This window comes from Aedes aegypti, chromosome 1, assembly GCF_002204515.2.
Source record: "Aedes aegypti strain LVP_AGWG chromosome 1, AaegL5.0 Primary Assembly, whole genome shotgun sequence".
NCBI classification, from domain to species: Eukaryota; Metazoa; Arthropoda; class Insecta; order Diptera; family Culicidae; genus Aedes; species Aedes aegypti.
The window spans coordinates 230272866-230561223 of record NC_035107.1 but is presented as its reverse complement, the minus strand read 5'-3'; the positions used below and the strand labels follow the sequence as shown (position 1 = coordinate 230561223).

Here is a 288358-nt window from a genome sequence, read left to right as displayed (position 1 = left end):
GTCTTCTTTATTTAAAATCCGTTGAAAAAAACAAGGCAGCCAAAAAACATATTTTATGTTCCAGGGATTTTTTCATGAATTCCTCTAGAGATATTCTCAAGAATCCCTCGATGGGCTCCAGAAAGAATTACTTCATAGATTTTTCCAGGGATTCCTCAAGAAGTTACTGTATTTTTTTCTGAGTCGCATCGATCAAGGAGTGCGGGTTAGGTTTCCGCTCCAGTTCGGAAAACTTTTCGTCAGGAACTTGTGTCGATTGTGAAAATGCCGCTGTCTTCTTTGAGCATGGAGTTCCTAGAGGAATCTCTGAAAAAATCGCAGATGAAATTCTGGATGAATTCTTATTCATTTTGATGAAATCTCTGGAGGAATTCATGGGTTAATCTATGTGGGTATTTTTAGAGGAATACTCGAAGAATTCCCCGAAGGAGTTTTTGGAGGCCCAGAACGAGTTTCTGGAGGAACCCCTGGAAGATTACCTGAAAATATCCTTAGAAGGATTAATGTAGCGATTTCCTGGATACATACCTGAAAGAATTCCTAAAGTATACTCTTGAGGAGTCCCTGTAGGAATTGGTGAAGTAATTTGTTGTAGAATCCCTAGATGAATTTCTTCAGGAGAATTTCAGGAGCAGAGTTGAGAAAAATCTTGAAATACACTCTACAGTAGTGAAGCAAAGCAAATCAGTCAGCAAAGCCAGTAAAGGCGAAGTAGGCCGTCATTGAACTTTGTACGCGCCGTTGAGTTGATGATTGTTGCTAATTGATCGCATGATTTTGAATCAAAGACAATCAGTTGTTTTTGCACTGACACAGCTGAAAAAGTATAAGCATATTTTATCCATGTTATCGCGCACAGTGATACATTTTCAAGTCAATATAAACTATCAAGACTGAGTTTTATTACTTTGAAATGCAAGCTGAAAAGTCATCATTGTTGCCAAAACGAATGACGGGCTACTTAGCCTTAAACTCACGCCCATCGCTGCTATGGACCAATGCACGTGTTCACTAATTTGACTTTGAGCGGTGCCGAATTCACTCGTTGCCATGGTCACGTAAATAACACGGCACCGCTCAAACGTCAAATAATGAACTCGTGCATCGGTCCATGGACCAATGCACGAGTTCATTCTTTGACATTTGAGCGGTGCCGTGTTATTTATGTTACCTTGGAAACAAGTTAATTCGGCACCGCTCAAACGTCAAATTTGTGAACTCGTGCATTGGTCCATTGGTAAAAATAACTTCAAAAATAGCAAAACACCCGTTGCTAAGGGCAACCCAAAATTACTGTAGAAAAATTTTCTATTTGTCGCGTTTAGAGCCTTCAATAACACTAACGATTTAGGAAATTTATGCACCCATAGGCTACTTGATGAGGGGGCCCAGATAGCCGTAGCGGTAAACGCGCAGCTATTCAGCAAGACCAAGCTGAGGGTCGTGGGTTCGAATCCCACCGGTCGAGGATCTTTTCGGGTTGGAAATTTTCTCGACTTCCCAGGGCATAGAGTATCTTCGTACCTGCCACACGATGTACACATGCAAAAATGGTCATTGGCATAGTAAGCTATCAGTTAATAACTGTGGAAGTGCTCATAAGAAGCTGAGAAGCTGGCTCTGTCCCAGTGGGGACGTAACGCCAGAAAGAAGAAGAAGAAGGCTACTTGATGAGATTCGCGTTTTTCAGCGGCCCCGGAGGAAATCTAAGAAATAATTCGTAGAACCCGAGATATTGCTGCCAAACATCGACAAGCATTGCATCATAGAGGTCCACAATCAAACTACCATAAATACCAACGCACGATCAAAATTTTGGAGGAATATCAGGAGGAGTCCAGGAAGTAATCTTTGGAAAAGTCCCCTGAGAAATACTTGGGGAAATTCCTGGAGAAATTCTAGTAAAGATTTCACTAAAGGAATCTATGGAGGAATCACTGGAGACATTCCGGCAGAAACTCATTTAGAAAGTCTTGGCATAATCCTTGTAGAAATATCCCCGCAAATAAATCCTGGAATAATTCTTGGAGGAACTACTGGTAAAATTCCTGAATGAATTGCTGAAGGTATTACTGGACCCCTAACGGAACCGGTCTGGTAGCGAACAAATTTTGTTTCTAGGAGGAATCTCTTGGAAACCGCTTGTGCAATCCATGGAGAAATTGCTGTAAGGATTACAGTACAGATTATCTTGGGTCTTGTATCACAATCAATATTAATTATCAAATTTTGTTTCATTTGTGTTCATTCACGTTGAACTGATGAAGGACATTGTTACATAATTAAAACAATGCCAGTTACAATAACAAAGGCTGTTTCAAATTTGTTTAAATGTTGAATATAATTATAAAATAATTCGTCTTTTTATAAAGACAATAATGATAATAACAATTCGTAATAAAAATCTGCGGGAATTTGCATATACATTCCTTTAGAGATTTCGCATGTGCGCTCTTACTCATGTAAATAACACATCAAATTTTTATATTTCAGTTTTGGATAATGACAAAACGAGTAATATTTCCCGAACTGTGGATTATAACAATAGAATTGAATTGAATTGTTAGAAGCACTTTGAGTTTATGGAAGAAATTGTAACATAATTCAAACAAAAATCAGTTTTAATAACACCGATTGTTTCAAATGTGTTACAATTTAAAACATAGTTATAAAATAATTAGTGATACAAAAATGAGAGTATTTGCCTATAAATAATTTTGTTATAATTCAAGTATGAAAAATAATAAGAAGAGTTATGATTTTATTTGATTTTGAACATAATGAGTTACATTTTTGTGTAAATTATAACAAATTTTGTTTCAATTTTGTTTAGTGTGGAGGAAATTGTGTTATATTGACTACTAATAAGCCAAAATTTTAACATACTTTGTTGGAAAAAACGCGCTAACTGAGGAACAAAATATGTAACAACTCTGTTGTAATCCACTGGTCAGGTAACTCATTCTGTATTCCCAAGAAACCAGATAGCACTTTAAATCGCCCTGCGTGCCAATGTAGGGCTATCCCACCGGTCAAGGATCTTTTGGGGCTGGAAATTTTCTCAACTTTCCATGCATACAGTATCATCGTTCTTGCCAAACGATAAACATAGGCAAACAAAGTCAAATGGAAAACCTCTCCGGTTATAACTGTGAAAGTGCTCATAGGAACACTAAGCTGAGAAGAAGGCTCTGTTAAAGTAGGGGCGTAACGCCAGGTATATGGCATGGTGTCCATTTACATTTGGATGAAAATCTTGTATTTTGAGCCGTCGTATGATGGAACTATATGATGGTCTGAAAATGTCCACATCACACCCTAGCGGAACCGGTTCCGGAAAACACAAAAAAAAACGACCAAATCTAAATGTTGGTCCTCTTGATGCTCTTATAAATTGGAATAAAAAAAACATGAAATTTGAACCGTCGTTATAAACATGTGTATGAACTGCTTAAAATGATATACGCCAGTTCCTTCAGAAACAGGTTCCAGATTCCCTTGTGCCCTTGTGCCCAGAATGGCCATACTCTCAAACAATTGCCAGGGTTCCATTCTAGAGTTCCATATCTTTTTTATAAATCTAAAAGAACGATAATCGGTTCAAAAATGGAAACGCTCAATCATGAGTCATTTTTGCCACTTAATGCATAATGCGTCACTTTTTTTTATAGCGCCGCTCCTAGAGGACGCTGAAAGCTTCTTTAAGCACAAAAATGTCCGTATTTTAGAAGTTAAGAAATCAGAACATTTAAGATTTCTATCTCTTTTCTCTACAAAGTAACAGCTCATTTGGCATGGTAAATTGGCCAAAAATGACCCCAATGCACAAGGAAGGTTAAAGTGAACTTAAATAAATCTAGGCATTACGTACGCCTTCCTTGCCGTATTTCATTGCCCAAGATTGTAGAACAAATTGCTTCAGAATCCGTTTGAACCAACATCCACTCTGGCCACTCCACAAGACTAATTACGTGTTGCCCAAAGATCACTTAACACTCCATCAGAGCGAAAACATAGGATAATTCTAGATTTTAACATAATTTCTCCCTTCAAATGCACATCCTCCCAGCTCGGTGTAATTTGAAGCTATCATTATCTTGACTATTTCCATTCCAAGTTCGCCCGCTCGCGGTTTGTGGTGGTCTGCCTACCCAATAGAACTCGACGCTTCCAATCCAACGTCGAAAAGGAAGCTGTAATGCGGCTAGCTAGACTACCATTAAAATGAGGTTCTAGAGCTCCACCGGGAAACGAGCGCGAGAGCAAAGTTCATCTCCCGGACGCACGCGAAGATTGTGGGGGTGCGCCCTGAGGATCCCGCCCAGAGACCCAGACAGGGGAGGTCAAACCTGAGTGTACACAAGTACACCTCGAAGACGGTAGATACGTTACACAACCGAATAATGAAAAGATGAAAGCCTCTGATGCTCTCTGTTGTTTGGTCCCGGATGCCAGTAATTCACAATTTCGTTCTTCAATTTCTTGGTTGCCGATTCGAGAGCGACTTGGTCCCATGTAAGACGGCACACGGTGTAGTAACTGAGGGGGAGGATGAAGATGATGATGACGTTAAGAGCGAGAGCATATTTTTATTACCGTGCGCCCTTAGATGGGTGATGAAGCTCTCGGGCGGAGTGATGAAATATCTGCCGATGATGGATGATGGACATTGATGTAAATTTGTTCGAGCCTCATTGGAGAACTTATGGATTTTGTAGTCCATTTACGGTTTCGTAGACGGATAATTGAACTTTCGAAATACATGAGATTATGATCAATTGCTGTTTCGGTAATAGTTTTCTTTGTATTCTTCTTTCTGGTTTCAGGTTCCAAACAAACAAGAACAAAGTCCACATCTCAGCTTAGTGTTCTATAAGCATTTCCACAGTTACGAAATGACAGCTATTCATAGACAATCAACCTATTTCCATTTATATGTCATATCACTCTTACGCTTCTTGTCAGACCGCTTCTGCTTCATAAGCAGAGTTACCCAGGCCCGTAACTTTCCTCGTGTTTTGTAGTTGTCACTTGCTTCTATTTTCCACTCTTATTTAATCTATCACGCTTCAAACAAATAGTGTATAGTAATCACTAGAACCAGAGACATACAAGAACCCATTTCCCTACGCGTCCATTCTTCTATTGTTATAGCACGCCTTTCCTTACACCTGATACATAGGCAGTCTGGTAGCCAAAAGTAGGCCTGTGCCAAAAAATTAGATGTGATGTAATTATGTATAATAAGAATTATATTATTCTTATTTCTGTTATAAGTTCTATGTCACATATTTTGATAGTTTAAAAATAAGAAAAATCTTGATTTTATTAAAATATTATGAAAAAATACTTATATTTTCACTAATTCGAACAAAAAAAAACACCGTAACTAGCATTCTTCTTCTTCTTTCTGGCGTTACGTCCCCACTGGGACAGAGCCTGCTTCTCAGATTAGTGTTCTTATGAGCACTTCCACAGTTATTAACTGAGAGTTTACTATGCCAATGACCATTTTTTCATGTGTATATCGTGTGGCAGGTACGAAGATACTCTATGCCCTAGGAGTCGAGAAAATTTCCAACCCGAAAAGATCCTCGACCGGTGGGATTCGAACCCACGACCCTCAGCTTGGTCTTGCTGAATAGCTGCGCGTTTACCGCTACGGCTATCTGGGCCCCTAGCATAAGTTTCAGAAAATTGATCCATCTTTTATACATTAATTATACAGAAATATTGTAGGATTGTTCCTAACGATGTTTTCAAAAGACACTCGTAAATTAAAAATATTAATAAAATTTACTTTTGTTTAACACACTGAAGTCTTTCTATTATATACTGCTTCACATTAGAAAATAGGTTAACCAACGTTCGCAGCTTGATTTTTGACCAACTTCGCCGCGTCGCAACTCGATTCTCAATAGTGCGCATAATACACACGGCGGAGGGCATAGATGCGCACTATAGCGAAAAATCGAACCTCGAACGTTGATTCATCCATTTTTAGTCTCGAAGCAGTATATTTATGAACACATTTGCGTTATCTGCCTAAAACAATTGATATGATCAAATAACTTACGATAATATGCTTTCAACTGGAGATTTTCTATATTTTGCTCTTCTGCAATTTAGCGAGTAGCATTTGATCCTTCGACCTTGACGCTTGCTCCAGCGGGGGCGGGCGATGGGGGCAGGATCAAACATGTCGCGCGTCGGTAGTACAGTAGTGAAAAAGTGCGCGGTCCGCTAGTAGTGTTTGATCTATTGATCGTGTCGCTTGCTCCTGCGTGGGCGAGTGACGAACACTTGTTCGGCTTACAATGCGATTATTGAATTATTTCGCGACTCCGGTTAGGTGTGATTATATCATGGATCACATCACCAAACATTGCACAGTGATTTTTTTTGCCGATTTTGTGATCGAAATAGAATAGCGTCTAAACCGTAGGTTTTAGTGAAAAAGTTTGTTCAGAGAAGTTTCTTGATTTGTAAAAGCGCTTCTTTTGATACTAGCGGCCAGGTGATTAAATCACCTAAAAGTGAGATAAAAAAAATAATTTGCTTACCTGTTTGAGATAGACGGTCGGTGTCTTCAGCAAAGTTGTAGCACATGTTAATTCAAATCACTTTGTCGGAGACACCAAATTTCTATCTCTTATACATTACAAGGTATATAATTTTAACTTAAAATGACGCTTAAAAATCATAATTTCAGTATAACTTTTTTCTACAATTTTGACATTTTTGGTATCTTCTACAAAATTGTTCAACTACCAAAACTACATGTTTTTTTCTGAACATTGCAACTTGCTATCTCTTATGGTAAAATAGTTATTTCCAAATAATAGATTTTTTTGGACTTATAGCATTAGTTTGGACGCAGATTGACGCACATAGCGTTTTGCGATTCTGAAAGGACTATATTTACACTTTCAAATGACACTAAGAACTTTTGGCCAGATGCGGTCTATTGGTTTTTATGTTTAAACTAGTTATACTATAAAAATGCATTTTATTGCGGTTTTACGACTTTTATCTCATTTTCAGTCCACGAGGAGCAAAAACTCTGCTTCGTGGGAGTTCGCCCACTTGTAAAAAGGTAATCTTCAATTTAAATTCATTTATATGTAATTGAAAACTAATGAAATATTTGTGTCGATCCTTTTTAGTGGGAGCTAGAAGCTCTGATTCAGAAATCCACAAAGTTTAGATACAAATGTTGTCTTTTATTAAGTGTATTGTAAAATTAGAGTGGTCCACAATATCACAAAAATAAACATACTCAGCAAAATATACTGTATGACTCCTTATTAAGCTATAAACCAAGTGGATTTTCGAATGATGGATGAAAATTGGTTGTAAGGCAATTCCCAGGCACGCATTCCCCTCAATGACACTCCCCAGAAATCCATTCACCAGAATGTGATATTGCCCAGAATAAAAATAATACGAAATTTTTGGGCTGTAGAAGTCCAGGTAAATGGTGAATAGTAAATAGTTGACCCGTTTAACTAGAAAATCCTGGGAAAACCAAATTTTAGTTCTCAAAGGTGAAACATGTTTGTTTTTTTTTAACGACAAGACTTCCGGTAGGTTGCAGTCTTTTATTTATTAATTGAAGAATATTTAAATCAATTATTCAATAAATTCATCAAAAACAGTGACACCAATTGTTCGAAATGAAGTTGGAACCGTTTGGACGATTCGTATACATTTGGACAATTTGCGTTTTACAAAACTTCAAACGTGTTCAACCCATTCTGGTATTTGATGGATTCTGCTCAAATTTCCACAGTAGTTTTTTTGTAGTCTGACCAATATGGGACACACAGACTTTCGCTATTAAATTTTGCTGAAATGGAAAATTATCAAGACAAGGAAAATTTTCCAATACAATTGTGTTATATTATTCTACATAATTACGAAGACTTAGGAAGAACAGCCAATGTTTAAAGAGCATGTGCTATGAATGCTAAATATAAAACCAAATATTATCAATTTATTTTGTAAATATGAGGATTATTTAGCTAATAAAACAACCCTTTTAAAATAAAATTAGATAGAACAGTCAATTTTAAAAGAATGACCAATAACTATGAGAACAACAAAACCCAATAGCTTGGGTCAAGTTTGATCATAAAACATAGAATTGCATATATAAGAGCAGTTTGTTTAAACGGTCGTGCAACTCTACTTCGAATGTCATTTCCCCAAACGCCAGTTACCTGAATATCCTGATTCCCCGAAAAGCCCAGTTTCCAGAAAAAGTTTTATGCTCTCATAACTCTCATTACTTTTTACGTTACAAGGTGGTGAACGAACCAGTTACCTGATGTGCACTTTTCTTTACTTGATTGGCGGTTCTTTCGAGTTTCACCATCCTCGACATTTTAGGTAAAATGTGTTTAGGATTTTCGACTAACCTTATGATCTATATAAATCCTTCTTTTGATTGCTTATCATTCTTTCTAGTTCAGCACCCTGTCCCTAAAGACTCTACTTGCACCATTCGGGGAAATTGCTTTGAAGGAAACAGGTCATTCGGAGAGCTGGCATTCGGTGAAAAGAAGCACAATCATGTTAAACAGCATTTTCCCCTTAAGACTTTGGTCGGGTCTGGCCATAAACCACGAAGTTATTTATTTTGGATTTTCAACACCACCTTCTTCCTCCTTCGTAAGCGTTTGTCCTCACAAATGTGTTAAAATTTGAATGGGCCGTGGTATTTGAAAAAAAAAACTTCCCCTAATAGATGACCAAGTGGTTTATTGACGGATTCTAGATAGTTTACCTGAAACCAGGAAAGCAAACACTCGCCTTTTAAAAGGTGGATTCAATTGCGATTTTATTCGCTTGAGATCCATACCAATGATTTTCAAGGAATAATATTTTGGGTGAATTAACGTCGGTGTCCGGGATTGGAAGCTTCTGTGAATTCAAATCAGTTCGGTAAGTACGTATTTTTAACGAAAAAAAAATACAGGTCGGACTCGATTATCCGGAGTATCGATTTTTTTTTGTTCGCTGTGGATAATCGAATCACTAAGAGAAAAATAAAAATCTACGATAAAAGAACTGAAATATTATCTAATTTCATTATTTTATTTGTATGATGTGTTGTTGTAGCCATAAATCATTTCTAGGAACATTAAAGGTCATGAGAAGAAAAAAAAAATGTTTAATCAGCATACACAAAAAAACTCCTTTTTAAACCCCTTTTTCTCACCTTAGTTCAAAACTACAAGGCTATTCGTATTGTGTATTGCAATACCAAATTATCTCAAATTTATGCATGAAAACAGAAAAACAAGAATATCAAAAACAAACTCCGAATAATCGAGTCTGATATTCCGGATAATCCCGCTCCGGGATTCAACAGAATCCCGCTCCAGGATAATCCAACAGAATCCCGTTCCAGGATAATTCAACAGAATACCACTCCGGGATAATTTAACAGAATCCAGCTCCGGGATAATTCAACAGAATCCCGCTCCGGAATAATTCAACAGACTATCGCAACGGAATCCCGCTGCGGGAATCAACGGAATCTCGATTCGGGATTCAACGGAATCCCGCTTCGGGATTCAACGGAATCCCGCTTCGGGATTCAACGGAATCCCGCTTCGGGATTCAACGGAATCCCGCTTCGGGATTCAACGGAATCCCGCTTCGGGATTCAACGGAATCAATGAAATTTCAAAAGAATCCCTCTCCGGGATTCAACGACATTCCGCTCTGGGATTCAATGGAATCCCGTTCTGGGACTTACCGAAATTCCGCTCCGAGATTTACCAAAATCCCGCTACGGGAATCAATAGAATATCGCTACGGGATTCAGTGGAAACCCACTCCAAGTTTCAATGGATCACCATTCAGGAATTCAACGGAAACTTCCTCAGAGATTCGAAGAAAACCTCCCAAGACTGAACAGAATTCTCATTCAAGACTTAGTCTTAACTATTCCCGCTCCAGAAATCGATTCGAGCAAGATTCAAAAATAGACCAAATTTTTACTGCGATGTCAAATAAATTTGTTTATGTAAAGGCAGTTGAAAATTTCTTCTCACAAGATGCAACGAAGCTGAACGACATTGCCATGCCTTAAAGCTAGATAATTTCGGTACGGTTATTTCCATGATTTTTTTGTTTCTCGGTTGGTCTGCGGATCGTATCCAAAAATTTGATCATTCCGGCGTTCCATTTCTCAGCTTGAAACCGATCGTGATGACCGGTAACGTATCATGTACCGAGCGCTGAATCATCTTCTGATCGTATCCTCCACGAGGCACCACTTTCATGGCGGCTTACAACCATTTAATCACCATCGGAAAAGACGATTATCGTTCTAGGGTATGGCACATTTAGACCAAGAAATTGCTGACATCGCTCGAGCTGAGAACGATCGCCTCCCTAGGGATGTATCAAATGGTTCGGTGGATGGCTGTACAGCTAACGCCGAACCATAAAACTGATCAACCCTGGCAGAGAACATTGATTTCAACGGCGTGATTCGATTTGTTCGACGAAAACAACGGTTAACGACTGCCGCAGCAACTCAACGCGGTGGGCATCAAATTTCGAATGACTCGACAGATTGTCTTTCGCTTCTGCGAGCTCAATCAATGAAGACCGATCATTCCGGCAGCGTAGCGTTGCGTTGATAGATAGGGAGGCATTAGATGAGAGATTTGGTGCGAGCGAGTGGCGCTGCGAGGTGAAAAGAAAAGGTGCCTAATCCGTCATGTTAATTATATCTGGAGCATCTCGCCGTGCAGCGGAGAGCACTATGGGTCAGGAATCAAAATTTTAAAATCAGCGATTTCATATGGAACAAGAAAAATCTTGTTAAAAAATATTCACAAATTATAATGATTAGCGGAATTTGGGGCAAGTGTGCCATAGGGGCAAGTGTGCCACCCCTGATTTTCGTAAAAACTACAAACTATATCTTTTATTTGAGCTTAACAATATGTTCCCTTATAGTCCATAATACAATTGTCAAAATATGACGCAAATTGCTCTATTTTTCACGTATTTACATCGACTTTTGTGAAAACCATAAAATTTCAGTGATTTTTTATAAGAGTTCGTTGTTTCTAAATAGCATGGTGAGAGGTAAATTAATAACGAATTTTTCAAACGTACTGTACATTGTGAAGCTATTCAAATGTGTAAGTAATTGTGGCATTTGAACGAAAAAAATATTTATTTTTACATACAAAATCCATTTTGGTTGAAATCTATACTTTTTGGGGCAAGTGTGCCACCTAATTGGTAAACAAAAATGGTTGGGGTGAAATTCATAAAAATGTAAACATCATCAACCAACTCATGATAATGAGCCAAAATGAGGCACCAGTAGTGGTTTTTGAAGTGTAGAAAAGGAATAGCGAACATTTTTGCTCCCACAATGATTTTTTTCTCCATATATTCGATAATAACATGGTTTTAGGCGTTTTAAGAACTATTTTACTTATTTTCATCAATAATTTACCTTTATTTAGTGCTGATCTAGTGTAATATTATACAGATCCTCCATAATGAAAGAGTAATTCATATATCGCATTGAATGGAGACAAAAAAACCTATTTTAGTTATTCGAATTGATTAGTAGAGAGTTCCACATGTGATGAACCTTGTTATAAAGCATCCCCTCATGACGGTAAACCTAAAAATATTTTTAAAATTGTCAATTAGGCTCTGCTTTGTTAGCAATATTAACAGGAAATAATGAAAAGTTCATTACAAGTAGAATTACATGAATGTTCATTCGATGGCCGTCTTGCCCCATACGGGAGGCACACTTGCCCCATAGTGTTGAAAATCAGGGTATTTTGGATGATATTTGAGGAGCTCCAAAACTAATACTTTTTGAAATTATTTGCTTTTTAAATGGCACAGCGCTTATGAAAAGATGTGAAACTAACATCGTGAGGCTGAATTGGCGGTTTTTTTAGGCTTTAGACAAAGTTAGAGCACAATTTGCTTAAGGTGGCACACTTGCCCCAAATCCCGCTAGGGTTTTGTTCTTCTTCGTCGTAAGCGCTACTATTCGTCGTATCAAACTTTAAATGTTCCACTACGGCAGATATTCAAACTTACCTGCAACATAGATTCATTATCCAAGTGTAATTTTGTGAAAGCTGTTATGGTTAGTACCCTTGTACACCAAAAATGCAATAAAACTACTGTATTTCGGTAAATAACTTCAGTTCAATTATCCATTTTGCACTTTTTCACCGAAATCGCATGGACGAACACGATTTGAGAGAAATGCTTAGCGATCGACTGAGCCATACCACTTTCCAACACAAGTTTCTTCCCGCCCCCGTGGGTGACTTACTTCGCCGGGCACTTATTTTCACTATGGAAAACCTTCGTACTTCTTTACTGAAGGATTTAATTCCAATCACACGCCGTAAAACTTCAATAAATCGCCAAATTTTACGAAATTTCCTCAACCGCCGCGTATATTTGAGAATGTAAACAAAGTTTAATCCGTCGTACTGAGAAAAAAAAAAAGCTTGTGCGCATCAATGTGTGCGCGACGCTCGATGTAAAAATACGGTTTCTTTGATTGTGTTGTTTTCGCTGTACTGTGAGCGAATGCCATAATTGTACGGTCAAAAGGAATTGTGTTCATATGTTTGGGCTGAATTTTGATAACGAACAATGAATTTTAAAGGAAATTAGTATATTCCATCATGCTGAAGGAATAGAGGGAGATGCCAGTAGATCTACATATTCTAGTAAAACATTTTATTATAGCGTTGATATGTTGTGTTTTAACCATTCAATACACACAGTGAGCCGTAAGTTGTGAGACGAATCTGGAAACTGATTTCGACGGAGTTGAAAACGATACGACGGACTGAGAATACGTTAAGATGTATTTTCTTTGCATTATTTCCAAAAAGAGATCAAGATTGTTATTGTACAATGCTAAAGCCGTTTTGAGAACGAATTGTTTGGCAACGGTTTGTGTCAGCATCATTCACTGCAATACTGGGAAAATTGCAGTTCTCACTGATCAATGCTTAATACGATGGTTACTAGCACATCACCCTATAGTGATAATGATGCATTATGAATAGAATTGGGAATATGTAATTGTGGGAATTATAAATTTTATGGAAGTTGTTTTTTTTTAATTTTTTGTTGAAATTAACTTTTTTATACAAGTTGATATGAGGATGCCGTGGTGCCTGAAATTCTTTTAAAAACATTTTATAAAGCTCATTTAAAAAGTGGACATTTGTTGCGAATTTTTTATTTCTAGCCCATAGTTAAAGATGTTCAAGAGTTTGACGCGCACGATCGCGGAACGAATATGAGGAGACGGCCAAAATTGGATTTTTACATCCACTTCTCGGGGTCGGGTGCGGGGGAATCTCGCTTTAGGGAAATGATAATTGATTATTAACATGAAGAGCGTTTTCAATTTACGGGGCACTGCCGGCTGGGCTGGACATGAGCGACGAGCGATGAAGACGGTGGCGGCGGCGATCGACTTCTATTAGGTGGGAACATGCACAATAATGGACTGCGTCGTGGGGATACAGTTTTAATGTGCTTCGCCGGCAGCCGCCGCCCGGGATGAACTCAATTTCTTCAAATCAGTCAAAATGATTAATTGGTGGTGAAAGGCGGCGGTAGTTAACGGATTGCGATTGTTGTGCGAGGTGAAAGGTAATAAGAAGGTGCAAATTTGAATTATTGCAACAAACCGTTTCAATTAGGTTTGGTGATTCCTGCAACATTGTTAGCTTTGTTGTTAAGTATGAATGTTTTGTCAACTGACTTTGCAATAGCTTTATAATCCTTCTGAAGGTGCTGAAAAAGATCAATTTTTAACCGACACTTCAAGAGATCTTTTCCCACTTCAAGAGATCTTTGGATTCAAGGATGCCGTCCAACAGCTCATGAATAACAAAGCAACTGGAAAAGATGGTGTAGAAGTGAAACATATCGAAATGGGATCAGAGAAATTGGTCGCTACAAGGTTCAATCACAGCATGACTTTTTTCTTATTGAAGTTGGTTGGTTTTCCCAAATTACTCGTGAATCCCTACAATTTTAAATAATCAGATCCCAGATAGCATCGCACTTCAACCACAGGAAACAATCGCATTCCATCAAGATGACAAGTAGCTAAGCACTTGATTCATGCTCTCTAATGACCGCCCCGACACAATACCTTTTTAACGATTCATGATTCAATTGTCAACCTTCCGATTGCGGCTTGATTCGATGCCTACTCATGATTGCGGTATGCATGCTAGCCATTCGAGCAATGTACGTCTGCATCATAAACATTATAAACCGGCATAAAACTTAAGAAAATTTAATTTGAATACAACACTCACTCACTCGTTCGGTTTCGATTGGAGCGGCGACAGGAATACTAATGCTGGGCTGGAAAGTCCTAAAAAGTTGAATGAACAACTCATCGCCTCCACCTGAACATCCCTCGTCGCGCAGAACAATGTACGATGCATTGCGTACTTAAGAGGGAACACTGGAAGCTCCACTTACGTAATCATTCGAGGGTGCGAAAAATGATTTCACATAAATGGAATTGGCACAGTAAATGGCTGTGCATGGCGTACCATTGGTACCTCGCGTTCCTGCAGGAATAAAATAGACCCTTTGTGTGGCCGACCAACGCAAGTTGAGGATCAAAGGCCGGTTCTTCAACTTCAGCATCATAAACGTGCATAGCCCTCACTCCGGAAGCACTGATGATGACAATCACGCATTTTACACGCAGCACGAACGCGAGTACGACCGCTGCCCAAGCCACGACGTCAAGATCATCATAGGTGATTTGAATGCTCAGGTTGGCCAGGAGGAGGTATTCAGACCAACAATTTTAAAGTTCAGCGTCCACAGGCTGACGAACGAGAACGGCCTACGACTGATAGATTTTTCCGCCTCCAAGAACATGGCCATTCGTAGCACCTGCTTTCAGCTCAGCCTTCCGTATCGGTACACCTAGAGATCACCACAGCAGACGGAATCACAAATCGACCATGTTACGATCGATGGATGGCACTTCTCCGATATAACCGACGTCAGAATATATCGAGGCACTAACATTGACTCTGACTACTATCTAGTGATGGTGATACTGCGCCTAAAACTATCCGTCGTCAACAATATACGATATCGACGCCCGCCTCGGTTTAATTTAGCGCGACTGGCCGAACAGAACGTCACCGCGGCATACACGCAGCATCTGTGTCTGTAAACGGAGCATTCAGTAGCGAACGTGATGTGACGGTAGGAGTTCCCCAAGGCAGCAATGTAGGCCCTCTTCTGTTTCTACTGTATATTAATGACTTGGCAAAACTGAAATTACACGGGAACACTAGAATGTTTGAAGATGACACGTCCCTATCGTATCAGAATGCAAATCCAGATTTGATCATTCAACATATGAAAGAAGATTTGACCGTTCTGCACCACTTTTTTGCTGAAAACATGTTGTCACTGAATCTCTTTCATTCACCTCGCCTCAAAATTCCTCGACATGCGGATCTGGTAGTAAATACGACTGTAGTTGACAAAGTCCAATCTTTCAAGTATCTCGGCCTCACCTTTGATTCGGAACTACAGTGGAACGAGCATATTTCGTCACTACAGCGAGAATTAAGTGCCACGTGTGGTGTTATGTGGAAAGTATCTAAATTTATGCCCCAGAAAGAATTGTTGGCAATGTACCATTCATGTGTTTAATTGAAACTCCAATATCTGGTATCAGTCTGGGGAGCTGCAACTAAAACTGCAATCAGAGCACTACAATCAACACAAAACTGCTGCTTGAAAATTCTCTACCAACGACCTTTGCTGTTTTCAACTCTGAGATTGTTCAAGGAAGCTGCCGACGCAATTCTACCCATTGCTGCACTTCGTGAGAAAGAAGGACTAGTTAAAATGCATAATATTTTAACCAATCCCCGCACTCTGCATAATCGACAATTGCAAAACGCATCTACCCGATACCCACTCAGAAGCCAGGCAGTCTTGGTAATTGGCCGTCCAAAAACGGAAGCTGGGAAAAAATCCTTCGCATACTTTGGATACAACCGTTACAATGCTCTACCTCCTCATATGAAAGCTGAAAGAAATATGGAGCGTTTCAAAAAAATGGTTCTGTGTCTGATAAGAAGCAAAATTGCAACGTACGTAGACTAAGCATCAGATTGCTAGGTCATTTTTGAGCGTAAATTTCAGCGATTAAAGCTTATGAAATTACCTTCTCAAAAATATATTTTTGAAAGTTTTCCACTAATTGGAGCATAGTTTTTCCGGCTTTTCTTTACAAATTTTCTCAACGGTGGAAAATTTTGTAGAAAACTTTTTCCAGTTATTTTTTTTTTTATTCCTGAGAAAACTTGCTTTCATTTTCATAAAAAAAAAACTTTGTTTCAATGATGCTTCTATGATGCTTCGTTCTTGAGTAATGATTTTTCAAAGTAAGTAGTGTCAGGGGAAAACAAAAAAATTCCAACTGAGTTTTCCGGGAAAATAGGCGTCCCTGAATTTTTCTCAATTTTTTTTATTCATTTATTGATGAGCCCTGCCTGTGGAAAAAGTTTCATGAAAATCTGAGACCTTTCGGCCCAAACCCGTACGGAAATAACAAAAAATCCCCTGCTGTCAAACTGAAATATCCTTAAAAATGATCCGAGTATGCCTAGTACTACGCGATCATAACTTCGTCAACGAAGTGCGCATCGTACCTTCGTGCTGTGCGTACACGAATTCTCTCTGCTCTTGGAAGTTTTCTTAAAAACTACCTAAAGCAATAAAACAGTACTTTTCAGTGCTACACAAACAGTACTTTTCAGTGCTAAAATTAAAAACGGTACTTTTCAGTGCTACTTAAACAGTACTTTTCAGTACTATTTTTTCTACTATTGATCCCTTTACGATCCTTGTTTGGACCCGTGCCTTCGATTTTTCGTTGGACCCGTTGGCGAAAGCTAGCGGTGGTAATCCTTCTTGGACACCGTCTAGGGAAAAAACCTCTCGAAGGTCACGTCTTTCTCGTTTATTAACTAAACATGGTATCAACAACTAACAAAAGGAAGGGTGAATCTCTGAATTCACTACTTCCTTCCAAAAAAGTGGGTTTTAAAACTGTCACTACACGTGGCAAGAAAGGACGCTTCCCCGGAATGCGAACTTTCTTCCAAGGGTGAAATGAATAATTGTATTGAAATGAGCAATCAGTTCGATGCTCTAGACAAATTTTCCGAACACCAAATCGAAGCAGCCTCTAGCCCAGGCTCTTTGATTCAAGTGAGGAAGAAAAGAGTGCCGCCTATCGTGGTCAGTTGTTCCGAATTTGGGGGATTTAGGCAGGAGATCTTGAACTCCATTAGGGGAATCAAGGTTTCCTTCCAAATCGCAAAGAAAGGAGACTGTCGCGTTTTGCCGGAAACTCTTAAAGATCGTGAACTTCTTCTCAAACATCTTGAAGAGAAGAAGCACAAATTTTTTACTTATGACGACAAAACTGAACGTTTGTTCAAAGTCGTCTTGAAAGGTCTCTCAAGTGACTATAAGTCACCTGAAGAGATCAAAAATGGAATAAATGATTTACTTGGATTTTCCCCAGTCCAAGTAATCATTATGAAAAAGAGAACCCAATCTGGCATTGTTCGGAAAGGGCTTTCTCAAGAATATTATTTAGTTCACTTTAACAAAAAAGGACTAAATAATATTAAAGCTTTAGAAAAAGCTAAACTTATGTTCGATGTCCGTGTGACGTGGGAACATTTCCAGAAACCTGGAGGAAATTACCAGAACCCCACTCAGTGCCGTCGGTGCCAAAAGTGGGGTCATGGTACAAAAAATTGTCGCATGGATGCTAAATGCATGATTTGCGGAGGTTCTTCTCACGCTAAGGACGACTGTCCTGTGAAACAAGATACCAGAAAATTTCAATGCGCCAATTGCAAGGGCCCTCACAAAGCTAACTTTTGGGAATGCATTTCACGCAAAAGAGTCGTTGAGGCTCGTGCCAGGCAGATGAAGGATAATATCCGTTACGATAACGGTCGTTTCCGGAATTTGCCTGGTAGAGTATCGAACAATGCTCATTTTTCAGTTAACGATCGCTTGATTAGGAATCATACCCACCAGGAAGATCATAATCATGCTCATTCACAAACAAATTTTAATCCGTCGGGTAGCCGTTCAAATCTTTCAATTTCGAATGTATCTACCCACGGTAAATCCTTTGCCGATATCGTAGCAGGTAATTTGAACTCTTCCCCTGTTCGTTCCATGAGTACCCATTCTACTTGTTTCAAATCAAATGGAAAAAACCCTACCGCCACAGGTAACTCCTACCCCGCTTCTTCGTCTACCGAAAATTCCAATGGGAAATCATCAGATGATATGTCTGCCTCTGATTTTAATTTTCTAACTGAACAATTGAATCTAATGATTGATGCAATGTTCAAAGCCACCACTATGACTGAAGCAGTCCAAGTAGGTGTAAAATTTACAAATAAAATTGTTATTGGATTACGTTTTTCTAATGGATCCAAATAATAATTTAAATATTTTAAATTGGAATGCTCGTTCTCTGAATGGTAAAGAGGACGAGCTGTATAATTTTCTTACAGCTAATAACGTGCATATAGCAGTTATTACCGAAACTTATTTAAAACCTGGATCCAAATTTAAAAAAGATCCTAACTTTTTTGTTTATCGTAATGATCGACTTGATGGGGCATGTGGGGGAGTTGCAATCATCATCCATAGGCGTATAAAACATCAACTGTTTTCGTCATTTGAAACTAAAGTTTTTGAAACTTTAGGTGTTTCTGTTGAAACACAGTTTGGTAAATATACTTTCATAGCTGCCTATTTGCCTTTTCAATGCTCTGGACAGCAAGTTAATTGGCTTCAAACTGACTTGCGAAAATTAACTCGCAATAAGTCAAAATTTTTTGTCATTGGTGACTTTAATGCCAAACATCGGTCATGGAATAATTCTCAAAGTAATTCCAACGGCAGAATTTTATTTGATGAGTGCTCTTCAGGATATTTCTCAATTCAATACCCTGATAGCCCTACATGTTTTTCCTCTTCTAGAAATCCATCTACGATTGACTTGGTCTTAACCGACTCTAGTCATCTTTGTAGCCAATTAGTTACTCATGCTGATTTTGATTCTGATCATGTCCCTGTTACATTTCAAATATCCCAAGAAGTGATTCTCAATCCTATCAGCTCCACTTTCAATTATTTACGAGCCGACTGGAATGTATATGAAACGTATGTTGACTCTAATCTTGATGTTAACATTTCTTTAGAAACTAAAATTGATATTGACAATGCTCTTGAAACTTTAACAAATTCCATTGTTGAAGCCAGAAACATTGCAATTCCAAAATGTGAAGTAAAATTTGAATCCGTGATTATAGACGATGATCTTAAACTCTTGATCCGTCTTAAAAACGTGAGGAGAAGGCAATTTCAACGCACTCGTGATCCTGCTATGAAAATTATATGGCAGGATTTGCAGAAAGAAATCAAGAAACGTTTTGCAGATTTAAGAAACAAAAATTTTGAAAATAAAATTTCTCAATTGGACCCCGGCTCTAAGCCCTTTTGGAAATTATCTAAAATCTTGAAAAAACCTCAGAAGCCTATACCGGCATTGAAAGAGGAAAACAAATTATTACTAACTAATTGCGAAAAAGCTCAAAAACTTGCTATGCAGTTTGAAAGTGCGCACAATTTTAATTTAGGACTTACTAGTCCAATTGAAAATGAAGTTACTCAGGAGTTCGAAAATATTCTCAATCAAGAGAACGTTTTCTAAAATGCCTGGGAGACTGATTTGGAAGAAGTGAGAACTATTATTAAAAAATTCAAAAATATGAAAGCTCCTGGCGATGATGGAATTTTCTACATCCTCATCAAGAAACTTCCAGAAAGTAGCTTATCATTTTTAGTTGATATATTTAACAAATGTTTTCAATTAGCATATTTTCCTGACAAATGGAAAAATGCTAAGGTTGTTCCAATTTTAAAACCAGACAAAAATCCTGCAGAAGCTTCTAGCTATCGTCCAATCAGTTTGCTTTCCTCCATCAGTAAACTTTTTGAAAAGGTTATTTTGAACAGAATGATGGCCCACATCAACGAAAATTCAATTTTTGCCAATGAACAGTTCGGATTCCGCCATGGACATTCGACCACTCATCAACTTTTACGTGTAACAAATTTGATCCGTTCCAACAAATCTGAAGGCTACTCTACTGGTCTTGCTCTTCTAGACATAGAAAAAGCATTCGACAGTGTTTGGCATGAAGGTTTGATTGTAAAATTGAAAAATTTTAATTTTCCAACATACATTGTTAGAATAATTCAAAGTTATCTGTCAAATCGTACACTTCAGGTTAATTATCAGAACTCCAGATCTGAAAGACTTCCTGTAAGAGCTGGTGTTCCCCAAGGCAGCATTTTGGGACCAATATTATACAATATTTTCACATCTGACTTACCTGAGTTACCTCAGGGATGTCAAAAATCTTTGTTTGCGGATGACACAGGCCTCTCCGCCAAAGGACGAAGCCTGCGTGTCATCTGTAGTCGATTGCAAAAAAGTTTGGATATATTTTCTTCATACTTGCAAAAATGGAAGATTTCTCCTAATGCTTCCAAAACTCAACTAATAATATTTCCTCATAAACCAAAAGCTCTTTATTTGAAACCTTCAAGTAGACATGTTGTCACGATGAGAGGGGTTCCAATAAATTGGTCAGATGAAGTTAAGTATCTAGGACTCATGCTAGATAAGAATTTAACTTTCAAAAATCACATTGAGGGCATTCAAGCCAAATGTAACAAATATGTAAAATGTCTCTATCCCCTTATTAATAGAAAATCAAAACTTTGTCTTAAGAACAAGCTTTTGATATTCAAACAAATTTTCAGGCCAGCCATGTTGTATGCTGTACCAATAGGGACTAGCTGTTGTAATACCAGGAAGAAAGCTCTGCAAAGAATTCAAAATAAAATTTTGAAAATGATTCTGAGGCTTCCTCCCTGGTATAGTACCAATGAGTTACATAGAATATCCAATGTTGAAACATTGGAACAAATGTCAAATACAATCATTGATAATTTCAGGCAAAAATCGTTACAATCTTCTATTGCCACGATTAATGCGTTATATGTTTAGGTTAAATTAGGTTAAGTACATTAAAAACTTTTTTTTTTCTCTTATAAGCAGGTGAAATCAACTCACCTGTAAAAAATCTGAACTGCTACGGCAAATGAAATGTAATATGTTGTTAACAAAATGTTAGTAAAATCTTAGATTTGTTTTACCAAATTAGGATGATAGTGTTGTCTAATAACACAGAACACCTAGATATAAGAAATAATGAATGTAATGTTTGGAATGATACTAATAAAGAAATTAAAAAAAAAAAAAAAAAACTTCGTCAACGTTATACTCTCTATGTAACTCAATTTGTACTACTTGGTCTTAATTATTCGTCAATTGAACTTTTGGATTTTTTTTCTTTCTTTATTAACGAGATTTTTGCCCTGGGCTAGTTTATATCGGGACCAACGCCTTTACTTTCTATCGAAATTTTTAGTGACTACATCGGGGATGAGATTCGATCGAAGGTCCTCGGCGTGAGAGGCGTGTGTTCTAACCACTGCCCCAGGTCCGTCCCCATTTGTCGGAAGTATGTTTTTAACTAATTTACGGTCAGAAACTTTATGATTCAGGTGATTTATTGGATCGGGAATTTCCATGTGGAACTGGTAATGTTTTGTGTGAAGTTTTTATTAGGCGCGAACTTTGAAAACTGTTTCCTACGAGACAAACAAACAAACAAAGGTAAGCACTCCTGGAAAATATTGTGTTCAAATTGAACGACCAAAATGTTGGAGTCTGCACCCTCCAGGTAACGACCATTTATTTTATGAGAAAAATAATTTCTTCACAGTAATCAACGCAGTGAAAAACAATAACTCTGACACACTTTTCCTTCTCTTATGGGACATGAGATCATGATTGTTACAGAACGTGATGAGAAATAATCTCAATTTTACTTAAATAAGTTAGCCCTCCCCTTGGTTATGCGACCTTGCCGCGATGGGAGGGCATAATCCATTAGCCCATATGATGGAAACCAAAGGCGTAACCTGTAGTGGTGGCATTTTTTGCTTAAAGCCGCGTCATAATTCATATGGCATAGACGCAATAATATCTCGGATGTGATCCAACGGACATTCTGCGTCATTGATAGAATTGATGCCCATTTCAAATAATTAATCTATTCGAAGTGGACATTAATACTATTGGTGACGTTCAGTTTGCCTTTTGCTAACCAGAATGATCCGTAGCCACTCTTACTATTAGCTAGCTAGATACATCGTTATCATATACGACGTAGGGAATACTTAGGAACTCTTAGGAAAATGACTGGTAGATTCACTGAGTAGAAATAAGTGGCGACAATCTTATTTTAATATGGTTTTTACATTGCCATAATAAGAAATACCTCTTTTGTAACAGCGGTATAAATAATCTAATTCCAGCTTCATTTTCGCAAAATTTACAAGTAGAAAGTAGGCGTTGTGAAGCATTGCATTTGCCACCGAAAAGTGAATCTTGTAGGAGACTGTAATAGAAGCCTAAGGTAACTTTACTCTTCAATATTCACTATAAAAATGACTATGGAAAGTAAGACGCTGAGATCGATCATTAGGGTACACTTGCTAGTTTCGAAAAATTGTTGAACAGACAAGGAAAGCGACTTTTTTCTTTGAGGATATATGAACGTAATGACCAATAAATACTTTGACCAACAAAAAATGAAATTAACTAGAACTATTACTAAACAGCCTAATTTTGTTATGACTTGACGACACTTGACATTTAAGACTCTAATCTTACGTAAAAGACAATAGTAATCAGAATAGCACTTGAATGACAAATTATTCAACACCATTTCGACTAGACAGTATTAGTAATGCACTACTATTTCAAACAAATTCTACACTACTATTTCAAACAAATTCTAATGGAGCTGCTGATTTTCATAATGCTTCCTTTTCTCAGAAGCAAGGGAATATGGGTACTTTTCAAAAACTACCACGTCACAATACTAATAAAAAACAGTGTTCATGTGGGCGCCATTGCCTAGTCCGTCTGAGTATTGGTCCTGGTAGAGGGGAAACTTGGCAAAAGCCAGACCGAGGGTTCAGCCTTGACAAGTTAAGCTGTCAGGCAGCTCCAACTGAATACCATACAAAAAAAAAAATTTTACTTAAATAAGTTAGTGGATGATCGCAAGCAATGATTGAATTTGCAACTTGATAGGACATAAATATATTATTAAGCTTGTTTGCATTCAAACCTGGTTACTCATGTAGACCTTTAGACATATTTAAAATAAGTCCTTGAATAACCGTAAATAGGCATTGAAATTAAAATATGATAAGAGTTGTTTGAACCAGCGCAAGTAAGAATTGCAAACCTACGATCCAAATAATTTTTGAGTACAAGAAGTCATACCTTAAATCATAACGAAGGATATGGTCACTTCTAAGATGTTCTTTTAGTGTAGCATATATTTCAATGTTCCAAGTTTATACAACATGCATAAACAAATGTCACGTAGCCCTAAATGCACACAAATTCTTTTTACGTAAATGAAGGATTCAGTGTACGGTTGCAGGTACCCGCCGAAGACGACAACAATGCAGGTGTGAGGTCGTAGAGAAAGACAGAAGACAAACTCAGACAGCGTCGAATAATTTCTTCGAATCTTGGAAAGCCGATCGTGCGAGTTTTGCATTTTTGATTAGCTTCCACGCCACCGGTCATTACTCATTCGAAGTGCGGTACTCTGTACCTAAGTCAACTTTCAACGACGATCGATTGTGCTTATTTGTCTTTAGGGTTGGTGAAGATTTCAGAAAATGCAGGATTAATAAATCGCCTCGCGTTGGATTGACACATAGGACTCGCTCATGAAGAGCTTTTAATTTTTGGTACAACGTTATATTACTTATAAAAGCATAACTGTTCCATATTGATATTCGAACCATCACCTATTTTTATCTCAACAATCATGTTTCGTATATAATCAACTAAATGTACATAAATTAACACACATTGTAAGAAAATGTTTTGGAAAAAATTGAAGCTAGTCCATATTGAAAAATAAAGTCTTTTCAGTCTTTATAAAAAAAAACTCAAGCCCAAGAACAACTGCAAAACGTGAATAACGTTCAAACTTATGTTTTGTGCTGATCAATAGTAGCAAAATGAGTAATCTTTGCGGTTGTCCCAAGTAAATATGGTATGCAAGAATATATTCAAAATATATGAAAATTTCTATAAAAAAATAAGTTTGAGTGTTATTATTATTTTTTTTTTATGCGCACTTTTTACACATGGGAGTGATATGCTCTCATGAGCAGTACAGGAAAACCTTGTGCCCAAAAACATTCAATCCATTCTGGCGGACCATAAACCACCAACCGAAATTTCCATTCGGCTTGTCCGAAAGGGGGAGGGAAGAGAACGATCGACATTATCGTTCCCTTTATTTTCTGGCGGTAACTCTCGTACGAACAGTACGATGCATGAAAGCATCCGAGCATTATATGGTAATAATTGCAGCAGCATAAAGAGTTGGGCATTTTAATAATGCCCAATGGAAGGCTCAAGAGCAATAATGGAATATGATTGCTTCCGGAGCGATTCTTGCTTGTTTTTTTTTTTTTTAGTTATATTCCATGGCCATGGGTGGGTTCGTGTGGGAGGCAGGATAGGTTTTTAAGCACACCTGTGCGAGGTTCGATGGAGAGGGCTGATGATCTAAGCATGGGTCACTGATCTTGGCGGATTTTTGTGTTCATGTAGGTATTGTATGTTGAAATAATGTTTCTTTCATTGCAATGATTATTTTTGTAAGAAAGGCGCTGATGACAGTCAAACGTGCTTGAATTATTCATTATTCTTCTTCTTCTTCTTCTTCTTGGTATTAACGTCCTCACCGAGACAGAGCTTGCTTATCAGCTTAGCATTCTTATGAGCACTTCCACAGTTATTAACTGAGAGCTTTCTTTGCCAAAGTTGTCATTTTCGCATTCGTATATCGTGTGGCAGGTGCGATGAGAATCTATGCCCAGGGAAGTCAAGGAAATTTTCAAAACGAAAAGATGCTGGACCGACCGGGAATCGAAACCAGACACCTTCAACATGGCTTTGCTTTGCGGACTCTAGCCACTCGGCTAAGGAAGGTCCCATTCATTATTCTTAATAATCTGAATTTTGTCGTTAATATCATTAAGTTAACAAATGAAACAAACTTTTGAGGAAAAAAAACTTGCAGAACAATTAAAATTATTTTGAAAACTTTGTATCTTGCTTCACCCGTTTTAAGTTGCCCCGGTATACCTTATCAAATGTTCTGCAAAGTTGAGTACATACCATACCCAGACAACCAAAATGTACGCATAACGAAATCACCTGGAGACTTTGTATGTGCAACATTTCACTCATAAGATGTCGCGAAAAGGCCTTCTACGTACAAAAGTGGAGGCGATATATGTGATGAATTATAGCATACAATGCGAGTGTATAAATTTTCTTCCGAACTAATCTGTCACCTTTTGTGACTTAACATATGATCTTCTTCTGTCGGGTGTGGGATCACTGCGTCCATTTTTTAGGACTATTGTGATATACCCTATTACTCTATGTACACAATGTTTTCCAGTAGCAAATGTGCCTCCGGAATACTTTGCGCATTTGACTGAACTTTGAACCATCTGCCATTGATGGGCAGAAGTCCTAGGTTGCAGTGTTGTAGTTCCCCCAATCTGGCGTGATCAGCCTAATAAAGCTAACCACCTCCCTGGGGGATGCGTTCCAAATATCAGCTGGCTGTAAGTAGTGCTTGCCAAATATTTTGAACCTACGATGGATGTGTGCACTGCAAGAGCAGAGAAGGTGTTGTGAGGTTTCGTCCGTCTCGTCACAGAAACGGCAATTTGTGTTTTGGACGACACCGATCTTGTATAAGTGGTATCTGCTTGGGCAGTGACCAGTTATTAGACCGATGTATGTTCTGAGATCCCTTTTGTTGAGACCTATAAGTTTTTGTGTTTGTGTCGTGTTTATTGTTACGAACCTTTTCGACTGATTCGCATTGGAAACTGTATTCCAATTTGATTGAATTTGACCGAACAACCAGTTGTTCAATTCCGTGTTTAGTGCAGAGTTTGAAATGCCAAGGAATGGCTCTGGACCAATGAACATATTGGTTGATCCATTCCTTGCTAGCTGATCGGCAATTTCGTTACCCTCTAGACCCGTATGTCCTGGGATCCAATATAGTTTAACTCGATTGCGTTCAGCTAGGGATTTCAGTGCAAGAATGCATTCCCACACAAGTTTTGAGTTACAAGTGAAAGCCTTCAAAGATTGAAGCGCTGCTTGACTATCAGAGAAAATACAGATGGTGGCATGTCTGTAATTTCTTTTCAGACACAGCTGCGCACATTCCTTGATTGCATAGACTTCTGCTTGAAATACTGTAGGCCACTGTCCAAGAGAGACAGAGATTTTGGTTTTCGGTCCGTATACTCCAGACCCTGTCAAATTATTCATTTTTGAACCATCTGTGTAGAATTTAATAGATCCCGGTGAAATGGTGGGTCCACCTCCTTCCCATTCCTCACGAGAAGGAAAGACCACCGTGAATGGCGAGTCATAGTTTACCACTTTTTCCATCCAGTCACTACATTTTTCAACAATAGGATTTATCGAAAATTCGTTTAATATACTGAGGTGACCTGTTAAGTCCCCTGACAGTAAGACTGTTGATCGTTTTAGCCGAAGAGCACTTTTCTCAGCATCCAGCTTTATGAATTGATCCAGCCGGGGCAGATTGAGTATAGCATCTAGGGCAAACGAGGGGGTACTACGAACTGCACCGGTTATGGCAATACAGGCAGTACGTTGAATTTTGTTCAGCTTAGCTCTAGCCGTAGCTTCCTTTGTCTTAGGCCACCAAACAAGGGACGCATAGGATATTCTAGGCCGAACGATTGTTTTATAGATCCACATGATCATACTGGGTTTTAGACCCCATGTTTTACCACAGGTCTTTGAGCAAACCCAGAGTGAATTGAGACCTTTATTTGTGATTGTTTGAAGATGGGTGTTCCAATTTAGTTTTGCGTCAAGTGTGATGCCAAGATACTTGACCTCATTTGAGTAAACTAATTGTATTTGGTTCAAGAAAAGAGGGTGGAGTTGTACCTTTCGTCTTTTTGTGAACGGTACAATTGTTGTTTTTGAAGGGTTTATTCCTAGTTTCTCTTTTTGACACCAGGAGAGTGTGTGATTGAGAGCAATTTGCATCCTTGATGAAATAACGCTGTCAAATTTGCCTCGTACAATAATGACTACGTCATCTGCGTATCCAACAACTTCAAAACCCCTTCTTTCTAAGCTATCTAGCAGTTCGTCCACTACTAATGACCACAATAAGGGAGAGAGTACTCCCCCTTGAGGGCATCCCCTTGTAGCCATTACAGTAATGCGCGAATCACTCAGCTCAGATGAGATCTGTCGATTTGCTAGCATAGCATGTACCCAGGTTGCAATGCATGGGTCGAAGTTTCTCCTCAACATTGCCGAACCTATAGACGAATAAGAAGCGTTATCGAACGCGCCCTCAATATCAAGAAATGCTATAAGAGCGATTTCTTTTGCATTAAAGGTTTTCTCGATCTTGTTCACTAGCGTGTGCAGTGCTGAGACCGTTGATTTTCCGCTTTGATAAGCAAATTGGGATTTAGAAAGAGGCATAGTTTTCATAAATTTAGAATCTATATACTCGCATAATACCTTCTCCATGATTTTAAGCATTACCGAGGATAGGCTTATCGGTCGGAATGCTTTAGGGTTGGTTTTGTTCTTTTTTCCTGATTTTGGAATAAAGACAACTCGAACTTGACGCCAATCATTTGGAATGTGTCCCAGAACTAAACTTGCCTTAAAAATCTCTACCATGTGTGGAATCAGTGTCTCTTCCTCTTTTTGGATAAGCGCTGGGAAGATTCCATCCATGCCAGCAGATTTGAATGGCTCGAAAGATCTCACTGCCCTAACAACCCTATCGCGAGTAAAAGCTTCTTTGGCAACCTTTATTGCGTCCCTTTTTGCTCCTGAGTCCCCTGATAGGAACCCGTGTGGAACTGAGACGTCAAGTCTGGCACCTTCAGCATTTAGACTCGTTTGTGGGATTGAATCAGGAAAGTGAACTCTTAGCATTTCACTCAGTGTTTCACGAGGTTCCACAGTGAGTGAACCGTCAGTCCTTTGAAGACTTCCCAAACCATTGGAGTGATCCTTCGAAAGAGTTTTATGAAGTCGAGCAGCTACGGGAGTTTTCTCAATGCTTTCACACATGAGAACCCATGATTTCCGTTTTGCTCGTCTCATTTCTTTGTTATACTCTGTCAGAGCCTTTCGGTATAGACTCCAATCAGAAGTGCGTTTGGCTCGGTTGAATTCCTTCCGAGCAGTTTTTCTGAGTTTATCAAGGTTGAAATTCCACCATGGAACATCTCTGTTCGAACTTACTGTTTTGATCGGACAGCTCTCTTGATAAGCATTTAGAATTTTGTTTTTAATAGAATCCGAAGCTGCTTCTAACTGTATAATAGTCTGAATATTCGGCTCTATTATATAGTCTTCAGAACGGAGAATAGCTGAGTAGGTTTCCCAATCAGTTTTCAGTTAACATATGATAACAAATGTTGATTTGACAGCTGCTACGGATTGATTCGATTTACTTTGTACGAGTGTACGGGACGAAACAAAATGTACAAATGAACTCAGAAAAATAGTGTTTTATGCGAGGAAACTCATCAATCTGACGATTTTATTCACCGCGTTTTGCGGGTTTGATGAAATTTGAGTGAATAAACGAGTAATTGCGTGAAATTTCATGCGATTTCTGGTTGTCTGGGTAGTCTACCGAGCTGAAAGAGAGGATGTCAATTGTCATTCATTGCTCTCTGTGGACATTAACTTCAATCCAATGCAATGATATATCTTGTTGTATTTTCCAAACTGATGCAACAAAATGATGAAAAGCACAATGTTTTATATCCACAGCAAAATAGCAAAGTAGTATTTTCATCAACGACGCGAAATCCAATTTTTTGTATTAGATATATCTGTTGCGAATCAGAATAAAATAAAATTCAATGATAGTGCTATTTTTCTCCGAATGTCATTTCCTTGAATGACCATTTTCCCCAGAAAGAAATGTTGTCCAAAGAGGTTATATAATAGTCTTCAGTAGCAGGTTGATGAACTAGATCGTTCTATCTAAGTTATTAAACAATGAAGATATTCGGCCAACACAGATAGAAAACTATACAGCCATTCCATGAAAAACCGATCTAGTGGGTCTCCGAATTCCGTGTAAATTTGCTACTTTGTTCCTTATCCGAAATAAGGATACACGTATTTTTAGATTTTTTTGATAAGGGTGACCATTTCCGAAATAGGGTGACCAGAAAAATTGCGATTTTGCAAAATTTTTATTTTCAAAAAAATTATAACTTTCGAACCGTTCGATCGATTTTCAATTTTTTTTGAACGAAATGAAGGCTAAAGATTTTGACTTTTCAGGAAAAATATAAAATTTCACAAAAATTGTGTTTTTTACATGAAAAAACTCAACAGTTTCCGTTTTTCGTGTTTCTAAGGCCTCGTGACCATTTTTTCTTGAAAGTTCAGAAAATTTTACGTTTACTGTCAAATTTTCAGCGATGTATGTTTTTTAGTTTTTGAGATATATTTTTTTGAAAATAAAAAATCAGTCATTTTTTATCGGCACACACTGTAGGACTCAGCGCATTAGATTTGTAATGTTTAAAAAAATTTATAACTTTTGAACAGCTCAACCGATTTCCAATCTTTTTGTATGGAATGAATGCTTCAAATTTCAACTATTCAGACAAAATTGAAAAATCTGATAAAAATATGTTTAAACGTGAAAAAATATAAAAATTTCATATATTTTAATGTGATTTTTTTTTTCAAAGTTTTTTATTTTTTTTTCTATTTTTTCTGAAAAGTTGAGACCTTAAGCTTTCATTCCATAAAAAAAAGATTGGAAATCGGTTGAGCTGTTCAAAAGTTATGATTTCTTTTTAACATTACAAATCTAATGCGCTGAGATCTACAGTGTGTGCCGATGAAAAATGACTGATTTTTCATTTTCAAAAATATATATCTCAAAAACTAAAAAACATACATCGCTGAAAATTTGATTACGTAAAATTTTCTGAACTTTTAATAAAAAATGAGAGCAGCAATAGCCCCTTTGGTCCCGAGGCCTTCAAAACACGAAACAACGGAAACTATTGAGTTTTTTCATGTAAAAAACACAATTTTTGTGAAATTTTATTTTTTTTCTGAAAAGTCACAATCCTTCCTTCTTAGCCTTCATTTCGTCCAAAAAGATTGAAAATCGGTCGAACGGTTCAAAAGTTATAATTTTTTTAAAAATAAAAATTTTGCAAAATTGCGATTTTTCTGGTCACCCTATTTCGGGAATGGTCCACCTAATCAAAAAATCCAAAAGTACGTGTATCCTTATTTCGGATAAGGAACAAAATAGCAAATTTGCACGGAATTCGGAGACCCACTAGATCGGTTTTTCAAGGAATGGCTGTATATAAGATATATAGGTATTGCCTTTGTTCTCGCTCAGAAACATGTTTTTCGAGTTGACGCTTATAACCCCCTGGTCATTCTCAATCCGAATAAAGAACCGCCGATCAAATAACAGATGATCGGAGTTTTTCCTGTTGCTCTCATGAAGTCAATGTATGAAGTTATTAATAATAACTCATTACAATTATGTACGCCAAAAACTTTTCGGGAAAATGAGCTATTCGGAGAAAGGGGGTACTCGAGGAACAGGCCATCGGAGAAACAACATTCGTGTAACCGGAATTCGGGGAAAAGTAAAAGTGTTATTAGAATAAAATAAAATAAAATCTTTTTATACGAAAACAGGGACACTCAGCTAAAATATCTATGGCAAGTTCCAATCAAAAAAGACGTTCGATCTTGGATTTGTTTTTTTTAATGTTTGTGCAGATTTTTACAACAATTCGTCTAAAAGTTACTGAATATGCGATTGATAATAATCATTGCCCAAAACTAGGATCCTTGATTAAGACTGCCGATAACAAACATTGCAAATTCTGAAAATGTTCACATTTTCTGAGAAAATCGCGAGTGCATATCTGTCATCTATCGTGCTCTGTAACAATCAAAATCCGCAAAACATAATTAGAATCTGTTTATCAGCTTCTGCTTCTGCTGTGATCAGATCAGGGGAAAAACAGTGCATGATAAAACAACTAAATAAGCTTCAAACCTGCGGGAAATTATAGCTATCAGATATTCGGGAATTGTTGATCATGTAAGTAAAATAAAACATCTACCTATTAGGGTGTGGCTTATTTTTCGAAAGTTTTCAATATCAAAGATTCTTGTGCCCTTCGGAATTCAAATGACATCAAAAAAAAGAGAAACATCAAAGTTTGAGCCAAAATTATTAGATTAAGATTAATAATTTTGATATTCTTTAAACAATTTTGAAGTTCTTCGCATCATTTTCTTTAAAATAAATTTATGAAAATGTATGACTGAAAAAAGTAGTCTCAGTGAAAAGTAGTTTTCTTCTATTTTTTTCCTCTTTTTACTAAAAAAATCAAATTGGTTTGATACAGCTATACACTAAATGTCATAAATACGGACTCGCTTGAAAAAGTATTGCAACACTAAGCTGAATTTTGAATAACTCTGAAAAGTTTAGTATCACCCCAAAACAGGAACATTCATGATGCTATATCTCCACGGAAAAAATCTGATTCCCAAATCATGATTTACAAGTCATGAAATTCATACTTTGGTTAGGTTATGATATCAGGACCACAAATCATGGTTCCTGGAGTCATAATCATCATTCTTCAAAAGCGTAACATTCAGACTGACAACATTGCATTGCATAATTTCATTCGTTTCGATCACCTTTACTTCAACATGTTAAAGTGGTAGTGTGGTATGCTACGGGAGTCTCAATCAGAAGGTTCGTGTTTCAAATCTCGTTCCAGCTTTTTTAATTGTTTTTTTTTTTTAATGTTGTCGATCATAAACGGATGAGCAATTAATGATTTTAGGCATGCGATTCATGATTCCGAGCAATCCGCAATGAGCAATTCTCGCTGAAACCAGGCCGCCATCGGCACCCATCGTTAGAATTTCAATTGTATGTCACTGATCGCTAGTTTTCGATAAAACTTAAGGGTGGTCCTTTCTGTTTTCTCAAATTGGTGGACCCCTCGTACGCCAGCTAGCTGAACAGTTTGCGAAAAAGCCCATTTTTTGATAAATCTTGGGTATTTCTTCTCGGGATATGTCACATATTTCGCTTGGAACACAAAGCAAACTTAGTGGCATCGTATAGAGAAAGGATATAGCTTTCATTTAAACTTGAAACAATTTTGGCGGCCATTTTGGATTTGGTCGCCATCTTGAATTTTGTTAAAAAATTGATTTTTCACCATTAGCGCACCGCTAGTTTTGAATTCTGAGATCACCATCAGAAAGCTGAGGAAAAATTGCGTAAGATAGGCTACAGAAACTAGGTGAGCAAAGGTATTTACCCTATGATATGAACGATTTTCTAAACCATGTTCTACTATTTTGACGTATATGGCGAGTGCAATCAATGCAAACATAATTTTTTATACAACAAAGAAACAAGTTTTCAATCGTTGGTGTATTATTTGAGACAGATGAATAATAGGAGTATTAATTTGAGTGAAAAAATCTGGCGGCCATCTTGGATTTTGACGCCATCTTGGTTTTAAGTAGTAGAATGAGTGCCGATGGCTGCCTGGTTTCAGCGAGAATTGCTCAATAAAAACATAACGTGTGTGTTGCGTTACGGCAATTTGACTCATGATATCATTTGTCCAAATTATGGAGTATTTTCATAGGCTGAAAACACTCTGAAATCATGATATCAATAGTCATAATCTTGATTTTAGATTCTGTTTACTACTCGTGTCGAGATGCGGTCTGCAGCAAAGTTGTTCGGCAGATCAAGGATATTCGGAAACCAAATAGTTTGGTTCGCAATTTTGCCGCTGGGTGGTGCAAGTGAGCATGTAATATTGAACATTTTAAGCAAGTTTTATCTTGTGATCCACACGAGACAGAAAGTTCAAGTCTTGGGCAAAGTTTCTCAGAACGTCAAAGACATTCGAAAGAAAGACAGTTTGGTTCGCAAAGTTGCCACTAGGTGGTGCTAGTAAGCATATAAAAATGAGCTTATATCTCAACGTCTAGATATTCGTGCCTACCACAAAGTTGTTTATGTTTATGGTCATTGACATCCGAAATGTAAATATTTAGTTTCGAAATTTTGCCACTAGGTGGCACGAGTGAGCATTGATATCGAGATAAGGAATATCCAGTTATGGAGGTTTGACTATACCTAAATCTCATGATTTTGATACGATAGAATGTCCAGAATGTTGTTCAGAAAGCCTTTGGCATTTGAAAGTGAGAGTTTTTGAGGTCACTTCACCAATAGGGCGATATTCAAAACTGAAGAACACAACGGAAGATGAACTAAACACAAAAAGTTATGTATTGACAAGTAATTTACGTTTTCAGTATTTTCCATATGTTTTGACAGTTCTCGGCTACCATTCTTCCATGCGCTTTTGTTGGAAGTTTGAGAAACTTGAGAATCCAGCGAAACGCGAGTGAGTGAGAGAAACTGAAGGGTTGTTGTCTGTACTTTTTGCCACTGGCGCAAACTGTTAGCGTTTAAGAACGATGTAAACAGTCGTGACTAAGTCAGAATCTCTCCATATCCAAGTGATTTAGGATTGATTCACTTTATACCCACGTGATTTACTTTATATTCATGTGTTTCAGATTCACACCATATTCAGGTACCGTTTTGATTCATATTAAGGACACTTAAAGACTCAGAGAAATATAACCAAGCATAAAGCATACAAAATAAATCATTCTGTATGATTCCTTAGCGCTATCGAGTGTCGGAAGCCCTTTACTTTCGAACGGTGGGTGAAGAATACGCTTCCGCAACTTCAATAATTTTAAATAAATCAAAATGTGTGGCCTTCTCATGATTCTTATTCCGGACGCTTCCTCACTTTTGCCTTATATTCCGGACACTTTGAATCGAATTCCGGACAGCTCATGATAATCATTAATGGAACAGTCAAATCATCAATCGAAATCGTTAAACCACCAAAGAGACATCTAAGGTAGTTGGGCATTATGAATTTTCAAAGATATTTATGGAAAAAGTTTACTAAAACGAGCCTTGAAATTGAGAACTTTTAAACAGCAAAAATTGAAACATTTCGCGTGAAATGTTTCCCATACAAAGTAGAGTGTCCGGAATTTGAAGCTGTCCGTAATATGAATCAAAACGGTAATTTAGGTTTGACTCGCTCCCTTTAAAAAAAAAAAAAACATTGCAGATCCACTCCAGATTCAAGTTACTCGAGACTGATTCATTTCATTTTAAAATGTTTCAGGTTTGATGCACTCAATGTTCTAATGATTCCAAGTGATTTGTCTAATTCACTTCAATTTCAAGTGTTTCAAGTTTGATTCACTTTATGTTCAAGTGATTCAAGTCTGAGTCACTCCATATTCAAATTATTCGGAACTTATTCACTTCATATTCCAGTGATTTTGGATTGATTAACTTAATATTTCGGTCATTCATATTTGATTAGCTCCATATACAAGTTATTCACGTTAGATTCGCTCCTTATACAAGTGTTTCATATCGTTCCGGGTCATTTTGGCAGAATGCCATTTGGCAAAATGCCGATTGGCCGAATTTGAAAAATGAAAAAAAAATAGTGAAGTACAGTTAACATGCATTTGTAACGAATTACAGAAAACTTATTCAGTTTATTCTTAAAGTAGGGTGAACCATCATCGATAGCTACATTATTAGCTCATTAAGTGTTAGCTCAAGAAACAGTCGGTGCCGAAAGAAGAACATCCTAAATACAAGCAATTTCCACTTCTCTGCTTGCGGTAATAGCTGCCAGCGGAGATTTTCGTAATACGTTTGTAGTCAGCTTTTGACAGTAACTAAACCGGTTCATCACTTATTTGTCTTTCTGCAGGTTCGGTTTGCTTTGATCCCTCAAATCGTACTGTGTAAATTATTCCATAGTTTTCGCAACTAGAAGTTTTGGCTTCTTCTTTTCACAGCGGAGACACAGTTAGCTTCTTTGGCGAGTCGCTCAGTTTACTTCTTTGCGCTAGCAACGGTTCAGAGTTGAGTTCACACGTGCAGTCTTAATCTTGGAGGAGGATGACATCTAACCTAAGTTAACCTTTTTGCATAAAATATATGTTTTGAATAAGACTCTCTATGAACATATTATAAGCTTAAATTCCTTAAACTATGACAAATCATTTTTCTCGAAAGAACAACCTGTAATCAAAAGAGGGAAAAATCTCTTATGAAAATTAAAGCAAGTATAATGCAAATAATTATGATATCAGTATAGCTACAAAAATCTGCCGATGATTTTGGGAAGGTAGACTGTTCAATTCAAATATAAGCTAAATTAACGCCAATGAAACCAGTATATTTTGAAAGAATAGCCTACCTATGTTTGTAAGAAGGAAAAAATTTAATAAAATCATTAAAAAAAACAACCCTAGCACACCGCTGCTAACCCAGAATTGAATCAAGCATCACTCTCTTGGAACAGCGATAAATGGTCGGGGTTCTGCTAAACCGCACCAAGTGCCATTTTTTCCCAAATTGAGCTTATTACACCAAAGGACTTAAATAAGCATAACCTCTCTACCATAAAAATATCGAGTAATTTGAACGATCCCTTGTAATCTCAGATGACAAATTTTGTTTGGAAGGACACGTAAAACTGTAATTTTGTTCAGCCAGAGTGAACCATAAACCAATGCACGTCATCAGAAGGAATTCATTTTTCATATAGGGAGCAGGATCCTATTTTTAACACTTTTGATTCACTTCGGCAGTGGGGTTTTTTGAAAGCTACAGAGCTCACATTTGGCCACAATGTGCGTCGTACTAAAACGCTTTTTATTGCAAAGTTTCAGACAATTCGGTCGAGAAAAACCCCCCATGCCAAAGTGAATCTTGGAAGTGCCCAAGTAGCTCTGCACCCTATTAAGCTATATTTTTCCAATTTCCTTCTATATCCTTACAATATATCCATTCAAAGCAACCCATAAAAACATATTCAAAGCAACCCATAAAAACATAGGCCAGTGAAATTGGGCAGCAATTGACTAATTAAAATTAAATATTGTTTCGGTGGCGTTGATCTATTTTCTTTGAAATTTTACCCAGCCACACCGCACCAAGTACCGTTTATCTAAAAATTACATTTACACATGAAGTAAAGGCATTTACATGCAATACAAACTTGCATTTGCTTGTTATAGAACATGTTAATCAATGCACACAGAAACCGTAATGAAAAATAACGATTTAATTTAATCTGATACTATGTGAACAACTCAGGTGGACTTGGTGCGCTTTAGTTGTTCAGAAAATGGCAATATCGCCATCAAACCCCGTCAGACAAAGTGCACATTACTTGATTCAAGTTTATCACCATTCCGTTAAGAAGTGAAGATGACCTATTGGTAGCACACTAGATTACCACTCACAATGCACGAGTTCGAATCCCGATGAATTTTTTTTTATGATATTCTATTCGATGGTAATGGAAATCAAACAACTTTTAGATTCCGTGGTTAATTTTATATTGCAGTAAAACATCAGCAGGTGTATGTACGTCTGAAATAATGGTCATTACTGGTGAACACTTCACGCATTGAACTGTGAACTCGATCTGCAAAAGTGCACCAAATGGGAGCCAATTCATGGTTTTCTTCGATCATTACAATGATTCAATACGTACGAATCCTTCCCAATCATAGTAAAGCCTGTCCACGATAAATTTCGGACACTTTTTTTTCAGTGTAGGTTTTGAATTATTTCACGGATTGCTGAAACGTTTCACTTATATGACAGCTGAAACTCTCCACTTTATTTCGTGGTACAACATGTTTACATTATCGTAACATTCACTGAAATGGCGTCCAATCAAGTGGAAGTGCGCAAACGCATTTTGTTTGAACGGCAGCAAAATCCGAATTTATCGGTACGCGATCTTGCCAAAAAACTAAAGCTACCGAAAAGTACGGTATTTAGTGTTTGCAAATCATTTGACCAGCGCTTGACTGTGGATCGGAAGGTTGGAAGTGGAACAAATCGAAAAGTATGCTCCCGACAAATGGATAAGAAGGTGGTAGCCATTATTGAGAAAAATCCCAATCTTTCTGTGCGAAATGTGGCTCGCAAAGTTGGAAAGTTCGAGAATTTTACAGAAAGAAGGATTAACATCCTTGTCAACTGTTTATTTTGTAGATATAACTCTTTTATTCTGAAATAAACAATTGTTTTTGTTGAATTATGAGTAACTTTTTTTTGCTGCCATTATTTGGGTGTCCGAAATTTAACGTGGACAGGCTTTATTGTAAATTTTGCATCTTAATTTGTAATTTGTAATCGTCGCTGATGAAACCGTCGCCAAAATCGTTGCCAGCCAACCAGCCGCGGCGAATTTGACGTTTCATCAGTCTTACCAATATAACGGCACATCACCTGCTTTGATTTGTTTGCTGGCGACGATTTGGTTGGTGTGTTTGAAAGTTGGTGGCGCGTTTTGTTGCCCGTGAAACAGACAATACATAAACACTTGTGACATGGATTCCAACATGCACGGTGGTGATGAACATCATATGTCTCTAATTTTTTCTTGTGTTGTTAAAAACTATGAAACACATCCAACCACACCGAACCAAGAACCATATTTTTCAATTTTTGTTCAGCCAGAGTGAACTGAGTGCTTCTTATGTTTTAATAAAATACATTTACATCGCTAATTTATGATGATTCACTAGTATATTCAATCTTGGTTTACTTATTGGACACTGTGAATCGCATGTGAGTGAAAAAAAATTAAAATTAATCGTCCGCGATAAACTAGTACAGGAAAAGACTTTAAAGTATCATATCTCGGAATAAAGATTTTGGCACTTGGTGCGGTTTAGCAGAACCCCGACCAAATATGACGTCCCGTCACATCATAAAAATCAACAAATTAATTGGCTGAGTTATTGGGCCACACTTATGAATCCAAGAAATCAACGTTGTAACAATTTGATGAGATTTTGTTTGTAATTCCACCAAACGGCATTCGAGACCCGTTCGGCCAGATGACATTCAGCCAAATAGCCGGACACCGTTTCATATAGGATACACTGCATGTTCATGTAATGCAGGTCTAATATTCAAGTGGTTTAATTCACCTAGAATTTAGGTCATTTAATTTAGTTTCAAAAGATTCGGGTCTAATTAATTTCATTTTCAAGTAATTGTGATGTTTTAATATATGCTCAAGTGACTTAGATCTGGTGCCTTTAATTTTCAAATAATTTTGGTTAACATCTCTTCATAATCGAGACTGATTCGATTTATATTCAAATGTTTCAGTTCAGCTATACTTCAAATTTAAGTGATTCAGGTCGGATTCACTTCATAAACAAGTGATTCAAGTCGGATTCACTTTTTATTCAAGTGATTCATTTGCATCAGGTCTGATTAATTTTATGTTTATAAAAATCTGTATGACTCCATATTCAAGTAATTCAGGTCTGATTCATTTCGAGTTTAATTTAATAATAATTTAATTTTAATTTTTTTTTAACTGCATTTTCTAGTGATTTATGCTTTCCAAACAGTTTAGGACTTATTCACTTAGTTTTTTAATAATTCGGGTCTGATGCCATTCGTGTTCAAATAATTTAAGACTGATTCACTTCATTTTCAAGAGATTACTAATTCGTTTACTTAATTTTTAGCAATCATGCCTGATTCACCTCACAATTAGATGATTCAGGTCCGACATCTTATCAAGAGTTTCAGGTCTGATTCCCTTTATATTTCAGTGATTCAGTTCTGATTCACTTTAGTTCCTAGTGATTCAAGTCTAAATCATTGAATGTTCAAAACTCCAATTTGCTATCTTGTCAGACTCGCTTGGCATCAAGCTTTTTTTTTAAATAAAAGATCTGCTTTCTGAATGTCCTTGACATCCTTAGAGACTTTGCCAAAGACTCGTATGACTCGTGACTCTATCTCACGAGGATCTCAATAATTTTTTGCTTAAAATGCTCATTTTTACATGCTTTCTAGCGTCACCTAGCGGCAGAACCAAATTGTCTGTTTTCCGAATGTTCATGACATTCAAAACAACTTTGTCGAATACTCGAACTTTCTATCTCATCAAGTCCATGAGTTATATGATTATTTTATATGCTCACTAGCTCCTCCTAACGGCAAAATTCAGAACCAACTTGTTTAACTTCCGGATGTCCTTGAACTTCTGAACAACTTTGCAGGAGACTCAAACTTTCAATCTCATATGGATCATACCACCGCGCCACCTAACGGCAAACTTTTGAACCAAACTCTTCTTCTGTCGGATGTCCTCGACCATATGAACAACTTTGTCGAAGATTCAAACCTTTTATCCCATGTGGATCACACGATAGCACATGCCTGCTCAATTTTGTATGCTCACTAGCGTTACCTAACGAAAAAAATGCGAACCAAACTATTCGGTTTCCGGATGTCATTGATCCGCTGAATGAGTCTCTGTACGTGCCATAAATTCTTTTGTTCTTATGACTTTTACTGGGCGCCGCGTGTTGCTGCTGTCTCGCTCTTTCTCACGGGTAACTTAAAAACAAGGCGCACAGTAAAAGTCAAACGTTTTATAGCATGCGTAGGCTCATATCAATCTATATATCTTGATCTCGAGAAATAGCAATTTTCATTTACCTGTTTTGAGGTGATGCTAAACTTTTCGGGGGGTAATTCAACATTCAACTGAGTGTTGCAATACTTATTTTAGTGAGTACGTATTTATGACGGGTTCTTCTTCTACTTCTTGGCATTACGTCTCCACTGAGCACTTCCACAGTTATCAACTGAGCTTTCTTTGTTAAAGTTGCCATTTTCGCATTCGTATACCGTGTGGCAAGTAAGATGACACTCTATGCCCAGGGAAGTCAAGGCAATTTCCTTTACGAAAAGATCCTGGTCCGACCGGGAATCGAACCCAGACATCTTCAGCATGGCTTTGCTTTGTAGCCGCGGACTCTAACCACTCGGTAAGGGGCCTTCCTTAGTCGTTTGCGCCACCTCTAAATCTTAATATCTTTGGCTCAAACTTTCTATGAGATTTGTATTCGGATGAGCACACGAATTTTTGGTTTTGAGAATTTTCGAAAAATAAGTTGCACCATACCACCTACAACCCCCATTATTCTGCACTTGCATCAACCGTTTGTGCATAGAAAATGTGTTTATTTTATCTGAAATTAATTTAATTTAATCGGTTCATCCATGCAACCGTTGCAACACGTTACACACAGAAATTGAAGCCGTCAGAATGTTTTCAAATGTAAACAAAAACTTTTTTCAAATTTCTAAAAAAAGGGTACAATTTCTTCGGTTTTCCTTTGTCAATCGATTGATTATACTATGGGCAAGCATATTATACAACCAGTGTCGTGAACTTTGTCGCCAAAGGATAAAAAATGCTGGGTGTCCAAAATATATACTTTGAGGGTCCAAAATGTATGGTGTGTCCAAAATAATGAAAAACAGCGCTTACTAAAACAATTATTTTCGACGTTTTATGGATTCTACAAGACCGTCTGGGCTCTTTTATCTCGTAGAGGTAGTTTTTCTCTATATTTTGGCATGTTCTATGGCTTGGTTACACTATGCAATTAATTAATTGGAACAAAAAATTAAAATCACTTCCTTAGGGGGTCCAAAATACGACCTTTACCCTATAGTAAAAAAACAATCTATGGCAATACCGTGCATCCTCGCTAATTTGAACGATACATCATGCAACTTTTTTCAATTTTAATTTGAACCTTAAATTTGAACCTTTAGTAACCTCTCTGTCTGTTTTTATTTTCACGACATTAAGCTTTAACCCATTCCATGAACTTAATGAAGTTTGACCCATTGTTATACCCAGATAAGCGGGCTGCAAATTAAATAATGTTCATAATATAACTGGTCAAACCACCCGATATCCGGTAGTTTGTTTTTCTCCCAAAAAGTCAATAAAAAGGAATTTTTATTCGAAAGATTGGAATCGCTCTTTCTAAGTAGGTACCTACTAGCTCCCAAAATCTCTGTCTATCAATATCATCCCATATCCAAATGTCCATAAAGAGGAAGATTATTGGACAACCATTGCCATCAATTCGGGTAATGTTCATCGTAACGGCAGCATATAGTAGCGTAATCCTTACAAGATTGCCTCACGCCGCATTCTACCCGAGCAGCTGCCCCCAAAATGCACCATTGCATCTCACTCTGATCCCCATCCGAGCACACCCATCATGACGACAGCCGGACAGAGCGATAGATTTCACCAAGGAAAACTTCTAAATCCGTTTACCGTCTTCGCCGTCGCCACTACCGTGAATGAGCATAGGAAAATTGAACCCGACTAGGGGGCCAACGTAGAATCCTCGCTGGTGTACTGAAAGTACTCGGTGCTCCATAGACCGTTATTATCAGAAAAATAATCTCCATTAAACTTGTATTCACCAGTAGTTTCCTATGGCTAACAGGGTGTCACAAGATTTCAGTGAATTTTATCTGAAAAGTAAAGCTTAGCTTAGCTTAGCTTAGCTTAGCTTAGCTTAGACTGACTACACATATCAATGGTTGCTATTCCGTGATTGACCGAAGTCAGTGAAAATGCACAAAGAATCAACTAGAAGTTCGGCTGGGATTGGCCATAATCTTCTTCAGTGTGCATAATTCAGTGCCTCTATTTATACATGGTCAATAACGGCGCCGGCCACGTCCTTGCAGTCAGGTGGGATTGGGGGAAGGAATGTTAGTGTGTAACCTTTGCTATTTGGAGACCGTGTTTGCCTCTGCATCTCCACAAAGGTTACTGGGAAGGATGTTTGTTAATGGGGAGGATCGTTGGGTCAAAGGATTCACTTTGATAAGTGATTAGACTATGATAAATAGTTTTTTGTCAAATATAAATATGCTTTTATGAAAATATTATATTTTCATTTGATATGAACAATTTCTATGTAAAGGAAAATTATGCCGACACTTGAGGTGACGAACCATTCAAAGTTTGTTGAACAAATATCTAAATGTAACATTCATACAGCTGTCAGGACGAAAGCATGTGTTATTATATTTTACTTATTTGAAAAGAAACAAAAACTCGATTGGCTGGAACATCATAGAACACTCTTATTCTTATGCCGACACTTACAGTGGCGAACCATCCAAAGTTTGTTGAATAAAGTGAACCTTTCGCAAGTCTACACTTGTAGTGTCGAACCATTCAAAGTTTTTTTTATAATTACAAAAATAAAGATAAAAAGAAAGGGGTGTTTTGAAAACAAAAAAATGTGAAACATAAATAATTCATGAATTAGAGTTTATGTCGACACTCACAGTGACAAACCATTCATAGTTTGTTGAAAAATAATATTTACGTCCTACCGTTGTATCGATTAAATGTGCAGTCATACATATTTTATAGATTAGAAATAGTAGCATGAAACGAGCTCACCAATTGATCCGTCATCCTTGACTGAGCAGCAACAATCCACATTCAGCTTAACTCGTTTGCTCGGCTATATAAAAGCACTCAGAGAAAATAGGCGCACGACCCGAGAGGGAAAACAACTGACGACTGCTCGGGCTTTCTTGACACACTGCCAAGGAGCAATCGTCAAGGTCGAAGATCAAACAGAACTAACCGATCGCGGAAATTTTTCACTTCACTCGACCGACGCGCGACATGTTTGATCCTGCCCTCGTCACTCGCTCCCGCAGGAGCAAGCGTCAAGGTCGGAAGATCAAACAGCACTCTTCAGTGAATTTTATCTGAAAAGTAAAGGTGCAAAACCCTAGAATGATTTTTTTTTCTTATTTATAGCATTCTGTAAAACATTCAAGCTTACTATAACAATTCTAAGCTATGACGACTGGTGGGTACAGGGATGGGATGGGAATCATTTTCCAGATAATAACGATCTGGGGAGCACCGTGACCGGTAGTACAGTGCCGTGCTGCACACAGATTTCAATTCAGTATACCAATTGGAGCAAACCAAATCTGATTCAGGAACTGCATTAGGGAACTTTTCATTTCGCCCTACAGGTCGAATCGTACCGTTCGTCGTCGCCGTCGTCTTCGTCGTCAGATGTCCTTTCTTTGACTGATTCGACTGCACTGAAGATGCCGTGAGGTTGTCTTTTGCTGCAGAAGAAGCACGTCCAAATCCATCTTGTACTGGGGATTTTCTGGAAACAGGCAACATTCTATCCGCTTTACAGAACGTATAGGGCAGAAACGGATTTTTTCTGTGCCGGAAACCAGGCGAATGGAAAGTTTGCTCAATGCAAAGAAAGTCTACCGAAATGAACAAAAAATATACGAAATACTCGCCAAGTATATTATACCATCCATCCGCGAACACTGTAACAATGTAAAGCATCTTTTGCCTGTTGGGTTCGTTTGTGCCTTTTCAAAAAAAAAAAAAAAGGATGTATACGGTCGAAAGCTGCATACACCTACTTTATCTTCGTCGATGCGCCCCAGTTCAAGAACACACGTTGAAGATGGAGTAGCGGGCAAAGTGAAGTTGCCAATGAAATGAACTGAATTTAATATGCTTCCGACTGGGAGCCACAGAGAAGAAAACTTTTTGTAATTTCTTGCCAGGAGGAAATACAGTAAAGTACCTTATCGATACGATGTGATTCGGGTCTTTTGCATGCTAAAGATCTTTGGCATGTAATGATATTTAAAGACATAAAACATAAGAAAAATAATTAATTTCTTTATAATTTCAACTCCCATATACATAATCTGGCCAGGGTAATCATAATTTCGCCACTCTCATAAGAAATCAATGTGATTGGCCAAATTAGGAACCAAAACTAAATCTCTGGCTAAAACTGGTTATGATGGCCTATATTGACCTACGAGATTATCAAAGCGAAAAAAAGGATTTAGCTCAGTTATGATATTTTTCATACATAATATGGATTGAAGGCTTTCCTTAGCCGAGTGGTTAGAGTCCACGGCTACAAAGCAAAGCCATGCTGAAGGTGTCTGGGTTCGATTCCCGGTCGGTCCAGGATCTTTTCGTAATGGAAATTTCCTTGAATTCCCTGGGCATATAGTATAATTGTACTTGCCACACGATACACGAATGCGAAAATGGCAAGCTAATAACTGTGGAAGTGCTCATTAGAACACTACGCTGAGTTGCCGGTTCTGTCCCAGTGGGGACGTTAATGCCAAGAAGAAGAAGAAGGATTGAAGGCTTACGCTTGACATATTTGTAGAATAAAAGTGCTAAGAATTTAAAAAAATCTAGGCTGGCCAAAGCCGATGCTTCTACCCTATTGCAATATTCGTAATTTTTTTCAATTTTCCATAGAAAATGTTTGGAGGATGTGGTCTTTTGATTCTATTGCACTATCTTATGGGGCGAGCATAGAAATCAAGATCAATCGTGTCCGATTAGCGATGTGCGAGTGCGGAGTTTCTTTTCGCAGTTTCAATTTCAATTTGTACGTTTGATACGTGTTTCGTCGTGCACATGTAAACTTCAAAACGTTAAAAATCTTATAACAGCAAATATCCTTAGGCGGGAATTGCCTACATGATCATCAATTAACTGTAAACTGCAATATTCGTGTTCAGTCGAGGATGAATTGCCAACTGGTGAGCTCGTTTCATGCTTATTATAATAATTTTTTTTATCGTGGCAACGTTACGTTTGTATAGTTTCAAAACAAGCTTTGGACGGTTCGTCACTATAAGTGTCGATATGAACCCTTGTTCTTGTTTCATGTAGCTAGTTATTTATATACACAAACCATTCTTTTTTTATATGTATTATCAAAAAGAGCCTTTGAATGGTTCGATATAATGAATGTCGACTTTTTTAAGCTTTTTTTCATTTATTTAGTTAACATCTAAACAGATAACACTGAATCAAAAATTTCTCGCCACAATACTCGGTTCGTGGCCGCATCTCGCCATCCTCGGTTCTACCCCACGCTCGCCAAATTGATGCGCACTTGATCCGCCCTTCTAGCTCGCTGCGCTCCACGCCTTCTTGTACCAACGTGAACATCATTTTGCAGAGTTGCTGTCCGGCATTTTTGCAACATGTCCTGCCCATCGTATCCCTCCAGCTTTGGCCACCTTCTGGATACTGGGTTCGCCATAGAGTTAGACGAGCTCGTAGTTCATCCTTCGCCGCCAAACACCGTTTTCCTGCACACCGCCAAAGCCAATCTAACATCAACAAGGAACTACAGTCGAACTACCAACGAAACGTTATTGTCAGCCGTCAGCAAGAATCCAAGGTAGACAAACTCGTCGACCACCTCGAACGTATCCCCGTCTATCGTAACACTGCTACCATGGTGAGCCCTGTCGCGCTCGGCCCCACCAGCTAGCATGTACTTTGTCTTGGACGCATTCACTACCAGTCCATTTTTTGCTGCCTCGTGTTTTAGACGGGTTAACAGGTCTGTCACCTTTTCAAATGTTCGGCCGACAATGTCCATATCATCCGCAAAGCAAACAAATTGACTGGATCTCGTAAAAATCGTGTCCCAGCTGTTAAGACCGGCTCTCCGCATAACACCTTCTAGCGCAATATTGAACAACAGGCACGAAAGTCTATCACCTTGGCGTAGACCCAGGCGGGATCCAAACGAACAGGAGTGTTCGCCTGAAACCTTCACACAATTTTGCACACCTTCCAACGTCGCTCTTATCAGTCTCGTGAGCTTCCCGGAAAAGCTGTTCTCGTCAATGATTTCCCATAACTCTACGCGGTCGATACTATCGAGTGCCGCCTTGAAATCTATGAAAAGGTGATGCTTTGGGACCTGGTATTCACGACAGTTTTGGAGAATTAGGCTTACAGTAAAGATCTGGTCCGTTGTCGATCGGCCGACAGTGAAGCCGGCTTGATGCCGAACTTCCCACGAAATCGTTTACCACAGGTGGCAGACGACGGAAGATGATTTGGGATAACACTTTGTATGCCGCGTTTATGACGGTGATCGCTCGGAAGTTCTCACAATCTAACTTGTCACCTTTCTTGTATCTGGGGCGTATTACCTATTCCTTCCACTCTGTCGATAGCTATTCTGTTTCCCAGATTGTGCCTATCAGCTGGTGCAGACAAATGGCCAGCCTTACCGGGCCCATCTTTATGAGTTCAGCTCCGATATCATCCTTACCAGCAGCTTTGTTGTTCTTGAGCTGGTGAATGGCATCCTTAACCTCCCTCAAAGTGGAGGCTGGTTGGTTTCCATCGCCCGCAGTACTGACGAAGGCGTTTGATCCATTGTCCCGTCCTTCATTGCCTGAGCTCTCAGCGTCATTCAGGTGTTCGTTGAAGTGCTGCTTCCACCTTTCGATAACCTCACGCTCGTCCGTCAAAATGCTTCCATGCTTATCCCTGCATATCTTGGCTCGCGGCACGAAGCCGTTGCGGGATGCGTTAAGTTTCTGATAGAACTTACGTGTTCCTAGAGACCGGCACAGCTGTTCCATCTCCTCGCACTGCGTCTCCTCCAGGCGGTGTTATTTCTCCCGAAGGAGGTGGGTCTGCTATTGCCGTTTCAGACTATAACGTACCAGGTTCTGTCGGGTCCCTTGCTGTAGAATGACCGCCCACGCTGCGTTCTTCTCCACCAGAATCATTCTACACTCCTCGTCAAATCAGTCATTCCGTCGACTCCGTCCAACACACTCAACAATGTTCTCGACTGCGACGTTGATGGTTATTTTTATTGTACATCAGCAGTCCTCGAGAGGGGTTTCGGCGAACGAATCCTCTTTCGGCAACGTTTGTTTGAGATGCTAGGCTTATGTTGTGGCGAAATCCGACTGATTCAGTCGCTCAAGGCCATACCGAGGTGGGCGTCGGTACTGTAGTTTGTTAACGATAGAGAGTTTTGGGCGCAGCTTTACTATTAGGTAGTGTTCGGAGTCAGTGTTGGCGCCACGATAGGTCCTGACGTCGATAATGTCGGAAAAGTGCAGCCCATTGATATAAACGTGGTCAATTTGCGATTCTGTCTGCTGAGGTGATCTGAAGTGGAAAAAGGTGCCACGATTGGCCATATTCTAGGAGGAGGCTAAATCTATCAGTCGTGGGTCGTTCCCAGCAGGTGGGTGCTGAACTTCCCAATCGTCGGTCTGAATTCATCCTCCTGGACAAGTTGAGCGTCCAAATCTCCTATGATGATCTTGACGTCTTGACTATTTTGCCATCTTCAAAATAATTAGACGATACATCAACGTTTAAATAATTTTCAAATATCTCTACTGATTAAAAAGGTATGAAAACCAAGGATGTGACATTCTACGCAAACATAACTCTCTATATTTTTTTTTCTTCTTATACACCATTTTGATTGGAACATGATTTCACATTTTTTCTACTTTGTCCGGTATAAGGTGCTTTCCGGTACTGGTGAATCTCCCCATACTGAGGATTTCTTCTAGAAATAATACAAGAGACTCTAAGAGTCTCCCCAAAATTGTCTTCCATATCACAACAGGGGATACTTTTCACAAACTTCTCAGAGAGATCATCATCCGTTTTTCTCACTTTGCCTTTGAGGTTCTTCCTGAAGTGTCTCTTCAGATACCTCGATTCACCTTACTTTAACTTACTTTAACTTAAGTGGTTTTGTAGGATCTACCACAATATATTTATTTAATTCTTCGTCTTTCATAATGAACAATGATTGGTGTTAAGAAGGATGGAATTTCTACTAACGGTATTCATAACATCTCAGAGAATGTTTTGCATGTTACAACCATTTTGTTTTTATTACAGAAATTCAGGAAAAAAACTATTTTGATGCGACTATTTTCCATTTTTGGGACAGAACTGCAGAAGTTTAACGAGAAAATATTTGCGGTATTTTTAAGAACAACACATGTTTTTTATAGTAATATTCGTAATGTAAGAAGTTACTTGGATTAAATCTTGAAGGAAATATTTGCATAAGACAAATTCCATGTCAAATCTGTCAGCCGCAGAACTAGACCATCTTCGATTTGCAGTAAATTTTGCACATGTTTTTGGTATGATACAATAAGTGTTTTCCATAGAAAAAACGATCATTTTGACTTGAGAATAACTTATGAAAATGGCCTATACGTTTTTGCATGCACCTTATTCCAAAAATTCCGAAACTGTTGGTTTTAGAGAAAAGTTTTCTATGAAGAAGTAGTGAACCGTGTGGCCTACAAGAAAAAATATACACTGGAAAATTATTTTATGTTTTTTCATGAAAAATTAAAGAATTAAACTTAAATTTTAAGTTACACAAAAACCCTATTTATAATATTTTTTTAAATTTTCCCCAGAGAATCTTGATAGTAAACAGATGTCTGGGACAAAGTTTCATGATGGAGAATTGTTTAATAAAAAAAGTTTTTCTAAGAACAACTTCCGGTTGATTTTCAAAATTTTGTTTTTATTTTTTGTCAAAATAAATACGTTCTGATGATACAATAACAATCTTGAAATGATTCTGAACCATAATGATCATATGAATTATTTCTCTAGAAGTAGTCATTTTCAAATTTTGTCGAGTTTAATGCAAAAAAAAAATATTTAAATATTAAAATAGGTTATTTTCATTAGTTATTCGCGATTCTCAATCAATATTAATACGTTTTCGAGAGTCCTTAATTCTTCCACTTAATTTTTAATTGATTATAATTAAAATGGCTACTTCTAGAGAAATTATCCATATGATCATTATGGTTCAGAATAATTTCAAGATTCTTATTAGAATATAATTATTTTGACTAAAAATCAAAATTTTGAAAATTCGGCCAAAAGTTGTTCTTGAAAAAACTTTTTTATTAAAAATTTCTCCATCATAAAACTTTGTCACAAACATCTATTGACTATCAAGATTCAATGGTGAAATTTAAAAAAATATATATTAAAAATGGGGTTTTTGTGTAACTAACAATTAAAGTTTTATTTTAGAATTGTTTATGAAAATATTTAACATATTTTTATAGTGTTTATTTTTTTCTTGTAGTCCAAACAGTTCACTACAACTTCTTCATAGAGCATTTTTCTCTAAAATCAACAGCTTCGGAGTTAGAACTTTTCAAATAAGTTGAATGCAAAACTGTATAGGCCATTTTGGGGACGGACCTAGTGTAGTGGTTAGAACACACGCCTCTCACGCCGAGGACCTGGGATCGAATCCCATCCCCGAAATAGTCACAAAAAAATTCAGTGACGACTTCCTTCGGAAGGGAAGTAAAGCCGTTGGTCCCGAGATGAACTAGCCCAGGGCTAAAAATCTCGTTAATAAAGATAGAAAAAAAATATAGGCCATTTTCAAAAGTTATTCTTGAGGCAAAATGATCAATTTTTCTATGGAATACACTTATTCTACCATACCAAAAATATGTGAAAAAATTAATCTAAACCGAAGACAATCGAGCACGACGTTCATTTTTTTCGACTCATTCTGGATGGAATTCGTCAATACTTGCAAATTTGTTGAGGAATTCTTGGTGAACTTTCAAAGATAAGGAACCACATATAAAATATTTTTTCGATATTAGAATTCCCTAGAATTTACCGTTTTTCTTTAGATTCTTCAAAGTGGAACAATGACAGATACAAGATAATTGAAAACTCTAGAATGAATTCAACAAAAATCTCGAGGAGTTTCACCAGAATCTTCTTTGGAAACTATTCTTGAAAACAAACAGTTTTCGTTCCTTTCTGCCAATAATTAATAAAACAATTTCTAAGGAAATATTTATAGGAATTACAAATCCTTACAAACTGCTTCATGAAAATCCTAATAAATTCATTCCTCCTTCCCAAATATGTTATTCAACGTTTCTCCACAGATGTCTTTACCACTGTGCTATTTTCTGAAACAAAAGTATTCCTCTAAAGATTCGAAGGCAAGAAAAAATTTGAAAACTCTTTTCGTAATGGCTAGTCATTAGAGGAAATAATCCACGAGCATGTCGTGTGTTTCGCACCAGTCAGATATTTTCCCAAAATATCTTACAAACTGCTTCATGAAAATCCTAATAAATTCATTCCTCCTTCCCAAATATGTTATTCAACGTTTCTCCACAGATGTCTTTACCACTGTGCTATTTTCTGAAACAAAAGTATTCCTCTAAAGATTCGAAGGCAAGAAAAAATTTGAAAACTCTTTTCGTAATGGCTAGTCATTAGAGGAAATAATCCACGAGCATGTCGTGTGTTTCGCACCAAAACGAATGGCCCCAAGGTGTACCAGGCAGTGTGACCCTTTTCAACCAAACATTTTTTTATATTAACGTATCGAGCCCTGGAAATGGCCGAATAGCCTGACCGAAACGTCGGCGATGATAAATAATTGGTCAACGCTTTTATATCCTGCAAATACAGAATAAAATCATATGTTAATCAGTCCACAGTCCGGGAAGTCTCTGCCTTCTGCGCCCGCGGCAGCCAGTACATATAGCATAAAAATCCCGTAGGTACTAACAAGCAAGATGTACCAGTATAGAAAGGTAAAGGAATACCTCTTAAGATAGGTAGACACAACAAACGCAATTTGAAAAACAACTTTTCGTAAATAGTTCTTGAATAATCTGGGTTCAAATCCCAGGACCTTCAGAAAAGCATAAGAGTATTTTTGACGCAATTTGTTATGTAGTTTGAAAATATTTCCTAAGGACTTCTAATAAAAAAAATTTTTTTGAGAAAACCTTTTGAAGAATTTCACAAAGGGATTTCCAATATAACTATCAGCGAAATATCTCCAAATAAGATTTGATATAACCAATGAATTTTTGGAGGAGTTTCGAGGGAAAACTTTGAACTTTTGAAAGGTTAAGTAAAAATTTTTATTGGAATTAATTTTTTGGATAAAATGAAGCTGTAGAAAGAATGGTTGTCGTTCTGTAAAAATTCACGAGAAATTTATAAACTAACCTCACAATATTATTTGACTAATTTTCAGGAGATTTATAGCAAAAATTCCAACGCCAGCTTTCGATATTCCTTTGATGACACTATTTTTTTTTCAAGGAATCTCGAAGGGTGATTTCAACAATTTTGCCACAAGTCTGTTCGAAAGAAGAAAAATATTTTTTTGGATTTTTCAAGAATGAAAAACATCATAAGTTTTCAACGAAAAAAGTTGTTTAGAGCTTTCAGCCATCCATCCAAAGAAAAGTTTGCCAGTTTTAACTATCTTGGAAAGATTTGTTATGCATTAAGCCTTAGCTTCCGACAAAGATGTCGAAAAACTGCGCTTATCGCACACTACAGTAAGCTGGTTCTAGCGGTAACCAACCGAGCGACAGCCTTCCGATTGTCGCGCGACTCACTAAAGTCAGAACCGGCCACGCTGATGCTGTGTACGACAAGCGAGGTTTTTCCTCCGTTGAAGTACAAAATAAAAATACGTAACTACTGAAGTATTTTTTGGCAATAATAAGAGTCACGCAAATTGATTCAGCAGATTGTTCTCCACGTTATAAATTTTATTAATTACCATTCCAAATTCTGGGGAGGGCCTGTATGATTCTTGGGGGGGGGGTTGTCAGAAAAAATATTTATTAACATTGTTATCATAGTCACTCAACAATAAATGAAACTACTTGAACAAAACGGAGGGTAATTTTCCAGCAAAACATATCAAAATGTGCCATTAAATATCATTAAAAACTGCTAGTAATTGTAGCAAAAAATATTCCATTGATGAACAGTGATGGACCATAGTAATCCTTTCCAATTTAGACATTATTGTTATTGTGTAACCAAACGTCAAGCTCATTATCAAAGTTTAGTTTGATTTTGTTAAGTATCCTTATTAAGTGAAATTTTCATTAAATTCAGTGTAGTTGGTCTCACTTGACATTCAGTATTACATGTTTATGCTTCAAATATTCAGGAACAGCAAGATTTACATTTGTTTATCAATAATTTCTCCATATTTTCGATCTTCAAATGAGTGAAAATCCTTATGATGTGCTATTTGTATGACATTTTGTGTTACATTTGGATGCGTGTTTCAAAAAGTTCATTCCATTTACACCAAGCTTGATAAAAACTTGATCAATTGGTCACATGCCATGGAAGTGACCAATCAATTAAATTTTCAGCTCAAACGGATGTTCGGTTCTCCAGATTTAAGCTCTTGAAAGTTTGAGATTTGGCATCGATTCATCTTCACCATAACTTAATGAAAAATATTACGCTCTACGAGATATTACCTCTCGTTTCATATTTGAGTCATAACGGGGAAAAATTTTAATAGAATAAAATCATGTTGATCGTAGTTTCCAAGTCAGTTTTTTTTTGTACAAATTGCTTCGAATGCGTCAGAAAGAAAAGGCAAAGTTTACATCGACCAGTTGTTATCTTTTAAAGATTATTTCTCGTTGTCGTGCTTTTTTTAGGCTTGTACTCAGTACATAAAGTTAAAGATTTTCAAAACTAATATAATCTAACAGATTATTTTCCTTTCATCTGACTGAATAAAATTTTACCATTATACTGACTGTTACGTCAACAATTTGCTACAAAACGTTAATTTATCGTCACCGTCATTATTCTCCTAATCGCCATCGTAGATAGATACACGCGTTTCGCAATCTGATACACGATAATTATACAATAATATGGTGCTACTCTTGAACAAATGTTTAAATCCAAACATCTGTTGATCATTAGATAACGTTCGGCTCTTCGGAACACACGCACGCCATGCCTCCTATGGACAGCCCCGGCTTCGAATCGAACTTCCCACCCTCCCTCGTAATCCTCGAACCTATTATTATGATGAAAACTCACCACATTTTCCAGCATGATGTTGATGACAACACGGAACAAGCCCACACCACAACCGGCTGCACCCTCTTGCAAGGGGTGCCACCGAGAGCCCTCCAATCGGCAGTCACCCACGGTAACGGACCCGGACGCTACTTTTGTTTCGTTTCGAAGGGAACCCATCATCATGACGACGATGATCGTTTCCTACTATCTATATAGATAGGGTCTACGCGAACACTGACTGCGGTGAATTTGGGCAGGTTAATATTTATTGCCGTGCGGACAGGGACACATGTGCCGTGCAATCAACCGAAATAGCTTATTTATTGTCAAAATTCACATGATGCACACCTAAAACCCCTCGCTAAGTCCGCTGGCGCAAGCGATCATCAGGAAGGGATATTTGGAAAAAATATGATAGCTACACTATACTACTGAGCTGCAGGAACGCTACTTGCGCCCTTCTGGCCCATTATTGTAAAACTGAATTATTCTGCTCTAACGTTAGGGTGTGATACGTACTAACTAAACGAGCAGTGGTTTGTCTTATTCTGTTTTAAGATAGTTTTTTTTATTGAAATAATATTCCCATTACGGTATCAAATCCACGACATTGTCAAACTATTTGAACTATCACCTAAATTTCGTTAAACTAAATTAAGTAGCATTTCATTTACCGTAGCGTTTCATATTTTTAGTAGACGAAAGAACTCATATGTTCATATTGTAAAAAACGCTATCTCATAAACCTAACCTGACGAAACCAATATATAATTATAAGAGTTATTATTATAAGTTTATCCATATTTTTCAGGGTGTCCGACCATTTAGCCAAATGCCATTTGGCCGAACGCCATTAGCTTGAATGCCATGCCGAAAGGGTCGTTTGATCGAATGCCGTTTGGCCGAATTACGATTGAAAAAATCAAATTGCTATATTGCGGATGCGTATGATTCATAATTGTGGCTCAGTAACTGATCAACTAATTGATTTGATGATTTTGAGGATGTCACAGGATGTCAGGTTTGTCGCTTAATAAGTGCTTCAAGTAAATTATTAAACCGACCCAATTATTCAGGGCGAATTTGTGAGCGCAATGTGTCATCAAGACTCCTAGCCAATAGTTGATTCGTCACAAGGTTATCAGCGATGAGTTAGGGTTACGAGTGCTTTTAATGATATCAAAATAAATTTTCCCTTCTTTCAAACATAGGCTATTCTTTCGAGTTATACTGGTTTCATTACTATCGGCAAGGCTTATATTTTTATTGGGACTTTTACCTTCCTTAAATCATCGACAGTTATTTGTAGTTATACTGACATAACAATTATCTGCATTACTCTTGCTTAAAATTTCATAAGAGATTTTTCCTTCTTTTGATCATACGTTGTTCTTTCAAGAGAAAAGTATTTATCATAGTTATTGGAATAAAGGCTTATAATGCATTTAGAAAGAGTAATATTCAAAACATACTTTTTAGCACCAAGGTCAACTTAGGTGAGATGTTATTCTCCTCCAGGATTAGGATTGCAGCTTGTGAATTGAACTCTACACCGTTTCTTGTATATAACAGTAAATCAAACGACTCTATGAACACTTACGTCAAAGAAGCTTACTTTTTCTCCGTTATGAAAAGAAGGAGCCAAAACTTGTGGTTGCTAGAAATATGAAATATTTCACTTAGTGCGATTCGAGGGATCGAAGTAATCGAAGTCGTAAACCGTTACTGTCAAAAGCTGACTACAAACACAATGCGAGACCCATTACTGACTACTATTAACGCTAGCAGAGAAGTGAATAATTGGTTACATTTAGGATGTTCTTCTCCCAGCACTGATAGTTTCTTGAACTAACACCACAGATAACAGACATTTATGCTAGAACAAAAATCTTTTGAAAACTTGTGTAAATATTCAAACTAAAACACGTTGAAAACACTAGCGCCGCCACAAAACATATTGCAGCAATCAGTGGTGAAAATAAGTATCTTGAAATGTTTCATATTCACCACTGACATCGCCATGGGTGCTTAACGATAAAAACGCCACCACGATGTTGCTACTTGTGTTGCCATTAAAAAAGACCATCAATTGTCTTACACAGTTTTACAATCGGTCTTAAACGTTTGTTATCTGTGCTAACACTTAAGATGTAATCGTTTGTATAACAATGATGATTTATCATATTTTTAAAATATCCTTTGAAGTTCGTTACAAACACATTTTTTGGTAAACATAAAACAGAAAATGAATTAATTTTGGAGCATTCTTGTGAACATGTTTTACTGAAATAAAAAAATGACTATCTCGATACTTGTTTAAGTTATGAACGTTTTTTGATCAAAGCAAAAAAAAAAAAAATTACTATTTTCAAACAAAATATATCCTCTAAGTTTTCTCACCATAAATACGAAAAAATATAATTGTTTAATGGCGTCAAAAGACTCAAGATCTGTTTTTGAAGATATCCATATTTGAAAACAACCATTTTTTCGAAGAAAATCTCTTATAAGTCTGCAACCTTAAGGAAAGGAACAATAGCTTATTCATGAAAAACTTTTACTATCGATAGTTTCAAAAGTACTCGCAAGTACTTTTTTTTTTGGGATCATCCTAACTTATTGCATTTTTTGGGATCATCCTAACAAATGACATTCGGCCAAATGACCCTTTTCTGCCAAATGACGTTCGACCAAACGGCATTCGGCCAAATGGCAGTCGATCAAATAACCAACCGTAACCATTTTTCAGTGATGTGGAATTAGGAAATCAACTTTGCAGAAGAACCCTTAATTTCTATCTTTTCGCGAGTTATGATTTTTCAACAAATAAGTTAGGATGATCCCGAAAATAGTTATTTAGGCAACAAGTTGCAAAATGATGATTTTTTCAGCACGAGTTGCACATTTATCCAACGAGGCTCGCCGAGTTGGATAAATACAACGAGTGCTGAAAAAATCGAGTTTTGCAACGAGTTGCCTACAACATTTTTTGCAATTTCGAAAAATGCCGTTTCAGCTGGATGAACTCGGAAAGCACAAACAAACATTTCAAGAGAACCCACGTGTAGAGTTACTGTGCACGTGCTGTAGCCTTAGGTGCAGGAGCCTCTTTGCTTGCCAGCGCACGGGAGCGCAGTGCATTGTGAGACCTTTTTTGGTGCGCCTCATTTTGCTTGAGATGTGTCTCACTGCGGTCTCATGCGATCCGTCACATGTGCTGTTTAAAATTCAGCGCAATAATTGAAGTGATTATAAAAGAGTTCAACGAGGATTTAAATTGTAACACTTGGATCGCGAGTCTTCGACCATATCATGTAGGCCATCTAGACACCTGCATAACGAGGCGAAGATAGTTGTAGAGGTTCTTCGTTACTAAGCAGTTGTTTCACGACTTGGATACCGATGGCGAGCCATAGCGCCGAGCAGCGCATGAGACGAGTCTCCCCGAGAGCACATTACCTAGCGCGCGCTTTTAGAAATTTCCTAGCGCAGCACACTAGGATTCCGATGAACTGAGAGACGGTTTGGTTGGAGGCTCGTCAGTATATTTATGTGCTCCTGAGAAATATGTAACTCTACCCACGTGGGTACACATCCATGCGTAGTATCAATTCAGTATTTTTCAATCACGTAGGCTGTAATACAGTATTACCTACCCATGAATGTCACAAGTTTTCACGCTCCCATCGGTATCAGGTAAGACAGCACAAACAGTAGCTGATTACAAATGTTGGACAATTCGATTCCAAATCAGAATCGCCAGCCTGTGTGGGGTCGTCCATAAATCACGTGGTCATTCATGGAGAGAGGGGGGGTCTGGCAAATGATTACGGTCCACACAAATTTTAAAATTTTTGTATGGACAAATGACCACGAGGGGGGTGGCCTGGAATCCCAAAAAACTGATCACGTGATTAATGGACAGCCTCTGTCGGAATCAGATCGCACAACGGATCTAGAATCAGATGTAATTGTGCTTATTCTGCGCGGCATGGAGGCGAGACGAGTCGAATGAGAGACAATTGTCGACTCCCGCACCCACCCCCGCACTTTTCAGCACTGTTTCTTTCAGTAGGAAAAGTAGGCCGTTATGTTGATCAACTTCTCAATGAAAAGTTGATTGATTTGCAACGGAATTGCAAAAAATGTTTTTTTCTCGATAACTTTTATTATGAAAATTTCTCGCAAACACTTTCTTGCGAGTACTTTTGAAACTATTGATAGCAAAACTTTTTCATGAATAAGCTACTGTTCTTTTTCTTATGGCTACAGACTTATAAGAGATTTTCTTCGAAAAAATGGTTGTTTTAAAATATTGATGTCTCTAAAAAGCAAAAACAGATCTTGAATCTTTTGACGCCTTCAAAAATAACTACGCCCAGTGGCACAGTCAAAATACGTTTTCTGTCGAAAAGTTTTCTGGCTGAAGCGGGAATCGAACCCACACTCCTTGACACGATGCAGCTAAATGCTTGGTAACACTAACCGCACGGCCACGAAGCCCACAATACTCGATATTCTGCATCTCGATATTTCCCTTAACTCGATGGAATGCGCGGTCCCTTCAATCTAGCATACTTTGATCCCTCTGTAAGTCGATATCTTCCTAACTCGATGTTCCCTGGCTCGATACGATCTGTTTCAGTTTACTATGCAAGTTTACCTCTCTAACTCGATATTTCCATGAAAATTTTCAAATATCCTCGAAATAATAATAAATCACATAAATTTGATTATTATGATTATAGTAATAGTAACATGAAGGTTAACAAGTCATTTCAACAAGTCATTTCAAATGAATTTTTAAAGACTATGCAAAAATTGTCACGTAATAAAATTTAAATTTTTCGCATTTAATTTACTATTTTGAATGTACTTTGTCAAAATAAAGAAAATTTCAAAAATTGAAAAATATTTGTTCTGTAACTCGATACCTCCCCAACTCGATGGTCCCTTCAATATCGATTAAAGGAGAGTTGACTGTAATTAAATTTTCAAAAGAATATGTTTTGATCAAAAAACGTTCATAACTTAAACAATTATCGAGATAGCCTTTTTTGGTTTCAGCAAAACATGTGCACTATTGTGATTGCTCTAAAATCAATTAATTTTCTATTTTATATTTACAAAACAAGTACTGGTATTTTGGTTATCAATTTCAGTTGAAAAAGTTCATAACAAACAATTTTGAATGCACCCATAATTTTTTAAATAATCGAAAGTCGATTCTCGATGTTTGGGTAACTTTGATAATGTATATGTGAACAAATGGAAATCAACAACAAAACTACAGATGACTTCATTGCATTTGTACTTCGATTGGAGAATGTTTACAATTTCAAGGCAAATGTTATTATAAATCTACAAGTTTTTACATATAAACATGTTTTTCTGAAGGAGCATCGATTAATTCTCATATGTCGGCATTGAATTCTACATGAATCAATCGTTTTTTTGTTTCATAAATAAATATGTTTCCAACAAAATCGAATCAATAACGAAGAGTTTAAGAGTTGTTGCATACTTCTAGGCGTTAACCTTTCGGTCGTCGCCCGAATTTTTGTAACGTGAGTAGTCGCGCATTGTACTTTGTACAACATTATTGGTTTACGTATATCCCAGGAGTCTGACCACTTAGAAAGATGACGTCTTCGGCAAAATTGTTCAGTAGCTCAGGGGCTATCATTATTTTAGCCAAGATATTTGGGTTTTTGCCACTAGGTGGCGCTAGTGAGCATGAAACTTGTGTTTCGCAGATCTCAGGATCCTGACCACTTAGAAAGATGGCGTCTTCGGCAAAGTTGTTCGGTAGCTCAAGGGGTATCATTGTTTGAGCTAGTTAATTCAAAATTTTGCCACCAGGCAGCGCTAGTGAACATAAAACATTTGTTTCGCAAATATCTCAGGAGGCTGATCACTTACAAAGATGGCGTTTTCGGCAGAGTTGTTCAGTAGCTCAAACTCTTTCATAGTTTAATCCTTAATGTTCGAGATTTTGTAAAACAATTACAGTCGCTGAGCTGTTAACAACTTTGTCAAAGGTGTCTGTCTAAAAAGTCAAGATACTGCAGTATCCGCAAGACAAAAATTTCATGCTCACTAGCAGCGCCTGGTGGCAAAATATCCTATTTCTTGGCTACTGAACTACTTTACCGAAAACACTATCTTCCTAAGTTGTCAGGCTCCTGAGATATCTGCAAACAAGTTTCATGCTCACTAGCGCCACCTAGTGGCAAAATTTGGAATTAACTAGCTCGAACAATGATAGTCCTTAACTTACTATACAACTTTGCTGAAAACACAATCCTTCTAAATGGTCAGGATCCTGAAATATCTGCAAAACAAAAGTAAAACTTCCATGCCCACTAGTGCCACTTAGCGGTTAAATTCCGAATTAAATAAGGTACCATCAGATAGCGCTTCAAATCCAGAACAAGTTTACTAGAGACCCCAAATTTCTATATTATCTGGATTCTGAGATATCCCATTTTCAAATTGTGGTTTACTCGAACCGTTCATTATTATGCGACTTCCATGTACATTTGTTGATTTTACCGTACCATACTGTAAATAAAAACTGTGAAGTGTTTTCCTCAGAAGATTCTTGAGGAATACATTTTATTTTGGTGTCGATAGATATTTTTGTTGTAAAATGATAGCATATAAATCACAACTGTTGTACAAAGTACAACAGCGCGACAGCCCAAAGGTTAAATGTGTTATTGAAATTTTTGACTTGGACTGCAATTATGGCTTCATTGAAAAGAAAGCTTTTTGCTAAAATATTTGAGACCGAATTCAGCATCTACTATAACTATTCTGCCAAGGATGGATAAGTGACAAACTGTTAAAACTTAATCAAATGGTACCGTAATCCGGGGTAACATTGATCAGCGGGGTAACATTGATCGGGATGACTCATCTTGTTAAACGTTCAAATAAAGATTTATTGATGAAACATTTTCGAACCATGAATGGTGCCTCTCTTTCGTATATTCATAAGCTAATGGTTATTAAGGTTTTTGCCAAAATTGCGTTTAGTTCATGTGCAAATTTGTCAACTTTTTGAAACAATGATTTCTATCATTTTCATGTCTCACATGAGTTCTGCAGACGATGTGATCAAGGAAAATGCAGATGTTACTAAAAATGGCATCGCCAAAAACGATTCCGTTGTCAAATCTTTCATAAGTTTATTCAATTAGGCAACATTAACTAATTACTATTACGAATGTAGAATTTCCTGAGGAAATTGCCTACTTTTAGGCGTATTCCGCGGTTCAAGGTGTTTTTAATTTTGAAATAACTCAAAAAGTAAATGACTTGTAAGAGTTTAGTCTTCATATTCGGCTTCAGGGGCCCTGATTTTAGTAAGTAAGTAAGTAAGACATTTCCAATATTAGCGAACGTTGTTTACTTGGGTGATCAATGTTACCCCATATCAGCTGAATCAAAAAATCACTTAAAACATTTATTTAAACATGTTTAAATCTTTCGAAAAACAAAATAAAGTACATATTTAGGAGCGGTGGGTTCCAGTACTTGTTTTAAAAATATGAAACTTGTAACATTTGTAATGTGAAATGAAAAATTTAAGAAAAACTAAAAAAATGAGGTTCATTACTGTTTTGCTAATGTTCACAGTTGATCAACAAGTGAGATTGTTTTATTTTGTATGAGAAAAGGCATACAACCTCTAATCTCTCAAAACATTTTTTTTTTTTCAGTAAAACATTTGATAGGAGAGGTATTCAGCATCATAATCCATAACCAGTACCTAATATTTCTTGGAGAATAGATTTTAATCTCTGAAAAAAAATAATGCATTTCCCCATATAAGTATTAGTGTATGCACATTTTGATACTGCAAAACTCTATGCTTCAGCAATGAAATTTGATAGAGTTTCGAAAATATTGACAAACCATACTTCATTTGAATAGAACGGTTAACATCAATTTTGCTATCGATGTAGGTTTTTTATGAATTCCAATCAGATTTCAAATAATTGACAGTGAAACTAATAAGTTTGAGAATCGCTTCGAGGGAAATTTGAAATGTAACAGGGACATGGTCAGAATCAAAGGCAGCGTGAGCAATCAGTAGGCTACATGGGTGACTAGAATCGGTTAATACCAATTAAATCGTAGAAGGTTTTCTAGAATAAAAACAAGAAGGGCTATCAGTGTATTGAATTGAAAAGTATCCCGATGAGCACTCATCAAATAAAGCCCTGCCTTTATAATTGGAGACAGAATGACAAAATAAAAAACAAACTTATTGTGAATTATTCCCGCATGTCAATTTGAAGCAAATGAACTTGCTGTTCAGTGCCTTGAAAAGAAAAATGAGAACCTACGAATATCATTCTGGAGAATTGATTCTGGCAAATGTTATACAATGTTTGATTTCTATAGGCTGCAACGCCGATGCAACGCATATCATTAAATTTTATAGAAACACACTAACAGTTGCAGTAGTTCATACAGTACCTCCTTATGACTACATTAATTATTATAAGCCTTCATGATTAGTCATCACAAAGTAAGTACCTACTCGAAACAAAAAAGTATTACTTCGCCTATCATTTGAAGCTGGTTTTTGTGTAACTGATTTCATGTTTGGGTCATAAATGATCCCGTGGGAACAAGTCGGTTGAGTATTGCTAGTAATAAAATATCACGGCAAAACATCCAAAATGTTTCGCCCTAATCCTCCCGAAATTATTGAACGGTGCAATATAACAACCATTTCAACGTATCCTTCGTACCCAAATGAATGCAATACTCGAAAGAGTGTCACACACCCCGCTTTCGGTAATCATAGCAACAAATTGCATCCAAATAACCCAAAGGGAGAAATACGTTCACCCCTTGTGCCTCTCTGCCTCCTTTACGTGGTTACGGCCAGCAAAAAAAGGGACTCAAATCCGAAGCAGACAAACGTAAAAGGCAAAAAAAGATTACATGTCTACAAAAATTTGAGTAGGGTCGTTCGGATTGTATTGCTTTTTATGATCTGTTGTGGGTACTTTATGTAATATTGTCCGTCCCTACAGGGGACTCAGATTTATCATAGGAGAAGAATTTCTCATGACGACGACGACGACAACAAAAGTTGTTCTCATTGCCAAACGAACGACAACCAACCACCATCAGGCATCCACTTCAATCTGATTTAATTATGCGAAATTACATCGGAACGCATTGTTACTGCACTTAAGTACCCCCAATATAATACGATTTCGCAATTGGCGTCGATTAACCTGTTGATCGAAAATCAATTATCAGCGTTTACAACAACAGCCAGCCAGCGATTGCCCGGGGCAAATTGGTTTACCATCTGCTTACCACCGCGCATTCATATTTGATTTAATTTCGCTTGGAGCGCGCCCTTCCCGCACTCGTGGCAGTTGCTCCAAACCGATCCAGTCGCAGCCTCGCGGTTCTTTATTTGCCGTTATTATCGTAAAAATTGACATCAAAATGATGATAGACGTACTTGTGTGTACGTAACCGTTGAAATTGTCGATTTTTAGTACATCTGCGTTGTACTTCGAAATTTTACAATTTAAAATCGAGAGAAAAGAGAAGAGAAGCAGACTCTGCCTCAGGCGAAATGCTAAGAAGAATATATCACACATAAAAACAATTCGTTCATAGCAATCGCTAGAACCAGAAATAAAAAAAAACATTTCCCTACCATTCCATTTTTCTACCATCATAGCGCGCCTTCCCTTACGCCTGATACATAGGCAGTCCGCTAAACAAAAGTAAATCTCTCTGCCATAAAATTATCTAATTCCTATACCTTCCCGCAAGAACTGGCAAAGATGCAGAGGTATATCCGGTCTACTGTGGACCAGTTTTAAATCAAACATCAATTCTTTTCACTTCACTGGTCTGCATTCTGACGTGGCAGGCGCAATTGTTGCCTAAAAATAGAAGTTCACCAGCACTTTTACGCGGAGGGTGTCTGTTAGACCTAAGCAGATAGTAGAATGTCAACTCTAGAGTATAGAAGTTGAAAAATGTTGCAAGCTACCCCGTTTGACGGTAATATTTTCATTCAGAAATAATTTTAGATATTGAAATATAAATTTATTGTATTTAAAATCCATTATTTCGATGGTTACGCTGCCAAAGGGGCGTTAATAAAAATTTCATCTAACAATTTTGTTTGGAAATAAGATGTAGAATAACTATACAAACAAACTGATTGTAGAAATTTCGATCGCTATGATTTTATGATATCGCTCTAGGGCACACCGTGGAACCAGTCGAAGGGGTAAAAAATAGAACCAGCAAACCGAGCAGGGAGGAAAAAAATCTCATCATGGAAAAAGCGGCGCTACAGTTGCTGGTGGCGTAGCATAATATCAACATTCCACGTAGTGTGCATTCCCCTGGACAAACGCAACCTGCTCTCTAGCATACCATCAACCATCATCAAGCCAGGCAACCGTCACACAGAGGTCCAGGTTTTCAGAAGTTGACAAAAGCACAGTTCTCGAACATGGTTTTGAATTGAAATAGAAAGCTCACCATTCATCTACAATATCAGAAAGTTAAGTCAAGTTTAGTACACCACACTGAAGACGGCCTTACGGTTGAGGGCGAAATACGCGTATCTGTCAAAAGATACAAACTCTAGTGGAGTTAAATGGTGTAGTACTAAAATCGATTTTTCATTTATTCATGTCCAACAACACTTTATATGAACAAAAATAGGTAGTAAACTGTTGAGAATGTGAAATTTTTGCCGTGAATTTTTAAACCTGGACCACTGTTTGCCATGGAAAATCCGAGCTCCAATGGGAACACCTGCAAAGTCTGGGAACAGCAGCCAGTCGCTGAGGACCAGATTGCAAACAGGCCGCCAAGCGTGATGTGGCTGCAGATGATGAGATGACGCGTCGGCGGTGATACTCGCGAGCAAACATAGACTGTCGAGTCAACTTTTCTGAGATTAATATTTTTTCACTGGAAACTTTGGCGACGAATATCATGCGTATATGCTAAGGGTATGCGAAATACCGAATGATTCCGTCAAATACGCTTCGAAACGAAATTCCGCGGAATTCCACGGAACTCGCACAGGCGAAATTTGTATTTTGCTATTTCGTTTCGTTTCGCCAAATTATTAAAATATTTCCACGGAAAATTGAAAACAAACGGAATAAAACGGAATTTCGCGAAATTCGAGTTTAATTTCGAACAAAAACGAGCAAAGCGTTAGCTTCTACTCCCAGCAGCTACAGTCAAAAATGGGTCCGTATCATGGATCAAATCGACTCATATCATGGATCAGAACACTATAACAGCAAATTATCTGCGAAGCAAACGAATGGTGTGCTAGTGAAAGCATACGTTTTGGCGTTTCTTTAGGAATCGTCTTATCGTCTTCATAACTGTGGTATGGGTTTCAATGTCCCACAAATATGAATCAACGCTTCTAGGCATATGTATGACATTGTATTTCCTACGAATGGAACAAATGTGTTTAAGAATGTTATTGTTGATTGCGATGCTGTATAGACTTATGGTTCACGTAGGTATAATGGGTTCTGCGTAATTGCTACTCTATTTGATGAGATATTCTCCGTTTAATCCAACTTTGATCCATATCTGTGTGCTATCCATAACTGTGGGATGACTGTAGTATTGACTGGTCCGCAGGATATGATAAACTGCACTGCCGTTGTAAAATTTTAAAAAACGCCCATATGCCCTAAATTCCTCGCGGCGAATAGCCCAGGAAAGGAACAACTGCGTTTGATGAACTACCGCAATGTTATCTTCCATAAGAATGAAGAGAGCAAAACCACGGTTTCCTCCGGGGAGCATCTCGTGTCCTTTTGAGCAAATCCGTCATTATATCGCAAAAATTGTTTGTACACAAATGTCGAAAAAAGCTGCGGAGCGTGAGTCCCTGATGTTCTGAATTTGCTCAGGTGGTGCAGATTATTGATGCGCGCATTAGTTCTCTCTCTTGCTTTCCCGCTATGACGTCACTTTCAACTCGGCATTAGAGCAGTAGGAGAATGGAAGATAAAACTAATAGCACGCATCAATGAGTAAAGGCTCTCCGCAATTTCGTTGTTGTGTCATAAAACTCTACATGTAGCAGCGAAATCACAGCGATTGTTTGTCGCTGTCGCCGTAAAAATCGCGTTGATTTGGGTGATCCAAAGCCACACCTCAAATCTTCAAGAGAACACATCTAAAGAACCAGACTCTATTTAAGCTGAAAACTCTATCGATTGGTTACTCGATGGCCAATCGATCAAGTGTTCAGCTTGAACCGCTGTCGGGTTCGTTAGATTTGTGGTCTTGAAATTCTGAGGTATACCTTCGATTTATATCCACCTTAAACAAGGAAGATGCATACATTATTTTATATCAAAAAACGAATCTAGGTTTATTCACGCTGTACCACACCACCAACTCCTCTCTCCTCTTATAACGTGACATAATTCGTCACGACCCAATAAAAAAAAATGCGAATATTGATAATATATTATTACAGGTATGTTGCTCTGCACAAAAATGTTTCTCTCCCTTTCACTCTTTCATAAAATTTGTAAACAATAAGGCCAGTAAAAGTCAAAATCCCATATAAAATCAAAACAGTGCAGAGTCCCATTGGAATTTGGCCGCAAGGCAAAGGTCTTAACCTTTTCAATACCGACATCAAGTTTCAAAATTCTCTAGTTTCGCCATCGTTCGATCGATTTTGATGATTTGTTTTAGTAAAAATCACAAATCAGTTATAAATTTGATTCATGCATTGCATGCACCATCAACACTGGTTTCGGATTTAGATTCAAGTTTGGTGGGGTACCTAGGTTATTTCAAGCGCAAAAAAAAATTATTTTTTTCGATTTTCGCACATCTAAATCTCGAGAAAAAAAATAAGCCAAACATTAAATTTTGCTCATTGAAAGACGGATTGTCTGAATGAACATGGGTTTACTTATCAATCTTATTTCCGGTTCCTCTATGCTATGTAGTCCAGGTTCAAAACTTTTTTATTCGAAATTTTCAAATATTTTTTAAAATACTCGAGGCTTAAAATTTAGTGAAAATGTGATTTTGTTGTCAGTTTTAAACAAAGAATCTGAAAATGAGATAATATCAACAATCCTTAATTCTTCCAGAAATCGTCCAGAAATTCCTTCACAGATTTTGGAATAGGATCATTACTCCAGTATTTGCTCTATAAAATAATAGAAATACCTTCAGTATTTTCTACAAGGTTTACTCTAAAAGTTTGCATTCATCCAGATTTGATCCCTCCAAGGATTAATTCACACTTTATGCAAGGCTTTTCCAGAAAATTTATTAGGAACTTCTAAATTAACCCCAACAGGCAACCCTGGTTAAGTTGCTGTCGCAATATCTCTTGGAGTTTATTACTTTTGCAGCTCTTTAATTTATCTTGATTGATTTTTTAGGTATGTGTTGATGGATTTTTTTAAATTTAATTTAATTCAATACTCCAGCAAATACTAAAGCAAATATTCCAGTGATTCCTCTGTTCTACTTATTTTTCTCTTCTTTCTGGCGTTATGTTCCATCTGGGCCAGAGTCTGCTTCTCAGTTTAGTGTTTTCATGATCACTTATCGACTTGTGTCCCCAATCACATTCATTCAAGCCACAAAGCATAAAGTACAGCAAAAAAAAATGAATATCATTATTCCGTGTTTTATGGTATATATTAGCATAACATCACATCCACATGATTAAAAAAATTGTAAGGCATTTTTAAAAATCAAAATAATTTTGGACTCCTCTCAATATTTTTGAGATTGTTTTAAATGTTTGTAACTGCTTTTCGCCCCACTTCTTAGTTGTAACATTTAAATTAAACCAACTCATAGCCTTGTGTGAGTGTCAGATATGTTGAAATGAAACCTTATAAAGTTATTAAGAAGATGTCAAACAAACAGAACAGGCTCTTACCAAAACATGTAAGGATTCCGCTGAGCAACGCTAAGGTTTTCATATGGTAGAGGATTTGAAAAGACGTTTTTTATGCCTATTGTCAAATTTTCAGCTTTTGACAAGAAAAAAAACAACTTAAACATGTATTCCGCGAAACAAATTCAAAAATTTCGTTTCGTTTCGAAAAATTCCGTGAGATATTTGATTTCGTATCGAGTTACACGAAACATTTTTAAATTTCGTTTCGTTTCGTCATTATCAGCGCAAGATATTCCGCGTATCGTTTCGTTTCGTATCGACATGGAAAAAATCCATATCGCATACCCTTAGTATATGCAAGTGGGGGTTGGTGGTTAAGGTGGCTTTGTTGTCAACTGCGCCACGAGTGATGAGGTACGATAAATTCTGGGGTAAAGTTTGACTCTTCATTTATTGTTCTCGGTGATTTACTTGACTTTAAAATTTACTTAAAAACTATGTTCAAAGTAGTATCTATCAGCACGTATTTTAGTAGACTGCAACTTCAACTTCAAAAAGATACTGTTACTGATGATTAAAAAGAAATAATTAACTCTTGAATAGTACACTGAACAAAACAAAACGTTGAAGCGATGCAACTACAGGATTTCCTCAAGAGATTCTACCAGAAATTCCTCGAGTGATTACTATTGCCGTAACTAGGATTTTTTCTGTTGGAGCCTAGAGGACCCAACAAGTTCTGGTGTCACAGATGTAACATCCGTCACAATTACCATGGATTGTACCCCGTTTGGCATAAAGTCGTTTGGCATAATGGTCGTTTGGCATAATGGCCGTTTGGCATAATGGTCATTTGGCAGAATTGCCGTTTGGCATAATGATTGACTTAAAATAAATATCGACATTTTTTAAGCTTTTATTGAGATCAACTACACCGAATTTGGTAGGTTCGAAACAAGCGTGGTGTTCGTTCAGAGACTTTCCAAGCTAAGAATTTCAAAAAATGTTTTGACATTAGAGAGCATTACTAAATAAACCTCGTGACGGATCTCTACATCTTAGAACATAAAGTATCTTAGAGCTTGTTGCGATATACATATTTGAAAACAGTAAATTGGCAAAGAAAGTTCGCAGTTATCCATCAGGGTAACGCTCATAGAATATTTCGCTGCAGATCAAGCTCTATCCCAGTTTGGACGTAACACTCGATGAAAATAACTTGATAAAAGAATGGAATTTATTTTGCAAAATATCACAAGCTCTAATCCAAAGGTCTATCAATGCGACCTAATGCAAAAATAGCCTAAATACGAGAGCAGAATATTTTTCGTTTGAAATGTTTAAGGCTCTAACCCAAAAATCTTTTCACAGCATAGCTCAAACGAACAACACATTTTTAAAAGAAAATATTTGTGGCAAAACTTTTCAACGGTTCAATATAAATTATAATTTTGGCAGTGATGCATTTTGAACTGAACGCGAGCCAAAAGTGAACTGAACGCGTTCTAACTTTGCACGTGAACGCAGTAAACATTGAACTCTCGTTCAAAATTCTGACGCTGCTCACGAACGGCCCGTTCATTTCAAAATGCACAGTGAAGCACAAAACATAAAAACACTACTCCAAGCTACATTAAATTCATATAACGCACAATGTATGGAACCTTAAATGTTCGTTGACATATTTGGTTGAATCTTTCTGCTTTGAAATTAAAGCACATCTACAATGGAAACAATTTTCCTTTCGCGTTCATTTTTCAGCTCTTTTGGGTTCAAATTTTTGAACTGATCAATGTTCAAGCCTACTTGATCTCTCGTTCAAAAATTTGAACTGGAACGCAAACGGAACGCGTTCAAATGCAACACTGAATTTTGGAAGTGTACATCAAAAACATCGTCTATTATCGAGAGAAGGGAAAAGTTGTGATCGAAATAATATTTTTTCCAGCATATCTCGGAAGGAGATCACGCGTTTGCCCCAAAAAAAATTTATGTTGAATATGGACAGGTTCTAAAGTACCGTAATCCGGGGTAACATTGATCATTTTTTATAGTTTTTCTTAAATTTTTCATTTCACAATACAAATGTTACAAGTTTCATTTTTCTAAAACAAGTAATGGCACCCACCGCTCCGAGCTATGTACTTTATTTTGTTTTTCGAAAGATTTAAACATGTTTAAATAAATGTTTATGTGATTTTTTGATTCAGCTGATATGGGGTAACATTGATCACCCAAGTAAACAACGTTCGCTAATATTGGAAATGTCGTTACTTACTAAAATCAGGGCCCCTGAAGCCGAATATGAAGACCAAACTTTTACAAGTCATTTACTTTTTGAGTTATTTCAAAATGAAAAACATCTTGAACCGCGTAATACGCCTAAAAGTAGGCAATTTCCTAAGGAAATTCTACATTCGTAATAGTATTTAGTTAATGTTGCCTAAATGAATAAACTTATGAAAGATTTGACAACGGAATCGTTTTCGGCGATGCCATTTTTAGTAACACCCGCATTTTCCTTGATCACATCGTCTGCAGAACTCATGTGAGACATGAATTTTCGGTAGTGTCAGTGAAAATGATAGAAATCATTGATTCAAAAAGTTGACAAATTTGCGCATGAACTAAACGCAATTTTGGCAAAAACCTTAATTATCATTAGCTTATGAATATACGAAAGAGAGGCACCATTCATGGTACGAAAATGCTTCATCAATAAATCTTTATTTGAACGTTTAACAAGATGAGTCATCCCGATCAATGTTACCCGCTGATCAATGTTACCCCGGATTACGGTAATTATCATTCTAACAACACATCTGGCAAGAATTGATAAAACAGCAAAATATATAAATGGTTAACATTTAGCTTTACTAAATACAGTTAACTCTCCCTTACTCGATATTCTGTATCTCGATATCGAGTCAGAGAACCATAGTAAAATTTGATTTTCATGGCTACTTCGATAGTCCCTTAGATCGCATTTGTACTGGTTTTGTGTTCTATAACTCGATACCTCCCTAACTCGATGGTCCCTTCAATATCGAGTAAGGGAGAGTTGACTGTAATAAAATTTAAGACAGTATATATATAAAGAACAGCCTATTTTTAAAGAAGGCAACATTTATAATTAAAACAATAGAAGAAAAATTATTGCAGCATAATAAAACGAAAAGATATAAAAAGTGCGTTTAGAATCATCGAAGTGATTGTGCTATTTTTCCCCGAATACGTTTTCCCGAATGACTGGTTATCTCGAAATGTGGTGACGAAAAAGAACAATAAATAGTCAAAAGAAGGACGTGTTCTGTCATTCTCGGCTATACACATGTTGGCAAAAATTCTGAGGACGGTTAAACTCGAAAGAACCGCCAATAAATAAAGAAGGGTGCATATTAGATGGTCAGTTCGTTCACCACCCTGAAATGTATAAATTACGACAATTATGAGTGCTAAAAACTTTTCGGGGATGTGGGCTTGTCGGGAAAACGGGATATTCGGGGAACTGGCATTCGAGGAACTGGCGTTTGGAGAAACGAATTTCGGGGAACCGATATTCGGGGAAAAGTAGCACAACCCATCGAAGGAACTGCAGTAATCGATTTCTCGTTAAGCTGATAATTTGAGCAGATCAATGTTGTCGATTGCCGCCCTTTTGTCAGTTGGAAACAAAAAAATACTTAATAAATATACCTCCAATGAACAGCCCATGCATACAAGAAGGCGAAATTTATTAAAAATTTAAATCAACACTTTTCATGCCGATAATTATGGTTACATCATATTTAGAAGAAAAAAATAGAACAATTAAAAGAAGGTTAAATTTGTGCTAAATATATTAAAATATTCAGTGCAAAAATTTGTTCCAACAGCGAAACTCAAAAGAAGAATGAATATTTGAAAGAAGGGTAATTTCTGGAGAAATAATAAAGTACTTTTGGCAATAACTTTCCTAATATGCATAAATTTATTCAAGAGCGAATGATTGTTGAATAAAGTGTCATTTTGTATCAATTGACTCCACAACAAGCCTGACGTCTTAAGAAAGATTGAATAGAAACGTAAAAACGAAAAATTTAGAAATTCTTGGTTTCAGACTCATCATGCCAAACGACTATTATGCCAAACGGCCATTATGCCAAACGACCATTATGCCAAACGACTTTATGCCAAATGACCATTATGCCAAACGACCTTATGCCAAACGGCTTTATGCCAATCGACGTTATGCCAAATGACCTACCACCTTACCATGGTTTTCACAAACCTCGTAGTTTCCGTGGATTTTTAGTCATTGCACATTTTTATGATTTCCTAGATTGAAAGGTCATTTGTCTAAACACTTCAGTCGTCGCGCTGTTGTATTTTGTGCAACCAATGTGAAAAAACCTCGCTTTTTGTACACAGCAGCAGCGTGGTGGTTCTGATGGTGGCAAACCGCGTGACGACTGGAAGGTTAGATAAAGTTTGCGTATTCAGCAATCATACATTTTTACTTTTGATATGAACAACATAACATGTTAATGAAATTATTGTTCTTCGATTCTTCAACCAACAATTGAAATTGTTGGAAGGATTCTCCAAGGTACGTTGAGAATAGTTGTATATAAATTATCCTGATATTTTTTTTATTATTAGAGAACGGTATTAAGAGCTTCTCAATTAGTTATCAGAGGACCTTTCTGATGTGATTTTTGAAAACGTATCTGAAGAAGACTCATCTCTTATAAATCCAGACGGAATAACCAAGTTTTACATTTAAAAAAAGAGTATTTTGTGGTCATAATCTTATTTTAGTTTTTCGAGATAGCGTTATTACTTCTCGAATGCTCGGAATGTCTGCCAGAACTCCTTGATTGAGCTTCTGCATTCTCCCGGGATTTACCAGCAATTTTTGGAAGAATCCCGTTGATAATTATCTCAACGAGTTTAGAAATTCCTAAAATTAATTTAGTAAACTAACTAGTATTTTTTTAAACTAACTGAAATATATAGTAAAATTTCTGCCGAAAAATTGCACCAAAATTGTATCTCCTAAAACTCTAAGAACAAAAGATGCAATGCAATTTAAAATACCTTTCCTCATTTTTTTACATCCCATCTTGAGCAATTCCCCGGTAATCCCCAATCGGAAATACTTAATTGAAATAATACCATGTTATGCTTTGCGTTGTTTGTAACCCACATAGATCTAGACGTACACAATTTTTTGTACGTTATAGACCATTTCACTTTGGTACACTTTGGACATCTCGTCAGAATGGAATCATTCTAGCCAAAATGGCTGTTCTCAGGTGTAGCATAAGGCTCCCTATGTGAAGAAAATCAATGCGAATGAGTGAGGAAGAGCTGAATGATCCTCGAGGAAAACATAGCTCGACCGGGGCTGTTTTGCTTGGGTTGTTCCAAATATTTTAGTCAACAATGGAGCGTAAATTAATATACAAACATCAAATATGCCATCATTTTTATTTCCTCTTATAGATAAAGGTTCTTCAGTGCCTGGTTCCTGGAATGATATAGAAGAAATGCAGTTGTTGGTAAAAAAAGATTAATCTTCAGTTTATTTGATTTTCAATATCTTGTACCTATTAGAACTCCAAAACAAATAAACTGAAAATTATTGACAGTTCGATCAACGTTATGAATGCATTGCCTACTAAGATCATGCTATAAAATGTGTACGCATGACATGTCAAAAGCGATTCACCCCTCGCAGTTTTATAGCTAGCGTAAAAAGCTGGATACATCTTCTCTTGGAAGTTGGCATGTTGGCAAAAATTCTGAGGACGGTTAAACTCGAAAGAACCGCCAATAAATAAAGAAGGGTGCATATTAGATGGTCAGTTCGTTCACCACCCTGAAATGTATAAATTACGACAATTATGAGTGCTAAAAACTTTTCGGGGATGTGGGCTTGTCGGGAAAACGGGATATTCGGGGAACTGGCATTCGAGGAACTGGCGTTTGGAGAAACGAATTTCGGGGAACCGATATTCGGGGAAAAGTAGCACAACCCATCGAAGGAACTGCAGTAATCGATTTCTCGTTAAGCTGATAATTTGAGCAGATCAATGTTGTCGATTGCCGCCCTTTTGTCAGTTGGAAACAAAAAAATACTTAATAAATATACCTCCAATGAACAGCCCATGCATACAAGAAGGCGAAATTTATTAAAAATTTAAATCAACACTTTTCATGCCGATAATTATGGTTACATCATATTTAGAAGAAAAAAATAGAACAATTAAAAGAAGGTTAAATTTGTGCTAAATATATTAAAATATTCAGTGCAAAAATTTGTTCCAACAGCGAAACTCAAAAGAAGAATGAATATTTGAAAGAAGGGTAATTTCTGGAGAAATAATAAAGTACTTTTGGCAATAACTTTCCTAATATGCATAAATTTATTCAAGAGCGAATGATTGTTGAATAAAGTGTCATTTTGTATCAATTGACTCCACAACAAGCCTGACGTCTTAAGAAAGATTGAATAGAAACGTAAAAACGAAAAATTTAGAAATTCTTGGTTTCAGACTCATCATGCCAAACGACTATTATGCCAAACGGCCATTATGCCAAACGACCATTATGCCAAACGACTTTATGCCAAATGACCATTATGCCAAACGACCTTATGCCAAACGGCTTTATGCCAATCGACGTTATGCCAAATGACCTACCACCTTACCATGGTTTTCACAAACCTCGTAGTTTCCGTGGATTTTTAGTCATTGCACATTTTTATGATTTCCTAGATTGAAAGGTCATTTGTCTAAACACTTCAGTCGTCGCGCTGTTGTATTTTGTGCAACCAATGTGAAAAAACCTCGCTTTTTGTACACAGCAGCAGCGTGGTGGTTCTGATGGTGGCAAACCGCGTGACGACTGGAAGGTTAGATAAAGTTTGCGTATTCAGCAATCATACATTTTTACTTTTGATATGAACAACATAACATGTTAATGAAATTATTGTTCTTCGATTCTTCAACCAACAATTGAAATTGTTGGAAGGATTCTCCAAGGTACGTTGAGAATAGTTGTATATAAATTATCCTGATATTTTTTTTATTATTAGAGAACGGTATTAAGAGCTTCTCAATTAGTTATCAGAGGACCTTTCTGATGTGATTTTTGAAAACGTATCTGAAGAAGACTCATCTCTTATAAATCCAGACGGAATAACCAAGTTTTACATTTAAAAAAAGAGTATTTTGTGGTCATAATCTTATTTTAGTTTTTCGAGATAGCGTTATTACTTCTCGAATGCTCGGAATGTCTGCCAGAACTCCTTGATTGAGCTTCTGCATTCTCCCGGGATTTACCAGCAATTTTTGGAAGAATCCCGTTGATAATTATCTCAACGAGTTTAGAAATTCCTAAAATTAATTTAGTAAACTAACTAGTATTTTTTTAAACTAACTGAAATATATAGTAAAATTTCTGCCGAAAAATTGCACCAAAATTGTATCTCCTAAAACTCTAAGAACAAAAGATGCAATGCAATTTAAAATACCTTTCCTCATTTTTTTACATCCCATCTTGAGCAATTCCCCGGTAATCCCCAATCGGAAATACTTAATTGAAATAATACCATGTTATGCTTTGCGTTGTTTGTAACCCACATAGATCTAGACGTACACAATTTTTTGTACGTTATAGACCATTTCACTTTGGTACACTTTGGACATCTCGTCAGAATGGAATCATTCTAGCCAAAATGGCTGTTCTCAGGTGTAGCATAAGGCTCCCTATGTGAAGAAAATCAATGCGAATGAGTGAGGAAGAGCTGAATGATCCTCGAGGAAAACATAGCTCGACCGGGGCTGTTTTGCTTGGGTTGTTCCAAATATTTTAGTCAACAATGGAGCGTAAATTAATATACAAACATCAAATATGCCATCATTTTTATTTCCTCTTATAGATAAAGGTTCTTCAGTGCCTGGTTCCTGGAATGATATAGAAGAAATGCAGTTGTTGGTAAAAAAAGATTAATCTTCAGTTTATTTGATTTTCAATATCTTGTACCTATTAGAACTCCAAAACAAATAAACTGAAAATTATTGACAGTTCGATCAACGTTATGAATGCATTGCCTACTAAGATCATGCTATAAAATGTGTACGCATGACATGTCAAAAGCGATTCACCCCTCGCAGTTTTATAGCTAGCGTAAAAAGCTGGATACATCTTCTCTTGGAAGTTGTTAAGAAATTTGTGAAGGAACTTCTGCTTGGATTGTGGGAAATATTCTAAGGAATACAGAGCGAAATTTTTTGGAAAATTACAGTATTTTTATGTCTGTTCTAGGTTATTTCACTTATGAATCATAACTCAGAGCAGGGAAACAAGTACGAAAGCGCCCGAGTAGCACACATGTTATAATTGAGGCAGAATAACTCTTATATGACTAGATCTGGTCATATAGGAGTTATTCTGCCTCAATTATAACATGTGTGCTACTAGGGCGAACCTCATTGACTATATATCTGAATTCCAAAACATAAGTTATGTTCATGCTAAAAAAATAAAAAATCGCTAGATTCCATTTTGGAGTTAAATTGATTATGTGGTGATACTTTGATCGTTTGTTCCAAAAACAACTTTAATTGGGAGTTTTTGGATTCGAATGTCCTGATCAGGAAGGGATAACAAAAATAAAGAATAATTATATCAACCGTTGATATTTATACCAAGGTTTGTTCTTTCAGATATGCTTATGAAAAGTATTCTGCAAAAGTTTCATCACAACAACATAATTATAACAAAACGAGCTATAATTTATGTTCAATACCGTAAAATCGGGAGTAATTGATCAGAAGGGTGAAATTGATCATCGTATAACACGATTTTATTTATTCGTAATGGAGCACAAATATCAATGTAAGCTGCAGTAAATGAACGTTGCTTGTCGTAACTATTGTAGAATTGTGTGTTGTGAAGTTTTTTTTTGCGTTAAAGAATGTCTATTACTATGAAAATAACGTAAAATTTCAAAATCATGCACAAATTGACAAACAGCTATGAACTTCTATTTATAAGCAAGGATTTAAACATGGTATAAACCTGAAATTTTGTGAGGATGCTTGAGATATATCCCAAAACCAGATTTCATCCCCAAAATCCGTACCAATTAGCTCATATAGTTGAAATAATTGAATTTCTGTTAGATATCATTGAATTCCTTAGAAAATTGCATACATTTAGGCGTTTTCCGCGTAAATCTTGAAATTTAACTATTCGTTATTTATATAAGTATTGCATTGTTAAAAATTTTACAAGCATATTCGGATTCAGGAAGCTCAAATTTATCATATAGAGTTGTTTTGGAAACTAACAATAATGGCATTGACAAGTGATCAATTTCACCCCGAAATGAGATCCTCTGATTTTTTATTTTAGAGGTATTTGTTAACACAAAAATGACATTTGTTAAAAAATGTTGGTACATGAGTCGATGAGGCTCACCTATGTACTTGTTTTCCTGCATTTAGTTGGTTGACATTGTTAGCATTATAGAAAACAGACTAGAAAAACCGTGAAAAATGATCAATTTCACCCGAAATTACGGTACATTAAACAGTAGGACTCTTGTAATTTAAAGACCCGACATTGACCCGACATCGACCCAACTACATTTGGATCTCTGACCCGACACTGACGCAACTTTAATCCGATATTAACCTGACATTGATTCGACATCCGATATTATTTAGCCCGACTTGGACCCGACATCTCAGGTGGAAACCAGGCCATATGTTCCCTTTGTGAATCAGCCATTAGCGCACGATCGTCTAATGCATGGTCAGACATGCTGAGGATAGGAGGTAAGATGTCTGCTAAATCAGAAATAGTTGTAAAAGGCAAAAATGCTTTGATCCATATCGGTTCCGCACTCATGTGCGTTAATAGCCTCAATAGTAGAGGCAGTGTCGGATATGTCCTAAAGTCCTGTTCCAATTTTATTACTAAACGCTATAGTTTGAACACTTGTTTAATTAACTTTCAAGTGTTTTCCGTTGGTTTAACTACATTTGTTTTATACTAGAGATTTTGTCATACCCTTGGTTTAAACTCAAATTTTAGGTGTGTTTTGTTTTTCAAGTATCAACAACATGTAGTTAGCCCCCCCCCCCCCCCCACCGAAATGTCACAAACAAACAAACCCAACGTTGGGTGAAGATAAACCGAAGCCAAACTTCAAATTTTCAAGAGCACGGATCTGGAGAACCAAACATCCGTTTGAGCTGAAAACTTAATCGATTGGTCACTCGCTGGTGGTGGCCAATCGATTAAGTTTTCAGCTCAAACGGGTGGTCGCTTCTCCAGATCCGTGCTCTTGAAAATTTGAAGTTGGGCTTCGGTTTATCTTCACCTTAAATACGTTCAAAACGGCAAAACAATTCTTAGTGTATATTGCAATACCAAATTATCTCAGATTTATGCATAAAAATTGAAAAAGAAGAACATCAAAAAACAAATTCCGGATAATCGAGTCTTAAACTCCGGATAATTGAATCCCGGATAATCAAGTCTCCGGATAATCAAGTCCGAACTGTAATAGTAATTGACGTCACACTAACATTCCCCCCCTTCCTCAATCCTCAATAACCGCAAGGATAAGGCCGGTGCCATTATTAACAATACTAAGTTTGAAATTCTCGAAATTGTACATTGAAGATAGCATACCATCTCCTGAGAGAGAGGAGACAGCTCACTGATAACTGGCTTGTTTTCTTGGCTTCTTTGATTTCTTCTTCTCAAGTTTGGGTTGTGCACAATGGTCCGGAGAGTACAAACTGAGTCAAAACCATTTTCACATCCCATTTGTTATCGAAAATATCATAATTAAATTAAATTAAATATCAAGATATTCAATAGCATTTTAAGTCCAATCGACAATATTTGAATATTAAACGATTTTATATGCGACATCACAGGAGAAGAACCTGAATTTTCAACCACAACCAGTTTAAGTTTGGCCAAATATTGGCGGTTTTTCACGCTCTGCCCTTCGAATGTGTGGTTTTCCAGTGACAGTTGATGATAGGTTCCCTTGACTTTTGGGAGCTCGCAATCTAAGCCAGCTGTCTCCTCTCTCTCAGACCCTCTTCAAAGCTGCATCTATTGGTTCCCTGTATAATTTTGATTATTCCGGTCAATCAATGAGCAGGCTTGATAATACTCCTCAACATCATCAGAGTTTGGTGGCATAGGTACTCTAGAGCAGCGTGCTGCCTTTGCGTCTTTGCGAGAGAGCGAAAAAATGCTGAGCAGAGAGGCAACGAAAAATGAGCGCGAAAGATGCAGCACAAAACACAACAGAGTAAAATCCCATAAAAAAAGAGTGCTCTCACAACTTCCCGAGCACTGTTTTGTTCGGGCGGGACACTCAAGAGTTCTTTTGAAGCGTGAGTAAAAGTGAGCATCGTAACAAGAGAGACAGTACCTGAAAAAAATCCTCGCATTTTTCTGTATTCTCACTCGAATCGCTTGAGGATATGTGTTGAAAATTTTGAGTTCAGTTTTTACTCCTCAGAAAAACGGCAAAATCGCCTCATCTTTTGATATGAACACGTTTGATATGAATTAGGGATTTTACATATTTTCGTAGAAACAAACATTTTTGAATGCAATAAAAATCACTACGCACAATTTGACAGCAGTTGACCAAAATCGTTGTTTTTATTTATATATGTTACAATAATACTTCTTTTTCTTCTTTTTCTTCTTCTTCTTCTTCTTCTTCATGGCATTAACGTCCTCACTGGGACAGAGCCTGCTTCTCAGCTAAATGTTCTTACGAGCACTTCCACAGTTATTAACTGAGAGCTTTCTTTGCCAAAGTTGCCATTTTCGCATTCGTATATCTTGTGGCAGGTACTATGATACTCTATGCCCAGCGAAGTCAAGGAAATTTCCATTACGAAAAGATCATGGACCAACCGGGAATCGAACCCAGACACCTTCAGCATGGCTTTGCTTTGTAGCCGCGGATAAGGAAAGCCCCATATGTTACAATTATAATAATGTTCAATTTGTAAGAAATGAAAATATGTGCAACGATGATCGGTTTCATCAGAATTTACAGTGCTGCAAACATCTAAACAAAACTATACTGACCTCAGGAATAATATGTTTGAACTAAATAATAAAAACAGCTGGAACATGTGATTAACACCTTCCATTTGTAGTGGTGGACAACCAGAAGTTAGAAACTCGACTGGACCTTCTACATAGAGAAGATCATGAAACTATGGCCTTTTTTTCCTCATTTACAAAATGTTTATCCTATATTGAGTGCATCCAAAATGAAAAAAAAAATCAATTTTGAAAATCGTAGTAGCAAGCAGAAAGATATTCTATGTCCTGGAAAGTCGAGAAATTTTCCTTTATGAAAAGATTCCATGGATTCAAACCCACGATCCTCCGCTTAGTCTTGCTGTTTTGCTGCTTGTTTATCGCTACGGCTCTCTAGGATCATATACTTAACTACTCTGTTTTTGAATATGATCAATATTTTCAAAACAGCTTCTTTTATTATCGTGCTTCAAATGTTAAATCTTCCAACTGCATACTCAAAAGTTGTCCGTATTTCATCAGCCATACACCTCAAGCACATCACAGTAGATTAAAATGCAGTTAGGTGTGTCATTGCCTCTCATCTGTAGAGAACCAACTTCAACTAGGTGGAACCGAACAGAATAGCAAAACAAAGTACAGCATTTATATCACGATTGCTCGTTCTAGTTCGTACACATATTGTTCTAAAAGCGACGACGACAAAACTGCTACTCAGCAATCGATGTGAGTGCATGCCGATGCAAACGAACGATCCAGCGAACTAAAAAAAAAACTCCGAATGCTCGATATCAAAATTCACTTTGTAAGCAAGAACTTCCAGCGAACAACAGCGGCATTATTGAGCTCTCCCCTTTTTGGTTCGGTGAGAACGCTGCTGGGAGGGCAAGAGTGAGGGGCGCCGCAAATGCATGAAAAAGTGCATGCATTTAAAAAGGGGATCCAAAACGGGTACCTAGGGTTCATGTGAGTTTGGAAGTTGGAAAACTTTTCGCACATTGCATAGCCACCCTCGGACAGTACCGTGCCGTATTTGCGTTTATTGTAAGCTTACGCTTCGCATAACTTTGACTTTTCTGTGCAGTTTGTTTCCGTACGTAGTGCACCTCCTCGCGCCTCGAAACTCAACCCGCCGTCAGCTTTCTGAAATAAAGTTACACAAAATCGGCTTCTTCTGGACCACTAATTCACAAATCCAGAAAAAATGATTTTGTGCTGATTTCTGCTTGATTTTCACAAACTTATACTTTACAAAAAAAAAGAAGATGAAATCATCCCTAAAGCAGGTTTTTAGCATGTAAGTATCCAAATTACACACCAGATGCGTTGGTCCAGAAGAGCTAGATTTTGTGCGAAACGTGCTCAATTTTTATGTAACTCCGTTTTAGCGTGAGTACCAACTTTCATAGTTTTTCACGCATTCACGTTGTGAGCTTTGCTCTTTGTCCGGAAACTCGAGCAGTCGACCGTTTTTCTTCGCCGATCGGTTGAGCATCAGGAAAAAAAAATCACTGCTGCAGCTTAGCCGCCTGCTGTGGAGCAAGTTAGCAACAATTTTAATAACAATGATTCCATCGACTAAAGACTAAAGGATCAATCGCTTTCAATCGGCATTTCCGTTCGATGCTCTGTTCACTGCTGAAGTCAGCAGTCTGGTTAACACTTTGCCTTTTACCTGTTCTGGCTAACGATTAACATTCGTCTGCTTAGGGTAAAGTGGATCGAATGCACTCATGGAGGAAAATGGCCCAGTACAAATTTTAATAGGATTATATTATTTATAATACGAAGCGGGTACCTTGTACCTTGTGACTTGATGGATACAGCTGAGCGTATTGTAGAGCTCATTTTCGTCGGTCTTAAGCGATACTTCTCCAGTTGCCCATCCAGACCTAGATACAGCTGTAAACGTCAATAGTTGCTTCACATGATTTAGCTATTGGGGCCTGCCATAGCCGAGTGGTTAGAGTCCGCGGCTACAAAGCAAAGCCATGCTGAAGGTGTCTGGGTTCGATTCCCGGACGGTCCAAGATCTTTTCGTAATGGCAATTTTCTTGGCTTCCCTGGACATAGAGTATCATCGTACTTGTAACACGATATACGAATGCTAAATGGCAACTTTGGCAAAGAAAGCTCTCAGTTTAATAACTGTGGAAGTGCTCATTGAACACTAAGCTGAAAGCAGGCTCTGTCCCAGTGAGGACCTTATGCCAAGAAGAAGATGATGATTAAGCTATAGGAAATATTATAAACTAATGTGATACGTTACAAGTTCCTTTTATTTTTTATATCTATTTAAAATGCGATTTGCACCTTGAACCCTCTTACCCTACCTCATATCTTGCAGAACGTTTTGCAGCGTTTTGCGAGTGTGTTGCATTGAATCTGCACAGCACATTCTGCGGAAAAAGGATAAGCCGAGCATGAAAATTCCAGTAGCTCCCGGATGGACGGACAAACGGGCGGTCGCGGCACTAAAGACGAACATAATTGCCGTCAGCTGGTAACGTATCACAGTGGTCCAGATATAGAAAGTCATGACAAGAATTGTAGAACATTTTTTAGAGTTGCAGACCCGATTTTGGTAATAGGGAGTTGTTGGTTTTCATAGGACTTTTTCTAATTTTTCTAATAAATTTGATGTTTTCATTCAACTTTTTCAAAAAAGTGCTTATAAGAACACTAAGCTGAGAAGCAGTCTCTGTGCCAGTGAGGACGTAAAGCCAAAAATGAAGAAGAACGAGTGTTTGGGTAAACTTAATTACAATTATATTTTGTTTTAATCAAAAAAATGTTTGAAAATTAAGTTTTTTGCCAGCTTCTAAGAATACTGGACCTCTTTGCGTATGTGGTGCCCCATAAGGAAGATTCTCTTTTTGCCGGTCGGATATCTGTTTGATGTGCGTCGGTACTTACGGTTTTGCTAAACACATTGCATCGGTGCATACGGTTACGCCTTTTCGATGCTGTTGCACATATGCGCGCGCGAAAATGCCTGTAAACATTCATTATAGGTAGCCGCCGGATGGGACGGAAGGAAGGATGCCCATATTGGCTTTTGTGCGTGGTTTGTTTGCCTCCAATTGTTCGTGCAAGATGCACCCTTCCGAGATATGCGCTTTATGTGAGATACCCCTCCTTAAAGAGGCGATAAGCAAACATAATTGTGAACTAATTGAAACAGGCAGTTGATTGAGGTTAAAGATTATTGTGTGTACAATGTAAAGCAGCGCAAATGAGGGTTCGTAGCAAAGCGAAGACATATGGGGAATTCTCCAACGGACATCCTGTGACCTTTCATAATGATTGTAATCTTGTACTGATTCTATGGATTTGCAAAAAATAATTTACGGCACGTATTGAGGCTTATGCTTCTCAACGAAGTTTTGTTTTGCATGTTCCAGATTCGAACTGATGAATTCGAAGCCTTGATGATTTTCATCGCATGTTCCATCCGCTCCACCGAAGCACTAGTGATTCACTTCGCCCAGCACCATATCCAGCTTTTAACGCTAGCTTGCCATAAATTATGAATCACCTCCATTTGAAATTTATTGCCTACACTATAATCTTTATGGTTCAACTCAAGGATGATGAAAATTTTTATTGTTGACGATTCAATGTCCGAATTTTTAAATCGTATTTTCACGTAACCAATATAGGAAAACTTTTATCTATTTTATGATCTTTTATCTATACATTTCAGCTCAAAAAAAAGCAGGAACTAATAGTAAACTGAAGTCACTATATGCTCAACCATTTTCTCAAACATCAATCTACTGATTATAAAGAATTAAAGTTGCCCTTGGCTGGAAGGCAATCCGTTAATATCCGTTCAACATTCCGATGATTGCGAAAAGATTCAAAAGAACGTAGAGAATAAAATCAGACCAAAATTATGGATAACAAATTATATTTTTATGTGAATTATCGACATTGCCTCTGGCATAATCATTTTACCGTATTTTTAAAATTTGTGATTGTCGATTCAATCTATAGATTTGGTCATTTGTAACCTGCCAATAAATTTACATCTTCTCTAGGGTTCAATAGGTGAACTTGAGAAAATAAAACATTTTTTTTTTTCTACGGAATAAAACCCAGATCTGTTTTACAAGCTAGCATAATTATGCTTCTGTTCATAGCCTCTGCGTTATGGACACAATTTTTTGACTAACATAATCTGCATCATCTTGAATCTAGAAGGAATTTATAAAAATCAAGAGGGGGTTTTAAATAAGGTGCTGCATTAGTCTCATTACTTCAGATATTCATTAAAATTTAAATGCGGCAACTGTTCCATTTTCATAAATGTTTCAACACTAGCTTGAGATATGTCACCATTCGGGTATCTAAAATATAAGAAATGAACATGAAGCTCTTGAAATAGCGTAAGCTTAAGAATATTTGTAGAATTCTAATACGAAATAATTCATAATAATAATCAACAAAATCCGATCATCGCCTGACGGGGTTGGTGGTCTGATGGCTACCGCTTCTGCTTCATAAGCAGAAGGTCATGGGTTCAATCCCAGGCCCGTCCCTTTCCTCGTACTTTGTATTTGTATATCTCTCACTTGCTTCTATCTTCCATTCTAAATCTATCACACTCAAACTATTCGTTCATAGCATTTGCTAGAACCAGAGACGGACAAGAAACCGTTTCCCTAACGCTTCCATTCTTCCACGCGCATGCCCTTTCCTTACGCCTGATTCATAGGCAGTCTGCTAACCACAAAAGCAAACCTTTCTGCCATGCCTTCCCCCCAATCCATACACTCCCGCATGAACTGGCGTAGATGCAGTGGTATATACGGTCTACGTGGGAGCCAGTATAATGGCAGGCACCATTGTCGTCTAAAAATAGAAGATTATCAGCACTTATACACTGAGGATGCCTGTTAGTCCCAAGCAGTCATTCGGTTGGTTCCTTGTGTAAGTGCAGCTGATCTGGCGATACTGGAGTAGCATCCACGGGCGGCCAATCAAGCTCAAGCTCAAGCTCAATAATAATCAACAAAATCCGATCATCGCCTGCTACGATGTAGCTATAAAATACGTAGGCAAGAAATTTCAAAATCTAACCAGCCCTTGTTGTTTTATAGCAAGCGTTAAAAGTTGATAAGAAAAGTTGTTGCAGCCTATACAGTACTGGACAGAATAAAGTACGCATTGGCCGTTTTTCCATACAAAATGATCAAGTTTGGAATCTTATATCTCGGTTTCTAGTTGTCCGATTGACCTGAAATTTTCACCGTAGCTTGAAAGTAACCTCAAATTTGTTAGGCTAGAAATTCATAGTTTTCCATTAACGAACTTTTAAGTTATCGCAAATCTCAAATTTTGATAAAAATGACAAAATTTTAAAGTAAAAATAATTTTTAAATAAAAATATTTAGAGCAATATGTCCTTCTGCAAAAATGTACAATTTGATAAGACACACAAGTTTGCAGAACATCATTTTTCGGTAAAACTGATTGTTTTCAAAATATTTTCAAAATTAAATTTTGCAATTTTTTGCATATTGAGAGATTTTCAATAATTTAAAAGATTGTGTTTCAAACGCAGTGATATATTAATTGAGTAAAATCAATGTTATATCTAGGCTGTGGTGAAAATTTCAGATCAATCGGACCACTAAAAGCTGAGATTCAGATCTCCAAACTTGACCATTTTGTATGGAAAAACGGCCAATGCGTACTTTATTCTGTCCAGTACTGTATATCTAGCAGAATAAGTTTAAAATATCAGTGATGCCAGCAAGATCATGTAGTTAATAGGTAAATTTCGGCGAACAATTTCTTCGAAGAGAAGAAATTTTCTTCCATTACTCACCAGCAAGAAAATTTTCTTTTCTTCCGCGCCTACAGGAATCATTTCTTACTCCCTGGCTGGAGAATATGCTGAAAGCTGAATGAATTGTTTTTCCAAAAAACAGATCAATGTTATGATATCCTGAGATAAGCCTCCCTCTCTCGCAAATCCTTCACGATGCATAAACTATTTGTTCACTTCTCTTGATCTTACATTCAACTCCCAAACCAACTTTATTATTAAAAACAATATAAAACCAAGGTGATTAAATAGTAATTTCTCTACTCACGCCAAAAACAATTTCTTTTGAACAAACATCACATGTTATTTAGAGTAACATTTATGGTCCGGGATTTTTTTTTTCAAAATGTCGACATCATTACGGGTTTGTTTTGGTAGGTTTCAATCATTCGTCTTCTTGGCATTAACGTCCTGACTGGGACAGAGCTTAGTGTTCTTATGAGCACTTCTACAGAGCTTTCTTTGCCTAAATTGCCATTTTCGCATTCGTATGTCGTGTGGCAGGTACGATGATACTCTATGGCCTGGGAAGTCAAGGAAATTTCCATTACGAAAAGATCTTGGACCGACCGGGAATCGTACCCAAACACCTTCAGCATAGCTTTGCTTTGTAGCCGTGGACTCCAACCACTCGGCTAAGGAAGGCCCCCAATCATATATTTTGTGATATAAACATCATGATGTCAATATTGCAAGGTTTATATGTGCAGGGTTAACAAGCCCTGTAACATAGCGTTGTTTAATCATATATGGATTCCATCAGGGCTTGAAAACCACAGTGCCTAGAAGCATTAAAAAATGTCATGTGATGCTAGATGGCACTGCAAAACTGATTAACGGCTTATATACCGCTTATAACAGTGCTAAGTAGGCTGAGCCAAACACGACCCTCATGTAGATACTTAAGGCGAAAATAATATTTATATCATCCTTATCTCAATATCAATCCTTTAGAGATAAATATAGGTATTTCTCAAGTGTTTCTACTATAAAGTATACCAATGATTCTTTGAAATTGTTTTAGGAAGTATTTTGATGACTTCTCAACAGGTTTCACTGAACTCCTCGAAAAAAATCATTGTCAAGCGAAATTTATTCAGGTATTATTTTCAAAACATCCAAAATAATATACCAAAAATCTTTCAAATTTATTCTTGGGTGACCTTACATCATTCATCAGGCTATTTCTTTAAACATTTCTCCTGTTAGTTCAAATGAAATTATACCAAAGATTTTGCCAACGGTTTTTTTTTATTAAACATATCCAGAGTTGAATAAAACAAAAAAATGTTTCCAAGCAAATCTTTCAGGATTTTTTGCAGAAGTTCGAGCTGTTTTTTTTTCAGAATCAACATAAGCAACCAATACAAGAAGCTGTTTCCAGCACTTTCATGTAGAAGCGCTGCAAAATATTCTGAGCAACGACACCAAATTTTTTTCTAGTAGTTCCTGAAAGAATTTCTAGACTAGCTAGACCATTTGTCCTTTCAACATTTGTCCATCAACCGTAATAATCTATCTGACGTTCCTATATGGACATCAATTCGGGATTTTTGAAAAAAAAACTGCCACAGAGATTTCAAAAAATTGTACCCGTTTTTTTAAGGATGCTTCAAGAATTCCAAAAGGAATCATTCAAGGAATTTATCAAGGGTTCAACCAAGAATTCCAATGAGGCAACCTCTGACTGTTTGACCCTGATAACAATTGAAGGGATTTCTAAGAAATTCAATCTTTTTCAGGTATTATTAACCAATTATTCAAGGAATTCTTCCACAAATTATTTGTTTTATTTCATATATACTGCTTAAGATTCACCTCGGGATTTTTTTTTTTGGTATTTATCTTAAAAGTTTACGAGAGTTTCTCAGATAACACTGCGGAACACGTTTTTGTCTCGAGCATTTAAATACCACTATTCAATCCATTAAGGGTTGCTCCATCCATTGCCGTTTTCAAAAATGGCATAGCATGTCTAGTTTTTGAAATAATGACTGTTGAAAATGCTAAATTTTACTTTTTCAGCCAACTTACATGCAATTTACCAGTTGTAAGGCAATTTATTTGCTTTTTTGCCACAGAATTCAAACTTGACGTGTGTAACCATATTTATCAACGAAGTTCTTGATACTTTCAATGGTCAAAAGTTATTTTGGGGGTTCAAAAAAGTATTGTATTTTGTTTAAGTTTAAGACCTCTTTTGCATTCTTGGTGAATTAGATAAAAAAAAGTTAAATGAACCATAGTTTAAATTTCATGTAAACATCAAAGAACCCAGTAGATTGGAGTACCTTGTACCTTTTAATTCCGCCCTAAATGCTTATCCACAGTGGATACGAGGAACCCTGAAGAAAACTGCAAGTGGTAGTCGAAATACGCGTATCTGTCAAAGATAAGCATTTGGGGCGAAATTAAAAGGTACAAGGTACTCCAATCCACTTTTAGGTTTTTCTATTGATATTATTGTCAGAGGATTCGAATACATTTAAAAGAGAATGAACCCAGTGTTTTATACAATTTTGGCTACCTGTAGCTATAATTTGTGACGTGCTGGAACATTTCTGAGGACGGCATCAGATTCATTGACCCCAAATGTACTAGAAACACATAATTTGATCCTTGAGCCACGCAAAATGACATTTTTGTTATACAGCGTAATTGGAAATCCTTTTAGATTCGTCCTTCACTTTTTTTTAGAAAGCCCTTCTTGGATTCGTTCATTAGTAAAAAGAGTTCTTTGATTGATAAATGCAGTAATTTTCCCATAAACTTATTAGCGATTCTACCAATTTCTTTTAAAAAGAATTCTTCTAAATATTCTTGCAAGATTTCTTCCAAAACTTCTTTTACGAGGGTTTTGAAAAAAAAATCAAGGATTAAAAGAATTCCGAGTTCCAAACAAATATTTCTTCTAGTTTTTAAGGTATTTTCAATAATTTTCTCTAAGGATACCTCTATGAATTTCACAGAGAATTCCTCATAAAATAAAATCAAGGATGAAATCAAACAATTTACCTTAATGACCTCCTATATCTGCATTTAAAATACCAACAAAGTATTTTTCAGTGATTTGCACAGTACTAGGGTTTCATGAATTTGTCTATCGATTTCACCAGATATTTTTCTAGGAACAAAGAGTTCAACTACGATTTACCGGAAGCATAGTTCTTAATACCGTACAACACACGGAAAGTTATTCAAGAATACTAACCTTTAAATATCATTTCAAACAGAAACATATAGAAACTTCTGAAGCAATTGCTCCATATGTTTTTTTTTTTGGGTTCCACAAGACGTATGTGCTGGAGACGTTCCGATACTTCCGATATATTGGAATTTCAAAATTTGCTTTCGATATTCGATATTTTGTTATCGATATTTTCTATTCAATATATCGGTGGTATCGATATTTCCTTCCGATATATCGGGGCCTTCCTTAGCCGTGTGGTTAGAGTCCGCGGCTACAAAGCACAGCCATGCTGAAGGTGTCTGGGTTCGATTCCCGGTCGGTCCAGGATCTTTTCGTAATGGAAATTTCCTTGACTTCCCTGGGCATTGAGTATCATCGTACTTGTCACACGATATACGAATGCGAAATGGCAACTTTGGCAAAGAAAGCTCTCAGTTAATAACTGTGGAAGTGCTCATAAGAACACTAAGCTGAGAAGCAGGCTTTCTCCCAGTGAGAACGTAATGCCAAGAAGAAGAAGAAGAAGAAGAAGAATATCGTAAGCCAATAATTGGATAACAATTGTAGGGTTTGAACGCAGTTAACATACCAATTGTTCTATGATGTATCATAAAAGAAAATATTCATGTTCATATCGATTATTATGCCGGTATTATTGAGGGTTCAAAGAATTGTTTGGGAATCGTAGAAAATCTCAACGTCAGGTACCCAAACGAGACACGAATTTTGCGTCCTTCAAATATATCAAATAATATTGCGATATATCGATATTTTGATTCAATGTATCGGTGGTATCGATACTTCGATTCGATACTTCGCAATATCGGAACGTCCCTAGTATGTGCTAGAAACCTGCTTCTTGTTCAATTTTACCGGCAGAATATGATTTGATTTTATGAATAAGAAAAAAAACTTTAGCAATAAAACTTTAGCTGCGCCATTATCCATGAGTCAAGAACTGAAGAACCACAGTTATGGATCACTTTCATAGGATGTAGATTTCTGTCATTTTAAGCATTGAATTTGACATTTTCAGGCAAAAGCACTAAAGATACAACACTTACATCATCAAGAGATGAAAAATTCACTTTGAAACAAACACAAGTGGGTGGGAAATTTAGTATGGAGCGAAAACAGTTCCAGATTTTAGATTACTCGGAGTTAGAATATTGAAGTACATAAGGACAATAATCATGATTGAATTGCCAATGCAGGGTTTCTCAAAAGATCAAGCTGTCTGATATTATTTTCTTGATGCACTCTCAATTACTTTTCCTACTGTTCATGAAAGGACATTTAACCCTTGTCCCCAGCCACAACTCGAATGTTCTATGCAATTATATGTGGCGCATAGTTAACTTTCACAAAATCACTGCAATACGAATGCATTGAGTTTGAAATCTCGTTACAATTGATTTATAATAAAAAAAATTGATCGAATCGAAAATTGTATGAAGTTCTAAGTTAATATTTCACTAAAAATAGTTTCCTAACCGATGTTCTAATTTGAAACGACACGATTCGTGCCTTTATATTCAATTCAATATTTTCTATGATGTTTTATTTAATTTAATAGGTTGTATTCGACACTAATTGATCCATAACTGTAGGGTCATGGTATATGAGTAAATTATTAAATGAGTACAAATTGCATTTCATCACATTTTTTGTAAAAAAAAATTCAAGAGAGGAACCTGGAGGGATTCTATGAGGGGAAATCATGGAGACAAAATTCCCCAGAAAAATGGTTGAATGACAAAACTTCGAATAGCAAAACTTCGAAAGGAAAGAATTAGAGAGGAATAAAATTATCTTATAAGACTGATTCTCTTCCGAAAAAATACAAAAATAGACGTTTTGTACCTTACGGCGTTTCAGAATTCGACGTTTTGTCTTTCAAAAGTTTGTCCTTAAACATTGAAAAACAATAAAAATTATTTTTTTTATTTATTATTTTTCTTTTCAATAGCAAATCAGCCTTAAAGGAACTGACACCAATCGTTTTAGTTTTCCTTCAGGGCCTGATGTAAGCTTTATCATCAAGTGAGAGAAAGCAAAACCAGCCGGAGGACAATTCAGCTTTTGCGGTAGGCGATGAGGGGCTGCCACGTCTGAGACACCTGACTGTATCTAAACCTATACATTTCACGGAGATGAAATTTTTACATTAAGGGGACACGGGAGACCGTGTTATTTTCCCTATCTTTCGTCTCACTCTAACAATAATCATCAAAACTTTGTGGAAGCAAATCTCGAGTTCTAGTGAACCGATGAAACTAAAAATTTATCGGGTTGTGCACTACATATATAGAATCATAGTGATACATTTTCGCATCGATATATGGAGTGGTTCTTGAGATTTGCTTCTTGAAATGGATAGGGTGATTATGATGACGTCCCGTGCGGCCTTAAAGGGATCATAAATCATAGCTCTCGTCGTCTTTTCCCACGACAATGTTCATTCGACATGTTTCTTGTAAGAAAAGTTCATCAATTCATCTGCAACATAGCAGGCGCCTGTTTTTGTCGCATCAGCTCGTCGCATGACAGCCATTCATTCTTACTCTGTTGCATGAACAAAATCAGTGAAACACGTGACAAACGCCGCAATGGTTCACCCGAAGTGTAGTTTGCAGCAGAGTGAACTCCTCTTCTTCAGTCGTGCACCTCGCTCGCGTTCATTTTTCGACGATTCGCTCAAAGAAGCAAGCAAAACAAAACAAAACCCGACCGACTCGCGCATCACTTGACCGTGACTCACTTTTTTACCACCCGAAAGGATGAAAATGAATATTCAAACGGAATGGAGTTCATTCATGTTCCCATGTTGCACCGAACCGAGAGAGCTGGATACTCTCACACGCGTGTTTTCCTCGCTCGCGTGAAGCTCTACGCATCGGTCCGCTCGTTTCCACGCTGCTTGGCATGGCTTTTGCGGGGGTTGATCATCCAAGTCTGAGAAACGGTAGTGTTCAGCGCTGCAGCAAGCCAGCAGCGGCAGCCAAGTTTCCGTTTTGTGCACTCGAAGCGAAGCTTCTTCCCACAATTCGCGTTCTCTCTCCCGCGAGACGTTCCGCGTTCGTTCCCCGCGTGTGTGTTTCCATTCATTTTCAAGTGCTTTAGTTCGCCTCCGACGTTCGCCGCAACTGCACGTGTGTCCGGACCCTATACGTCTGTGTTCCGGTCGCCCGAATCGCAAGCGTGTGTCTCTTTAACGACGTCGATAACTACGTAACCAGTAGCCGGTAAAAACATTCTGGCGGTGTTCAGCAGACCGTTGCGGGGAAAAGAATCGTAATTCGCTCGCAAACCTGGGGGGAAAGAACAAAAACTAGTGATGATGAATCGAATCTGAAGTGGTCGGCGAATTGTGCAAAATTGAAAATTGGTGCTTTTTTGCGGCAGAGAACGAGATCTAGTTTGCCGAGTGAATCGGAGGTATTGTTCTTGAGATGTGGGTATATGGCGCGAAGGTGTAGAAGTAGGCTGCGGTTGGGAAATTGAGTGATAAAAAAACAAGTGAAACGATTGTCTCCTTGCTGGTCGACAGACCTGTAGTGCGTTGATGAACAGTCGTGTCATCCGGGCGTGGAATACCATAAACGGTTTACATTTTCACCTGCCTGCGTGTGAACGCTAAACTGGAGAAATACAGACCAAAACAGAAAACGTTCGGCAAGCGATTGTTGACAACGCACGCAGTGTGTATAGTAGGCGTTGAAGTCCATCGAAGTGTGCGGGTTGTGGGAGCTATCGCATGAGAGTTTGTCCAATTATTCTGTATTTTGCATGGACTACTAGACGAGTAGTTCTCCCAGTAGAACCGGAAGTGGCCCAGTGAAGCGTGAAGAACGACTTTGCATTGCGGGCTCTTGCAACTTCAGTGCGTTCAATAACTGAAGAGCAATAAAGTGGCGCGTGTTCCACGACCCTATTGGTGGATGTGATTGGTTTGTGTTTCAGTGAATGTGTGTAAAATCTTTGATTTTGGTGGATTATTACGCCGATTGGGCACGGTTTCGGCCATAAAAATCGGCAACTACTAATGAAACAGACAAACGCGGAAATCGTGGAGGAAAACAATTCAATTGAATGAGCTTGTTGCTGTTGTTGTTTACGTGAGTTAATCGACGAAATCAAAACAACCCAAACAAAACCTAAATCGACGAAAAACCCTCGACTCGTTTCCATGGTGACTTTCTTCAAACAAAACTTGACAGAGCAGGCCATGGATTATCGATTTTGCCGATCCGAGTTGGACGAGGTTGCATGAAAATATGAAAAGAGCTTCCTAAGCAAGTGATAAGTCAAATTTCGTGAGTTTGCGAAAGTAATCGCTGTGAAGAGTCTGTTATTTTTAAGAATCGTTGAAAATCAGTGCAAAACATGACAACCCCAAGGCTAGTGACGTTGCTTTGGGCAACGGTGTCCGTGGTGTTGGTGGCCGGATCCCACTCCTCGTCGGTGTACGTGGACAAAGCGGCCTACAAAAATATCGTCGTCGAGATCCAAGACAACGTACCGGTCGACAACTGTCAAACGATACTGCACAATCTAGAGGTTAGTAGCGACCTTTCGAAACCAAGAAAATCCTTGCTCTCGATAACTCTTTTGATATCAGTTCGACGGAATCTAAAATCTACCTCGCCCCCCTAAAATAGCCGGTGGTTTTCGGTAACATTTTTCCTGTGATTAGCCATCGTGAGTTTTGAATCAAACACAAAGCAAGCCGTGGGAGAATAGGACACCTGGCCGTCCGTGGGTTGCTTGGACCATTTGTGAGCCATTCGAATTCGTCTCGGTGAAGGCAATAAATAGGAATTTCTGGCGATAACGGAAACCAAATTCTCCAAAAGGCGCCGATGTTGATGAAGCGATATCACGCAAAGCTCGTGGCAATTGGGCCGCAGAATGGTATTTTTGGGACACATTTGTTTTTTGGTGATTGTAAGGACGAAGATTGATTACACGGGAAAGTGCTTGTTTTTGGATATAAGCCGGACGGTGGGTTATCCATTGTCCAATCTCTAGTGTTGGGCCGAAAATTGAATTACTGGGTTGTTTATCGGATTGGAACAAATCGGAATGATTATTGTGCTTCCAACTGGCTTGCTTAGCCTAGCGGAGTGGATTATGAAGTATCACGCAGTTGGACGGAAGAAAGCTGATGAATATCAGTTTTCTACATTGAAGTCTTTGGTGCCAAATTATCAATTTATGGCTTGAAGTAGTCCAAGTTGGTGTAAAATTTACTAAGAAATGATTATTGGATTGCGTTTTTCTTATTCATCCAAACATTTTTTTCAATTATGATAGGATTTAAAAAAAGAAATCGAGAAACATTTTTCACAACTAAAAAAACAACAAAAATTTTGGAAAACAGTGCGCATCGTACCTTCGTGCTGTGCGTACACGAATTCTCTCTGCTCTTGGAAGTTTTTTTAAAAACTACCTAAAGCAATAAAACAGTACTTTTCAGTGCTAAAATTGAAAACGGTACATTTCAGTGCTACTAAAACAGTACTTTTCAGTACTATTTTTTCTACTATTGATTCCATTACAATCCTTGTTTAGACCCGTGCCTTCGATTTTTCGTTGGATCCGTTGGCGAAAGCTAAAGTAATCCTTCTTGGACACCGTCTTGGAAAAAAAAACTTCTTAGGAGGTCTCATCTTCTTTCGTTTATTCACAAAACATGGTTGCAACTACAAACAAAAGGAAGGGTGAATCTCTGAATTCACTACTTCCTTCCAAAAAAGTGGGATTTAAAACTGTCACTAAACATGGCAAGAATGGAAGAGAGGACGTTCTTTGAATAATGTTGATAATTGCATCGAAATAAGCAATCAGTTCGATGTTCTAGACAAATTTTCCGCACACCAAATCGAAGCAACCTCTAGCCCAGGCTCTTCGATTCAAGTGAGGAAGCAAAGAGTGCCGCCTATCGTGGTCAGTTGTTCCGAATTTGGGGGATTTAGGGAGGAGATCTTGAACTCCATTAGGGGAATCAAGGTTTCCTTCCAAATCGCTGTCGCGTTTTGCCGGAAACTCTTAAAGATCGCGAACTTCTTCTTAAACATCTTGAAGAGAAGATACACAACTGTTTTACTTATGACGACAAAACTGAACGTTTGTTCAAAGTCGTCTTGAAAGGTCTCTCAAGTGACTATAAGTCACCTGAACAGATCAAAAATGGAATTAATGAATTACTTGGATTTTCTCCAGTAAAAGTAATCGTTATGAAAAAGAGATCTGGCATTGTTCGGAAAGGGCTTTCTCAAGAATATTATTCAGTTCACTTTAACAAATACGATCTAATTAAAATTGAAGCTTTAGAAAAAGCTAAACTTATGTTCGATGTCCGTGTGACATGGGAAAATTTCCAGGAACCTGGAGGAAATTACCAGAACCCCACTCAGTGCCGTCGGTGCCAAAAGTGGGGTCATGGTACAAAAAATTGTCGCATGGATGCTAAATGCATGATTTGCGGAGGTTCTTCTCACGCTAAGGACGTCTGTCCAGTGAAGGAAGATACCGATAAGTTCATATGCGCTACTTGCGGGGGCAATCCAAACTCAAATTTTTGGGCGTGCCCTTCGCGTAGGCGTGTCGTCGAAGCTCGTGCCAGGCAGATGAACGATAATGTCCATTACGATAACGGTTGTTTCCGGAATTTTCCTGGTAGAGTATCGTACAATGCTCATTTTTCAGTTAACGATCGCTTGATTAGGAATCATACCCATTAGGTAGAACATAATCATGCTCATTCACAATCTAATTTTAATCCGTCGGATAGCCGTTCGAATCCTTTAATTTCGAATGTATCTACCCACGGAAAATCCTTTGCCGATATCGTAGCAGGTAATTTGAACTCCTCCCCTATTCAAACTATGAGTACCCATTTTAATTGTTTCAAATCAAATGGAAACAACAATAGAACAACGAAATGGTAATGGTAAAGAGGACGAGCTGTTTAATTTCCTTACAGTTAATAACGTGCATATAGCAGCTATTAATGAAAGGTATTTTAAACCTGGATCTAAAATCAAAAGAGATCCTAACTTTTTCGTAACGATCGACTTGATTGGGCATGTGGGGGAGTTGCAATCATCATTCATAGGCATATAAAACATAAAACACAGCTTGGTAAATATACTTTCATAGCTGCCTTTTCGCCTTTTCAATGCACTGGACAGCAAGTTAATTTGCTTCAAACTGACTTGCGAAAATTGACGCGCAATAAGTCAAAATTGTTTAATGCTTCAATGCCAAACATCAGTCATGGAATAATTCTCAAGGTAATTCCAATAGCAGAATTTTATTTGATGATTGCTTTTCAGGATATTTCTCAATACCCTGATAGCCCTACATATTTTTCCTCTTCTAGAAATCCATCTACGATTGATTCAGTCTCAACCGACTCTAGTCATCTTTGTAGCCAACTAATTACTCATGCTGATTTTGATTCTGATCATGTCCCTGTTACATTTCAAATATCCCAAGAAGCGATTCTCAATCCTATCAGATCCACTTTCAATTACTTTCGAGCTGACTGGAATATGTATGAAACATATATTGACTCTAATCTTGATGTTAAGATTTCTTTACAAACAAAACTTGATATTGACAATGCTCTTGAATCATTAACAAATTCCATTGTTGAAGCCAGGAGTATTGCAATTCCAAAATGTGAAATTGAATCTGTGCTTATAGACGATGATCTTAAACTCTTGATCCGTATTAAAAACATGAGGAGAAGGCAATTTCAACGCACTTGCGATTCTGCTATGAAAATTATATGGCAGGATTAGCAGAAAGAAATCAAAAAACGTTTTTCACAATGAAGAAACAAAAATTTTGAAAATAAAATTTCTCTATTTCTAAGCCCTTTTGGAAATTATCTTCTTCTTTCTTCTTTCTGGCGTTACGTCCCCACTGGGACAGTGCCTGCTTCTCAGCTTAGTGTTCTTATGAGCACTTCCACAGTTATTAACTGAGAGCTTACTATGCCAATGACCATTTTTGCATGCGTATTTCGTGTGGCAGGTACGAAGATACTCTATGCCCTGGGAAGTCGAGAAAATTTCCAACCCGAAAAGATCCTCGACCGGTGGGATTCGAACCCACGACCCTCAGCTTGGTCTTGCTGAATAGCTGCGCGTTTACCGCTACGGCTATCTGGAAATTATCTAAAATTTTGAAAAAAAAAACCTCAGAAGCCAATACCGGCATTGAAAGAGGAAAACACATTATAACTAACTTATTGCGAAAAAGCTCAAAAACTTGCTATGCAGTTTGAGAGCACGCACAATTTTAATTGAAACTTATCTAATTAAAACAAAGTTACTCAGGATTTCGAAAGCGTTCTCAATCAAGAGAACGTTTTCGAAAATTCCTGGGAGATTGATTTGGAAGAAGAGAGAACTATTATTAAAACAATCAAAAATATGAAAGCTCCTGGCGATTATGGAATTTTCTACATCCTCATCAAGAAACTTCCAGAAAGTAGCTTATCATTCTTAGTTCATATATTTAAGAAATGTTTTCAGTTGGAATATTTTCCTGACAAATAGAAAAATTCCAAGGTTGTACCAATTTTGAAACCAGACAAAAGTCCTGCAGAAGCTTCTAGCTATCGTCCAATTAGTTTGCTTTCCTCCATCAGTATTTTTTTTTGAAAAGGTCATTGTGATCAGAATGATGCCCACATCAACGAAAATTCAATTTTTGCCAATGAACAGTTCGGATTCCGCCATGGACATTCAACCACTCACCAACTTTTACGTGTAACAAATTTGATTCGTTCCAACAAATCTGAAGGCTATTCTACTGGTCTTGCCCTTCTAAATATAAAAAAAGCATTCAACAGTGTTTGGCACGAAAGCTTGATCGTAAAATTTAAAAAAAAAAACTTTAATTTCTCAACATACATTGTTAGAATAATCCAAAGTTATCTGTCAAATCGTACACTTCATGTTAATTATCAGAGCTCCAAGTCTGAAAGACTTCCTGTAAGAGCTGGTATTCCTCAAGGCAACATTTGGTGGCCAATATTATACGATATTTATACGTCTGACTTACCTGAGTTACCTCAGGGATGTCAAAAATCTTTGTTTGCGGATGACACTGTCCTCACCGCTAAAAGACGAATCCCGCGTGTCATCTGTAGTAGAATACATACAAGTTTGGATATTTTTCTTTCATACTTGATATCTTAATGCTTCCAACAGTCAACTCAAAATATTCCCACATAAACCAAAAGCTCTTAATTTGAATCCTTAAAAATCCAGTAAATTCAAAAAACACTGATCACGATTAGCGACACTCTTTACTTTCTCATATAAATCACTGAAAGGTCGATTTTAAACAGAAGATGTGGAAAGCTTACGCAAAATTATCCCTAGTACATAAATATTGGTTTTGTTCAATAAGGGTTTTATTTTTCTGATACTAGAATTGCAAATGTGTTCTACAAGTTCAAATCGACCTCAAACATTTATATCTGCTTAGTTGTGAACAATAATAATCAAACAATTTGCCTTCAACGATCAAACCCCCGTCTTCCGTGGAGTAAAGCCAAATCCACACGGCCTTGGCTCGCCTCTTTCCATCTCCCGCCCGACAGCGCAGATTCTCTGCAAATAGCATCCTGATGTGCTTCGCTAAAGTTTAATTTTCATTATTCCTCCTCCAAACTAATTTTCAAAGCAACTGTCTCCGGCAGGTTCGTGCCTCCGCATCTCGTTATCTTTGGCCGGTTCCGGCCTATGTCGGTATATAAACTATAGAGTGCCGTCTAAGCCTCCGCCGGCTCATCCTCTCGCCTATCTTCGCCTATCTAACATTCGACGACAACCGTTCAAAATTCCTGGCACCGCTGTACCTTATTCTGTTGGCAATAGAAGCCGACATATTTATACAAGCATAGCAAAACAACAACTATTCGTATCATTTGCGATTGTATTTATCCCGGTTGGTTCAGTCAAAAGGGAAAAGTGATTCAAATTGTTACAATATAAACGTCAAACAAGGAATGCTCATAAAGTTTCTAAAGGATATCTTCAAAATTATAAGTAAATGACAATCGATTTTAGTATTACACCATTTAATTGCACTAGAGTGTGTATCCTTGACAGATACGCGTATTTCGACCTCAACTCTAAGGTCGTCAGTCGAGTGTCGTATACTACACTTACAGTTGGAGTCAAATGACACTTATATGTCAGAAGATATAAAATCTAGTGGAATGGAATGGTATAGTACTAGATTTGGTTTTCAAGCGAAATCAATTGCTACAAGTTTTGTGTTGGTGCTCGAAACGGAATGCTTTACATTTTCATCGTAATAATCTGATAACGTTTCCAGAAAAATATGATTGTAAAATGAATGTGATCGAATTCACTTTCGTTCGATTATTCATACATAGTCAAAAGTTAGTTCAACCGATATTAATTGTTTTTTGTACACTTGTTCGGCTTAGGGACGAATGACCTTCGGGTTAAAGTCCCTCACAACAACAACAACAACAGTACTTGTTCGGACCGAAGGGATGCATTTTGTACCATGTTCTCCGATGCACACCGACAGCATTATCCGTGTCTAACGGCTTAGCGACAAATTCTAAGGGGATGCGATACGTAATTTTTGCATGATGATATGAAATTAATTGATTCTCGGAATTCATAGCACAAAATTGTGATTTTGTTCCACGGAACATATTTTTAAACATACATATATACGCTAAGACATACATGCACCCTACGCTGTACAGGCTAAGAAATCTACTGAACCTCCTTTTCGGTAAATGTAAAGGGTTCCAAAATTAAAATTATTTGAATTATCTGTATTTCTGTATCCTGTAGCATAATATATGTGTTTAAATCTGTATCTCTTAAAACTGAGATAAAAAGAAAAACTGCATAAAAAACAATGAAATGCTAGTCATTTAAATTGTCACATCTAAATTTAAATTTAATTTGAGGCTTTCGTATGTATCTATTTTCATTATTACTCAGAAATTTGTAAACATCTGTATAATTTTGGCATAATTCTATATGCAGATGCTTTGTATCTGTATTTTTCAAAAAAAAAAATCTGTAATCTTTATTCACAGATTCCTAGTCACAAAATATTCAAGAAAATTATTAAAATACAGATCAGTCCTTAAATTTAACAACCCTGAAAACGTTCAATACCAAATTGGAAACATACATGAGACTTTTAATATAACGAGTTCGAGTTCGGGGCAATGTCTATAAGCGATGAAAAGTTCAGGAACTTTATACGCTGGAGACAAGTGATGGCGAACATGTCTGCTGCAGGAGTAGCGAATATTTCTTCTGAACCGGAATGAAAACAAAACAAAATGCTCACGAGCTTCGGAGTGCTGATTTACTCGCATCTGCCGCGCTTGCAAGTAACGAAGCTAATGTGCTTCGTTAACGTGTTCGGAGCTGTTCAGAGTCGATTACGCTTTTGGTAAAAAAGCTATTTCCCCTCTGAAATTACTGGTTTCAAGGGTTGTTTACTGTCCATTTTATGGATATACAATTTTGTGTGTCTGAAAAACAATAACAAATCTCACCTTGTTACTCGCGTTTCGGCTACTCGCGAGTAAACGTTTGCGAACTTTTTGCTCTCTTACACCAAGCCTGTTCACGAGCCCGTCATGTTTGATTTGCGTTGGTTTACACTCGTGCGGTGCATTGTAATGTGAATATTTTACCAATGCTGGAGACTCTCATATTGAATTAATTCGTGTATTGGATCTGCTCATAAAACGAAGGAAATGAATTCGTAAGCTGAGGTTTTGGACAATGCTCCCAAAGGGTTTTGAAAATTCTTCAACATTAAACCAGGGCTTTACCTGAAGGCGTTTGCAGTTATTTTTAAAAGGATAACAAAAGATAACCAATAAGATTTTAGAAGCCGACAAACGGTTACCGAAAGGTTATCAGGTGTATCCAGAATAGTTGGGTGACAAAACGTCGAATGCAAAAATGTCAAAAGGACAAAATTTCTAATTCCAAATTTGAAAATGTTTTCTCCGACAAATAAGTTAATAATTTGATTGAATTGTACCTTTCCAATGAAAGAATGAGTACATTTTTGAAGAATAAAAAATCAACTAATTATCAAGAATCTATTTGTAAATTTGATGAAATTGATGTCACTAGTTTGTTGAAAGAACGAATGTATAAAAATGAATAATACACTATACAACAGGAAGCTTAACCAGTAGCAAATTCAATTCAGCTTTAAACAATTGCTGTATTAACCTTTGAGAATTTGTGTAACTGTAACATAAAAAATGAACCTATTGACATACAAAGATTTTATTTAAATGAAAACAAATTTAACTAACGAAAATGCTTACACTCCAAATATACGAAACAGCTAAAATTATCACATTCTGAGGCATCTTGCTTTGGTGCAAATTAAAATTTTGTTCGCCCATTAGTCGTAGGAAAAACAATATAAAATACACCGGCGCAACACAGTGGCGGCCCTTCATTCAAAGGTCGGACAAAACCTCAAATACGTTCCAAATCGCTTGATGATGGTAATCTATCAACTAATTTGGATACCTGATATCATCCAGTTGGAAATAACTGTCAAATTGAAAATTCGATTTTCTAGTGAAATTTTCCAAAATTAAGTTATTTAAAATGGTTATAATGAAGAAACTTGTGTGTGAACCTAAACTAGAGATACATATTTAAGTTCTGAGTAGTAATTTCAGCAAAGTTTTAAACGAGTTATGACACATTATACAGTTTTGAATGATGAAATAAATAAACTATGAAGAAAAATGAAAATGGAATTTTCACATCTAGGGGCAAAGAAGGGCAAGAAAAACTATTGCACGTTAGAAAGTATGAATGATTTGCTGCTTCATAGTGAGTGTCTCATTTACTCGAAACACTTCACATGGAGCGGACGAAGATTTTAAAATTTATCAAAATTTTGAAGAAAGATTGCAAACAACATTTTTTGCTACAAATAACAACTTAATATGTTGAAATTTTCGTTATTATAGTCAAGTCTAAGGCTTAAGACTACGCTTTCAAATGAAGGCCATTGAACTTAAATCGGTTATGATTTCGTTGAGATACAGCTGTTTAAAATTTGTAAGGTGAACCATAGTTGATGAATTTGAAGCAGTCCAATTTTGCTGACTTTCCCGCACTTACGATGCTGCCAAAAATCGAAAACAAAACAGATCACTCTCAAATTTTGAGAAATCTTCACTGAATGATAAAGAAGTCTATAAAAAATATTAACAAGTGATTTTGAGAGCATGAATTTTTGAGGTTTTATCCGGCCATGCGCCGCTGTGCGCAAGTTGAAATGGGTGGCATAAAATAAAATGGTAAGGTGTCAGTTAGCAAGTGCCACAACAACGATATCGTATTCAAAACTTGGCCTTCCAACTCGCCCCAATGTACGTTACACTACTTTTTTCTCATCATTTGCTGTTATTGGCGTCCAAAGGTGTGTCGAAGTGCTTAACTGCTTCTTGTCTGGATAGAAATTGATGTGATATTGACATTTTAGTGAAAATTTGTTACATGCATACTTTGATGAAAATTGTATTTTTTTCTGTTTCCAATGCCGTTCGCATCGCAACAATTTCTTTCCTTAGCAACGCTAGTTCCAAAATCCTTCGCTAGAAAAATGACTGCTTCCGACATTTTGTCCCTTTCGACGTTTTGGGTTTCGACGTTTTGTGTTTCGACCTTTTGTCTCTAAACCGTCCAGAAGATTAGTAGGGATTCTCAAAATGCTTCCCACAGTATCAACCATGGGGCAGGACACTAGATCCAGTATTAAAATATTAATATTTATTAATGATATTAATATTGAAATTGAGAAGATTATCAAGTATGCATGGAGTTTTGCTGTTTGCCTGTTGCCGAAGTTGCCAAGGCAAATTGATTATTTATATGAAAAAACAAGTTGTGTTTATCGTCAGATCGTCTTAGCAAAATATATGAGAAATCCGTCCGATGCAACATAGACCACACTGTTTGATGCCAACATCCATCTGGTAGTCTGGCTAAAAGAAGACTGGCACCTTGTACGATGCATCACATTCAGTGAAGCTCCATTGTCATCATTGCCCCACATCTTTCTAACATCTCTGGGCCATTCGGCAACTCGATTCCAATGCAATTTATCTCCTATGGTATGTCAGATCGGCAAGACATATAATCAACGATCCCAAGCCTCTTGTTTTAAACCCCCACCATTGACTTAAATTCAAGATACTTCTGTCAGATGTCTTTAGGAAAATCGTAGGTAACTCGATGATATCATAAAAATAATATATATTAATCCGTATTAACGGATATTAATACCAATATTAACGAGTGTCTTACCCCATGGTATCAACAGATGTTCTTATGCGTTTTCGAATAGCTCTAGAAAGGTTCTCCTGGGTTATCAGGGTGGTTTTGGAATTTCATAAGCAATTTTTAAGAAACATCCAAAGTATACCCAAGATACTCTCATCATCATAATCTCCAGATATTCTCTTTGCATGCTCTGGTGGTTTCAATGGACTACTAAATAGTTTGCAGACTCCTAAAAATCAAGCCGAAGAGAACCTTATGATGCAAACTAAAACTGCTGAAAATTATTCAAATGCCACTAAAAAACTCAAGAAACCGGTTAAAAGATCTACACACTGAGTTTTGATTTTTCGAGCTCAGTAGTTCAAATTTTGGGTCTAAAGATTTAAATGAACATAAGCTAATACATTTGAGAGATGCTTGGCAATGAAACACGATTTACTAATTCTTTTTCTCTTGAATCCTTTTTTTTCGCTGGTAATACAATGGTCCGAATCGATAATTTAGCAGAAAAAAGTGTTTTCTCTGTTCTCGTAGCTCGGAATTTAAACGTATGCTGTTTACAGAGAAGTTGTTAGTAGTTGAGTTTTGCATCTTCTTAAATAAAAGTTGCGTAAGGTGACCATTATTAAAGTTTAAATTTTGGACTAAAATTTGTGGCTGCACTTTTCTGCAATTAGAATACGTTTCTGTGTACAATTTTATCATGGGCACTTTTGATCTAACTCTTTATTTAGGCTGAGTAAATTGATTCTGAAAGCTTTGGCATAAACTACTTGTTTGTTTTCAGTCTTACGTGAATGAAGTATTCGTGAGAGCTATAGATGAAGTAATGATACATATTTTTGTCGAACATCGCCTTAAACCGGCAACTGTGCTGAAGGCGTACCGTTAACTTTAAAATCTTACAAGTTACAGGCGAATTTTGAGTTTTTAAATGTATTACCTCAATTAACAGAAATTACGTTTTCAAATGCCGCAAAAAGAAAAAAAATCGAACCAACTCCATGAATTATGGGTATTTAAAGATCTCATAGTTTTTCACTTGATTTTGCTTACAACTTCAAAATAAAAAAAACACAGACTTGCAATGTTCAGCAAAAATGTGTATCATCACTTCCTTTACAACTCTTGTTTAGAATAAAATTTCCTAAAAGTCACAGTCACAAATTTCCTCGAACAAAAAAATTTTGAGTCAAAATTTAATCTTATGCAAGGGCCACCTTATTCAACTCATTTCATTGTCGAAATGGGTATTTTTGGGTGAATGAAGGCCGGTGTCCGGAAAATTCTACTCAACACGGTAGTTCAACACTTTTCTCAAGCATGACGATGGAAAAGATATTTTGTGGCCTCAATTTTTATTACAATTCAATATTACACTTAGATAATTTTGATGACAACTCTTGTCTCTTCATGTCGTCACCATTCCGAATAGTTTACATCCTTCGATTTTACAAAAACCTTTTGAATTTGGTGCAAAAAGTTGCTGTTTTTCAAGATATAACTATTTGAATAACTAAATTTTTAACACATATTTTGGCGATATTCGTATACTAAATTCATTCAAAATATATTTATTCACTCTTCTATTACATTTCGATCAAATACAAACAAAAACTGTGGTTTCCAATTAATTTCATTGCATTTTAAATAAAAACGCGTTTGTTAATAACCATTTAGAATACTATTACGTAATATGTGAAAAGAATTATCTTACCGTGTACCCCCAATAATTTGAATGATACCTCATGCAAACTATGGAAGCATTTCTTCAAATTTTATCATGCGGTCGTCGAGTTCAATATCTTTGTGATGAAAGCTTCTAAAACATAAGCGATGAAGTGAAATTCTTCACGAGCTTTGTCTCCAGCATTCGTCCATATCAAATGATAGAATTGGTTCATATCTAAGTCATTGGAGACTTTAACATATTTTCAAAAAACGTCCCATTTTGGAGAGCCGTGGTTGAACCTTCATATAAGTGTGATAAACGGCTCTGTTGTGCTCAAAACCTATGAGCTAGTATTAATACAAGTTGTCTTTAACCGAAGGAACAAATTTCATCCTCAAAAAACTGTTATAGACCTCCGTATTTATTATTCATTACATTCGTTCTCTAGGAACTCCTCCATCGTATGATACCAAACAAACTAAAATTTTCAACAATAAAGTTCGATTTTCTAAGGTGAAAAGTTTATCTTCAGAGTATACGACAATCAGACGCTGTTTCTAACTTTGAGCGGTCAAAACCTTTAAACTTCTTTGCTTTATTACATTATTTAGGACAGTAAGAAAATTTTGATTTTTGATTTAGGGACCCAGATAGCCGTAGAGATAAACGCTCAGCTATTCAGTATGACCATGCTGAGGGTCGTGGGTTCGAATCCCGCTGGTCGATGATCTTTTCGTAAAGGAAATTTTCTCGATTCCCAGGGTATAGAGTATCTTCGTACCTGCCACATGCAAAAATGGTCAATCGGCAAAGAAAGCTCTCAGTTAATAACTGTGGAAGTGCTCATAAGAACACTAATCTGAGAAGCAGGCTTTGTCCCAGCTGGGACGTAATGCCAGAAAGAAGAAGAAGAAGAAAATTGGGACAAAAATTTTCCTAGATGACAAACTTATGTCAGAATCTACTACAGTAATTAGAAATTACATTCAGTCACGAAAACAATGAATATAACTCTTGCAGATAGTAAATTTACGTTCAAACAATTTTTGCATTTTTTTTTTGGGCCATACTGTAGGTGTTCACTGTCATCCCAAATTGGTTAAACAAAATTAAGCTTTTATCAACATTTGGTTAACAACATATTACATTTCATTTGCCGTAGCAGTTCAGATTTTTACAGATGTGTTGATAATAAGAGAGAAAAAACTGGTTTCAATCTACTTAACCTAAATATTTAACGCATCAATCGTGGCAATAGAAGGTTGCAACAATTTTTGTCTAAAATTATTAACTATTTTATTTGACATTTGTTCCAATGTTTCAACAATACCCAATTGAAATTTGAGTCTTTTTCTTTACAGTTTCTAAAAATAAAATTTGTAAAGAAATGGTATAAAAATATCTGAATAGAAAACTTACAGTGATTTGAATCTATTTTTGTGGTAAAAATGAAGCTACTGGTAATGGGGTTAATTTGGTCCTCAAATTATGGAACACACTATCCAGTCAGTCAGTATAAACTGTACAAAATGGTTTTGAATTTAAGAAACTAGCGTTTTGCAAAATATCGTAATATGAAGATTTCAGCCGGGAAATATCGTTCATTGAATTCAGTTAAATTTCACGGAATTTTGTTTCGTGATGTTATTTGGCAGAATCATCCGAAATATCCCATACCCTTACAAATTCCCTATCCCCGAGCAAAGTAGTGAGATGCACTGCACCACCAGCCCATAAACCTCGCATCGCAAAGCGGCTTATAAAAGCGAAGACTTTTGTCACGAGTTTTATTACCTATTTGAATATGAAAAGCCCGCCGCTCCACCATCCTCAATCGCAGCCTCATGCCCGCACAGAGGTCCAGTTTTCTTAAAAGTTGCGTATAACACAATTTTTAAACGTGTTTTTAGTTTTGAAACAAAGTCAAACTTTCATCTACCTTTTTATATTGTAAAAATTGCTCCCCACTGCTGCCCACGAAAAATATCTTGCTCAAATACTTCTTCAAGTCTCAGGAGGGAATAAGAGAAGAACCTTCTTTCTTTATTTGTTTGTACATTTGTTTTTTTTTTCAAGTTGAGAGCCTGGACAGGAATAAAAACAACAATTTTGTTAAAATTTTGTTCCGTAATAACCAAAAATATGGTGACTTAGTTCAAAATAAGGTCTACAACCCTAAAACATGTTCCACAACACTAGTCATGGTCAAAACTTGTAAAATATTGAGAATCCGTAAATTTTACCATAATTTTGCTCAAATCTGGACCTCCGCGGACCGTAGAGGTCGACAGCAGGGCTTATTTTTTGCGCTGAGCCGACGACGAATCATCGTCGTTTTTGTCGTCGTCATTGAGCGGATAAACAGCCAAGAAACGATTCTTATGCTAAGACGCTTTTCGTCGTCTTTACTGGAGAGAGAAAAAGCGACGACATGTTTGGCATTGCCAAAAAGTGTGTCATGTGCAGAGGATGCCAACAAACTCGGGTCTGCCGGAGGACCAGGAGGAGGATGACAACAGGAGGGCTTCTGGAGGGCCCGCTCTTAATAGGTTTTCTTAGGAGAAGGCTTTGTGTTGTTTGAAAGACGGATGAACTATAAGTGGAAGGTGGAAGCTAGTTTAGTTGGAATAACTGTATTTGATGCTGCGAGCCATAATGTCGCATTGTTTAAAATTTTGACGTTAAAGAGAATAGCTACCGACTAGGAAGCTGATTTCATATAGACAACTCTTTAGCTGCAAAAATGTTTTTATTTTTCTGTTTCGTTCCTACTTTTCACCAAAATGTTGACGCCTTGCAAAAGATACCAAATAAAATTTTGAAAATGATTTTGAAGCTCCCTCTGTGGTATAGTACTAATAAAAACTTTGTTTAATTTTATCAAACAAGGATGCCTTATTAACCCGTATAAGCCTGAGTGAAAGCAAACATTCTTAAACCCTCACCGCTCAGCGAATTCTTAATGGATTCAAATGATTTCTTGTCAGTATACTGGCACACATATCTAGTTTCTAGAAGTGGACAGAGGAACACGGAAATATTCATGTGGCCGGAGTTATTTCGATGGATCCCTGGGTCAGGTCGGGTGAGAAGGGTACTGTGCGTTTGTGCCTCTGAAGGTAGGCAAATTTCATTCCACAGATAATTTCCGGAGTTAGCTAAAATGTGGCCACTACATGATGGAATTTTGAGAAAATTGCATCAGTGTAAACCTTTTGAAAAACGATTGAATTGGATAACTATGAGTTTTGCATTTGATTACTCCTACAAATGACCATTTTCGGGTCCCGGGACGCCTCAAACTTACGATAAAGTGGCCAATTTGTATCTGAGCATCTGTGCGAAGCTTATTGGAAGGCATTTTAGTGCACAATTATGTTTGATTTCTACTTTTCGAGAATTGGAACGGTTCAGTATCAAACAAATCTACAGCCGGTTCTTCCGGGCATTCCGGGCCAATGACCACATCCAGTATATTTTAAACGCTACAAAACTCTTCATTTATAATGTTGAATACCAGATCTTAATGATTTATGCAAATTAAAATGATTGTCAATGCAAATAAATAAAGGTAACTTGGTATGTCCTTTTTTACCAGACTTGACCCAGCGACCCACTTGAATAACTCCAGCCACAGGAATATTTCCGAGTTCCTCTGGCCACTTCTAGAAACTAGATATGTAGGCCAGTATACAGACAAAAAATCATTTGAATCCGTTAAGAATTCGCTAAGCGGTGAGGGCTTCAGTATTTTTGCTTTCACTCAGGCCTATACAAGTTAACAAAACATAATAAAAAATCAAAAAGGATAACTAATAAATTAAGGCAAAATTCATTGCAATCTTTTAACAATAATGTACATACAATTAGGTTGAGTATGGTTAAATTTATGAGAAACAAATATTTTGAACTTATAGACAAGTCGAAACAAGTGTTTAAACTAAATGTCAACATACATACCACATTTAAGAACATACATCCCCCCGAATCACTCGACATGTACGAGAAAACCCACTGTCTTCTAACATTCTGACGTACACGGAAAAAGTGCCCAAAAGGCCGTAAAAATCCGGACAGAATGCATTCATCATTCCGGTCGGTTCGGTTTGGTTCGGCTGGTACAGTTCTATGGTGTATCTCTCCAGCAGCACTGCCCAATCCACAGTGCCCATAGAGTACCGCGCTCGCTCAACGTGTCACGGTCAGTTGCCTGCGGCATTGTGAACGACGACACCGTCGGTTGGCTGCTCGCTGCAATTGAGCAAGAGATCCCCCAAACTCTACACACCCTGGACGGGACGGGACGAGACGGTTAGGAAGGAAGTAAAACCGAGGGCACAGGGGGGGAGTTGGTTTAAATGAACTCTAGAACCGATCTGTCCACATGGGTGTAGCCAGGGGGGGGGGGGGCGTTACCCCCCCAGACAACCAGAATGTTAGTAAAATTACTTGCAGGAATCCTTCGATGAACTCTTTGCAGTATGCCTGCAAACATTCTGGATGGAAAGCTGTGAGAATTTCTTCTGGAGATCCTTTAAGGTTGATTTAATCTAAAACAGTTAACTGAACCCGTTATGATGTTAAGAAGTTGTATTGAATCTTATTGAAGATTCCAATTGGCAAGCTGTAATAAAATGCGAAGGGGTTTGCGTATTTCACAGTGTAACAAAAGTTTAGTATAATTACATGGATAGTAATCCTGGCGACGCCCATGTCTATCCCCTCATTCAACCGGAAGGTGCTGCAGGTGGCGGTCGTGAGCAAACGTGCGACAACCGACCGAGCGCAGGTCATCCAGAGGGAGCTATAATTTTTGAGTTTTGACTTGGGGCCAAAAAGCTGGTCCGTAACTGCTGACGGTCATTGTGTGGCCATTGTCGCGCGGTGTGCTAACGGTTGTCGTTTGTGGACGGTGTGCCAAACCATGGGTTGGACACAAATTACACCAGAAAAATGGTTATGAATTATTGGCACAGTAGAGATCCCCACGTTTGCCCCCACGCCTCTCTGGTGCCTTCTGGTGGCAGCCAGAATGAAGACATTAGCAGGGAATCTACCTACCGCTAAATGGCCAGGGAACATGGGACCTCCTGCTGCTGCTGCTTGTGTGTGGTGTAATGTGGTCTGTGGTACACCTAACCCTCGATTTACGTAATCGGTCGGGGGACGTAAATGGAATTTTACGTGAATGGAATCATTGATAAGTAGAATGTCTGCCTTCGAAACTTAGTTTGTCTGAAAATTCGTAAAACAATGTAGAAAACAGTACAAATGATACCTACTTTGTTAACAAAGCTGATATGCTGATTTGACTTGGTGTTCTAGGCCAGCCATGTAATTTGTTTGAACCAGGCCTTTAGATCTACAGGAGTAATTGCTGATCTCTCGAAGGTTTATGAACAACATTCATACCCATATTGGCCCATGGAAGTTAATATCGTCAATTTTTGAGTTCGACGACCTTCAAGATTATAAGAGAACTTCTTAAAGTGCAGGCCTTCAGATCTACAAGCGAAACGAGTGGTACTTCGGAAAATTATTAACAAGGTTGACTCCTAAACGAGTTTATACAATAATTCTCTACCAAGATTTGAGTCCAACGACTGTTTAAGAAAACTAATTGGAGTACAGGAGATCAGATCTACTAAAGTAGCGAGTGACCTTTGGAACCTTGCAAACTAGGATTGCATCCAGACAGGCTCATATAGTTGGATTCTACCAAGTTCTGTGTTTAACGACTATTGAAGGTTATCCAAAACCCATCTAGGTTCATGGAAATATATTCCGTCAAGTTTTGAGTTCAATGGCCGTTTAAGGTTATAAAGGTTAAAAGACCTTTATGCAATTTATGCAAAGCAGTTTAACCGGAAAATGTTCAACTTGGTTTACCATAGTTGAACAAGCTCACATAAGTGTAGAGCTTGTTGTTTTATTTTCAGGAGATTACTGGTCACGTTCGTTGATCTGAAGTCCTGTACCTAACGGAGTTCTTGGATAACCCTAGAAAGCCGTTGGACTTCAAACCTGATAGAATATGTATGTTTGAGTTTGAGATCTATGGTTACGCCTGCAGATAAGCAGGCCTTCACTAAAAGAAGTTTTTGGAGAACCTCAAACAATCGTTGATTCCGAAACTTGCTTGGACATATTTCGTAGAGTCTGTTTGAACATAAACCTTATTCATTATCGTCGGAAAGGTCACTGATAATGTGTTTAAATCTGAAGTTCTAAATACAATGAAGTACTTGAATAACCTAAGATTGGCGTTGAACTGAGAACCGGAATTTATGTAAATGGAGCTTTCGGTGTAGTCTGCATAGCTTCGGGGCTCATTGCACACACGGTATCGGATCGAATCTCCACCAGCGCTAACACATCCAACAGAAGGTGAAAGCGTTCAATATATGTTTTCACGCGCCTGCCAGTTTGCTCCGAGACCAGATTAGCGTGACTTTTTTTTACTTTGGGTCTCATCTTTCTGCTCGGGGAGGACTGCGAGATGAATAGTGTCGCAGCGTCATGATGATCCCATGGAGAAGTTGAGGGGGGTGGAAGCATGGGGCAACATAAGTTGTGGCATGTCGCGTGTGGCTGGATTACTTCCTACGAAAATTACTTAATCAATGTTTTTGTTCGACGGAGGTCCATGTGGGTATTTTGAGGTGAAAGAGAAACTCGTGAGGGCTACTCAGTGGCTTAAAGATATCTCAAAATGTTTTCAGGGAATCTCAATGGAACACTTGTAAACCAACGTTGAAACGGAAATCTCTGAAAAATTCGTTGGATTTGTTGTAGAAGAATCTCAGCAAACTTCTTGAAAATTTCTGAAAACTTCTTGGAAATTCCTAGAAAATGCAGAATTTCTTTTAGAATTTCTCCTTTAAAAAGGAAGATAAGAAGACAGGAAGATAGGAAGTTAGGAAGGTAGAAAGATAGGAAGATAGGAAGATAGGAAGATAGGAAGCTAGGAAGATAGTAGGATAGAAAGATAAGAAAATAGTAAGATAGAAATATATGAAGATAGGACGGAAGGAAGATGAGAAGAAAGAAAGATTGGATAATAGGAAAATAAGAAAACAGGAAGATAGGAAAATAGAAAGATATGAAGATAGAAAGATAAGAAGATAGAAAGATTAGAAGATTGGAAGATAGGAAGATAAAAAGATAAGAAGTTAGAAAGATTGGAAGATAGGAAGATAGGAAGATAGGAAGATAGAAAGATAGGAAGGTAGGAAGGTAGGAAGGTAGGAAGATAGGAAGATAGGAAGATTGGAAGATTGGAAGATAGGAAGGAACTTAAAAATCCCTGTGATTTACTGAATTTCTTTTAAGGGGGCAGTATCCGTCATTGATTTCGGAATTTTCAATAGCAGTTTTTTCTAGCTAAGCTAAGTTTAGCTTAGACTGACTACACATATCAGTGGTTGCTATTCCGTGAATCTTCTTCAGTGTGCTTAATTCAGTGCCTTTATTTATACAGGGTCAATAACGGCATCGGCCACGTCCTTGCAATCAGGTGGAATTGGGTGAAGGAATATTAGTATGTAGCCTTTGCTATTTGAAGACCGTGTTTTTCTCTGCATCTCCACAAAGGTTACTGGGAGTATTTAATTGATATGAAAAAAAATCCATGTAGAAAAAAATAATGTCGACACATGAAGTGACGAAAGTTTGTTGAGCAAATAACTAAACGCTACATTCCTATAGCTGCCAGGACGAAAGCATATGTTCACATATTTTACTCATAAGAAAAGAAAAAAAACCTCCTTTGTAACGATTGAGTGTGCATTCATACATATTTTACAGATTTGAAATAAAAGCATGAAACGAGCTCACCAATTGCTCCATTTTCAGCTTCACTTAACGTGTACAAACTAATTGAGAAAGAAATCACTGTAGAGACTAGAGAAAAGTAGCAATTCTGCTCTTCATGCAAAAGATCGCTCTGATGACAAAACAAGAACACTAACACTTGGGCTTCACGCCCAGCAAAATGAACGCAAGTCGAAAGAACGAAAAAAAAAACAACAACAACAACGAGACACGAAACCGACTCGTTGGCTCGGGCCATATCAAAACACTCAAAAACAAAAAGAAAACATAGAAAAACTGGGACTTTCTCAACGCACTGCCCGGCAAACGAATGCGCAACCCCAAAGGGAAAAAAATGACACTTGCTCGGGCTTTCTCAACGCACTGGCCGGCAAAAGAACGCGCAACTCGAAAGGGAAAAAAATGACGCTTGCTCGGGCTTTCTCGACGCACTGCCCGGCGAATGAACGCGCATCCCCCGAGAGGAAAAAAAATGGACAAAACATTTGCAACTTTTTCGATTTTCCATGCAAAATGATCAACTTTGGTAAGCTAGATCTTTGTTATTTAGGGACCGATTAGAATTAAATTTTTACAGTGCAATACCGTCTTAAGTGAATTTTTAGACGAATTTTTATAATTGACATAGAGTAAGGTGGGGCAAAAGTTCGACCTTAGTGATATAATCAAAGTTTCCAGGAAAACAATGGCAGTTAAAACAAAACAAATACCATACAGTGAACCTTCAACATATTGGCTATAATGTTGCTGAACAAACTTTTGTCAAAATATTTACCCATTTTAAGTTATAAAAGTTTCAAAATTGATTGTCTTAAACGAACTTTTGCCCCACCGGTGGGGCAAGAGTTAGAATCTAGTGTGGGGCAAAAGTTCGCTGGCTAAAACACAAAATATCGATCCTTTTATGATAGGCATACTTTACACCAGCTGTAAACCTAAGTTTGCCGAGAAATACACACCAAATTTTCATAAAAAAAATTGCTCAAAACCGGGTTAATTGTAATACACTCAAAAATAGCAGTTTTTCGCAAAACTAGGTGAAAATGTAAAATTTTGGTGACAGTTTTCAGACGATCAGACATATTTAAATTTAAAGATAATATGTCGATTTTAGGCAATTTGCAAATTTTTCCGTGATTTTATACATGGGTCGAACTTTTGCCCCGCTGATTCGAACTTTTGCCCCACTATGGGCCAAAAATTGTTTAAAAGCATTTATGCAAAAACTAATACACCTTAAAGCAACCTTATGATAGGCCTAGAAACGCCCTTACATAAAATATTGAAAAAGATTTTATCTTCAATTGATTCCATGCAACAAAAGTTTGACCAAAAATTACAATATTCACGTCGAAAAACAACAAATAGCCATAACTTTTCCAAATCTCAATCGATTTTCATGATATTTGGAGTGAAAGTCTCTTACTTGAATAGCATTCGAACCACCATGACATTTAAAAGATTTGTTTCGAATTGAGCTAGAAATCTTAAAAAGAAACTCTTACCCCATTCAAACGTTTGCCCCACTTTACTCTAACTAAACCAATTGAAGGAATAGCTTCATGGCGTTTCCATCAAAGTAGGAGATATTTGAAGTTGAACCAGTTTGCTGAACACAATTTTTTGTATGGCTATTAAATTTTAAGACAACAATTTTTGAATAATTCGTTCGTTTTTACTTTTAAACTCGTTATTGAAAATAACACTCAAAAATATGTGTTAAGATTCAAATTATTCCTGATATTCTGTAAAAAATTTAATTCAAATCGGTCCATAAATAGCTAAGATCTAGCTTACCAAAGCTGATCATTTTGTGTGAAAAATTTTAAACGTTGCAAATGTTTTGTCCAGTACTGTATGAAGATAGGAAGATATGAAGGTAGGAATATTAGAAGATAGGAAGATCGAAAGATGGAAAATAGGAAGACTGGAAGAAAAACTTCTTGCAATATAGGCAGATAGGAAGATAAGAAGATAGGAAGATAGAAAAATAAGTAATATAGGAATATAGGATGATAGGAAGATAGGAAGATAGGAAGATAGGAAGATAGAAAGATAGGAATATAGGATGATAAAAAGTTAGAATGATAGAAAGAGAGGTAGATAGGAAGATAGGAAGATAGGAAGATAGGAAGATAGGAAGATAGAACGGTAGGAAGATAGGAAGATAAGAATATAGGATGATAAAAAATTAGAATGATAGAAAGAGAGGTAGATAGGAAGATATGGAGACATGAAAATATGAAGGAAGGTAGATAAGAAGATAGGGAAATAGGAAGATAGGCAGATAAGGAGATATGAAAGGAATATTTCTTGGCTCCTTAAACCTGCAGGAAAGGAATTAAGTTAATGTTTGAAAAAAAGATAACTGAAGAAAGGAGTCGTAGATTCCCAAAAAGAACCTATGCCAATTAAAGTGAAGATGCATCGAAGCCAAACCTCGAATTTTCAAGAGCACAAATATAGAGAACCTGACAACCGTTCGTGCTGAAAATCTAATCGATTGATCACCACCAGCGTGTTGACTAGTGGGTAGCATTTTCAGCAAAAACGGTTGTCTGGTTCTGTAGATTTGTGCTCTTGAAAATTCGAGTTTTGCTTTGATACATCTTCACGTTAATTTAACTTAGCATTTTCTGTTGATTTAAGCATTGAATTCCTAGTAATATATATTCAGTGTATTGTATTCATAAAATATAATGTTCAATTTTTGATAAACTAATGATTTTTTGTATTTTTTTAATTTCAGGTATGTTGCTACCAAACTCTCAACGTCGTTATGCCATTTGTAAGTGAATCAAGAACTGCTCCATTCATTCAGCTGCATCCTTGTTAGATCTTCCATCGTTGATTAATGAAGACATTCCATTCCACGAAAACCCGACAACGCTATGATGAATCACTTTCTTCTCCGGCAACCGTGACTACTCGCGTTATTCGCAAACATTTAACACGTGCTCGAAGCTCGAGTCGAAAGGTTGTGCAGAAAACAAAAAATAATCTCGCCAGATTGGTCTTGCTTCTGACGCCACACAGCCTCGAAAATAATTGATTTACATGCGTAACGCTGTCTCTAAATGGATAGCGCGCGAGCTGGGGAGAGAAAGATCCCCAAAAAATCCATTAATGGGCCATGGCAGCCGCACGAATTCACGATTTTTGCTGTTGTTTTCGATGCAAGCCCTACATGCTGCTCCATATGAAGCCCCACCGGTTCATACGCAGGAAGGTGTTGACCCACGTTGTTCGGTTCGGTTGTAGGAGGTGATGATGAGCTTCTATACCTTTCACTTTTTTTACAACCATCATCATCGACGACCAGTTCCGATTCCATTAAATGGCCCGGAATTCCTCTGCCGTGAACACGACCAGACACTCACGACCGAGCAATGCAAGTTCGAGTCGAGGGAGAGTGCTTTTACTTTTGGGGCTAACCCATTTTTGGTGGGTTCAATTTTTTTTTCTAGAACAAGGCGGCCGTTTTTGGATAAGGGACGATGGTTCAAAATGCCCTAAGAAATTACGAAATAACATTGAATCCTGCCCTATATGCGAATATGGAGCCAATATAGTGCTTATTAAATGCGTTGTGCATCAAGCTTAGAAGCATTAATGATGTAGAAATATGATTTCTATGCAGTGGAAATGTTGTTATAAGACATGTCAGTATTTGTACTGCTATTATGATGCTTGTTAACATCTATGATGCTGATTTGGGGCTTAATATTAGTGCTTATGGTTACTTGGGTGTTTTCCTTAAAATTCTTGGCTGTATTCATAAACTAAAAGCTAGAAGAATTTCGAGTGAAGTCATTGAATGAATTCTAAATGATGCATTTGAAGGAGCTTATTGACGAAAAGCCAGAAAAATCTTGGAAAGATTTTAGGAAAACGTCACGGAGGAATTACTTGGAACTATTCTGTGAAACTCCTGAAATCATCTAAAAATATTTTAAAGTTTCAGAAGATCTACTGCTAATGAATGAAGTGATTTTAAATTTTTCCTCCATGGTAAGAGCTTTGAACATTTTCATAAAAATGTAAAATCTATCATTTTACCTCATGAGTACATTCGGCCCTACTTTCCCCTACCCCGTCGATGACGGGAGCACGATGGAGGATGCTTTTAGTTTAACGTTTTAGCGATCACGCACGTCGGGTTTGGGATACCTACGTGTGCTATGGCCTCTTGTAGGTTACTTTTCACATTTCACCGGATTCGTACCCCGCGAAAAGACCCTCCATTTACCTACCGATCCCAAAATTGGAAGCGGAATAGGTTGTTACGTTTATGATCGGTCTCGAAGTGCGCGTGTTTGAGCTTATTCGGTGCTGCGGTGGGCTTTACTTTTGCAACACCCAACCGCGTTAGTGGCTGGACCGAAGAAGCTACTCGCATTAGGGTAAAGTGGGGCAAAAGTTCAAGTGGGACAAACGTTCGAGTATGTCAAAAGAATCTTTTTGAGATTAATGACTCAATTCAAAATAAATATTATAGGTTTTAAGGTGGCCCAGATGATATTCAAGTAAGAAATTTTCACTACAAAAATTATAGAAATCGATTGAAATTTAAAAAGCTATGCTTACTTGTTGTTGTTGCGAAATATTAAAGTTTTGATCAAACTTCCATTGTGTTCAACAAAAGCTTGTTTAGCAAAATTGTAGCCAATGTGTTGAAGATTCACTGTTTGATTTTTTCATTCTTGAAAATTTCAACATTTTCTCTGGAAATATTGAATATTACACTAAAGTAGAACTTTTGCCCCGCCATACTCTACGAAAGACCCAACTCAAACGTGGGAATCGATTATGTCTGGCAGATGGCTTCCTCTTTGTCGAGGCGAAGGTAGAAGAGGGCTTTCAACAGAAGGAAGGAGAGTGGAGTTTCCCTCAAAACTTAGTCAGAGCACTGACTAAAGCTCACCAGCGAGTATGTTTATGGATTAATCAGCTAGCAGTCCAATCTGTTCGTTTCTAGGTTAATGATCAATGTACATCGAGTCTATTGTTGTGGCTTTTTGCGCCGGGTGCTAAGTGAATTTTGTATATTAAATTACGTACATTAAAATTGGACTATGAACAGAAACAGACGGCGAACATCTTTCGGATGAGACTTTGGAGTGCTTCTGCTGGGCTGGTTTCACACAATGAGAAAACAAACAGTAACAATAAACATGTCGTGCCACAGTTGTAAACATTCACGACAGCAAGACAACTGTTTTTGTTTGGCGGTGTTTTGTTTTAACATGTACTCCGATGACCTAGCGGACAATACAATCCTCACACCAGAGGACAAATTTGCAATGTCAGTCAATCACACCTACTCTGGCAACTGCAGTGACTCTTCAGAGATTTATCAAGAATCTCTCAAGGGATTACTCAAAAAACCTCTTTAGGGATTCATGTAGGAATCTCTTCAGGGATTCCTCCAGGAATCTCTCCAAAGATTTCTCCAGGAACGTATCCAAAGATTCCTCCAGGAATCTCTCCAGCGATACCTGCAGGAATCTCTCCAGTGATTCCTGGAGGAATGTCCACAGGGATTCCTCCAGAAATTTCTCCAGGGATTCCTCCAGGAATCTCTTCAAGTATTCTTCTAGAATTCTCCTCAAGGATTCCTCCACAAATCTCTCCAGGGATTCCTCCAGGAATCTCTCCAGGGATTCCTCCAGGAATCTCACAAGGGATTCCTCCAGGGATCTGTCCAAGGATTCCTTCAGGAATCTGTCCAGGGATTCCTCCAGGAATCTTTCCAGGGATTCCTCCAGGAAGCTCTCCAGGGATTCCTCCAGAAATCTCTTCAGGGATTTTTCCAGGAGTCTCTTCATGGATTCCTCCAGAAATATATTCAGGGATTCCTTCGGAAATCCCTTCAAGGATTCCACCAGGAATCTCTTCAAGGATTCGTTTTGGAAGGGATTCATTAAGGAATATCTTTAGGGATTTCTTCAGAAATCTCTTTAGGGATTCCTTCAGGAATCTATTCAGGGATTCCTCCAGGAATCTCTGGTGGTAATTTTCCAGGAATCTCTTCAGGGAATCCTCCAGGAATCTCTCCATGGATTCTTCCTGAAATTTCTTCAGGGATTCCTTCAGCAATCTCTTCAGTGAATGCTTCAGGAATTTCTTCAGGGATTCCTTCAGGAATCTCTTCAGCGAATCCTTCAGGATTTTCTTCAAGGATTCCTCCAGAAATCCTTTCAGGGATTCCTCCAGGAATCCTTCCAGGGATTCGCCAGGAATCGCTTCAGGTTTTCATCCAGGAATCTCTTTAGAGATTCTTCCACGAATCTCTTCAAGGGTTCCTCGTGGAAACTCTCCAAAGATTCATCCAGGAATCTCTTCAGGGATTCCTCTAGGAATCTCTTTAGGAATTCCTTCAGGAACCTCTTTAGGAATTTCTTCTGAGATCTCTATAGGAATTTCTTCAGAGATCTCTTCAGGGATTCCTCCAGGAATCTCTCCATGGATTCTTCCAGGAATCTCTTCAGGGATTCCTCCAGAAATCTCTTCAAGTATTCCTCTAGGAATCTCCTCAGAGATTCCTCCATGAATTTCTTCAGGGACTACTCCAAGAATCTCTTCAGGGATTCCTCCATGAATCTCTCCAAGTATTCCTCCAGGAATTTCTTCAGGGATTCCTCCAGGAATCTTTTCAGGGATTTCTCTGGGAATCTCTTCAGGGATTTCTCCAAGAATCTCCTCAGGGATCCCTCCAGAAATCTCTTCAGGGATTCCTCCAAGAATCTCTTCAGGAATTCCTCCAGGAATCTCTTCAGGGAATTTTCCAGAAATCTTTCCAAGGATTCCTCTAGGAATCTCTTCAGAATTTCATCCAGAAATCTCTGCAGGGATTCCTTCAGGAACTTCTGCAGGGATTCTTCCAGAAATCTCTTCAAGGATTCCTCCAGGAATCTTTTTAGGGATTCCTCCTGAAAACTTCAGAGATTCATACTAGAATCTGTTCAGAGAGATTCCTCCTGGAAACTTTTCAGGGATTCCTCAAGGTATCTCTTTAGGGATTCCTCCAGGAATCGCTTCAGGAATTCCTTCAGAAATCTCTTCTGGAATTCCTTTTGGAATCTCTCCAGGGATTCCTTCAGGATCCTCTCCTGGAATACAGGAATCTCTTCAGCGATTCCTTAAAGAATTTCTTCAGCGATTCCTTAAGTAATCTCTTCAGGGATTCCATCATGAATTCCTCCCAGAATCTCCTCAGGGTTCCTTCAGAAATCTCCAGTTATCCAGTAATCTCTTCAGGGATTCGTCCAGGTATTTCTTCAGGATTTTCTCTAAGAATTTCTTCAGAGATTCCTCCAGGAATATCTACAAGGATTCGTTCAGGAATTTTGCCAGGGATTCGACCAGATGTTTTACTGGGTTTTGTCCAAGAATCTTTTCGCGAATTTCCACTTGAAATGCTTTGACATTTCATAATCAATTCAAATTTAGAAAGGAGTTATTTTGTCGATTACTGGTATTGCTAATTCGAGGAAGTTACTTCAGGTTAATAATAATGATAAGAAATTTCTCCTCCGTAAACTTCTAGTTCGCTGTCCTCTTCAAATCGTTATAAATCTGACAACAAGACCCCAGCCATAAACTCAGGAAGCATATTGGAAAACAATGTTGTTTTAGATCTTACATTACACAGAAATCTGATAAGGTTAAAGTGAATGGGAAAATCACTGAAAATTTCATTACTCAATCGAACTGTACAGGCAAAATAGTTTCCCTTTGTCAGCAGCCCAGCATTTCTACGTGACATTTCGAATCACCCTTCGATTCCACCATTCCGGGCCTTACTTTGTATCGGGCGAATGTTCCTCAACAGCACAGTAGTTTGAAACTCTACGCCACATTGATATCTGATGACAAGCTTCCACAAGTTGATTTGTGAAACTGATAGGAAAGAAAGTACCTTGCACACAGATCGAACACGGAACCCAGCTATGCAGCTACCCAATCCCAAAAGGGTAAACGGACCCTCTCTCTCTCAGGCATTTATCCCACACGAAGCTGCCTGAAGAAAATGCAATTATCAGTCTCATTTGCCGGTGGATCGATTGTCTATTTCCCTTCGCTTGGCGTTTTTTTTTCTTGCCTCTCTCATTTTTCTCGGTAATCACGCCAAGATTTGTCTATTCAAAGCGAAAACGTATCACGTGCAGATCCAGCACTCACGGAACGAGTTTCAATTAACTTCTAATACATCGCGTCGCTAGCGATGACGATGACGATGCCCAGTTTGCCTCTGTCCATTGCCAGGGCTGGTTCCAAAAATAGTTGGTTTAGCTAACAGATTGAAGAATTACGGTTCTCAGAAAAGTGACTTAAAGATTTAAGCATTTTCAGTTCAATTTCAGGTCAATTTTGAAATTATTTACTAAATTGCAACCCCAAAATAGTGGCAAGGATTGCATTATATAAACAAAATTACGCATGTCATGAAAAAAAATCATAAAAAATTGTGTTTTTAATTCAAAAATATTGCTTATAATTTTTTGCTAAATTACAGACTGAAGTTTTTTATGTTTTATTAACATTTTAACATTTAACGTGAAAGCTGTATCTCGTTACATTTAACGTGAAGGCTGTACCTCGTAAGTCAGATAATATCCGAAATTTTTGTTTTCGGGATGCTGTTCTACTCCCAAAGTTATCAAGAATCGGAAACTAAAAAATTACGAAAACTATCGGCTATCAGAAATAAAAATGGTTGAAAAAACAGGGTTGAGGATCACTGGGCTAATAGTACCGCTAAGGGTATTTTTTAAATGCGTGGTTAGAGCCCGCGGCTACAAAGCAAAGCCATACTGAAGGTGTTTGGGCTCGATTCCCGGTCGGTCCAAGTCCTTTTCGTAACTGAAATTTCCTTGACTTCTCTGGGCTTCTCGTACCTGCTTCACGATATACGAATGCAAAAAAATGTCAGCTTTGGCAAAGAAAGCTCTCAGTTAAAAACTGTGAAAGTGCTCATTGAACACTAAGCTGTGAAGCAGCCTCAGTCCCAGTGTGGGCGTAATGCCCAGAAGAAGAAGAAGAAGATAAAAGAAAGGAAGGTTAATGTATTCCAGAAGATATTTTTCGACAATGAATTTTTGACCAAAATTGTTGAAATTAGTGGCTTATTGTTGGAAAAGTAACTGGTTGAAAAAAAACGTCACTAAAAGTGCCTCGCAACCAGCCCTGCACCACGGATCGAAAGGAGAAAAACTAATTTCATCATACCGATTGGACGGAGATAGGTAACCTAAAGGGAAAAATAATTTGACTTTCCGATAGAGTCCACTCTCGCGAAAGAGGAAATACTGCAACCATAGCTGAAAAAAGATAGATTCCAAACCCCTCGCCCCCAACCTTAGAAAACCGCACGCTCTTTCTTCCTACAGCGAATAAAGCGCTGAACGGGTGGAGGAGTTGATTGATCACGGCAACGTTTTTCACCCTCTAAACTGCAGCAACATTATGGGGACCAATAGCATGACGAAGACGACGACAACGGCGACGACGACGGGGTGGGTGGGAAACTTTGAAAGGTGATGAAAAAATTAGCGCCAAAAACGAGTAAAATAAATTACATTAAATTAGAGAGATTGATGCTGTATGCGTTGGATCGCTTCGAAACAGGGTGTAGATTGCGATCGAAAGGGGTTTTTATCGAGGATTGACGGAGAAAAAAGGTGAATCACTTTCTTCCCGATCACGACGACGACGACGACGACTTTGGTCTATGTTCAATGATGCCCGCATTTTCGTTTAGATCGGTTCATGTTGGAAAGTGAAACTTTTTTTTCGAGGTTTAAAACCCAGAAATTGCTCTAAGTACTGCCCATCAACCGCGCTGATTGGTTTCCGGAAAAATTACTGCTAATTAAATTCCAGTTGTTGCCTGATAGAGTACGTGTTTAACCAACTTCGAATCTCCGGCAGATGCGCCGATGCTGGATGCTGCCGGTGAGTAATTTAATCTTTTTGGGTGCGTTCATTCGGCGTAGGTACGTGTAAACCAAGTCGGAATTTGGGTCGAAATGGCGATAAAGTCTGTACTTTTTTTACGAGCTATTACCCACATTGCGTGCTCATCTTCCTCACACGAGCATAGAAGGTACCTACTTACGGCGGGGTTGGGTGTCATTGGAGGCTTCGACGTCGACTTATCCCTCCGTTATGGGTCAAGCGAAGCTGGTTAACCCATGAGAAAATATTGCACGCTTATCTTCCGTGGTCGGCTCATGTGAAGATGCAACTTGGGAAGCAAGCTCCTTTCACCGAACGATGAAGAAAGTTATATCGACGATTGAGACGGTCGTTTGACATCGGTAGTTATTTTTACAGCTGGGATTGAAGATTGGTAATGGAAGCCTTGTCGCTTGGATTGAGGATGAGTCAAATATGTAGTTTCTACCTTTTTTGATTTCACACTTTGTATCATGAGAGCAAAATTTCCCACGGCTGCCTATCTCGAAGTGGAATTATGGAAATCGATTTTTCAGTATATCACGACGCTCAAAGAATCTTTCCCAGCAGCATTGTATTCTCGTATCCTATCACCGGCACTAAAGTTTCACCACAAAAAGTGTCACTTGTTATCCAACACTCGTCATCACCGTATCATTTTACCCAAAGTAGAGTACTCAGAAAGCACCACTATCGCAACGTTGCTCCTCTGCCTTGCATCTTACCCGCGTCCTCGCTTTCGCGATATGCAGCCAGTCAGTAGTGACATTCAAGAAGACACCCAAGATAACAATGACAGTGCTGCAGCCGCAAGTCAGTAGCTATCTAGGTATGTAAAAGGAATGTAGCGTCACCGAGCATGAAGAAAAATCCATCGGCATCGACGAGCCAAATTGTGCACCGTGTAGCTGCCTACAGTATTGGACAACTTTTTCGATTCTCCGTGCAAAATGGCCGATTTGGATGAAATGTACACAGTTCTTCAAACATAACTGGCACATTCTTCTCCTTCCTCACTGGGACAGAGCCTGTATCTTAGTTAGGTGGTCAATGAGGACTTCCTCAGTTATTAACTTAAGTTTTTTTTTCCTGTTTTGCCATTTCCGCATTCGTATCATGTGGCAGGAACGAAAATACTCTATTCCCAGGAAAGTTAAGGAGATTTACATTATGGAAAGACCCTGGAACGTCCGGGAATCAAACCCAGACACCTAAAGAATGGACTCGGAAAAAACGCGACACACAAAAATGATCACCAAAAATTATTTCAAATCGGATACTACTCCAGGGTTTAAATAACTATATATTAGCTATGTTTTGGCATAATTTATTCATTGAATTTCCTCCCCCAAGCTTAATGCTCGTACATTTCTCTTAACACTGCTCATGAGATCTTGGGCGAGGCTTTGCCCATCTTTCTTACACAATTTATACCAGTTTTTCTTGAAAGCTTCATCGGTTTTGCGAGATCCGGCCAGAACAGCATGGGACCACGGTGAGAGTGGAGGAAGAGTAAGCGCTTCTGCAAGCATTCCTTTCGATAGATCTACCCGTTTATAGTGCCGGTTGTAACGAACGGCTTGCTGTACCGTCCGCACTCGCAGATCGCCTGCCACAACAGGTACTTCTTCACGAATTTGGCCATCTTTCTCTTCCGGATCCTCCATGCGGGACGTACTGACAAAAAGTGCTCGCCATGATGTATGTCTCGTCATCCATGTCGACACAGTTTGTCTTGACCAGCAAATGACGGTACCGCGCACGCAATTTGTCCACCGTGTTTTGCTTGTTAGTCCGGTTTGGCGCCTTCCAGACCTTAAAAACACGTAGCCCAGCCCGCTTCATGGACTGCTGGATGAACGACTCCGACTCTAGTCAATTTGTCGAATCTGGTTAAAATAGCCTCTTTTTCCTTTATTGTCAACATTTATCCAACTACGTGGTTCTGGCCAACCTAATAACTTGTTTCAAACAATGAAAATCTATTGAACAAAGCTAGTTGATATAACATTCGTATTTATAAACGAAATAAACTTTTATGATGACTATCAACGCGCACAGGAGAATGTGTAACTAGTGGCTTATTATACCCTTGTAGCGTGCACTAGAGCAGCGAGCTCGATTTGCACACGGGGGTCATCTACACCTGATACCTTCAAGGCCGTTGGGGACCACTTAGTGTCCACGTAGGGACTTCAAATTTTTACATGATTTATTTTTTACTAAAACTAGCACTTCACAATGACGAACTTATAACATTTCACATTTTCTAAAAATAAGGGACGGCCTACTTATCATCAACCCATTTTTTTCGTGACAAAAAAAGTTCAAAATATTTTTTTTTTCGGATTATGAGTAAGTAAGGGAAAACTCGTTTGGCTAACCTTCGGGCTGTCGCGCTGTTGTACTTTGTACAACAGTTGTGATTTATATGCTGTCATTTTGCAACAAAGATATCTATCGACACCAAATCAAAATGCATTCCTCAAGAATCTTCTTAAGAACAATACTCGACAGTTTTTATTTACAGTATGGCCCTTTATAATACGATAAAATCAGCAAATGTACATGAAAGTCGCATAATAATGAACGCACTATGTACGTTTCGAGAAAACCACAGTTTGAAATCGTCATATCTTAAAATCCAGATAATATAGAAACTAGGGGTCTTTAGTAAAGTTGTTCTGGAGGTGAAGTGCTATCTGATGGTACCTCATTTAATTCGGAATTTGACCGCTAGGTGGCACTAGTGGGCATGGAAGTGTTACTTTTGTTTTGTAGATATTTCAGAATCCTGACCATTTAGAAAGATGTCGTCTTCGGCAAAGTTGTTTAGTAAGTAAAGGACTATCATTTTTCGAGCTAGTTGATTCAAAATTTTGCCACTAGGCGGCGCTAGTGAGCATGAAACTTTTGTTTGCAGATATCTCAGGAGCCTGACCACTTAGAAAGATAGTGTCTTCGGCAAAGTAGTTCAGTAGCTCAAGAGCTATCATTATTTGAGCCAAGAAATAGGATATTTTGCCACCAGGCGGCGCTAGTGAGCATGATTTTTTTTGGTTTGCGGATACTGCAGGATCTCGACATTTTAGACAGGCACCTTCGGCAAAGTTGTGTAGAAGCTCAGGGACTATCATTATTTTGCAAAATCTCGAACTTTAAGGATTAAACTAAGAAATAATTTGAGCTACTGAACAACTCTGCCGAAGACACCATCTTTCTAAGTGATCAGGTTCCTGAGATATTTGCGAAACAAATGGTTTATGCTCACTAGCGCCGCCTAGTGGCAAAATTTTGAATAAACTAGCTCAAACAATAATAGTCCTTGAGTTACCGAACAACTTTGCCTAAGACGTCATCTTTCTATGTGATCAGGATCATGAGATGTGAGAAACAAAAGTTTCATGCTCACTAGCGCCGCCTAGTGGCAAAATCCCGAATTTCTTGGCTATAATAATAATAGCCCTTAAGCTACTGAACAATTTTGCCGAAGACGTCATCTTTCTAAGTGGTCAGACTTCTGGGATATTCGCAAAACCAAGGGTGTTGTACAAAGTACAACGCGCGACTACTCGCGTTACAAAAATTCGCGCGACGACCGAAAGGTTAACGATGATTTGCTATAACCGATATGAAGTTATCGGATGTATACAATTTTTCTGAAACTTGTGGGAAAACTAACTGGCTATATCTCGATTGTTAAGGGTATATGGGCGCAATAACTGGTTGCAGGGGTGCGGCTTACTTTTCAAAAGTTCTCAAACCCGAAAATTCGTGTGCTCTTTTGAATTTAAATCACATAAAAAGAAAAACTTCAAAATTTGAGCCAAAATATTAACATTTAGAGGCGGCGCAAGCGTCTTGAAAGTGATATTTTAAGTTATAAAAAATGACCTTCAGTGAAATAAACATAACTTTTTTTTATTTTTCAACCAATTGTGAAACTTTTAGCATCATTCTCTTCAAAATTGAATTTATGAAAACTTTGTAGAACACCAAATTTGTTTCAAATCAAAACCAGTTTTTGTTAGAAGTAGTTAACTCCATTTTTTTCTCATTTTACTAAAAAAATTATCTTTGTTTGAGCATAACTTCATGAATACTCAATCGATTCCGAATCTTTTTACATTTTTTGAAGCACATTTATAGTTGTTTTCAAAGTGTTCATACAACACATTTCTTTAAAAAATGGTTTTGACCAAGCTATTCAACAAAAACTGCATAAAAACATGATTTTTAACGAAAATTGTCAGATTTTTTTCTATTTTTGCCAGTAAAACATTATCTTTAAAGCTAAAACTGATTTTTCTCATTCATTAAACCTTTGAAAAGGACTTTGCAATCATTTAAAAAAAAAATTGAAGCAAAAATATTTGTGCACATGTTAAAATTTAATGCTTTTTTCAACTCGTTATTAAATCGAGATGCTTTATAAACTTAAGTTTCATAGCAAAAATGCAATTTCCGACAAAAAAACATGAACATTCCAAACAAAATTGATTTTTTCATTAAAAAAATCATGGTTTTGGGTAGTTCTGAATGAATTACTAAGTCAAAACCATATTTAAGAAAAAAGTGATTTATGAACAATTTGAGAACAACTAAATTTGTTTCAGAAACATGTAAAAAGTTTTGGAATCGATAGAGTATTTTTGAAGTCATGGTCAAACAAAGTTGCACTTTTTAGCAAAATGTGGAAAATATTAGAGCAAACTATTTCTAACTAATATTGGTTTCGATTTTAGACAAATTTGGTGTTCTACAAAGCTTTCATAAATTTGAAACATTTCTGAGAACGGAATCAGATTTAGCAACTCCAAATTAACTAGAGACACAACATTTGATCCTTGAGACTGTCATTTTTGTTATACTTTTTTTTTCCGGCATCTGTACAAGATTTGCTTCGAACACTTCTGATACGTTACTCCACCGATGAAATTTCTCCGGATAGACGCTTCTTAAACTTCTTTGTGACAAAAAATCGTTCAACCTGAGTCGACTATTGGGAAATGGTGGTGACGGGTTGCTAGAAGAAGTCGGTTCTTTTTGGGTTTCACAAGATGATTCCAAGTCAGATTGCTTAAAAGATGGAGCGACCTTCTCATACACCATCGAAAGGTAGTTCTGAAACTAGAAAATTATTCGTTACATACCATACTGTTTTGGCGGTTTGTTAACAACTTACCACAAAGATTTCTATTTGCTGTGGTGGAAATTGAGTTGTATCAGAAAAAAAGTCTTAGATCGAAGTAAAGAGCAGCTTGTATAGCGTAGATGGCTCTCACCTTCTATAGTTTCCAGAAGGATCTCTTTGAATGCATTTGACATCAGTGATTCTACCCGTCCATAAGCTGTCATCCGATGACCGAAGAAATCGCTTAGTGTGTAGTGAAGTCATTGAATTGAAATTCCTGAACAAGCTTCGTGAAAACACATTTTTGTTGAAGAAGTGAAGCGGTCATAGAATAATTTGAGCTCTGGACACATCGAAGAAGTTTTTGTACTTAGCGCTGTAATAAGCAACAACTAATTTGAACAGCTTCTTTAAATCAGGATGATAACTTTAGCAAGTATTCTGATTGTCACTGCTCTGTGGGATATTATTGGCTCCATATCTTGCAGGATTCCCTCAAAGATCTTCTTCAGAGAAGTTACAAACGGCGGTTTAAGATGTTATAGCTACATACTAGGCCATATTGTGGCAGCTGACAGTCAGATTCAGTGCATAGTAATACTGATGGGTTATATCCTGCATTCCTTCTCATTCAACAAATTTGAACGGTTGAGACCGTTCAGAGTTGTCAAGTTTACAAGTCCGCAAACGCACTGGAGATATACGCACAAGTAGCACTGGAGCTTGTATCTCTTTACATTTGGAACATTCGACTTCTTCTAGGGCAAGGAGGATACATTCCTTTGGATGATATATTAGAACATGTCACATGATTCTCCATGTCACAAGTTTGCTCTGTGAGAAGACAGCATAGCGATGCTCTCCTGTCAGTTGAACCTTTTTCACTTTATTTATGATTTGCACCACTACTTCCTTCACCATTATTAGTGTCCGATACCAGTCCCGATGCGGCTTCTTTGAATCAAACTTCACTTTTTACTACACTAATTAGATCATCTTTCTTGAACCGATTCAACCAGAACAGCTTTTTTAACAAATCGTTTTTCACGATTCTGTAGCCAAAGAGCTTGAGAGCCAATGAGCCTTTCAACGTGCCATAAATGCCTCTTCACGAGACGTTGCAAATCATCTAATTCGAAAGCTGTTTGATAGTCTGCACGCTTTTTTTCAAAAGGGTGAGCCTAACAAAAGTGTGCAAACAAAGTTGAGGCCTGGAGTGGAATCAGTTTGTTGCGTAGTTTTTAGAAACACCACGACCGGTCCATACACGGCGCCACAAATCAATTCAACTTTGACTTCTTTTGGCTCAATTCGGCTCTTCCATGGGATAATCCAAATTTGGGTAAACTGACATATAGCTATCGTTAGGTAGTTCTCCTTTGACAACAGCTAAAAAACAACTCAGTGCAAAAAAATCTACCCAGCACGTTAGCTTTCGTAGTCTCCGTAATGGCTTAAAACAATTCAATGTTAGGTAAACAGTGCGCATCGTACCTTCGTGCTGTGCGTACACAAATTCTCTCTGCTCTTGGAAGTTTTCTTAAAAACTACCTAAAGCAATAAAACAGTACTTTTCAGTGCTACAAAACAGTACTTTTCAGTGCTAAAATTAAAAACGGTACTTTTCAGTGCTACTAAAACAGTACTTTTCAGTACTACTTTTTCTACTATTGATCCCTTTACGATCCTTGTTTGGACCCGTGCCTTCGATTTTTCGTTGGACCCGTTGGCGAAAGCTAGCGGTGGTAATCCTTCTTGGACACCGTCTTGGGAAAAAACCTTTCGAAGGTCACGTCTTCTTTCGTTTATTAATTAAACATGGTATCAACAACAAACAAAAGGAAGGGTGAATCTCTGAATTCACTACTTCCTTCCAAAAAAGTGGGTTTTAAAACTGTCACTACACGTGGCAAGAATGGAAGAAAGGACGCTTCCCCGGAATGCGAACTTTCTTCCAAGGGTGAAATGAATAATTGTATCGAAATGAGCAATCAGTTCGATGCTCTAGACAAATATTCCGAACACCAAATCGAAGCAGCCTCTAGCCCAGGCTCTTTGATTCAAGTGAGGAAGCAAAGAGTGCCGCCTATCGTGGTCAGTTGTTCCGAATTTGGGGGATTTAGGCAGGAGATCTTGAACTCCATTAGGGGAATCAAGGTTTCCTTCCAAATCGCAAAGAAAGGAGACTGTCGCGTTTTGCCGGAAACTCTTAAAGATCGTGAGCTTCTTCTCAAACATCTTGAAGAGAAGAAGCACAAAGGTCTCTCAAGTGACTATAAATCACCTGAAGAGATCAAAAATGGAATAAATGATTTACTTGGATTTTCCCCAGTCCAAGTAATCATTATGAAAAAGAGAACCCAATCTGGCATTGTTCCGAAAGGGCTTTCTCAAGAATTTTATTTAGTTCACTTTAACAAAAAAGAACTAAATAATATTAAAGCTTTAGAAAAAGCAAAACTTTTATTTGATGTCCGTGTGACATGGGAACATTTCCAGAAACCTGGAGGAAATTACCAGAACCCCACTCAGTGCCGTCGGTGCCAAAAGTGGGGTCATGGTACAAAAAATTGTCGCATGGATGCTAAATGCATGATTTGCGGAGGTTCTTCTCACGCCAAAGACGTCTGTCCAGTGAAGGAAGATACCACCAAATTCATATGTTGTAATTGCGGGGCTAACCATAAGTCCAATTTTTGGAATTGTCCTTCACGCAAAAAGGTCATTGAGGCTCGTGCCAGGCAGATGAAAGATAATATCCGTTACGATAACGGTCGTTTCCGGAATTTGCCTGGTAGAGTATCGAACAATGCTCATTTTTCAGTTAACGATCGCTTGATCATGAATCATACCCATCAGGAAGATCATAATCATGCTCATTCACAAACTAATTTTAATCCGTCGGGTAGCCGTTCGAATCTTTCTATTTCGAATGTATCTACCCACGGAAAATCCTTTGCCAATATCGTAGCAGGAAATTCGAACTCCTCCCCTGTTCGATCCATGGGTACCCATTCTACTTGTTTCAAATCAAATGGAAAAAACCCTACCGCCACAGGTAACTCCGCTTCTTCGTCTACCGGAAATTCCAATGGGAAATCACATGACATGTCTGCCTCTGATTTTAATTTTCTAACTGAACAATTGAATCTAATGATTGATGCAATGTTCAAAGCCACCACTATGACTGAAGCAGTCCAAGTAGGTGTAAAATTTACAAATCAAATTGTTATTGGATTACGTTTTTCTAATGGATCCAAATAATAATTTAAATATTTTAAATTGGAATGCTCGTTCACTGAATGGTAAAGAGGACGAGCTGTTTACTACACTTTTTTATATTAAACTTTGGGAGGGATTATTAGAGTATGTTTACAAATGACAAATGACTTTAACACTTCACTTTTTGCAAAAAAAAAAAAAAAAATACTAAAATCACTAAGGTGAGCAAATACCTTTAAACTCTAATATGTGTTGCTTATCTTGACAGATAGGCCTATTTCGTCTGCGACTTACAGACTTCTTCAGTGTCGAGTGCTCGACTTGCTGTTTAATTTTCTTACGGTTAATATTGCTGTTTGCATTTGAGCTGCAAAGCTTGACTAAACATCCTCCAAATGCGGTAACAAAAAACAATCAAAGGACACCTAGCAACGATATTCTTAATCATCGCCGACCTAGCAAGAAAAATGTATCTTTGACATCGCATTTCTTGTGGAAAATCTTACCGCGTTTGGTTTTCCCGCATTTGATATTTGCATTTTTTTTTTTTTTTGGAAGGAAGTAGTGAATTCAGAGATTCACCCTTCCTTTTGTTTGTTGTTGATACCATGTTTAATTAATAAACGAAAGAAGACGTGACCTTCGAAAGGTTTTTTCCCAAGACGGTGTCCAAGAAGGATTACCACCGCTAGCTTTCGCCAACGGGTCCAACGAAAAATCGAAGGCACGGGTCCAAACAAGGATCGTAAAGGGATCAATAGTAGAAAAAATAGTACTGAAAAGTACTGTTTTAGTAGCACTGAAAAGTACCGTTTTTAATTTTAGCACTGAAAAGTACTGTTTTTGTAGCACTGAAAAGTACTGTTTTATTGCTTTAGGTAGTTTTTAAGAAAACTTCCAAGAGCAGAGAGAATTCGTGTACGCACAGCACGAAGGTACGATGCGCACTGATGTCAAAAATCTTTATTTGCGGATGACACAGGCCTCTCCGCCAAAGGACGAAGCCTGCGTTTCATCTGTAGTCGATTGCAAAAAAGTTTGGATATTTTTTCTTCATACTTGCAAAAATGGAAGATTTCTCCTAATGCTTCCAAAACTCAACTAATAATATTCCCACATAAACCAAAAGCTCTTTATTTGAAACCTTCAAGTAGACATGTTGTCACGATGAGAGGGGTTCCAATAAATTGGTCAGATGAAGTTAAGTATCTAGGGCTCATGCTAGATAAGAATTTAACTTTCAAAAATCACATTGAGGGCATTCAAGCCAAATGTAATAAATGTGTAAAATGTCTCTATCCCCTTATTAATAGAAAATCAAAACTTTGTCTTAAGAACAAGCTTTTGATATTCAAACAAATTTTCAGGCCAGCCATGTTGTATGCTGTACCAATATGGACTAGCTGTTGTAATACCAGGAAGAAAGCTCTGCAGAGAATTCAAAATAAAATTTTGAAAATGATTCTGAGGCTTCCTCCCTGGTATAGTACCAATGAGTTACATAGAATATCCAATGTTGAAACATTGGAACAAATGTCAAATACAATCATTAATAATTTCAGGCAAAAATCGTTACAATCTTCTATTGCCACGATTAATGCGTTATATGTTTAAGTTAAGTTAGGTTAAGTATATTAAAAACGTTTTTTTTTCTCTTATAAGCAGGTGAAGTCAACTCACCTGTAAAAAAAAACTGAACTGCTACGGCAAATGAAATGTAATATGTTGTTAACAAAATGTTAATTAAATCTTAAATTTGTTTTACCAAATTAGGATGATAGTGTCGTCAAATAACACAGAACACCTAGATATAACAAATGAATGTAATGTTTGGAATAATACTAATAAAGAAATTTAAAAAAAAAAAATGTTAGGTAAACTCGGAAGAACCCAAATTTGGCTTATTCCATTGAACTTTGACGATGGGTCGGTGCGTCTCTCTCTGTTTTTGACAACATTGCTGTTGCTAGAGAGACAAAACAACCCAACCGTGGGTAAAAACTAAATGCAGTTTGCCCAAATTTGAGTTTAAAGAACTTATTTTTTGCGTAGTCTGATTTCTCAGTGTACATGGGCCTGTCATGGCTTCCAAATCAGCTGTTTTGAAACAAGGATGTAGGGCGACTGTCAATTGGGAGTAAAATTGAAAAGCCGACAACCTAAGTCCAGAACCAGTTTTGAGGCTTAACGCGGAAAATTAAAAATTATTATTCGCAAAATTACAGGTAATCAATGCGCTTGAAAGATACTGTTTGCAAGCAGTTATTTGCGACGTGCTACCGCAATGCGCTGTTGGCAATTAAATCAGCAAATTCTACTAAATTTTCAAAATAGATGTTTTCGAGAGAATTGATTACGCCTTCACCATTGTTTGGTCGTAATTTGGTATGGTTGTTTACTTTTTAGAATCAGCGACAACGTTGGGGTAGCAGTAAAGAGCCGCCAATACCTGTTTTGTTTTGGAACGTCTTGTAGAAAGGCCTATTCATGGCTTGTCAAAGTGCCGTAGATATCGCTAAGATTGTTCCAAACAATTTAATAGGACTCTTACGGTATTTTTCTAGTATTCTTCTTTACACCCCTCTGTGATACTTCTGAACATATATTTGGGATTCTTGTAGAAATCCCTCTGTGATTTTTGCGTGTATCTCCTTGGGATTTCTTTAAAAATCATGGAAACCAAATTCTTAGATTTTTTTTTCGGAATTAATACGGAAGTTTCTATCGAAAATCCTGATGCAAATCTACCAGAAATTTTTGAAGATTCTTCCTAAGATTTCCTAAAACTCCAATAGAAATTATTCTGGAATTCCCCCGAACTCTGAGATTCTTCCTAAAATGTGTCTAAGATTATTCCGGTGATACTCTTGGGATTCTTACGAGAATGCCTCTAGATTCTAACGGAAATCATCTGATATGCTTTCGGAAATCCTTCTGGGCTTCGTCTAAAAAGCCACTGTAATTTTTTCGTCAATATAAGGATATTTTTGGGACTCTCCCGAAAATCCTGTTGGAATTCTTCCGAATATATTTAAGGGAATCTTTCGGAAAAACTATGGGATTCTTGAGAAAATCTTTCTATGGACCCTCTGAATACTCCCTACTAGATTTTTTTCGAAGATTCTTCCATAAGTCTGGGCATTTTTTATGACATTTGGATGTGGTTATTCTTTCAAGTATCTTCCTTGGATTCTTTCGAAAATTCTTCCGGAATACTCCTGGATTTCTTCCGGAATTCCTGCTGGGAGGCTTCATAATGTATTTCAAAGATTCTTCTGGGTTGTTTCTGCAAATTTCCCTACTATTCCGTTAAACCTTCTAAGATTCATCCGGAAAAACCATATCATCCAGATATCATTCAAGGGATGCTACCGAAAGTTTTCCTGGGATTCTACCGTGAATTGTTCTGGTATTTTTCCGGAAATATCGTTGGAATTCTTCAGTCAATAATTCTAGCACTCTTCCGAATATCTTTCTGGAATTCTTCTGAAAATCCTTCTGGGAGTTTCTTTGGGATTATAAAAGGATTTCCGGAAGAATCCTGGAAACGCAATTTTCGTAATTATTTCAGAGTAACTTCATAAGAGCATTAGAAATATAAGAAGAATCCCAGTGTTATTTTTTAAAAGTCCCAGAGGGCTGTCCTGAAGTTTCTAAATGGATTTCCATTTAAATTCAAGAGGGTTTTTCTGAAGATTGAACCAAGAATTCAAGAAAATTTCAAAGGAAATTAACTGATGAACCAAAATAAAAATCAAGAACATTTCCCGAAGAATCACAGAGATATTGTATCTTAATATCAGAATTCCAAACGGATACTCGAAATTTTCCCATAATATTTCTGGAAAAACTAAAGCAGGATTTCCATTAAAATTTAAGAAGTATTTCTAGCAAGGGCCAAGATGATATGTCATCAATTTCTGAGGAGTATTCGGAAGAATTTCTGAGAAAATTCTTCAAAAATTTCGGATGAATTTCCATGATTTTTTTTTAAATAAATCCCCGAGATGTCCGGGAGAATCTTCGAAGAATCGGAATAATCCTGATAAAATTCAAGAAGGATTTCCAAAACAAAAAACCAGATATATTCACGAAAGAATTAGTGATGGATTTCTGAAAAAAAAAATCATAAGGCTTCATGTAATAATTTTGGATGGACTTCCGGAAGAAATCCTGATGATTTTTTGGAACCCCAGCAGATTTCTGGGAAAATCTTCAAAAGATATTTAGAAGAATCCCAGATCTTTTTGAAGAATTCCATCCCTGTGGAAAGCAATCATAGACACATTTTCGGCATAATTCCAAGGAAATTTTACGAACGAAACCTGAAAGGATTTCCTTAAAAATTCAAGGGGAATTTCCGGGATATCACAAGAGAAAGTTCCGGGAAGATTTTCGGAAGAATCAGATGAGCAGTCAGAGAGATAACTATAATAATTTCAAAAGGATTTCTTTAAGAAACTAAGAGGACTCTCCGAGAGATTTTTGGAAGAATTCCAGAAGGGTTTTTCGGTAGTATCCCAGAGGGATTCTTGAAAGATTTTCTGTATCACAAAAAAATGTAAAAGTAATCCCAAAAGCATTTACAGAACAATGCAAAACAGATTTTTGGACGAAACAGCTCGAGATAGGCTTATGAAAGAACTACAGAGGGATTTCAGAATGATTTCGTATAGAGGATTTCAGGAGGATTACCGAAAGCACTTCAGAGAGATTTTTAGGATAATTCCAGAGAAATTTACGGGAGAATTGAATTGAGGGTTATAGTAAATCGTCACTTAACGATTAATGAATCACATTGCAATCAATGCAATTCATTACTCGTTGAATTTTGAATTCGAAAAGTAGGGATTGAAAATGTGGTGAACAATATTTGGAATTTTCTCAGAACTAACGATCTGAGGATTGGCCCTTTTTAATTGTGAAGATATGAATTTCGTTCAAATCGGTAAAAAAAAACATCTGAAACCAAGCCTACAGTTACCCATTTCGTATGGAAATTCATAAAAGTTGCAAATCTATCGCTTAATACTGTACATACATGTAAGCACCGGCACGACACGATAGTGACGCTCAACACTATGATGACGGCTGGTAATCGGAGAGAACCATCCTTAGAGCCCCTGTACGGGTATGGCACATATTCGTTCCATCCAACAAGAAGAAGACTCTTACAAACGGAAGAAGTGGGCTAGATGAAACAAGTAGAACAGTAATCGGAGCGTGTAAACACAATAATTTATGCATGTGACTTACTAAACGGTCGCACGATCTACCACTATTGCTGCACTGCATTGGTGCTCAAGTAGCAAGAGTCTCATGTGTAGGTAGTTGGGGCTAACAAGCACTTCCACCGTTTAGACTAGCGTTGAATGGCTTTCCACCGGTGACAATTGGGCTTGTTGAATGCGAAGAAGCATCAAAAGACGTCCAATCTTTCCCGAGCACCATCCAAGAAAGGCAGCACCATGAACCACCCGGAATGGAATGACTTGAAATTTCCCTTCTTGCGATGGATGACGACGATGACAACGGCTATGGTCCTCGATTCGATTCACCCACCAGCATCCCCGATTGGCTGAAAGTAACAAGAGTTATAACTTGAAGAATTATTTATTTATGATCTTTTTTATTTCTAACAATAATTGTTATCAATTTGAATACTCAAAATACTTGAAGTTATGCATTGTGACACACAAGAATTTTAAAATTTGTAGTTAAAAATACCTCTTTGAGTAAACATCAATTAAGGTAGAAACTAAATATCTTTACCCATTATTGGGTAAATGTTTTTCAGTGTCCTAGTATATATGTAGTAAACGTATGAAATAAAAAAAATTGTTAAACAAAAAAAAAGACATTACCGGGAGTCGAACAACGACATGTATCAACCTGACACCCCTACCATTGAGTCTATTGATACACTTCTAGTGAGGGGTTATATGAGCTCAACCGTTTCTACGTTTCTCAGCACATCTGAACATGTGCTTGATGATCCTGAAATTGCTCCCCCTTCTAATGGAAAAAAACAGTTGATCGCATAAATCAACAACAAACACGCTTGTTTTTTGGCAAATGTTCTTCATACAATAAAACTTATATATTACATGACCTATAATCAAAACAACTTATGCTATATTTTGTTATAATGATAAGCGATGCTTTCGATTGTACCCCGTTTGGCATAAAGTCGTTTGGCATAAGGTCGTTTGGCATAAAGCCGTTTGGCATAAAGTCGTTTGGCATAATGGTCGTTTGGCATAATGGCCGTTTGGCATAATGGTCATTTGGCATAATGGTCGTTTGGCATAATGAATGACTTAGAATGAATATCGGCATTTTTGAATCTTTTACCGAGATCAACACCACCGAGCCCATAGCAAAAAAATAGTAGGTTTTCAATAAGCATGGTGTTCGTTCAGAGATTTTCCAAGCTATAAATGTCAAAAATTGTTGTGACATTAGAGAGCATAACAAAATAAAACTCGTAACGAGTTTGGTGGAAGATCTTTTCAGGATGATAACTTATTCTACATCTCAGAACATAGAGTATCATTGAGCTTGTTGCGATATACATATTTGAAAATATCAAATTGGCAAAGAAAGTTCGCAGTAGAATATTTCGCACATAAAATATTTCACAGCAGACCAAGCCCTGTCCTAGTTTTGACGTAACACTGGATGAAAATTACTTGATAAAAGAAGGGAAACATTTTAAACGAGAAATTATCTGCTCTCTTAAATATGCTATTTAAGATAGCAGATAGTTTTTCGTTTAAAATGTTTGAGGCTCTAACGCAAAAAAAAAAATGTTCCCACAGCATAACTGAAATGAACAACACATTAAAAAAAATATGTGTGGCAAAACTTTTGAACGATTCAATATCAATTTTAATTTCGAAAGTGTACGTCTAAAACACCGTCTATTATGGAAAGAAAGGAGAAGAGATCATGTATACGAAAAAAAAATATTTTGAATATTGGTAAGCAAGCACGAGAAACATTCACTCGAATATTGCATTTCTCTCGCTCACATCCACAAGCGGTCAAGAGCGAGATTGCCGTTTCTCCGACCAAGCTGAGTGTTTCAATTTCCAATGCGCTTTCTTCTTGTTCGCCGAACGACAAGTTAGACAAAAACGGCAACAGAATGATTCACTACCGACTCCTTGTGCCGAAGGCATCCGATTGCTGTAGCGAATGATTCTTAACATTCCGATTCCGCACGACTGGCAATCGTATTTGAGAGCTGAAGAGCGTTCACTGACTGGTAATACACAAGGCGAAATGTTTCAGTGAACGCAAAATCTGTACATTTCGCAGGAAGCTTTCAGTGATCGAATGGCGAACGCGTTCTTTCGTGTCTCCAATTTAAGAGAGGATAGGTGTTCTCTCCGCTCCGTATATCTTTTCATTTTCGGTTCATCTCAATCGTTTACGATTCGTCGGGATTGCGCTCACCCTAGTAGCGTTCGGCAGTCATTGAACATTCGGTGGCAGCAGATACTTTGCAGATATTTTATCGGTAGCGTTCGGGTGAGTGAGTGAATTTTCCCATGCTTGTTGGTAAGTTCTAAAGTAATCATCATTCAAGAATTGATAATACAGCAAAATATAAAAATGGATGACATTTAGTTTAACTAAATAATAAAAATTTAAAACAGTATATATATAAAGAACAGCCTATTTTTAAAAGAAGGCAAAATTTATGATTAAACTAATAGAAGATTGGACGCCAAAAATAATCTCGGCATAGTACAACGAAAAGATATCAAAAATTGCGATCAGAATCATCGGTTCACCGAATGCCAGTTCCCCGAATGACCGGTTTCCCCGAAAAGTGGTGCAATGTATATAGAAACTATAATAGTCTCCAGTAGCTGGATAGTGAACGAGAAAGAACGATAAGCAATCAAAAGAAGGAGGTAATCTGTCATTATTGGCTATACATATGTTGGCAAAAATGCTGAGGATGGTAAAACTCGGAAGAACCGCCAATTAAATAAAGAAGGGTGCATATTAGATAGATAGTTCGTTCACCACCCTGAAATGTATAAAGTTACGACAATTATGAGTGCCAAACATTTTTAGGGACGTGGGCTGATCGGGGAAACGGGATATTCAGGGAACTGGCATTCGGAGAACTTACGTTCAGCGAAACGACATTCGGGGAAAAGTAACACAACCCATCGAAGTAACTGCCGTAATCTATTTCTCCTTTCGCCAATAACTTAAGCAGATTAATGTTATCGATTGCCGCTCTTCTGTCAGTTGGAAACAAAAATTATCTACAATAAAGCTCCAAAGAACAACCTATGTATAAAAGAAGGTGAAATTTATTTAAATTTTAAATCAACACTCTTTATACCTATAATTATGGCTACATCATGTTAAGAAAAAAAACCATAGAATGTTTGAAAGAAGGGTGAATTTGTGCTAAATATATCAAAATCTTCAGTGCAAAAAAAAAATCCAATAGCAAAACTCAAATGAAGCATTAATATTTGAAAGAAGGGTGATTTCTGGAAAAATAATTATATACTATTCGCAATAACTTTCCTAATATGCTTTAGTTTATTCAAAAGCATATGATTGTTGAATATAGTGTCATTTTGGTTCAATTGACTCCAAAACAAGCCTGATGCCATCAGAAAGATTCAGCAGGAAAGGTAAAAAATGTCATCTTAAAAAAAATTGGTTTCAGACTCATTATGCCAAACGACTGTTATGCCAAACGACCATTATGCCAAACGACCATTATGCCAAACGACTTTATGCCAAATGACCATTATGCCAAACAACTTTATGCCAAACGGCTTTATGCCAAACGACTTTATGCCAAATGACCTACCACCATGCTTTCATTCTGTTCAATTTATAACTAAATAATAACGAGATTTGTCATAACTTTTTGAACCATAACATGTTGTAAAGTTAGTAATAACAAGTTATGATATAAGCCTTGTGATGAAATATTAGAAATAATTGTATCCCAGTATAATACATTTATGATAGAATTTTGATACGATTTGCTAGTTGGGTGACCATCAGCAAAAGTAGCGAAGTTAGCATTAAGTATTGGGGGGGGGGGGGGGGGGGAAATGAGTTTCCCATCAATCGGTTTTAATCGAACTCGGAACAGCAACCCGTTGATGTGTTTATTTTCCATTTTCCCGTTCGGATGCGCACGGCAACGACAACGGAACGAATAAGGTGTAATCCCAAATAGGGTATAATCAGGCTTCGATACCCTGCCGGCGCATTGATGTGGGAATAGCTCCCGATCGGGGTGCTTCTGGTACTAGTACCCGTTGTTCAGTTGCTTTGTCGGTTATCAGATATTGTAGGTAGTCAGTGATGTAGCTTAGATGTCCCTTTGATCAAATGAGCTTCGACATGTTATGTAGTTTTCTTTACAATGACACTCAAGTGTTAAAATTATTACAGTCAACTCTCCGTAACTCTAAATTTAAGGGATCATCGAGTTATAGAACACAAAATCAGAGCAAATACTATCTAAGGATATAAGTGATCCTCCGGAAATCGAGGAGGTTGGTGTCAGGCCCTGAAAGCCAGCCGTAAAAAAATCAAGCAACGAATAATCAACGAGAGAATACGAATCAGGACAATCGGCGAAGACCACAGCGACGTAAAGGGACTAGCGATTGGAAGCTCGGTACGTGGAACTGTAAATCTCTCAACTTCTTTGGGAGCACACGCATACTCGCCGACGTGCTGAAGGACCACGGATTCGGCATCGTAGCGTTGCAGGAAGTGTGTTGGAAGGGATCAATGGTGCGAACGTTTAAAGATAACCATACCATCTACCAGAGCAGCGGCGCATGATCCGGTGGTGGCCAATCAATTAGAGAATGTGCAAGTTGAGGCTCAAAGCCCAGTTCTTCTACTTCAGCATAAGCTACGACGTCAATATCATCATAGGAGATCTAAACGCTCAGGTTGTCCAGGAGGAGGAGTTCAGACCGACTATTGGAAAGTTCAGCACCCCAAGGTGTCTGCATTTTACTCTGTAGCCAGAGTAAGGTGTAATCACTTGGCGAAAGCGGCTTGGAGGCCATCTTTAACTTGCTGGCCGTTTTGTTTACAAACATTACTGCCTTGCCTGGATTATGCTGAAACTGAAACTAGCTGTGCTGCCATCAGTGCGGACGAAATTGTCAAAAAAGAAAGAAAGGAGTAGAGCACACAAGGAGCAGGGGCAACCAGATTGGAATAATTCTTGACAACACTGTTTCTCCAATCAATCATGAGTCAATCTCTCGACTACCTGTATCAGATGTTTGTAAACAAAACGGCCAGCCCTTCCTCACCTACCCTGTCTGGTTTTCTCCACAAAGTGAGCATAATAGGACACCTTAGAGAACTGAACGCGCCTTGCAGCACCCATTGGCTGACGAACGAAAACGGTTTACGACTAATTGATTTCACCGCCTCCAAAATATGAACATCCGTAGCAACTGCTTCCAGCACAGCCTTTCATACCGATACACCTGGAGATCATCACAGCAGTCAGAATCACAAATCGACCACGTTCTGATTGATGGACGGCACTTCTACGACATTATCGACGTCAGGACCCAACGTGGCGCTAACATCGACTATGACCACTATCGTTAACAACGTACGGTACCGACGGCCGCCCCGGTATGACCTAGAGCGGACTGGATGTCGCAGCGGCATACGCGCAGCACCTTGAGGCTGGATATGAAGGTATATTACAACCAACAAGGTATCAATTTATCAACTACTTATGCCTCAGAGAAAATGTTCCTAAATTGAATGCACTTTTTTTCAATTTAAACTTTCTTTCCGCCATCCTAAGCACACTTCTGTCCACGAATCAATCCATTCAAGGAGCAAGCATACAATTTCTCCCACCAATGCACTCGTTGCAAAGGAAACCGGTAGCACGCGGAATACCTTTTTCGGATTAATCAATCCCTCGTTCGTCGTAAATCGTCGTCGACAACATTCGTCAGCCAGCTTGTCTCAGGTGCCTCCTCGCGCCGTAAATAGAAAAAGGAACCCGGTTGCACGCGGCAAAAGAGAGATTATTGATTGTGCAAAACCAGACCAAGACGACGAGGTACAAACGAACCAAATCGTTCGGGGATCAATGTTGATATCAATTTTTATTTTCCATAAAAGTACACCCAGGCCCCATGTGTGCTGTGTATGTTCCATCTAGCAGCAATCAAAAGGAGAGTCGCAGAGTCAGCTTGTCTGCTAAGCCGGAATGATCTGGAGAAGCAGCTTAGATTGACACAAACGGGAAGTTCCTAAAATGGCACTGCTAAAGGGTGTCCCACAGCAAATTGCACCACGGATAGGACGCAACTGGCAGCGATAAAAATACAGCGTAAACAATACGCTCTAAACTACTTCCACTCAAATATTCAAGTGAAAATACCCAATCGGTAATTTTCTACAGTATTTTTGCAATTTGATGTAGGACACCCTTTAGAAGCACTCACTACTACAAGGGGGTGGGGAAAATAGGCAGGAGGGGTGAAAATCTTGCAATCATAAAATATAGTCTCGCGTATTGATTTTCCATGGGAAAAGGGCTTACCACTACCCCAGCTCAGAATAAGGAAATCGACAAAGCAGCCAGCTCCGGAGAAGATAAACATCCAACTATGGTGGGGAAAACGTAATCAAATATTAGACGAAACCGCTCCGGTTTGGATCGTTGCCATCTGGAGATTGATTTCCAATAGATAGACCGACACAAGACAGTCAGACAGATAGTCTGTTCCACTGGCTGTTGGAAGGAGCAAGTAAACCCAATAAGGAAAACAGGTGATCTGCTGCCACATGGTATCGACTTGTTTGCCGCCATAGTTACATTTGTGAGTTTTCCATGGTCTGGTGCGCAACCAATTTTGCGGATAAGTGATAACACCGGTAGGATTGGGAAATTTTCCACTGAAGAAATTTAAATACGTCAATAATTGATCTTTTCCATGTTTGGAGATTATTAGGTTATGTGATCTAATGAGAAATCTTTTTTGAACAAAATCGCCCAATGCTATCCCAATCAGGGGACAGATAAGACAAATCAGACAGAGTATTTGTGTTTGTCAGCGACAAAGCACTCTAAGGAAGATAAATAGTTGCAGAATAGACTGATAGTGCTATGTACCTCTTCGGTTTGTAAAGAGAGCAGAGCAAATCCGTTGTACTGGGAACGATACCATCATCGGAGGATGGTCGTTTGAACAGAGGAATAATTTTATTACTACGGCAGGAATGAGTTATCGATTATTACGTTCATTTATCCACAAGGAGCGTTGAGTTTGAGTGCAGTTGCTTTTCAAACTTGCATCGTTTATCTGAGAAATCACATCGAGCTTGCGAACATTTTGTATGTGATTTTTTTTTTTTCTAATTTCTTTATATGAACCAGTTTTTGCGTTCATGAACAATACTGTCATGCTTATTTTAAGAAACTTAATATAGCTATTGAAAACATTTTGTGTATTTCCATTTTATTTGAATCTATTCGAGCGATCACCCGTAGCAAGAAAATTTGAAGAGGAGGGGCTGAAATTACCTGTGACAACATTGGCATGGTAGTTTTCTAAGGTATTTCCATTCGAATTTTAAATATTCGAAAGGTTACTTAGCTAAGAAAAATTAGCTTATGGATGAGCATGAATATAACTTACCTGATGGGTATGATTCTTAAGCAAGCGAGCGTTAACTGAAAAATGAGCATTGTTGGAGTTTCTGCCTGGGGAATTCCGGGAACGAAAAACGTTACCTCTCATCTGGCTGGTACGAGCCTCGACGCGAAGGGTCATCCCAAAAGTTAGACTTATGGTTGCCCCCGCAATTTGCGCATACAAACTTTTTTGGTATCTTCCTTCACAGAACAGACGTTCTTAGCGTGAGAAGAACCTCCGCAAATCATGCATTTAGCATCCATGCGGTAATAATTTGTACCATGACGCCACTTTAGGCACCGACGGCACTTAATGGGGTTCTAAAAATTTCCTCCAGGTTTCTGGAACTGTGCCCTTTTCACACAAACATCGAACACAAGTCTTGCTTTTTCTAAGGCTTTTATATTATTTTGATCACTCTTTCTAAATTAAACTAATTAATATTCTTGAGAAAGCTTTTTCCGAAGAATGCCAGATTGGGCTCTCTTTTTCGTAATGATTAAGTAATCTGTAAGGTAAGGTCTGGGGAAAATCCAGGTAAATCATTTATTCCATTTTTAATCTCTTCAGGTGATTTATAGTCATTGTAGACCTTTCAAGACGACTTTGAACAAACGTTCAGCTTTTTCATCATAAGTAAAAAAAATTGATTATTTTTTTTCAAGAAGTTTTAGAAAAAGTTCTCGATCTTTAAGAGTTTCCGGCAAAATGCGGCATTCTCCTTTCTTTGCGATTTTATAAAAAAAACCTCATATCCCTCAATGGAGTTCAATATCTCCTTCCTAAATCTTACAATTTCAGAACAACTGACCACGATAGGCCTCCTCATTTGAATCGAAGAGCCTGGGCTAGAAGCTGATTCGATTTGATGTTCGGAAAATTTATCTAAATCATCGAACTGATTGCTCATTTCGATGCAATTATCAACATTAATCATTTCACCCTTGGAAGAAAGCGCGCAGTCTGGAGAAACGTCTTTTCTTCCATTTTTGCCTTGTTTAGTAACAGTTTTAAAATCCACATTTCTGGAAGGAAATTGTGAATTCAGAGATTCACTTTTCCTTTTGTTCGTAGCCGGAACGACTAAACAAAGAAAGAAAAAATGACCTTCTATGAGGTTTTTTCTCAAACCGGTGTTCAACGATAAATCAAAGGCACGAGTCCAAACAAGGATCGAAAAGAGATCAAGAGGTAGAAAAAAAGTACCGTTTAATTGCTAAAGGTAATTTTATAAACTTCCGAGATCAGAAAGATTTTGTATACGCACAGCGTGAGGGTACAATGCCCACTACAATAACTAATTAATTCAATTCTGGTGAAAAAATAACTGCGCAAATTGTGGCCACAACGGCGGAACCTACCTCGTACAAATCCTATCAAAAAGTATTTCCCAAAAAGTAAATCTCAAATTGAATTATACACAAGTTTTTTCTTGCTCGATAGGTCCAAATCCGATGTCGGAATGTAAATGGATTAAAAGTTGATCCCGGAATGGGGAGATAAAATTAATGGACAGCATGGTTCACAGCGTAATTTATCCACATTGAAGCCTGTTCTGAAGAACGGGGGCATCATTTTGGCATCTGACCGGACCGGGGTGGCTGCTTCCAGTCAGTAGTGTGCCAAACTGCCAAGCAACTTTGACAGCATTTAAATTTAATGCTAACGATATTGTTGTGGCACCCAGCCGGCATAACGAGATTGCTTGACCTCTTTGTGTGCATCGGGAGATTTTTTTGACTTGCAAAACATGCAGTTCTATCCGGTTAGATCACACGATGCCATTGAATCTGAGTGTTTGAATTGAACAGTTCAAAATTTTAACGACCGGTTTTCTTGTTTTACTTTCAGGTGAGTGCCTTGAAGGACTAATTACCAGCAGCGATGAGCGTGATGACAATCACTCAAGGAGTTTTCCTTAAGGATGATGACGAACCGAAGGGATGAGATTTGGTAAAATGTAACTCTGGTACATAACAATATATGTAAAACGCTGCTTTAAAGATTATATGACAACTATAACGCATAAATATTATAGAATCCATGGTGGTCCATTTTTTAGATGCTGTGTTTCACTTTTCTAACGGTTTATTCAACATCAAAAGCAGAGCAACCTGTATCACTAGTTTTCGACAATGCAACGACTAGGGATATTGGTACGCATTATGGCTAGTACCCGTTATCATCCCACTTATGGGGGTTGATCCATGAATTACGTACAATTTTGGGATTCTTCACATTCCATCATTCAACTTGTGATGGCGTTTTTTGTTTTAAATTTAATTTTGTCTTAGGTATAACGTGACCTTGACGACAACCAAGACAGAAACTTCATATAGTCACCGGTTGATGCGACACTTTGGAAGAAAATCCAGTCACAATTTTCTTCTGATACGTTTTTTGTGGGATAACATTCCTCTATGATATGCTCCAGACTGAAACCGATCACCAACGATTCTCTTCACAGCCACCGTGGTGTGGAACGATGTCACATTAAAGTTTAGTACCGTGTAACATAACGGTTGCGAAAGCTCAGCACTTTTCTTTTTTTCGGTATCAACTCCATTCACAAGCAAGGAACACATCCAAAGGCGACTTGTGCCAGGCGTTGCTTTGCAGTGTCTTACATTTTCTTATTAGAGCGATATTTCATCGTAACTGGAGATGTCTTTTACTCGTTCTTGGAAAGGCTGGGACTTGACACCATATGCAGGTTTTGTAATAGAAAATTTAAATTGTGATGGTCATTTATTGAGCACAACGAATCTTATAAACTAATTCAATTTATATGCTCTTTAAATCACCGTTTAAATTTCTTCCCATTGGTAGATAATTTCTCATAAGCCACAGTAATGTGTACCATTGTCAGTACAAATTCAGCGTTAACTCGCCTTAACGATGCCTAAAATAAAAAAAAAAATAATGTCTGTAAACTATACAGCACCAAAGCCGTTTTCATATAAAAAATTGTCAACTTCAGAGAGCAGAGATACACGCTGTTTATTAACCGATTCATTCCATTTTTTGTAACGAACAACAAATTACCTCAATGTCTGATAACTATTAAAACAGTTTTTTGAAAACTTTCGAGTCATATGTTACAGATAGGTAGAGGTAAAAAAGATAGGTAAGATTTCGATGAAAAAAAAATGCACCTACACAAAAATTGGCGTAGCGGACAAACGTATCGTCGTATCATGTAGGTGTCTTCAGTGCATTTCTCGCGTTCAGTATCATAAGGGCGTAACTGCAATGATCGATTTCTCTTCATCGATTTTCTCTTTAGTTAATTGCTCGGCCGGGCGACTGCTTTTGATCGCTTTTTTCAAGTCTGTAGAAAGTACTCATCGCCCTTCGTCATGTTACATCGAAAAATGTTAACAAAATCGATTGAATTTCCTGTACTAGTCCAAAGAGAAAATCGACGAAGAGAAATCGATCAATGCAGATACGCCTGTATGATACTGAACGCGAGATTTGGTCCTTATCACTCAATAACCAAATGCGCTGAAGACACCAAGATGATTCGACGCCTAATGTTGCTGCTACATCACTTTGTGTATTGAATCTTGTTTGTCAAAACTCATCCTATCCGTTACATTTGAATCAAAAGTTTTAAGTCAAACTTGTCAATAGTTATCAAATATTGAAGTAAATTGTAGTTCGTCACAGCAAAAATGAAAAGTATCAGTTGGCCCGTATAGGCCTGAGTGAAAGCACAAATACTGAAACCCTCACTGCTCAGAGAATTCTTTATGGATTCAAATGATTATTTGTCAGTTCACTGGCCCACATATCTAGTTTCTAGAAGTGGCCAGAGGAACTCGGAAATATTCCTGTGGCCGGAGTTATTCCGGTGGGTCACTGGGTCAAGTCGGGTAAAAAAGGACTATTTTTTTGGGACATAACAAGTTAACTTTATTTATTTCCAATGACAATCATTTACCGGAATAACTCAAGCGTGTGCTAGAATAAGGGCGTAAGTCGCATGATCGACTTCTCTTCGTCGATCCTCTCTTCTGTGAATAAAGGTGACAAGATGCAAGTTTGTTAGCATTTTTTTACTTCAGGACGTTAGGAAGCGATGCAATCTTGCGTTCTAAACTGAAAAAATGCTAATAAGCCTGCGTCTTGTCACCTTTATTAACAGAAGAGAGGATCGATGAAGAGAAATCGATCATGCGACTTACGCCCTTATTCTAGCACACGCTTGAACTCCGACCACAGGAAAATTTCTGCGCTCCTCTGTCCACTTTTAGATACAAGATATGTGTGTCAGTATACTGACAAGAAATCATTTGAATCCATTAAGAATACGCTGAGCGTTGGGGATTTCAGAATTTTTGCTTTCACTCAGGCCTATACGGGTTAATAGAATTTAAAGAAAAGTGTAAAGTATTTTTGAGCGGTGGCAACCTACAACTTCTCGAGAATATATTAAACGCCTTGGCAAGCCCTGAGAATCGCCTAGAATCAGATATCAGCTAAGAATCACTTTAGAATCCCTGTGAACTTTCTTTTGTCTCAGAGAAAAAACCTTTGAAGCTCTGGGAACTTTTACAAAATCCTTTTAATTACCCTGAGAGTTTCTGAGAACGCTTTGAGAAACTCGAAGGATCTGCAGAAAACCTGTACGGCCTTTTAGAATCCCTTGAAATTTCCATGCAACCCCTAAAAATCTCCAGAAAAAACTTTCTGAAAACCGTTTGGAAATTTCCTTAAACTGTATACTATACTTTAAGAATAACAGAGAAACATTTAAAATCAGTTTGAATTTTCCAAGAACCTTTGTGAATCCCTTTGCAACCCTGAAAGGTCATGTCTTTCTAAAAATACTTGAACCATTTAACGAGATTACAAGTGTTGTAAAATTCTAATAACTCTTATCCTTACAGACGTATTGAAATCTTTTGGAATTTATGCAAACTCCTATAGATTTTCTAGAAACTCTGCAAGATTTTTGTGGAATTGTCTACTATGTCTCATAAGCGTATTACACATATACTGCCCATAACTGCAAAACAGCCACATTCGACAGTTTTGACAAATTGGAGTTAATACCATGGAGAGTCATCAAATGACAAATACTTTCGAACAACTTACTAATTGATTGATTGATTGATGATTAACCCTCTAATACCCAACCCCGCCTTTAGACGGGGTACACTTTGGAATTTTGTGTATTTTTTCGTAGCTCGGAAATTAAAATGATTTTATTTTTGGCTTAAACCTTGACTCATAACATGCATATAAGAAAAGTTTTTTATGATTTTTGAAACTTTTTTGTATTATTGAAAATTGTTTGAAAAATAGTATTCCTATATAACCTTCAAATGCCTGGGATTCATTTAACGTGTATTATAAAAAATCGTACCTTTTATATTTTTCTACGATCAACCTATCACAGAAGAAGAGCCTGATGGTATTGAAATGATTTCAAATCTGTTTTTCCGTTAGTTACACGGAAAATAAAAAATGTTCCAGAAAAAAATTGAAAAAATCATATCTTCAAAAGTATAGTAAAAACTCTAATTTTTATTATTGTCAAAAATCAGTAACCAGAAGAGGCTTCAAGAAAATATTGAAAAGGATAGGGATGTTTAAAAATAAAAATAATAAAAAACAAAAACCAAAATTCATAAATTTGCGAAGAAAAATAAATCATTGCCCAAACCGTGTTTAGAATGATTTTAGATAACGAAAAATTATATTTAGATCGAAAACAAAAATTTGGGTATTAGAGGGTTAAGTTGATCGAAAGTATTTGTCATTTGATGACTCTCCATGGTATTAACTTCAATTTGTCAAAAATGTCGAATGTGACTGTTTTGCAGTTATGGGCAGTATAGATCTGTCTTTGACGTAGTCATTCATTCATGCAGTTAAGTTTTTGTTTAACCAGTCTCGCCATGTGTTATATTTTTACTAACCTAAATGCTGCACGTAAGCAAAAAAAAAAAAATTGCAAATTAAAAGTAAAAAAAAGTTTGATGGTTGTATACTCTGCTGATAAACTTTCCATCTTTGAAAATCACACTTAATTGTTGAAAATATAAGTTTATTTGCTCAGAGAATAGAAAAGGCCTTAGAGAACACGTTTGTCAAAGTCAAAACAAAATATGTTGCCAGAGTCATGGTTTAGGGAGCATTGAAATCTTATGGTTTTGATGTTCATCTATTTTTTGTTGAAGTTTAATAAAAAAAACATACAGAGATCTATAAGAGTTTTGTGAGGAAGAACTTTGCTCATTTGGTCAGATACAACTTAAATCAATACGGGCTTATAGGTTTTTAGCAAAACAGAGCCGCATACCACACTTATATAAAAGTTTAACCACGGCTCTTGCAAATGAGCCGTTTATTCTAAAGTATATTAAAGTCTCCAGCACTGCATGTATAATTCTAGCAGTCCATGTATACATCCAGCACTGCATGTATAAATGTTCGAGATGAGTCCTGTGCAGAATGTCGCCCCATCGTTTTCGTTTTTAGAGTTTTCATTACAAAGATACTGATACTGCATGATGAAATTTGAAAAACCCCGCCAGTCGAGGAACTTAACGATTAATTTTTTTTCGATTTTCCTGGGCATAGAGTATTTTTTTGCTTCTCACACGATATGCAAATGCAACAATGGTCAATTGACAAAGAAAGCCTTAGTTGATAACAGTGAAAGTTACAACACACAATAAACATTTTGAAATGGCTGTGGTAAGATGAAATGGCAAGGTATCATCGAGAAATGTTATAATGATAAAAAATGAGCTGTCATAGCATTCAGTTAACCTATTTTTTTGCCATCACACCTTACATGTAATATTAGATGAATGACCATAGGGCTCTGCACTGTTTTGGTTTTGTGTGAGATTTTGACGTTTAATTGCCTTGATGTTTATTAATTTAATGAAGGAGTGACAGAGATAGACAGATTTTTATGCAGAGGCCTATAGAGACTCGTCCTACACAGTTATATACTTAAATATGTACATTTATAACTTATGTTATGACTTAAGACATCATGTTCTAAGCTCTTCAACGATTTTGATAACATACGAAATCTCAGGTATGTCCATTGAGCTTACCGAAGACTCAACCGAACCCAAGTAACCAATACATAAACACTCCACGCTATGTATGTTAAAACTTTCCGATTATGAAAATATGGAACAAATACTGATCTCTAGCGAGAAAAAATCCGATGTACATTCGATTTTTATAATCGTCTGGTTCAGACATAGCGTGCACTTGTTACAGCAATCATCCAGCATTATATGTATCGGTATGATTAACCTTTAAATGCTGATCAAACGTTTATCTGAAACAAATGCTACGTCAAAGCAGGATTTGGAGCAATATCGGGCTGCTTTGATGCAGCCCACATACGCCTAGACGGTTTGATCAACACTGACTCCGCCCCAAGTTAGCCAAACCGATTTATGTTGCTGCAACTGTTGGACCGACTGTCAATGTTCGTTGCAGCAACACTATATTTCTTCCCATGTTTTAGATTTAGACGATTTTGGCATGTCTAGTGGATATGTTATTGTTATTTTTAAGAATTCTGTGGCTATGGGGGTATTTTTTCTACGATATTTGGGCAACAATCGCAGTAAGGAACACGCTATGTCTAAACCAGCAGATTATGCAAATCGAATGTACCTCGGTTTTTTCCGCAAGAGTTCAGTAATTGGGCTTTATAATCGGTAGGATTTGAAATATTTCATCGGTGAAATTTTGATTTTATCCACTTTTAAGGTATTTTTTCCATATAAAGACTATGCAAATCAATGAAAATCACGTTTTCCTACACATTTCAGCCCATAAAAAAGTATGATAAAATTTCACTAAGAGAATACTTTAAAACCTTCCGATTATGAAATTATAGACCAAATACTGGTATTTAGCGGGAAAAAGTCCGAGGTACATTCGATCTTGATAATCTGCTGGTTTAAACATAGCGTGAGGAAGAGCAAAACTTTTACAATCTAAGTACCGGAAGGAATGGATATTGAAGAGAAACTCCAGTTATAATAAACATGAAGTTTTCCGGCAGAACATTTAAATTATGAGGGGTCTCCGACGGGTATTATTCTTAACAGTCAACAATATAGGAGCCATCTATCTAGAATATTTTAGTGGTTTCCTCTGGTCATTCCACATTGTTTTTTTTTTTTCAAGATTACTAGGGATTCCATCAGAAATTCTCGATGGGATTCTACAAGAAGTTTCATCGATAATTCCTCTAGAAATGTATCTTCAGATTCAACTAGAAATTCCTCCAGGTAATTTCGGACACATGGGCATCATTCCAGAGATTCCTTTGAAGGTTCCTCTTCAAATGATTCAGAATTTCCTCCTCTGATTCCTTTAAAGTTCAATCCAAAAAGCCCTCAAGTGATTTCTTGAGTAATTCTTCAGATTAAGTAGATTACTCGTGATTTTTCCTTTTCCAGCCGAACCAATCGGTCTTTTTCAAGAGCATAGAGTTATCAGAAACATTTGATTCCGAGGTTGAACTATCACCCATCGAGCCCACATTCAACCGAAGGTTCCGTCATTCCCTTTAATGGTCTAGGACAGACTATTTTTTGCAATACCTTCAGGAACGATTTGTTTGGCTGTCAAAAAGCGTAACTTCCATGTGAGAGACAAACAAAAGAATATATGCATCTTCCTCTTTGTTCTCTGTTTTGCTGTCATCGATCTGCTAAAATATTGCTATAAGCAAGTTTAATGCTGTAAGTAATCTGCCGTAAGACTTATTTGAATATTTATTGGTTACCTGGCAATTGATTGTTTTACTTATCGCAGCTTTTTAGCAGCAAACAAAAGCTATGGTTATAATGGCAGATCTAACATTATGAATTGCTGAATAGTTGGCATGTCCTAGCACATCACAGCTTATCTCAAAATTTCATTTGATCGCTCCAAAGTTTGAATAGATACATATCAACATTTTATACAGTTGTAAACTCTGGCCAATAAGTCTTCATAGGTCTCCAATCATTTGAAAGGTGCGTACTATAATTGTTGCAGATTTCCACCAAGAAATGTATTGTTACGACTAACTATGATCTGAGTCTTGCTAACAGAAAATCCAAGTTATGGGTGAATTATTAAAAAATTTCTGTTGAACTTATCAAATAGTCAAGTGTAAATTTTGGTAATCTAGAACATCTCAGATCAACTTAAAATGTGTGTTGATCAGCGTGGCGAAACTCTCAATTTCTCTTTTCTCATGGTTGAGATTTTTCACACTTGAGTTGTAACCCACGCAACTCAGCACTCAAAAAATCATGCATGAGTTGGCTCATCTGTTTGACTCATTGGCTTGTTTTTCCTCAGTTTTTGCACGCAAAGCACATGTTTTTGTTTTTCTGCTAGAAATATAACAAACTTTTCTAATGTAAACAATAACATCGGGTTTTGGCAGATTTACGATGGGTCTTATGATTGAATCATTCTTGACGGTATGAGCGTGAGCGAATGATTTTGCATCAAAATCTCATGCGTGAGTTTTGCGATGCAGATCTCAATGGAGTTCACTCTCTCGAGAGAACTCAATGATTGAAATTTGAGTGTTAGAACATTAACGCTGGTGCGTGTGCTCTCAAAATGTTCAAACGACATAGCTGAATGTTTCGTTATTTTCTTAAGTCGACTAACTTACGATTACAACTACAGTCAACTCTCCATAACTAAAATATTTATAAATATTGAAGTGACTATTGAGTAAGGGAGGTATCGAGTTACAGAACACAAAACCATTGCAACTGCGATCCAAGGTATCATCGGATTAGTCATGAAAACCAACTTTTACTATGGTTTTCTAACTCGATAATGAGATACGGCATATCCAGTAAGGGAGAGCTGACTGTACAAAACTTCAATAATGAACTCGAAAACAGTTTGGACGACCTAGCATTTCAGAAAAAATATTCTTCAATTCTTTTGATCATTTCTATTTTATTAAGCACAGAAACAATTGAAGTTCATTAAGTGAATTATTTCATAATACCTGAAAGGGTTGAAACTATTGGATGTTTCCTTATTGCCAATTTTCAACCTTCCATAGGTCTCCCATCATTTTAAAGTAACCCTCTATAATTGATGCAAACTTTCCGTAGATGCTAAATTGTTCTTACGCCGGAAGACGTCACGAACCTTGCAAACAAAACAATTCGTTCTACAGCGCGTCTTCCTACACACCGATCAACCGTCATGAACTGTCATCGCCGCAGGACATTCATTCTTGCCTTACCCTGGCTAGGGCGTGCGTGATGATCGATTGTTCCAGCCAGCAGTGCACTGGTGCTTCCCAATCGGGGAAATCTGCGAATCAGTTATTAGGCAGATTTTGAACACGCAGCACAAACAAAAAAAAATGCAGCTGCTTCTCGCAACCTTCGGTCCCACAACAGTTCTAAATTCATTCCTTCACGTACGAATAACCCACCACCGACAGTCTGAATGCGCTACATAATTTTACGATTAACTTTGTTCGGTTTTTGCGCGCCCCCGAGGAAGAGAGCTTTCGTGTCGAATCGGAGGCGAGGCGATTTGAAACCATTTCTCCTGTGAGACCCCCGGTCCCCCCTCACAAATCTTTCTCCCGGCTCGGGAGATGAGTCGAAGAACTTTTCATTACACAGCAGCGAGCGCGCTTGTTTCTTGTTTCATTTTTCCCCATCGGTCACATCGTCGTCCGTCGGTCGTGAGAATCCGGCTGCCCGGAAAGTTGTGACTCCCGGAGGGATAAATGCTGTAAATTAGATTTGAACGCTACGCTACTGCTCCCGGAACGCACAGCGGGAACGCCCCATAGGACAAAAATTGGAAAATAAGCCGAGTTACCATAAGCTCGAATAACAAGTCCCAAATTGGCATCGGATATGCTAATAGGCATTATTAAAGTACTACAAATGCAGACACATCTTATAACAGTACTTCTAGCGCAGTAAAACCTGAGTATTGCATTATTAATGATTCCCAACTTAGAATTTAGAAGCATGATAAAAGCAAACGCAGCAAACGAGAGCCCCGAAGAGAGAGCGATGATAAAACTCATTTTTTCGCTTAGTTGACATTGGAGATTGGTGTTTTACTTTACTGGCATGATAAATAATCCCCAAAACAAATAAATTATCCCCTCTATATAATCAGAACTGTAGCAGTAGACGATAAACAGACCCTCATGATGTGTTCTGGATCATGATTTTTACAGAGAGCGATAAGTGAGAGATACTCTCAATTTTCTCAGAATTCAATCCCTGATTCTGATATTTTATTTTTCAAGTAATACAATTACAGCAACTTCATGAATGATTTATGTAATCAAAACATTACTGCTTTGGCATTTTCTGTACTGTATTTGGCAGTGTACTCAACATGATTTATAACTACTTCATAGAACAAATGGTACCACTGTGCAACGTGAGGAGGAAAAAAAACGAGCAGACAGCGTGGAGTTTCGCGTCATTCAGCGACCGTTATCGGGTGAAAGATGAGTACGCTAAAGTTTTGTTGAGAGTTAGTCAGCGACAGCGTTACAAAAAAAAAGAAGACTATTTTCACGCTCCCTTTGAGGAGGAATAGAACCGTCCAACTCGAAACTTACGCTCTTTGCATATCAGTCCAAGCGCAACGCTGATGCACACGGTTCCTGGCAGTAACGGAGATTGTTGAACGAACTTTTCTCAAACTTGCTCGGTTGATCCAGCCGACCTTATAGCGAGCATTGCAGTAAGCGAAAGCGAGGCAAACATAGCGTCTCACTGTTAATTAGTCTAATTGAAGCTTTTTGGTTCAACTTGTCGATGGTTTAAAGAAGTTAGGTTCCCAGTATCGCATTAGCTGATTTCTTTTTCCAAAGTCAAAGTTTTTTTTAAGTTTCGGAACAAACTATGTTGAAGGTTGAAGTACTCCACCTATCTACTCGCTCCAACCGGGGGATGAAAATTAAATTTTATGATCCCGGAGTAGGTACTTTTGATTAGCCCTTCTTTTCGTCTGCTCTCGGTAGTGACCCGCTTTATACTAAGACATCTTAAGAGAAAAGTTTTGTCATCTGCGTATCATCACACAAATAAATTTGACCCCTTCTTCAGAAGTGGACCAAGGTGTATCTTGAAAAATCATTCAAGATTATGTTCAATTATTTAAAAGCTAACTGGAACACATATAAAACAAACATCGATAGTAATCTTGACGTAAGTTTTTCTTTATGAAAATGATATGACAGGATCTGAAAAAAGAAATAAACGATGTATTTTTTTCTGAAATAAAAACATCAATTTTTATAAATTCTTTTATAAAATACACAGGGTGTCTACTACCTGGAATACCTGGGAAAATCAGGAAATTTTATTCAACTGGTAGCAGGATTGGTCTCTATTTTTGTGGAGACTTTTGGAGTTTTTTTTTTTTTTATTAAAAGTCTATGAAGTTTATTTTTACCGAAATGGTCTCTAAAGTCTCTTTTTTCCTTATCTTGCTTGCAGTGAATTGATGATGCAAAATTTCTTCTTCTGTTTCAAAATCCTTACGTGAATTTGTTTCAGAATCCTATTAGGATTCTTCTTCAGAATCTTTTTGGAATTCTGCTTCAAAATCGGGATTCTGCTTCAGAATTCTGTCAAGATTCTGCTTCAAAACCCTGTCGAGATTCTACTTCAGAATCCTTCCGGGATTCTTCCTCAGACTCCTTTCGGGATTCTGATTCAGAATCTTTTTGGGATTCTGATTCAAAATCCCGAAAGGAATCTGAGGAAGAATCCCGAAAGGATTCTGAAGCAGAATCTCGACAGGATTTTGAAGCAGGATCGTTCTGGGATTCTGCTCCCGAATCCTTTTGGGATTCTACTTCAGAAATCTCTCGGGATTCTACTTCAGAGTCTTTTGGGGAATCTGAAACTCCTTATGGGATTCTGCTTCAAAATCCTTTTGGGATTCTGATTCAGACCCTTTCGGGACTCTGCTTCAGAAACCTTTCGAGATTCTGCTTCAGAATCCACTCGGGATTGTGCTTCAGAATCCACTCAGAATTCCGCTTCAGAATCCTCTCGGGCTTCTGCTCCAGAATCCTTTTGGGCTTCTGCTTTAGAATCCTCTCGGGATTCTGTTTCAGAATCCTCTCGGGATTCTGCTTCAGAATCCTCTCGGGATTCTGTTTCAGAATCCTCTGTGGATTCTGCTTCAGAATCCTCTCGGGATTCTGCTTCAGAATTCTCTCGGGATTCTGCTTCGGAATCCTCTCGGGATTCTGCTACAAAATCCTTTCGGGATTCTGCTTCAGAATCCTTTCGGGACTCTGCTTCAGAATCCACTCGGGATTCTGCCACAAAATCCTCTCGGTATTCTGCTTCAGAATCCACCCGCCTTCAAAATCCTTTCCAGATTCTGCTTCAGAATTCTATCGGGATTCTGCTTCAGATTATTTTAGGAATTCTACTTCGGAATCCTTTCGGGATTATGCTACAGAATCCTTTCAGGATTATGCAACTAAAAATCTTTAAAAACTTCCTTGAGAAATTTCTGGAGTAATTCCTGGGGGCATCCTTAGAGAATTGTTTTGTTAAAAACTTAAAGAAATTCAGAATGATAATTGCGTAGAAAATTCTGAGAAATCCTTGGAGACACCTAGAGAAGTTTCTGGTTAAACAATACAACATATTTTAAAGGAAGTCTTGGAGGATGTTCCAGAAAAACCGGATAAAATCAAAGGGGCTTTGTTGAACAGTATCTGAAATATGAAATATGAAAGAATTCCTAATGAAATCTGATGAGGTAATGTTTGCGGTACTCTTTGGAAAACATCCAAAACAAAATCTTTGGAGGGATTCCTTGCGAAAATTCTTGGGGAGATTTCATGGGTCCTGAAAAATCCTTAAGAAAAATGTCACGAGAAATTGCCAGAGAAAGTTTTAGAAATATTCTCAGAGAAATGTCTGGTCTGATCAAACTCTTTATGTACCTCTAGTAAGCATTCTGTAACCAAACTTGTTCACTATTTTCAAATTTGACTTATCTGAGTTACCTCAAGGATGTCAAAAATCTTTGTTTGCGGATGACACAGGCCTCTCTGCCAAAGGCCGAAGCCTGCGTGTTATCTGTAGTAGTTTGCAAAAAAGCTTGGTTATGTTTTCTTCATACTTGCAAAAAATGTAAAATTTCTCCTAATGCTTCCATATCTTGGAAGTTTTCATTATTTTCCATAAATTGAAATAGGGAACCACTAAGGCCATAACTGGAACACTTTCCAAAAAAGTGACGTCACAAGACTTAATTTTGATTCTCCGATTCGAAAGTAAGTCCTTCTCACCCTAAAGGTGAATCAATATGCTAAGCTTTTTTGTCAACATAAACCAAATAGTCCCGGCTGACTAGCTGTGGAAACCATGGGCGTCGGATATGCATAAGGCGAGGCGCTTATCTCGTCTGTTTGGACTCTGAAACATAAACACATTTAACACTCAACACCTCTCTATGCGTCGGCTTACTTCGAAACAAAGCAGGTGGCCTCATGCTCTGCTCCACACTCAGGCAAATAAGCTTAAGAAATTCATAAAACGGCATTGTTAAAATTAGCCGTTTGGTTGTTGTGTAGTTAATTTTTTATATGAGAATTTCAGTCTCCGGCATTATGAAGAGCATAACAGCCACATAGAAGCTCAATTTTATCGATTCGTGTCACTTTATAAGACTTGCCTTTCGATTCTCTCATGTTCAGTTTCATGAGTGCAGAGCCCCTATGTCAACCATAATGAGTAAGGTAAACTGAAGTACCTACCTCTCCGAAGTGAAAACCCGGCTGAATCTCGGCGGCCGCTAATTAACGGTGCGGTAGAAGCGAGCGGGAATTATAGCTAGATTCGTCATAATTAAATTATGGCGGGCGACATCTACCTATCTTGCTCGGCGGAGAAGGGATGGATGTTCGCTGGAAGTGGGTTTCATTTTTTGTTTGTTTGTTGGTTTATTTGGAGCTGCCAAGAAAGGAGGATCGTTGCTCAGAATGAATCGCGCTTCCGGTGCTCTAGGTTTTTTTTAGGCGAGTGACGACAATGTAAGCGCTGTATCTCATTTGATTGCCTTTTTTCGACTTACCCATCTTGGGATTAAAGATAATAAATGCATAGATTCACCGTTTCTGGGAAGGTTCAGGGAAACCTTTTCGAGTGGCTGTTTTTGGCACTTGGATAGCTACCTTTTAAATAGGTAAAACGGGCCTTAACGTTAAGCTTCCTTGATGTAATGTAAGTTAATTAAGCTCTATTTATAATTCGCAATTCACATTTTTAGCAGGTCTTCAGTTGCTGACATTAGTGAAAATTTGGCCTAGCTATCCGTATTTAGATGTTTTTACGGTATTTTGAAAACCTTCGACCTTCTTGAATTACTCTAGAAGAATGCTTGATTACTTTACACATAGCCACGAATTCTCTTTCATTCATTCATGATCCTGTCCAAAATCCAGAAACTGTATCAGAATCCTAACTCTTTCAGGATTTTGATTCTGAATCCTTTCGAGATTCTGCTTCAGATATCTGTTTTAGATTTCTGTCATGAATCTGCTTGAGAACCCTGTCAGGATACTACTTCAGAATCCGGTCGGTATTCTGCTTCAGAATCCGGTCGGTATTCTGCTTCAAAATCCACTCGGGATTCTGCTTCAGAATCCACTCGGAATTCTGCTTCAGAATCCACTCGGGATTCTGCTTGAGAATCCTCTCGGGCTTCTGCAGAATCCTCTCGGGATGCTGCTTCAGAATCTTCTCGGGATTATGCTTCAGAATCCTCCCGGGATTCTGCTTCAAAATCCTTTTGGGATTCTGCTTAAGAATCCTTTCGGGATTCTGCTTCAGAATCCTTTTGGGATTCTGCTTCAGAATCCTTTAGGGATTCTGCTTCAGAATTCACTAGGGATTTTCTTTTAGAATCCTTTCGAGTTTTTGTTTCAGAATAATTTCGGAATTCTGCCTCAAAATTCTGTTGGCATTCTACTTTAGAACCCTATCGGAATTCTGCTTCAGAATCCTGTTCTACTTCAGAATCCTTTCGGGATTCTATGCCAGAATCTTTTCGGGATTCTGCTTCAGAATCCTTTCGGGTTTTTGTTTCAGAATAATTTCGGAATTCTGCCTCAAAATCCTGTCAGCATTCTACTTTAGAATCCTATCGGAATTCTGCTTCATTTCATTTTTCGTAATCCCTTCGGTATTCTATTTCGTAACCTTTTTGTAATTCTGTTTCAAAATACGTTCGAGATTCTGTGTCAGAATCCTTTCTGATCTACAATCACAACCAGTTATCTCTTAAAAGTTCATAGATACTAACAGCATGGTTAGGTCCCTTTGGGCATCGTCCTATTTTTCGTTAGAATTTCTGTAAAATAAAAGTCTTAGAAATGTGTTGCCTTTATATGAAATGCATTCAAAATTGTTTACCCAATCCATTATATTTACAGCATTTTTAGGTTCAATTTATTTTTACTGTTCGGCACACAATCTAGTAAATCGATGTAGCAATGATTCAAAATTTCCTTCCATCTCTGATTGCAATCAAGCTAATTCCCCTACCTGCTATCCCGCATTCTTCTTTGGCTACATTCCGGAACAACTGTCCAACCAAGCAACACACTCGTAGATTTACCGCATCATTTTAAGGAAGGATAACGATCACCGAGCATTCCAGCAACAGTTCTTTGGGAAGAGCATATGTTGTTCTAAAAGAGTCAGATCCGGGCGTGAAATTATCGATTAAATGGGCTCAGGCAGGGGGCTAGTGCGCTGATTCGCTACGCCATCATGGGATAGAATAAAACAACGCACATCTGCCACGCAAGAGATTGGATTATAATCTCCAATGGAAATTGAAAGGCGATGACTTTTTGATTTGTTTGCTGGGATTCTTCGTCGGAACCGTGGCCGGGGTTGGGAAGAGATTTTGAAAGGGGAGAATGTGGACGTGGGATATTTCCGCAAAACCATGCTTATCTTCCAATCAAAATCCTTCGGACCCTTTTCTTGAGGCTTATCACTCAAGAGGGAACAATTCAAAGACGGTGAAAATGGGATAAATCCCTCCGTTTACCTGTGTTGTGGTTCTCGGTGTGACTCATCTCAGGAACCTCGGTGACACTTTAGTGCAATTTGCCCCTTTTAAACCGGTAATCCCTTCTTTGTTTCCAAAACACACTTTAAAACGACGAAGGCAACGTAGGAACTCTTCTCGAAAAAGCTTGTCATGTTTTTAGTGCTGCCATAAAGCTTAAGATCGGATTGCATCTCACCCGTTACCAGACCGTAGGATGGCGTCTAAGAGCTGTGGTGCTTTTTTCTGCACTATCAAGCGTCCAAGAAACAGCATAAATCCATTTACAATCGAAACAGTGACCTTCTCGTTACGCTAGACCAAAGGCTTCATCGTCTTCGTCGTTCGTCGCCACAGGCTGTGTCGTCTGCTAGACGCTTGAAGGGCTCTCTGCTGCTGGTGGATTTGTCTGTCATAAACAGCAGAGACGCCATCACCTACGTTGCGTTCCGTTTTCGGACGTTTTTCTTATCGTCAACGCACCAAGGAAGGAACTATGATTGCGAGTGACCTCCCGGGGCGATGTGGATGAGGTTTGGTGGGCTTACGGCGGCCCATCTCTCCTTCACTATCCAAATTCGAACTGTTGTTGGTGTGGCATCCGAAACGAAAAGAATTTTTGAGAGTCTTTCACTCCGCTTCGATGGACGACGTTTGAGCCCCGATCGTTCGACCCAGGCGGTACATTGGATTGCTCGTGTCATTCGTTACAGGTCGTAAAACCGTAAATGTGCGTGAAACAAACATAAATATTAGATTAAGCCAAGGCATGTAAATATGAGCGAATGAGCCGGGCGAGGCTGGTTGGAGATTTATTAAATGGAGTTTCCTGTGCGAACAAACGAATGCACATCCGTACATGAGCTGTTTCCTAATAATGGGTTCCATTATGACGCTACATCTCGCGATTGTTGTATACTTGTTGAAGGATATGTTACCTCCAGATGCGACAAGGCTTTGGCGAGGGCGAAGACAAATACGGCGACATCGGTGGGAGGCTTCCGGCCCATTTCTCCATTTATTTAAAGTAATTGAATTTTTCATCGGGTTGGATTCCGGTGAAGTAGATGGCAAGAAAAGATCTCCATTCAGAAGCAGTCTCAGATCTTTTTGCGTGCGACCTTCCCCAAGCCAGGCAAACAAACATTGAAAGAAGTGCTTTCCGTGGAAAAACCTTCGGCGAGAAAATTCAAAAACTTGAAGAAAGGTTAGTTTACCTTCCGAAACCACTTCTCCGAAAATCACATTTCTCTCGGGCGGATGATAGTCGTCGTCGCAAGCTGCGTCATTTTCGTTCTGAAAAATCTTCAATTTTCCGCACCGGAACGAACCGGGATTCGTTCAATCACCCCCACACCACTACAACAAAAAATGTATCGATACCCCTTTTCAAATAAACAGCCTACACGAAGTATAAACTTCAACCCGGGATACATCCGAGTTTCCTTTCAAGCCATAATTTATAACACCTGCGACTCCCGTCATTCGATTCCCCTCTGAAGACCCTTTCGATACCCATCGGTACATATGTGACCCGGCACATGAAATCAATAATTCTTTTTCAACCCCTGTCTTAGTTCGATACCTCCAACAAATTGAAAAACACGGGACGCACTTTCCTTGAATCGGGTGGTTCCGGACCGACTCCCGCAAGAAGTTCAATAGCTTCGTCGTAAACTGGAGAAACGACCACCGAAGACAAAAACACTTTGTGTGGCTTCCTCGCCAAGCCAGGCGGAAGAATATTGGAATTCGACGTCGTCGGACCAAGTTTAGCGCTGTTAATTAGTCACGGTTTTACCGCTTTCTTAGGGTGCTTTGTCGATTGAGGTGTTTTCTCGATGGCAATTTTATGGAATTCTAATGGGATTGATGACGCGCTAGAATGCAGGCTGGTAAGGGAATACCTTTGGAATCGGAATTCGGTGGCAAAGCTGGTTTTTTCTATTAATTGTAGCGTTTTACATAAGCTAGTAATTAAAATGAGGATTATCTGCGTAAATTCACTGAGTTCCCAGGGACTAAAATGTACTCGGCACAAGTTTAGGATTTACACACTGAACACTTGCCTATTTGCTACAGGTTCCCTCATTACTGTAATTCCAGGAAGGAAAGTGATGGCTTTTTGATTATTACTTCGTTGCTATCCTTCTAACAATCACACTTTCAAGTGTTAGTGAAAAAACAGTACCGTTTTGTCTCAAATTCCGAACAGACTCATATTCCGAACACTCGGTTTTTGTATGGCGATTTGGTTGAAATGTTTCGCTGAAATATGTCTTCAAATTGACAGGAAATGGCAGTCAATTGTAATTCAATTTTAACATACTCCAATCTATTTGAGACATCGGGAGTAGTAATGATTTGCTAGTTCGAGGTCAGTAGAACTGGCTCAGATAAAATTATTTGCGAAATTATTCATTTGAATACGATTTATTCCCGCTGTTCGGAATTTGAATCAAGGTGTTCGGAATATGAGACAGAATGAACTCAGTGTTTGGCATTTGAATCAAAATGTTGTTTCATACTTTAACATAAAAACAATACTAAACAAGTTCAAATAAACATTTTTATCGGCACACCCAACAGCTAACAGTCAGACTTTTTGAGGAAATTGAAATTTTCACAAATTTCATCTAATTTATGCCTATGAGATGCGTTTTAAGTCACTGTTTGCCTTAAGTGTTCGGAATATGAGTCAAAACGGTACACTGTACACTATACAGAACGGGAATGGTCTACCTCAGATAGAGATCTTTCAAATTGGGCAGAGCCACATTTACCATAGGCTGAAAAAGCCATGGTCTCCGGGTTCTCAAATTTTAGGAGCCCCTACAACTATCGAAAAACATATTTATAATTGATCTTCAAGGTGAAGATGAATCGAAGCCAAACCTCAAATTTTCAAAAGCATAAATCTGGAGAACCAAACACCCGTTTAAGCAGAAAACTTAATTGATTGGTCACTAGCTGGTGGTGAACAATCGATTTGGCTTTCAGCTTAAACGTATGTATGGTTCTCCAGATTTATGCTCTTGAAAATTTGAGGTTTGGCTTCGATTCATCTTCACCTTAAGATATGATTAGAATCAATGCAATCACAGATAACCTCGTTAACGATATTACGCCAATTGACTCGGTCCATGGTTGTGTCCCTCCAACTTCGATTTTGGCCCACGCTCTTCAGATCCTGTTGCATCTGATCAAGCCACCTCGCTCGCTTTGCTCCACGCCTTCTTGTACCAACCGAATTCGATGCGAACAGCAACTTTGCAGGGTTATTGTCCGGTAGTCTTGCAACATGCCCTGCCCAACGCACCCTTCCTGCATTCGCCACCTTCTGGATACAGGGTTCACCGTAGAGCCTGGCCACATACCGCTCTCCTGCCAACCGTCAAAGATGGTCCTAAGCAGCCGTCGTTCGGCACTCCATGTGCCTGCAGATCCTATTCCTACATGGTCCATGTTTCATGTCCGTAAAGGACCACCGGTCTTATTAGCGTTTTGTACATGGTACATTTGGTACAGGGATGGATCTTTTTCGATTGCAGCTTCTTCTGGAGCCCATAGTAGGCGCGACTCCTACTGATGATGCGTCTCCGTATTTCACGACTTACGTTGTTATCAGCCGTTACCAAGGATACGAGGTAGACGAACGCACTCCTAACCCTCTCAAAGGTATCCCCGTCCATCGTAACACTGCTTCCTAGGCGAGGTCTGGAGCGCTTGGTTCCGCCTATCAGCATGTACTTTGTTTTGGCCGCATTCACCACCAAACCGACTTTTGTCGCTTCACGTTTCAGGCGGGTGTACAATTCTACCACCGTTCCAAATGCTCTACCGACAATATCCATATCATCCACGAAGCAAACAAATTGGCTGGATCATTTCAAAATCGTATCTCGGTTATTGAACCCGGCTCTCCACATGACACCTTCTAGTGCGATGTTGAACAGCAGGGACAATAGTCCATCACCCTGCCGAAGTCCCTTTTGGAATTCGAACGAAATCTTCATGCAATTATGCACACCGTCCATCGTTGCTTATATTAGTCGTGTGAGCTTTCCGGGAAAGCTGTACTCGTCCATGATTTTCCATAGCTCTTTGCCGCTTTAAATCGATTAACAGGTGATACGTTGGTACTTGATATTCACGGCATTTCTGGAGGATTTGCCGTACAGTGAAGATTTGGTCCGTCAACGAGCGGCCGTTGATAAAAGAAGCCTAATAACTTCCTACACACTCATTTGCTATTGGTAATAGACGACGGCAGATAATCAGGGATAGCACTTTGTAGGCGGCATTCAGGAAATAGATCGCACGATAGTTTTCACCTTCCAGTTTGCCGCCCTTTTTGTAGATAGGGCATATAACCCGGCAGCTGTTCTGTTTCTCAGATTTGGACAATCAGCCGGCGCAGACAGACGGCCAACCTCATCAAAATAGGCCCTTTGATGAGTTCAACTCCAATACCATCCCTAACTTCTCTCAACGTGGGAACAGGTTGGCTTCCTTGATCCGCCGTGCTGACGTAGTCATTTCCTCCGCTGCCGTGATCCTCTGTGCCTATGTTCACCGTACCATTCAGGCGTTCGTCGTAGCGCTGCTTCCACCTTTCGATCACCTCTCGTCCGTCCATTAAGGTGCTTCCATCCTTATCCCTACACATTTCGTCTTTTTTGTGAACGATGCAGTTGCTCCATTTCTTCCAGGCGGCGATTTGGTTTGCTGCTTTTGTTTCCTTTTATATCGCTCCACGTTTTATCGCGTTACTTCCTGCAGCATTGCAGCCCGCGCTGCATCCTTCTCCTCCAAGACCTGCCTGCATTCTTCGTCGAATCAATCGTTACATGTTCTCCTTTTCACGTACCCGACGATGCTTTTGGCTGCGTTGTTTATGGCTGCTGGTACTCCAGCAGTCCTCAAGAGGGGCATCGTCATGCTCGCCCTCTTCCGGAAACACTACCTCGGGATGCTACGCGTATGCGGTGGCGACGTTCGGTTGTGTCAGTCGCGCTACCGAAGGAGTTTCCCATGAAAAGATGGACAAAATCCGAGTAACCATTGAAACCATTAATTTTAAATATATAAATGAGGCATTATAAAGCCGTTAATAATATTTAAATACTTTCAATTCCAAACTAAAATAATATTCCACAAAAGTCTTTCGCAACTATACTGAAATTCTCAAGCTCAAGCTTTTTTATTAAAAAATATTGTTACAGTCCAACCGGCTGTTCTGGCAAACTTTGTACTGTCTTAGAAGTTCAATGTCCATTGAAGAGTAACGCATCCGTGGCTAAACTCTGATACTGTAGGTCACTGTTATACTTTTGTGATAATTTGTACCACTCATTACTATATTTGGATTTATCGCAAATAAAATAGTAACCTTAGGCCCTCTATGAACAGCAAATCATAAAAAATCTATTCTGTTGTCTCTCGCCAATCCGGCATTTTTATACATAATGGAAATGTTTAAAAGCACATTCTTTGAATGTTTTTTTTTTTTCATACATTAAGTATGAGCAAAAATATTTAAAATTTAAATTCGAAATTCCGGGTGCTGGTCTTCGAGTTTACGGCATCCGGGGTTGTGAAGTAGAATCTTGAAAAGATTAAAAATGGAAAATAAGAGTTATTCATAGATTTTGTGCAACTCTCAGATTTGGTTACCCAAAAATCGAACATTGTTCTGAGGCACAGTTGGATATTTTGCTGGACTACTATAACCTTCTTAGAATCCTACATAAACTGAATATTTTTCCATAAGCTTCCATTTAAATCGGTCGCAAACTATACCTACGCAGCTTAGACTCACCAGCTGCTATAACCAGTAAAGCTGACGAAGTCAAACATTTGAATCTGAGCTCTGTAAGTGCTACAATTTCGAATTCCATTGAACAAAATAATAACGGATGTACTACACTTTTCACTAATTTCTTCCATTTTTTATCGCTGCTCTCCACTTTCCACATGCTCTTCGATACACTACTTAGAAAGACTTTTAATGTAGGTAACAACATGAAGCATGTCGGATATCTATCCGTATATAGTGCATCGTGAGTACTTGGATTCACAAAACTATGCAGAACATTATGCTACAAAACTTATTGAGTTACATGATGAAATTGGCTTCGTAATGCCTTATGGCATTTGAGCCTATGGTAGGGTCAAGCGTTATGACTCATACACTTTTTTTTATTTTTTCATACAAAGAGCGTTACGAAGGGGGAAGGGGGTCGAAAATTTTTGATTTTAGCGTAACGTAATAAATGGATGCTGCCTTAGAATGCTTCATTGACCTATTTAAAATTAATGGTAATTGCATAGTTACCCCCCAAAAAGGTAGTAACTCAAATGTTGTCAATATTTTCCTCCGAAACTCCTCTCAGAGGTTAGAAAAACTAATGGTATATTTTTTTTGATAATAACGGCTGAAACCCCGTTTAAATTCCATCGAAAGGGAGGTAACTTCACGGGCCCTACGATTTATTTTGAAGTTTTGCCCGAACATGCAACTTAACCATGAAAAACGACTGGTGAGCGGAATATGATAGAGATCAATATGATCAACGGTCTGGAGAGCACCGTGATTTTGCTTCAGGATTTGCCGCAATCAGAATAAGGAAAAAAAGACTTAAGAAACTATTTTGGTTAAAACAGAGACTGGAGACACCACTCTTAAAAAAAACTTTTTGAAGAATTGCATTCAAATGGAGACTGAGCCTCTATAAAGAAACCTGCTGCCAGCCCTACACCAATTTCCTTAACTCAAAAGTGTTAAGTAAGTCTGCATGTTCAACAACTTGAACATTAAAATATGAATATAATGAGTATTACTTGAAGGTACCAATAAAATGGCAATCATCAATTTTTTTTTTTTTTTACGGATAAGCTTTAAAAACATTGAATTTTACCTGTAAGCTTATGAAACCTACAAAGATATTTAGGTGTGTTACCGACCGTATACTGCCGTTCATCGCGATTAGGCGCCTTTTGGACTTTGTACGTATGTAGCCCTTTAAAGTTTTGGTTAGATTCAGTTTCTTCGCCACATCTCGAACTAAACTGTTGGGGTTCCTCTCGAAAGCTTGAACTACCCGTTTGTAATCTTTAACACCATACGGAGATCCATTTTTGTCACTTTTTTCTTTCCAATCGATGGTCAAATGTTCGTAGTGCCGATTTAAATCACAAGACACCGTAGAATGTAACATTCCCAGATTTCTGCTGAAGGCACGATGAGATAGATCTGGATTTAAGAGATACGTGCGAATTTTTTTTTTTTACCCTTTCCTTGTGGAAAATCTTTACGGAATTAAGTAAAGTAGAAACAGTTTAATGTTTATGAGGTATAAGCGTCCACAATTTCGCTATTTGTTGTACTTTTTCGACTTTTGATTGTTATATTGATATTTTTTGTAAACTTATCAAACAGCAGAAAAATCGAAAATTCACTTGAAAACTATTGGGATTTGAATTTTGGGTCTATGGCAAAGCACCCCGTTACGGAACATGTCTATGAAAAAATAGTATGTTTGTTTCATACAAATCAAAGATTTTAATCATTTAAAAATGAAATAAGACCGAAGTTGATCGCAAATCCATCATTCAACATGTTCGCCTTCATTCAAGCTTTCACGCAATTTTCGAACCTATTCAACCCAACTGACAAAAGTGTGGAGCACATGTTGCCCAAACTCGGTGGAGTGGACTTAATGAAATCCTATCACTGCCGGACCCATCTCATCTAGAAGTACCATTCTTCTTGTGCCAAGCTGTGCTCACTGGTCTGCTCATGTTTCGCGGCCAGCAACCGACAAAAGCCGTCTAACGAGAACCCCATTTCCCCACATCTGATCCACTTCGTTATTGTCCAGAAGAAAAAAAATCCAACTTCCCGCGGCATTCTATCATCCGCATATTGTCCGTTGACTTGAACCCGCACCGAGGGAAGACATATGCCGAAATCTACGGCGGCAGCAGCAAGCAACAGCAGAAGTGCGCAAGTTAATCAAATTTTTCGATCACAATTTGACGGCTGCTGATGTCGGCCTTGCCGGTAGGCCCCAAACTTGTGGGTCTTCTGCTTCGTGGCCCCGAGACTCAACAATCCAGCGCACGCCATATGGTTCCACCACACTGTTTTGAGGAAAATTGACGCGGCCAAGATCATGTTGCACATAGGAGGCCCTATTCATCGTCGACCCGGGCCCAACTGACTAAAGCCACATCCAGAACTGGACCGAGCAAGCATTATTGACGGGACGCGGATGGTGCGTAAGTTGAGAAAGATAGATGTGTAACCGTCTGGAAGAATAACCCGGGAAAAATTGATCAAAACTTTTCCACTCGATTAGGCTTCAGTCGTTGCTGTGTGTGGCGTTCTGCTTGGACGGGTGGACCACAGTGGTGTAGTTCTGGATAGGGGTTTCAACTCAAAAAAGATCCAAACTGTTTTGTTTATCCTAATGATCGACTTGATGGAACATGTGGTTCCCCAATCATCATTAGGCGTATAAAACATCAACTTTTTTCGTCATTTGAAACAAAAGTTTTGGAAACTTTGTTTCTGTTGAAACATAGCTTTGCAAATATACTTTCATAGCTGCATATTTGCCTTTTCAATGAACTGGGCAGCAAGTTTATTTTTATTAAGGTGAAGATTAATCGAAGCCAAACTTCAAATTTTCAAGAGCACAAATCTCGAGAATCGTACACCTGCTTGAGCTGAAAACTTAATCGATTGGTCACCACCAGCTAGTGACCAATCGATTAAGTTTTCAGCTTGAACGGATGTTTGGTTCCCCAGATTTGTGCTTTTGAAAATTTTATTTTGACTTCGATTCATCTTCACCTTAAGAAGGACTTGCGGAAATTGACTCACAATAAGGCAAACATTTTTGTCATTGGGGACTTGAATGCAAAACATCACTCATGGAATAATTCGCAAAGTAATTCCAACGGCAGAATTTTATTTGATGAGTGCTCTTCAGAATATTTCTCTTGATGCTTGTTCTTCAAGCCTAATGCATTTTTTGATCCGACATTCCATATTCCATATTATGCATAGACGAAGATAACCGCAGTGGTAAACGCGTAGCTTTTCAGCTAGACCAAGGGTCGTGGGTTCGAATCTTACCGATCAAGGTTTTTGTTTTCATGGTATCTTTGCAACTTTCACACGATATACAGATACAAAATTTATCTTATCAAACTTATCGGAGATGTTTACAAAAAGATATCTGGATGAGTTGGTTGAGGTTACCCAAGAATCAACTTGGATTAATTTTATTCAGATTTTTTGGACGATTTACTTAGGAAATTGATGAACAATTTCAGGCAGTATTCCTGACATTCTGGATGAATATCTGAAGAAATTTCTGGGAAGATTTTTGAGATAATTCGTTGTGGAATAACTGAGAATGATTAGCTAAAACCCACCGAGGAATCATCAGAATACTTCCTAAAACAATTCATCAGAAACAGTACCAGATAGAATCATGACTAAAGAGTTTATAAACTGATGAAAATTCAGGCATCAATCCTAGTTGTGAATGTTTTCCTAAGATGAATGAACTGTCGTTGCACAACCTTACTACCCTACTGTACTCACGTTCTTCATCTTTCACACTCCATCTTCGTCAGCGTCCTCGTCGTCGTTTTGGGGGCTTCATTCGAGAACGGTGGCGCGCGAGGGCAAAGACGTTGGACTCTGGAGGTCTTGAGGTTTTGCCGTTTAACCGTGTGTTGTATAGGTACCCATCATCGCCACCGCCTACCGTCCTTCCTTCCATCAATCCGTCCGTCGATTCAGGTGTTGGGTTGCTGTTGGTCGAAGATCAGATTTTGTAACTACCGACAAGCTTCTTACGGGGAGGCGATCAAATAGATTGAAGGTATTTAATTTCCCCCTCAATTTGGTTGTCCAATCGCCAATAGTAATAGGAATTATTCCTCACATCTTGTAGTTACCGAGCGAAGACAACAGTGATTAGGCGGCGAGGTGAGGCAGTGCACAATGGTCGAAAACCATCCGAACAGGTGGTCAAAACTGCCAAAAATGATTTTCAGATTGTTATATTTATTATTATTTTAAAACATATCTCAACCACTTCATATATTGTCATAATCCTCGATTGAAATTGTATTGAAATCAAAATTTCTTTGACTTATTTGTCATCAAATTGGCTAAGATACTAAAATAAGGTTTCAAGGAATGGAATAATTACCTAAAAAAAACTAAAAGCTTATTGTTCCAAACTTTTATCGCACATCAAGACGCAAAAAAGTCATAGTTTTAGGATGTACAAAATCAAATATTCATTTTGATGATTATTAACGTGAAAAACAACTCGTATTGCGTACTCGTACAACGCGTCATTTCGCCTGTTTGAAAATTTTAATATCTATCTCTTTATATCTATCTATGTGAAAAAATAATGGAATGGTGTTTTATGTCACGAATTGGCTTTCGGAACGGGTCAATGGATTTGAATAATTAATTCACTGTTTCATTCGCCTAGGAATCCAATGTATTCGTACGAAGAAAAGGTTTGGAAAAGCTTCCGTAATAGTCAGAAGACAGGGAAAAATCTAATCTTTTATTTGTATGGGAGATTCCATGGCGTTCGTCTAGGTTTTGGCCAAGGTTTATATTTTTCATAGCATTGTGCAATGACTGAATTCAATCCAAAATCATCACGCGGCGGCCTGTCTATGAACGAGCAACGGACAAATTTTGACGAATCATGATTGAAGTGATGATTTCGCTGGTGGCAGATGGTGTTTTCAACAATTCTCATAGAGTCGCGAGGGATGTTTCCCTTTTTATTTTATTTTTTTGTTTCTTGCGAATGGCAATCAATTTCGGTGAGTTATTTGAAATTCGTAGAAAAAACGATTATCTAAAGCAATGAGCAACGAACTTCTTGGTGATACTATTTGTTTAAGACAAATTCTCAGAGAGAAGCCTTTTTAAGCCATGTGGTAACGTCCGTGACTATGAAGCATCTATATGTTCTTGAAATTTCCTTAAATTCTCTGGACATAAGATACAATCAATGAAGCTCTCAATTAATATTTGTAGAAGTGCACTTTGAACACTAAGCTGAGAAGCGGGCTCCATTCCAGTGGATACGTAATGCCAAGACGACAAGGAAATGGGCCCAGTCCTCCCCACAGTAGTGAAGAGAAAGAGTCATGACGATTTGACATTCTCGGGTCTGGGACGACAAAAAGAGCCTCCGCCGCTTTTAAACCGGATTAGTGCAAATTACGACCAAAATACACGGCACACAAGTGCTCCTTCGTTTGGTTTACTTTGCTCAGCAGAAGGTACCATAATGTCGGGTGAAATTGATCAATTTTCAGGTCTGTTTTCTAAAATATTGTTAATGCCAAAAAACTTAATAGCATAGCATAGACTGACTGTACATGTCATTGGATGCTACTCCGTGATTGATCGGAACTGATAAGAATTGCAATTTGGTCCAAATGAATAAGGGATGGGACTTTCCGCTTACTCTTGAAATGCACATATTGGCAGCTTTTATATTATTGATAGACGCTGGTCAAGTCCTTACAGTCAGTTGCGATGGGGAAGGAATGTTAGTGTGAAGTGATTGTTACTTCTAGAGACCGAGACTTACCTCTACATCTCCACAATCACCATGGGAAGAATGTTGATTAGTGAAGAAGGAAAGAGAACTTGGAGTCACCTTTGGTCGGCGATTCGATGCATAGATAAGGAGAAGAAATACGACTGTTACTCAAAACTAGCTATTATCTCCTATCGAGATAACAAACGACGATTGAAAATTAAAATTAAAAAAAAAGATTAAAAAAGTACTCTCATAATGTCCAACTATGCAAAGATTTTTTATAGTAATGACAAAATACAGAAAGGTATGTGTATATTGAAACAATATGAAAAAAAGAATAAAGGGTTACGTTGACTCTTGTAGTGACGAACCATCCATAGATTGTTTGAAAATTACATAAACGTGACGTTTCCAAGAAAGTGTTATAATAAGCATGAAACGAGCTCACCAGTAGGCAATCCATCCTCGACCTAACATGAATATCTTTTTGCATTAACACAGCGCGAACCGAACACGATTGGTCTTGATTGCGTAGCTCACCCCACAGAAGCATGCAACAGAATCGAGAAACCACACACTACTCAACTTATTAATGCCAACAAACTCAATGCAGAAACAATTTGATACAGCCGTGAGCTTTGGTTGCCAGTAGTCTACTTGTTAAAAAAAATATAAATCTTGTAACAAGTGCACATTTGATTGAAGCTTTGTACAAATATTTAAAAAAAAAAACTGATCAATGCTACCCCAAATTACAGTACCGAACAAAACTCCGCCGGACAAAACTGTTTTTCGTTGTCGATGATGCTTGGGCATGGTCGGCTATGCGGCAGGAAATGAGCAAATTTACCTAAATGAAAACGGAACAATGCCCTATAAGTGTTGTTACTTGAAGACCGCTGCTGCTGCTGCAACGATGTTGTAATCTGATCCTCCTCCTCCTACCTTCTGGCGAGCGTTCTTCTCCATCTGTAGGAACTTGCACCAACTTGGTGTCATTTGAGGAAGTCCATGTCTGCAGGCCGGAGTTTCGCTCTGGTGCAAGAGCTCTACAGAGCCCATAAGTTGTGAAGGCGATACCATCGACGCCGTCAAGTTTTGGGCGATGTGTTGTACTGGTTGTCGTTTGAAAATAATTCAAGAAAATGGAACAGAAGAAGTTGAAGGACGTTTCAAGTGTACACTATCGTGTTGCAGTATTAGTAGTGCTTTCTGTGGGGGTTTTGGTAGAACGAGTGGTGAGATGTGAAATGCTGTTAGACCAACGACATTTTTACGCATCGAACTGAACATAATGTGATGCAAATCATTTAATGTTTACACGTAAGAAAATCTGATTCCTAAATCGTGATTTACAAGTCATGAAATGCAAAAATTGGTGAAGTCGTGAATTCATGACAATAACGCATGATTGCTGAAGTCATAATCATGATTATTCATAAGCGTAACATCCAGTGTGACAACATTGAGCAGTGAGCCTCAAATCAACACACTCGTATCGATCACCCATTTTTGTTGCGTGTTACGTTACGATAATTTGAATCATGATGTAATGATTTGTAGCGGGACCTGCCTTAGCCGAGTGGCAAGAGTCCGCGGCTACTAATGCTGAAGGTGCTTGTCTGGGTTCAATTACCGGTCGATCCAGAATCCTTCGTTATAGAAATTTCCTTGACATAGCATAGAGTAGCATCGTACTTTCCACATGATATACGAATGCGAAAATGGCAACTTTGGCAAAGAAAGCTCTCAGTTAATAACTGTGGAAATGCTCATTGAACACTGAGAAGCTGAGAATCAGGTTCTATCCCAGTGAGGACGTAATTCCAAGATGAAGAAGATGCTGAGGGTCATGTAGTCAAATTCCACTAACTGTAACGCCAGAAAGCAGCAGAAAAATATATGTAATCGAATACAAAAATATTAAGAGCTGATTGAACAACTGTAAAACGAGCACAAATATTAACAGCAAAGAAATGCCCTTCTTGTCAAAGGTGAAATATGAAACGCCAGGAATAATATTCTACTGGTTGTTGGCATCCAAAACCAATCACTCAAGGAGTTTAGGAGTGTTCGCTAGACAAATCCCATTGCCGTGGATCCAAACTCGAGGGCGTAAAGCAGTCCCACCTACGACATGGATTCACCGAATGACTATCGAATATCGAATACCTCTCAACGGCGTGCCACAAAACATCGTCATCATATCGCACATTTAAATGTACAACGGGATCGACGATGAGTAATACTAATCTTCGTTTTTATTAGCATCACAAACGGGTGGATAACTGCGACAATTCGATTCGCGTTTCATAGGCAAGGCAGATCGTTTCCCTCCCGGCCCTCTAGTTTTACAACGACTTGTTACCTCTACAGTCACTTTATTCACAGTCTGGCGGATACCGTGCATCCTCGTTAATTTGAACGGTGCTTCGCGCAATCCATCGGGATTCATTTTTAATTTGTACCTCTGGCCACACTACGAACAAAAAAAATCATTTTTCTGGTTGCCTCTTCCGGTGTTTTGTTTCGATTCTGCGTTCCGTTTCGCAACGTTCCATTTGAATCTACTCCATTCCATGACGTTTAGTGGGGTATTTTTTATCGGGCTACCAGCATCTCAGTTAAAAAAAATCCGTTGCCACTTCTTCGCATGTTCTTTCCTCCAGACTGTAAATAAAGTGACTCAAGTTACCTTCAACCAATAACGATGCGCGGGGTAAACAACTGGGTAGGTTGCAACCAACTGCGCGACACAAAAATTCACACAGAACCTCAATATAATCGAAAAACGATGGCAATGCAAGTAAATTTTACTACCGGGCCCGGGGCACCGATGCCAAGCCTTTTTCTTCGCGTCACAATAACATCAATTCATGGAATTGAGGGCCCCATTCCTACGAAGCTTATAATGTGGCGTAGGAGTGGGCGTGGATCGGTCTCCTCTTCCAATGTAAACAAAAGTGCGAGTGGAACCTGCGGGACGGGGAACGAGTGCAATCATGCAATTCGGTCATCAAATTTGTTATTCAAAAAGCGATTTGCTTTTTCCCTCTGAATTAGCGTTGTTTTTTGGATCCCGATCGCGGTTTCGCGGTGCTTCATTTATCGTTATTATCGAATAAAAATCATATAAACTTCAAATGCTAGATGTTTCCTATCACTACACAGCTTAACAAAAAACACATTTTTGCGTGTCTCAAGGATTCAATTATGTGTCTACAGTAGATTTGGAGTGGCTGAATCTGATGCCGTTGTCAGAAATGTTTCAGCACGTCACAATTTTGAGCCGAAGGTAGTCAAAGTTGTATAAATCACTGGTTTCATTGATGTTTACATGAAATTTGAAGCATGATTTATCAAGCTTTTTAGTGATCTAATCCTCCAAGTATCCAAGAACTCTAACTTTCATTTAAGATACGATTTGGTTTAAATCTCACGGTTAAATTCGATTAAATCGACTTTGCTTGCAGTCTCCATACAAAGTTCTTAAGTTTTCTTATAAAGCATAATGCAATTCTTTTCTAAACCATAAAAACTTATGTGCACCGAGAGTATTTTGAACCTTGTTGAAAAGTATTGTTTTAAGCATAAAATTTGAATTATGTAGCATATTAGGTAAATAATTGCCATACATGGTGACAAACTTACATGCAAGTTGGGTGAAAAAGTAAAATTTTGCATTTTCTACAGGCAATATTTCAATAACTAGACGTGCCATGGTATTTTTGAAAACGGCAATGAATTCAGCAACCCTTAATTAAGTAAATAGAGGTACTTAAGTGCTTCAGACAAAAATGTGTTCGCAATGCTCTGAGCGAAATTTGAAAAACAATCTTTATACAAAATTCCGAAGTAAACCTTTATGAAAGTGTAACCAACAAAATCGTAAATTTCCAATATATTGGCAGAGATAAGGACTGTGACGAGCTAAACTTGAAAAATTCAAAGTCCTGTATCCAGTGCTGGGAATAGTAATAGTAGTAGGCTTGAATTTTCGCGAAAATCACGTGGCTCTCCCAGTACAGTAGTTCAAAAACGTGAATCTCATCAATTAGCCTATGTTGGGTGCACGAATTTTCTAAACCATGAGTGTCATTGAAGGCTCTAAATGCGGGAAATGCAGCGGGAAATAGAACATTTTTCTACAGTAATTCGGGGTTGCCCTTAGCAACGGGTGTTTTGCTATTTTCAAGGCTTTTTGCCTACAGCAGCGATGGGCGTGAGTTTCACTGGCTTCACTGACTGTGATTGGCTTTGCTTGGCTACTGTAGAGTGAATTTCAAGATTTTTCCCAACCCTGCCTATATCTTCATTGCCATTTTTTATTGAACATCGTACAAACCTCTACCAAAAGGTTCACCACATAATTTACTGACCATTTGCGACAAAAATCAAAAAAATATTCTCCCGAACTTTTGCCAGCGTCTTGATGATTTTTCTTTACCCAACCTATATCAACAAACCAAAAATTTGAAACAATAAAGATGAAAACACGAACTGATGTTTACAAATTATTGCTTTCGTGGTTCTGTACATTTTTTGTAATACATTGTTGACCCGATAAACCTTGTTTTGTCCCTCAGTAGGCTGTTAGATAATGTGAAACAAAATTATAATTCAAAAGTGTCAGTTTTCATCCCCTGTTTTTCTTAATTTTCCGGTGAAGTTCTTCAATTTGTTTAGACTTACAATCACGTCGGAACATGTCAAGAACCTAACACTTTAAGAATCAGGTAAATCCGTTGGCTCGTTCTCAAGTTATTTCGTGACACACAACCACCATTCCATTTTTATTTCTATAGATTTCACATTTTTTTATCCTGAGCGATGTGGAAGCTTAAAATTTGGAGGTCATTAGTCAAAATTATTTTTCTAATATTTTCTTTCATCTATTATCACAGATAAACAAAGCTTAAGAGAGCTTCATATAGATTGACTCTAAAGTTCCAAGTTTGGTTCATCACAGTCCTCATTTTAACACCTTAAACTGTTTGTTAGGACTTCAATATTATAGATTGACATTATCTTATGAAGACTTACCAGAATTTCCTGTTTATTTGCATGCTAAAGCGCACTGAGACACTCTGAGCTGGTTTACCATTTTAAAATTTCCAACAAACTCCACAACACTTATAATAGTTAGGAGATCATAAGCTCTGGCGTGAGAAACACGATTCACTCAAACGTTTACTAAATGCTTGTTGTGTTATAACATTACAAAAAATGACCTCTTTCTTTAAAACTGTTGTCATAGATCCAGTATTGTCTCTTTCACGATTTTACCAGTTTTTGTTTAGTTTAAAGTTTTCCCATACAAAGCTATCACATTTGACGTTTATGTATACTCTGTGTGTAGAATTTTACTATGATCAACAGTGAAATTGGATTCGTTACTATTTCGAGTTCATTGTAAGTGGTATAAAGTATAATAAAAATAATATAATTATATTAAGCAAAACGTATGAAACATAGAGAATATAATTCAATGAAATTTTTGCTTTTGACAAAAATGATTCCACATACGGTTTCGATCTACTTCGTCGCAAGCGCTATTATTCAAACATAAAGTATTCTACTAAGATTGATAATCCAGCTTACCTACAATATAGATTCATTTTTTTCAAGTAAAATTTTGTGAAAACTGTTTTTATACGTCCATTTATACACCAAAAATGCAGTAAAACTAGTGTATTTTGGTAAATAAATTCAGTTCGATTGGCCCTCTGCACTTTTTCACCGCAATCGCGTTTACGAAGACATGCCGAGCGAAATCTGGTTAACGATTGGCTGAGCCACACCAGGGATGGGAAATGTACTGTAGCAAACATTTACCACGACGACATTCACATGTTTCTACACGACCATCAAGAATCCAAACCATGACCGTTCAAAACAAAAAAAAATGTCACAGCTCTGCCTAACTGTAATCTTCTTCTTCCCAACGTTTTTTCAAACCCAAATGCGAAATGACTCGAGCACAGTGATAACACGATTTTTCCGGTTTTCGGGGTTTTGACTTTTTGCTCGGTAAAGGCGGCATAAAGTTGAACTTGTTTATATGTATCGCAACAGAATGATTGTGCTCTTGCGGTTAGTACTAATAGATTTCAATCAGTTGAAAACACAAGCAAAATATTAGCGATTGAATTATTTAACCTTTTTTTTCAGTCATTCGCCTTGGAATGGCTGAGCGAAAACGATCATAGGTTAGTGGGACGGGCCTGGTGTAGTGGTTAGAACTCACGCCTCTCACGCCAAGGACTTGGGATCGAATCCCATCCCCGAGAGAGTCACTTATGACGTTAAAGTTATAGTGACGACTTCCTTCGGAAGGGAAGTAAAGCCGTTGGTCACGAGATGAACTAGCCCTGGGCTAAAAATCTCGTTAATAAAGATAGAAAAAAAAACGATCATAGGGGAGAGACAAAAACATTCAAGCAGTGTGTGAACCGTTGGCAGCGCAACGCCTGATGGTATTGATGCTGCTGCTGCGTTGTGTTTTGGTTGACTGGCAGAATCAATGAACTGTGGTAAATTGTGATCACAGTTCCCAAGCCTGAGCCACACCATATCATAATCCAAATTTCTTACCGTCACCTGTGTAACTTCCTTTTTCCGGAATTTGCTCTACGGAAAACCTTTGCACATTCTCACTGAAGGATTTCATTCCAAACACACGTCGTAAACCTGCATCAATGAGTGCGTGATGTGCGGCGTAGAAAACGATTCCTTTGATGGTGATTGTTTTCGCTACACTGTGAGCCGTCATGCATTTGTTCGGTCAAAAGTTATTGTGCTCTTAATTTTGGGCTGTATTTTGACGGCGCAAATCTCAATAATCTAGTTTATCATTCTATTATAACGTTGATGTGGTGTATTTTGACCACTCACTATATCACAGTGAGCCGGTAGTTGTGAGACGAATCGAATCTGATTACAACCAATATGGAAATGGATACGACGAAGGATTTATTATATCATTTATTACCAATACATGAACAAGACACTTAGAGTAAAGTGGGGCAAAAGTTCGAGTGGGGCAAGAGTTTATTTTTAAGATTTCTAGCTCAAATCAAATCAAAACTTAGAAATGTCATGGTGGTTCGAATGCTATTCAAGTAAGAGACTTTCACTCCAAATATCATTAAAATCGATTGAGATTTGGAAAAGTTATGGCTATTTGTTGTTTTTCGGCGTAAATATTGTAATATTTGGTCAAACTTTCGATGCATGGAACCAAATGAAGATAAAATCTTTTTCAATATTTTGTGTAAGGGCGTTTCTAGGCCTATCATAAGGATGCTTTGACGTGGATTAGATTTTCCATAAATAGTTGGAATCAATTTTTAGCCCATAGCGGGGCAAAGGTTTGAATCTGCGGGGCAAAAGTTCGACCCATGTATAAACCCACGGATTTTTTTTTTCAAATTTCCTGAAATCTACATATTATCTTCAAATTTAGCGAAATTTGCCTGATCGTACGAAAAATGTCACCAAAATTTTACATTTCCCTTAGTTTTGCGAAAAACTGCTATTTTTTGGGTGTATTACAATTAACCCTGTTTTGGGCATTTTTTGATGAAAATTTAGTGTGTATTTTTCGGCAAACATAAGTTTACGGCTGGTAGAAAGTATGCCTGGCATAAAAGTATTGATATTTTGTGTTTTAGCCAACGAACTTTTGCCCCACACTAGATTCGAACTTTTGCCCCACCGGTGGGCCAAAAGTTCGAAAAAGACAATCAATTTTGAAACTGTTATAACTAAAAATAGGTAAATATTTTGACACAAGTTTGTTCAGCAAAGTCATAGCCAATATGATGAAGGTTCGCTGTATGGTATTTGTTTTGTTTCATCTGCTATTATTTTCCTGGAAACTTTGATTATACCACTAAGGTCGAACTTTTGCCCCACCTTACTCTACTCTGCTGCTCTTTAAAGCCCATCGTCAGCAGATACCAAGTTTGGTGTCAGTTTTTGCTAAGTTATTGCGATTTCATATGAAGCTTTCTGGATTGATATATGATCTGTCAGTTTATATAACTTAACGTGGTTCCCTGGGAAGTTATCACAACCAACTTTGACTGGGATGCACTAATCATCTGTTTTTTTTTATCTTTATTAAGAGATTTACTAATCATCAGTGAAAGAAAGTAGTGAATAAGTCTGCTGAACCAGAACAAAAACAAAATAAAATGCTTGCGAGCAAAATAGTGATGATTTACTCGTATCTGTCACACTCGGGAGTAAACAACACACCAAAAAAATCTTAGATTTACACGTAACGTAATTTTAGCGTCAATCATGCAAAGCCATTTCTCTTGTAAAACCTATAAACACATCTATTATATACAACATTGTTACCAAAATCCTTAGTATTAAACGCGGTACGTCTTCTCTCGAAGAATGTTGCATGCAAAACAGCTCAGTTTACATGATTTTCACGCTGAAAATTCAATCATAAATAATGCACATGACATAACAAGCCGTCGATCCATTCATGTGTATTATTTTTGACAGAATATTCAGCGTATAATCATGTAAACCGAGCATTCTTGTTTGCAATTTCACTTTCAAGATACAAGAAATCATGCAATATTGGCGAATGTTGGATGTAGGATCATGAAATGTTTCAGTTTCACTCAAGATTGCAAGCATTTTCGAATGCAATGAGACAGTTTATATTAATTATCGTTGAATGTTCAGTTGCAACCTGTTTACATGATTATCATAAAAAATTACGTGCCATGTATATTTGAGAATTTTTAGCTGTGTATCTGGCGTTTAAGATCGATTTTTTTTTTATAATAACCGTAAATGAAGCACCGTGAGTTTATGGTGGCAAGTTTATGTTGATATTTTGTTCGAAGGGAGACCAGTTTCCAAGGCAACATTTGGTGTCCTAACCGCGGTCCGGAAGTATCAGTTCAGTATTCAGCCAAACTAGAACAAAAAAGTAAGAATCTTTTTTTTTATTACGTATCTACTTGGGCAGAGTCTGCTTCTTAGCTTAGTGTTCTACTGAGTATTTCCACGGTTAATAACCGCCAGCTTTCTTTGACAATAGAACATTTTTGCATCTGTATGTCGTGTGACATGAAGCATGAAGATACTCTATGCCTTCGGGAGTCTACTCGAACCCAGGACCTTCAGCTTGGTTTTGCCAAACCGTCAACCGCTGCGGCTATCGGAGGGTCAGATAATGTGTGATGATATTTCCCGCGAAAGCCCATTTCACGGTCCTCTGGCTATTTGTAATAAACATTGACCGAAATTGTTTATAGTCTAACACCGGTGGCGTAGACGTGTAGCATAGCGTAGGCTAGCGTGCGTGGAGGGCACTTTTTGCCGGCCTGCTGACCACTGCAATCTGTTTTGCATGTGATGGCAATATGCAATATTTACAAAAGTGATGTACTACAACGGTGCAAACATGTCGCATGAAAAAAAAAAAATCCAACAAGCTCCTATCTCCATCATTCTAGCATCGCGCGATAGAAGCTTCCCGAGCAGGCAATGAAAACTAATTGACAACATATTTTGTTAGTTATCGACGTTATATTGTATGTTTGATCTTATATCACAGCGAGCAGTCTCACAACGTTTTTCACATCATTATAAATATAAAAATTGTACTTGTAATCAAATATGTACATACTTATTTTATTTTTTTTTTATTTAAAGGCACTCTGTGCTCGTGGTCACTACTGTGCCTGAATCAGCTGATCTGTAGCTTCTTTACCGATACAGATCTATTTTCAACTTATCTATATTTACCATATTTACATCTACTTTCACTCTCTCCTACTCTTTTACTCTCACACCGAGCAGGTAGGAGAGAGCTCTGCTGTTAGTGAGGCTAGCTGCCTGCGAAGAGGATCAGTTTGTCTCAGTCACCATCTGATACTGACGGAGGATGGATGTGCTCCCCAAAGCACGGTCCTCCGTGAGGCGTCTTCTGGTGGCTGGACGGGTTTTTTGTGGAGGGGCTTGGAATCTAACCCATGACCTTCCGCTTATGAAGCGAAAGCGTAACCTCAAGGCTACAGACCCCCCTTAATATGTACATACTTATGGTGTGTATTTTAGAAAATACTCTGAGACATATTATTTTTTGAGTTCAAAGATACTATAAGTCATTCGTTTGATAAACGAATCAAATAAAAATTTTTATTTCAGAATAGCCTTCCTTAGCCGCAGACTTTAAACGCGGCTACAAAGCAAAGCCATGCTGTAGGTGTCTGGGTTCGATTCCCGGTCGGTTCTGGATCTTTTCGTAATGGAAATTTCCTTGACTTCACTGGGCATATAGTATGATTGTACCTGCTGTACGATATACGAATGCAAAAATGGCAACTTTTGCAAAGAAAGCTCTCAGTTAATAACTGTGGAAGTGCTCATAAGAATACTAAGCTGAGATGCAGGCTCTGTCCCAGTGCAGACGTTAATGCCAAGAATGAGAAGTAAAACATCAAAATGTTATCAAATTTTGAAAAAAGATAAAGATCTCGAAAAGAATTATCAAAAACTGCTATCAATATGTTATAAATTATACAGTTTGAAATCATTTTGAAAAAATTTTGAATTCACATTCTGCTCGGGTTGGCCATCATGTTGCAAGTGCAGGTGATAATCACATTCAGTTAAAGTTCGCCGGAGACCCCTCCACCACGTCCGGCCCATTCTAATAGGTTTGGGTCCCGTCCAACATCCGGTGTGTGTGGCCGCTTCTGTCGATATGGTTGATAGTTTATGCATGACGATGGTCGGTTTGAGTCGCATTTGAAACCCATATATGTAATTTATACAAACAGTTGATTCCATTGCTCGCCAAGCCGGATGATTGTAACCATCTGTAGAATCTGTAGGGGTATTGTACCACTTGGACTGCTGGGTACCCGAGCAAAGTTGGGTAACAAAATGATAACAAGTTATGTTATCCGATAACAAGCATTTGAAAACAAAAGTTGTTATCATTTTGGTTGAATAAGCAGGCAACATAACAAACGTGATAACAAAAGTTTATACTAAAGATATCATATAAATAGCTCATTGTGTTATCATTCGAAACACATTGATAACATGTTTTAATATCCAGCCAATTTCCCTCATTGATAACTCATTATGTTGTCAATTAGTTATAAAGATCGAATTATGATAACAAACATTTGACGTCATTCACCCGTCGGTGGCATCCTCGATCTGACAGCTCAAAATTCGTTGATAACAAGCGTCTTCGTATTGATAACAAAAAGCAACAAAATGAAATCATGATCAGCATCTTGTTATCACTATGTTATTCGGTTGTTATTCTACTTTGCTCGGGTATTGTACCACTTAGACTGCTGGGACTGCACAGTTGACTCTTATTACCATCTTATCAAAGCAACTGTTACCCATGGGATCTCGCGTCGCCAACTGGTGCTAATTAGTTCGTGCATTAATTTCATTACATGTGAATCCAATATGTGCACACTGTTCATCTGAGGATGGTTGACATTGACCGATCAGCGACTTCAGGTGTGGATTAGCATTCCTGAAACGGGGCGTGAATTAGATATAACGATGGAATTCCCATTATAACATCGTAACGACGTGTCTACTTGAAAGATTACAATAGAGAGCTTTTGGTTTATGTGAGATTGTACAGAAGATTTCTCCTAATGCTATCAAAATTCAGCTTGTAAAGTTTCCACATAAATAAAACACTTATTATTATAAACCTTCAAGTATACATGCTGGCTCGATGAGAGGGGTTCCAATAAATTGGTCTGATGAAGTTAAGTAAGTTATGACTCGTGCTAGATACAAATTTGACTTACAAACAACATTTTTGAAATGTTTTTTAATTTTTATTTCATTTCATTTATTTATATAATGCATATATAATTAATAACTATTAAGTAAAATGTGAAACGAACTTTTTATCGACTAAATGTCATTCGGCCAAGCGTCCTAAAGCCGTTTTATTAGTAGAGCTATATGAAATTGATGTTTCAGCTTTGGATAATAGTCGAGAGGTGCCGAAGACGTAAAACCCTGTAAATAATGCCTGTATCCACAAAAAACTATCCCTTGAATTTTTTTTCTAGTCTGAATTAAATGATATAGTACTTAACAACCTTTTTTTTATTTCTTTACAGGTATTCCACTAAACAGATCGAAGATTTGTAATTATCACTTGAATGATCCTCCAAACAGACCATAAACGAACGTTAGATTGGTCGTCGTAAGTGAAAAATTTTAGAAACATAGAATTTGAGATATAGATTGCTTCAATTTGTTGCTCAAAAAATTTGTCAAACAAATTCTGGAAATGGCGGATTTTCAAATGGCCCATTTGTTATTGATTTTAAAACTTTGAACTCTCGATTTGTGCACATTGAGAATGGTTAGCTAATCCCAAGCCCCATTTCTCAAATCTCTGTGCAGCTTCGATTGTTCTGGAATTTTTCCACAATTTTCTCAGAATGCAAGCTTTTATCCCAAATCGATTTCTACCCCCAACTTCATAATTCCCTCGCAGTAGCCTAATCGCACCACTCAAATCGGTATATTTTGACCAGCTGAAATTGATAACCCAATTTCCGGAAAGCTGTTACTGACGATTATGGCATAGAATTCCAAATCAAACAGAATTCTTGCGATTCCGGTTTTTGGCAGCTCCGACCAAACAGGATGCCATTGTTACATCACCATTTCCAACAGACACAGCCGCACACCGAACATATATACACTCAATCGTAAAGCACACAATTACTCTATTGGACGTGTGTGCCTTTCATAGGACTAGGAAGCCCCCACCCCATTCACCAATCGCGTCTGTAATCGATGCCAACCTAAATCGCATCAAACCTCGTCGACTGTTGCCAGATGATTTCCACCACTATTTCCAGTCCACAAAGTGCACACTTTACGGCAAACGGCTTCTCTAAGTGTAGAGGAGAATCCAGTCCACTCGAGGCCGTCCAGTTTGCTCTAGAAGCAATCGCTGGATTCGTGAGTGAGCTCCCCCTTCTTATTTGGGGGTTGTTCTAACGTGACTGGTTGCTAGCATTCTTGTCCGGAGATTCATGCCGCCACTGCTGCCACAGCTTTAGTGGGAATCATCGAAATAATCCCAGCGATTGTCCAAGCGCCTATGCAGTGAAACCTCCATTTACGTAATGGATCAAGGGTGCGAAAACATGAATACGTAACAGGAATTGCTCACGAAATTCAGTTTTAATGAAATTTTGTAAATTGATGTCAAATACACTTAATTAAGGTTTTGAAAAACTATAGGAGATATGTCCTAATTTGCTCTGATGTTCTACGTCGGCCCGTCCATGGGAAACAGGTCTTCAGATCTACTTGTCAGCCTCGTGAGCTTCCCGGGGAAGCTGTTCTCGTCCATGATTTTCCATAGCTCTACGCGGTCGATGCTGTCGTATGCCGCCTTGAGATCGATGAAAAGGTGATGTGTTGGGACCTAGTATTCACGACATTTTTGGAGGAATTGCCGTACAGTAAAGATCTGGTCCATTGTCGATCGGCCGTCAACGAAGTCGGCTTGATAACTTCCCATGAACTCGTTTACTACAGGTGACAGACAACGGAAGATGATCTGGGATAATACTTTGTAGGCCGCATTTAGAAAAGTTCTCACAATATAACTTGTCGCCTTTCTTGGGGGGCACCGTGGCGTAGTTGGCTACACGTTCGCTTCATAAGCGGATCGTCATGGGTTTGATTCCCAGCCCCCCAACAAAAAACTCTTCGTCAGTCCGCTTGAAAAACTACACGAGCTCCACCCGTCCAACACTATGGCCGTCTGAAAGCGGACTGACAACTGACCCTCTGCTGAGCGAACATGCTCTAATGTACCTGGATAACATGACGATCGACCAACGGCAAGGAATAATGAACTTCTCTCTGGAAAATCCACAAATAGATTTAATCGATAAAGCAGACAAAAAAAAAACACTGTCTAATTTGAATTCGCTCTGGTGATGCCCAAGCTGGCGAATAAGAGCTCAATAAGTTAAGTAAATGGAGAATAAAAAAACTTGTCGCCTTTCTTGTAGATTTGGCATATTACCCCTTCTTTCCACTTCTCCGGTAGCTGTTCTGTTTCCCATATTGTACCTATCAGCCCATGCAGACAAATGGCCAGTAAGTCCGGGCCCATCTTTATGAGTTCAGCTCCGATACCATCCATACCAGCAGCTTTATTGCTCTTGAGCTGGTGAATGGCATCCTTAACCTCCCTCAAAGTGGGGACTGGTTGGTTTCCATCGCCCGCAGTTCTGACGAAGGCATTTCCTCCGTTGTCCCGTGCTTCATTGTCTGTGCTCTCAGCGCCATTCAGGTGCTCGACGAAGTGCTGCTTCCACCTTTCGATCACCTCACACTCGTCCGTCAAAATGCTCCCATCCTTGTCCCTGCACATCTCGGCTCGCGGTACGAAGCCGTTGCGGGATGCGTTGAGCTTCTGATAGAACTTACGTGTTTCTTGAGACCGGCACAGCTGCCCCATTTCCTCGCACTCCATCTCCTCCATGCGGCGTTTTTTCTCCCGAAAGAGGCGGGCCTTCTGTTGCCGTTTCCGTCTATAGCATTCCACGTTCTGCCGGGTCCCTTGCTGCAGCAAGACCGCCCGTGCTCTATTCTTCTCCTCTAGAATCTGCTTACATTCCTCATCGAACCAATCGTTTCGGCGACTCCGTCTCACATACCCGACGTTGCTCTCAGCTGCATTGTTGATGGCTGCTTTCACTGTTCTCCAGCAATCCTCAAGAGGGCTTCACTTTCTTCCGGTAATACAGCCTCGAGGTGCTGTGCGTACGTAATTGCGACATCCGGTTGCTTAAGCCGCTTTAGGTCATACTGGGGCAGACATCATGTATACGCACTTTACATAATGAGCTTGAGATCAGCTTGCCGTGAGCGCTCAAAAATATCCGCGCGCTTGAGCACGTGCTATGATGAGATACATTTTTTTAAATCTCATGTAGCAATGTACTAGCTCAAATGATCACATCTGCACTGGCTCATGCACCGTCTCATAAGAAAATCTCAATGTGACAGCGTTTGAGACTCGCGGGTGAAAAAATCAGATGCAAGGGAAAGGGGTTAATCCCTGGATTAAACTGCCAGCTAGCAATTTGAAAGGCTGACATTTTCATTCAACGCGGTTGGAATTCTAGCACTTGTGCCTACGTCCGAAGAAGCAAAGTCATAGACCGAAGCCGTATGCTTGCACTAGGTTATTGTACTAGGCAAACATAACTGCATGAAAGCAGACATCATGTATACGCGCTTCATATCAAGAGTTTGAGATCAGCTTGCCATGAGCGCACAAAAATATCCGCGAGCTTGAGCACGTGCTATAGTGAGACACATTTCTTTAGATCTCATGTAGCAATGTACTAGCTCAAACGATCACATCTGCACTGGCTCATGCACCGTCTCATGAGAAAATCTCAATGTGACAGTGCATTTGAGACTCACAGGCAAAGGTTCCAAAAGCAATGGGGAGGGATCAACTCATGGATTAAACTGCACGTAGGCAGTTTGAAAGCATTTGAATTGAAAAACTTGTGCTGGCCATCGAAGAAACATAGGCATAGACCGAAGCCGTATGCTTCCGTTGGGTTGTTGTACTAGGCAAACATAACTGCATAAAAGTACTCCTAGTAAGCGCATGTGACGTGCCTCACGAGACGTCTCATGAGACTCGCTCACTAAGATATATTTTGTACGTATCTGCCTCTCGTGCCTCAAATAGGAATAGGTATGCAATTTCGCATGGCGCACTTGCTTATATAGGTATACATGAGAAATACGGCACTCTGTACCGGGGTGGCCGTAGGTACCGTACGTTGCTGATGACGGAGGGTTCTCGGCGCAGTTCAACCATCACCAGATAGTGGTCAGAGTTGATAATGTCGGATAAGTGCCGTCCATCAATCAGAACGAGGTCGATTTGTAATTCTGTCTGCTGTAGTGATCTCCAGGTGTATCGATATGGAAGGCTGTGCTGGAAGTAGGTTTTACGAATGGCCATGTTCTTGGAGGCGGCAAAATCAATTAGTCGAGAGCCGTTTTCGTTCGTCAGCCGGTGAGCGCTGAACTTTCCAATAGTCGGTCTGAACTCCTCCTCTTGGCCAACCTGAGTGTTTAGATCTCGGTCAGCGGTCCAGCGATTCCTTTTGGAAGATGGCTTCCGATTCACTAGCGCTCCGACGACTCAAGCCGGTGATACGTTACTTACTACCAAGGGGTGGATCACTTTTTCACTGTACATCTAATGTACATCAGTTTGCATCAAATGCATTTTTCCGACATTCACATCAGCTTAGCACTGGCCTGTATTATCGTGCCGTGCTATAGCAACGTGCAATTGTTTGTTGTTAAAGGTTCGAAATTGTGTCACTAGGTTTTACTCTGCCTAATAAATTAAACTTCTCACTGATTTTCTGCAATTATCAACAAATTTTAATCGTTTCAGATTGCCAAGCTGTTGCCTTAGAACGGATATATTGAATTTAACCTGATAAAATTTGATAAAATATACATCGTCCCACGTCCCTGCAGATACAGATTGAAATCAAAAGTTATCGGAACTGCCTTACCGAGTAACCTACATTCTGTGCTTTGCTGGTGCCGGACAGAAACTCGCTTCGATTTCTTTGCTACAATTCTAGGCGGAAGGAAAAAAATCATGGACATAATTCGTCTAAATATCTTGTTTTATTTCTTTAAACTCCACTTGGGGCAAATTGAGTATCAACGTCTTATTCTATATTGCTTTTGGAATTCTTGCCTTGGACTTTCCACAAATATTCTTTCGGCTTAGTTATACAAAAATTGTTCACGTAGTTATTGAATATGTTCTTTACGGAACAGATATTTTCTGAAATATGACATAATACTGCTCATGTATGGCAGCAAGTGGACAGCCTATCATCAGATTTGTAAGAGAGAACAGTATTGGTCTTTAGGTCATGAAACACGTAGCACAGCGTGTTAATAGCCACATCTGGATAAACTCTCCTACGCTTTTGATCTGTTATCTATGAAATAGTTGGTTTTACAACAAAGCAATCCCTACTCATATTGGACAAGTTTTCTTTTTCTTTGAGCACGCCAGCATCCCATCCTCACAACCTATGTGACCGATTTGACGCTAACAGGTAGCTGCAGTCCAACTTTTCATCAGCTTCATAGATTTTGCCCTTTTTAATGAAGAAGTAACTTAAATATCGATATCCGATATTCCAATGAAGAATGTTCTTAGTCCTTCTTAGTATAATTGGGTCGACCATGCTTTGGGAGAGGTAGCAAAGCTCTTCTCAAGTTTAGAGAAAAATGAGTTTGACACTTCGACAAGAATAACAATCAAAGGTTTGAGTAAGCTATGATTTGCAAATCTATCGAGTGTGCATTTAAATGCATTTGAATGCATGAAATAATTGCGATATAACAGATGCATCAGAAGTGATCCACCCCTTGCTTACTACCCAGAGTAGTCCTCGGCGGTGGATCTATCCTACTTCGATAAAGATTTCCCCGGCGGCGGCGATGCTTTCCGATGGTAGGAAGCTTTCGTTACACAGCCGCCCGACGACCTTTTGCCGGTGCTACCACGCGATCTACTCAATTAGTCCCCGATGTTGGACGTAGTCTACTCCGATGCTGGCCGGGCAGATGCCGAGGTCGGTCCTGTGATTCCGGTGGTGTGAAGCTTCCGGTTAACAGGTGCTCCGATAACCTTTTTGCAGGTGCTATTTGGCGAATTACTGAGCTAGACCCCGGCGGTGGACTCAGCCTACACCAACTCGACGTTGGTCGGCCAAGTGCCAGAGTCAGTTCTGCGATTCCGATTGGAGGATTACCTCCGGTTTGCAGGCGTCTTGACGACTTATTACCGATACTACGCTACGCCCGCTCTACTCAATCTAGTCCCCGACGGAGGATCTAGCCTACTCCGATCGCGGCCCGGAGCTCTCTGATCCTCACACCATCTCCTTTACAGCGACGACATAATCTGCGTTATCCTTCTGTTCACCGCATTCCAAGTGCTCTCATGCTGGCACATGTTCTCATGTTTCACTCGTCCGGATATAGGACGCTTGCGGTTGCTGATATAATCTCGCTTCGTACATCCCTGAATCGAGGGAAGTCGAATATAACATGCTCCAGGGTCTCCACGATATTTGGACAGACCGGAAAATGTGGAGACTCTGCGTGTCTGAATCTGTGCAGACATTTCCGGAAGCATCCATGGCCTGACAAGAAAACTGGGCCAGGAAGAAGTTAACTTCTTCATGTTTTCTGGTCGTCCACCATCCTTTCTCTTAGATGTCCCTTTGTTGGTAGCATGCTATGTCCTCAGCCACTGCATCCGACGATATAGTACGATAGGCACTCGTCGTATAGCCTCGTACTGCTTCTTGGTGCTCCAATGTTGGGCATGATCCTAGTTACAGTGTTAGCTGCTTTCGCTGCCTTTTCGCAACCATAGTCCACGTGGCTGTTGAAGTTTAGCCTGTCGTCGACATTTACTCCAAGGCTACAGCGCTTGGATGAGATTGCGTGTCCTCCGATTTTGCTCTCGAACTGCTGAACCGCCTTGCAGTTGATGACCAGCACCACCTCCGTTTTGTGATGAGCCAACTGCAGCTTGACTCTAGTCACCTACGATTCAATGGTGTCTAACGATTCCGGCCGTCAGCATCTCCACTTCGTCCGCAATCTCGCCAGTTATCGCAAGAACGATGTCATCTGCGAACCCGACGATCTCGATTCCATTCGGCAGTGTCAAGGTTATAATCCACAGTGTTGGGTCAAGTATGGATCTCTGTGGAACTCTCGCCGTTACTTCAATTACCATCCGTCCCTGGTTTGTGTCGTAAACTAGTACCCGGTTCTGTATGTAATTTTGCAGAACTTTACACAGATATTCGGGTGTACGCATTCTGAATAGGGCTGCGAAAGCCTCCCAACTAGTACAGTTGAACGCGTTCTTGACGTCTATTGTTACCACTACGCAGTATCGATTGCCTCTCCTCTTCTGCTTGAACGCTCCGAGCACGCGTTCTCGCCTTTCGTGTAGATCGTCAGCCTGCCGAGAATGACCGTCTCCAGAAGTGTACCAAGAGTATCCTGCAAGCATCTATATTAAGCAGGATCTCCTGGCGGTTTTTCCGGTTTTGGCAGCAACACCAGCTTCTGCACCTTCCATCTGTCTGAAAAGCAGCCTTCCGCTAGACACTTCTGCAACGCTATCCTAAATATGTCTGGGAACGCCAAGATTGCTGACCTTAGCGCTACGTTAGGGATACCATCTGGACCGGGAGCTTTGTTCAGCTTCAATCATTTCGCAACCGTTATCAGCTTGGCGTTAGAAACTTGGATACCGGCATATTCTTCGTCTACGTCAGCGGACGGTGTGGGCGTCCACGCGATGGGTGCATGCTTAAGATAGAGACTGTCCACTATCAATTTCACTACACGATAGGCGTTGCTCCAGGGATTTGAGCCAGCTTCCCGGCACAACTCGCAGCAGTTCGATTTACTCGTCGCTATCTCCCGTTTGAACGTGGCTCTGGCCAGTCGGTAGGTCACCTTACGATCTTCCATGCTGGCTTCCGATCTAGCTCTCTTCACGCGTCTCTGACTTTCATGCAGGCTGCACGAAGGGGGACACCGGGTTTGTCGTTCCACCAGTATGCAGGACGCCGATGATTCCTTGGCAGCAATTTTCTCGGCATAGTTGCGTCACACGCTCTCACCAACGCTTCTGTCAGCTCTCCTGCATCCATGTTTGAAACGTCGTTTACTGCTCGGAGTGCTTCGATAAAAAGATCTTTGACAAAATGCTTCGTCTTCCACCTACTTTCTTCATTCATTCTCTGTCATAGTGCACAACTTCTCTAGCAAACGCAGTAGTGGATCGCTTGATGGTCTTTGCTAACTCTCCAGTTCATATTGGTGATCAGCGACGGGCTACAATGAATGAGATTTATCTGCATTATCTTCATCATCATCACTGCCCTGGCTTCGCCTTCTGATATTTAGGGCATTTGAAGCCACCCATCGTATGCGCTTTACCGTCCTCCTCCTTACACACCATGCATCTAAGTGTCTTCAGGCAATCCCTGCTAACGTGACCTTTTTCACCACATTTCCTGTAGTGTTCGGACCTTTGCAGTTTAATGCCCGGTGGCCGAAATCCATGCATCTGAAGCATCTCTCCATCGAATTTGTCTCCCAAGGGATCAGTTTCAGCGGGTAGACCGACCATCCCACCTTGACCTTACTAGCCTCAACGAGTTTTTTGGTTGCTGCGACTGGTAATCTGATCGTCACTATTTGCATACCCCCTTATGCTCTTCTCAGCCGGAGGGACTGCGGCTTCTTCCAGGTTGCATTGAGATACAGTGCACCCCTCACGTCATCTTCTGTTGAGATCTCGTCTAGTTCCCTACATTCGATCGCTACCTCCTGGGATAAGGCTCTCACGCATCATGCCTCGTTGCCCAGCTACTTCGCGATCTTTTTTGAGCTTAAAGACCATATCACCTTGCTGGGTGCGCCTGGTTCTCACCACGTTTTCACCCAGCTCATTCAGCTTTGGATCCCTCACTCTCCTGAGAATCGCCGTGTAGGTTGGCTTGTCACTTGCCTTCATGACATCAGTATCACCCTTGAACCTCTCACGAGGTGACCATCGCTTTTCTTTCTTCTATGGTTCCTCGCTTTCAAGAAGCTTAAAAAATGGCGTCGGCACCATGAGGCGGTGATTTTCGTGGGCTATTGCTTCCTAGCTAACGCTGTTGAACGCATTCTACACATCCAGAGTGACAACCGCGCAATAACGGATGCTGCTCAGTAGTTACTTCGGCTGTCTGAACGACCGAATGAATAGCATCCAGAGTAGATTTACCTTTCCTGAATCCAAACTTGTCGTAAGACAGGCCGTCCGTACCTTCCGTATACGGTACTTGATTGTTGAGGATCAACTTCTCCAGCAACTTGCCCGCCGTATTTCGTAGACAGATAGGTTTATACGCCGACGGGACACCCGGCTTCCCGGTTTATGGTAGTAGCACAAATTGTTGCCACTTCCATAAATTCTTGATATATGCAACATTGCATCACGATTTTGAACATGTCCGGATCCACGTTGATTAGAAAGACATATCTTGGATCTTCACGAAGGATATAATTACCTTCAATATGTTCCTTTGGTTTTGCATAAGCTTCAATGCCATGTTTCGTTATCGTACATAAATGGAGGTTCCAGTGTACTCCGCAGAATGTAACTCATCCGCACGCTAGGTTTCGTGCGATGCTGCTCAGACCCGGAATCTATTCGCCGCCGTCACAAATCAGGTGCTGCCATCATTGCAGTCAGTCAATTTTGCCATTCTACCGAGGGTGCATATTACAAATGCAAATGTATGCACCAGGTGACGTGAGCGCGATATATCTACAGTCAGTGGTGTCTTCTGTGATTGCATGATAGAATCCCAAGTGGAAGGCCCAAAGGGGCAAAGTGGAAGCCAAGTTCTCTGTGATCAGCTCACGCTAGAAAAGTGAATAGAATGAAAAGAAAAAAATGCCTTGCACCAACCTAATCTGGCTTCTGATGAATGTACATCTGCACTGCATTGCACTTGCACTGCATCCGGGCCTCCATCGATAGATAGGCTGCATGCAACTCAAGCGCGGGGTTTCAATTCTTCGGCATTATGTGGGGTGCATGTACCAATTATGAATGTAGTACCAATTATGGCAATTTTTGGATGATTGTTATCCATATTGTGGACATTATTCTTCTTCTTGTTCTTATGAGTACTTCCACAGTTGTTATCTAAGAGCTTACTTTGCCAAAGTTGCCATTTTCGCATTCGAATATCGTGTGGCAAGTACGATGATACTCTATGCTCAGAAAAGTCTCTTTGCTACGAAAAGATGCTGGACCGACCGGGAATTAAAACCAGTCACCTTCAGCATGACTTTGCTTTGTAGTCGCGAACTCTAACCACTTAGCTAAGCAAGGCCCCAATTGTAGACATATTGCATCCACAATTGGAACCCTTACCCTATATGTATTATAGCAACGAAACAGATCCGATGGCTCGTCACTGGAATGTTTAATAGTGGGGAATGCTGCCGCAGCACAGCACTCGCCATGATTGATTAATTAGTCACATTGGGCTTCGGGGAGCTTGAATAGATGTTGCACTGAACATTCCTACCTTGCTAAGGTAAAGTAGGGAGAAGAGGCAGCAGCAGCAGCAGTACTAAGCTTGTTGAAGCGGTTGCATAGCTTTGACAAAATCAAGGCCATCAAGAGTCGGATGGCATCAGTGCTACGTACCGGGACGGGATATGAACAGTTTGGCAGCTCAGGTGGCAGTGATGAGGTGATTAAAATGTGACCGGAGAGAACTTGCTGCAGAGCACATATTTGGGTGCATTGCAAGAATTGATCAGTTCAAAGGAATCAACTGTAGTTAATGAAGTGGACATAGAGGTGGAATTCTGAGAAGATTCTCACATGACTTAGCGGTGCAAATTTTTGAAATGTTACTTTTATATTCTTCTAAAAGTAAAGACAGAAAGTGTTAGGTAAATTAGAATTCACTCAGTTTTTATCTTACTATTAATTCTATTATGAAACGTTACTTTTTAAATATAACATTCATTTCTTAAATCAAAGTGTTTTTGACAACACTATCATCTTAGTTTGGTAGAACAAAATTCAGCTTTCATTAACATTTTGTTAACAACATATTACATATCATTTGCCGTAGAAGTTCAGAATTTTTACAGGTGAGTTTATTTTTGGAATTCTTCAATTATAGTTCTCACTTCCTGTAAATCAGTCTCCTAGAAATTTTGTGGAGCTGATAGGATTGAGAATCGTTTCTTTGGATATTTGAAACGTAACAGGGACATGATCAGAATCAAAATCAGCATGAGTAACCAGTTGTCTACAAAGGCGACTATAGTCAGCTAAGACCAAATCAATCGTAGAAGGGTTTCTAGAAGAGGAAAAACAAGTAGGACTATCAGGGAATTGAATTGAGAAATACCCTGAAGAGCACTCATCCAATAAAATTCTGCCGTTATAATTTCTTTGCGAATTTTTCCAAAAGCGATGCTTTGCTTTAAAGTCACCAATGCCAAAAAAATTGACTTATTGCGAGTCATTTATCTCAAGTTAGTTTGAAGCAAATGAACTAGCTGTCCAATGCTTGAACAACAGAAACACCCAAAGTTTTAAAAACGAATATGGTACAAAGTTGATGTCTTATACGCCTATGAATGATGATTACAACTCCACTGTATGCTCCATCCAGTCGATCATCACGGTAAACAAAAAATGATATGTATGTATGCCAACGAAGTTGTCCGCAATTGATTTTTACATCTTCTTGAGAATAAGAAGAAAAGGTAGGACATATTCAGGTTTGAGTTTTGAATCAAACATGAACGTGGCTTTAAAAGATTAAACTCAGGGTGGATGGTGCCCAAAAAAATAAATTTTCAAACAACCTTGTGTGTTCACAAATATGTTCTTCAGAAAAGCTGAAGAGAGAGAATTGATTTACATTTTTGCTAAACATTGCCATTTTAATATACTTGTCATTTAAAAGGTTCAAGCAAATTTAGGTAAAAACTGTCATTTTTTCAGCGATGTTGTAAGTTTCAACAACATTTAATTAAGGTATTTTTTCAAGTGACTACAATTATTCGAAAGCATCAATTAGGTTGAAATCGTAAGGTCTCTATTCCTGGTACTATCTAAGACTTATTCAGTCGGAATCAGCACATATTTTTCAGCATAAGTTTTCAAGTTTTCAACTATGAAAATGATCTTTAAGCGCAACATTTGCAATAGAAATCATTGCAACGATTGTTACAGCCGGTCGAAAGCAAACCAGCATTGTAACACTTACCTTCCAGTGGGAGCATAACTGTTCATGTTAAAGAGTTTACAATCCAGAGAATCGAGTCTAAAAGTTAGAGTTTTGATTTCACTGTGAAGATTTCATGACGAATTATGTGTAAACTTTTATTTTTCAGTAAGCCCAGCATATTTTGTTTTTGGATGATTTCGTAATCCGATTGATTAACTACTGATCAATACCTTTAATATCTTCTAATTGTTGAAATTCTAATGGGATAGATTTGCTTCGACAGAATTCTGACTTCTTCCATAATCTTTAAAACCCAAAGAATGAGTTATACGTGAATTATTGTGCTCTAAAAACAGATGTAAATTGTAGAACTGCTCTAATTGAAACATGTTTAATGCTTCGGATGCTGCATCTTATGTTAATTTCCCGTGACCACCACCAAAAGCACCGCGCTAATGCTGAATATGAAACGCGAGGTTTTTCAACCTGTGTTGTATTGAATACAAAAGCACCAATACTGAAGTGTTAAAAAGTTCCCAATTTATCTAAATATTTAAAAAACTTCTCACACAAAGCTTTCAATTTATTATTAGGTAAAGGCTAGACAGTTTCGTTGTTGATGGAGCTTTTTTATTATACTCTTCAAGGGTCTGAAAATTGGAAAAACACAACTTTGAAGATGTAACTGGTAAAGCCACTAAAACTCTAAGTGTTATTATGAACTTACTGCAGCGTAATTGCATAATATGTGTAGTAATGAGTTTTCATTTGGTAATTCTTTTTTCGGCTATAAGAGGGAGGGGGTTGGTTTGACCCCCAAATCCCCCCTGGTTGTGCCACTGCAACTTTGGGAATGTTACTTAAATGTATAGATTTAAAAAATTAGAACACTTCGTCACTGTCGACATGAACTCTTTTACATTTACATTAAAAACCCCATACCTTCCCTTCAACCTGATTTTTATCATTATATAAAATAAACTATGAATAGCTCGACGCTAAAAATGAACCGTATGTTCAATTTGTCTTAAGAGTAATGATAGGTGATGTTTTGAACTGAGGTTGTACGAATCGCATCACTTGTCAAGGTGAATCCTGATCATGCAGCAATGAGTCCTCCTAAATAACAAAACTCCTTCCCATGACAACCATGGAGATTCAGAGGTGATCTCGGTCTCTAATAACAATGGATGTCACATTATCAATCCTTCTCTTCCCCCGATGACCGTAAGGACGTGGCCGTCGTCGTTAATGACTTTTTAATGTTTGAAGTTCTCGTATTTTCCAGGTGTTTGTGTATAACGAGCTGCATTTAACGTTATTTCTGAACGCTATCGACTGCTGTGATCAAACTTTCATTAGTGGTTTTCTATAAAAGTGTAAACAAACCCTTATCAACGATTTTCGACACCCAACCATACCCAAGTCATCAGTAAGCACGAAAATGCTGCACGATTACAGCATTACTTATATGCGCGACCACTCTAGTCATTCAATGCATTACAGCTTTATACATGCATATTTAGCCATTACAATGCCAGAAAAAGCGAAATAGCGTGCTATTATGATGCAAAGATACACCCGTGCTTCTCAGCACCACCAATGCCAATAAAAAAAAAGACGCGGACACCGTCTTCAGCCATTTAGCTGCAAGACTGTAAACTAAACACTAGACAACGGACAAGCATGCTCCAGTGGTACAGCCGTGAAACTTTCCTGACGAAAAGTTTCAATGGCTGAAGAGGGAATCGAACCCGCACCCCTTGACACGATGCGGTTAAATGCCTGACGACACTAACCGCACGGCCACGAAGGCCTTTTCACATAACGTTTCAAATTAGCAAATTTTGAAACACTTTGACAGTTCCTTGTTAGCACCGGTCCTCCACCGATGTAAACAAATACATAGACGGATCTGTCACATGAAAAGGCCTATAAGACCATGTGAGAAATAAAGGAAATTGATGAATGAATGGATAAAACTATAAATGTCAAATAACAAGTAAAACTAATATTAAACTATTCAGAATACTTGTATGTATCTTATTTATTACTTTTAACGTTTTTCACCTTTATTACGATGAATGCCCTCATTTTTATGCTTATTCTACGGTGATGAAAATTCCTCATTTGAGTCTCGAACCTGCAATACCCGTAATACTGGATTGCAGATGTCCTGCTCCTTTGGCCACTAAAGCTGAATATTGTTGTAGAAAAAAGAAAGCAATTTAAACCACAATTGTCCCAATCCTAGAATCTGCGATTGTGGTAGTGGTAAAAGATTTATGTGTTGCTTCCTCTCGCCACCACATACAAACACAAAACACGTGGTATATCTTTCAAACACTGGATAGTAATATAACATGCCCTATATGCGAATATAGAGCCAATATAGTGCTTATTTATTGCCTGTATGCATCATTAGAGCCATAATGTTGCTGTAATAGGGTTTCTAAGCGGTGTAAGTGCTGTTTTTTACTTGTAAGCATTTGAAGTGCTATCATAACCCAAGTAACCAAAGAGCACTTTAATTCGCCCTTCGTGCCAATATAGCACTTTTATAGTGCTGATATGCCCTATATTGGCCGTGTAACAGCCCTATAAGCCCAAAAAGGCGAATTAGCGGGCTAGTGATTACTTGGGAATGTCTGGATACATCTATGATTTTCATTTAGGGGGAGATTCGCCAGATTTGTTGGCAAAAGGAGCCCACCAAGAGTTTGGATAAAAGGGCAAACTTTGGCTTAACCAGCTCATTTTTTAAGTAGGTAATCGAATTTCAGTTTACATAGAGAATTATATTTACATTTAAGTTAGAAATAAGATCAATCCTAAATTGTTCTGAACTTCCTGATTGGTAACAAGTTCATCTTTCGAGAATCAAATTCCGTTAAGGACATATAGGAAGAAATCCCTGTCATGGCAGTGAAAATGGCTTCCTCATATATACAAACACATTTCTGGAAGTCCACATTATTTCTCAAAATATTTCACTTACCTACACTAAGTTCACACCCAAATTGCTAACGAGACATCAGAAGACTATTACCTTACGATTTCCGAAGTTTTAACACTACTTGCTGGTGGAAATTTCAAAAACCGTGCTAATTTTCAACACGGACGTTTAATTTTGCTACATTGTTTACACTTATCCGCCTGCGAACGAAGAATACTTTTCGCCAAACTTTACCACTTTCGCTAAACGTAGAACCTCCAACACAGTTTACTTTCACTACTTATTAATAAAAGAACGATTACTGGTTGATTTCTGATGAAAACAACTTAAAACTTCACCTAACCGTGCTAAAAACAATCACTTGATCACAGAATTTCGCTTTTTTTATTTTTCTAATTTTACGCCTGCTGCTCGCTTGCAGGGCTGTCAGATACGTTGATGGTTACGTACGACATCAAGCAATCTGATTTAGTCGAAGGGGAAAAGACTCAAATTGAAGTAGCGTCTTCGTAACGTCATATCAATTATAATTTCACTATTACCAACAAATAGGAGAATATTTTTTGTGTACCACTACTTTTATATAGTTATTAGTGGATTCAAAGGAGTTTCACCTTAATATCCGTTGAGTTATCTTAATCAGCGATTTTTTTTTTATTGGAGCTAGACTTATACTGGTGAAGTGTGTTGATTTTATAGCACGTCAGCTTTCTTTCCAGAATGACTTTTTGAATCTAGTCATGATACGAACCACCTTGTTTGCGAAAGATCCATCAATCTCATATTAAACATAGTTTTTGAAGTTCACTGCTTGGGTACAATCCAAACTATTGGTTGCTTGGGTATTGATTTAATTTATAAGGTGTGCTTAGTACCCTAAGGGCTTCATGGAATATAGGCTTCAGGATCTGCAAGCGTGACCAGTTATCTATCGATAGTTTGCAGTTATGGTACAGTTCCTCAACCAATTATTTAAGTAAACAATTTATTGCACTGATTAGTATCGATTTTCTAGTTTTGCCAAACACTTTATGCAATATAAGTCTTAGGATCAACAAGCATAAGCAGTTATACTTATACTGATTGATTTTTATTGAGGTGCAGACTCCTAGCCCTTGGTTGGTCCCTAACCATTCATATAGAACGGAACACTATACTTATTTGTACCAAAGTACGAAAATAGGTCTTAGATTTGTGAAGGTCCACGTGCGTCAAGGCCCGCAAAAGTCTGCGAAGAGTAGCAAAAGTTCGTAGAAATTTTAGAGGAACCATGAAGTTCATCGAAGATCTCTGAAAGACCACGACTATGGGACTATGGTCACCGAAGGGTCACTGATAACTGCTCAAAGGTAGTCGAAGATCCCAGGCGATCTACGTTGACTTACGAATGTTTACGATGATCTGTTAAGGTACGTAAAGATTCACAAAGGTGCACGAAGCTGCGCAAATGTCGGTAAAGGTCCCTAGTGTAGATTCCATTAGGATTACTCTCTTCAATAAATATGAGCATAATTCATAATCTATAAATATGTTCCTTGGTACGCGTGTAGATCTTATGTTCTATATTTCTAGAAATTATCGAATGAAGAAGAACTACCATTAAAATCGACAATTTAAAAAAAACTATATAACATGAGTCTACTAAACGTATAACGCTTTCAAAAAATATAAAACAATTAGGTATTACGCTAGGAGGTCTTAAGTCCCATTTTGTTTGAAAAATAGAAAAAGTTGCAATTGTATTTTCGAAAGTTCTTGGATGTCTTAGAACTTCGGTTGTATTTTCTTCAAAATATACGGTTTCAAGTAGAGTGTCCATCCCGGTACAAAAAATCCCTGGATTGGAGGAATTTTGGGATTTTCCGTTTCCCGGGATATAAGATGTGACGTCCCGGAAATCCCGGGCTTCCCGAAATAAACGTAAATGTTGAAGAAAACAACTAAATTTTGTTGCAAAACAATGACATTTTTCCTCACACTCATGTTTTATCCGATAAAATAGAAAAGCACCATAGCGGAGAGTGAATTAATTGAATATTAATATGATGATGAGACTAAATCTCGCATAACGATCTTGCCCTAAAAGTCATTGGTAACCGAGTATGTAGCTCGTCGTTCTAAAGCAAATTAATGAATCAAGATAATAACTATCACCACTAGGAGATTGATAAGAACTGTCTTTTTATCGTAGCATTATTGAATAAATTCAGAAAAAAAAATCCATTCGTTTGCTCAGTAACATCAAGCTACACTCTTGGTTACCAATGGCTGTTAAAGCGATATCATAAATTAAGCGAGAAATTGCCAAATAAGTCAAAAATATTTTTATTTATCTAGTCTATTTTTGTTCTTCTTCAACAAAGTCCTTTCGATAAGCCTAGGCTGAGAAAACTAATTTGAAAGTGCACCTCGATATCTGTCATTAATATTCAGTAATTAACTTTTAGCATAGTCTACTACAAAACCTCCAATGATCTTGAAAGTTCTCCTGAAGAATATTTTCATTTATATTATAATCAAGGAAATCATCAGCAAAGCCGTAGCTAGTCAAAGTTAGCTTCTATTTTTGTTTTTAACGTTTTTTGAATAAAAAAAAGTCGTATAAATATAAAATACAATATGTTGGAAGATTTTTTTCTCTTTTTATTTCATTTTAAAAACATTGCATTGATGAAATTTTACATTAATTTCAACACAAATACTGGTATTCTTGAAAATCCAAAATATCCCGGGATCCTGGGATTTCCCGGGACAAGCATCAATTTTTGTCCCGAATCCCAAGACAAGCAAAACGGCCGGGAAATGGACACTCTAGTTTCAAGTTATTGGATGGCACAGAACACCTCCTAATTAGAAACTCAAAGCACCTTTTTGCATATGCAACGATTTTCAAAAGTTCACAGGTCACGCTTGTAGATCTGTAGGCTCTATTCTAGAGTATTCTTGAGTTTGGGGCAGGCATAATCGATAACATTTTAAAATAAAAACGTCTGTATTAGTTTAAAATAAATCACATTATTTCCATGTAGTGATCAGTTCAAAACGTAATTTTCCATTTAATTCTCGCGTTTAGGTGACACAGACGTAACTGCAGTGATCGATTTCTCTTCATCGATTTTCGTAACTTTTGGCGATGCAGTATGACGAAGGATGATGAGAACTTTCTACTAAATCAAAAATATTAGTCGAAAACTGTTACTTGTTCAAGTATTTACAATTAGTCAATTACTATTAGTCAATTACTCAAGCTAAAAAGAGGATCGATGATTCGAACACTGTAGTTACACCCTTATAATACTGAACGAGAGAATTGTTAAAGCAATTATCTCAATTTGACGACTTCGCAAAAAAAGGGTTGAATGAATTGAATTAACATGGAAATAGACTTCGTAAAACGAGGCTAGGCGTATTTTTTTGGTAATATTGTGAACGGTGATAGTCCTCAAAACTTCAGAGCAAAAGATGAGTACGTAGGTACACGTCGAAAACCTTGAAGCTCAGCAGTGTCCAATGCACATTGGCATTGTCCCCCATTCACATTCCCTCATTTCTATTCCAAGTACAAACGCAAAACCCGACACCTTTACCATTTTCATCGACCACCATGGGACCTAATGGGCCTTCGAAACCATCGAGAACATCGAACGCATCCATCCTTGGACGTCTAACAATTAGGCAAGCTTCCAGTTCGGACGCTTCGGCACACGGTATTCACCGAGCAAGCATCACCACCGGCGGCAGCCGTCACATCGATTGAAATTGGAATCCCCATTGTGGATCCCTCCGAACGACGTGGTTTGTCGGCCACAACCCGACCAGGATCACATAACTTCTTAGTAATCTAACTAACGAGTCATAGGGCTTGAAATTCGTAATGTTATCTTTTGCTTCAAATTACCCGAATGAATTTCGATTAAATTGATTTTTTCAACATGCTTACAGTTTCCATACAAAAAGTTTCAAATTTTTGTATAGCAAAATACAATATTTTTTCTAAATCATCAGAAAAAAAGCTTATGAACATCAAAAGTATAATAAACTTTTTTGATGCTGAATGATGCACATAAACTTTGAATTCGGTGGTAAATCAATCCAATAAAATGCCGGACAAGCTGGTAAACTTGCATGCAAGAACACTGTTGGTATGAAAAAATCCTATCAGAGAGACACATTCTGTTCCAATCTTGTTTCTTACATCTGGTCGGGTATGCATTCGAATGGTTCCTTGCATTTCGCATTGTCTTTACACTATGGTGAACGGTACCTACTCATCTATTGAAACCATTTGGATGGCACTCGCAGGCATCGTCATCATCATCAACCAAGCCGAGTTCTGGCAGCGAGCCGACGGCCAGACAGGCCACCATTCAGGCAGTCAGTGTGATGAATTGGAAATTATGATGTAAATTTTTCTCCCTCGGCGCAGCAGAACCCACTGAAACCGCAGCGTACCTAAAATTGAATATTGCTCTCCTCCCTCGTTGCTACTGTCACCTTACCCGTGCTCCATTCGCGGCCACCAATGCACAGAGGAGTAACCAGAATGAAAGCATAGCCATCATTTCAAATTTAAAAATTTAAAATGTTTTATGGGTTCGTGTAGGGCAAAAGTCTTTTTTTAGATTTATAGCTTAATTCGAAATAAATCTTATGAATGTCATGATAGTTTGAAACCTGGTCAAGTAAGAGACTTTCACTCCATATATTTTAGAAATCGATTGAGGTTTGGAACAGTTAGAGCTATATTTTGGTTTTAGATCTGAAAGTTTTAATTTTCAGTTGAACTTTTATTGCATTTAACAAAATAAAACTAAATTCTCATTCAACTTTTTATGTAAGGGCATTTCAAAGCCTATCATAGAGATGCTTTGATGTATAACTGTTTTTGCATAAATTCTTAGAAACCAGTTTTGGTACATAATGGGTCAAAAGTTCAAATTAGCAAAGGCCCATATCACAAGGAAAAACATGAAAATTGCCTGAAAATTACATATTATCTATAAATTTGACAATTTATTGATCGTGCAAAAAAAAAAATCATCAAAACTTTGAGCAATTTGTTTGATTTTGAGCAATTTTTTTTTACAGAAATGTGGTATGTATTTTTCTGCACTCAAAAATGGATGGCTGGTATAGAGTACCCAAGGAGGATCAAATAACTCCCAATAACTTATGCATACCATATTTTGGTATCATACCAAAATTAAGTATTGTTCAGTTGTCAATACCTCAATTTGGTATTATAATGGTATTGAAAAAAAATCTTTAAAACAATTAAAAATACTTCATTGAGGTATTAAACAGCTATTGAGGTCTGCTGGAGGTATTGAACTACTATTGAAAAATTTTACTTTTATATGAAAACCCGTCAAGTATTAGTGAGGTATTACAATACCTGATCTAATTATCAGTTTGGTGTTCGTAGAACATGCTTGAGATATTATTTGAGGTATTATACCTCTTATGTAGGGCTCATTCAAACCTCATTCAGGTCGTTAGTATTGACAAAGTATCTGGTATGGAATACCTTAGTTTGGTATTCAGAAGTTATTTTCTTCTGCTCGGGTATACCTGCCATAGAAGTATTAATATTTTGTGTTTAAGTAAGCGAACTTTTGCCCCACACTAGGATCGAGCTCTTGCCCTTCCGGTGGAGCAAAAGTTCATTCAAGACAAACAAATTAAAAAAAAAATAACCAAAAACTTGAAAATATTTTGACACAAGATTGATCTACAAAATTGTAGACAATATGTTGAAGGACTAGGGGCCCAGATAGCCGTAGCGGTAAACGCGCAGCTATTCAGCAAGGCCAAGCTGAGGGTCGTGGGTTCGAATCCCACCGGTCGAGGATCTTTTCGGGTTGGAAATTTTCTCGACTTCCCAGGGCATAGAGTATCTTCGTACCTGCCACACGATATACGCGTGCAAAAATGGTCATTGGCATAGAAAGCTCTCAGTTGATAACTGTGGAAGTGCTCGTAAGAACACTAAGCTGAGAAGCAGGCTCTGTCCCAGTGGGGACGTAAAGCCAGAAAAAAAATGTTGAAGGACTAAGACTTAGACTTAGAATGATTTCGGACATGATCGACCCAAACTAAGCCTGCGTGCAGCAAGCTTTTGTAGTTTCGGTTCAATGTCGTGATGGTCCTCGACGACGACGACGACGCGTGAAATGCCCCAGGATTGAATCGTGCGGTTTTCGTCGGAGGTCGTTTGCCCTAACTCTTCCTCGGATACCTACCTAGAGAGACGGAGACATGTAGTCGCGTTCGATACAGGCAACCAACCAGCGGCAAGAATTGGACGCGATTACAAAGCACCATCAGCCTGCGATGGGAGACGACTGGCTTTGACTGCCGCGCGCCAATTGAAATTGTGGCATTCGCGTGAAGACCAAACCAAACGACCGCAAGATGCAATGTCGAGAAAAGGATTGAAAAATTGTACGGAGCAAGAGACAGTGGTGCACAATCGTAGTTTTGTGAGCGACTTCTCATGCTGAGTGTAGATATTTTCTTTTTAAACTAATTCCTACTAAATTCCTAAGGAAAACTATTACTATCCTTCTCTTTCTTCTTAATAATTCTTTTTTCTTCTTCCACTTGAAAATACTTCCTTACTGGGAAATAGTTGTTAACTGAATACTTTCTTTGCCTCAGATTCAATTATTGCATTAGTTCATTATACATGATGATTTTCTATGCCTAAGAAAACCAATTACATTTCCATTACGAACAAAAACAACCGGGAATCGAACCCAGACATCTTTGTAGCCACGGTCACTACCAATAGGCTATATAAAGCCCTAAGAAGAGATTTTTTGGAATCAATTCTAACGTTTGATTTGATCATGAAATTAAAAAAAGTTGAAATTTGGTTCAGTGTGGGATATTGCAAAAATATAGTTTTCACTCAAAGGATCTTTCAATGGATATTTCCAGGATACCCCTATAACTTCAGCTTGCGAACCGCTGCCATTGGCTATTAGCATTTTTCCATAAAGTAATAACAACGCCAAAAGACCGCAATGACTCCGAGGCTCGCTCCGTAGCGGGCGCGGGCGCGCGATGTGAGTGACCTTTAAACGACTTCACCTAGAAACCGCAGAAAAGCCACATAGGCCACCACTAGCGATGACGACTGGTGCACTGTTCGGGCAGCATGGCTGCCGGAAAGCCTTCTTGGTCTTGGCTTGGATTCTTTTCGTCCGCGGTGCTTCCCACCGTCATGCCAGGGATGTCAGATTTACGGAAATTTCCGTGGATCTACGGAATTGGAATTCTTAACGAATTTACGGATTTTTTTTCTCAGTGCAGTCATGGCATGCAGTTCTCCAGAAATCATACTAAACCACACGGGTAGAAATCAGAATCCAAAAACAAGATTATGACTCATGATATCATGATTCTAGTGTGTTTTCATCTTATCTTATCTTATCATGTGTCAGATTGCCGTAACGCAACACACGCGTTAGATTTTTGTTGCTGATTGCTCGGAATCATGATTCAAATGCCAAAAATGCTGAGTCGCGCATCCGTTTATGATCTACAAAATAAAAAAAAAAGTTAAACATAGCATACATGGAGATTCGAGCTAAGAACCTTCAGATTGTAAGCCACGTACTCTACCACTCAACCGCTTCGTCATTTTGAATTAGGAGTGATCTATACGAATGAGATGAAGCAAAGTGCGCCGCTTAGTGTTTTCACACTGGATGTTACGCTTATGAGGAACCATGATTATGACTCCCGGAACCATGATTTGTGATCCTGATATTATGACCTAACCAATTTATGAATTTCATGATTTGTAAATCATGGTGTGGGGATCAGATTTTTATCCGTGCACTTTAAGAACGTCTTAGGAATTGCCTGGCTGATTTCTTAGAGATTTTTTCAGAAGCATTAAATTATTGAGATTGGGATCTTCCTCAGCCGAGTGGTTGGAGTCCGCGGCTACAAAGCCATATTGAAGGTTTCTGGGTTTGATTCCCGGTCGGTACTGGTTCTTTCCGTGATGGAAATTTCCTTGACTTCCCTGGGCACAGAGTATCATCGTACCTGCCACACGATATACGAATGCGAAAATGGCAACATTAGCAATTAAAGCTCTCTGTGGAAGTGCTCATAAGAACACTAAGCTGAGAAGCAGGTTCTGTCCTAATCAGTGTTGTGAAAAACTCAATTTCTCACAACTCACGCTTGAGATTTTTCATGCGTGAGTTGTCAATCACGCAACTCAGCAGTCAAAAAATCACGGATGAGTTGGCTCACCTTTTTGACTCATTGCCTCGTATTTCCACAGTTTACTCACACACGGCAATTATTTCTTGTTAGTCTGGTAAAATTATAGTAATCCTATCTAACGTAAACAACAATATTCGGGCTTCACGAGTTTTGGCCGGGTTATGCGACAGAATAATTTTTTACGGTTTGAGTTGATTAAGTTGATTTTGCGTCAAAATCTCAAGCGTGAGATTTGCGAAGCAGATCTCTAATGAGTTTGCTCTCTTGGGAGAGCGTATTGATTGACATTTGAGTGCGAGTCTATCAACACTGGTCCTAATGAGGACATTAATGCCACGAAAAAGAATATTGAGTTATTTGTGGAGGAATCCCAACCCTTCACAGGCAATCTATCTAGAAACAATTTTGAATATTTCTCAAAGATTGTTAGTAAGAATTCCTGGAAATATTTTCAAATAATAATCAGGAAAAAACCAAATAATTTGTATAGATTTGCTGATAACATTACTGGACAAATTTCTTAACAAAATGGATTAAACATTTTAGGTGGAATTTTAGACAAAATATTTGCAGGAGTTGATGGAAAAAGTCTTAATATAGAATTGAAAGAGATTCCATGAAGATTTCTAGGAAAGATTTCAGAATGAATGTATATGAATTCGTTAAGAAATGTTCTGAGAACCGTTGAAAAAACATACGGAAGACGCAAAAAATCCTTACTTAAACTTTAGGAGCAGTTTTATGTAGGCTATTTGGAGAAATCTGTACAAAAATCTCATCAAAAGAACTTCGTTGAGTATTTCCTAGAGCAATCCCTGTGAAATTATTGAGAAGTTCTTGAATCAATATAAATATCACCATAGTAATATGAACATGAAAATTTTCAAATAAGCTAATTTGAAAACTGATTGAAAATTCTATTTGAAAATGACTGCAAATCTGGCATCACTAACCACAGCAGTAGCAGGCAGCAATCAGGCGACCAATGGTACACTATGGGACGCGGGAAATCCAACTAAGGGGCCATCCATAAACTACGTTGTCATGTGGGAGGAGGGGGATTCGTGGCCAAATACCACGGTCCGTACAAATTTCAAAATTTATATGGTCAAATACTATGGAATGGGGTTACTGGCAATCCCAAAAAACAGACCACGTCTTTCATGGACAGCCCCTAATGCGACGATGGTGTTTCGGAGGTACCAACACCATAATGACATGCATCTAAGAGGACGAGAAACGGTGGCGATGGTGCAGGCACTAAGAAGATCCCCTCCAGGGATGCCCATTTGGTTGGGAACGCGGATGCTTCGCGTTATTACTCGGAGTAGAAACGATTCCAACCAAAGATCGGCGAAAGAACCGTGTGATACTTGTCTTGTGAACTTTAACGGCGATGCTTTTACCTACTGCTGGGGTGTGAGAAGTGTCTCGCACTCCTTCCAACGTTGGGACACCGAAGAGGATTCCAAACTTTTGAGCATAATGAGATTTGAGAAAATCGCACGGGATGGCCCACGGGACGGTTAGTGCATTGCTGGTTTTGTTGCTGCCACTTCAATGGTCTAGACTAGACGAAGTAAGAAGGTGGGCGGAAATGGTTGAGATGCTATCGAAACGAAAGCTTAAAAATTATATTTTTTATTAAAGTTATTCGCAAATCTCTTGAACAATCTTTTGTGAATAGTATAATTTTGTTGAAATTATTATTTTTCCTCGAGTATTGAACCAGTTAGCAGTTTATATTTTTAACAAATCCGTTCTTGTTCTTCAATTCAATCGTAAAAGAGTAATTAGAAGAGGGAAAACAAGTAGGACTATTAGGGTATTGAATTGAGAAATATCCTGAAGAACACTCATCAAACAAAACCCAGCCGTTGTGATTGCTTTGCGAATTGTTCCACGAACTATGTTTGGCATTTGAATCACCAAGACAATTTTTTTCTGACTTATTGGAAGTCAATTTCCGCAAGTCAGTTGGAGCAAATTAACTTGCTAACTGTTTTTTAACAGAAATACCCAAAGTTTCAAAAACTTTGGTTTCAAATTACGAAAGAAGTTGTTTTATACGGCTAAGAATGATTATAGCAACACCATCACATGTTCCATCCAGACGATCATAACGAATACAAAAAAAAATGAATCTATTTTAAGTTTTGAGCATGTTTACTGCTACTAAGTACAAACAGACTGGGAAAAATGATTGGCCAAGGAACATCAAAACTTATTGCGTGACTGCTCTTGAGTTAATATTGTTAATACCATAATGGCACTCGATTTTGGTAAATTCCATAATGCGACAATTTTCGCAATTCAAGAAATAACATTTCACGAAAATTGGCACCCTACGTTTTATTTCGCTTTTGCTGTGTTATGCTCGTCTAGAGCTTCGCCGAAACTCCGAACGTTTGCAACATATAATTCACTATTTTCCTGCAAGATAACGGACATCAACTGCTTCTCAGCATCTCTCAATCTCTGGCCAGTTGCACGGCCTACTAATTCGAATGAACAAACAAATTCGAACAAATATTTACCTCTCCTTTTCTTGAAGTGGCGCTGCTGGCGTGTGATCGTAAAATCAATCTAAAATTGCTTCATCAACAACGACGACAACAGCGGATTCCACCTCCCAGTACAGTAGTGAAAAACCGTAGTTGGTCGCCGAGCTTTACATTGCAGCAGCATCTGCCGAAACTGTCAATTATATGTGATTTTTATTTCGTCGTTGCCTTTCAAACATCTACGCCACACCGTAATAGAGGTGTGCTAAACTTACGACCTGTTTCCCGATTCCCAGTTTCGGAGACAGTCGAAGCCTCAATCAATTCTCCCCGTACAAAGCCAAGATGATTGGTTGACTTAATTCCCGAACAAACTAAACAGCGGTTCGTGTCATACATGAACATCGGTTGCTGGCTGCCAACGTTCAACGCCGCCATGCACGGGAAATTAGTTTTCGATTAGGTCTTCGTTTTGGGGTAACATCCAACCGAGCTCTTCTGTGGCGGTGCCGTATATGACACCGAACGAAGACGATAGCGATAACTTCCCGTGCGTGGCAGCAGTCTCTTGAACAACACGCGGAACATAAATTATAGCTCATTAAATTGGTTTACTTTCGGTTTCATCGCTACTGCCGACGATGTCGAACTTGCAATACTGCTGTTAAACGCATAGTTATCCCATGTTACTTATTGTCGATTTTGACTCATTGCTACCAAGTAGTTTACTTTGAAGTATAAGTTCATAAATGATTGATTGATTTGACTTTATTAACGAGATTTTTAGCCCTGGGCTAGTTCATCTCGGGACCAACGGCTTTACTTCCCTTCCGAAGGAAGTCGTCACTATAACTTTTTACGTCATAAGTGACTATGTCGGGGATGGGATTCGATCCCAGGTCCTCGGCGTGAGAGGCGAGTGTTCTAACCACTACACCAGGTCCGTCCCCCTTATAAGTTCATAAAGACAACTTTCAAAAAACAAACTTTGTTCGGAAACTTTATGAAAAGCGAGGAGTGGTTAATTGAACGCCTACATAAGAAAGATGCAGAGAAATCTACGACCTCTCATATGTGTTAAGGGATGTTATTTATTTATTTATTTATTTATTTATTATCGTCAATCAAAGTAGACTACATGTTAACACTTAAATCTATATACTGCTATATCTTACAGAGTTAAAGTATATTCTTAGGTTACTACGCGACATTGTTAAGTCTATTGTTTCGCAATGTTGATTATATAAACTCATCATTCGGTTTAGAGGAGAAAATTTTGCATAATTAGTACGACGGTGATTAATAAAAAACAAGTTACGATTCCTCAATTGCCGGGAAGGAGTATAAAAATTTAAACTGTTTAATAGGTTAGGAGAATCAATACGATGCGAAACAATATCGTTCACGAATGAAACCATAGCGAATTCGCGGCGCTTTTTCAATGTCTGAATATCAATGAGCATGATTAATATAGACCTCACGTAAGCGACGTACAAAGTTTTAATAGTGTATGGATCATTAAAGTTAGAACCAAAGCGTTTGATAAAACCAAGCATATTTGTTGCTTTATGTATAATGGTGTTGTAATGATCGATAAAAGTGAGTTTTGAGTCTAAAATTACGCCTAAATCTCTGACCCTATCGCATTTTTCAACGATTTGATTTCCTAAAACTACAGTTGTTTCTTCTGTGTTTCGCTTTCTGCTAAAAGTAATTAAATTACCTTTTTTAACATTTAACTGAAGTAGGCTTTTACTACACCATTCATCAAAAATAGATATTTCACTCAGATAGATGTCAACGTCGTTAGCATACTTGATTTCCATGAATAACTTCATATCGTCGGCATAGATAAGAATATTTATATGCTTAAGAATGTAGGAAATATCATTTACATATAATATGAAAAGAAGAGGTCCTAGATGTGAGCCTTGAGGAACTCCTGATGTAACTTGGATAGGATTCGATTTTTTACCATTATATCTCACTATTTGTTGCCGATTTGTTAAATATGATTTTATCCAGTTTAAAGATGGTTTATCAAATCCTATTTTTTCTAACTTGAAGAGTAACATAGAGATATCAATGCGGTCAAATGCTTTGCTGAAATCAGTATACAGAGCCTCTACATAGTTACCATTGTCCATAGCATTCAAAGTATAATTGGTGAATTCTAGTAAATTTGTAGAAGTGGAACGGCCTTTAAAAAATCCATGTTGTGCATTTGTAATTCTGTTCCTTAATTGCCCAAACAATTTTCTATTAACAATGGATTCAAAGAGCTTTGGAACACAAGAAATTATAGCAATTCCACGATAATTACGAATATCAGTTTTCTTCCCTGATTTGTAAATAGGTACTAAGAATGATTTCTTCCAGATTTTAGGAAATTTGCCGGATTTTAGTGACATATTGAACAGCCAAAACAAAGGAGATGTTAATTCAACAGCAAGCTTCTTCATAAATACTGGAGGGATTTCATCAGGTCCTGCACTTTTTGTGGCATCCAATCCTTTCAAGCCTGATAAGATGTCTTGTACACTTATCTGGTGCACACTAATGTCATTTGAGGGGGCAGGGAAGAATGAAAAATAATTTTGGTCCCGATCCTCTTCTGAAAATGTCGTATAGATTTCTTGGAAAAACGTTGAAAAGAGGTGGAAAATTTCTTCCGGGTTGTTAGCGTCTTTATCGTCAAGTTGCATTTTTGATGGTAGATTGTTTGATTTTAATTTTGTTTTAGTATAATTAAAGAAACTTCTTGGGCATGACTTCCCGACTAAGGGTACATAACAAAATTATATCAGCATATGTTACCCGACTAAGGGTACATAACAAAATTATATCAGCATATGTTATTATGTTATAAGTTTTTTCGAACATAGGTTGTTACAAACTTGATGCAGGATGTTGTTAAAATAACTAAAATAATAACAAAAAGTGTATGAATAGTAACATAAACATAACAAAATGTATTTTAATTCTATCAAAAACATATCAAACCAAGTTATAATGTTTGATACAATGAATCAAAATTATAATACTGTTTGATATACGATAATATTGTATATTATTGAAATGCATAACTATCTATTTATTTTGTTATAAAGTTTTTAAAAATGAACAAAAAAATATCTTCAAGGGAAATAAAACACATTATGTTATATTTTTGTTTTATTATGTTCTATGGATAACGGAGCCTAACAAAATTATATCATAATATGATATGCATATCATATTCTGATAAAATTTTATTATATTTTTGTTACAAGCCTCTAGTCGGGTTTATATCGCTCTCAATTTTTCTATTATACTCTTCAAGTGCAGAATTTATAGCAATGTTCAACTGTTCACATAAGTCCAGGTATTTCTGCATATTATCATCACTTCCATGTTTTTTATAAATTTTGTGAGCCTTTTGCTTTCGATTTTTTTAAATTCCTGATATTTCTATTGAACCAGATGGGATTTTTTGAATTACCAAAAAGTTTTTTCCTTTTCAGAGGTACCTCTTCACGAATAATTTCCATTAGTAAACTGTAAAATATATCAACAGCTTTTTCGACATTATTTTCTTCTCTGATCAGTGATTGCCAGTCAATTGAGTTTATTCTATTTTTTATGTTTTCATAATTTGCATTATCGTATTCATAGATATCCTCATATTCGCACACTGTGGGTCTGCAGTTATTGTGAATAAATAATAAGTATTCCAGTGCTGTATGAAATGCTTCATTTTTCCACAAGGGTGCAATACTTTCAGTAACGTAGAAATCTTCTTGGATGTTTGTCAATAGAAAGTCAAGGTAACAATTTTGCCGATTTTTTACATGATTAATTTGGTTCAAGCCCAAAATTGCAATTTTGTCGAAAATTAATTGTAACGTTTCATTTTCCCCGACCACTGGAAGCATGATGCCCTCATTTTCAAAATCAGGAATGAAGTCAGCATGGAGCATGGTTATGGAGCGTCAATGAGAAGGGAATAGACATAGGATACGTTTGCTAGACGTTCTAGAAAGCATGTGGATAATATTGGTTAAGGACCGGAATAAACTCACCGAATTTGGAACTCCTTTGCAATCCATTGTTCGTCTCTAAATGGGCTGCACATTGATTCGCTCAATACACGAAGTTTCACATATAAAATCATTCCAACAACGAGTTGACACGAACTCGCTTGCTTTGGATTTTATCAAGCCCTGCCCAGCAAAACACGCAAAGAAAGAAAAAAATCACTCCGATGACGCCTCAAAATGAATCAGCTTGCATCAAGCACTGCCCAGCAAAACATGCGAAAAAGGATAAAATCACTCCGATGACGCGTCGAAAAAAACCCGCTTGTTTTGGTCTTCTTCAAGCACTGCCCAGCGAAACACGCGAAAAAGGAAAAAAAAAATCCCTCCGATGACGCTTCGAAATGAAGCCGCTTGCTTTGGGTTTCTTCATGCACCGACCAGCAAAACACGCAAAAATGGAAAACAAAAATCATACCGGTGACGCGTCGAAACGCTTGATCTGGGCTTCTTCAAGCATTGCAAGGCATTGCAAAACACGCTAAAAAGAGAAAAAAAAAACATTCATATGACACTTCACAATGAACTTCGGTTGCTTTTTGGCTTCTTGATGCACTAAAATTAGAATTGTTAATGAACATGGGAAATTTGGATCCTTCTTTGTAAATAGTTTAACATCTGATAGTTTTCTGAGTATTTCTCTAGGAATTCCTCCAGAAATTTGTCCAGAAATACTTCAAGCAATTCTTCCAGAGTGTTTGCAAACAGTCCAGGTTCCAAGTTTGGTTTCTATCCAGCTTTATAAAACCAATAATGGCTGCCGAAAGCAGACTCGCTTTCTGGTAGGGATCGGTCAATTTAACATTTGGCTTGGGTCGTTTATATTGAACGGACCCAAGCCAAACGTCATATAATTTTATCCCTACAGCGAGCCTATTTGCGGCAGCCATTGGCGCTCATAAAAAGCTGGATAGCATTGGTTGGGACTTCCGGAAGGAATATTATGGAACTATGAGATATTTTCTTAAAAATAATTCTTAAAAGAATTCTATTAAAAGTCAGAATGCCCAAACGATCTAATCATTACTTTTCTAATGGCTTGTTGTGTTCAATTAATGATTATATTTCCCAAGTTTGCTGTTTGGTATTCGAATCAATGTGACCGGACTCTGGATTGTGGGCGCTGAGGTACTACAAGAGATATTATTTCAAGAGAATTTTATAATAGAATGTGTTCAAAATTATAGCCAGTTAGGTGTTCAGATAACAAAAAAAAACATCACAAAATTCGATTGTGTTTCGAGGTCGATATAACAATTTACACTAATACTCACTCTCATTCACTCACTCACTTACTTACTCATTCTTTATCTAGTTACCACATATATACATGGTTTTGCTCTCCATCTCCAACTATTATGACGTATTTCCTTTCTTTGTATACATGCTCCGTTTGGCACATGTATCTTGAGCCTTCATTGAGTTTTCATCATAGTCTTAAGGAAACACATGCTTTTGGTATATGGTAAACGTCAGAACGGTCATCTATAGCAGCTCAGCATTGGCCCCTACATTTTGTTGGACTGTTAGGCGTAAAAATTCTCGTTTAACGCCATATTTCTAGTGTGACAGTCCCACTGTGAGTTGTGTAAGAAAATTTATATTATCCTGATAATACCAACTGATGAGTCTAAACAACTTTCTATTGTTCATACTAATTTGCAATAGTTGCAATTGATTTAATTTTGTCCTAAACTTTTGCCATTATAAAGCACATATGTGCCAAATAGAACATAGGACAACTATGCGTAGCACCGCACTACAGTCAGTGGATGAGGATTTCGCCAGCCATCGTTCAGCTCGTCTTCGTCATCGTTCGTTGGGTTACGGCTCACACGGTTGATCCATGTTAACTGCGGGACCAGCTCCGATTGCAGGTTGCTCGAAAATAGAGCCGAAGGAAGGGGACATCCATCACCGAACCGAGCAACCTACCGACCGACTAAGCGGTTCAACTCACTCACTCACTAACCCACTGCTGTTTGTTTTTGCTTTGTTTTTATTTATATAGTCATTACCCATGAAAATTGCACAACAAGCGGTAATTACCGGTCGGGAATTGGGACTTCCAGTGCAGTGCAGTTTGTTATAGACAAGCAAAACACATGTAGATACGGGACACATGCAGAGCGCCTTCGACAGCCATGGCTGTGATAACTGTCCCAGAAGTGGGACTTCCTTGTCCATCCGTATCGTACATGACCGGTCTGACTTGGACGTGGTTCTTGTTGCGACGTATTCCCCGACAGAATCTGTGCAGTTAGAAATGTAGCTTGCACCACTGAAAGAGCGAAAAAGTGAAACTACGATGCCGGATTTGCTAAACTAAACCACATGCCGGTGGACTGAGCCGAACAACAAACCCAGTTACGAGGTTAGGTTATGGATTTTAGTATGCTATCATTAACCGAAGTAGGTTCATCAGTGGGTCAACATGAAAGCATCCACCAGCGGCTGATCCGCAATCCGCAAAATCTCCGCAACCAAGTGAAGATGCTATCTGACCGCACACACACGCACCGCTTATGGGCCGTTGATTATTCATGTCGAATTTGAGGTTAGGGTTGATGACTTCTCGGTGTAGTGAAATTAAGCCCCCGGTGTAGTGATATTATACGCAAGGGGGCAGTAGATGGTGCCTTTCGGCACATTATCATCCCGGCGATATGTAAAGGCTTCGGATTTTGGCTAATTAGCCAACTGGCTTCACTGATTAGCGATGACCTACAGTTTTGCGAGGTGTGCAGCCCCGGAAGGAGGAGTAAGGTGTTGATTGGGCTTTGGTTGTATTGTCTGTGGATTCGCGTACGAGGAGGTGGTGATTGCAGCATTTTGGTCAGTGGTTAACTGCAATTAGAGGGTCGATTGCCATTTCGGTAAACCTGAGAGGATGACATGTGATTGTAATATAGGGAAAGGTGGTTGGCAGTGGGAGATTAAATTCTCAAACGAATTCCAGAGGTGTTTACCTGCTAATCTTCAGTGTATCACATTTGCATGTAAATCGGGTATTTCAAAAGAAGAAACACTTAGAACGCTAATGTTGCGACTGTTCGTGTTACCAACATCTAGTTTGCCACGCGCTGACAGCGTGAATATCGGTCCTCGAAGTATCAAATAAATTTTAAAAAATAATAACAAACGATCCTCTACAACATGATATTGTACAAATAATGAAGAAGTACAGTTTAAAGTTATAATAAATTATATCAGTTTTTCGACGACAGCGCCACTAGCATTCTACTACTAATAATTCTATTATTTCAAATGAACTAAGATTTTTGAAACCCTAGCAGTTAGGCACACAAGAACACCAATGTGGGGCCTTTCTTAGCCTAGGGGCCTTTCTTAGCCTAGGGGCCTTTCTTAGCCTTTAGGACCTTTTTGGAATATAAAATTTCTTCCATGGGTACAGAATAATAAATACGATTGCGAAAATGGCAACTTTGGCAAACAAAACTCTAAGCCAATACCTGTGAAAGTACTTTTTGAACACTAAGCTGAGAAGCAGACTCTGTTCCATTGAGGACGTAATGTCAAGGAGAAGAAAAAGAAGAACCAATCAGATCTGCTATGAAATTTTCCTATTGGTCATCATTAACATTGATTTGAATATCAATCTGAATCATTATTTTACATCAAATATCTATTTTGAGAGCTGTAATAGAAATCGCGTTTCACGTGATTACCAAGCCAAAACTAATCAAATTATTTCTCTCTTTTTCCAGGTAATTTACAATAACTTCAGGCATCAAAAACTACACTGCAAGGGTTGTACAAGTAAGAAATTAAACATGGCATTAGAGCAGTATCATAGTTAAAATAGCTTAATAACACTGTTTCATCGATCGAAAACAAAATTAATTGCACTCATCCACTACAATTCTATGAAAATCAATCTACCAACGTCTGTTCCACTGAAATTATTTTCATTGTATAATAAGTTTGACATCCAATGCCAACCGCACCACCATCTTCTTCTTCTTCTTTCTGGCGTTACGTCCCCACTGGGACAAAGCCTGCTTCTCAGCTTAGTGTTCTTATGAGCACTTCCACAGTTATTAACTGAGAGCTTACTATGCCAATGACCATTTTTGCATGCGTATATCGTGTGGCAGGTACGAAGATACTCTATGCCCTGGGAAGTCGAGAAAATTTCCAACCCGAAAAGATCCTCGACTGGTGGGATTCGAACCCACGACCCTCAGCTTGGTCTTGCTGAATAGCTGCGCGTTTACCGCTACGGCTATCTGGGCCCCGCACCACCATATTGGTATTGAATTATATTGAAATGCGAAAGTGCATCAGATGGAGCCAGAATTATCTACTGATAACGTAGCGTAACAAAAATAACATTGTTGCGTGTCTCAAGGATCAAATTAAGTGCAGTGTTTAGAAGGTTTGGGGTTGCTGTATCTAATGCCGTTCTCAGAAATGTTCCAGCACTTCACAATTTTAGGTACATGTCGCCGAAGTTGTATGAAACACTGTTTTCATTAATGTTTACATGAAATTTAAAGTATGATTTATCAAACTTTTTTGAGATCTTATCCACCAAGCATGCAAAATAGGACATTAACTTTCATTTCAGGTATAATTCGGATGAATTCCATACAAAATTCTTCATTTCTCTTATATGTCAAATTAACAAAAAAAAGACAATTTAAAAGAATTGAATTCTGTGGCAAATTAAACAAATAAACTACCTGGAGAACTTGCATGTTGAAGTTGACTGAAATAGTCAAATTTTCAACAATTTATCAAAAACTAGACGTGCTATGATATTTCTGAAAACGGCAAAAGATTCAGTAGCTCTTATTTGAGTAAATAGCTGTATTTTGGTGCTTGAGGCAAAAACGGATTATCAAATATGTCTTATTTAATTCATTTTTCATATTTTTGATGTTGACATGAGGATTTTTTTTCCGGGATCGAACAAAGCGTTCTCCTTCAAGCCGCATCTTGAAGTTTCAAAAGCAGACAACGTACTAAAAATTGAATCATTTTCTTGGCTAGCACCCTGATGATGATTAAGTGATCCGATTTTTATATGCAGGCACGATGTTCCTCAGACCGTTGTTATCGGAAAAAAATCTCCATCAAATCTAAGCTTACCAGTCGTTGTCTATCCTAGCAATGGGGAATTCTAATATCGTTAATCATTTTCAAATATTTTCAATGATATACAGCAATAATACGCCGCAAAAGTCTTTAGCAACTAACTGGTTTTTCTCAGGTTCAAGCACAATAAGACATTACGGATCCAATCTTGTATTGTTTTTATTCGGAAAATATTGTTATAGCCCAGCTAGCAGTCCCTTTGGCTTTCCCAGTAACCTTAGTACTACCTCAGAAGTTCAACATCCATCGCTGAGTAGCACATTCTTAGCCAAACTGTAATACTTTAGGTCTCTTGTGAAAGTTTGGGCATTTCGATTTTCTACAAGTTAAATTGTGACCTTTGGCATGCTATGTTTTTTTTTTGAGCTATGGGTTTTTTCTCACCAGAGATTAATTTTTGGGCTATTTTTACATAATATTATTTTAACAATATTTTAACGATATAATATTTTTCATACATTTAATTCAACGAAAATACGCCCCTAGTTTATTATTTTGCTAGTCTACTATAATCTTGTTTGAAATCTACACAAAGTAAATATTTCTCTATAAACTTTCATTTTAATCGGTCGCGAACTGTGCCTGTGGAGTTTAGGCTCACCAGCTGACAAAGAAAACAATAAGATTAGGTCCTGTAATTGCTGCAATTTTGAATTCCATTTAACAAAATAATAACGGATGTACTACACTTTTCTACCTTCTTTATCGCTGCTTTCTACGCAGCTGATTTCATTTTATTTCATACACTACTTACACAATCTTTTAATGTAAGTAACTACAAAAAATATGTCGGATATCTCTCTGTATATTGTATCGTGAGTACATGGATTCACAAACTATCAAGAATATTGTGCTATAAAACATATTTAGTTACATGTTGAAATTGGCTCCGTAATGTCTCATAGTGCTTGAGCCCAAGGACAATCAGTTAACTGTTGAAAGCTTTTGCGGCATACGATTGCAGTTTGTCATTGTAAAAATTTTAATAACGATATTATAATGCCTCATTAATCTATTTAAAATTAATTGTTTTAATGGTTACGCCCCATAAAGGGCGTAACTCAAAATTGTGTTGATCTTTTCATTCGAAACACTTTCTAGAGAAGGCCCCAACTTTGATCCAAGTTTTGATGGTATTTTTGTTCTGATAATAACGATTAATGGAAGCCTTAGATTTCCCTTGAACTTGTGGTATAAATCATCAAAAAATCATAACGCCAAAAAGAGCACAATGATTTTTTTTTTAATTTTGCCCAGACATGTAACATTATCTTAGAGAATAATTGGTGAGCTCTGATTTGAAGGAGATTTTTTCTATTATTATCAGGTCTGGGGAGAACCGTGCGTTTTTCCTGCTATTTGATTCTTTAGATATGATGTTTTGAAATTTTTTTATAAAAAATTCTCATGATAATCCTATGAGTACACCTGCAAGTATTATGTTTTTTTTTTTGCTTGATTACCCTTGATTCGAGAAGTTTCCAAAGATTTCCTCTCTAAGAATTCATCCAACAACTCATTAAGAGATTTTCTGAACTCCTGTTCATCTAAGCTGTTTTCAGGTTAGTTCCAAGAGTGAAATCTGTACGTTATTATGACTAGCACCTAGTAGTACTCTAAGAATTCTCCCAAGAACTCCTCCGAGGGTAGGTTCCGAAATACTATTGAAAATTATTATATGGATTTTGCCATGGAATTCTTCAGGAGATTTATACAAGGATCTCTTCAAAAATCATTCCAAGGTCCCGACCAGTGGATTACAACAAAATAATATCACAATTATATCAAGATTTGTTACATATAACAAAATTTGTTTCATTTTTGTTAGCAGCACTTTGAGTTGATGGAGGAAATTACAACAAAATTTAAACAAAATCTGCTATAATAACAAAAGCAGTTTAAAAATTGTTTCAATTTAAAACATAAATATAACACGATTTGTTATAAAAAAAAATTGAGAACAACTGCTTGCATGCGCCTTTTTGATTCATGTAAAAAATAACAAAAATTGCTATAATTCAGTTATGGAAAATAACAAAATGAGTAAGATTTTTTGTTTGATTCGAAACATAATGAATTACATTTTTGTTCAAATTTTAACATATTTTGTTTAGTGTAGAAAAAATTGTGTTATAATTTTTGTTATTTTAACTACTAACCAACCAAAAATTATAACATATTTTGTCAGAAAATATGCGCTAAGTAAGTAACAAAATCTGCTGCCACTCTGTTGTAATCCACTAGTCGGCGAGTCATGAGTATATCAAAGTAATTCAATATGATATTCCTTTTCTGATGCTCCTAAAAGTTTCACCAAAAATTACTGCCAGAATTCATAAAAAAAAGATACTTCTTCGGATATTCCTTTGAATTTTAAACCTTTTTTATATAGCTCATGAAATTTATAAAAATTCATCCAATCACTGTGAATTCTGACGGTTCCCGTATTTGTCTTAGAAATCGTTTTTTTTTATTATTATTCAATCTCCATTATTCCTAGAGTAAGCCTCAAAGGATTCTCAGTGTACTGCATCACAAATTTATCCAGAGAATACTCTCGGAAATTCCTTCTTGTGCTCTAGGTATTTCAATCTCTGGATTTACTACAGAAAATTCTTTCGAATTTGTATCAAAGATTTTGTCAATGCAAAGACTCTTAAAAAATGTCTCTTATAGTTTTCCTAAAGACATCGCTAACGTTCTTCTATGGATTTCGAAAAAAAAAATGTTCAGATGTTCCTTCTTGAATTCTTCTGAAAGTAATATCGGAATAACTTCGTTGAATATCATAATAATTCTTATGCAAATTCCTCCAGGAATTCCACTAGTCATAACTTAAATAAATTACTTTCAAAACAGTATATTGAAGAAGATGATAAAGGAATATATAAACTGATTTCACAAGATTATAAATGTGATTGAACTTTGTTATCAGTTACATGCCATCGGCTCCATTATGCCCAGGGCGTATGAGCATATCAAATATATAAATGTATTAAAAAGTGAATAAACAAATTACTTTCAAATGCCAACACTATTGTTGCCTCCATGGTTTTCACAACAGTTCTTCAAGAATGCCTTAATTGATTTTTCTAGAACAGAGGTTCCCAACCTTTTCAGAGTTGTGGCCCCTTTGAGATTCTAAAAACGTTCTACGGCCTGTAGGAAAAAAAATCTAACAATTTTAAAATACAACTATTTGTTTCTGAAAAATGAGGGTTGTTTGGCTTTATATGTACTGAGCGGTCGGTGTTCAAGATATGCCCTATACATTTTAGAATTACAGTAAAAAAAGTCCGCATTAGAGCACTAAAAAAGTATTGAAAAGATTTCCGTTAGAATTTACTCCTGCAATTTTTCAAAATAAACATTTAAAGAGTTCTTAAACAATCCCATAGAAATTCCTACAAGTTGACAATTTTTTTTGAAATTTCTCCAAAAGTTTTCTCATGAAAGCCTTATAATAAGTGCAGAAATTGTTCTAAGATTCCTTCAGAGAATTCATCAGCTCAAAAATTTCTCGATTACATTGTTCAAATAATTTCTCTGTTTTCCCATAAATTTATAAGATTTTCTTCCAATACATTCGTTACGTAGAATCGTCCAAAACTAAGCGCACGAAGGATATTTTTTTTTCCAAATTTCTATGAAAAGCTAGTAGTAATATTCTTTAGAAATCGTTCTTGTAATTAATATGGTATACCTGAATGACTTTTCTAGAGATTCTAGAGATAGAGATCCCTCAGAAATATATCCCAAGCATCTAGCAGGATTTTTTCATTTTCTTCCAGGATTTACTGCAGAAATTCTTTCAGAATTTTGTTTCGAGCAAATTTCTTTATATGTAAGGTGATGTGCTAATATTCATTTTATTTGGCAAGGATCAGTGAGAACCTGCAATTTTCCCAGTATTACAGAGAATGTTGTTGACACAAGCCGACACCAAACAATTCTTTCCCAAGGCGGCTTTCTCATTGTACAATAAGATTTTAATGAATTTTGATCGTTCATTGAAAATAAAACAATGAAATTATTGCTCACCCTTGCCTACCTTCGTCGTATCCATTTTCATATTGGTCGTCATCAGTTTTAATTCATCTCACAACTAACGGCTCTCGATACACTCACAAAATACGCCACTTCAACGTTGTAATAGAATGTTTAGCTCGATCATTTAGATCTTCGGAATCCCTCTCCATTCCCACAGCGTGATGAGATATATATGGATTTCCCTTAAAATTCATTGGCTCCATCAGAATACATAAAAACTCAATAACTTTTGACCGAACAAATACATGATGGCTCACAGTGCAGCGAAAACAACCACAATCAAAAGCATCGTTTTTTACGCCGAGCATCACGCACATATTGATGCGTACAAGGACGGACGAAAAACGTTGTTGACGTTCTAAATTATATGCGATCAATGAGGGAATTTCTTAAAATTTCGTGAATTATCGAATTTTCACGACGTTTGATTGGAATGAAATCCTTCAGTGAAAATGTACGAAGGTTTTCCATAGTGTAAATACGTGCTCGGTGAATTAAGTCACACAGAGAGACGGGAAGAAATATGAATCATAATATGCTGTGAATCAGTCGATCGCTAATCAGATTTCGTCCGGTATTTCTTCGTCCATGCGATTACGATGAAAAAGTACAAGGTGGATAATTAAACTGAAGTTATTTATTGAAATACAGTAGTTTTATAGCATTTTTGGTGAACAAGTGGACGAACTATAGTTGCTTCCACAAAATTACGCTTGGAAAATTAATCTTTCTAGTAGGTAAGTTCGAATATCGAGCGTAGGGAAACATTTTAAGCTTGATATGACGAATAATAGTACTTGTGAGGAAGTAGATCGATACCCTATTGGATTCTTAAAGAATATTGCTAAGGATTTCACTAAGCTCAATTAGGCAAAATCTTCGGTCAATTTTTGATGAATGTTTATCACTTCAAGCAATCACTTTCGAAGGTATACAAGCAAAAATAAGCATTTTTTCGGATCATTCCGCGACACGTATCCATTAGTCGAAATTCGATTCCCCAGAGGCCAATCAGTGCCAGAGTGGTTCCTGGCAGTGTCAAATAATCTTAAATCTTTTTCGATTCGCGCCAGAACAGCAACACAAAAAAAAATCCATCAGACACCCAAGCTCTTATCGGAATTAATCCATCAATAAGTCCGGAGCCTGAAAGCATATCATTTCTCGGATCCAAAACGCATCCATCTCGTTCGTTCTTCGCGGCGACGTAGGTATCTCTATCAAATCAAAAACACTGCCACCCGGACCTATCCGCCCTTCCCTTTGAGCTATCGACTATCACACCGGGACGGCATGACGGGCAAATAGGACAGTGATTTATTATAATCGAATCGAAGACCATCACCATAATGAGCGGAATGATGATATTGCGCTGGGTTGCGCTTAGACTGATGCGAATTTTGAAATTTCGGTAAATAGCATCTTCCCAAATTATGAAATGATTCGAAAGAAATTTGGCAATCGGAATTCGTAGAAACTCGCCATTCGAAGTTTATATGAAAATAACTATAAAAGAGGTCAACCTTTTTTATTCAGCCCCTAACTTTTTGCAATAATATTATGTGGAAAAGTTCACAAACTCTGATAAAGTGAAATTTTCCCAGCGTAAACTGTGCCGAAAACCACATTTTTGTAAACACGAAATTCATACTTTTCGTCTTAAGAAATATGGAATGGTTTTCGTGGCATGAACGTTCGATATATCGTTTTATTCTTACCTTGCATCAAGGCGCCGATAGGCTTATGGTGTACGTGGGGGACTATTGACCGCAAGGAGCTCGATTCGATTCCGCAAGACTTTTTTTTTTTCATTTTTAATTGTTTCTGAGGGTAAATATGCGATAGTCAATCCTATAAGGCGTTTCTATGTTTTTCGAGAGTCCATTTGGTCGGCGTTAAGTCAGAGTGGACCATGTGACATTTTTGATATTTTGAGAAAAATGGGTTTAAAGTTTAACGCTCTGTAATGTTTGAACTTGTTTAAATTTCGGTTCAATATTTTTACACGTCTTTATGTTACTTTCAAACAATATAATGTGAAGTGTTAATCATGAAAAATCATAATCCAAACCTCTAATAGAACGATTTTTTGATGGACTATGTGTATTTGGTCCACTCTGACTGAACAAAAGACTATCGTTTAGTGAGTTGGTTCACTCTGACCGAACAATTTCTTGAAAAATAACAATCATTTAATGCTTGCATGGTCAAATTGGGTGCATATCTCTAAAATAAATAGATTATCAAGACCATTCGACACCAGTATCGTAAATTATTAAATAACCCATATAGTAAATACCAAAATTAGTGGCATTACGATAGCTTGAAAATTAAGGTTTCGCAGGGTCAGGGCGTTGAAGACCAGAAATATTCAAATATGCGTTCAGTCAGAGTGGACCAAGTGAAAATCTTGAGTACCGACCAAAATATGCTGGTCCAATAAGCGGATCGTAGGATATGCCATACATACACCAAAGGACTACCGTAAACTTCTATCGGACTCTGAAATTGACTCAAAAAATGCAGTAATCAATCATTTTATTGCTTTTCAACACTAGGTCCGCTCTGTCTGCACAGAATTTGTTGCAATTTCTGACCACCCATCCGAATATGGTAAATGGTCAAAAATCAAAATCAAATGCATCGAATCATGTAATATTTATAAATTTCTATTGATGGATAAGTAGAAGAATGATTCGATGTCGAAAAATCTGACAAATCTCCTGAAATGTCTTTAATTTCCTCGCATTCCTATGCGCGCTGATCATTTTCGCTGTTATGGTAATAAGCACTTGGTCCATTCTGACTGCACACTTTTATCGATTTTTGTTGATCATCCAAAGTAAATTTATTACATATCTCTCGCAGTTTATAGCATTCTTCAAATCTGATCAAAGTGTAACGGAGGTAAAGTAATTTTGCATCTAATGAGAGAATAATCCAATTTTCTCATGTTTTGTACTTGGTCCCCTCTGACTTAACGGCGACCATTTGTCTTCAAAATTTGCATCAGTCTAGTATGTTGCTCCGTTCGATCGTGGTATCAGTTTTAGCATCGCCGTTGTCGTACTCGGCATGGCTATCACTGCCGATGGTGTTCAAGATTAAACAATTTTGAAAAGCGTTCCGGACCAGCATCATGGCGATGGACGTTCTGTATCACGTTTCAGCCAGTGGACGAGCCTTTCGCACACAAATGGGCGCAGAGCGGCCCAGGCATCGAGCTCGCGACGATTTTAAATTAACCAAACTAATTTATGGCGGCGTTCGTCAAAACGAGCCATCGAACCAAATAGAACGGTGATGCTCGACCGGCACTTGGATTTTGCTGACACCCATCAATGGAGTACAGTATGGCTCATAAAAACTTTTTTTGAAACCTGGGTCCAATCTCAAAAGAGATCCAATTTTGTTTTTTGTTTATCGCAATGATCGACTAGATGCAGCATGTGGTGGAATTAGTAATCGATAGTAATCTTGATGTTATCATTTCATTGCCAAAAAACCTGGATGTTGACATTGCTCTCAAAATTTAACAAATTCCTTTGTTGAAGCAAGGGACATTGTAATACCAAAATGTTATGTAAAATTTAAATCCGTGATCATAGACGATGACCTTAAACTCCTGACCCCTTTTAAAAACGACAGGGAAAAGGAATTTGAAAATAAAATTTCACAATTGGACCCTGCCTATGAGTCCTTTCTGAAATCTTCTAAAATTCTGAAAAATCCAATTCCACATTGAATCCAATTCCGGCATTGAAAGAGGGAAACAAATTATTACTAATCAATTGCGGAACAGCTCAAACACTTGATAGGTGCATTTTTTTTTTGTGGACCATCCTGTACGTCACAGCTTTTTTGTTTCGATGGGTTGGATGGCGATCCCATGTTTGCATTAGCTAGTTTTCACGCTGCTGGTTGCCACCGGTCGCCAATGAGCCGGGCTCAGGTGGACAAAATCAAATATTTATAACTTAATCAACCCCCATATCGGTGCGGTGTGGATGACACCGTAGGACCAGAGACCTTGCGCTAACGGGAACTGCTGTTTGCGCTTTTATGGGCCAAATAAATTAGTCTGAAATTTGAGCAGGTGATTTGACTGGGCCGATGCCATCAAGTTGGACGATTAATCGATTTGAGGCATCGTGGTGGTCACTCCATAAAATTAGGTTTCTTATCACAAATGGCGGTGAAGAGCCGGGCCTAGGCTCGACGAGAAATTCAAGAGTTTATGAATTTTTCATCCGGAGACATCAACGCCCGCCCAAAAGACGAACTCCGTGTCTTAAAGGGGGGAATACAGCAACCCACCAGCTCCGGGCGAGAAACATAAATCTCCTCCCGCAAGTCGGTGTGAGGAGCCAGAGCACAAGGAAATTGTACAAAACTTCTTCCCACTTGTTAAGATTAGCATCAAATCGAGTGCAAAACGGTGCGAGAAGGAGAATGCTACGAAGATTTGTGGACCCCATTTATCTTCGACACGATGCTCCATAATGTACACCGAACGGCACCCCTGCTTGGGGGAGCTTCACACACAGTAACCGCGCTAGATAGAGAGGAACATCGAGAGCACAAGTTCATTTCACGCGACTGCAGTGTGCGGAGGAGGAGCGTGACATTCAAGAAACAAAACGGGTCCAAACGCTGGGGCTGTAGTGCTGGCTGGCGAGTATTATGTGACGTGCTGAATTGGTTCAGTTGTGCCACCTGGAACAGTGGTGTATGAAGGTACGCCAAAAAAGAAATTTTGGATTCATTGTACCTTTATATATTATATTCAGGTTTAGTAGCATATGATAACACCAGGTTTTACTTAAAAATAAATAAACCAGTTATGGCTTTAATGTTTCCCAATTTGACTATATATGATTTTTTCACATTTTGAATATTTTTTAATGTTTTAACATTAATATTTGATTTCAAATTACCGTTTTGACTCATATTCCGTACACTTAAGGCCAACAGTGAGTTCAAGTGCATCTGATAGGCATAAATTAGCTAATATTTGTGAACATTTTAATTTCTTGGTCAAATCTAGCTGTTGAGTGCGATGAGAAATTTGTTTATTTAGACAAGTCTAGTATTTTTTTTACGTAAAAGTATGAAACAACATTTTGATTAAAATGCCGAACACTGTGTTCATTCTGTCTCATATTCCGAACACCTTGATTCGAATTCAGAACTGCACGAATTAAAAATAACAAATAAATTATTTTGCAAATAAATTAATTTCGGATAGTTTTACTGACCTTGAACTAGGAAATTATAACTAATCTCGAAATATAAAATAGATTTTAATGTGTTAGAATTAAATTGCAATGTAGCAGTTTTATAGTGATTTGATGACATGTTTCTGCGAAACATTTCAACCAAATTGCCATACAAAAACCGAGTGTTTGGAATTTGAGACAAAACGGTACTAAAAAACACAAAATGTTTAAAAAGTTGAAAACAATCTAGCTATTAACCTTGTTGTAATAGGGAACCATTATGCCCATAGCTGGTACATATACCCTAGATATGATTTTATGTTTATATTTCCTAATTTAGGCTATTCCTCGCTGTGGAGACTCTAAAGAGACCTCGCCATTCGAAGACGAACAAAATTCGATCATCCCAATATTTATACTAACCTCCATATTGCAAACAAAACCTCGGATTGGATCAATCAGATGCACAGCAAAAAATAAATTGTAATATCCAGTCTTCCCCAACGAACACCGAACACGTTGGTTCAGGTGGTTTCGTACTCTCCTTGTACTCTGTTCTCGTGTGCAAACCGAAACGCGCGAACCTGAACCTAAACCCAAACATGTGTAAAGCGAACATCGGTTCAAACACCGGTTCAGAAACCGGTCCATTCGTACTTCGATTGCAACCACGGTTCAAATTTTGGTGCAAATCCTCGGTTGCAATCGAGGTTCAGAACGATGGCACAAACGGACAGACAGAAACCAGTTGATATCCACGCTTATCAATTTCTACTTATCGTGTCTTGTTGAACGATATATTTAAATCCATGTTTTTTCATAAAGTTACCGTTAAATGCTACCTAAAATATTGATCTTAGTTGATCTGCTTGAATAAAAACAATATTCAAGCCTCAAGGGTATTGGTATTTTAACCAAGAAGTTCCATATATGATCATAGAAATTTATCCGCGTGGATTTCAACCGTTTCCTGTCTGTCTGTTTTGTACCATTATTTGAACCTCAAGACTAACAATTCAAAAGGCCTCATCTCCAAAAAGTAAACAATGAGAAAAATGCAATCTTGTTTTGTCAAACAACAAATCAAATTTAAATTATGAATTTAAGCATTGTATGTTATTTTATCGTCCAGAAAGTCGATGGATAAACAGATTTATAGCTATGAATATTCATTACTATCATTTTAGCAAAAAATCCTGCTAAAAAAACGAGTCAAAGGAAATGAGGCTTTTATTTCACCAAAAGCTGTGCAGCCCTTTTCATTTGTGCCCATAGACGCCGGCCGACGCTGATGAGGCCTGTGAGTTGACGCCTTTGTTTACTCTAAAATGTGTTGAGGCCTTCTAGTTGTGGCTTGTTTTTTCATCATCTTCCGATGTGGCCTTTTGAAAATCATTCAAAATTGATGATGAAATAAGAAATTTGAAGTGTAGAAGAGTGTTAAGTGGTGAAGTAAAATACATAGAGATCCCTACAGCAAGAGAAGATTCGTGCGGTCGATTAAATATGTGATTGATTGAACCCTTCGTCATCCATGAACATTATGTATGTGCTACGCGAGTTTGTCGTCGAGAAAATGTATGGAAATATTGGTTCAATTGAAATAATATTGCAATTGAACGTTATTTTTCATGCAATTGAAACCAAATCGTGTTTGTTTTGTTGATAATTTGTGAAGTACAGACAGGCTGACACAGGTATTATTAGGTAGTATGATACAAAATACATCAATCTACAGGAACCCGATAATGTTCGCCTTTTACACAACCACTGTATAAAATAATAAATAATACAAGGAGCAGTCGCTCCGTAGTATAACCTGCATCTACTTAGTGAATTTGGAACGTTTTTCGCAATCTACATTGCAATTTTGATGTTTGTTTAACAGGCCTCAACTCGGTTTCCGTCAGATATAGAAATGAGGCCTTTTTGAGAAAAGGCCGCATTTGCAATGAATATCCTGGTTAGCGGAAAATGAGATGGGGCCTTTTAGAAAAATGTTATTTTTTCAACTGTTATGCATATTTTTAAATGACTATTGTATGTTTTAGTAAGAATAGGCTCTTATACACTGAAATCAGCAGAAAACCGATTTGTTTACATTTTGGACTTGAGGCCTTTTCAATTGTTGGTCTTGCTATGAAGTTTGAACCGAAGTAGGGCGAAATGGTCCAAAATGCCACTTTAAGGATTTGTGTCGTTTTCTCCTAATTAGATCTACATTTTAACACCATTCTAAGTCATAACAGTAACTTTAAAATATTTGCTGGCTTCCACATTGAAAACATTTTCCAAATTTGAGGTTTTCAATAGTCTAAAATCGTGTAGAAAAGTTGGTTGAAAAATGGGGGTGGTTCAAAACGACCGAATGGGTGGGGCAAAATGCCATTTAGTATGGAGAACTAGGAGTAAGCAACCATGTTACTCCATGAGTTTGCTCTGTGGTATGGAAACGCTTATTCGTTAATAAAATCATCGAAAAACCTTAATATTTAGGCAAAAAAGTGAAAAATGTTGAATTTCACCGGGAATTTAAGGAAAAATCTATGAGTTTATGTTCAAGGGTTGTAGCGGCAACTCTTGGGTAAACATATGTTAACATCGTTTGGCAAAAAATACAAATGGAAACGCTGTAGGAGTGATTTAATGAGGTGAGGCATTTTACCCCATCAGTGCGTTTTGGACCATGTTCCCCTACACATGTACCGGGTTCGGTTTGATACACTGGTACAGAGACGAAGCGCGTTTGCGGTTCAACACAAGTTGCAAGGTTCAAACCAAAGTTGCACATCGTTTCTGTTCATGGGAAGACTGGTAATGTCACGTCATTTTCGCAGCACATTGCTCGCGTCGTGAATATTGCGTGAAATTGCATTATATAAATAAATTGATGTAATAGAACGAATTACATAGTTTCATATATTTTATTACAAAGATTCGTGTGTAATTCTACGAAATAATCTCGATGCGAGTAATGTGCAGCGAAAACTACGTAATATTACAATTTATTTTTTGCAGTGTAAATTCTGTTCTTGTTTTGATGCCATTAGAAAGATCCCAAAACATTGAGAGGAAAACTTCTTCACTAAAGTCAAGTCAGTCTAGAGTCAAAAGACAATGCACACTCAGAAAATACCATGGAAAAATGACGTAAATTTAAGTTAACCCATTTCGCTTAAAGACGTTTCGCTTAAGGACGTTTTACATACGGACGTTTGGCATAATGGAAGTTTTAAATAAAACCATTTCATACAAGAACAGGTAGCATTTTAAAGAAGGCATGCAATTCTCATTATGCCAAATGTCTATTATGCCAAACGTCCGTATGCGAAACGTCGTTATGCAAAATGTCCCACTCCGTTCGAATTACAAAAAATTTTCAGTCACGACGTGATTTTCAGACGGACGTGATTTTACAAGAATAACGTATTTTTGCTTGCACAGAAAGAAAAATCTAAAAATCTGTTTTAAGTTTTCTAATGGCATTTTTAGATGAATGTGAGTAATTCTCGCTGAGACTGGCCCACTGCTCTTGGTCTTTCAAAATGTTTAAAACTATGCTCATTCGAAAGCTCCTGTCGAGTAACTAAAGGAACTGTACTCGGTGATTCGAATTGACGGACCCCTCGATAAATATAATCAAAACAGTTATTGAGGACCCCTCGATTTTTAACAATTCTTGCCTCACTTAAACTGCCATAACTCGAAAATTTCTTCAACAACCCCTTAACAATAACATGGTTTCAGAAAGAAAAAACATAGGAGTTTATCTTTCAAAAATAAAAATATTTGGCGGCCATATTAAATTTGGCAGCCATATTGAATTTTATCGAAAAAACTGAATTTTCATGGTTTCCGCAACCACCGATCTTAAAAGTTTTTTTTTCCAGTGGTGATGAGTTTATAAACTTTATAATTTATTTAGAAGAACCTGGAGGAATCTCTCAAAAAACTGCAAGCGGGATCTCTGAAGAAATTCCTAGTGGAATCCCGTGAAGGAAGTTTTGGTAAATGTGTAGTATTTTTTGTAAAATCCCCTAAGGTTTTCTGGTGTAATCATTGGAAGAACTTTTGGCTCAATCCTTGCAGCAATACCTTGACTAATAGTTTTTTGAGAAATTCTAGGTAGAATCACTGTGAGAATTTCTGGAGTAAGTCTCTGTGTGTATTTTTAAAGGATTTTCTAGATAACATAGTGTAGGAATCCCTGGAGCAATCCCTGCAGATCCTGGAATAATGTTTAATTCTTGAGGAATCCCTGGAAAAGAATTCTTGATGTGATTCCTGGGTAATGCGTGATGGAATCCTTGGATCTAACTATTAGATGAATTCCCGAAGAAACCTTTTTTAGAAATTATTATAGCAATCTCTAGTGGAATTCTTGGAGGCTGCCTAGGATTCCAGAGGAAATTACTAGAGATTTTTTTTTTTTTTTTTTGAGTGATCGTTAAAGGAATTAGTGAAGGATTTTCAAAAATTAATTAATTTAATTTTTAAAGGCCTTTGGAGTAATCTCTGGACAAGCTCCTGGATGAATTTATGATGGTATTCCTGAAGAAATTTTCCCCTGAGGAATTTGTGGTTGAATCTGTGGATACATTTCTAGAGGATTTATTGATGAAATTCCTGATAAAAACTCATGAATAATTTCTGGTGAGATCCCTAGTATATTCGAAGGATTCCTGAAAAAAACATCAAAGTAAAAAAACTAGAGGGAATCACTAAAATATTTTTGATAGAATGTTTGGAGAAATTCCTATAGCCATTCCTATGTAGATGGCTGTTCAGAATAATAATCCGACAGATACCCCTCATAATTTGAGAGCAGACGTTGCAGAATTCGCTCTCATTTGAGAATGAAGCACGATCAAAGCAAGCAAAGAAAAACATCCCATCTGTTGCGGTCCACGATCGTCATTGTATCGCAAGGTGTAACAAGTCTGATAAATGGAAGCAGCGAGCGAGAGCCCCAACGAGAGAGCGATGATAAAATCCATTTTTCTCGCTTGTTTACCGTTGGGGATAGGTGTTTTTCTTTACTGGCACGATAAACAATCCACGAACTTCCAATAACAACAGTGTCCCCCAGGCTTGGAGCATGTTTAGAGGGGTTTTATCATGCACTACTATCCCCCCAATCTGATCAAACTTGTAGCAGTATACGATAAACAGTCTCTCATAATGTGCAGCATGTTATGATAGTTACAGAGAGCGATACGTGAGCGATTCTCTCAATTTTCTCAGGATTCAATCCCTGACTTCTTGCGAATTATAATAAAATTTCTCATCAATATCCATGTCTTCCTGTACTCAAATTTTAAAAGTTCTGCTCAATGCTCGTAGAAAATATCCTCCTACGGCCATTGAATTCTGGAAAATAACAAACGCTTAACCACTAGACTTGCCGAGATCATTCAAAACATGCGACTGTCAAAGTGTTGCGGCAACGAACTTTGACAATCAGTCAAATGGGTGCATCAATATAAATCGATTTGATTAACTTGAGGCGAAGTCAATGTTGGTCAAGTCGTCTGAGCGTCGGTGGGCTGCATTAAGCTTGGTTCCTAATTTTCTTACTTCCAACACAAGTCCATGGAAGAGTGGTAGTCGAAAACTGTCAACACGTATGAAAAATAATTAAAAACGAAAATAACTTGCAATTTAGTGCAAATGTAGTGATTTTAAATCAAGCGTAATGTGTAAATATAACTTTTTGCGTTTTGTTCATCTTCCATTGTACTTTGTTGCTTCGGGAGTTCGTTTTAATTATCATCGAATAAGAGACTTGTTGCCTTTTCAGTTTTGAATATCGCCCTATTAATAACAATTTGTTGATGGGATCAAATAAATTTTCGAAAAGGAGTTGTGGAAACTCAAAATATGATATAAAACAGCATTGATAAGGACACATTGCCTTCCCAATTCGCAATTGTGGGGAGAAAAAGAGCAAAAATTCAAGAACAAAGTATCGTTGGAACTACCCTCTCTAACATGAAATTAACCGCTTGCGGATGTTTTTGAATGAATCATTGAAAAATCCTAGTAATTGAGCACAAAACTTGAAAATAATGCCTTATCGAAACGTCTTTTCATGGAAGTCACCCGTAAAATAGCTTTACTTCTTGTATTTCAATGAACAAAATATCTTAACAAACCACCTCTAGAATATTGCCATAATTGGACTCACATACACTCTGTGTACTAGTTATCACCATAGTAGAAACAACATAATTTACAACTTAAAACGGTAAATTTGATTGCTGACCAGCTAAATTTGTTAGTTTGTCCTTACTGAGCAACAACCATTCATCGGTTGAAGCAGTTTTACAGGACGAATACATAATTTTCGATAGGGGTGTTCCAAGAAGGAGACATATTCATAGTGTAATGTTTCAAAATGTTCGTTTTTTTAAAAAGTATTGCAAGAAAGCGATCAATCAAGACCTAATTATCATCAGAAACATATAATCTAATGAAACAATAGCAAAAATCGCTTTTTGTTCTGCAATAATGTTTCTGGATTTTATAAAAATGTTTGGTTTATAAAGAAAAGTTTTTAACATATCCTGAAAGAATTTAATAAATCTCTTCAAGGCTTTTTAATACCTTCAGGACTCTCTCTGATACTTGAGCAAGAAAGTTACAACCAAGAAAAATACACCAGAATTATTATTTTAGAAAATAGAACACTAATAGTTCATGAATTTATATTTAAATTTAAAGGTAAAGGTTGAGATAAGTGATGATGTTCGGTTTGATACATGGACTTTTGGATTTTACTCCACATCCTCAAAATTCATTAATGATGAATGACATTGCCTCGTGATATTGGAATTCTTGGTAATGTTGTTCGAGATTATGGGTTGCTTTGGGAAATGAAATTCGGGATGATGACATTCAGGTTAATGTAATCCGGGGTTATTGGGCGATTTTCAATACCAGCTCTCGGTACTTATCTCACCGAGATGTTCTTCTTCTCCTTGGCATTACGTCCTCACTGAGACAGCGTCTGCTCAGAGAACGTATTTGCTTAATTCATATGTTGTTTTTTAAACTAAAAAAAATGTACAACAAAACCCCTACTACAGCCCTTACCTAGCTAACCTCACAGTTCCAAACAAACCGCACCACATCATTCGCAAGGACCCCTAGGACTTGTACAAAGCATGCTCCAGCAAAGCACACGGTCACCATTCACCAGATACAGTCCGTTCTCCTCTATTCGGAAGGCCCCTTCGCTGGCCCCGTTTCAGGACGTTGCGATGGCGGCGGTGTGAAACATGCTGTGTGCAGTGCCAGTGAAATAATAATGACTGTCGTGATTTAAAGTCACGTTTTGCTACACATTAGCATGTTTCGCGCGTCGTCTCGTCTTCTGCCCCGGTCTTCTGTCGAGGGGGGGTGGACAAGTCGAAAGATGATGCCCTTAAGGCCGTTTCGAAGCGAATACGCGAGCGCATCGCGTTCTTCTTGTTTCAAGGGACGGTGCACGATCACGACGATGATGATGCTGTGGCACCCTCCAGGAAGAAGCTGCAAATCGGGATGTTTTGAACGTATTTAACCGGGCGAATATAATACCTTCTCGAAGCGGGAGATTTTTGCGTTCGTTTGCGAGTTATAGTTCAAATTAAAGTTATTTTAATGGACTCACGAAATGTTTGTTTCGTATTTTATTCAATCAAATCGAAAAGGGGATTTGGTTCCCAGATTTCCAACGGGTTGACCTGGAGGCGCTCAACGGACATTATTTGCAGCGCTCCGAATGTCAGTGATGATTTTCGGGATTCTCATGTTTGGGTGAGCTTCGTTGGCAACCCCTAGAGGTGGTATGGATGTGTGTTAGGGTGCGCCCAAAATGACCACCAAATTGTTTAGCTCCAAATGAAAGCTTCATCTTTATTCTATACGATGACACTAAGTTTGCTATGTGTTTCAAGGGAAATATGAGACATATCACGTGAAGAAATAACTAATATTGATAAAAAAGGGCTTTCTTTCAAACTGCTGGCGTACGAAGGGCACACCAAATTGAGAAAACCGTAACGACCACCCTCTAGTTTAAGCATTCACTAGCAATCAGTGACAAAAATTTGGAATTCTTACGATGTGTCGGCACACAGCCTGGTTCCAGCAAGAATTGTTCCCATCTTAATATTTTGGATCAAACTTTGAGGATTCTCTTTTCAAGTGATATGAGTTCAGAAGATCACACCAACTTATTATTTTGACAGCATTCGAATTATAAGCCGCACCCTACGAGTGCGTGTTTGTGTTTATTCCGAAGAGCTTATCTTTATTTCGACACTATAAAAAAAGAGTATCATTTTACTCATCTCGCCACTCACTCTCAGCATAGCTAACGTCTTTCTATGCCACCCTGCGAGTATATGACCAAGTTCGGGACGCGGAGGGAAAAAACACGAAAAGCGTTTTGTTGCCGCTGAGAAATGTGATTTAAATTACATTCGCTGCTCTCCCCGAGGGAGCCACTGAATGAAACCGTGAGCGGCCAAGGGGGATCAGAAGTCTAGGATTACCATATTGGCTCTGACCGGAAAGAGTACGCTAAATTAATAAGGTCTTGGTGCCCTATCTAAATATCAATATTTAAGTGTTTCATAAGAATGTTTTACAAATTCGTCGGTGAGAGAAATCATTTGAACTGGGAAGGAAACGAGATTCATATTCGAAACATGGACTCTGAGAAAATCTCAACTGAAGATTTGTTTCCAAATATATATGAAATGTTTAAACTATTTTTTACCATACGTATGGTAACCCTAATTTCAGAACCATTTCAGAATAAGCGGAAGATTTATGGTCTCGGAAAAAAGTCGCCTTGTGCGTCGTCTATCTTGTGCTGCTCTAGCAGCTACAGCGGTGGTGGTTTCTGTCCAAGGAAGCTGGAAGTTGATGGCTGATAGCGTGCTATAGTTTTTTATTTTGAGCTATAAACTTGGTGATGGTTGTCAATTGACTGATGGGTGACGCCTTTCGCTGAGCTGATGGGCGATACAATCGGACCAAACGTTGGACTGTATAGTTTATTCGCGCCATTAGAATAGACGGGTCTAAATGTCACGAAATCATTATGACTCATCTAAATAACCTTAAAATAAATTTTCCAGTGCGATTTGGATGATATTGGATTTGGTATACGGAACCAACATGATTTATGTGATTTTTTAGAACCGTTTGGTCATGTATTTAAATTTTAGATAATATCACGAAAAACAGATCCGTGATCTTGTTGACGCTTCTGTTTCAGAACAGGAATACATTAATTTAATAACAGACCTACGAATGTATTTTTTTATTTTATGCATTTATTTCTCTCACATGAACTATTTGAATTAAATAAAACAATCAAACTTGACATATGTGTGGATGACTGTAAAAATTGTATCTCAAATACTCATACGAGAACAAGGTTACAGTATGTGAAAGTTGAACATTTTGTTTTAACTACTAGTATTCTGAATACGGCTGTACATGGATAAATAAGCTGGAAACCAAAACAGACATCTATATCTGAATTAATAATCACACGTAGGGCAACGAATATTCAAAACTTGTACGCACTGACAAACGGAACACTTAAATCAATAAAGGGAATGAGAAGCAAAGGGATGTAAGTGACACAAACTTATTTTTATGAAATAAGGCTTTTAAGTTCAGTAATTTTTCACTCCATACTTGAAAGAGTAGAGTTTTTCAGTCAATATGTGTGCCTCTGATTGTAAGTTATGGAACATACTGAAAAATCTTAAAATTCTTTACCAACATTAGAGAAGGGCTCAAGAGGTCTTGGGCGTTGCTGTTAAGGATTACAACAGAGTTGTAACAGATTTTGTTGCTCAGTTAGCACGTTTTTTCTAACAAAATATGTTATAATTTTAGCTGATAAATAGTTAAAATAACAAAAAATATTACTCAATTTCCTCCATATTAAACAAAATTGATTTTGTTTCAATGTTATAATGTTATAATTTCAACAAAAATGTAACTTAACATGTTTAAAATCGAACAAAAATATAATTCCTTTCGTTGTTTTATATAACAGAATTATAACAAAATTTGTTATGAGAAAATGATCTCAAAATTTATTTTAAACGAATTGTGTTACAATTATGTTTTAAATTGAGCATGAACATGAGCATGAGCATTGTTGACCGTACAATTCGTAGTTGCTACTCCATGATTGACCAGAATTATCGAAATAGTACAGGGTACCAACAGATGTAGCTTGGAAGTAGCATACCATCTTCAATGTACATTTTCGAGGACTTTGAAATTAGTAATGTCAATAACGGCGCCGGCCACGTCCTTACGGTCATCGGGGAAGAGAAGGAATGTTAGTATGACATCCATTGTTATTAAAGACCGAGTATACGTCTGCATCTTCATGGCTGTCACGGGAAGGAGATTTGTTAGTGGAAAGGCTTAAGGTGAAGATGAATCGAAGCCAAACTTCGTTAAAGCTGAAAACTTTATCAATTGGCCACTCGCTGGTGGAGACCAATCGATTAAGTTTTCAGCACAAACGGGTGTTCGGTTCTCCAGATTTGTGCCCTTGAAAATTTAAGGTTCGGCTTCGATTCATCTTCACCTTAAAAGCTACATGATAAAGATTCCCCTTGGTAAGTAATGCGATTCATGTAACCTCTGTTTAAAAAGCTATCTATCAATGCGTCGTCATTTCAGCATCGAACTATTCAAAGGTTAGAATTTCGAAATTTTATAAAACATGAATACATGGCCGAACAATATTAGGTTCCGAGAATTCAAAAAACGATTATGTACATGGAAACCCGACGCTGTGTAATTTGATCCAAATAGTATGATAGTGTAAATGTATGATAGTGATTCCTCGTTTGTACTATGTTGTTAAGGTCCATAATTTTGTATTAGCGTAATGTTCAAATGTTAGATATTGTTGTATGAAAAAAGTAACTAGCGTCAATATTGTCTGTATTGAAATGAGTATACTATTAGTTAGGAATATTCAATTAGACTCAAAAAGTCCGTTGATTTTACACCAATAAATGAATAAGCGCTTATGTCAACACTTTAGGTGTCGAACCATCCATAGTTTGTTCAACAAATAAGTAAAAAAAATACATGTCATAGCACAAATGTGTTATTACAAGCATGAAACGAGCTCACCAGTTGGTAATCCATCCTCGACTGAACAGTCACAATCTCAGCGTCAACAAGCCTGAACGCGAACGAAGTGTAAGCTGAAAAAAAAATCACTCCAAGCGCTCGAAAAATGAATAGGATAGCTTGGGCCTTCGCAAAGCACTACCTAAGCGAACGAAGCCAACCGAAAAAAACACTCCGAGCGCACGAAAAATGAATCGGACAGCTTGGACCTTCGTCTGTTATAATTATGTTTTAAATTGAAACAAATTTTGAACAGACTAATTTTGTTTTTCTTCTTCTTCTTTCTGGCGTTACGTCCCCACTGGGACAAAGCCTGCTTCTCAGATTAGTGTTCTTATGAGCACTTCCTCAGTTATTAACTGAGAGCTTTCTTTGCCGATTGACCATTTTTGCATGTGTATATCGTGTGGCAGGTACAATGATGCTCTATGCCCTGAGAATCGAGAAAATTTTCTTTACGAAAAGATCCTCGACCAACGGGATTCGAACCCACAACCCTCAGCATGGTCATGCTGAATAGCTGCGCGTTTACCGCTACGGCTATATGGGCCTTTTTGTTTTTACCATGTTTTAATTTCCTCCATCAACTCAATGTGCTTCTAACAAAAATGAAACAAAATTTGTTATTTGTAACAAATCCTTATATAATTGTGCTACAATCTTGATGTAATCCGCTAGTTGATAACCTAATTACAAAATTCAATGACTTAAATTTACGCGAAAGGTTATTTTACACACTCAGTCAGTTTGTTAGACTGGAAACGTTAAAGAACGGCGTAGAAAAAATAACAAACAGCTGTGTTGGATACACAAATAAAAATAATTAAAATTCAATGTAGCGTAAACAGAAGAAAATAGTAAAAGTAAACCAAATTCATTTATTGTTACAGCGTCATGTTTGATTTTCAACTAAAGATGCTTGAATGTTACATGATCTTGTAAATTTAACGCGCATTCGATTGAAAAATAAGCGATTTGTAGTTGACATTTCAGTTAATTTTGATGCTCCAAATATGTGCATGGAAATAAATTGAAATTTACAACATATTTTTAGCTATGTACTTAGTTGAACGAATTGTCGATATTGAAAGACAAACATCGATTGAAATCACAAGGACAGTGTTGAACTAATGTGAACACAGTATTGGCTGTAGATTGATGTTACGAACTCATGTAGACAGTTTGCAACTTAAGGATTCATTAGGGAACTAGGTATAAGGCTAAAATATGTGATTAAAATCATGAAATACGGTATTTTTAACGTATCAGTCAATGGATTCCTAATCCTTCTATCATTCAAGTGTATGAAATCGCGATTCATTCAAAATTTCACTGCAAAAACTCCTGCACCAATAATAGAAACACAGTTCCTTTATTGGCGGTATGTTTGATGGCGCAATCCAGGGATTGAATTCTGAGGATACAAGAAAGTATCCCTCACTAATCCCTCTATGTAACAATCATAATCCGCTGCACATCATGAGTGTCTGTTTATCATCCACTGCTACAGTACATGATAAAACCTATCTTCACAAGCTCCAAACCAGGGTTCACTATAAAATGGGCTTAACCATCGCTCTCTCTCTCTCTTTGGGGCTCTCGTTCGCTGCTGCTGCTTATCGAACTTGTTATTGCTGTGTGCGTTTGAAATGCAAATATCAAATGCGGTAACACCAAATGCGGTAAGATTTTTCACAAGGAAGGCAAAGTCATAGTTTGAATTTCTTTGCTAGGTCGGCGGTGATATTGATCATGGTTGCTAAGTATCCATTAGTTACTCTGTGTTACCGCATATGAAACCAAGTTCAACAAGATTTGCATGTCAAACGCAAACAGCAATACAATAATGCCGATAACGATCCGATACAGGTACGATGTTTTTCTTCGCTTTGTCGTGCTCCGAAATCAATTGAGAAAAGCGCTCGATTTGATGAGAAAAAAATTCAGGTAAAAAATTGAAGTCCGTACGTGGACGCTAAGTGGTCCCCCAACGACCCTAAAGGTATTCGGTGTAGATGACCCCCGTGTGCCAAATCGAGCTCGCTGATCTAGTGTACGCAACTGAGTACAAAAAGCCACTAGGGACGGCCTAGTACTGATGCAACACTGTAAGTGCAAAGGAGCAAAATTTTCAAGGAAAATACTTGAAGTTGGAGATTTTCAGCTGCTTTATACTAGACAAGGGCCAATTGGAATAGTTATTGAATTGAAAACAATTGATTTTTCCTAAATCTTATCTGATTTTACTTTTGTACAGTTACAGAACGTCTTGAGAATTCGGAATCGATAAAAAAAATGCAGAATAAACTATTTAAAGCATCTATGACCTGAACTTTCATGTAACTTTTATAGTAACTCTTTGATTCGCTGCAAGATCCACCTACATCGTAACAAAGATTTCACCAACAAAAAAATCCAAAAGCGACAAAATCCTGGAATCTCACACAACTTGGCACACTTTGCATCACTTGAAACTCATAAAAAGCGAACTTCAAGTGCTACAATATGCAAATATGGCACCGTTCGCACCAGATGCGCTTCTTCCTGTCTGCACTCTATTTCCCATCACGTAGCCGTCGTTCTACGCCGGTTGGTGACGTTAAAACCGAAAAAAAAGTGAAAAACGCAAGCACTTGCGTTTGCATAGTGTCACCAAACCACATGGATCCACCAGAGAAGTGGAACCACCCTCTCGTCTAGCAGTCACAGCCCTGTCATCCAAAACCCGCACATTTCCCCCTGATGGCAGCTGCACTTTCACTCTTACTCCGTAGCTCAAATAGGCACAAAACTTCCCGAAACTGAAACTAAACCAAAAATTTGACCGAATTTTATGGGATGTGGCCGCCAAGCAAAGCAGGTCATGCAGAATAGTTCGAAAAGAAAAGTTCTTAGAACTGAGAGAAGTGGATCCATTTAATAGAAAAAAAAAAGTTTGTGCTTAGGGGAAGCGATGGCAAAATGAACATATAGCTAAATGCAGAGATAGAAACAAAAAAAAGTTGAAAATAATTTGCTTGATAAGAAATTGTTGCTTCTTTGAAACAAGATTTTCAACTATTATGTTACTCGATGACATCTTCAAGGTGTTCATTTTACACATTTTGTCCATTTCCCCTACTAATGAACACATGTGCGATACCAGAGCAAAGAGCTTCAAATAGCTCAAATTCACTCGTATATGCTCTAGTGGTCGCATTTGTCGTCGTCGTCGTCGTTGTCACATATATCCGGAAGCTTCCAAGCGTGTCGTTGATGTCTCACTGCCGGAGAGATGCGGTTCAAAGAGGTTCAACCGAAACCCAAAAAAATAAAACTATGCACAAGTGGCTCGAAAATTAGTGTTTTTTGAGTATACACATTGTGTACGTCGTACACACAAATAGGCGGAAGAGTGAAGCATATTGTCGCGTTTTGTTATGCGTTTTCGGGAGATGGGCACATGGAAATTTATGCATGACATCGCAGTTGTGACAGATTCAAGAAGATGATTTAGTGAAGAATGCAGATTGCTTGTTTTCGTCTTTTTTGGCTCCTTTGTCGGAAGGCTGATGAGCTAGATGCTCTTGAGCAGGAGATGATGTGATTGGCTTTTTTATTTTGAGAAGGAATGAAGATTAGATTGCTTTAATTTGGAACGGAACACATGTCATATTGCAGCATGCGTGACCTAGTTGTGGCTGGCAGGGATCATTAGTGGAAGAGATGAGATTGCGTTAGATGATATAGGGACGAATCTCATTAGTGACTGTATTCAGGCTTCAATGACTTCCTACTTATGTTTCTAAATCGTATTGTTTTCTAAAAAAAAATATGTCTGATTATTGCTTCGCTTAGCCCGGAGGCAGATCGCTCTAAGATATTCAACTTCATCTAACAAAATTATGGGAGATTTTCCATCGTGATAACATGTCTACTTGAACCTTTCAAATAAAGAACTTTCGATTTAAATGGGAAAACCATAAAATGCGTTCTGGAAGCATATATTCGATTTTTGCAAGTGTGACAAAAAAAAATCAAAACTTGTTTGCAATCTACTACAAACGCCACGCGGCTTCGTCCCTGAAAGCGGAAAAGCCTGTGCCGTTCACAAACAAAGATTTCTAATATATCTCAGTATTGTTCCCAGAATGCTGCCTTGATAAACTTTTATTAACAGTAGGCAATATAGGCAATAGATATTTCAAGAAGTCGGTCAACAATCTGAACTCAAAAGGTTTTTGCTAAGTTATCTTGAAATGAAATCATCTAGGAGTTTGTCACGGAATCAGATAACGAATAACTTCAAATATTCGTTAGAAAATCCTTCTGAGATTACTTCTTATTTTCCACTCTATGCATTTTTTTCAAATTCTCCAAGAAACTTCTTTATTAATTATTCCAGAGTTTTTAACAGAAATTCGTTCTAACCCTCAGCAATATCAAAATATAATTTGTTTTGCAGAAATTAATTCTCCATTTCGTACGAAAATTTCACACATTCAACAATTCATTTTTTGGAGTCCTGTCAAAATTTCCCAGCATCATAAATTATCCAAGTGTTAGCCTAAGATGACATTTACGGTAATTCTTCTATATATTTCTAACAAGTTTTTGCAAGCATTGCCTCTCGTTTTTGATAGGAAATAACACCTTTTACTACGCTTCAGGGATAATATTTGTTTGCATCACTTAAAGATTTTTTTCCTTTATTCATTGTTAAATTTGGCAAGTTTTTTTCTCCTTTAGATATCTTCAGTAATACCTCAAGATATTTTTAAGAAATTGATTTTGATAACTCTCTCGGGATTCAACATTTAATGAATTCATATAGTCCTTCAACGATCATTTCGAAAAGCAGTCTTCTTATAATTTTCTTCTTTTTTTATTAGTATCATTTCAAACATTACATTCATCCCGAGCAAAGTTGGGTAACAAAATGATAACAAGTTGTGTTATCCGATAACTAGCATTTGATAACATAGTTTGTTTTCATTTTGGTTGAATAAGCAGGCAACATAACAAACGTGATAACAAAAGTTAGTACTAAAGATATCATATAAATATCTCATTGTGTTATCGTTTGAAACACATTGAAAACAAGTTTTGTTATCCAGCCAATTTCTCTCATTGATAACTCATTATGTTATTAATTAGTTATAAAGATCGAATTATGATAACAAACACTTGACGTCATTCACCTGTTGGTGGCATTCTCGATCTGACAGCTCAAAATTCGTTGATAACAAGATTCTTTGTATTTATAACAAAAAATAACAAAATGAAATCATGATGTACATCTTGTTATCACTATGTTATGCGGTTGTTATTCGACTTTGCTCGGGATTTCTAATATCTAGGTGTTCTATGTTAGACAACACAATAATCTTAATTTAGAAAAACAAATTTAGGATTTGTTGGGCTCGGTCCTGGGCCAATCACTTCCAGTCCACGTTAAGTGCCCTTAAGTCCTCCTCAACCGCAAAAAGCCATCGTGTGCGCGGCCTACCACGAAGTCGGCGGCCTCGTCCGGGTTCTCTGTTGAATATTATCTTTGCTTGTCGTTCTTCCGGCATACGGGCAACGTGACCAGACCAACGCAGCCTGCCGTGTTTTATGCGCTTGACAATATATAAAGAAAGAAAGACAATTTACACCGTCTTCAGCACATAGGCTGCACAGACTGAACGATCACTAACATTAGGCAACGGACAACACGAAACACCCAGAAGCCCAGAAGGTTCTCCCAACCCCCTGCTTATATGCCAATTTAAAGCAGAGAAAAACTTAAAGTCAAATTTCAAAGGACAATTGAAGTAAAACATAAACTTTTTTACCTTCAAATATTTCAAATGCAATACAGATTTCGTGCAGTGTATGAACTTTTGATGAAGTATGCATATTCTTAGAGATTGAGGTGGTGTCCATTTCGCCCGGATGTTCATTGTGCCCCTAATCCCCCTATTAGTCCCAAAATGCTGCCTTGGGGAACACCAGCTCTTACAGGAAGTCTTTCAGATCTGGAGTTCTGATAAATAACCTGAAGTGTACGATTTGACAGATAACTTTGAATTATTCTAACAATGTATGTTGGAAAATTAAAGTATTTTAATTTTACAATCAAACCTTCATTCCAAACACTGGCGAATGCCTTTGCTATGTCTAAAAGAGCAAGACCAGTAGAATAGGCTTCAGATTTGTTGGAACGGATCAAATTTGTTACACGTAATAGTTGATGAGTGGTCAAATCATGGCGGAATCCGAACTGTTCATTGGCAAAAATTGAATTTTCGTTGATGTGGGCCATCATTCTGTTCAAAACAACCTTTTCAAAAAGTTTACTGATAGAGGAAAGCAAACTGATTGGACGATAGCTAGAAGCTTCTGTAGGATTTTTGTCTGGTTTTAAAATTGGAACAACCTTAGCATTTTTCCATTTGTCAGGAAAATATGCTAATTGCAAACATTTGTTAAATATATCAACTAAAAATAATAAGCTACTTTCTGGAAGTTTCTTGCTGAGAATGTAGAAAATTCCATCATCGCCAGGAGCTTTCATATTTTTGAATTTTCTGATAATAGTTCTCACTTTTCCAAATCAGTCTCACAGGTATTTTCGAAAACATTCTCTTGATTGAGAATATTTTCGAAGTCCTGAGTAACTTGATTTTCAATTGGACTAGTGAGTCCTAAATTAAAATTGTGCGCACTTTCAAACTGCATAGCAAGTTTTTGAGCTTTTTCACAATTAGTTAGTAATAAATTGGTTTCCTCTTTCAATGCCGGTATTGGCTTCTAAGGTTTTTTCAAAATTTTAGATAATTTCCAAAAGGGCTTAGAGCCAGGGTCCAATTGGGAAATCTTATTTTCAAAATTTTTGTTTCTTAATTGTGCAATACGTTTCTTGATTTCTTTCTGCAAATCCTGCCATATAATTTTCATAGCAGGATCGCGAGTGCGTTGAAATTGCCTTCTCCTCACGTTTTTAAGACGGATCAAGAGTTTAAGATCATCGTCTATAATCACGGATTCAAATTTTGGAATTGCAATGCTCCTGGCTTCAACAATGGAATTTGTTAAAGTTTCAAGAGCATTGTCAATATCAAGTTTAGTTTGTAATGAAATGTTAACATCAAGATTAAAGTCAATATACGTTTCAAATATATTCCAATCGGCTCGAAAATAATTGAAAGTGGAGCTGATAGGATTGAGAATCGCTTCATGGGATATTTGAAACATAAAAGGGACATGATCAGAATCAAAATCAGCATGAGTAATCAGTTGGCTACAAAGATGACTAGAGTTGGTTAAGACCAAATCAATCGTAGAAGGATTTCTAGAAGAGGAAAAACATGTAGGGCTATCAGGGTATTGAATTGAGAAATATCCTGAAGAGCACTCATCAAATAAATCCCCCAAATTCGGAACAACTGACCACGATAGGCGGCACTCTTTGCTTCCTCACTTGAACCAAAGAGCCTGGGCTAGAGGCTGCTTCGATCTGGTGTTCGGATAATTTGTCTAGAGCATCGAACTGATTGCTCATTTCGATACAATTATCAACATTTTTCATTTCACCCTTGGAAGAAAGTTCACATTCCAGAGAAACGTCCTTTCTTCCATTCTTGCCACGTTTAGTGACAGTTTTAAATCCCACTTTTTTGGAAGGAAGTTGTGAATTCAGGCTAAAATATTTACGATTTGGCAAAAGGCAATATTTGTGAGGAGAGTGCGTCTTTTCATATCATGACGATTGACTTCGGACATATCTTCATCAAACACTATCTTAGTTCCTGTCTCTGTCTCCATATGTAACCATCTGTTAAATTCACACTATCTCTCTAGGGAGAGCAGTAAAACATCAAGTGATGACCAGATTTGTAAGCAACTGATTTTATTATATACACATGATACATAACTCAAAGGCTTCGATGAGAAACTCAAATTACTCCACGATGTTCGAATCTACTGTCTCTCATGGATACACTCGCTTGGAAGCAAGACCATAAAACATCAAGTAATAATCACAAATTGGTTGTTATCTGATCAACATTTAATTGCAATTATAATCTACACTGTTAAAAATAATGAAGATTACACGTCATGTAAACTTCATTTCTGCCATGTAAACATTACGTCATGTAAATTTAAGTCTGAAATCAGGTAAATATGTATTATATGTCATGTAATCTCACAGGATCCTGATGGATTACATGACAAATAATTGAAGTTTACATGACATATCATGTAAACATCTATTACATTCCACGCTCCAATTATGTGCATTATATGTCTCAGAATTTTACATGTTTCGTTCGAACTGTGTACTGTGCTACTGTAACTATGAATCATTATCTGAAAACAAGTCAAAATCTAAGTAAGATCAATGAGGATGCTTCCTAATAAACAATTTGATTAAATAATCCATTGGTTCATCACTTCGGTGGCGTGTGAATGAACTGTTGAGCAAGCAACATGCCCAAATAGACCCGAAATTTCGAAAGTCAAGCTCTCCCAAAAACCTAGCAAGCGTAAATTGTCGCTAATGATGACAATTACTTGATTTTGGGCCACCACCGCTTAGCAGGTACGTATTAGGCATTAGGTATTGATTGCTTTCGACTGATTCACTTCACTCCGCGCGTGGTTTGGTTATTACACCTCACATGTAAAAGCACGTAAGCGTGGCCGAGATGTGAATGTGATAGAGACGAAATAGAGATCGATTTTGAGACTCCTCGAATGGGGATCATCTTTAGATTGAACATTATGGATGGGGTTTTGCATGGGAATGGTCTAAACATTTATTTCAAAATAAAGGTCTTCTAAATTCAACTAACAAACGTGAATTATTATCCTGAAGAAGGTCATCCTACAGAAGGTGTCATTCTATCCATTAGAGAGAACTACAAAAGTGCTCAACGCACTCAGCATTCCGTATTAGGATTCCATATCCCAAACCGTAAACGTACGCAATGCATGCCAACCGAATAGTTTCCCTAATTGAGCGCTAAATCATTCCAACAATGGACAACGCCGAAGCCACAATCCGTCACCATATGGCCATCAACAAGTGAGGAGATTTAATTTAGCAACTATTTACTATAACCAACGGTGGATCGTCTCAGTCGTCGTCATCTTCATAGGAACTCATTGCCTCGCACAAAAGTCTCTTTCACAAATTATCTACATTTTATTCGCATCACTGTCACGTATGATTTAGGCTTGATGCCACTACATACTGCCTGTTGGTGCCGTTGTCTTCCAGTTCAGCTTCATGACGAGTACTCTACGTCGGCTCGTATACGTGCAGGTGATCTAGCGGCAATTGTAACCGGTCCCACTTCAGCGTTAGGCAATATCCTCCGGTTGTGGGCTTGCATCAGCACCAGAAGGCATCTTCGAACGAAGCTTTCCCGCGTTTACCTAATGAAATAAAATAAAATTGATGGAGCATATATGGTTGGCGCTCTTCCCCCCCTGTTGTTGGTGTGCTCATCATAGTCTACTATGGGTCATAGATGGTGGTTACGAAGACGTCGTCGTCGGTCCCTGTACAATTTAATATCAAAACCTGTAACCACAGTTGGTTGGTATGCTTTTGCGATGGGAATTGAATGCGCTCTGGCTGGTGAAGGGTAGGTATCTTTGAAAGCTCATGTTCAATCATGGTGAAGGCACACTACACTACTGGCACACTGCGAGTATTCTTCCATTGACTCGAATTGTGAAGGCTTGCGCGGGAACACAAGACGACGTCTCCTCGAAAAATCTTACAATTTATTTCATGCGATTTGAATTTTCTGCGCGCAGGTGTTCATAAATTTATGTAATTGCCTGGTTCTCCTTCGTGAAGAGAAAGCATGTTTGTCCCAAAGAGGAACATTGTATTGTAGTATTTTCCGAAAATAGGCGTTTCCTGGTTCCCTATGAATGGCCTAAATAAATACCTGAAGGGTATCGAATGACGACGAAGGAGCCACGGAGAAATTTCCCATCAGCACCCCGGAAGCCGAAGCAGCTAACGATGAAATTCGAGAATTTCTCCAACTCTCCGAATTTCGTTGTGGAATTTTGTGATTCCAACAGCATAGCGAACGAGATTGTCACACAAAAGCGCGCGGCGATCCGGATTCGAATTCCTCCGTGCCGATCTACTACTCGAATGCGGTACCGAACCGATTCAATGAAAGAGGGTCCTTCTCCGGTTCCCGAAGCGAAGGAGAAACTGCAACCTGAAGCGTGAGAAAAATCATGTAATCTTCCCACGTTCTTCCTCGCCTCTTCGTCGTCGTCGTCGTTCTTTTTTTCCCAATCAATGGCTACTCGAGCTAAGCATGTTCAAGTGTAACTGCAACGGCTCTGATCTACCTGTGATGTGCTTTCTCAGGGATCGATCGGCCTTCCTCCTCCGTTCCACTCATACATTCCACCAGCACCAACCGTGAGTGATGCCACCGAACCGAGCTTGCTAGCAGTAGTTCATTTTTGTTTTCATGAATAATTCCCGAACCCCTTCTTCGTGTCCCCTTGCCGGACAGACTCTCCCGAGAGTTCCGTTTTCTATAGATATTTCACGATTTCATACCTGTTCAATGTGGTCGTCCGTCGGTCAGAGGCGAACATTGGCACAGTGGTACTGTTCACAGGACACAAATCGAAAAAGAAATTGTCTTATAAAATCTGAACTACTACGGCAAATGAAATGCAATATGTTGTTAACAAAATGTTAAATAAAATCTTAAATTTGTTTTACCAAATTAGGATAATAGTGTTTTCTAATAACACAGAATACCGATATAAAAGAAATGAATGTAATGTTTGGAATGATACTAATAAAGAAATTCAAAAAAATGTCTTGTGTTTCACTCTTTTTTAAAAAGACACTGACACGTTAATGCTTCCAGTGGGCATTTATGCCCTTTGAAGGAAGCACCACACTAGACAACGGACTAGCATGCAACGCCCAGTGGCACAGTCAGAAAACAGTCCTCACGAAAAGTTTACCGGCCTGAGGTGGGAATCGAACCCACACTCCCTAGCACGATGCGGCTAAATGCCTGGTGACACTAACCGCACGGCTACGAAGCCCACATGCTGAGTGCTATCAAGGTAAAAAAATAATTCTACTACCTAAAATCAAGATGGCGTCAAAATCCAAGATGGCCGCCAGATTTTTTCACTAAAAATAATATTCTTATTCTTTACTCGACTCGAATAAAACAAGTGAAATATGAGACATATACCGTGAAGAAATACCCAACATTTATCAAAAAATGGACTTTTTCGCAAACTGTTCAGCTAGCTGGCGTACGAGGGGTCCACCAATTTGAGAAAACAGAAAGGACCACCCATAAGTTTTATCGAAAACTAGCGATCAGTGACATAAAATTGGAATTCTAACGATGGGTGCCGATGACGGCCTGGTTTCAGCGAGAATTGCTCCTATTTTATCTATATTAATGAGATTTTTAGTCCTTGCCTAGTTCATCTCGGTACCAACGGCTTCCAAATGAAGCCGCCAATGTTACACAAATGTTAAAAGACTATCTCGAGGATGGGATTCGATACCATGTCCTCGGCATGAGAGGCGTGTGTTATAACCACTACGCTAGGTCCGTCCCGAAGAAACATATTTTTTACTCGGCTCAGTTGTATACTCCGAGAGTGATGGAATAGATTTTCCTGTTTTTAAATATGTGAAATATGAATTGGAACATACACAAATTGGAATAATTTGGATATAATTCAACAAAAAATAATTCTGTTATAACTCAAATGTTGCATTGCTTGTAAGCTTCAAAGTAAAAATAATAAAAAAAAATTCAACCCCCATTATAAGAAATTGTCGGACTTTTCCCGGAATACGGTTAAATAATTTGCGCACACTATTTTCATCCATATTTTCGCTTTTAGCTTCATAATAGCCCAAAATATCTTAATTGGGCTGAGTTGGGGTCAATTAGGTGGGTATCACCTATCCTGAAAAATAATCCTGAAAATCCGTCAACACTTGATCAAACAACTTCATGGTACGGAATTTGGCCACCTTTCTCTAATTTTTCCCTATTTGGTTGTCTACAGACATGGTATGATCAGAGGCTTCAATATCCAAAGTCGAATCCATTGCACGGTACTGCGCGGTAAAAAGTTTGGTTTTGGCAAAATCGTGGTCAAAAATGTTTGGATTTGAATTAATGGTCCTGATTTTAATCCAAAGCTGACGGTTCACAGTAACTGCCCGACGCTTCCTTAGTGGGTTGAGATCTGTCAAAATAGTTACTTCGTACTTATTCAATACGAGCCACACAGTATTTATTGAAAAACCTAACACTTTTGCAATTTCTATTCCTAATCAGGACGGTTTCTTTTTTTCAAATTTTTGTTCGCAATTATTTTCCTTCTCTCTTCTTGCATGTTGATTTTCTCAGAAGTGCGTTCGATTTAGGCTACGAAAAAAATCATGTAATGTTATTATTGTTATAGAGCACTAAATTGGATCACTAGAGTCGTTGTAAGAACCAAAGATGTTTGTTCCAATTCTAAGTGGGCCACACCTTACTGTATTGATTCGAGTTACACGGACGCTCTGAATCCCGGCCATCGACCTTAACTCACTCATCATAATTATGGATCCTGATTAAAAAAAATAAAAGTGCCCGGCTATCGAAGCTCCCGGCAATTCGATGCGAAACGATATATCAATAGCTTCCGGTTCATGTGCTACAGTACTGGACAAACTGAAGTACGCATTGGCTTCTTTTCAAACAAAACAGTCACATTGGAAATCTGGATCTTAGCTACTAGTGGTCCGATTAACCTGATATTTTCACCGCAACTCAGAAATAAAATGAATTTAACTCTACTTGCAAATAACAATATTTAAAAAACCCAAGCTTTTGAGTTATTCAAAAGCTCCCATTTTGCGAAAAATAGAAAATACTAATGTTGCAAATATTTTGAAACAATCAGTTATTGTTATTCTACAAGCTTATGAAACCTATCAAATGAAATAATATTACTGAAGAGCGATGAAAAGATCCTGGACCAACCGGAATTCGAACTCAGATACCTTCAGCATGGCTTTGATTTGTAGCCGCGGATTCTAACCACTCGGCTAAGGAAGGCCCCGTATCTCCTCCAATCTCCCAGCAGCGAATATTTGCAAAATGCTGCATACACAGCCTTTTTACAATAGAAGCTATGAGAAAACATTCATATAAATTAGCGCATACAGGCTCGAAAAAGAATTTCGGAAAACGTGAACTGTCAGAAATACACCGTAAACTACCGTCGCGTTATCATGAACGTTCTCGGAACCAGGCAACACATTCATCTAAACATGATCTAATACACGGTGTATTTTTGCTTGTTCTCGTTTTCATGACAGCTGTTCACGAATGCGAGAACGGATTTTTCCCTTGATATAGAGGCGCGTCCACATTCGAAACCATGAGTGGGATGAAGTTTGACAAATATTATGTGCTCAGTGAAGCTAAAAAAATATTTAATCCTATGGAATCTTAGGCGGAAAATTGAAACTAACTATATTTTAGGTGCCCAAACCCAAAGTTGTGTAAGCGACATTTTGATCGGTTTTGAGTGTATTGTATTAAATCCGAACGAGATAATGTTACAGTCGAACCCCCGCCAGATTAAAAAAATCTACTGTTTCCAAGCTTTCTAATGATATACTCAGATGTTTTTTTTTTCGCTTAACAGAAAAATAACAATTATTCTTACAAAACTGGCTTGTTTTTTTGGCTCCCATACAGTGGGCTAAAGCCGTAAGGCAGAAAACCACAAGGCAGAAAAACCAAAATGCAGAAATACCGAAAGGCGGAAAATACTAAAAAGCAGAAAGTACCAAAAGGCAGAAAGTACCGAAAAACAGAAAGTACCGAAAGGCAGAAAATGAACCAGGAGAACAGCGATTTGAGGATGAGATGAGGAACAACTCCGACCCCACTTACGCCCCAACTGGAATCTTACATGTCCCCCAAAGAGAGTCATAAACGGTCTTGGAACGCGATACCCCATAAGACCTCCATGTACACTAGACCTATTCATATTTTCAAAAATGTCTGGAAACTCCCCAGTCAACCAATACTTTGATTTTTCAATGCGAAATGAACTTCTGGCCAAAATTTCACTTAATTTAGAGTAAATTTAGTGGTGCTTCAAATCAATTATTGTACACTCTGACGATTCTCATGAAATATGTGAGTTGACGTATTGTCTTGGGTAGAGGGGCATAATGGTTTTTAAAGCGATTTGAGATGGATTTTGAATATAATAAGATGGGGGATGTGAAAAGGGTACTGAAAAGTGTATGCCCAATCCTAACCTCCCCCTGAAATGTACTGTGAACGGCCATGAAATGCGACTTGGGTAGCCCTTAAACTGAGAGGGTCCAACACTTTTACACATTTCTGGTGGCATAACGGGGTCCAGATAGCCGTAGCGGTAAACGCGCAGCTATTCAGCAAGACCAAGCTGAGGGTCGTGGGTTCGAATCCCACCATTCGAGGATCTTTTCGGGTTGGAAATTTTCTCGATTTCCCAGGGCATAGAGTATCTTCGTACCTGCCACACGATATACGCATGCAAAAATGGTCATTGGCATAGTAAACTCTCAGTTAATAACTGTGGAAGTGCTCATAAGAACACTAAGCTGAGAAGCAGGTTATGACCCAGTGGGGACGTAACGCCAAAAAGAAGAGAACGGGGTCTAAGAAGAGAAGATGGATAGATTCGGTAAATTCGGCCTTCCGGTCATTTCTGCCTTTTGGTCTTTTCTTCCTTTTGAGTTTTCTGTCTTCTGGTGTTTTCTGCCTTCGGTCTTTTCCGCCTTCTAGAATTCAGCCTTTTGGTAATTCCACCTTGTGGTTTTCGGGGTAAGATTTATACAATTTGTATAGAATAATACAGCCATTCCATGAAAAACAGATCTAGTGGGTCTCCGAATTCCGTGAAAATTTGCTATTTTGTTCCTTATCCGAAATAAGGATACACGTATTTTCGGATTTTTTGATTAGGGTGACCATTTCCGAAATAGGGTGATCAGAAAAATCGCGATTCTGCAAAATTTTTATTTAAAAAAAAAATATAACTTTTGAACCGTTCGACCGATTTTCAATCTTTTTGGACGAAATGAAGGCTAAAGATTTTGACTTTTCAGGAAAAATATAAAATTTAACAAAAATTGTGTTTTTTACATGAAAAAAACTCAATAGTTTCCGTTTTTTCGTGTTTTGAAGGCCTCGGACCAAAGGGGCTATCGTTGTTATCATTTTTTTCTTGAAAGTTCAGAAAATTTTACGTATACTGTCAAATTTACAGCGATGTATGTTTTTTAGTTTTTGAGATATATTTCTTTGAAAATAAAAAATCAGTCATTTTTTATCGGCACACACTGTAGGTCTCAGCGCATTAGATTTGTAATGTTTACAAAAAATATAACTTTTGAACAGCTTAACCGATTTCCAATCTTTTTGTATGGAATGAAAGCTTAAAATTTCAACTATTCAGACAAAATTGAAAAATCTGATAAAAATATATTTAAACGAGAAAAAATATAAAAATTTCTAGTTTTTTTAGAAATTTTCATATATTTTAATGTGAAAAAAAATTTTTTTGAGGTTTTCAATTTTTTCTATTTTTTCAGAAAAGAGACCTTAAGCTTTCATTCCATAAAAAAGATTGGAAATCGGTTGAGCTGTTCAAAAGTTATGATTTTTTTTAAACATTACAAATCTAATGCGCTGAGATCTACAGTGTGTGCCGATGAAAAATGACTGATTTTTTATTTTCAAAAAAATATATCTCAAAAACTAAATAACATACATCGCTGAAAATTTGACAGTTTACATAAAATTTTCTGAACTTTTAAGGAAAAATGAGAGCAGCAATAGCCCCTTTGGTCCCGAGGCCTTCAAAACACGAAAAAACGGAAACTATTGACTTTTTTCATGTAAAAAACACAATTTTTGTGAAATTTTTTATATATTTCCCGAAAAGTCATCTTTAGCCTTCATTTCGTCCAAAAAGATTGAAAATCGGTCAAACGGTTCAAAAGTTATGTTTTTTTTTAAATAAAAATTTTGCAAAATCGCGATTTTTCTGGTCACCCTATTTCGGAAATGGTCACCCTAATCAAAAAATCCAAAAATACGTGTATCCTTATTTCGGATAAGGAACAAAATAGCAAATTTGCACGGAATTCGGAGACCCACTAGATCGGTTTTTTCATGGAATGGCTGAATAATTTCATAAAAAACTTCAAAGTAGATTGTCTCAAAACTATGTTTTTGACACTGACACTCCTTTGCTTCTAACCTCTCATTTTCAAACCAGTCGTTACAGTGGCGTAGTTAGAGTTTTGGGGTAGGATAGATTTGGGGGCCCCACAAATAGAGGTCTGAAAAGTATGCCTTTTTTATCGAGCTCACACGTACCTTCAACATTTTTTTTTCGAAAACGTTAACATTTGGAAGAATGTTTCGTAATTAAATGCTCAAAAAATATTCTGCCAGTGAAAATCACGGGCGTAGCCAGGATTTCCACCAGGAAGTAGTTTTTGATGTTATGGAATATAAAAAACATGAAGCAATTCTATATGGTTCAGTTTAAAAAGATCTTTAAATGTATTCTTGAATAACTTTCTATATACTTTACGGTATTAAGTAGTATAGAGAAATTGTACCAGTTATGGCCATAGTGGTTCCCTATTTGGCCATACGTGAAATATTGATAACTTTCACATTACAAATCTTTTTGAATGTTCAAACATCAAGATATATCTTAAATCTTACTACTACATCACAAAAAAAAAACCTTTCAAAATGTGAAAACATTCGAGTAACCCCACTATTTCCATAACTGGTACACTTACCCTACTTGAGGTTATTCCTTGTTTAACTGCTTGAAGGGTCGTGAAACTAATTTGGAACAATTCATATCTGAAACTAATTTGGAACAATATCTGGAGAAATTGCTGAACAAATTCCTGAAATTCTAGTGTTGCGCTAATTACTTAATGTTATTGTTGTTGATGCAGATCTAGGAGGCAGTTAACACATGTATGCATATTGTATGAGGAATTCCTAGAGAAACACATAGAAGATTTTCGGGGAAAACTTTGGAAAAGGTATATTCAGAAATATGCAGAGATTATTCTGAAGGAAAAACATTTTTCTGGAACTCTGTCGAAATTTTATAAATTCTTGTTTTGATTGATAAACTTTTTATAAAAGAAATCTTAGAGAAACCTTGCAAAAACGCTTGAAAGAATTCTTGAAAAAAAAACTGGTAGAATCACTTTGGAGTTTCTGGGGAAATCACTGCTTTTATGAATTTAAGTGCTGAAGAGCTCTTTGTAATATTGGACGAATCTAAGATTGACTCCCTGGAAAAAATGAAGGATAAAGCTAAAAAGATTTTCAAACCCAAATTTAAACTTCAAAGATGAAAAAAAAACTCAGATAAATCTCAAGGGGTATGTTTGAAATAAGTAAAATAATAAGTGGAAGAATCCCTGAAGTTATAAGTAAAATAATACCTACAAACCACGGGATTTCTTGATCAAGGGCACGCCAAGAAACCCCTCCAGTGACTTTCAGAGGAAAATACTCTGAGGTATCCTCAGTGAATTCTTGGTAGAAATCTTGATAAATTAATAGAACTGTAAGAATTCTTGAAGAACCTTTGGAAAAATGCGGGTTGAAATTTTCGAAATCTTTGTGGCATTTTTTTTTTGTTTCTTTTGTCTCTTAATGAGTTGACGTCTATGTAAGAACGCCAGTTAGATTATTACTAGCAATATTATAGTGAGTTAACGCAGAAAACTTTATTATAATAACTAGAAATATTCCTGGTATCATTACTTAGAATATTCTGTAGATTTTCTACATGATCGCGCTGACAATCGTTCCCTGGATTTGTTTCTAATGTTGATTCTGAAGAAATACAGTTATAATTTCTGAAAAATTCCTTATTGTATTTTATTTGTTTGTACCCTAAATACTTTTCCCAGCTCAGGCATAAAATAAAATTGGGTAAATAATAAATCGAAATCTTGGGCTTACTCTATCTACAAAATTCATGATTTCGAAAACATCTCAAACGTTGGAATCTGGCAATGACAATGAAAGGGGTTCAGATCGTGAGAAAATGTGTACAAATTAGAAGCTCACCAATGCTCCAGGCCTTCGGTAGATTTGATTGGAAAACAGAACCAGGAACACATCGAGATAGGGAGATATCGAGATATAGAGGATATAGAGATATGGAAAGTGAAAGACACCGAAGAAATCATTGACATATGTATCGAGATAAAGAACATCGAGATGTGGAGAGTCGATTGTATTTCTGCCTACGGGTCCACCATTCGTTTTTGGTCCTTCGGATTGGAGTATGTTTGAAAATAAAGAATCATACAGTCCTGAACGAATTGTTTTGTTAGAACAGACCATTGCTACCGGTGCTACAATAGATGGCAGCTCATATCATCATCATCATCTGCGATATCATCCTCATATAATTTTGTGAAGAAATCCTAAACAATTTTTTTTAACTGATATCAATGTCAACAACCGCCAGAGTGTTTTTGATAGTCAAAACATAATTTATTTCGCAACATCTGATGGTAATTTTTATCAGATATTGTGTGAGATGTGTTATGACCGCTTCGTAAAACAAACAGAACCACTGTGCATAGCCTCGTTCGTCCGTTCCCAACTTCGATCGCGCAATATTATTCCGAGATGGTCCCCGCCAGGTTTTATATACATTTTTAATTCAATTGACCATCTGGCTAACAGTGAGCCAACCGCAGACACATGTATGAAAATCTATGGCTCCCCAAGACCTAAGAATTGCGCGGAGGGTACCTGTGTTTCCAGTTTGCAATGTTATTGAGCCTCGAGCCAGCCAACGAAAAATAGCAGCGTAGAATTCAGATTGAGATTGAGAAGCAGCTGCCCCCTGCACAACTACAACCGTTGCTGGGTTCGTTCTGCTGCTGCTCGATGCTATTTGCAGTGATTGGATGCAAGTGAACGTTAATGTAGGATACCTACCCACTCACAATTCAGAGTGGAGTCGGGGGACCGCTAATGATGATTGAGAGAAGATGGGAGGATGAGATTTTGTAATAACGTACTTATTTGGAGAGTGTGCGAAGGCAGAACGGCCACTGAGTGTGCGGGTCTTTGATGGTGCCACAGTACATAGTTTAAACAACATGTTTGCATGTACAAGGTGAGGGTGAAGTGACTTGATCCGTAGCTTGTAATCATCGGATGCTAATGAGTGAGGTCCGATTCGTCGTCAATGGAGCAGATGATGAAGCTCGTGATGCAGCTGCGATGAAGGACGATAGAATTAAATCAAATATAGATTTATTGAAATGGATGCTGATTACTGTAGGCACAACTGTTACTCCAAAGTGACGTTTGATTGTTATTTTTTGGATTTTAGAATGGGGAAGGTCAAATTTGGAAAATATATTTTGTGATGTACAGATTCAGTGTTTAAAACAGTGACCTAGATTCCTAGAGATTTGAAGTTTAGCTAGACAAGAAGCTGTTTTCTGTGATTTTGATGAGACGTCTAGAAGTTAGAGCACTTTTAAATTTAACTGATGTAAGAAGCGTGATCAATTTCAAATAATGAATATATTCAAGTGCAACTAAGATATTCTAAGGGCTTGAATATCTAGGTTCCCAATAAATTTCGTAGATTGTATGGGGCTCCCAAGGGATCACAATGAGTTTTAAAGGGATGTTCAAAACTTCTAATAGGTGGCTTTCCAATGAATTCTGATAAGCATTTCATAGGTCTGCAAGGTTTTACCTAGAAAAATCGTAGATGATCTCAAAGGTTTATCAAAAAGTTCGCATGGAATTTCAAATAATTCCAAAAAATCGTACTTCTAATACATCTTCTAGGTGTCCAGAAAAAATACCCGGAGAGATTCCCTAAAAGTTTCTGGTAGTTCTCAAAAGGTTTTCGGGGTTTCCAAGGATTTCACCCCAGCAAAAAATCTTTGAGAACCCGTGGAAACTTCTTCTTCTTCTTCTTCTTGACATTACGTCCTCACTGGGACAGAGTCTGCTTCTCAGCTTAGTGTTCTTATGAGCACTTCCACAGTTATTATCTGAGAGCTTTCTTTGCCAAAGTTGCCATTTTCGCATTCGTATATCGTGTGGCAGGTACGATTATAAAGGGATTGAGTAAGTTTACTCTATGCCCAGGGAAGTCAAGGAAATTTCTATTACGAAAAGATACTGAACCGACCGGGAATCGAACCCAGACACCTTCAGCATGGCTTTGCTTTGTAGCCGCGGACTCTAACCACTCGTCTAAGGAAGGCCCCTTATTGGAAACTTATTCGAAATAAATACCTGATTATATTTGGTTCTCCTTTCCGAACTGCAGAGACTGCATAAAATTCTTTCTGAATTATCCCAACCATTTGAGACCCCCTGGGACTTTCATCTTTTTGCAATTTAAAATTCGGTTTGTAGATTTGTCGCTTCAGCCATTGCAGCTTTTCGTAAGAAATGTTTCTCGGCTGTGCCATTGAACGGTGGTTGTCCATTTTCTAGTATTAAGTTACAATCTGTGCAACAGGACGTCTGGACATGAAAATCCAAGAACTTTTTCAAAATGTAAATGAGAACTTTTTTAAAACCTTCTGCTGGAAATGATCTGCCATCAGATGTAGCAGAATAAGTTTAACATTCTGATTTATGTGATTTTGTGTTTTAGCTACGATTTCTACGAACCAAATGCAGACTTCAACTGGAACTACCGCAATATACATGGAGATAATGATGATGATGCTGTTGAACATCTTCAGAGCTACATCGAGTAGCGTAGCATCCCATGGCCGGAGAACGAAGCCTCCCAACAACGCCAATCATTTGAGCGCTCGGCGCGACTTGTATTAGACACATTTACCTTTAGTTTGACCTAAATTTTCGATTGACAGCCCTGAAAATTATTACCATCATGAACGACAATTTAGACTGCAGACTACAGCAGCGAATAAGACGACAACAGCACTCGCTGTCACTTCCAAAGACGAGAACACGACAACGGAACCAGTCGGTGTAGCCACTTCTATTTCTATGGTACAGATTGAGATGATGACGACGGTGGGACCCCATTAGGAGAGACCCATTATGCTGCTGGTAGGATAGGAGCAGCAGTGCCTGATGCCTACCTTCGCTCCATGTTCGCTCTTTTCAATTCCGAGTGGTAGGATAGGTGTTCCAATTATGGATGCAATACGTCAACAGTATGGATTGAAGTCAAATTTCAGCCGGTTTTCTAAGACGTAAGCATGACTTAATGTAATGTAAATTACTAGTTAGAAGCATTGCAAAATAAAAGAAATCAACAGTTTTATTATTAAATTGACTTAAAGCTTCTAAAATTCACTAATATTTTTTTAGTATTTTGCACGAAAGTTCCTTTCAAGGCCTTTCTATCATTAAAAACATTTTTTTATCAATCCAGTGAATATAAAACGTTATATTTTAGTGTCACAATGAAATAAATCTTTTTCAGTTCCCACTATTGCCATAATTGGTACATCTAGCCTATGCTGTGCGGTGCTTGTACGACATTGGATTGGATTCTATTCCCATATTTTCATTTCTCACGGGGTCCTCCTCTTTATGGGCAATGCAATGGTGTATGGGTTGGTGCTGGCCGCATTCATTCCATTGCTCTCGGTTGGTCTAAAAAGCTCGTATCGTCACTAAGCAAAGCAAACAAGATATGAATAAAATACCAGATTACATGGATAGGAAAAACAAGCAGCACATGTGTTCTCTGTGGGCTGACGAAGCGGTGTTTGATTGCAATAGGTTCTGGTCGAGGTTCAACATATGCAGGTACCTATAGAAATACCTGAGCGAGAGCGGCCCATATTGCATCCTTCTTCTTGAGGATGAACCTGACCGACCCGAAGTGATTCTGTTTTGCCGTCATGGTTCGTTGGTTAAACAAAATTTGTTGCACCATCAGGGAGACGACATTCGATACGATCTTTGAATCAGCCAGTTAAGGTGGTCCCTTTCCTTTGTGAGGCAGCGGCTCGTCACCATCATCATCATCATCATCATAACTATTACTTATCATACCGCAAAGATGTCGATCGATTGAAAGTTTCCCGAAATGGGAGAGATGTCATGCTTCTCCTATTTTGAAGAGATGTAGGGGAAGATGGTAAAAACTGTCAATTTATGAATTTGTGCCGTTTTCTGGTAATAAGAATTACTAAGACCATTCTAAGTGGTCACAGTAACTATAACTAACTTTTGGGTTGCCCTTCGCGCAAACGAATCGTTTAGGATCGTACCAAGCAGATGAACGGCAAAGTTGTTCGTAGATAGAATTCCTCAGGCAGAATCTCCAGCAATTCTCATTTTTCAGTTAATGTTCGCTTGCTTGTTATCCTAATTTTCTTCTGTCGGGTAACCGTTCGAATCTTTCAAATACTAATGGAAACATTCAAAGAACCATTCGAAATGTTCAAAATCAAATAGAAATACGTCGCAGGTAATTTCTATTCCGTCTCTTCATCAGTGGAAAATTCCAACAGAAAGTGTACCTACTTCTAGTTATATGCCTCCCTCTGATTTTGATTTTTGAACTGAAAAATTGAATCAAATGATTAATGCAATGTTCAAAGCCACCACTATGGCTGAAGCAGTCCAAGTTGGTGTAAAATTTACTAATAAAATTGTTATTAGATTACGTGTCTCTAATGGACCCATTTTTATATTTTGAGTTAGGAAACTTGATTTTTGTTTTTGAATGGTAAAGAGGATGAGCCGTTTAATTTTCTTACAGTTAATAACATATATAATGCAGTTAATACTGAGACTTATTCAAAACCTGGTTCCAAACTCAAAAGAGATCCAAACTTTTTTGTTTATCGTAATGATCGACTGGATGGAGCGTGTGGTGGAGTTGCAATCATCATTCATAGGCGTATAAAACAGCAACATTTTTCGTCATTTGGAACCGAAGTTTTTGAACACAGCTTGGTGAATATACTTTCATAGCTGCCTATTTGCCTTTTCAATGTACTGGACAGCGAGTTAATATGCTTCAAACTGACTTGCGGAAATTGACTTACAAGAAGTCAATTTTTTTGTCATTGGTGACTTTAATGCAAAACATAGCTCATGAAATAATTTGCGAAGCAATTCCAATAGCAGAATTTCATTTATTCTGTGCTCTTCAGGATATTTCTCAACTCAATACCCTGATCACCCTACTTGTTTTTCCTCCGCTAGAAACCCTTCTAAGATTGATTTGGTCTAAACCTACTCTAGTCACCTTTGTAACCAACTGGTTACTCACGCTGATTTCGATTCTGATCATTTGAAATATCCAAAATGAATCACTTCACAATTCTATCAGCTCCACTTTCAATTATTTTCGAGCCAACTGGAATACATATGAAACATATATCGATAGTAATCTTATCATTTCTTTACAAACAAAACTTGATATTGACAATGCTCTCGAAACTTGAACTAATTCCATTGTTGAATCAAGGGGCATTGCAATACCAAAATGTGAAGTAAAATTCGAATCCGTGATTATAGACAATGATCTTGAACTCTTGATCCATCTTTAAAACGTGAGCGGGAGGTAATTTCAACGCACTCCTTATATCCTTATACCCCATGAGTGCATTTCGAACCATTTTGCCCTACCGAAGTAGAAAGCATATTCCATTCACATGATTCAAGCGCGGGCTTTATCCCCGCCAAAACGTGTTTGTTCTATTCTTTCACTGCGGGCTCTTGGAGCGCATTATGGTCACGGACAAAAGCCGACAGGCAGCTAGGAGAGGCAACCGAAAGAACAGCAACAGGTGGTTAAGAGATGAGCCGAGCTGCGCTTTCCAGATGAGCAGCAAGAATGATTGTTTATTTTCCTACAGAAAATATAATGGCCCCTCCGTCGGTCGGTTGAACTCCCGACAGTCAGACAGACTAGACGGGGGAAAAACCCGGGTTGAGGTGAATAACAAAATAATGATGAAATATGAACAAATCTTGAAATCATATCAAATCATTGATTCAAATATGATACTCAATCCACATCAAGGGTAAACATCCAATCATAGCTTAATGTAAAAAAAAAGTTTTTGATTAATTACATAAATCGAATGTCAAAATTTGTTATTTGTTTGATTTAAGGATGAGTTAATCTAACAAAATGGGATAAGAAGTAAAACATTTCTTTCTTCGCCTTTGTAACAAACTAATATCAATAATTGATATAATAAACAAAAGTAAATTTCATAACAAGAAGTTTAACAGCTAAATTTACTCTTATCTTCCATTTATTTGTCATTCCCTTCCACCCGGGAATGCGCACACAAATGACGAACCGAGACACGGACGTGGTTGAACTTTGAAGTGGATCTCTTCACCGTGCCTTGTGGTGTGGTATGATGGCGTGGCCCTTGAACCTGACACATGGGAGCTACTGCAAGCCAACCCAACTACCTGTATAGGTAGGAACTGGAACTGGCCGCCGACTATGTTGCGTGCGCCGTCAGGAGGTATTATTCAACCGGGCCCCCAGACTCACTCCGAAGGGAACTTATGATGATTGAGCAGAAAAACGGCCAGCTTAGGTTAACGAGAAATGTTATAATCACGTACCGACGAAGACGCCGCCTTCCTTACTGCTTCCAGGATTGCGCGCGGAGATTAATTTTCCATTCTTCTAGACAAAATTGATTCTTTACGTTTGTCAGGTGGTGAATGATTGGTAGTTTTCGGGGTTCTATGACTCCGAGCAGAATCTGGTTGCGGGATGGAGAGAGGGATTGAGCTCCGAACTTATCCGTGCCTTTCCTTTTTTCCAGTTTTGCTAAGCGAAAATGATTTAAAGCTTGCTTTTTCAATGTTGAATTTCTGAAAATTTTAATTGTAGGCTCCGTGGTCGTGTGAGTCAACGAAAATGGACTCTAACCAAGTCTACTTTTTTGTTATTGGAAACTAATGCCAAACACCGCTCGAGGAGCAATTGCGATGACAGTATTTCATTTGACGAGTACTTTTGGGGATATTCCTTAACATTGAGCATCACTCACTCACTCGACCCTGATAACTGTACACCCGTGCAGCACATTTTTAGCTCAGGCCCCGCTAGTATAATCTATCTACCTTTCTATACAAAAAAAAATGGAATGGTGTTTGTATGTCACGAGTTGGCCTAAGAACGTACCAATGGATTTGCATAATTCTTTCACAGTTGCATTCGTCCAGGGCTCCGACGTGTTCATGTGAAAAAAAGTTTAGGGATGTTTCCGGAATAGCTTAGACTGACTACACATAAGTATCAATGGGGCTACGGCAAGGGCAAAGTTAAACAAAATCCAACGTATTGCCTGTATAGCAATTACTGGTGCAGCACGCAGTACACCCATCTCCCAGTGAACCACGTATCGTATAAGAATGTGCATCCAAAATCACATATTCATGCGTCCAAAATCATAATTGCACAAGATGCCATATTAAGCGTTCTCAATGTCAATACAAGTTGTATATAAATCCTCAATACGATTCATAAACGACAATCTGTGTTGACAACAAAACATGTCGTAAATAGTGCAACATAGAATCACGTTATGTTATACAAACTGACAGATCATATATCAATCCAGTAAGCATCGTATGAAATCGCAATAACCTAGCAAAAATTGCTCCCCAAACTTTGTCTATCTGCTGACGAAGGGCCTCAAAGAACAACAAAGTATGTGTCGCTTTACATGAAACATGTATTAACATCGGCAAATAATCACCCTAGGAATAAGTATCCCTTGGTGGCATAGTGGTAAGGTGCCTGATTCCTGATCCAGAGGTCCCGTGTTCGAGGCTCGCTGGAAACATTTTTTTTATTTTCATCCAAATTTTGTGGCATCGTATATCTAATCGCAGAAAGTCCGAATAAGTCGTACCAAGTACGCATATAGCCTCCACTTTGGTAGGTATATAGCCTTTTTGTGCATTCTATACGATTGAATTGATTCTTATAGAATGATGAATAACAAAAGTTATACCAACCAAAATGTTGACTGGGCTCTGCCTTAGACGCGATGCTTAATCTGCCCCGGCTGGATCAATTCATAAAGCTGGACGCTGAGAAAAGTGCGTTGAGGCTGAAACGAACAAAAACCCTACTATCAGGTGATCTTACGGGTCTTGTAGAAAAGTGTAGTGACAGGATGGAAATGGTAGTCAACTATGACATACCCTATCAGGTGATCATGTCTTCTCGTCAAGAATGGGAAGAAGGTGGACCCAACATCCCTCCAGGGTCTATAAAATTCTACACAGATGGTTCCAAAATGAATAATCTGGCAGGCTCTGGAGTCTACGGACCCCGAACAAAAACCTCAATTTACTTAGGACAGTGGTCTACAGTATTTCAGGCAGAAATATATGCTATCTTAGAATGTGCGTTACTATGCCTGAAGAGGAAATACAGACACGCAAGTATATGTATTCTCTCCGACAGCCAAGCGGCTCTTCAGGCGCTTAACACTTACACGTGTAACTCAAAACTAGTGTGGGAATGCATTCTAGCTTTGAAAAAACTAGCTCTCTGCTATCGAGTTAACCTATATTGGATCCCAGGGCATGCGGGTCTAGAGGGAAACGAAATTGCTGATGAGCTGGCCAGAAACGGATCTGCTAATAGGTTCACTGGCCCCGAGCCATTCTTCGGAATATCAGACAGTTTCTTAAAAATGGAACTGAACATTTGGCTGGTTAGCCAGACCTCATCAAACTGCGATGCATCTCCTAATACGAGTCAGTCAAAAAGGCCCAACCCAAAAACCCAACAACTATTAGGTCTCAGCAAAAGGGATCTCAGTTTATACACTGGTCTAGTAACAGGACACTGCCCCAGCAGATACCAAAACTCCAACTGTCGCTTCTGTGACGATGAGCGAGAAACATCAGAACACCTCATCTGCTATTGCAGTGCACAAATCCATCGTAGGTCCAGGATATTTGGTAAGCCCTTCGTAGAGCCTGCCGATATAAGGATCGCAACCCCCAGCAATGTTATAGGCTTTATTAAGCTAATTGCACCAGACTGGGGGAATTCTCACACTGCAACTTAGGACCATTATTTCTCAATAATAAGGTGTTTATGAGCTCAAAAGTACATAGATCATTTAGTGACATACATGTCACTGGATGATGTATGTACTATACATACAGTAAAAGGGGATATCACAATAGTTCAAGTTAATTGGACGCAGTGATTCAACACCCGACAAAGAAGGAAAAAAAAGTATCAATGGTTATTATTCCGTGATTGACCGAAGTCAGTGAAGATGCACAAAGAATCAATTAGAAGTTCGGCTGGGATTGACCATAATCTTTTTCAGTGTACATAATACAGTACCTCTGATTATACAGGGTCAATGACGGCGCCGACCACGTCCTTGTAGTCAGGTGGGTTTGGGGGTAGGAATGTTAGTGTGTAACCTTTGCTGTTTGCAGACCGTGTTTACCTCTGCATCTCCATATAAATTACTAGGAGGGATATTTGTTAATGGGGAGAATCGTTGGGTCACAGAATTCACTTTTATAAGTGATTAGACTATGATAAACAATTATTTGTGAGACATATACATGCTTATAAACATGATATTTTCAATTATTATGAAAAATTTCCAAGTAGAAGAAAATAATGTCGATACTTGAAGTGACCAACCATACAAAGTTTGTTGAACAAATAGCTAAACGCAACATGGTTACAGCTGTCAGGATGAAAGCATGTATTATCATATTTTGTCATATGATAAAAACTCGATTGGCTGGACCATCACATAACACTCTTATTCCAGCACTTACAGTGGTGAACCATTCAACGTTTGTTGAATTAAGTGAACGTTTTACAAGTCTACACTTGTAGTGTCGAACCAATCAATTTTTATTTAATTACAAAAATAAGAATAAAATGAAAGGGTTGTTTAAAAAAAACTGTAAAACATAAATATTTTATGAATAAGAGTTTATACCGACACTTGCAGTGACGAACCATTCATAGTTTGTTGAGAAATCATATTTACGTCCCACCGTAACGATTAAATGTGCAGTCATAGATATTTTACAAATTTGAAATAAAAACATGAAACTAGCTTACCAATTGATCCATCATTCTTGACTGAACAGCCACAATCCACTTTCAGCTTCGCTGAACAAAATAAATTGCCCTGGAAACACGGAAAAAAATTATGCAAAAAAATCGCTCTTAAGACACAAAACAAGAACACGAATGCAAAACGCGCGCAAACCGAAAGAACGGAAACAAAACAACACTAACGAGGTACAAAACCGAGAGTAAAAACTGACGCTTGCCCGAGCTTTCTCGACGCACTACCCGGCAAAAAAAACGCGCAACATGAGAAGGAAAAAAAACTGACGCTTGCTCGAGCTTTCTCGACGAACTCAGTTTAGGAATGTTTTCGGAACAGTCGTAAGACGAGAGAAAACTGATCTGCCACTTTGCATGGGTGATTTTATAGCGTTTTTCAACAGTCTACTTCATGGCAAGACGAAGTTTCGCAGTTGACCCTCAGTTACCGACCCGATCGGATTGTTTTTTCATCGCTCTTGAAGCCTGTACTGTAGTTTTTTTTTTTTGCAATCCCATCACATATAATGGAAACACCGAAGAGGATAAAAGTATATCCAAAAACGGCTGTCGCTCCGTACATAGTGTATATTCAACGGGTAAAAAGCCCGATAAATGTGTTTCATATAGCAGATTTTCTTAGCAGTACATATAAAACTGTCAGTGAAACGAAGCTATCGTGTTTCAAAACAAGCAACGGAGAACGCGGAAGATGATGTATGCCGATTTGAAGTATCAGTGTTCTCGTCGTTCGAAAAATTCACCGGGGCTTCAAGAGAACCACATCAATGAACCTACGCAGCAGTGCGTTCACAAAAAAAGGAAACTCATCAAGTTCTACGAAAAAGGAATCTATTTGTTCAATATCTCAATTAGTTAGTTTTCTCTGCAATATGATTATTCATGACTTAAAAATAAGAAGATTTATAATAGCTTTGTTCAGTTTTGGAAAAATCCAATTGTTAAATACGCTCCATTAGAACACTTCATTTCAGCAAACAAGACTGTAAGTTATTCTGTAAACACGAAAATCGGTCCCGGTAAACTACATTATGGTGATTGGGCCTAATATATAAACGATTTGATAAAAAAAGACGCAGTTTACCGGATCCACTAGTCTATCTATCTATATAAATAAAAATGGAATGGTATTTCTACGTCACAAAATAGCCTTGGAACGGGTTAACGGATTTTCACAATTCTTTCACTGTTACTTTCGTCTATGACGTCGACGTGTTTGTAAAGAATAATATATGTTGAAATCTACCGAGCAATGTAATTTTGACATTTACTACTGGTTCCTCGGGATTTTTGGAAGTATTTGATTTGGAACAAGGAAAACTATTGGTAGTTAGCTTACCCAACGTGGCTAGCTACGTTCGAACGGAATTTGGAAGTTAAAAACTTTGTATGGCCTCTCTAAAATCAATTATGTTGGTAAATGTTCGAATGAAAAATGGCAACATCAGCAAAGAAATTACCGTCAAGCTACCATTCACCGTGCATTTAAGAAAAATCTGCACTTCAAAATCGTTATTATTTTTCCAAATCATTTAAAGCGAACTAGAATACCACTATAAGGCCTACAATTATACCATAATTCAGGGGAAAATATAAAATTAGCAATGTATAACAAAAAATATTCAAAAATTATGTTTACATATGTAATGTTAAAGTCGCCTCGTACCGTGCGAGGTCACCATTTACCGTGCACACTGGTGCACCATTTACCGTGCGTATAGTTTTCGTCATGATTTAATTTCGTATCCTGATGAAACGTTGCTGGTGGAGCAACTATGTTGTTAGTAGTGTGCGCACTCAATTTTAAGGGTATCAAAACCATATTTTACAATGAAAGACATAGAAAGTTGAAAAATGGCTAAATCATTATTTTTTCATTGAAATCGTTAAAGGAGGTTTGACTGTATTGTCCAAACCATTCCATATTCACTCAAAAATTAAATATGGAGTAGTTAAATCACGACATAACAATACATCCTATATTACCCAATATGTTCAAGCCTTTTACACTAATGCACGGTAAAAGGAACCATAAATATCAAAAAGGGTCCATTCACCGTGCATTTGTGTATCAACTGAAACACAATAAAAAAAATCTAATTTGCATAAAATCTCATGGTTCATACGATGAAATACATGTAACTAGAAGTATCTACGGCGAAAACTTATTGAAATTTTAAAAATTGTATGCTCTATCGTTAAAATGAAAAATGTGATATTTTGGCGTTTCTACTTAGAGTTTTTAAATATCCCATTATTAAACAGAATTCACATGATTTTGACTTCTAGAATCAGGTTTTTCAGAAGGTTTTGGAACAAGAACTACTTCATTACATCAGTTTATCCTTGTATTGCTGACAAAATAATAATGTGTGAATATTGTATGAATATTCTGTTGGAATTTGTATGTGTGCACGGTGAATGAAGGCCGCACGGTGACTGGTGACTTAACGGTACTTTATTACTCTGAGAACACATAAATGCTATGTCAAGAAGTGGAGGTTAATGGTTATATAATTTTTAATTTCCCTACATCTACATACGGTTGGTAGCAAAACCGTATAAAGTTATGCTTCAAGCATAAGGCTATCGCACCCTTCTCTTTCCAGCAACAAGATCAAATGGGATTTTTTGTTTGTTGTTTTCATGCGGAAACCGTTTCCGTATGAAAACAATCCATAGCGTGCGTGTGCATGAAAGAGAAAGGAGATTAAACATCAGATTGCCTTATATACTTTGTCGAGCATGTTGCCTCAACACTATTGTAAGGTTCTAATTGCATATTACCGCGTTTAATGCTGTTGTAGTATTTCTTCTACTGTGATACATTTCAAAAGTTGCAGAATACGAATGGTTGTTGCTGAAAATTCTCGAATATTCTACTGAAAAATTGTTGTAGTGTTACATTGTTCAAATAAACTATTGTAATGCTTCAAATGTTATGTCATAGTGCTCAATTAAACATTTCAAAGCGTTACTAAAAGACAGACAACTCTGAGCTTTTATATGCATAACTAGCTCACCCAACGTGACCAGTCATGTTTCAACGAAATTCGAAAAACAAATGATAATGATTGATAATAATAATGAATAGATTGATAATAACTGCAAAATGACAACATGAACAAAGAAATTTTCCAGTAAATAACTCTAATTTAATCCCATTCCACTTCAAATCTCTGTGCAACTTCGATTGCTCTGTTAAATCACGGAGTAGCAACTACGAATTGTACGAATTCATGCTCATGTTCATGCTCATAATTTCATTCCACTTCAAGTTCGACCTAACTACAATTTGCTTGAAGATGGTTTGATTACGTTTTGATGACCAACCAAGCACCTAAAAACGAAAATAACAATGATGGAAAGTTCGAAAATATTCTACGAATTGGGAAGAACTTAGAAAACTTAGAAAACTTTAAAATATTCTATCAAATAACTGTTGTAGTGCTCTACAATTTGAAATCGTAATGTTTTACATATAAATTGATTGTTGAAGTGCTTTTAAATTGTTGTTGTAGCGCTCAACGACAGTTTTAGATGAAACGTTTCAAAAGCATTACTGACAGACAACTGTTGGATTTGAAATCGTTGACTAGCTCACCCTGCGTGACTTGCCACGTACTAATGGGGAAGCTTTCAACCAAAGCTTATTAAAGATTGATAATGTCTTTAATGTCTTTCCCAATCATAGAATAGCATCGTCCAAAGTCCTGCAATTACTAACGGAAAGAATAAAAATTGTAAAAAGTTTTTCGAAAAGAAGATGAGTCTAGTGTTGAGTTCGTTTTTGAATCTAGGATGGAAATGAACTACAGTTCCCATCGCAATCCAATAAAAGTTCGACCGTTCTGAAAGTAGTTGATTCGATGATTATCCCAGAACATTCTACATTTTTCTGGAAAGAAAACTGCTCCCGGAAATTCTCAAACATTCTGAAACATATTTGTAGTTATGTATGTTATGAGCTGTAGTCTAAATACCATTTGTATTGTTCTGAAATTTAAATATACTGTTGTAGTGTTGTCAATTTTATTTATTTTATTTTTCAGTGAAATATTTCGGTGAAACATTCCAAAGCGCTACTGACAGACAGACAACTCTGATATATTATATATATATATATAAATATGATGGATAAATTAATTTGAATAAACAAAAATCTGAAAATACAAACACATGGAAGCCTCTGACAATGATGGATATTCTTACCAAGCAATTCTCAAAAAATGACTGATATTTTCATTTAGAAAAATACCAATTTTGAAACCGGATAAATATCGGAAATTTAGATAGATTTTTTTGTAGCTTGCTCTTTTTAAGGAAGGAGATTTTTGGAGTGGTTTTTGAAATACAGTCAACGCTCCCTTACTCAATATTCTGTACCTCGATGGAATGCGCGGTACCTTCAATTTAGCATGCTTTGATACCTCTGTAAGTCGATACCTCTCTAACACTGTTCCCTAAAATTGTGTTATTTTTCTTGTTAAAATTACTATTTTGTATGAATTTTGTCAAAATAATGAAAACTTTAAAATTTGAAAAATGTGTGCTCTTTATCTCGATACCTTCCTAATTTAATGGTCCCTTCAATATCGAGTAAGGGAGAGTTGACTGTATTTGATGGGGTTATTGGTGGCTGAATGTTAAAAAAAAAAGCTTTCAGGAGCGGTTCATAGAAGATTATCATAAGGAATTACTGATTGAATTTCCTAATATTACCGAAGATAATTAAATGAATTTAACAAGAAATGCAAGTAAAACATTTGTTGAAATGATTCCTAAAATTTTCAACGATGAACAAATTGTATAATTTTATTGGATCTTCCTGTGGATTTTTCCAGGACATCCTACAGGAAGCCTTAGAAAACCCCTCCAGAGATTAGCTTCTTCCACTAATTTCACGAGAATTACCCAACCAATTTTCATATGCTCCAGGGATTTCTTTCGAACTTTCTTCAAGAGATTACTTTACTTCCAAAAAAGTTACTTGAACTGTTTCTCCAATAATCGATTGATCGCTAGCTGACGAGTGTTACGTCTGTTTGTATGTCGTATTAGAGATATTTCAGGAATGTCTGACCTTCTTAAACAGACATTCGTCTAGTGTTTAATGAAATGATTAGATTTGGGATACTGTCAAACATTTTTTCAAATGCTTATCAAGGGATTCCGCCAAGATGGTCCTGTAAGCTTTCTCGTTAAATCTTTCTTAAGATTCGTTCATGTAGTTCTATACGTGTAGACTATTTGGACCTATGCTTACGCATCAAAGATCCTCCTTTACGCAATCAGACTATTTTTACAAAAACAAATCAACAATTTTTATGATATGTTGACCTTGGTTCGACCACACTTCCACCAGAAAATAACGAGGATAAACAAATGGAAGCATAATCAACAATTAATACCATACGTAACTCAATGTTCTTCCGGTATCTGACCATGTTTCTCATTTTTTAAGTTCATCAGCGTCCTGAAGCGGCTTGTTGATCATAACTGCATACAACTGCGTGCATTAACAAAGGCAGTCTATTTAAACAAGTTACGCAACATTCCACGGTGTAAACCAGCCAAATGATCCATCGTTATCCTCAAAAATTCCAGCTGCCACCAATCGAAAAAAAAAATTATACAGCACACCGGAAGAAAGTGGAAGCTGCAAGTTCACCACGACCACGAGCACAAGTCCTTCCACGAAAACGCCAAAAATCAGACCCCTACATTATCGAAAATCGGCGAGGGCAAACGTGTGCCACCTGCCGCTAGCCACGCTTATGTCAATTAGGCACCCGATTCTCTCCCGAAAAGTACACGTTTATTTAGCCTTTCGGATCGGGCGGCGGGATGCACAAGTTGGCAATCACAGGCTGCGAAAACCAGTTTATTTCCCTTCACATGCGTTTTACGATCGAATGCATCTTGGATAGGGTGGTTCAAATTGCGAATGAGTTTGGGAAATGCATCTTCCATATCTTCGATACAATCATTATGATGAATGAAATATTTCCATAATAATGGAGTCACCCTGATATCACCACTGAAAATTCTGAAAATTTCACAAAACATTTTTTATTGCAAGGATTTTAAGACAGCTATGGGAGTTTTTGAACCGCCCTAATCTCGGCACATACGGTGAGGTTAATCATTTCTCGCGGGGCCATCTTCGCCGCAGTTCTTTAATAGCAGATTTTGTGACCCCGACTCGAACGATATCGCGGGGCTTCAATTCATCTCCAGCAGCTGCCGCCGCAGGCCCCCATAATGGGGCAAGTTTCTACCTTTGCAGCGGCCATAAATAGACACATCATCTCAGCTCATCGCAACGCCGGCAATGATAGATCATCAAAGCCGCTCAATTTGCCAGCAATCATATATGACCACCATCGCACACATCGCCGGCTTCAGCACTGGTTGGCATTTCGTCAAATGTCGGTCATTACGCGGAATTTCGCACAATTAAAATTACTCAACTCACCCGTTAATAAGCGACGAACCCACGCGGAGCAATACGCTAGCACGCAGACTTTTGGGTCGAATTCTGTCCATAGTGGTCTTTCAAAATCAGAGAAGATCCACCAAGCCACAAATGGAACTTTTTTTAATTATCTACCCGTTCACGGTCATCCATCCATCAAATTCCCTTTTTCGTCGGGTTCGTCGCTTGATCGTTTTTCCGCCAAATCAAACACGATCCGCCTTCTGGATCAACCGACCGAGAGCGATCGATTTATTATTCGAAAATCAATCATTTCTCACACTCGTTTGCTGCCAGTGAACATTCAAGAGGACGAGGCCACTCAGCAGAATTCTCTTACGAAATCAATTTCCTTGTTGTGTCGAGCGGGCGGCTCAAGTCTTTCGCCGAATGATTTTCAATTAACAACAGTTGTACTCGAGTGTGGCGCGGTCAGCTCGAGAAGAAGCGTGAGAAACCGCTCGACTAATTACTTTCTCTCTTGTTTTGTTTTTCTGTTTTTCAGATTATGCTAACATCTGCCTCGCAGTACCTGTTCTCGGCGCTGGATAGTCGAGTGTACTTTGGCGAAATCTCAGTTGTACTGCCAGCGCAATGGCCAAACTCTTGCATCCCGTACAATCAGACGCGAACCTCGTCTAGCGGCGAGCGATCAGACGTTACCATACGATCTCACACCAAAGCCGAGTCACTTATCTGGACCGATCAGTACGCGGGATGTGGAGAACCCGGCGATCAGATCTACATCGATTCGGAGATCATAGGAAGAGACACGATCGGGCGGGAATTCGTTCGAGAATGGGCCAAGTATCGGTACGGGGTGTTCGATGAAATCGGATTCGATAAAGATCCCGTTTATCCCAGATGCTACATCAACGATGATCATGAAATCAAGTTGACGGGTTGTTCTGACGCTCCGGTAAATGACCATGGGCTGTGCGGCAGCCCAACGTCTCCTCCTGTTCCGTACAATATCAGTGACATCCTTGATCGCAACGCCCGCACAAGTATCATGTTTGCTGCCGAAGCACCAAGCGTATCCATGTTCTGCGACGAAGGTACTCACAATCGATACGCCCCCTCAAAGCACAATCAGATGTGTGATCGTCGTAGCACTCTCGACGTAATCCTAAAACACCCCGATTTCGTTTCTGAAAGTCCCATTGCCGTAAACCCTTCAGTGATCATCAATACAACGCCCAAGTTCAGCTACAAGACCCGTAAGTCGACACGCTACGTCATCATAATCGATGAAACCCTCGACATGCAACTTCGTGAATCATGGAGTTTTCTCCGTTCAGCTATTCGTAAATGGGTCGTCTATGACCTGCCTGGCAACACCGAGATTGGAATGGTTCTCGCCAACGACACTGCCACCGAAAAGATTCTCCAAATCTCTTCCCTGCACGTCCAAGAAAACAAAGACCTCGTCGCTTCGTTCATCCCATACTCCCCAAGTGACTCTCGTCAACCGGCCTGCCTAACCTGTGCCATTTCCGATGCCATTAGCATGCTCAACGAACGAACCCGTATCAGCGGACCAGCCAACTCAGTAATCCTGGTCGTCGCGCCCGGTATGGACTTCTCGATCGACTACAAGCCCCTGGCCAACGCTGCTCGAACCAACAAAATCCGCATCACCACCATCAACTATCCGAACGTCATTCGACGGCAACCCCTAGATGCACTAGCACACGGCACAGGCGGATCCGCCTTCTCCGTCTTCGAATGCAAATACAACGGAGAGAAAACCTATCTGACCACCTATTTCGAGCTAACCAACGTACTCTTCAACATCGGTAAGCTGTACTACGAAGGTAACTCGAACGATCTTCCTGTAGAAATCTACCGCAAAGAACTCGTAGATGTTATCGACGACTCCAACCAAATCTCCAAGCGCACTAGCCGCACCGTCACCGGCAGTTTCATGCTGGACTCTTTTATGGGTCCCCCGGCCAACTTTTTCGTGTACATCCACAACCCGGAAAACCCCTTGATCACGAATCTCAAGCTGACCAGTCCAAATGGTAACATCTACACCGCACGGAGTGATGCACGATCGCTGGTCAAACAGTTGATGATCTCGGCCGTGCTCAACGAAACCGGAACTTGGACGTACACGATTGATCGATTCAACGGAAATCCTCAGCCACACTACGTCCAAGTGATCGCCACGCCACGATCAAAGTACGCTCCAGTAATCCAGGCTCGCTCATGGATCCATCAGAGCAAATCCGGTGGACCGCCCATCATTTACACCGAGGTGAAAAAGGGCGATCTACCGGTAATTTCCGCTTTAGTAGAGGTCACGGTTACACGACCAGACAAAGTTTGTCAGGCGGGAAGTGGTATGGTGCACGAGTGTCGCGAGAAGCTCAAGTTATTGGACACTGGCGCTGGCGATCCGGATATCACCAAGGGGGATGGAGTGTACTCGCGGTACTTCAATGCGGAGGAGTTTGGTGGTTCCGGAGCATATCAGTTCGAAGTTACGGTTAGCGATAATGGCAACACGGCGTACTCGCTCTCCGAGAGTTATGGAGGTAAGGTTTTGCTTTGGACGCAGAATAAGATCATCTGTTAATAAAAAATATGTTTCTTCTCCTTTTCAATTACAGTGACCACACCGAAGTCAGCAAGGTGTTGCGGAAGCTCGATCGCAATCCCACTGAAGCAGCCATTAACTCCGTTCCAGCGTACTCTGCAACCGATGACCGTATTTGTTACACAGGAGCAGCTCAACGATGAGAACCGTAAACTGGTGGGGCGAATCAGTGATCTGAGTTCCGATGTCGAAGGAATGCGTGTTAGACTTAGTTGGACTTCGCCGGATATGGGTGGAAAGACTGTTGCGCGATATGAGGTGAAATACGCAACCACGATCAAAGATATCGTGGACAACTTTGATACGGCAGCGGTTGTGTGGCATCACGATAACCCGTTGACATATTCTATCGGAGACGATAGTACATTCACATTGAATATAACGCATGAACCGCATCTCATTGGTCAGATCTTGTACTTTGCCTTACGACCTTATTCCAAGGTGACAAAAGATGCCGAACCAGGACCGATTTCGAACTACGTTCGGGTGTTCGTTCCGAAGCCCAAGCCTACCACTCTATATCCGTCATCCAGCTCAAGTGGTACAGAGAGTTACGATCCAATTTGGAATTCGTATGATGGTATCAACAAACATAGTGACGATGGAACGGATATAATTCCTAGGATCGCGAAGACCATGGACCTTGGTCTAGAGCTGCTACTGCCGATAATCGCCGGAGTTATCCTATTGTTAGCACTCATTGTAGTCTACTGCTACTTCTGTGTCGTGAAGAAGCGCCACGACAATCACGACGATGAGCAGAAGAAACCAATCAAACCTTTCAGAAGCGATCAAAAATCGTCAAGCCACAACGTTATCGTAACCACCACTGGTCACGCATCTTCGCCTTCGTCAAACTCTACTACGTCTTCATCTTCATCTCCAAATCACGCCAACCATCAACCTCACATCCCAACGTCAGTGTCCTATGACATGAATCTCAACGATCACCAAACCGTGGGCATCCCAACGATCTACAACATTGATGACGACATGACGATGTCAAAGAAGCGCTACAGTTCAATGGGCCTAACTCACCCAAGGGAACAACAGCTCATCGAAGAGCTCAAGCAACAGCAGCATATCATCGATACTCAATCATTCATCGTTCCAAACAACAATAACAATAATTGTGCCGTCAGCATAATCTCCACCGCTTCCAACAACACTACACTGACCCGTACCTACAACCCTAACCCTATGATTCCTGGAGGTCGAACTCTAAGCCCCTATGAGTCCTGGTCCGCATCCCAACTGCTCCAGGAACACGATCCACATCACCCTCACCTTCCTCAGCCCACTCTCATGGACGACTTAGTAGACAACAATGTACCCCAGCAGTTCTACACCACACAACCGCACTCCCAGCATGATCAACTGTCCCTCCTGAACAACAACCACATCAATGAAAGCACTCCACCGGTTCCGCCACTTCCGATCTACACGACGTCCAGCAGTGGGAACTCCACAAACTACGTCTACGGACAGCAGTCCAACAATGGTTCGGTAAACTCCGTCAACAGCAATGGGGGTATCACCAACGGAGGAACCGACACCAAAAAGCGGCGGAATGTAACTATGGTCTAGAGTGCAATTACAAGTATGGGGAAAAGTGAGGGTAACACATTTGGCGAAGATAACTAACACTACGTACGAAGAAAATTTCAAAAGAAAAATGTCAACAGAATAAACCAAAAATGTCATATGTCCAGCTGTCGTTACGATGAACGGCTATTACTCCTTAGAAGCCTTCAGCCAAATGGGGTTCCCCAGTTAAAAACGTGATAAATCTCCGTAGAAATCACATCCTTGGTCGGGGCAAATGTGTACATTACACATTCAGTGCCAGATATGAAGACATGATCGGTGATCGTTGATCGAGACTGCTGATTTCAACGCCAGAGTGAGGAAAAGTCGTATAATTGTTTTCAATCAATCGTACTAGTCAAATTGGAATACAACTTTGTCTTCGTGAATTTCGTAATTTTAGAACGCATTACTAGCTATATCTACCAAGAACTGTGACCTAATTCGATTTCCGGTTTTTAAATATTTTTTTTCACTAAGTATAAGACAAAGCATTTTCCTAACACTGAATCACAGGTGATTAACGAAAGATAAAGAGAGGCCAGCATAAAGTACTTAATAAGGTAATAGTGAGCGAAACTAATTTTTCACTAGCGATAAATATGAACATAAACTGTCAGAGCATTTAAATTACTATATTTTATTGAAGAGTTAAATTAAGAGACGAAACCAATATGAGAGAATGAGAGTTTATATAGAAAGCGTAGAGTATTTAGATAACAAACCAATTTGAACGCACCGATGTTTAAATTAAGAAAATGCAACAGAACGATGCAAAATCAATCAGTAAAAAAAACAAATGAAGATTTTAAAAATATATCTTAAAGTTGTGTGACATTACCCAAGCATATTATATGTACCATAAAAATGAACAAACTAAGACATAAGGGATGGAATTACCGTGGATCCCACCAAGTGAAGAGCTTAGGATATACATAAACCCTAATCACCTATATTACATTGCAAACATTCAAAACACTTGAAAGAAGGTCAGTTTCTTTACCAAATCATCTCATCGTGTCAGTATCAAAATAGAGTAGTTAAGCAAAATTTGTGCATTTCTGTTGAGTGTTCAAAAATAATCCGTGTGGCAAATTGAATGTTGTCTGAGAACAATGTATTCTTTTTTTTTTTGTTGCAAAATTTTAATTCATTTCGACAAACATGAAAATCTCATTAGGCGATAAGTTTTAAGTTGTTTCTCCATTGTACATATGTATCAAACGAATGAATAAAATACAAAATTTCAGTTCAAATTTGCATTCTTTTTCAATTTTGAGTTGTGAAAATATGGTCAACCGCAAAAGATCCCGAAAGCATCTATAGTCAGTACCGAATTTGGGCTTCGGGGGGCCCGGGTCAGATCTCATAAAGGGGGCCCTTTTATACAAATTTCAGCACGTTTTGGGATTCCACAAACCAACGTATTGAATTTGAATTTTGAAAGAGATGGTCGGTCCAAGGATATCAGAGGCCCAAATGCATAGTGGTACAAGTTACATTTTCTATTGTGAGCTATATACATTGCAAAATTTACCTGTTTTCAAATTTTTCAATTGTATTTTTCCTTCAAATAGGGAAAATAAAACAATTCGTAGAATATTGACAGAATTAGATCTGTGAATTGACCATCAAATTCTATGCAAACATGTTAATAATTTGTCCATCTTTACCAAGCGTAATGAGTTAATTAATTTAATAACCATGCGGATTGGATTACCGAACAGCTCAATATAAGTGTCAATTTAGCATTCATGTTTTCTTGTAATATATTGAAGGATTATCATTGATCAAACTATACTGTGTGATTCAGATATTAGATGAAGAAAAAAATTGACTCAAATATTGGAAAGTTGACTTAAACGTTTGAATTATATGTTCAAATGTATAAAGAGAAAATATTAGAAGATATTCTATTTTTTTGTCCTTTATTTTGGTTCCTCGGGGGGCCCCCTTAATCGGGAGGCCCGGGGCATTTGCCCCCCTGGCACCCCCCCCAAATCCGGGCCTGTCTATAGTCCAAATTTGTGAATCAGATTCAGCAGCTGATTATACTCCGATTATAATAAATCTTCGAGCTGTTTAGTGGAATACCCATAAGTAGATGAAATTAATTCGACTAGTCGAGTACACGACACTGAAGACGGCCTTTCAGTTGAGGTTGAAATACGCCTATCTGTCAAAGGATACAAAGTCTAGTGGCACTAAATGATATAGTACTAAATTCGTTTTTTTGACGTTGGATAACGTCTTACGGCAACATACTGGGGTACAATTTCGAAAAACGAAAAATCGCTCGCGTCACGAAAAGTGGTTAATAACTTAATAACGCCCGGATAGATTTTCAAGATTCTTGCACCAATCGATTGGAAATCTTTCTATGAATCTACTCCAACAATGAAAACTATTGATTCTCATGACTAAACTATTGAAAAATTGAGAAATATCGAAGCATGTCTTATTTTTCATAGAAAAGCACATGTTTCTTGTGTATTCCTGACACAGACATCATTGCGCGATATCTTAGCCACTTTCGTCATTCAAAGGGAAACGCCCCTTTCGGTCTTCTTCTTACTTCTCTCCATTATCTCGTGTTCAGTCGAAGCCAATCAAATTCCACTTCACGCGCACGCGCACGACCGCATTTTAATTCAATCGTCTTCGGTAATCTTTTGGTGTGTTTCTGTCTAAGAATGGAATGAAAACCCAGTTCAATCGATTGTGACTACCGCCAACCGTCCTTTTCAGGACGACAATTTCATTTTGAAAGAGAGTTATGAGAATTTTACACCGTGAAGAACGACATTACTGGTGAATGGATGTGATGGATTCATATTTCGGTCAGTCATTTGCATGCAATTTTTCATTAGCGTCAACATTAGTGCTTTTCGAGAATCACAGGTCCAATAAATCAATTTCCCATCGCGCTCTTGCAGGGCAATCTTCAACATTGTGTGCATGAGAGATAAATTGGGGACGGCACTCGAATGAGGATCCCGGTTTGCCTCGCATTTAGCGATGATTGAATAATGCCGTTGTCGTCGTCGCTAACCACATGCATGTCAAAGCGATCAGTATAAACTTGTCGAATTGAAAGCTAAAACTTATCAGCAATAGCTTTGTTGATGATTTGATTTGGTAAGAAATTGTCGATCGAAACCAAATAAGCGCACAGAGAAGACTGCAAAAATGCTACCGCCGCCCGACGGGAACCTAGGTAAAACTTTGTTTTCCATTTCACTCCGTTGGAAAACTAATCATCCGAAATTTCAATTGGCAATTAAATAAATAAATTAATCAATAAAAATAGGTGAAATATCTCTAGCCGTAACTCTTTTACGTGGAATGCACTGTTGTGAAAAGGGCCGTTTCGCTTGAAATTGTGTCCCAATTCAATTTAAACTCGTGCGCCACGGATACGACGAACCAGCTAGAAGGCTTTCGGCATGATGGTCACACGCTTGGCGTGGATCGCGCACATGTTGGTATCCTCAAAGATAGGCCTAGCTCGCTTCCTGCAGGGCCATGACGGCCAAGCTCTGTAATCGCAGATCGATCTTGAAGTCCTGAGCGATTTCACGGACCAGGCGCTGGAAAAACAACTTGTGGATCAGCAGCTCCGTCGAATTCTGGTAGCGACGGATCTCACGCAGAGCGACCGTTCCTGGCTGATAGCGATACGGCTTCTTGACTCCTCCGGTGGGCTGGGGCGCTCTTGCGAGCGACTTTCGTGGCCGGCTGCTTGCGAGGGGCCGCTTTCCACCAGTGGACTTACGGGCAGTCTGCTTGGTAGAGCCATCGTCGTAGTAGTGTTCTCTGGACGAATTGAAACAAACGAATGATTGAATTTGCGCGGCTGCCGGTCCCTTTTATGACCTTCTCTTGAGAGCGAGCGAGACGAACAGTGAACAGCGAGCGAGCAAGAAGAATTCATCCATTGCGTACCGCATAAAAGCAGCCGAGCCGGCGGCCGAGCATCAGTTTTGTTACAATCGTTGCCGAAGATAGACCGGACTCGGAAAAAGAAGCGCCAAGCGTCATCGCAAGGTTTTGCGTGACAACATCAATTGCATCATCACCAAGCCACCGCCGTCTGGCTCGCCATGGCGACGTCAAGCGTACCTTCGGTCTCATCTACGAGAAAACCCGCGGTGTGCTGAAGTCATCCAGAATTCTGTCGGCTACGCTCTGAAGTGGCAGGGCCGTACGCTGTACAGATTTTGAGGTTAAATCACCTCCATCACCGAGACCAGAATTCAAAACTAGCACTGAATCCACCAAACCTGAGCATGGAATGGCGATCGACGATATCCAAACCCAACCGTCCTTTTCAGGACGACAATTCAATTTTGAAAGAGTTTTGAAAATATATCTACCATGAAGCGCAACAGTATTGGCAATTCTCACAGCAACAACAGATCTGTCGGTGAATTAAATAATAGTTTTGGTGAAATTATTAGTGATTTGCGGTAAACATTTTACCAAAATCAGTAAAATTCCACCAAAATTTACAATCATTAAGCTGCTGCAAATCCAGTGTCCGGTTTGTGAAATCGCTGGCTACGAGATGGCTGAAGAAAATCAGCCCAAGCCGCTTGTTCAAGCGCCCATCGTCATCGTAAACCTTATCGGGCGAGGAGGATTTCAACCTGTTCGCTGGCAACATGTGTCCGTGTTACTCGATTGTCACAGTTCAATCGGCCCTTTTCAGGGCTAACAAATGTGTACTAAAGAGTTATTTGTGTTATATTTGCTTATGTGTTTACCACATTCTTGCTATAATTCATCTCGTAGCATCATACTATATCTAATTAGTTATGAATAATTGACAAAACGACAATTTGAGAATGTTTCCGAAGACGCTGCTGCAGTGCTGTCGGAATGCAATATATTTTCTATTGTTAAGGAATGATTCAAATATTACGTAACCCAAAATCAATGGAAAAGAGTTATTTTTAATTAATTGCTCCAAATTAACAATGATTAGGTATACACTTAAAAATCAATTCTTCAATATAATGGACTAAGCTTCTGAATACATGTAAAGTGATTATTTTGTATTAACACAAAATAATAACACACAATGTCTATAATAAATCAGAATTGACATGCAACAAATAGTGTGAAAATGAATTGGATATTTAGCAGTAGAAATCTTCAATAAGTTCGTGACGGTCTCAAGCCAGGAAATAGAAGAGGCTAACGTTATCCAACGTCAACTTGGCGGTCGTATCTCGGAAACAACCTCTTACTTTTTACATACTCCGATTGTTTAATGAATCCATTTTGAGCTAGATTTTTTCCATTTGTGGTTAGATTATGCGAGTAAATCTCTTTTTAGGTCGTGGTCTCATTTATGGTCTAGGTCTAGGTCAGCATTCTCATACATGTGGAGCCCAGTATACTCTTCTAGCCAATGCCGGATTTGGACTATGGGGCCAGGCCAGATCTCACAAAGGGGAATTCACAAAGAGGAACCAAAATACAACACATTTTGTCATCCCAAGAACTGACAGATCGAACTTCAATATTTTAATGTTTAGTTCAAATCTATACGATTGCCGTTGTCTGGTAGCTTATCTTAGATTTATCTAAATCTCTTCAAATAATTAACAATCTCTTCAATATGATTTTACTCACCCTTTCTCCCTTTACATGATGGCCCCCATGTTCAGCCCGCAAATGCAGTTCGTAAAAAGTTTTTCAGTATCCGAGAGTGTTTTAGAGTACGGAAGTACAGTTGTGCACAATAATTATCTATAGAATCTTAAAAGTTGTTTAATACAAGGAATTGCATCATGAATTATTTCATTAGTTATAGCAAAGAACAAACTGGGAAGTTTGTAGGAATGTGTTTGTGTAATATGCCACCTTTATAAATTTTTCTATTTATATTTTTTCGAAATTTTTTCATGCATTTTCTCTCAAACTTGATCGGAAATCACATTCATATTTATGTTTGAGGAGTCAAATTTTTGTGAAATTAATCCTGATGACTCTCTCGACTACACCGAAAAATCTCCTTCTGTTTTCCATTGTTAAGCCTGATTCACTGCTGACAAGTAATTTTTCGACCTATCTTGATGCATGGAAAATTCCTGCAAGAAATCAATCCAGAAGCTATTTTTTCATCGCAGTACGCAGATGAAAAGAAATGTCAGTTGAAACGGGAGTCGCTGTAGAAAATTTCTGAAAAAAAAATCGGCGATAAAATGCCTTTAACGATTTCTTTTCTGCAGCAATTCAGGCTTTATGGGTAGTATCCGATAAGTACCGTGCAGGAGGATTGGACAGGTAATGGCCAAAAAGTGCTTCAGCTGTCCAAATTAATGGAGCTGTACACGGAGAAAATGAAGTACTCAAAAGTGAGTTCATTCCACTCAATTCCGGGGGTTCGTGCGTTAACCTAATTTTGGGTTGACAGGGTAGAAGTTGTTTTCATTTGCAGCCGTGCGAAAAAATACATACTGGCTAAGTTCTTTTCACTCAACCGGCAGATCAAATAACTCAACTTCTAGTACTGTGCCACTTACTCAAATTTGAGGTAACGCACTAAGGTTCGGTTTTTGGGTTGTTTTGCTCTTCGCTCTCTGACAACAATAGAAGGAGCGAATGAAATGGGGAAAGAAAAATAACTCAAAAGTAAGTTAAAAAATACTCAAATATGGGTTTTACGTTTTCTCCGTGTATGCAGTTGGCAAGTAGAGCGAATTTCCGTAACGCTTCATAACGACTGCCGTGCAAATCAAATGGAGCTGTCATTTTTCTGTGCGGAAAAATATGCCGCTCGATTATTCCGCAAGGAAAATAGTGACAGCTTGCTCATACTGGATCAGCTGTCAAAATTACTTTGGTATTTAGCAGCAAATTGTGTTTGTCCACTCTACTTGTGATGTCGATACCAGCCTTTACCCGGCAAATATTTGTATGGCACAATAGGGCAATCAATATACCTAGTTTGGGCTTTTGTTTATGTTAGATCCCCTGGGCCTTCGAATTTCCCAATTTATATCATAATACAAATTCAATTCGCAAGTTATTTGGAACGGTAAGATTATTTCATACTTGCAATGACGAGTGCCCACAATATATATTCTGAGTCACGGAAAAAAGAAGCAAGGTATTATACTCCGAAAAATGACATTTGGCAGTGACGTCATTCCTATCGCAAACTTGAACGAGTGCAAAAGAAAGCAAGGCCTGCTCTCCTTTACTATCCTTTACTATCATGCTTACCGATAGGAATGACGACACATGTTTTGATGGAAAATCGTTGTTTACACGTGGGAATAGCCTACCTTGTTGTGTATACCGTGCTCTGAGTGTTCAATCCAAGCAATTTACATTGATCGCAGTAACCACTGTCTGAGACCAAAGACGAAAATTTTTCATTCAAAGTGTAAATGTTCAATAGAATAAACGTATTTGTACTTAGCTCTAACAAGCTCTAGTTATTTTCCGGAAGCATCTGGAAAAGTACTTCCTCTGATTTGGAAGTACCTGGAAGAATACTTCAGCTGGCGACGAGGATTATTCTGGATTGTCAAGAGCTCCAGAATTGAACCCGAGGAAGGATGGCGACGACGAAGAACTCCAAGCGGCGATTGTGCAGATGACCCAGCTACTCCAGCGGTTGGCCGTTCCTCAAGCAACCAACCCAGAGCAAGTATTGGAGTCTCTGTCGACCAACATCAGTGGGTTCTGTTTCGATCCGGAGAACGGCACCACTTTCGACAAATGATTTGCCCGATACTTGGATCAGTTCGAGAGCGACGCACGAAGCCTGGACGACGCAGCCAAAGTTCGGCTCCTACTCCGGAAGTTGGACACGTTCTCGCATTGTCGCTACGTCAACTACCTATACCTATATGATACCGATACCATCAGGACGCTCAAGACAATCTTCGGCAGGCAGACCTCCGTTTTCCACAAGCGCTACCAGTGCTGGCAGCTGGTGGAATCCGAGTCGGAAGACATCATCAGCTACGGTGGCAAAATCAACAGGGCGTGTGTAGAGTTCGAGTTTCAAGACTTGAAGATCGACCAGTTCAAGTGCTTGATGTCCGTCTGCGATCTCAAGGCTCCACGCTACGCAGACATTCGAGCAAGGCTTCTTTCCCGCATCGAAGGTGAGACGGCACAAGCGCCGGTAACACTCCAAACGTTGATCGACGAATTCCAGCGAATCGTCAACCTGAAGTCGGACACCACGATGATCGAACATCAATCAAGTTTGAAAAACTCGGTCCGTAGTGTCTCCGAGAAGAAAACCAGCCATCATCAGCGTTCATCGAAACCGGAAAGCAAGTCCGTCCCAAGAACTCCCTGCTGGCAGTGTGGACAAATGCACTATGTCCGCGACTGTCCATTCGCCGACCATTTCTGCAAGGTATGTAACCGCACCGGTCAAGCGACTCTTCAACTCAACCCGGAAAGAAGAAGACCGGTTCCAGATCTCAAGCCAGAGGAATCTTCGTGAACCACATCGCAAACAGCACTCCAAAGCGTAAGTACGTGACCATCACCATCAACGACGTCGCTATTTCTCTGCAATTGAATTCCACAAGCGATATTACCGTGGTTTCCAAGACAACATGGCAACAACTGGGACGACCGAAGCTGACTCCATCATCGATCGAAGCATCCAACGCACCCGGTGGACCGCTCGCCCTCATTGGCGAATTCCATTGTGAAGTCACCCTCAACGGTATGGTCAAGCGTGGCACCTCATCACCGGACCTCAACATGTTGGAGATTGATTGAATCGACGCGTTCAACCTGTGGTCCATTCCGTTCGACACGCTCTGCAGTCAAGTTTTACCGAAATCGGCTACTTAGGGCACATCGTCGATCAAAATGGCATACGGCGAAGCTCCAAGCCATCGCTTCCATTCCAGCACCAACAAACGTGTCTGAATTGCGATTATTCCTGGGAGCCGTTAACTTTTACGGCCGATTCGTTCGCAACATCCACGAGCTTTGACATCCCCTCGACAAGCTTCTCAAGAAGGATTCGAAGTGGCAGTGGAACTCCGATTACCAGCGGTCGTTCGAGCAGTTCAAGCAAGTCCTGCAGTCCGATTTGTTGATGACTCATTACGACCCGAAGCTACCAATCATCGTTGCGGCGGACGCATCCAGTACGGGTATCGGTGCAGTCATCTTCCAAAAAACCCCAACGGGTCTATCAAGGCTATCCAGCACTCGTCAAGATCCCTCACTCCGGCGGAGCAGGCCTACGGGCAGCCGGAAAAGGAAGCACTTGCGCTCATCTACGGGGTAACCAAGTTTCACAAGTACCTCCTGGGACGCCGGATCGCTCTCCAGACGGACCACAAGCCGCTCCTATCAATCTTTGGTTCAAAGAAGGGAATTCCATTGCATACCGCAAATCGTCTTCAACGTTGGGCGTTGATGCTGCTCAACTACGATTTTGAAATCCAGCACGTGTCCACAAACGACTCTGGTTGCGCCGACATGCTGTCCAGACTGATCGACCGTTCCAAGCAGCCAGAGGAAGATTACGTCGTCGCAGCGATTTCCCTAGAAGAAGACATGGTGAGCATTATTCGTGACACTATCAAGCAAGTACCAATTTCTTTCGCAGCGATCCAATCTGCCACGAAGGCAGATAACGCACTACAAGCGGTGCTCAAATTCATCCGTGAGGGTTGGCCAAACGAAGCACGGTCAATCACAAACCCAGACGTTCGTCCCTACTTCACCAGGCAGAACTTCCTCATCCATGTCAACGGCTGTATTTTGTTCAGCGACAGAGTTGTCGTTCCGAGCAAATTCCGACAGCAAATCCTGAAGCAATTCCATCGCGAACATCCAGGCATGGTTTGCATGAAATCTATTGCACGAAGTTTCGTCTACTGGCTGTCCCCTGCTGTACTACTGGAAAAACACCGGTCAATACAACGCTCGAATCATGGCCCATGCCTGACAAGCCGTGCAGTGGATGAGAGATTTGATTTTTCAGGCATCCATGGGCTTGTTCACAAATTTCATAACGCTGAAGGGTGGGTGTTCTGCTGGTGTTACGGCTCATACAAAATTTCTAGAATATTCATGCAAAAAGCGTTACGAGGGGGTGGGTGGGTGTCAAAAATTGCCATTTTCAGCGTTATGAAATATGTGAATAAACCCCATCACATACCGCTGTGGGGGAAAATGTTTGATTTTCCTGATATGGGGTCATGCACAAATAACGTCAGGCTCCAAGGGGGGGGGGGGGGGGGGGAGTGGGTCAAGCCAAGCGTGACAAGCCTTACAAAATTTTTAAAGGACTCATGTAAAAAACGTGACAAAGGGGGGGGGGGGAGGGGGTCGAAAAAGTCGAAATTTATCGTGACATAATTTGTGTACCATCCCTATAAGACGATTAACAGTGAAACAGTTAGGCAGAAAAGGTAGGAATATCCATTCTCTATGTTCTACACACGTTTGTTTTTT

The 288358-nt window shown here is 38.2% G+C and overlaps 1 protein-coding gene across 1 annotated transcript; it reads left to right on the top strand.

The window, feature by feature from the left end:
• Window positions 1–91318: 91318 nt before the first annotated feature.
• Window positions 91319–278966, top strand: LOC110674025 (epithelial chloride channel protein-like). Its single transcript, XM_021837256.1, has 3 exons — window positions 91319–92766; window positions 274214–276251; window positions 276327–278966. Exons 1-3 carry the CDS (start codon window positions 92593–92595, stop codon window positions 277898–277900), a joined length of 3786 nt encoding a protein of 1261 aa, XP_021692948.1. The 5' UTR covers window positions 91319–92592; the 3' UTR covers window positions 277901–278966.
• Window positions 278967–288358: the final 9392 nt, after the last annotated feature.

Excerpts from the sequence above, each read along its gene's own strand:
- LOC110674025 (XM_021837256.1), top strand. The coding sequence starts at position 92,593 with ATGACAACCCCAAGGCTAGTGACGTTGCTTTGGGCAACGGTGTCCGTG. Across the intron at positions 92,767-274,213 it reads CGATACTGCACAATCTAGAG|ATTATGCTAACATCTGCCTC; the intron begins GTTAGTAGCGAC and ends TCTGTTTTTCAG. Across the intron at positions 276,252-276,326 it reads GCTCTCCGAGAGTTATGGAG|TGACCACACCGAAGTCAGCA; the intron begins GTAAGGTTTTGC and ends TTTCAATTACAG.